Source organism: Lissotriton helveticus, chromosome 2_1, assembly GCF_964261635.1.
Source record: "Lissotriton helveticus chromosome 2_1, aLisHel1.1, whole genome shotgun sequence".
Lineage (NCBI taxonomy): Eukaryota > Metazoa > Chordata > Amphibia > Caudata > Salamandridae > Lissotriton > Lissotriton helveticus.
The window spans coordinates 126022213-126310570 of NC_136059.1; positions in this window are offsets into that span (position 1 = coordinate 126022213).

Genomic DNA, 288358 nt, shown 5'->3' on the forward strand with positions numbered 1-288358 from the left:
GAATTCGGCCGTTACCGACCGGTATTTGGCTACCTACATCTGGCCTTAGGTGTCTGTAATCCAAAACTAGACGATATGAATTTTCTGGCTTGGAGACAGGAAACAAAGGATTATTCATAGATGGGGTGCATTTTTCAATCACCCCTTGATATTCAAGTTGATCCAAGATCTCCATGACTTGTTTTTTAGCTTCTTGCTTGACTGGATACTGCCTTTGAGCAGTAGGTTGATTTTTAACTGGATTTTGTGGTGAGGAGAGTCCTCATCCCATCCTTTGTGATTTTTATATAATGCTGGAGCCTGAGCTACTGCCCATTTCCTGGCATAGGTATATATTTTATGAATTGGAATGTGATATGAGAAGGCTGGCATAATTATCTCTTCATCATGTGAGCACTCCCTAACAACTGCAGGTGGCCAGTTTCTTTCGGCCAGAAGTATGTCATAACCCTTGGAAAGCTTGTCCCAAAAGAGAGCTTTTATTTTTCTAGTTATGTCCCCCTCCATCTGGAGTGTTACTTCATATAACTTGTGGAGTACACTAACCCTGGTGTCGGCAGTTTCAACTTGAATGCATTCATTCAAGTCCACTGTCTCCATATGACCCCTCAGGATCTTTCAAACTATGGTTACTTCTGCTGCGCTGTCTAGCATTGTCTGGGCCCATTCCCCGTTCTTGAGTTGTGTCCTCAGAATCCTCTGCATGTCTGATCTTTACACTTGCTATCTTCTTCTTGGTGAATTGAGTTTTCTTATTTTTTGGAACGTGCTGTTCGTCTTTGGACTTCACACGTTCTTCTTTCTGTTCTGACCGTCCTCTTCTTTCTGTTCTGACCGTCCTCTTCTTTCTGATTTCTGCGGTGAAGTCTGAAAGGTAAGAGAGGAACATGCATCATTATCTTGATATCAATCATATTTTCTTAAAGTATCCCTATTTCTGAGGTTGTACCTCTTTTCAGAGGGCTCCCGTTGGGGAGGCCTACCTCCTCGTTGGGGAGATCTTCCTCTGTACTGGGAATGCTTCTCTCTAGGAAGCGTTTGTTTAGTGTTCTGCCACTTCTTTTTAGGAGTAGTGAGATTATTTTAAATATAAGTTTTTTCAGGATTCTCTGTTAGTTGTGGCTTTAGTGGTTTCCCACCCAAACTATCTCTACCTAGTTCTTCATAGGATTTTTCAATTATTCTGGCAAGCTTATATGGTTGCTCAGTAATATCTGTTTCTTTTAGTTTCTGGCAGATTGCCACTGATGCTGCTTCACCTCTAATGTTGGCTAATAGTATAGCTGAGACCTGTTTGAAATCTTTCAGTAATTTCATACCTAGATTTAAAGCCGGTTCTTGACCGTATTCATGTTGAATCTGTCTTAGAACGTCTGGTATTACAGTCATGGACGGAACACCATGTGTTTTTGTGTATATTGAAGCAAAGACTGTGCCCCAAGTGTCACAATCCTCTACATGTGGTGCAATCCCCATAGGTAAACAGATTGTAAGAATCCTGTGTTTCTCATCATGCATACTATCAGGAAATACTGCTTCTATTTGAGTAATTTTTTGTGCTAACCAGAATGGAATTTGTTCTCATTTTGCTGGTAGTTTACCAATTACTGACTGTATAGTCTGTGGTGTGATTTTGTTGATGTTTCCCTGGTGAGGGGTGTGCTGTGGAATTCTTGCAGCTGGTTGGACTGTTAATGTCCGCATGACATATTAAACCAATTGTCTATGTATTTTAATTAACTGTTTTAGCTGAGCTAACAATTCTGCATCTGACATCCTTTCAATGTCAGGATGTGGTGTATAGCTGGCTAATACCGGCCATGTTGCTCCTGGTCTACCTAGTGGACCGAGCCTGGTAATGTGATTTTGATGTTGTAGGGCGCCTTCAAACCAAAGCTGATGCTCTTGATAAGTTAATGGAATTTCAATGTCCTTGAAAGGAACGTATTCCGCTGGAAGTTCCTCTGCTTTGTAGTAGTGGAACTCACGTGTTCCTGCATTAGCTGCTGGAAACTGAATCCATGAATAGAATACCTCTGTCTGCCGATAATCATGTGCCTCTATGACAAAGATTACTCTGCCACCTCTTGCTGATCTTCCATTATTTATTAATTTGTAAGTTATACTTTTCCTTACGTTTACTGGGAGCAGTATAGCATCCGTATCATTTTCTATGATAATAGCATCATCTAAGACCGTTTGAGCTGCTGCTGCAGCTCTCTCCAATTCGGTATCACTATCCGCCATTTTAGTCGGCTGAGAGTTTGCAGAACAAGTTTCAAGGAAAAAAAGATTAGGTGCACAATATTTTGGAACACTTTATCCTTCAAAGTTGAACAAACCAAAAACTAATACATAGGATTTTTCGTCCAACTCAGTTTTGGCGGATATTATCCTTTCACCCACTCCAGATGTCTTTTGGAGTTTTTACAGGAGAAAAGGGGTCTGTGTGAAAAGCACGACTGAGTTACTTTAGTATCTAGCGGTAAATTATCGCTTACCAAATGTTGGGCGCCATGTAGTGTAGTTCCTATATTCCCAATAGGCTCTGAGCATTGGAATAATATATCCTGCAGCTTAGACATAGGACTTAAGTCGACTAGGTCTCTGCCGAATATATTACACTTAATTGTGAGTGCCAGCTAGCTCAGCGGTCACTAAAAACGTTCTCGAAAGTACAAGAAGGGATTAGTCTCTGACAACCATATAACTTGACAACTTTGTTTCCCCAGAATGAAATGTATCTCTAGAGTCGCGGAAACAATAGACGGCTATTTCACTCAGTCAGATGTGCATGCTTCGTTTCACCAAAGTTGCTCAGAAATAGAGAGACGGGTGTTTTCAATAAAAGCATTTATTGAACCGTCTTATTTCTTAAGCATAAGAAATGTACTGCTACAATTGAAATGCTAGTTAAGAAGTACAATGCATATAATACAAATAGTATTATAAATTAGTACTGTAAGAGCATGATATGGTTTCTAAGCCATAAACATAGAATACATAAAATGAATCAAATACATACAGTGATAAAATAGTGGCTAAAAGTACTCAACTGGTGCTTCTAAAATACGCCTACCCCAGAGTACCTAAACTAAGTCTAGTACGAGGGAGGAGTAAGTGTGGTATAGCTTAAGTCTAGTAATTTTCTGCTAAGAATCTGTTCCAAGAATTCTCTAAGGGTCTAATCAGCTCCGTACCTTGGTTTCAGAATGATAGAGGTCTTTTATCTCTCTCTCAGGACTCGATCTCCCAGCAACCCGCAAGGGTAGCCTGGAAACACCGGAGCTGGATTTCTTGGCAAGAGAAAAGACAGCGTCTTCTCAGTGCGTCAGTTGGAGGGTCGGCACTTGCAGCAGCAGGGCGTCGGGCAAGTAGTTAGTCAGTCTGCTCCTGAACCACCGTGTATTTGACTGGGCAAATGTAGGCATACATATACTTTGAAGGTGCAGAGTTTGACGTAAGATTGGACATAATATCGTCACTAGTGCCTCAGTTCCTTGAAAACTCCAGGAGTTCTTGGATAAATTAGTATTCAAGCAGGGGCAAGTCCCTGACTGCTGAAGGCTGGTTTTTCCAAGAAATCGATGTGGATTCTCGGAGTTTAGTGGAAGTAGCCATGCCGTATTTGGGCTGCACAAGCTAAGACTAAATAAGGTAATGATCCCTATGCCTATATAAGGATTGGGTGAATTATACCTATATATGGGCATGAATCGGGAAAATTTCACTAGGGTTCTCGATTCCCACATAACAAAATGGTTTGGAGGACAAATCTTCAGTTTTTTTAATATATTTTCATTGTTTGATGGATCCTAAAGAAAATCTAATAGAATTTATTTCACTGCATTTCATGGAGGGAGAAACAGGGCAGAGTTATATCTACAAAGACTGGTTTCCTGATGCAGTCAATTGTATTTATTTTAGAGAAATAAGCATATTTCCCCTTATGTGTACCTTTTTGCCAGTGGTAGCTAATGTTGCGGGGTTTTGGTGCATACACATAACTATGCGCAGGAAAACAGGCCCTCGTTGTATAGGGGCATACCCACTCACTCACTCACTAACACACTCACTCACTCATAGTTATCCACAATAAGAATTGTCAGAGTCACTTTTATAGTTCAAAATGTATACTTTAACTGTTGTGCTTCATAATGTAGAATACAAGCCATTACCAGCAGCGGAATGCATAAACATAAAACAGTTAACATTGTTACAATTCCATAGAATATAAAGGTGGATGTCATCATATGCAGGCAGTAAAAAAAGGACTGTAAGGCCTAACCATCCTCCCCTTGGTAAGGTGAAGTTTATTATGTAATAGAAGATTTCGGGGCTTTGGCAAATTACCCTATACCTTAGTGCCGAGATGGAAGTTTAACATCATAGGAACAGTAGAGCTCTTCTCCCTGGAAAGGTCCCTCTCCAAGCGTGTGTTTGAACAACATGCTTCCCCGTAATGTCAAAGCACGAGTCTCCAGCTGTGCAACTGTGTTAGCATGTTTTGTCTAGGTGCTAGCGACTCACCAGAACAGAATAACAAGGGGAATTGTTTATCGACCTTGCACATCATGTTCAGACTGACCGTTGGCAGAGAACTCCGCTACGTCCATGGAGTGTGCAGAGTTTTGACTACTCCGCGTTCTCCAGAGAACACAGAGTAGGAAACCCTGCACACTCCTCGGTGGAGCGGAGTTGGCCTGCTCCGCCTCCCACCTGCCCTATTATTAACAATTGCTAAAGTTTAAAAAAATAACTTTAAAGCACCTAACCTTATCTGCGGCGTCCCCAGCTGGCCTCCTCCTCTCTTCTTCTCATTCGAAGTCAAAACTGCACATGGATGGGTGCCCCGCGTATGCGCATTTCTTGTGAGAAATGCACATGCGCATTGTTAATAATAGGGTGGGAGGCAGGTGGCATAGCAGAGCTACGCGGATCGCCACAGAGTTTGTTATCAACTCTGTGGCGCTCTGGGTAGACCCGCAAAGCCCTCCACGCCCAGGCTTAGTTCAGACTAAACTCCAGGAAATAGCAGACAACCACGAAAAGCAGTTAGTTCTCATGTGAAAGGCACAGAGTCTTGCAAAATAAGGTCATGTAGTAACGTGCGCAAAAGCAGTATCATGGCAGCAGAGCTCATGCTAACTTAGCAATGTTTACAATGACCCTTATGGCCATATAACCGTAATTTGTGAAAAGCCCAGTCTAACTATTTTAGTAGATCTGACTTTGCATCAAACCAACTGCATTTACTATTTTCAGTGCCAGTAATATACCTGCAATGCCCCTTTGTGACACAAAGCAACCTTAAATAGCAAAAAGCTGGTTTTGCCAAGTGAAAAGTGCACTTATCTAGCACAAAACACATTTAGACTCGAATAGTAAGTATTAAGAGCATATTTGCAATATTTTTAACTGGTGAAGAGGATTAGTAAATCTGGCCCAGCACTTTTAGCTTACTTTTGGTGTGTCACGTTTAATGTATACTTGTCAAGGGGGACACATTTAACCCGTTCCATGCTGATGACGGAACCGCTCCGTCATCAGCTACGGGTGCGCTGTGCTGATGACGGAGCGGTTCCGTCATGGCCCGCCCAGCTCGATAGAATGCTCATGCACGGCGCGAATTCCGCGCCTGCGCTGAGGGTTCTATTGAGCGGGGCGGGCCGTGACGGAACCGCTCCGTCACGAGCACAGCTCAACCGACGCTGGTGACTGAGCGGTTCCGTCACCAGCATTCGGCCGCCCCGCCCCCTTAGCACTGCAGCGGAATAGCCGCCGCAGTAAAGGGGTTAAAGAGACGTCAAATAAATGTTGCAGCTGTTTATGAGGTTTAGCTTCTCGTTTGTAATGCAAATTTTTTGCTAATCCATCAAAAAGGGGCATTGGTAAAATAAGGATATTAAAAGGTTCTCTCACTTACACTGATAAATAATTCATCTTAAAATGTAGCAGACCATCAGAAAATTAAGCCTAGTACAGAAATATCTGAGTTCATGCAGAAGAAGTAATATAGGCCCAAATCAAAGGACGTTAAAGGGACTGGTCAAAAAGACGTAGCTCCCATGGGTAGTTGTTTTCACTGCTGCAACAAAAATATATCATTGTAAAACTGCCAAAATTATGTACGTTATTCCAAAAGTGTGCTTTTGATGCTTTGGTGCAAATACTTTAAAAAGTTTTTGAGATATTAGTGATTGAAAAATGACTCAAGTGAAGTTGAAAAGATTAACACTTTTGTAAATATTGTGTGATTTCTGATAAACACATTTGAATTTTCAGAGAATTGTTATCTGCTAATGAAGTGAATATTTTTTGTAACCATCGTCTGAATCGCGAGTTTGGTCATTATAGCTATTTTATTCAGTGGGGAAAAAATATTTCACAGTAAAGAGAATGTCAGGTGCAAGAGCTTAAGTCAGAGTTAGAAGGCACTCAAAAGTTTGGAAAAAGTAAGTAGAAAGAGAAAAAAATTAAATGTTGCCATGGTAAATATGCAATTGTTCTTAAAACTATAATATGAGGTCTCCATTTTGTAGATGGAAACAGATATATTCAATTCAATATAACTTCATTTAAATGCATGTTGTATTCATAAAAGTGCAAAAATAAAAATGCATTCAATTCATAACATTAAAAACCATAAACATACATCATAAATATGAAGTATAATGAATACAATATTTTACAATGCGGCGCACACCAAAGTACATAAAGTGCAAAATCATGCATCTGAGCTAAAAGATTGTCTCAGTTTCATCAATCAGGTGAAGAAACAATTTGCGTGCCTCTATTAAATGTCTATCTCCTTGTTTTTTTTAAAAAAAGGACCGGAAAATGTTTGGAATATGTATAAAAAACATAAAAAACTTAAAATTAAACATTAACTGTCCTGAGTTGCTATCACATACAAATTAATGTTAAAACACAGCGTGAAACATAGCAGATATTTTGCAGTAACCGCCCAATACTGAAATAGAAGGCTTCGTTACCACTGCCGTCTTACTCTAGTTAAGCACATTGACATGTTATTTCTACCATAGAGGTAACAAGTGAAACATAAACAGTTCAGATAGAAATGGTAGCAATGGCATATTCCTATAAAACACACCCTAAGTAATTTTCTAAAATATACCTATCCTAACCTGGATGTGTAGGTCTATATGTGTATAGATATGTGTATCTGTAGCCAAGAAACCCCTAGTGATGAACCAGCCCCTCACCTGATGGTTGGGAATCAAAGACCCCGTCTCTGCGCCGAGGATGACAACACGCAAGGGATGTTAGACCATGTGTGTCGAAAATTCCGCATGCAGGACCGCTGTCTTAGCTTGGAAGGAATGTTCCTCTCATTTTTAGTGGGGGAGTGATTTTCTTTTATACTAAAGGGGTCACTCCAGAGTTTTTTCTAGAATCAACATGTTTTTTAAAACAATCATGGATTTTTTGGAAACAATCATAAATGGTTTTAAAACAATCACTATTGCTTTTCTACTCAATTACGATCATGCACAACTGACTGTAGGCCAAGGATGAAAAAAAGTGGTGACCCTTATACAGAATAAATCTGTTGTGCCTGGGGACATGTGTATCTATGTCAGGTACAGGGATTCTGATAGAAGACTAAGAGCCTGGTGTCGAAGAGACAGGAGCAAGGTCACCTGTCTAGAATCGTTTTAGTCATGTGGATGGTATAATGTATGTAAAATGGGGTATCCACGATGGGACTATCCTAAAAGACATGCCAGGAGTGTGGGAGCAATTCGTGGTGACAGTAACATCCTGTCTTCTTCACACCCTCAGGCACCGTTAACGACGCTCCTGCCTCCGCTTCTCTGCCGTTCCAGACCAGTGCTAGCATCTGATTACAATGGGCCATGGTTGATTAACCATCAGGCAAAATATTCATGTGCTTAGGGCATCAAATGAAGGGGGGCACCACAGAAATTTCCCATTGCTCGATTCACCATAGACCATATGATGCAAAACTGCAAATGGTACAGCTGAACCGGAGTTTCTGAAGAAAAGTGACTTGTCTTTCTTCTGTTGAAGAGCTGAATGAATGCAAGTACTTGACTTTCTGAATAGAAATCCTTTGTCTTTTTTCTGTTGAAGAGCTGAATGCACGTACGTTTCTACACATTCTATTCACATTCTCTGTTTTTGAGCAGTGGCACTTAAGGGTAAACTGCAATTGTAACTACACAGCATGCAAAAAAACCACAAACAAGTCAGGGACAAATAGTCCTGCAGGCTGAAACATGTTGACCGTATAAAACAGGCGGTGATGCATGAAATTGCCTGGATTCACTGTTTTTAATGAGGATAATAAACTTCAATAAATTCTTTCTCTGCTATTAATCCCTTTTTAATCTGCACTTACACCTTTGCACTGCACGCAACATTCCTATCATAACATCTTTTTGTAGGATCACATTTGATAGGGTCTTTTTGCACTTCATTTATCCCTTTCATTGCGGTCTCTTTTGAAGACCCCCTTTATGATATAATCCACAGCTGAATCCTCATTGATCAAGAGGAGAAGTAGATGGAAGACTGGGTACCCAGATGATAAGATTGATGAAGTTTGCGATTTTTATGGGAATATGGATAATGTGGGAATACTCACATTATTTGAGAACCTTGACCTGGTAGATTTCAGGGGAGGCAGCTCTGGGTTTATAGTACTGATGATTCTATAAACCTATTTATTGGAAATAGCAGGTACCTTGCTGACTGTAGCTAGGAGGAGATCATTATAATGGTAGTAGCTGGCTGTGGCAAATGTATGGCTACAAAAATGGCCAAAAGATTAATGATATTGGCTTGGATATGCCTCATGAATGTTGGCAGCGGCTTCATCTTCAAATAAGCCAGAGTAAAGCCACTTATCAGAGCTTGCAGTGACTAATACTGGTTTGTTGAAACACATTAGTATCCAGGGAAATGTATTTTACATGCAAAGTGGCAGTTTTGATTGTCATCAGTATCTTTTCGATCCTTTTACCTCACAAGTCAAAAGGCAGAAGTGTGGGGAAAGCCATTTGTTATTCTGTGGCTTTATTGGTCTTTTTAAGCAGGCTAACAATGGAAGAGCCCCACTAGGGGTAGAACTTCAAATAGTGACAGTTAATTCAGAGAATGCTATTTGGGAGAGATTCTAGATGCATATCAGCACTAATGTTAATTACAATTATGTACCAAAGGATGGTTGATTCTGGAACCTTCTTGTAAGTTACCTCACCAATAACAGAGAAAACGGTGAGTGGTTGATTAGATCAGTATAGATCATTGTTGTTGTGGGCCTCCTGCCACGTCTCTCATCTCTCAATTCAGGCTCACTGATATTTATGAAAAATGATACGTTCCCTGCCATGTGCTTCAATGATATACTATGCATAAGAACTTATATTAAGCCACTGAGAATAGCGAAAGTCACATAACTGGTTGCCAAACGTTTAAAGCACCCCTGCTTCAATGTATTATTGAGCTCCTTATGTCTACTGAGCACCAGCAGGATTCAAATCTACTGATGCACTTAGGCTGAAAATACTGCTATTGCCATGGTATTGTAGTGTAGTTCCTATATTGGCTCTGCGCATTGGAATAATATATTCAGCAGTGTAGACGTAGGACTGAGGTTAACTAGGTCTCTACTGACTATATTAGACTTAAGGTTTGCCAGCAAGCTTAGAGGTCACTAGAAACTTTCTTGAATAAACAAGGAGGAGTTTAGCCTCCCTGGATAGACAAGAAGGGATTAGCTTCCGACAACCATATAACATGACAACTTTGCTCCCTCAGAATAAGAGTGTATCTCCAGAGTCGTGTGAAAACAATAGACAGCTATTTCACTCAGTCAAGTGTGCATACTTAGTTTCACCAGAGTGCAGAGAAAAGAGAGACGGGCGTTTTCAATAAAAGATGTTATTTATTGAGCAGTCTTCTTCCTCATACAAGAGAAATGAATTGTCACAATTGCAATACTCATAGTAAAGTAAAGTGCGTACAGTAAAAGGAGGATTATAAAATAATACTGTAAAAGCATTGATATGGTTTCTTAGCCATATGATACTTTAAAATAGATAAAATATATATACATATATACATTGACTAAGGCCAGCGATGCCGATACAGCTTGTCTCTTATCGGATATGGAAACGTTAGGGTTGCACCAACTTATTTCTGCCCCCACCCATGAGGCCGGTCATACCCTTGACGGCATATTTACCAACTTGGAGACATTGCACATCCTAGCGCTCCTTCCTATGCCATGGACCGACCATCATGTCATATCAAGCAAGTTATCCATTCCTGATACCCTCAAGACGCGAGCGGTTAACCATGCCCCCAAACAGGTGAGGGCGTGGAAAGACCTAAACCCGGAGACTTTTAATACCCTCCTGGTAAGAACTCCGCCTCTGTTGTCTAACGATCCCAGTGTTGCCACAGATCAGTTTCATAACTGGCTTAGCCAGGCCACACAGGAGCTAGCGCCACTAAATTCTGTTTCCCAGAATCGAGCTTCCCCCAGCGCACCCTGGTTTTCTGACGAACTTAAAAAGCAGAAACAAACTAACAAACAAAGAGAAAGACTCTGGCGAAAGCACTATGACCCCGAGAGTAAAATACAATATAAAGAGTCCCTCACTCGTTACAAACATATGATTGCGGAGGCAAAAAAAGCCTACTATGCCGAACAAATAGACAAGACAAAAAACTCATGTAAGGAGCTATTTGATATAACTAAGCGTTTGTCAGGCGGTACGCAGGATCTCACACCCCCTCCTTCACAACATCTCTGCGATGCCCTATCCGACTTTTTCTTCAAGAAAGTCAATGAGATCTTCCAGGCTTTTTCTTTAAACACTAATATCAATCCACATCCCCTTCCTCTTACACCGCGTGACAATATAATTACACGCTTCGCTGACCTTACTATGGACCAGATGCAGAGCCTCATTTCAAGGATTAAAACAGGGTCAGCACTGGATCCTTGCCCGCTTAAAGTGCTTACACCAGTTATGGACACGCTGATCCCGGTCATTACACAGGTCTGTAACGCTGTGTTCAGATCGGGCATTTTCCCTGCCTCCTTGAAACACACGTTGGTTAAACCCCTACTAAAAAAATTCAATCTCAATAAAGATGAACTAAAAAACTATCGGCCGATAGCCAGTCTCCCCTTCCTGGCCAAGGTCATAGAAAAAGGTATGAACCAACAATTGTCAGAGTTTGTTGAGCGGCACCAGCTGCTCGACAACACTCAGTTCGGTTTTCGCAAATGTCATGGCACGGAGACCGCCCTCCTAAAAGCGGCAGACGATATCCGAGTCATACGAGACCAGGGGGGGACAGCAGTCTTGGTCCTGCTGGATCTCTCTGCGGGCTTCGACGCGGTCGACCACAAGATCTTGGCCGACCGTGTCGAACGATTAGGTGTCCAGGAAACAGCACTGGACCTACTTGTATCATTTTTGGCCAACAGAACTCAGGCGGTATCCCTTGGACCATACCAATCCTCCAAGGTGTCCTTGCCATGTGGGGTCCCCCAAGGCTCGTCCCTAAGTCCGACACTCTTCAACCTCTACGTGTCGGACCTTGCTAGTGTCATCAAAGCTTTTGGGATGAGCCTGACCTCCTACGCCGACGACACCCAATTGGTACTGGCCATTAAAGGGGACGGGGAAGAAGTGGCCAAGTTATTCACCAGGGGAATGGTGGCCATAGGTGACTGGATGGCCACGAATTGTCTCAAACTTAATTCAGATAAAACTGAAGTGGTCATCTTCGGTCACCTTTCTCCGGGCTGGTCACCAGTATGGTGGCCAACATCGTTTGGAACTCCTCCCACCCCAGCTCTTAAAGTTAGAAATCTGGGCATCACCTTTGATGCAGGTCTAAATTTTATGGCACACGCCAACAAGACTGCTGCAACTGCTCATATGAAACTCAGAATGATACTACCTTACCTACCTGACACGGCTGGGAGAACTCTGGTCAGCTCACTAGTCCTGTCCGCACTGGACTATTGTAATGCTCTATTCCTAAATGCACAATCCCGGGTGACTAACAAGATGCAGTCAATTCAAAATGCTGCCGCCCGGATGCTGGCGGGACTTCCCAAGTTAGCATCGGTTTCAAACACTATCAGGGAACTCCACTGGCTGCCGATACGCAGCCGCATCAAATTTAAATCATTGTGTATTCTTTACAAGGCTCTCAATAACCAAGGCCCCCACTTTCTTAAACACAATCTTTATCACTATATCCCAACCCGTTCCCTTCGTTCCTCTCATCACAATCACCTAGTTGTGCCTCGTACTAGAACAGTCACTTGGGGTAACAGGCGATTTCTGGTTGCCGCCCTCAAACTCTGGAACACCCTTCCTGTTCACATTAGGACTAGCCCTTCCCTCTTTATATTTCGCAAACAACTTAAGACTTGGTTATTTGACCAATAGTTCTACTCTTGTAAGGTCTTTTTAAATACTGATCCATCCCCTAAGTCAGCGCCGAGACGCCTACGGGTATTCGCCGCGCTTAACAAATGTCAATAAATAAATAAATAAATAAATAAATAAATAAACGTACTCAACTGGTGCTTCTAAATAAGCCTACCCCTGTGTACCTGACCTAAGCCTAATACGTGGGAAGGAGTAAATAAGTAGCAGTTTAAGTTAAGTTTGTTTTGCCAAGAATCTGACCCAAGAATTTTCTTTAAAGGTTTAGTCAGCTCCGTACCTGGGTAATTAGAAAGCAGGAGGTCTTGTATCTCTCTCTCAGGACTCGATATCCCAGTAACCCGCGAAGGTATCTGGAAACACCGGAGCTGGATTTCTCGGCAGGAGAAAAGACAGCGTCTCAGTGCGTCAAAAGGGAGGGGCAGCGTCTGTGGGTTCTCGCATCAGCTGGGCTCTCGGGCAAGTAGATCGCTGCTCCAAAACCACCACCGTGTGTTTCCTTAAGACAACGTTGGTATATTTATACCTGTAAGGTGGCGGGTTTGACGTAAGGTTGGACATAAGACGTCAATAAAGATATCACCAAGAACTGGCCGTTCTTACAGTGCTTTACAGGAGTTCTAGGATGAAATCAAAACAAAAGCAAGGGGGATTTCCCAGGTTGCTGGAGGTTTGGATTGTTTAGAGAACTCGTTGTGCTTTCTAGGGGGCCGGGGAAGTAGCCTTGCTTAATGTGACAGCATGTGCTACGACTGAATATGGATATGATTACTATGCCGTTGTAGGGATATTATTGATTATAACAGGACAAGGCCATAAAATAGAAATATCGATTTAGGTTCCTAGATAAAAACTCAATACCCACTCCACGATCTAATGTCCATCATTACTAAAACTAAGCAATAGTAAACATATAAAAGTACATGTGCATTTCAACCCACCCCAAAAAACATTTTTAGCATTTGAGATGGTGCCTAGATATACACGAAAAATGATTATAGGTACTGTACGCTATTCAAGCAGTGTAATCATTCAGTTAAAAAGATGCATATATATATCAGCATGAATGATTTGCGAAATTTACACACGAAATGGCTCTTAATACAGAAAAGAAGGTCGAGACCATTCCATCACATATAAATACAGTTGCTGTAAATGTGCAAGAGGCTGAGGTAATATATTGTCTCTAGAGTTCCTAAAAATAGAAGCTCTGTTCTCTAAGAATAGTTCTACTTCAAGCAGAGTACATGTGCCAGAAAAGGTAAATATTTTGTAATCGGGAAAAAAGGGAGAGAGGAAAAAAAATATATAGTTCCAAACATGTTCAGTAGCTTTTGTTTATCAAAGCCGAAGGCCGAATTCAGAGTTCAGGGAACGCTGTGTACTAGTTTGCTTACAAGTTATTCTTTTTGTTCAAGGGAGAACATCATTTCAGACAGACTTTCAAAAAAGTGGTTTACCGCTTCAGGTGAAAGTTCGACCAAGTTGGAAAATGCTGCAACTGTGCAGTCGTGAGATTGATTGCTCTCATCGATGTCAGGATCAGCAATGCTCACAGAAGGTCGTACCTGGGTGAATTTGCTCTCATCTCATACTTCACTACCCCCTAATCGTAGTGGTGAAGTCTCAACGAATGCCGTCATCAGAATGGGTAACCGCTGGGGACAACACGATGCATGAGCCGTTACAGGACTTAGCAAAGTATCTGTATCCAATGGTACTGCTGATGGTAGTGTAAGACAGACGTCCAACACGCATTCTTCTCCGCATAGCATACATCGAAGCACAGGTAAGATGCAATTCTGCCAGATGGATCTGAATGAAAGAAACCAGGTCATATTCAGATCTCTTAGCCGGGCTAATCCAAGGACTTTAGTTATGCGCTCCCGATAGCGTATAGCTAGGATCGTTTCTTCCATCGTTGCTGAAGTCTTGTCTGCAATTTGGCTTGCCATATCGAAGCAGAAGTATCAAAAATAAAATGCCTGCTACGAGTCCTAACAGAAGTGATAGGCCGCCAAAGACAGAATGGACAAAATTAGGAAAAATGCCCAGAACTGTTTTGAAGGGTGTTAACAGTCCCGAAAAAATTGTCTTAAATATATGTGGGATACCACTGGTATCAGACATATTTAGGATTTGGCTTAGCATTTCTGCGAAATGCACGGGGCAATTTGTTAATAAAAGGCTATGTATCTCTGTATCTTATTCTGCTTAAAGTATCAATTCGAATAGAAGAGATATTCAAAAAAGGCCAAATTTTCGCCTCCCTGTCTGGAGTGCTGTTTGGATACAATACTTGCATACAGCAAGTGACCATGGAACTAACGCTCACGAGATAAGCTTTTCCTGGCACCATGCCACAACATCTGTGATCCACTATTAGAATATAGCTCCCGTTAGAAAGCCATCTAAAGAATGGCTCTATTCGAGTTGCAGGTGTGCCATGTTGGTGACATGAAAGGTTATTTGAAGTCCCCTCACAGGCCCCATGCAAATTAATACCTTGACACAGAAGTATACCACTTAGTGATCGTTTACAATTGTTACCACTCAGAAATACATTCTGTTCCTTTACACTATAACATGTGTGTGTGTAAGGCAATTTCCATGATGACTTAATGTACCCTTTACCCAACCTTTCATACTGGCCTGCTGGTATATACTCTTGACAGTATTTAAATTGGAAAGTTGTTATCGGAATTGTTATTATTCCGCGTATTATCCATTCAATGACAGGTCTTTCTGACATTGTCAATGGTAATCTCTCAAGTTTTTCAATGCTCAGAATTGTATAGTCTGCTCCTTTTTGTGCCAAACTGATTTGTGTATCAGTAAGGTTAAAGATAGAGAATAATGACGTTTTGTTGATTAAACGCCAGGGCACGTAGCCTGAACGCAGATTTTTCAACGTCCAGCCAAGCTGTACAATAGAACGTAATTGGGACTGACCGTGTTGTAACATTAGTAAGTCCTGCTCTATTATATCAATAGCAGATGATACAATACTGTCCAGTGAGTATATTCTGGAAGACAGAGTCATTAACCCATTGTCCACAACAGAAAGTGATTTTTCCTAATAAATACGATCAATTTCTCGGATTTTTTCTGCTGTTTTAATTTGCATTACTTTCCAAGCTTCGTTGTATGCAGCGTATACACCGGCCGCTATGAAACGTTTTTGACGCTGTTTGCGTGGTCCCATTATGAAATCACGCAAGTCAGTGTCAGGGTCTGACTAAGGTGCCTACCTAGATAAAGAACTACATCTCCCAGAATACCTAGCATGAAGGGGGATGGCCTCAGAAGGCATATCTTCTCATGGATGCCTGCTATTGGTGCTTGTGATTTGTCCATTGGGAGCTGATGTTGCGGACGCCCTGTCCCCGCGGAGCTGCTGGGGAGGTGTGGTTCGTTTTGCTCTGTGGCTGTGGAGCAAGTTGTGTTCAACTACGCGAAGACAGTTACCGGCTGGTACTGTCTAGAGATTATTCCGCAAGACGCGTGAGACGCTTGGATTGCCCCCTCCGCGTTCTTGTGGTACTGTTTTCTCCTGTTAGGTGAGTGAACAGGAGATGCTTGGATTTCCCCCTCGCTGTCACTCACGGGACGCGGATCTCATCTGCGCTGCAGACACCGGCTGGTGCTGTGACTCATAGGTGGCGTGGGAGACGCGGGATTTCACCCTCCGCGCACACCTAGACCTAGACGGTGTTCTCGGCTGAGAACATCGTACAGGAGACGCAGGACTGCACCCTCCTGTTATTGACTATTGATCTTGTTTCCGTTTCTCCATTTTGGAGCAGGAAGAGCCGGCTGGCTACCTTTGGGTTTCGTTTCTATTTCCTTATATGAACAGCGGTTGCTGTTTTAATTTACAAGAAGGTTCTGGGAGAGACATTGATCTATCAGACGCCTCTTGAGGATCCCTTTTCAGTTTCTCTTCCTTTGGCAACTGGTGAGTGAATGTGGGTTATGAAGGCGGGTGAATGATGCACATAACACAAGCAGGTTGTAGAAAGGCTGTAACTTGTATTTATTCTCCTCAGCCTGAGAAAGACATCAACAGAGGGAAGGGTCGGTTTTATTTCCTGAGTCTTATCAGGTGAGGGTTCACAACAGCACTTATGATATGATCAAGGGTATTTGGAGTGCGGTGGGCTAACGTGTCCCTTCTTGTCATTCCAGGTCCCTATCCCTGCTGTTCCTATCCCTACCCTGTTTTCCCTCGCCTGATTGCCTTTACACTCTGGAAGTTACACAGTCAGAGTGCGGGGACGTCAGGAGGTGGACCCAATTTGAGCATCATTCCGACCCTGAGGAATAGCAGCCGTGACAGAATCACAAGCCCACGTATATACTCCTCCTGGTCGGAAAGAGGCTCAAATCATGGCATCTATGGATGACGTGCTTCAGGCCCTGGTGTTAGTTCAACGGGAACTAGCAGCATCGAAAGCAGAGACCACTGCATTAAAGGAAAGGCTGGATCGTCAACAGGCCAATCCTTTTGACGCTGCAACAGGTGGCCGAGCTATCCAAGTAACCGTTCCTCCTCCGATACCGTTAGCTAGCCCAGAGAGGTATTCAGGCGACCCTCAGAAAATCCAAGCTTTTCTGACCCAAGTCACCCTTCACTTTTCATGTCGGCCGGCGTCGTTCCCAAACAATATGTCCCGAGTAGCGTTCGCCATCTCTTATTTATCAGGGGATGCGGCGAACTGGGCAGTTCCCTTTGTCAGAAATGACGATCCCATTTTGAATGATTGGACGGCTTTCCGCCGAGAGTTCGAACGGGTGTTCGACCGGAGAGCGACAACACTGAGTGCAGACAGAGAGTTGCTGGGACTCCGACAAGGAGGAAAGATTTGGTTTCTTACATGACCACTTTCAATCGTCTTGTGGCCGAAACAGCATGGCCCGAAGAAAAAAGGATGGCGTTGTATTACCAAGGCCTGTCAGACAAGTTGAAAGATGTAATAGCTCAGATTGACCCACAACCCGCAACCTGTGTCGATTTGATCAACCTCACGCTCCGCTTGGACCATCGTCTGGGAGAGCGAGGAGGCGATCGTAGAAAACATGATGGGCCTTCTGGAACCATGGGACACGTACCTCCGTCCAGTCCACGGACTAGTGATAGTACTTCTGAACCGATGGATGTTGGAGCCATCAGGTCCCCCCTTACCACAGTAGAAAGAGAAACCCGCCGCACACAGGGACTATGTATGTATTGCGGGAAGAAGGGACACTATGTCAAGGAGTGTCCCTCTAAACCCAAAAGATCCAAGACCTTTTTCTCGGGAAAGAAAGTGGCTCTCACCACTGCCGATCCCGAGAGAAACGTTGAAGGCGTTCCTTCCAGTAAAGGGCTGGAAACGAAGGAATGGAGGCTGACATCGTTGGCTTCGGTTGAGAGCGAAGCCCCTGTTACGCACGTTGCCTTGCCCACTTCTCTACTGTCTCAGGGCAAAGTACATGCCGTGTGGAGCATGGTGGATTCGGGGGCAACGGGGAACTTTGTGGACGAAGGCCTGGTGCATCGTCTAGGGTTGGGAAGGGTGTCCATCGCCAACCCAGAAACCGTGTTGGCTGTGGATGGTACTCCTCTCAAATCCGGTCCCATCATTGAGCGTACGGAGGAATTGGTGCTGGTGTTGGAGAACAGTACCATAACCCACGTTGAGAGTATAGTGCTGAATATAATAGAAGCTCCACAATATAAACTAATATTGGGTATCCCATGGTTGGAAAAGCACAACCCTTCTATCGACTGAGAGAGAAAACTTTAGCCTTTCGTTCTGATGAGTGTCAGAGCATATGCTTACATACATCCACATCACACACTGTAGCTTTGACTCAGACAATGTTCGTCGCTACTGCGGCGGAAAAAGTAACCGTCTTGCCTAAAGAGTATCACAAGTACAGTGAGGTTTTCAGTGAAAGTCAGGCAGAGGTACTGCCACCACATCGGGAGTACGACTGCCGAATAGACCTGGTGGAAGGAGCCGTTGTTCCGTCTTGTAGAGTGTACGCATTGTCCGAGCCCGAATCCAAACACTTGCAAGAATACCTGGCACATTTCAGTGCTATAGACTTTATAAGGCCCTCCAGGTCGCCAGCAGCGTCCCCTCTGTTCTGTACGTCGAAGGCCAATGGGGAGCTGCGCACCCTCATTGACTATCGCCAGCTAAACAAACAGACCATACGAAACCGGTACCCTCTTCCACTCATCCCAGTGCTGTTGGACCAGGTGAGGGAGGCTGTGATCTATACACGGTTGGATCTTCGTGGTGCCTATCACCTGGTCAGAATCCGCAGCGGTGATGAGTGGAAGACGGCCTTCAAAACCAGATAAGGCCTTTTTGAGTATCTGGTAATGCCGTTCGGGCTTTGTAACGCCCCGGCGGCATTCCAGTACTTTCTTAATGATGTGCTGAAAGAGTATCTGGATCAGTTTGTCATCGTGTATATCGATGACATACTGGTCTACTCAGACACACAAAAACAACACGCCAGTCATGTCCTCCTGGTTTTACAGAAGTTGCTGGAGTACCGGCTCTACTGTAAACTCAGTAAATGTGAGTTTAGTGTGGAGGAGGTGGAGTTCCTAGGGGTTATCCTGACACCAAGAGGGTTTCACATGGCGGAGAGAAAGATCGATGCGGTGCGTGCCTGGCCAGTGCCTACCTGTGTGAAAGAGGTGCAGTGTTTCCTTGGCTTCGCCAACTATTATAGACGGTTTATCTCCCAGTTCTCTTTGTTGGCCTCTCCCATTACTAAACTATTGAGGAAAGGAGTTCCATTCCAGTGGAATACGGAAGCCATGGAGGCCTTTGAGTCACTGAAGGAAGCGTTTGTCACTGCCCCAATCCTGAAACATCCTCAATTGGACCTGCCCTTCATCGTAGAGGCGGACGCCTCAGATTCAGCAGTGGGGGTTGTTCTATCGCAAAGAGACAAGGAGACAGGTCAAATGCATCCAGTTGCCTTTTTGTCCAGGAAATTGAACTCTGCCGAGGCCAACTATACCATATCTGAAAAAGAACTGCTGGCCATAAAACAAGCATTTCAAGAATGGAGACACTACTTGTGGGGATCACATCATCCTATAACTGTGTACTCTGATCATAGAAACTTACTGTTTATGAAAACTGCTCGCCACCTGTCCCAACGACAAATGAGGTGGAAGCTGTTTTTCGCGGAATACAATTTCATCGTCACGTTCCGTCCCGGATCAGAAAACAAGAAAGCGGATTCTCTCTCTAGGCAAGGGGGAGACATGGTGCCGCCAAAGGAGCAAATAAGAGCAATAATCGACCCAGAAAAAGTGGTGTGTCTGATAACAGCAGATCGGTTCATCGAACAAGTACAGAAAGACAGAGATCAGGTCCAATGGCGGAATTGGGCAAGCCAGAACAACCTCCGAACCATCCATCACGGAGTACCCTTACATGGAGGGAAGTTGTTTTTACCCTCCCATGATCTGCGTCTCCAGGCGTTCAACTGGTGCCATGGGGAAGTGATGGCAGGCCATCCTGGGGTGAGAAAAACAATCCATCTCGTGAGACGCCATTTCTGGTGGGATACTCTGGCAAAGGACGTAGAGAGATGGATAGGACACTGTGACACTTGTGCGAGAGCGAAGGGGGATCATTCCATGAGTCGAGGGAAACTCAGACCGCTGCCCACTCCATCTCGTCCTTGGCACACAATCAGCCTAGATTTTATCGTGGGTTTGCCCATGGACCAAGGGTACAACGCGATAATGGTAGTAGTGGACAGCTTGACAAAAATGGGGCACTTCATACCGTGCAAGAACCTTCCTACTGCCAGCCAAACCGCTCAATTGCTCTTAAAACAAGTGGTACAGATTCATGGACTTCCACGGGTGATAATCTCTGACAGGGGGCCGCAGTTCGTGGCCAGGTTCTGGCACATGTGGTGTAAGGCACTGAGGGTGGAAGACGCTCTATCCACCAGTTTTCACCCTCAGACAGATGGGCAGACAGAGCGGCTAAATCAAACACTCAAACAATATCTGAGGTGTTATTCGGAAGAAGCTAGTCGCTCATGGGTCTCTCTTCTCTGGTTGGCGGAGCTTTCGTACAATAATGCATGGCACAGTGCCATAGGAGAATCTCCGTTCAAGGCCAATACAGGTTTCCACGCCAACACCTTGCCTTTGACCATACCCGGTGAAGTCCAGAACCAACCCAACGTGGCTGCACACATGAAGGCTCTGTTGGAAACACATCAGCAGATCCAAAAGACCCTGGTTCATGCAAAAGGCTCGTACAAGAAATGGGCAGACAAACATCGACTGGAGAGTCCTGTGTACGAGATAGGGGACAAGGTCTGGTTGTCCACAAGAAACATTCGGTTCAGATACCGCAGCATTTTCCATCCCCGCTTTATCGGTCCCTATGCCATCATCAAGAAAATCAACCCGGTGGCATACAAACTGAAGCTGCCTATGTCTATGCGGATACACCCGGTGTTTCACAGCAGTTTGTTGAAGCCAGCTGGTTCGATGCGACGCAAGGCCGCACCGCCGGTGCTGAGGGATGGACAATTGGAGTTTGAGGTCCGGCGTATCGTGGACTCGAAGTTCCGTCAGGGGAAGCTGTGGTTTCTCATTTCCTGGAAGGGCTATGGCTCCGAGGACGACTCGTGGGAGCCTAGCCATGACGTCCACGCCCCGCGCCTGGTCTGCTCCTTCTTTGCCCGCAACCCGAGGAAGCCGGGCGCTAGGAGGCACAGGGCAGGGGGGCGTACTGTCAGGGTCTGACTAAGGTACCTACCTAGATAAAGAACTACATCTCCCAGAATACCTAGCATGAAGGGGGATGGACTCAGAAGGCATATCTTCTCATGGAGGCCTGCTATTGGTGCTTGTGATTTGTCCATTGGGAGCTGATGTTGCGGACGCCCTGTCCCCGTGGAGCTGCTGGGGAGGTGTGGTTCGTTTTGCTCTGTGGCTGTGGAGCAAGTTGTGTTCAACTACGCGAAGACAGTTACCGGCTGGTACTGTCTAGAGATTATTCCGCAAGACGCGTGAGATGCTTGGATTGCCCCCTCCGCGTTCTTGTGGTACTGTTTTATCCTGTTAGGTGAGTGAACAGGAGACGCTTGGATTTCCCCCTCGCTGCCACTCACGGGACGCGGATCTCATCTGCGCTGCAGACACCGGCTGGTGCTGTGACTCATAGGTGGCGTGGGAGACGCGGGATTTCACCCTCCGCGCACACCTAGACCTAGACGGTGTTCTCGGCTGAGAACATCGTACAGGAGACGCAGGACTGCACCCTCCTGTTATTGACTATTGATCTTGTTTCCGTTTCTCCATTTTGGAGCAGGAATAGCCGGCTGGCTACCTTTGGGTTTCATTTCTTTTTCCTTATATGAACAGCGGTTGCTGTTTTAATTTACAAGAAGGTTCTGGGAGAGACATTGATCTATCAGACGCCTCTTGAGGATCCCTTTTCAGTTTCTCTTCCTTTGGCAACTGGTGAGTGAATGTGGGTTATGAAGGCGGGTGAATGATGCACATAACACAAGCAGGTTGTAGAAAGGCTGTAACTTGTATTTATTCTCCTCAGCCTGAGAAAGACATCAACAGAGGGAAGGGTCGGTTTTATTTCCTGAGTCTTATCAGGTGAGGGTTCACAACAGCACTTATGATATGATCAAGGGTATTTGGAGTGCGGTGGGCTAACGTGTCCCTTCTTGTCATTCCAGGTCCCTATCCCTGCTGTTCCTATCCCTACCCTGTTTTCCCTCGCCTGATTGCCTTTACACTCTGGAAGTTACACAGTCAGAGTGCGGGGACGTCAGGAGGTGGACCCAATTTGAGCATCATTCCGACCCTGAGGAATAGCAGCCGTGACAGAATCACAAGCCCACGTATATACTCCTCCTGGTCGGAAAGAGGCTCAAATCATGGCATCTATGGATGACGTGCTTCAGGCCCTGGTGTTAGTTCAACGGGAACTAGCAGCATCGAAAGCAGAGACCACTGCATTAAAGGAAAGGCTGGATCGTCAACAGGCCAATCCTTTTGACGCTGCAACAGGTGGCCGAGCTATCCAAGTAACCGTTCCTCCTCCGATACCGTTAGCTAGCCCAGAGAGGTATTCAGGCGACCCTCAGAAAATCCAAGCTTTTCTGACCCAAGTCACCCTTCACTTTTCATGTCGGCCGGCGTCGTTCCCAAACAATATGTCCCGAGTAGCGTTCGCCATCTCTTATTTATCAGGGGATGCGGCGAACTGGGCAGTTCCCTTTGTCAGAAATGACGATCCCATTTTGAATGATTGGACGGCTTTCCGCCGAGAGTTCGAACGGGTGTTCGACCGGAGAGCGACAACACTGAGTGCAGACAGAGAGTTGCTGGGACTCCGACAAGGAGGAAAGATTTGGTTTCTTACATGACCACTTTCAATCGTCTTGTGGCCGAAACAGCATGGCCCGAAGAAAAAAGGATGGCGTTGTATTACCAAGGCCTGTCAGACAAGTTGAAAGATGTAATAGCTCAGATTGACCCACAACCCGCAACCTGTGTCGATTTGATCAACCTCACGCTCCGCTTGGACCATCGTCTGGGAGAGCGAGGAGGCGATCGTAGAAAACATGATGGGCCTTCTGGAACCATGGGACACGTACCTCCGTCCAGTCCACGGACTAGTGATAGTACTTCTGAACCGATGGATGTTGGAGCCATCAGGTCCCCCCTTACCACAGTAGAAAGAGAAACCCGCCGCACACAGGGACTATGTATGTATTGCGGGAAGAAGGGACACTATGTCAAGGAGTGTCCCTCTAAACCCAAAAGATCCAAGACCTTTTTCTCGGGAAAGAAAGTGGCTCTCACCACTGCCGATCCCGAGAGAAACGTTGAAGGCGTTCCTTCCAGTAAAGGGCTGGAAACGAAGGAATGGAGGCTGACATCGTTGGCTTCGGTTGAGAGCGAAGCCCCTGTTACGCACGTTGCCTTGCCCACTTCTCTACTGTCTCAGGGCAAAGTACATGCCGTGTGGAGCATGGTGGATTCGGGGGCAACGGGGAACTTTGTGGACGAAGGCCTGGTGCATCGTCTAGGGTTGGGAAGGGTGTCCATCGCCAACCCAGAAACCGTGTTGGCTGTGGATGGTACTCCTCTCAAATCCGGTCCCATCATTGAGCGTACGGAGGAATTGGTGCTGGTGTTGGAGAACAGTACCATAACCCACGTTGAGAGTATAGTGCTGAATATAATAGAAGCTCCACAATATAAACTAATATTGGGTATCCCATGGTTGGAAAAGCACAACCCTTCTATCGACTGAGAGAGAAAACTTTAGCCTTTCGTTCTGATGAGTGTCAGAGCATATGCTTACATACATCCACATCACACACTGTAGCTTTGACTCAGACAATGTTCGTCGCTACTGCGGCGGAAAAAGTAACCGTCTTGCCTAAAGAGTATCACAAGTACAGTGAGGTTTTCAGTGAAAGTCAGGCAGAGGTACTGCCACCACATCGGGAGTACGACTGCCGAATAGACCTGGTGGAAGGAGCCGTTGTTCCGTCTTGTAGAGTGTACGCATTGTCCGAGCCCGAATCCAAACACTTGCAAGAATACCTGGCACATTTCAGTGCTATAGACTTTATAAGGCCCTCCAGGTCGCCAGCAGCGTCCCCTCTGTTCTGTACGTCGAAGGCCAATGGGGAGCTGCGCACCCTCATTGACTATCGCCAGCTAAACAAACAGACCATACGAAACCGGTACCCTCTTCCACTCATCCCAGTGCTGTTGGACCAGGTGAGGGAGGCTGTGATCTATACACGGTTGGATCTTCGTGGTGCCTATCACCTGGTCAGAATCCGCAGCGGTGATGAGTGGAAGACGGCCTTCAAAACCAGATAAGGCCTTTTTGAGTATCTGGTAATGCCGTTCGGGCTTTGTAACGCCCCGGCGGCATTCCAGTACTTTCTTAATGATGTGCTGAAAGAGTATCTGGATCAGTTTGTCATCGTGTATATCGATGACATACTGGTCTACTCAGACACACAAAAACAACACGCCAGTCATGTCCTCCTGGTTTTACAGAAGTTGCTGGAGTACCGGCTCTACTGTAAACTCAGTAAATGTGAGTTTAGTGTGGAGGAGGTGGAGTTCCTAGGGGTTATCCTGACACCAAGAGGGTTTCACATGGCGGAGAGAAAGATCGATGCGGTGCGTGCCTGGCCAGTGCCTACCTGTGTGAAAGAGGTGCAGTGTTTCCTTGGCTTCGCCAACTATTATAGACGGTTTATCTCCCAGTTCTCTTTGTTGGCCTCTCCCATTACTAAACTATTGAGGAAAGGAGTTCCATTCCAGTGGAATACGGAAGCCATGGAGGCCTTTGAGTCACTGAAGGAAGCGTTTGTCACTGCCCCAATCCTGAAACATCCTCAATTGGACCTGCCCTTCATCGTAGAGGCGGACGCCTCAGATTCAGCAGTGGGGGTTGTTCTATCGCAAAGAGACAAGGAGACAGGTCAAATGCATCCAGTTGCCTTTTTGTCCAGGAAATTGAACTCTGCCGAGGCCAACTATACCATATCTGAAAAAGAACTGCTGGCCATAAAACAAGCATTTCAAGAATGGAGACACTACTTGTGGGGATCACATCATCCTATAACTGTGTACTCTGATCATAGAAACTTACTGTTTATGAAAACTGCTCGCCACCTGTCCCAACGACAAATGAGGTGGAAGCTGTTTTTCGCGGAATACAATTTCATCGTCACGTTCCGTCCCGGATCAGAAAACAAGAAAGCGGATTCTCTCTCTAGGCAAGGGGGAGACATGGTGCCGCCAAAGGAGCAAATAAGAGCAATAATCGACCCAGAAAAAGTGGTGTGTCTGATAACAGCAGATCGGTTCATCGAACAAGTACAGAAAGACAGAGATCAGGTCCAATGGCGGAATTGGGCAAGCCAGAACAACCTCCGAACCATCCATCACGGAGTACCCTTACATGGAGGGAAGTTGTTTTTACCCTCCCATGATCTGCGTCTCCAGGCGTTCAACTGGTGCCATGGGGAAGTGATGGCAGGCCATCCTGGGGTGAGAAAAACAATCCATCTCGTGAGACGCCATTTCTGGTGGGATACTCTGGCAAAGGACGTAGAGAGATGGATAGGACACTGTGACACTTGTGCGAGAGCGAAGGGGGATCATTCCATGAGTCGAGGGAAACTCAGACCGCTGCCCACTCCATCTCGTCCTTGGCACACAATCAGCCTAGATTTTATCGTGGGTTTGCCCATGGACCAAGGGTACAACGCGATAATGGTAGTAGTGGACAGCTTGACAAAAATGGGGCACTTCATACCGTGCAAGAACCTTCCTACTGCCAGCCAAACCGCTCAATTGCTCTTAAAACAAGTGGTACAGATTCATGGACTTCCACGGGTGATAATCTCTGACAGGGGGCCGCAGTTCGTGGCCAGGTTCTGGCACATGTGGTGTAAGGCACTGAGGGTGGAAGACGCTCTATCCACCAGTTTTCACCCTCAGACAGATGGGCAGACAGAGCGGCTAAATCAAACACTCAAACAATATCTGAGGTGTTATTCGGAAGAAGCTAGTCGCTCATGGGTCTCTCTTCTCTGGTTGGCGGAGCTTTCGTACAATAATGCATGGCACAGTGCCATAGGAGAATCTCCGTTCAAGGCCAATACAGGTTTCCACGCCAACACCTTGCCTTTGACCATACCCGGTGAAGTCCAGAACCAACCCAACGTGGCTGCACACATGAAGGCTCTGTTGGAAACACATCAGCAGATCCAAAAGACCCTGGTTCATGCAAAAGGCTCGTACAAGAAATGGGCAGACAAACATCGACTGGAGAGTCCTGTGTACGAGATAGGGGACAAGGTCTGGTTGTCCACAAGAAACATTCGGTTCAGATACCGCAGCATTTTCCATCCCCGCTTTATCGGTCCCTATGCCATCATCAAGAAAATCAACCCGGTGGCATACAAACTGAAGCTGCCTATGTCTATGCGGATACACCCGGTGTTTCACAGCAGTTTGTTGAAGCCAGCTGGTTCGATGCGACGCAAGGCCGCACCGCCGGTGCTGAGGGATGGACAATTGGAGTTTGAGGTCCGGCGTATCGTGGACTCGAAGTTCCGTCAGGGGAAGCTGTGGTTTCTCATTTCCTGGAAGGGCTATGGCTCCGAGGACGACTCGTGGGAGCCTAGCCATGACGTCCACGCCCCGCGCCTGGTCTGCTCCTTCTTTGCCCGCAACCCGAGGAAGCCGGGCGCTAGGAGGCACAGGGCAGGGGGGCGTACTGTCAGGGTCTGACTAAGGTACCTACCTAGATAAAGAACTACATCTCCCAGAATACCTAGCATGAAGGGGGATGGACTCAGAAGGCATATCTTCTCATGGAGGCCTGCTATTGGTGCTTGTGATTTGTCCATTGGGAGCTGATGTTGCGGACGCCCTGTCCCCGTGGAGCTGCTGGGGAGGTGTGGTTCGTTTTGCTCTGTGGCTGTGGAGCAAGTTGTGTTCAACTACGCGAAGACAGTTACCGGCTGGTACTGTCTAGAGATTATTCCGCAAGACGCGTGAGATGCTTGGATTGCCCCCTCCGCGTTCTTGTGGTACTGTTTTATCCTGTTAGGTGAGTGAACAGGAGACGCTTGGATTTCCCCCTCGCTGCCACTCACGGGACGCGGATCTCATCTGCGCTGCAGACACCGGCTGGTGCTGTGACTCATAGGTGGCGTGGGAGACGCGGGATTTCACCCTCCGCGCACACCTAGACCTAGACGGTGTTCTCGGCTGAGAACATCGTACAGGAGACGCAGGACTGCACCCTCCTGTTATTGACTATTGATCTTGTTTCCGTTTCTCCATTTTGGAGCAGGAATAGCCGGCTGGCTACCTTTGGGTTTCATTTCTTTTTCCTTATATGAACAGCGGTTGCTGTTTTAATTTACAAGAAGGTTCTGGGAGAGACATTGATCTATCAGACGCCTCTTGAGGATCCCTTTTCAGTTTCTCTTCCTTTGGCAACTGGTGTGTGAATGTGGGTTATGAAGGCGGGTGAATGATGCACATAACACAAGCAGGTTGTAGAAAGGCTGTAACGTGTATTTATTCTCCTCAGCCTGAGAAAGACATCAACAGAGGGAAGGGTTGGTTTTATTTCCTGAGTCTTATCAGGTGAGGGTTCACAACAGCACTTATGATATGATCAAGGGTATTTGGAGTGCGGTGGGCTAACGTGTCCCTTCTTGTCATTCCAGGTCCTTATCCCTGCTGTTCCTATCCCTACCCTGTTTTCCCTCGCCTGATTGCCTTTACACTCTGGAAGTTACACAGTCAGAGTGCGGGGACGTCAGGAGGTGGACCCAATTTGAGCATCATTCCGACCCTGAGGAATAGCAGCCGTGACAGTCAGCACCGTCTTTAAGTAAAGTCAAGTGTTGCTTTATTTCTGGCAGTGTGGATGTCTGTAGCCATTCGAGGCAGAGATTTCCTACACTGTATGTTGTAACTATCCATGGATGTTGTCTCTGGGAGTATCTAGGGTTTGGCCTGGTCAATTTGAACCCCTGTATTTTGTTTAGTAATCTATCTTGACAGTTATTTGTGTCTATGGGCCAGATCAACCATTTTTTCCAATCAGGATGTGTTCTGTTTTGGTTAAAAATATGGGATACGTCTATCTCAACATCTGTAGTGCTATTACTGTCAGGTGTTGGCTTTGGAATAGACGGTTTGTTTAAGTCTTTAATTTTGGCTAGGCCAAGACAGGTTGTCTGTTGAATGGTGTCATTCAAGAATATAATTTGTTCTGGGATCATGCAGACTCTAAATATTGATTCTATACCTTTGACCTGCCAATCTTTGGTACCCCAGATGGTTTTTGTTTCAATGTTCTTTTTCCAAAAATCTAAAAGAAATGTAGTAATTTTTTTCATAAAATGCTTCTGAATAGATTAATTTAGTGTTTGTCAGCATTGTTTTCATTCCTGTCTTATTTAACATTTTGAAATAAAACGTTTCTTCATCACTTGTGTTAAACCCTGAGAAGTATGGGAATTTCTCGTAAAATGTTTTCGAACTACCTTTTGGTGGAGTTGCACAATGTTCCCATTGATTATAATTAAAAACATTTCTAGGCTGAGCAGATTTATGCAAATAGTGATGTGCTAAGTGGTTGTAGCAGTACATTTCTTCATAGTTAGATGAACCCTGTAAATAATCATGTTCTGTAAATTTTGCTGACATTACTAAATCTGACATCATATCATTAATACTTTCAAAGTCCCAATCATCGGAGAATGTGCTCGGTTTTACAAAGTCACTTAATGAAACCTTAAACTGGTGTGGATACTTCAAGAGCTCGACCGGGCCATAGATTTCGTAATCAGTTTTGTCCCGAGCTACCCCACCGGGTATTGGATTTGCTGTGACATTCACGGATGATAGTTCTCTTTTCTCGATGTGAGATGACTTGTGTGGCTTTAGGACCAAGGTGATGTTCTGACTTGCTGTGTCCATTGTACTGTATTTTCCCTCAATGAATTTTCCCAAACAAAGAACCATGATGAGCCAAAGCAGGAGGAAAAGTACACCTAACACAATCCAAAATTCAATCCATGGAGAAATCAGATAGGTTTCCTTGAGTTCCAATTCCAATTTCATATCTTTATTTCGGCTTCACGCCATAAAAGAACAGTACATACATTACAGTTCAATGGATAAAATAAACATTTCAATTAAAATATTAAACTCATTATTTGAAACTGTGACAATAAAATCATATAAGCACTGGATGGACACCGCAATACTTCCGAGAAACAAATTGAACACCGCAGTACTTCCATGAAACAAATTCAAGCCCATAAAGGAATAAAAACTCAGTTACAGCTGATGCCCCATTTTTTTCCTCTGGAAGAAAATAGAAAGTAAAAATCTACTGACACTAAATGTTATCTGTTGCGATGTATTTGTAGTTAGGATTCTCAGAGCCTGTGAACAAGACCTCAAGCCTAACGATAGGCATATTGGTTTAATCCATCTCTTTCTAGCCTGAGCATACAAGGGGCAGAAAAGGAGGATATGTTGCTCATTTTCGATCTGATTATTTTCACACAATGAGCAAACTTCATCCAATACTAAGGAAGATGGATCACAGTTCCTAGCCCAACGAGCCAAAGTTGATTTTATTAAAAGATTACCATATCTAAATTTTAAAAATAATGTTTTGGCAAGTGGGGGCTCTATTTCATCCATGAAAATCTCATAAAGTGGTTCATCTTTGAAGTTTAAAAATGTTGAAACTAATGTCCCACTAGTTATGGTGCTTACAGTCATATTTACTATAAAGGTCCAAAAGGCCCTTTTTAAAATTAGTTTGGGGTTAGGTGGTAACAGCTCGGGGTTCTCCCAGAATTGTTTCAGACCTATGTTACTGAACCAAGTCCTAACATGCCTAAGCCATGGAATAGCTTTCTGGCTGTCCAGCGCCATGATCTCTTTCAGCCCATCTCTGTAATCTTGAAGTTCGGGAACATGCCATAATCTAACCCATAGCATTAACGGTCTGATGAGAACTTGATGGTCAGTTCTTTTAAAGTTAAGGTCCAGTTGCAAGGGTACTAATGGTGTGCCTCTCGGGACCCTTACCAAACTTCGCATAAAGTTGTTGTCTAGGACACTAAAGGTCTCCTTGGACCCAGGCCCCCATAATTCTGCACCATAAAGGACTGATGATTGAACTTTAAATTTGAATAGTTCCATCACTGGAGACACCGCTTTACTAGTGCTCAGGCTTTGCTCCCTGAGTATTGGTTTAACATTCTGGGCAAATATCAGTTTGCTTTTTTCCATTTGGGCTTTCCAAGTAAAGTTGGAATCTAGTGTCATCCCTAGATATGAAAAATGGGGCACTGATTCCAGCTTTATTCCTTTCAATGTTAGGCAGCCCTTGTCTGGTTTGGTTGGATTTAGGGCCATGCATTTTGGTTTTTTCCCGTTTATCTCCAACCCCTATTGGCTGCAATAATCATTAAAAGTGTTCAATAATGTCTGCAGGCCATTTTTTGTTTGGGAAATCAAGATGGTATCGTCAGCAAATAATAGGGATGATACCCTTTCGCCGTTCAGTTTAGGAGAGTCATTTTTGCATCCCTCTAAATATGAGGGAATGTCGTTCATGAAGATAGAAAAGAGCGTAGGGTCCAGGACGCATCCTTGGCGAACTCCACGTTCAATTGGAATTTTTTGTGTTAGTTCGCCATTTGGGCCCCATCTAATTCTCGCAAAATTCCCTTCATGTAACTCTTTAATCTGAACTACTAAGTTATTTGGCATACCTGCTGCACTCAAGGTTTTCCACAGAAGATTACGTGGCACTAAATCAAATGCTGCCCTTAAATCAACAAAAGCAACATATAAATGGGCCTTTTTAATCTTTACGTACTTCCAGTAGAGGCAGCAGAATCTAAAGATCTGATCTATAGTGCTGACTTTTGATCTAAACCCAGCTTGAAATTTGGTTAAAATTGTGTTTTCCTCCAACCAATCACTCACACGTAATAAAATATGACGTGAGTAGATTTTCTGGAGGATGTCCATTAAGCTAATTGGCCGATAGTTGCAGGGGTCCATCCTATCTCCTTTTTTGAATATTAAAACAATTTCTGCTCCCTTCCAACTTTCGGGGAATTCTAAAGTACAAGATAATTTATTGCACAAATAGTTGATATATGGTGCCCATATTTTTTAATCATGCTTGTATAAGTCCCCAGGAATCTTATCCAGACCTGGGGTTTTCCCAGATTTTATTTGGCTTATTGCCAACTCTGTTTCCCCTAAACTAAAAACAAGAAAATCTGCTGGGATTTCGTAACTTACTGCATTCGATGCCATAAGGGAATCATCATATTTTTTATATAAATTTGTAAAGTGGGTTACCCAAGTTTGCTCGTCCAAAAAAATATCCTTGACCACCCTACCTACATGGTTCCCATTTGCTACTAGCCTCCAGAAAGCTACATTATCGCGTGATCTGGCAGCTAGCAGCAATTCGGCCCATTTATCTTCCTCCCACGCTGTTTTCGAGGCCCTTTGAACGGACTTGTGATTATTCCTTGCTTTTTGTACATCCAATTGAGACTTGGACTTAATCGCAAATAATAATTCCCTCTTTGACTCTCTACAGGATCTGTCATACCAGGGCTTGCTATGGGACAGATTCTGGGTATTTTGCTGTTTTTTTTTGGGCATTTTGGTAACTAATAATTTAAGTTGGAAAAAAACTCCTGATGTATTGTCAAAAAGGAGTTTTTGGCTTCCTCCTCAGGCGTTAAACCTAAATAAGATGCAAAAGTCCCAGCAAAGAGTGAATATATTTCACTAAGGATGTCACTGTGATCCAGTATAAATGGCCATTTAAGCGATCTCCTATTATTACGTATATGGATCTCGATATTATCACCACCACCTTCCTCGAGTGGTTGGAATAGATCATTAAACAGTGCAACATCTAAAGTAAATTTTAAGGGAAAATGGTCACTTTCAACCCTCTCCATTACTTCGAGATCTACAAGATGCGACCAAAGGGGTATGGAAACAATCACAAAATCCAAGTTACTTTTGTAATTGTTCCTACTAAAGGTTGGTTTCTTCAAGGTATCGGAGGGTAACCGACCATTGCAAGCCCTAAGGAAATGCTCCGTACATAATTTAATCAACTGGAGAACCAAGGTAGAACATTTAACCGATTTGATGTTCTCGAGGACAGGGATTTTATTCGCCTGGTCTTCCTCCTCAAAAATTTCACTAAGACCCAAAACTGGCTCAAAATTACAATTTAGATCGCCAGCCAGAATAACAAAGTCCTCCCTGGGATCCAACCCACTCAATAAACAATCTAATTTAGAAAGGGTTGGTGATTCTTTTGAAAATGATGCTGGCCTATTGTAGATATTTATTAGGAATAGTTTATTCCCATTGCAAGTTGTAACTTTTAGTACTAAAATATCTACAGAATTTACATCTATCACCTTTCATTTTCTTTGAGTTGATGAAAGAGTTCTGTTGCTTTGTCTTTAAAAGTTTTTGTTGTTGGCTGTTCTTCAGGCTCGCTTGGATCCTCAGAAAAGTCATCAAAATTGATGAAGTAGCCAGATGCAGTTCTGTCAATTGTTGGAATCACTTCCGGATTTTCATTTGCTTATGGAATTTTCTTTGTTTCATTAGCATAGGCTGAGGCTACATCGTTGTAGACAGGTGTTTCTTGATGAACTGTTGCAATTTGGGTTTCAAGAGGCGCAAGTTCCATGGCATTATTGCATAGTCCTTTTTTATTCACTGCAGGTTTATCAAATATGATTAGTCTCTCAGTTTGAACCTCTTGTATTGTAGCAAGTTTTGGTGTTCAGCTATTTCTTGGGAGTTCACTGGGCCTACTACTTATTATTGGCCACATGATTGTGGTTTTACCAGGTCGATGGATACAACTCGGTTCTCCTTTTTACCAGCAAGGGGCGGTAGTACAACTGATCTTGTTCCACTGACAGCTAAGACAGGTACTGCTTTTCTGTAAGAAGGCCCAAATTCCTTCTTCTCCGCAATCTTCTCTCTGACTAGATCCCCAATCTTTGGAATCCAGACAGGCCTTGCTGGGACAGGTGGTTTATCTTCAGTGGTTGTTGGCTGCTGTTTTAGCTTTATGTTGCTCAGGTCTTTTCTTGTTTCATTTAAGTCCTGTAAAATAGCCAAACGATCTTTGATATCAAAGCCTTTTTCTTCTACCACTGAAGTCTGACTATCTAAGTCCTGAATATGCATTCTAGTACCGAACAATAGTTCGTACGGGCTGAAACATTTTAGAGAATTTCTTGGCAGATTGTTAAGACTACGTTGGACACTTGTTAAATGTTGGACCCACCCATCACCCGAACCTAATACCCCCACCGTTATAGATTGCTTTATGTCTCGGTTTGTTCTTTCCACAATCCCATTTCCCTCAGGATGGAAGGGACAAGAGTACCGCAATGCAATGCCCATGCTGGTCATGGCCTCCTTATAAGCTCGAGAGCTAAAAGCAAGACCCTGGTCAGAATGTAGTATGCCAATTGCGTATGTGCCGATATAGACTCGCAAATCTTTTATAACAGTTCTGGCGTCAGCCGAGCGCTGGTGTTTACATTTTTAAGTGAATCTTAGTCTTAAATATTAATGGGAGGCATTTTTTCTGGGTATTTCGTATTGATAGTCTTATGCTATCTAAATGAAGGGTCCTGGCAATACCCCGGGCAGTTCGCCACTGCGATCTCTGTTGCAGTTTGGACAGCTTATTGCAAATTTGTAGTTTTGCAGGCTCATTCCCGGCAACCAGTATTCTTATTGTAATTCTCTCAGAGATTTCAAGATCCCTCGATGCCCAAGACCTTCTCCCATGTGTGCGTCTGCTATTAATAGGATTCCCCTGTTCGTGTTTGTAATTACTCTATCCCCCACTCCAGGGATTCGAGCAAAAGGAACACAGTTTGCATCGATTATGTATGTATAATTGAGTGGATAGTTCACGGGTAATGCTGCACAGTCGCTTTTTGAAGACGTTTTAACCGCCAGCATGGTTTCCCAGTCTATGTATTTTTCTGAACGCTTTTTTGTGGCTACGGAAGCCGGATTAGTTGCTTCCGCTGTGGCTGTGTCAGCCAATGAATTCCCTGCAACGTGAACGCCATCACGCTGATGACTCGGTGTATGTATCACGTGAGTCTTTTGTAGTTCTTTCTGCAAAAGAACTACCTGTTCCCAAAGCTTGTAATGCTTTATTGTGGCACCTGTGTCATCTTTGTAACCGTTTTGAACCCAGTTCTGTAAATCATTATTGTAGGATTTGACGCAGTAATGCGAATCGCACACTATTAGTTTAGGGAATTCGCGATCGGCAATATCGAGCGCCATTTTTAAAGCTAATAAATCAGTTCGTTGACCTGAATTGTCTTTTACGGATTGAGACATGGTTACCAGTGGTCTCAATTTACCTCCGTGCCATCGGTTTTTAACAACCGAGCACGTAGCATTGTAAGCTTGCTTTCCCCAAACTGAGAGTTGAGCAGATCCGTCTGTATATATTACACAGGCGTAAAGTTGTATGGGCAGAATTTCGATTGGCAGAGGATATTCTTTTTCATATGTTAAATATTTAAATTTTTTCATTTCCGGGTCAAAATAGTATTTCACTTTTTCTGTAGCAAGAGAATTTTCCCATTGTATCCATTTTGGATCTAATGCCACGGTAGTCAAATTTCGTGGGCTTGTTAATGCCTCGAAGGCTGATTCTGCTGTTAAAACAGTTATCCTTTTGCCTTGTGCTTGGTCTCTTTCTCTTGCTACAGCTGTTTGAACCATATTTACAACATTTTCCACAAGACTGAATGTTTTTTCAGCTTGTGTGTACTAGTGTGATTTGTAAGCTATTGGTACCTTTTCTCCCTCATTAGAGGTCAGGTACTTGAATCCGCATCTTCCTGGGATGACTTGGATTACAAGGTTGCGTGTGTTATCGCCAGTTTGCAATTTTGTTTTAGCTAACATGTCTGTTTGCAATGATCTCAAAATTTCTGTGTGTTTTTGAGTCCAATCGATTGGTTTAAAATCAGGTTTTATTAGTTCATAGAGAGGTTTAACCCTCTCTGCATAATTTAGAATGTAAGTTCTTCTGAAATTCAGGAAACCTAGTTTTGATTGTAAGTTCTTCAGCGTTTTAGGTGCTTGGAGTACAGCACACTTGATAATTCATATCCTAAAAACAGGACAGTTAGATGGGCAATTCGTGACTTTTTAAAGTTGAATTTGTAACCCTCTGCTGCGAACCCAAGTATTATGGTGTTCACTCTTTTCAAGTGACTATCCAAGTCATCATCTGTTAGATAGATGTCATCAACATAAGATAATGCTTCATCATCATATATTTGTAGTAACTCTGTTACTCTTGCTGAGAATAATCCTGGGCTATTCTTGAATCCCTGTGGGAGTGGACAGAAATTTTTCTGCGACCCCATTATTGAGAAAGCGGTCAAATACCTGCTTTCAGGTGCAATGTTTTCACAAAAGAATCCATTAGAGATGTCTAATGTTGTTTTGTATTTTTTGCGCACAATGTTATTCATTAGTGCTGCACTGTGTGAGTTTTGTACTGCAAATGTCTTGCAACATGAGGTAAGGTGTCTGTAGTCCAAAACTAGACGATATGAATCGTCTGGCTTGGAGACAGGAAACAAAGGATTGTTTATTTGTGAGGTGTATGTTTCTAAGATCTCCCTGACTTGCTTTTTAGCATCTTGCTTAATTGGGTACTGCCTTTGTGCAGTTGGTTGACATTTTAACTGGATTTTGTGAGGAGGAGAGTCCTCATCCCATCCTATATGATTTTATATAATGCAGGAGCTTGGGCTACTGCCTATTTTCTCGCATATGTATATTTTTTATGAATTGGAATATGATTTGAGAAGGCAGGCATAATCACTTCTTCGCCATGAGGGCACTCCCTGACAAACTCTGGTGGCCAGTCTTTCTCAGCTAAAAGGATGTCATAGCCTTTGGAAAGGTTATCCCAATATAGACCCCTTACTTTCCTAGTCTTATCTCCCTCTATACGTAATGTTATCTAGTATATTTTATGAGGTTCGCTAACTCTGGTATCCGCAGTTTCCACCTGAATGTATTCATTCGTGTCCACTGTCTCCAGATGATTCATCCTGCGAGCTATTGTCACTTCTGCTGCGCTGCCTAGCATTGTCTGGGCCCACTCTCCGTTTTTCAGTTGTGTCCTCAGTATCCTCGGCATGTTTGACTATTTTAATGCTGGCTACCTTCTTTCTTGGAAACTGTAATTTTTTACTTTGATGAGCAGGTTCCTTGTCTTTGGACTTGACGTGCTCTTCCCTGTGTTCTGACCGTCCTCTTTTTTCCGATTTCTGCGAGGAAGTCTGAAAAGATCGAGAGGGACGTGTATCAATGTCTTGATATCTATCAGGTTTCTTCAGATAATCCCTATTTCTAAGGTTGTATCTTTTCTCAGAGGGCTCCCTCTGGGGAGACTTGTGTCCTTGATCCGGAGCTCTTTCTCTCCGCCGAGGAGACCTTCCTCTGGACTGGAATCTTTTTTCTTTGGGAGTGGATTGTTTATTTCCATCCCAGCTCTTTTTTGGTGTGTGTAGATTATTTTTAATAAATATTTTTTCAGGATTTTCAGTTAGTTGGGGTTTTACTGGTTTCCCACCCAAACTATCTCCTCCTAGTTCTTCATAGGATTTTTCTATGATTCTGGCAAGTTCAATTGGTTGGTCTGCTATATCTGTTTCTTTCAATTTCTGGCGGATCGCCACAGATGCTGCTTCTCCTTTTATGTTGGCTAATAATATAGCCGAGACATGCCTGAAGTCTTTCAGTAATTTCATACCCAGAGTTAAAGCAGGTTCTGCACTGTATTCATTTTGAATCTGTCTTAGTACATCTGGTATTATCGCCATGGACGGAACACCATGTGTTTTTGTGTAAATGGAAGCAAAGACTGTGCCCCAAGTGTCACAGTCCTCCACATGTGGTGCGATCCCCATTGGAAGACAGATAGTCAGAATTCTGTGTTTCTCAGTAGGGGTAGTATCCGGAAATACTGCCTCTATTTGAGTGATTTTTTTGTGCTAACCAGAATGGAATTTATTCCCGTTTTGCGGGTTCTTTACCCAGACATGACTGTATGTTCTGTGGTGTAATTTTGTTTGTGTTCCCCTGATGAGGGGTCAGATGTGGAATGTTAATAGCTGGTTGGACTGTTGAAGTCCGCATTACATATTGGACTAGTTGTCTATGTATTTTAATTAGTACTTTTAGCTGGACTAAAAGTTCTGGTACCGACATTTTTTCGATGTCTGGATGTGGTGTGTAGCTGGCTAGAACCGGCCACGTTGCTCCTGGTCTACCTAGTGGACCGAGCCTGGTGATGTGATTATTATGTTTTAGGGCGCCTTTAAACCAGAGCAGGTGCTCTTGGTATTTTAATGGGATTTCAACCTCCTCAAAAGGAGTGTATTCATCCGAAGGTTCCTCTATTTTGTAATAGTGGAAGTTGTGTGTTACAGTGTTTGCTGCTGGAAAGTTTATCCATGAGTAGAATACCTCTGCCTGCCGATATTCATGGGCCTCAATTACGAATACGACTATTCCACCTCTCGGTGTTAGTCTATTTTCTATAAGTTTAAGAGTTATAGTTTTTCTTATGTTGACCGGAATGAGTATAGCACTCGGGTCATTGTGTTGGAGGCTTGTGTCATCCGCTAGGAGTCGAGCTGCTATTCTAGCTGCCTCCCTTTTATCTTCACTTCCCCCCATTTTACTGGCAGAAAGGTTTGTGTTTGCAGATCAAGTTTCAAGGAAACAAAGATTAGGTGCACAATATTTTGGAACACTGTATCCTTCATTGTTGACTAAACCAAAAACTATACATAGGAATCTCTTCCTACTAATTTCCGGCGGATTTTAACCTTTTACCCACTCCAGACGTCTTTTGGAGTATTTACGGGAAAAAGGGTCTGTGTGAAAAAGCATGACTGACTTGCGTTAGATTTATCGCCTTACCAAACGTTGGGCGCCATGTAGTGTAGTTCCTATATTGGCTCTGCGCATTGGAATATTATATTCAGCAGCGTAGACGTAGGACTGAGGTTAACTAGGTCTCTACTGACTATATTAGACTTAAGGTTTGCCAGCTAGCTCAGAGGTCACTAGAAACTTTCTCGAATAAACAAGGAGGAGTTTAACCTCCCTGGATAGACAAGAAGGGATTAGCTTCCGACCACCATATAACATGACAACTTTGCTCCCTCAGAATAAGAGTGTATCTCCAGAGTCGTGTGAAAACAATAGACAGCTATTTCTCTCAGTCAAGTGTGCATACTTAGTTTCACCAGAGTGCAGAGAAAAGAGAGACGGGCGTTTTCAATAAAAGATGTTATTTATTGAGCAGTCTTCTTCCTCATACAAGAGAAATGAATTGCCACAATTGCAATACTCATAGTAAAGTAAAGTGCGTACAGTAAAAGGAGGATTATAAAATAATACTGTAAAAGCATTGATATGGTTTCTTAGCCATATGATACTTTAAAATAGATAAAATATATATGCATATATACATTGACTAATGTACTCAACTGGTGCTTCTAAATAAGCCTACCCCTGTGTACCTGACCTAAGCCTAATACGTGGGAAGGAGTAAATAAGTAGCAGTTTAAGTTAAGTTTGTTTTGCCAAGAATCTGACTCAAGAATTCTCTTTAAGGGTTTAGTCAGCTCCGTACCTGGGTAAATAGAAAGCAGGAGGTCTTGTATCTCTCTCTCAGGACTCGATATCCCAGTGACCCGCGAAGGTATCTGGAAACACCGGAGCTGGATTTCTCGGCAGGAGAAAAGACAGCGTCTCTCTCAGTGCGTCAAAAGGGAGGGGCAGCGTCCGTGGGCTCTCGCATCAGCTGGGCTCTCGGGCAAGTAGATCGCTGCTCCAAAACCACCACCGTGTGTTTGCTTAAGGCAACATTGGTATATTTATACCTGAAAGGTGCCGGGTTTGACGTAAGGTTGGACATAAGACGTCAATAAAGATGTCACCAAGAACTGGCCATTCTTACAGTGCTTTACAGGAGTTCTAGGATGAAATCAAAACAAAAGCAAGAGGGATTTCCCAGGATGCTGGAGGTTTGGATTGTTTAGAAAACTCGTTGTGCTTTCTAGGGGGCCGGGGAAGTAGCCTTGCTTAATGTGACAGCATGTGCTACGACTGAATATGGATATGATTACTATGCCGTTGTAGGGATAATATTGATTATAACCGGACAAGGACATAAAATAGAAATATCGATTTAGGTTCCTAAATAAAAACACAATAGTATATTTTGCCACATTCTACCACTCACAATTCCCTCTGTCTTGCACATGTGATCCCCATTTCTTTCTTCTTAAACTCATGCTTATCTACTCTTCACAAACTCTTCTTCTCTTGACAATACAGGTGCAAGTCATCGATTACATAGTAAAATTGCTGAAACTTTCCATGCCTCCATTTTTTTAATGTTTTTTACTTTGAGTGAAAACCTTAGAATTGATGATTGTAGAGTAATGCTTTTGAACTTATAGAGTAATCTACACCATCAAGCTGGGCGGAATGGAAAGCCTCATGTTCATTATTTCTGTGGCTGCTAAAGTTTTCCTACAAGTATTGCTAATAGATTAATGTTATGATATTTTCTGTTATTTGTATGAAGTTAAAGCCTAAAATTCATGACCAAGACTTTGGTGGCTGCATTGAACTGATAGATTTGTTTAGTTTTAATAAAAATGTAATTCAATTACAAGTGTTCAAATTGTTGTATTTCAGGTTATTTCAGGATCTCACCGATCAGCTGTTTTACTGTTTTATTATTTTGAATCAGAAGCTGCATTTGTGTGCTATTTGGCTTGTGCTATATGTGCTTTTTGAGTCATATGGTGCGAGTGTAAGAACTAAATTATCCTACAAGGCTGTAGCTCAGCCAACTGAATTGATTAATTTTTGAGAAATGTTTTTTCTACAAATGCAATACAACACCTAATGCAATTTGCCTCCTTTGTAGATATTTTGTTGATAACAGGTTAGAAAATACAGTGCCAAAATGGAAAAAATGTTATACAGATGCCATTTACATGAAAGCCTGATAACCCTGTTATTAACATGCTCATAACTTTGTTGCCAAAATGTCTTCATGACATCACCTATATTAGCAAAATGTCATAAGCACCTCACTCAATTAATAAATTACTGTTGATTTTTCTCCTCATAATAAGGGTTATAAAGCTCCCTCTCTGCACACAGTCATTAGGAGAGTTTGTGAAAGTTTAATTCCGGTGGCCAAGTTATAGCACTGTTCCTTCCTGAGCATTATTCAATCCCTTTTGGCAATGAACAGGATGTTTGCAACAACCTATGACACAGCCATTATAGGCTCAAGTTAAAACAGTGATATGACAAAGTTTAAGGGGTCGATTAGGATGGCGTAATGATCGCCACCTCCGTGCTGGTGGTGGCGACCATCACAACATTGTAACCAGAATTGCCCACCACCATATTACAAAGGCCGTGGGCAGCGCAGCGGACTGAAAGTCCGTCTGCTGCTTTTCCGCCAGTCAGCCATCGTTATGATTGCCAGGAGCTGGGGCCCATATATGGTGGCAGTGCCTTGCTGGCACCGCCATAACTATTTTGATGTTTGGTATTTAAGGCTTTTCCATAGCGGTGATGCCAAGATAATAATAGTTCATGATTCACTGAGTAGCAACTTTTTTACCTATCAAGACTTTTTTACTAAATTGAAGGCTACCTTTCCCTAAAAAACCTCATTCATATCTCTTCTTATTTCTTATAGTGCATAATAATAAAATTGTCAATACGATTCCTCTTTATGAAATTAAACATATTGAAATATTTAACATAACCATTCGTATATCTCTAAAGTGTTTTCCTACAGCAATTGAAACGTCCCGACTATGACCAATGGCAGTTAGGCGTACAATGTAACCAAAAGCAACATGACAGCTACAATTGTGGTGTATTATGCATACTGATAATGATACTTCCATTATGGTTTTTTAAACCATCATTTGTTGAAGATACATTACTTTTTGTTAATAGCTTACTTTAAATAGGAAAAAGGCTTTTAGTAATGACATTTGGCAAAGTCTACCGATCATTTCCACAGTGCCCATCGGAAGCATATTGCTATTCACATATAATTTTGTCTGACCACTCGTATGGACCAACGCAGTTGCTCTGAATCCTATGATTGCTTTTCAACCTGAAACCTTTTTTGATTAATTGTTTTTATGTACATTAACATTCAGGTTGGACATTTGCTCAACATATACATGTGTTATTATGTTTTCAGTTTGCAGAATGCTACCTAACTCAAAAGCCAGTTGCCCAGATTTTTACTAATATAATATTTCTGGGGAATTATCGACTGAAAATTGCAATGGACCTAATGGAGTCATCAGGTTTGACTTTAATATTTCAATGATAAATAAGGTGTCACACTGTAGTGTTGTCCCGAACATTGGATTATTCAGAAAAGGTCTTTTATAGATAGAGGCATATCATTAATTTTTGACAAAGTATAGTACGATATTGTCATTATACTTGTGAATTTTCAATAATGTTCGTAGTGAAGCCATTTGAATATGTTTGCAACAGTTGTGACTGTCTCTATTCCTGGATCTGAAAACACCTAGAATCATGCATGATATATTCCAAAATTAGTTTTGAATTGTTAGCATTGCTGTTATAATGTGCAAATGTACATCTTGTTTTACATTTAGAGTCTGTTGAAAAGTATTGTGGTGTCTGCAACCAAGATACGTCATCAATTTATATGCAAAACTTAATGACTGTAGATTCTGAAGATCAAACTTAAGTGATATAAGTCCTTGGTGTGTTTTGGTGGCATTAAGTCTCCAGTTCACATTCGTCTGATGCAGGGTGTATGTTAGTATGACACAGATAACTGAGGCATTTGCAATGGTCTTTTCAGAGTTATGTCCGCCATGTTGGATTGCTGGCTATGCACCCTTCCTAGTTATGGATTCATTACCACTCTCCCGCTGAGTGTTGAGAGGTCACTATGTTTACTATGTAAATACATATAAAGTTTTCATTTCAAAAAGCTATTGGCCTTTAAATAATGAAATGTTAATAACAAGTTACTTTTCACAATCTTCCCAACAGGCCCAATGTTTCGAATACCGAAGATGGGTCCACCTTAAATGTATCAAAACGAATGTAACATCCTGGTTACCTTTTACTGGTTACAAATGTACAAAATGTACGTTTTAAAGTAAAGATGTGATTGCATGCAAAATGTCTAATTAGATGTTTTGCATACTCCTGCCATCTAGTGTTGTGTCCGGATTATCATAAGAAATAAAGTTGAGACACAATTCCTTCAGCTGCCATGACTTGCACAATCCTTTTAGAATTGGGAAGACGTCCTCTAACATTCCTACCTGATTTTCTTTTTGAAATCAAGTAACTATTTTCCTAAGGTGTTGAAATATATATTTAAATCTTAATCCTCTTTGAAGGTCAACAAACAATACCGCTTATCCACATGTTATTGATCAATGGTAGTCTAAGAAGTAGTGGTAATTCCAGTATCACTAAGGTAGACGTCTGACAGTAGAATCTACAATATAGTTACACCACTTTCCCTGAAGGGAAAAAAAAAGTTAATGCTCCATTAGTAACCTGTCAAATTTGCCAAACAACTCTTTCAAGGGGTGATCAATCCAAAAAAGAATCCTTTGGCACAGTGAATATGATGCGACACATAAACAGCTTGCACCCCAACAACTTTGCTCGAGCTGCAACACAGAGGTTGCAGGACAACCCACCTGCTGCTGCACCAAGCACATCAACTGCTGCAGCAGCATCTTCAGCAAGCAGTCCATTCTCACATATTGATTCTGATTTTGGCAAACTTAAAATTCTATGCATTTATTGCGATTAACTTTGTGTTACGGGGAACAGTCTATTGACCTGATCAAGCCCAAGAAGCAGGAGCATCGCTGTCCTCAACATTTGTCATTAGACATTTGTCTAGCTTTATTGTTGTTACAACTACCCCAGCCGAAGGCAGTGGGAAATTTGCACACTTGCTGCCTTTCTTGGCTGGAGTTATCAATTATTGTTCAATTTCATATTCTGATTCAAAGTCAAGGCACTTCATCGAGCCTTTTTGTTGTAACTACTTCCCCGACTGAAGGCTGCGGGTAATTTGCACACTTGCAGACTTTCTTATTTTTTACCGTATTCATCTTCCACTCAATCAACACATCATCTACACATTCACACACCTACTTGCTGCCTTTCGTGGCTATGGTTATCAACTATTCTTCTATTTCATATTTGTATTCAAAGTGCAGGCCCTTTATCGAACCTTTTTTGTTGTAACAACTACCCCGGCCGAAGGCAGTAAGAAATTTGCACACTTGCTGCCTTTCTTGGCTGGAGTTATCAATTATTCTTGAATTTCATATTCTGATTCAAAGTCAAGGCCCTTTATCAAGTCTTTTTGCTGTAGCTACTACCCCGGCCAAAGGCAATGGGAAATTTACACACGTGCTGCCTTTTTTGGCTGGGATAATCAATTATTCTTCAAGTAATTCAAATTCAAAGTGCAGGCCCTTTATTGAGCCTTTTTGGTAACTACGACCCGTAAATGGCAGTGGGTAATTTGCACACTTGCGTCCTTTCTTGCGTCCTTTCTACTGCACAGTGTGTGTACTTTGTGCACTTGCATTGCTTGCTTAGATGTGGTAGCCGTTTCTTAGGGTCCCACTGCGGAATCCGACGCACACTCTGTATACTGTGCTGGGTATCCAAAGATCCACTTCCCTTACAACGCAGTGGATACTTTGTGCGTCTGCAGCCTTTCTTATTTTTCACCTTTTTCATCTTCCTCTCAATCAACACATCATCCACACATACACACATCTACTTGCTGCCTTTTTGGCTGGGATTATCAATTATTCTTCAATTTCATATTCTGAATCAAAGTCAAGACTCTTTATCGAGCCTTTTTGTTGTAGCTACTAGCCCGGCTGAAGGCAGTGGGAAATTTGCACACTTGCTGCCTTTCTTGCCTGGGGTTATCAATTATTCTTGAATTTCATATTCTGATTCAAAGTCAAGGCCCTTTATCGAGCCTTTTTGTTGTAGCTACTACCCTGGCCAAACACAACACGAGATGGCAGGACTATGGAAAGCATCTAAATTTACAGCACTACATGCCAAAAAAAAGTGCTTACTGTGTAAGTGACATTTTCCATCTGTAAGATGTAAGATCTGTCAATAGAAAAGAAACATGTTCTCAGTGAAGTAAAATGAGTTACTGTGATACATTGATACTATTTTTACAACTTGTTTACTGTTGTTTGTTGTTACAGTGTTTGTGCTCCTCACTGTCAATATTTTAAGCTACACCAACTATTTTCACAAATTCTTTATTGTAATATCGAGGTTTGTGGTGCTCACATAAAATATTTTGTGATACCTTGAAACTATTTTTTAAACGTGTTTACTGTAATATCAGTGTTTGAGGTGGTAACAGAAAATAAATGTGATACATTCAAAAAAATAATACAACTTTGTTACTGTAATATAGACATATGTAGTGATTCATATGAAATTAATTAAATATTTATTTTGGAAATGAAGAAACAATATTTTGTACTTGAGTGTATATTATTTTGAAAATATTCGAAAAATAAATACAATAAATAGAGTGTGACTATGCATTGTGTCAAGTGCTTTATTTAAGATATACAATAGAAAAACACGGTTCTGTCGGGTTCGAACAACAGATAATTAATAAAAAACAGTTTCCTCCGCTTCTAATAGAACCAAAAAACCTCCAAAATATTATAACAAATCCTCAGTGAAAAAAGGAGGAAGACCTATATATTGCTTTATCGTCTCTTTATAAAGTTTTTCAAAATCAAAACTTATTTCTATACATTATATACAGTAACTGTCATTATGCCAAATACAGTGCAAAAAACAAGTGACATTTAGTGTGTGGTGAATTCGTGAAATACAAAATATATCCAACTTTTTTTATAAAAAACTGTACATGTATGTACATGATCTCATTTCCTAAGACCATCAACTAATACAATCACGGAACCTATCATTTCTTTCAAATTTGTTGAAGGCTCCGGGTTTATATGGCCTGTCAATAGATGTTGACGTTTCGACCCTTAAAGCGCCAATGTTTTCAGTCGCGGCGCGTCTTTATCAAGACAGTAATATATGCAGCACGACAGTCCTATCAACCAGGTGCAATAGTCACTTGGGAGGAGTGATTTCTTTGGTCGGGAAATAACTGCAACCTCTGCAGTTTCAGAGAAACTCGCAGAGGTTTGAGCCTTCTCAACCGCGTTTCCCTGTAGGCCCTAACCAATGTGCATTTTGCAAAGAAGAGGGTCATTTTAAACATAGTTGCCCTTCTTTGTTACAGCGTATGAATGGTGTTTCTGGCGCAAGAGGTCGGGGTGTTCCGCCAGCTTCTAGAGGTAGGGGACGTGGTGGTTTCCCCCAGAACGCGCGTTCCTTCCATCAACAAAACTCAATGAATTATTTCGATCAGCAGAATAATGCATCTGGTAGGACAACTCAGTACTATGCTGACGACTACTATGTCGAAGGTGAGAATGTGGATGGTACTGATTGCTAGGACAGCCACGGACAAAGAGAGGGAGTTGTTTCAGTTCCAGTAGATCAGAGTGGACCTTATGTTGAAGTGATTACATAAGGTGTGTCAGAACCTTTTCTCTTGGATACTGGTGCTACGAAGAGTTCTATTATGCACTCTAGACTCCCTGGCGCACCTTTGTCTGGCTTAATGAATGTTTCAGTAGGTTTTCCTGGCGCCCCAGTTAGAAACCCGATTTCTAGTCCTTTGTCTCTTTCTGTTGGACCTCGTGAATATGAAGCACCCCTTATTCTGACATCAGGTTGTGGTGAGAACTTGTTGGGATTGGATCTGTTGAAAAGATTGTATGCGACGTTGTATTGTTCTCCTTCGGGAGTACAACTTACACTGGGTAAGAAAGTGGTCTCTCCGATGTATTTGTCGAGGGATCGACTTCCGACAGAATTGTCTTCTCTTCCTGATACAATTTGGGCTACTGGACCTAATGATGTGGGTCTTTTGGAGATACCGCCATATGTTGTGACACTGAAAGCGAACGTTAAAATACCACGCATTCCTCAATATAGGATCTCTAGTGATGGTGAAAGAGCGTTGTTAGCGATTATCCATGATCTAATTGAGAAAGACGTAATTGAAGAAACAAGAGGTAATGTTTGCAATAGCCCTGTTTTGCCTGTCTTGAAACGCACTGACTCTTCTCAACCACCTGTTTACAGGTTTGTGATCCATCTTAGAGAGGTAAATAAAATAGTGGTGCTGTAATTTCCTGTTGTTCCGGATATCACTGCCTTATTGACCATGATTCCAGCTTCGGCCACTTGGTTCTCTTTGGCTTCTCTTTAGGAGGCCAAAGCTTCCGGTTTAAAAGAGCTCCTCAAGGCTACTACGAGAGTCCTTCTATCTATAGTCAGGCTTTAAAAACACAGCTTGATACAATTGCTTTACCTGATGGTGCTGCTCTTCTCCAGTACGTTGACGATTTGTTAGTGGCTGCCGATACTGAGGACATTTGTAAGGAAGCTACCTTGTCATTGTTGCGTCATTTGTCTGACTTCCATCACAGGGTGTCTCTGTCAAAGTTACAGTATTGTCGACAAGAAGTGACCTACTTAGGTCATCTCTTATCGAAGGAGGGAAGAAGATTGACCCCAGAACGTATTCAAGCGATTGCGAAAATGAGTGTGCCAATTACACAGAGAGACGTGCATGCTTTCTTGGGTATTACGTCATATTGCAGACAATGGATACCGAATTTTTCTCTGATGGCCAAACCTCTGGTGGCATTGACCTGTAAAGATACACCGAATCCCTCCCGTGGTCTGATGATTGTCAGAAGAGTTTCTCTGAATTACGCGATGCATTGTGTTCGGCTCCTGTGTTGGGTACCCCCGACTACAGTAAGCCTTTTACGCTCTATGTCCACGAGAGAGAGGGATGTGCGTTGTCGGTGTTGACGCAATCTTTTGGGGAAAAGCAACGTCCATGCGCGTATTTCTCGTGGACTTTGGATCCGGTAGCTAGAGCGTTGGCGAGTTGTTTAAGAGCCACAGCGGCAGCAGCTGTTTCCATTCGACAGTCTGCTGGGTTGATCATGAATAATAAGTTGATTGTAATGGTTCCACATGCAGTGGATACCTTGTTAAACAGGACTAAGACACAGCACTTAACTAGTGCTCGATTGTCAGGTTACGAGTTGACACTCCTAGCGAGTCATGTACACATAAAGAGATGCAATATGTTGAATCCAGCTACGTTGTTGCCGATTTCAGTAGAGACAAATGTTTCTGAACAGCATGATTGTTTTCTCAGGACAGAAGAGGAAACGAAAGGGAGAGTAGATCTTAGAGACACTCCTCTTGTGAAGTGTGATGGTACCTTATGGGTGGATGGTTCATGCTTCAAGCTTCCGAATGGTGATATGACTGCGGCATTTGCTGTTACGACTTTGCATAGGATTGTTGAGGCTGCACGTATCCCACACAATTCAGCTCAAGCAGCCGAGTTGATTGCACTTATGAGAGCGTGTGTGTTATCGAAAGGAAAGAGAGTGACCATATATACTGACATCCAGTATGCGTTTGGTGTGGCTCATAGTTTTGGACGTTTGTGGAAGCAACGTGGGTTCCTCACGTCTCATGGAACGAAGATTCAGAATGGTCAGTTGGTGAACGAGCTTCTTGAGTCACTCACCTTGCCGTTACAAGTTGCGATTGTGAAATGCAGTAAACACAAAAAGGTTACCGATGATGTTGGTCGCGGTAATGCGTTTGCTGATGAAGTTGCAAAAGATGTGGCAAGGGATGTGATGAGTCGAATGTATGTTGCTGGCCCTGCAAGTTGGATTGGTGATGTTGGAATGTGTGAGGATACGATAGAAAGTGTGAAGTCTATCCAAGTTGAAGCTACAGAGAAAGAGTTGAGCGTATGGCGAGAAAGTACAGGTAAATTGGATGCAAATGGTTGTTGGGTTGAGTTGTCAGAGCATCAGCGATGATTGTTACCCGATGCGTACGTGCTTGAAGTGGTTACGATGGCGCATGGAACGGCTCATATCAGTGTGAAAGGGATTTTTAAATTGTTGGCTCCAGTATGGCAGAATGCTGGAATTCCTAAGTGTGCAGAGAATGTGGTCAAGAATTGTACGGTTTGTTTGATGTACAATCCTGGTAAGGGAACCCCAACTCCAGCTGGTCATTTTGCGCCTCTGACGTATCCGTTTGAGGTTTTGCAATTAGATTTCATTCACATGGAGAGATGCAACAACCTAAAATACGTACTCGTGGTTGTTTGTGCCTTTTCGAGATGGGTAGAAGCATATCCCCTAAAAGATAACACTGCCGTCTCCAGAGCTAAAGTACTCGTTAAAGAGTTCTTCCCAAGGTATGGTTTGCCGAGAATGGTCGGGAGTGACAATGGGAGTGAATTTGTGGGTCAAGTGATGAAGAGAGTGCGTGAGGGTTTAGGTGTCCGGCAGAAGTTCCACGCTGCAAATCACCCACAATCAGCTGGACTAGTAGAGTGCTATAATGGCACTCTTAAGTTAAAACTGGCCAAGATACAGGCAAGCTCTGGTCTTAAATGGCCTGACGCGTTGCCATTAGCACTATTGCCAACCAGAATGACTGTAAATTCTCGAGTGGGACTTAGTCCCTATGAAATAATTTTTGGTCGCCCGGCGAATATATGGGGAGTGTCGAGGCCGACGAAATTTAGCGAGATTGAACATCCTGTATTGCTTGATTATCTGTATGACTTGACGGCTAAATTGCGTGTCTTACACCAACAGGTACATGATACACTGCCTCAGGCTTCTGACGATCCAGGACATGTCATCGATCCTGGCTCGTGGGTGCTGATCAAAAACTTCCAGCGGACAAAGAACGATCAGCCTCGCTGGATTGGTCCCTACTTGGTACTCTTGTCAACGCGATCTGCAGTGTGAGTGCAAGGAAAAAAAGAACTGGATCCACGGCGTACATTGTAAGAGGGTTCCTTTACCTCTGCCGTACGACCGGTGGGTCCAGGAGGGCATTCCTGATTTGGAAACTGACACTGTCCCCCGTTTTCTGCCTTCTAGCGATGCACGTTTAATTGGGACAAGTTCTGAGCGAGAAAGCGACGATCTTCTACAAGAAGCTGTGCCACCGTCAGTTCGATTGGACACTACTGAGCCTGAACTGCTGTTTCGTGACCAGACATTGCCTGATAAAGGCAGTTATAATTTGCGACCAAGAGTCATGGGACAAATAAAATGACCAAAATTTTCCTTTTGCTATTTCTGAAACTCAGCTCTCCCATCTGAGAAACTGTTTTGACCGATTTTTGTTTTTCGTACCGCCATCCGGGTTCAGCTGTAGGGTCGCGGTGTCAAGTCTTTGGAGTGCAAGCCGAAGACACAAGGTCGATGGTTCTGGTTGGTCCTAGGGCGTTCCCTGGACTGACAGGCGCATTCCTTAGCACGGAACACCCAACCGCCGCGAACGACACGGTTAGAGGATGGAGTTTTTCAAGATGGAGAGACCTGTGAAGGACACGAATTTTAAGAGTAAAATGTGTCAAGTAATGAGCAGCAAATGTTTTTTAATATTATGTCTTTTTATGTTACTTAGCCTAATGATGTTTTTAATGGGATATATTGTATTCTCTTTTCAAGTGACGTTTGCACCCACTACACAATCTATACCTTCTTCCACTGATTCTTCACATTCTTTTCATCCTCTGCCTGAACATGAATCCATTAGAAGATTGGAATTCATTAATAACTCTTTTGTTCAGCTTCTACACCAACACCAACTAGTAGTAAACACGACTAACTGTTGGGTGTGCTGCCTTATGCCACATACTACTGATAAAGGTATTCCTTACCTGGTCCTGCCATTCAGCTACAATGGTTCTGTGTGGGCATACAGAACGATGTTTATCTATGCTCGAGAAGTCCACCCCCTACGTTCCGTGAAGGACAATCCCAAGAATAGTGCTCTAGTTAAGGGAATAGTCGATATGGTTAGAGGGTTTAGCTCCTATGAGACGATCCCGAGAGAAGAGATACTAGCGTATATTGGATGGAACGTGACTGGATATGGAGCTAGTCTAAGTGAGAACCAGCAAGCGAAAAGATCCTCTCCGATCTGGATCGTACCCCATCAGGGTCATCTTTGTCTGCAAGGTAATGGCAAGAATCCGAGAGCTAAGTTAGGGAAGAGTATCTGCACGGAGACGTATGTTTTTGCGTCCCAGACTGGCAGCTTTTGACCACTGGATGGCGCCAGAGATCTAGAGAGAGAGACGCCGCAGTGAACGCCTAAACGCCATTCTGTCTGGACGCCAGGTTGCTGTGGCTCCTGTGGGCCCCTGTGGGTTGCCGCAGCTCCCTGTGGGTTTTCGAAAGCCTTTTGAAAAGCTTCCAGCGTGGCAAAAGCGGCAAAAGCGTCCCGCAGCTGAGGCCGTCGTGCCTGCAGCAAGGCCAGGAGGTCCTTCTTTGCTCGATATCGGGACAGCATCGGGACCACACCAGCGGCCCGGGAGGGGTCCGGTGCTGCGTGTGGGCCGTTAGAGCCAAGCGGAACGGAGCTGGTAAGCAGAGTGGGGGCCACGGGCAGTGCGGTCAGCAGGCTAAGTTAGGCTGGTGATTTTGAAGCCTGATAACAGATAGGGACTGTGACATTGCACGAAAAACAAGATTTTTGAAAGGTGGCACTGTCGAGACGAGACAATTGGAGTCAGACTCGAAGTGAGGAGCGTAGTGAAAGGAGTGGTGAGAGGAGCAGAGAGATGAGCTGCCACCGAAGTATTGCGAATCGGGTGGCAGGGGCAAGGGCATCCACTCCTAGTAGTAGTCAGCCGCTACCTGTGAGGAGCTGCGAGGAGGAAGTAGCTGCATTAGTGGTGAAAGGTGAGGGGGACTACGAGAGGATAACCTGGGCCGCAAGCGCTGCTTCTAGCTGCCTCCAGCTGCCTCCAGCGGTCAGGACACTCATTCTCCACAGCACTCACCTGCCACTCTGATAAAAAAACTTTAAACTGAAAACGCCAGAATGTAACGCCCTTCCCGTGTGTGGGGGTGGAGTGCTGCAAATTCCCCCACAGAATTTCGGACTCGCCTCAGTGTAGCGGAGAACCGCGAGCCGATCTAAAAACACAGCGGAGAGCCCCACAGCGCGACGGGAGCTACAACTTGCCACCCAGTTCTTCCTAGTGTGGCAAGAGCAGTGAGTCCGCTTCCAGCACTGTGGGAGGAGTGAGCAGAGAAGAAATAGCCTCCAGCACGTTTCAAGTGCTTCATCCCCAACCCTAGCACTCTAGACCAGGCGAAGGAGGCGGTGAAGAGGGCGCACCGACCAAGCATACCACTCTCAACAACTAATCAAGGAAGTGAAGTGAGGTCGTGTAGGGTGCGGGAGTCGAGACGTGACGCGAGCGTGGCTGCCGGTAGAGGCAGCCGCAAAGTAAGAGCCAGGGGATGACCGGGAAGGCAGTCTGACTAGGTCTGATTTGCCTGCGGTTCCCCCACGTGCTCCGCTTGCGGGCCGGACTCTCTCAAGCAACCCTCCCGCTGCAGTTTTGCCAAGGAAGTACAAAGAAGGGGAAAAGAAGGGGCAGCAGCTCGAATTCACGTAAGGAGGAAGGTAACACCAACGTACCAACCAAAGCAGAATCCTAATTACAACAAAAAGGGGAAGCGACGGTAGAGAGATGAGGTCAGGGAGGACACGAAAAAACCCCCCTCAAGTACTTAAAAAGAAAGCCAAGAACAAAACCTCTACCCCCTCCACTGAGGAAAGCACGGTTACCACATTAATACCCCCGATCTACCCCATCTTCGGTACAATGAACTCCACTGGCAAATTTACTTTCTTAAAAGACCCAGTATCCATAATGTACACTATTCCAGCAACACCGAACGGTCTTCAAAAGCCTATGTCTCCAATGTCGCCAAGCAAACCAACAAAAACAACAAAGACAACAGACATAAGGGCATTATCACAATATAGCTCTAACCTGACCCCAGGGAGGGTAAATGATGAGGAGGTAAAAACCGAGGGTGTGCATATGCGTTGGGAAAATAGCAAACACACGATACAAACTCAAGCCCAAGTGCACACATAAAACAAAAATCAGGATGGAGACCCGGGACAAGTAAAACACCAAATGTTACCAGAAGCAATCAATAGTAGCATGGATAATATACGTGAAGGGACCTCAGCAATAACGGAAATAAGTAAAAAAACAAAACAAAATTGAAAGGAAAACCACATTTTCTGTCTCCCCGACATTTTATATAAATTTGGATGACTTAATGGCCGAAACTCAAGAGGCCTTTTGCAGTAACGAAGGGCAGTGCAACATCAGCTCCTACAACGAAGTACATAACGAAGATCCAAACAGTCACTCCACTCCAAGGCACGAATCGTGGCTTAATCAAGCAACGACAAACCACAACACAGAGACAAAGGTCAATAAACAACCCTCGGGAGGGCCCCCACCCCAAACCCAAACGGACAACAAAGGCAGTACACCAACACACATGGTGAAACCAAACGACAAAACAAAAGCATCTAACCCGGAGCTAACAAAACCCCATAACAAATCACAAGGGACGAACGTGGAGCCCCAAGAAGTAATTTTGAAAAATATAAACAACACAATAACCATGGATACCGTAAACTCAAACATAATCGAGATATCCAGCAGGCTGAATCATTGTGCAGACTTTGGGGACACAGACGTAACCTCACACCCGCCTGTAGGCCACAGTGAAAAGGGTCTCAAAGAAACATCAGTAATCGAAATTTCAAGTGTGTCAGTGGGGATTGGCCTATCAACAATAAAAAGTCACATAAAAAAGATAAGGAGCTGCATATAGTCAAGTACCCTAAAAAGCATGCATACTGGAAAATTGACGCAACTTACAATAAACTAAACCAACATCAGTAAGACCAAAGGAAAGAACTAAATACAAATCTGGAATCAATAATTGCATTACATAGTGCGCTGGGGAGCATACTGGAAACCTCAATTAAAACCTTAAATATGCAGTCTGACAAACTAGACATACAAATACAACTAATGTGCACCATGGCCGGATACATATCCGGCATAAACAAAAAACTAGACACCATGGTCAGCACATTAGATACGCTCCAGGAGCAAACCCAACTGTGGCGACCAACCAATATATGTAGTTGTAACCCTATATTGGAAAAATTGAAAGATCTGCCAATCATACTAAAAGATATTTTGCATGAATGCAAGCTAGTTAACCAGAGAAATATCACCACACCAAATGGAAGCGACCTTATCTCTTTTGTGCAGTGTATAAACAATCCAATCAAAGACACAGTCACCCCCAAAAAGAGTCATGAAAACAAAACAGAAGTGTCAGCACTACAAATACTGGATCATAAAACCAGGCAGGACGAATTAATAAAGCTTAATGACGCTCTATCAGTGGATACCAAAACATCAAGAACCAATTTCCCTGTGGGACACTCCAACAATTATAAATCTACTGATAACAATACATCTAAAATGGATTATCACACACCAACTGAGAAAGATAAACTCGAGTCGGAAGGGAAAGAAAAACAAATAAATCAAAAAGGTCTAACAAAGCGGCAAAAAAAAACGAGCAAGAAAGAACAGAAATCAGCTGGCCGAGAAGCAGGTGCTGATTAGCTACCCCATTTTTAACCGTGTAAACACTCCAAAAAAATGAGAAGTTGACCTTAATCTAAGGGTGCAACCATCACCCACAAGGATAACGGAAGAACATAAAGATTTGAAGCTCATACCCCAAAAAGAGAGAAGCAAATCCATGTCCAAAAAAGCAACTGACCAGATGCATAGGGTGTCTTCTAAAACACTAATGCACTCTGAGGGGATTACACAACCACACATTTTAGGTGTTGGTAGCAGAACCAATATTGACACTACGACCCTATCATCCGCCCTAGGTGAGGTGGATTGGAGCATGGAACAAGTGGACAGCGACGCAGCACAACTGGAAGAATCTGCTGCGAGTCCGCAAAGTGACCCGCAACACAAGGCGATAATTCGCAACAAAAAAGCATGCACACCACCGAAGAGCAAAAACCACAACCTTAATGAGCCTGCTCAAAATAAGCGTGAAGACATTAATCAGGGATGCCAAAGGACAGCCATTAGAGGTCCGGTAAACAACAAGAAGGTATCATCAATCCAGATTACTGTCCCAAACGCCGACTCAGACCAGGCAAAAGTGATAACAAAACCATTCGATCATTTACAGTCAAGGTTGATAGGGGTCGCTACGATGAAAAGCAAGTAATAATAAACTCAGGCAACAGAGAACTACTACAAATCATCGTAGTAAAACATAGATCGAGTCCCACGTCAGTTGCTAGGGAAAATGGACGGCATATACAAAAAGGCGGCCTAAAACGAGATTGCAGGGATGGAACTTCGAAAGACAGAATGTCAACGAGACAGTCTCAAATGGTCGCTAACAAGCAAATAATAAACCACCCGTGTGTTGATACATGGGTTCACGGAAGTAATCAAACAAGATGGACAGGACCAAATGACAACGTACGTTCCACCAGAGTCTTATCACCAAATTTGAATACCCCAACAGTTAGAAGGCTACTCTTCATCCCCAATTATAAAGTACACGGTAATCAAGACTACTTAAATCGAGGAAACATTCTTCAACTAATGTCTACAATTACAAGCCTGAGCCGAATAACAACAGCCGACCTACTGTCAATAGAATTTATCTCCATCAGAGATAATGCAGCAAAGGAAAGCACACTGGCTACATGGAGGAATGAGGGAATCGTTAAAGGCATTCTTGCCGAAACAACTAAATTTGAGGAGTGGGGAATCAGTCTGAAAGAAGAGGCAAAACCGGGATATCCAACCCGCCTTTTAAGGAAGCAGACCAAAAGAGGAGATCATACACGGACAAGTCAAACCACGTACACTGTACTACATGGCGCGAGGGGAGCAGATAATGACAACTATGACAGCCCAGGATTGACACAGCGCTCCAACAATGATTGAACCAGTCATGTAACAGGCAGACTAGAGGGAGATACAATTAAACTTCTCTCCTGGAACATCGCCGGAGCAAAAGATATTTTAAATGACACTAGAAAAACAGACACTTGGAGCACGTATGACATTATAGCCCTCCAGGAAACATGGTTAACGGAGCCAATTGATGTACCTGGTAGACTATGTTTCCATGCCAACGCAACACGAACTCAACGTTACGGGCGTGCGAAAGGGGGACTCTCGGTATATGTTTCCACCGCACTTAAGATCAAGGCCTCTCAATTGCCCATATCCTCGGCAGATATGCAAATTATCAAATTGTATGCGAAGACCCAGGGAGAAACTCGAACAACTATCCTGATTAACGTTTATGCCCACCCGAAATATGCAGCCAAAAAAGAATTTTTCAAACGCATTAATAATGTAATTTCTGACTTTCGGCTCGAACAACCAAGATGGGACATCATACTGACAGGTGATTTCAATGCCAATCTCCTGCATTGGCAAGAAGAAGAGGATAACATCATTATAGCAAACGAGCAGTGGGGCGTTGACCCCCAAGAAATCCCACCTGCAAAGAAGACCGATTCAGCTGGCAGGCAATTGATGTGGGATCTCGAGCATCTTGGGCTAAGGGTGATAAATGGTAGATGCAAGCAAGATAAACCACCATCTACAACCTACACAGGTCAAGGCACAAGCACTATCTTAGACTACACGATAGTCACATTACCCTTGTTAAGACTGATAAAAACTTTAAAATAATCAGTTCATTAGATAGTGATCATTCAATGCAGCACATTGAAAGGAACCTGACTTTATCAAGGTACAAGCAAGCACGAACAATGGTAGGCGAAGTATCTACAATCAATTTGAAGCGATTGAGGTGGACAAGCACCACCCTGCCACAAATAGCGCTGGATGCCAAGAACGAACTTCAATCTTTGATCCAAGATAAAAATCTGTGCTCCGAGACCTGGACTTACTATCTAAACAGGTTATCCAGGAAAAGTACCAATATCAAAAAGAACACCAATTCATCAAGTAGTACTGCTTTTTCTAAGGCAGCACTCACCCTGAGAAAACGCTTGCGGAAACTCACAAGACGAGCCCAAGGCCGTGCAACCAATTCAAGTGCTTGGCAAGAAGTTCGAACAATAAGAAAACTGTACAAGAATCTAATCTGGACAGAGAAAAAAAATCAAGCCAACGAGTTCTGGACTAAAATGTTGTATAACATAAAAAAAATCCAATAGCCGGGCCTTTTGGCAGCAAGTAAATTCCCTGAGCAGACCGTCACAAGTCATAAGTATGACCTGTATAACTGAAAGTGCATGGTCCCAACACATAGCCGACACCTTTTTAATAAGACCCGCTTTTCAGCCGTCAGCAATAACTTCAAGTACTGCTGCCTCGAAAGATAAGCCTCATGATTGGCAAAACATGTCCAGAACCCAACAGGCAAGTATAGATCAATCGTTGCAGATTAGCGATGAACTTCAAATAACACAAATAATTAGTAAAAGTATGCAAGACAGTGCGCCTGGACCAAATTGCATCCCGCAAGCAATATACAAGGAGGACCCTCAATACTGGGCCAGTAAATTTAACCATCTGTTTAGATCCATAAATAACGCACGTCAGCTCCTAGAAAGTTGGAGAGGAGCAATCATCAATCCAATTTACAAAGGCGGTGACCGCAAAAATCCGGCCAATTATCGTCAGCTAAATATTATGCATCCCTGGTACTAGCGGATCTCACAAAATGGTCTGATACCAACATTAAAATACAGGTAAATCAGACAGGGTTTCGTCGCGGAACAGGCACAATGGCAAATATAATGGCCTTAAGTCTAATCGCGGGAAAAAAGCTTACAACATCACCAAACATTATATGCCTGTTTCGTGGACTTCAAGGCGGCCTTTGATCGTGTTAGCAGGCATTTACTTTGGACCAAACTGAAACAGCAGGGCCTGCCAGATTCAATCTTAACTCTAATCATCGATCTACAGACCGACACCTGGATGCAGGTAAAGATCGACAACGGACAGCGGCTAACCCAAAGGATCTGCACCTTCGACGGTCTCAAACAAGGCTGCGTGTTGGCACCTCATCTTTTCAATTTATTCATGGACGACTTAACATCAAATTTGGACCAGACCAACGCTCATCCACCACGGCTTGGTCATCTGCGTGTTACACATCTATCCTACGCAGATGACGTGGTTTTACTGAGCGTGGTAAATAAATAAATTATTACCGGATCTATTTTTGACTATAATCAATAAACAGGTAGCTCAATAAATAAGAGTCAAGATACGAGGTAGCTGAAGTTGACAGGCTTTAATCAAGCATAAAGGACAGGGACAGGACAGCCTGTACGGGAATAGGATGGCAGGGCCCGACAGAAGTCGGGCAGGATCTGGGAATTGGCTAGCAAACTTTAATATCCGTGCACAATATTTATAGTTAAACAAAATACATTGCATTCAATACAGTAGGCGTAGCAGTAGGCGGGGTTTGTAGCAGTCGCGAAAGATAAGGGCAACATGATGTAACAAGAAGGCGTGTACAGGGCGTATACATAGACATGTGGTGCAGACGTAACAGAATATGTCATAAAAGGGGCGGAAACATGGAGGGGGCTACCTGAGCAGCTGGGACCTCTAACCTAGTGGTGCGCGCAAATGGGCAATGACGTGTTACCAGGGAGAACTGGGGGGCTATGACTTCTGCGCTAGAAGAGGAGACTAAAGTCTGGAGTGTCAGAGCGACATGTACCCAGGCATATCTAGTATCTAGTGTTTAGAGTACATGTTGATAGAATCCAAAAGTTATCAGGGTAAAGACTAACAGACATTAAGACTGGTGCATGCATAATTCTACATGTAGTGCGTGTGTGAGGAATATTCTATGAATATTAATACAGTATTTCTCTTACATGGAGACATAAAGGCTAGACCATGACGGAAACTATTGATGCGATTCAGTAGCTTAGGAATGCAGAGAAGGAGGGTTGGACTGATAACTAGAATCATAACATACTCTTGGCAGACTGGGAGGCAGAGCCAGGCCGAGCCGGGCACTGCGAGGCATGAAAGTAAGCTAAGGGTCAGGGATACAGGTGGGGGCTGTATCGCTCCTCGGAGAGGGTTCAGGAAACAGGAGCTGAATCTGGGTCCGGGCCCTTTTGAGGCCTAGAAACGGGGACAATTCAATGAATTAACGTGCACACTGTGAAACGTGGCAACGTAGCTTTAAATAGGCCTAATATTCGTTGTATTCACGAGGACTGGAAACTGGCATACTAGAGATAGACACAACTGTAATTGCGTCTTTAATTGATCGGAAGGGGATACATGCATATCGATCATGCACATATGACATAAGATGGGGAACACGTAGGCACATACAACATGGCAAAATTTACTTTTCCACATTCCCTCCTTGTGCCCTACGTTTCCATCAGGAAACATCTATATTCATGATACCATCTATCATTTCATATAGCATCATTTGCTCGTCTCGAATTGTCTTGGAACGGGACTTAGGACTAGGAATACAAGAGGTAGCGCACATGCCGCAAATCGCAGGGCCACATTGTATACAGAGGCAGCAACTGAATATGATCATTACTGCAATACCTAGGAATGACAATACTTTCCATCCCCAAGCAGATATAATACTCCAGAGCCAACCGGACCATGTCCAGGTGCCTGGATTCTGGTGTAACTGATGGGCAATTTTATGAAGTCTGGTTATAGCTGAATAAACAGACGGCGCGTTATTAGGAATGAAAATGCAGCAACTAGATCTGATAACTCTACATGCTCCTCCTCTATCGGCCAGTATGACGTCAAGAACGAGACGATTTTGGAGCACGACAAATCTCATAGCAGATTGCTCTTCGGTTAAGTTACCTAGAGCAGAAGTAGTCTCATTCACTACTGCTTCAAGGGTTCTGGTTAACCTACGTATTAACTTACTATTCTGGATAGGTCCTATAAAGAAGAAGAAACCTTTATTGAAATCTGTATACTGTTCTAGAGTAGTTTCAGTTTGATCGACAATTGGGGACTCGATCTCCCTTCTATGTCTGACGTGAACTAGATGTGTGTTTCTGTGATAATCAGATGGGGCTAGAAAAACTGGTGGCAGTAGGAAGGCAATGTAACATGTTCCATCCCAATCGAGGGGCAGACGAACATATGCGGTCTGACCACAAACAAAATAAGAATGACGTGAAGCTTTGAAAATAGATTTCCCACTGTCACTATACTCGACAGTAGTAGTACAATCACTATGTCCTACATGTGCGGAACCATTATTTCTGACACATAATTCGCCTTTGACTGGTAGTACTGAAATAGCAGGTAAGTCTGGAGTAGTATCAGACTGAACATTCAGGACCATAAAAGTCGAAGAATAATTACCTAAATTATAAACTTCATTTGCTAGATCTAACCCTGTTCTATGGGAGAGACCTTGCTTGTCTGGAAAACATGTTCTATTCAGAAGGTACATATCATTTGAAGATGACGTTAACGTGGACCATGCTCCACACGAACCATTATGTGAAAACGGATAAGGAAAGAGTGGCAGAACTCCCTTCGGTGTCTGGAAAGGGGGGAGTCGACCACACACCCAACAATTAGTGGCATTGCTGGTCTGGTGTGAATAGTGTAACATTCTTATAAATGTATTATTTCTCATAGCAAGACGATAGGATAACTCGTGAGGAGGCAGATCACTGAATGTGTGCTCTACTGTAGCATTAGAAAACTTATTTACATGTGAAATTGGAAAACATAAATGTAATGCATAACTTGTGCAGGTAACCATCAAACTTAAAAACAATAAGAAACTTAGAAAAACGATACATCGTATAGAGTTTTGACTAACTCTCTCACTATGGGGGTCTATCTCATACATGTCAGATACCTGTCTAACCGTTTCACCCGAGAGGGACTTAGACAATTAAACTGGCTGACTTATTTTACTAGACCGGAGCTTTAACTTATACTCCTGTTGCGGAGTTTTCTCTAACAGAGGAACTTTCAGTTCAGGATTCAGATCAAAGTCTGGTTTCAGGCAGTCTTTAGAAATGGAACAGTCCTTAGAAATGTCCTTTAAGAATGTTTTTTCTCGAACTCCATGGAATTTCTTTATATGGGACAGATGGACCCACCCCTTGCGGCCTTCCAACTTCACGGCCGTGCGGGTGGTCAGAAGGACAAGTCGCGGCTCTTTCCAACGAGGCTCCAGCGGACTTGAACGATCAAAGTTCCTTACAAGGACGAGGTCGCCTGGAATGACCTCATGCGGTTTCACTTCGGTATTGTCTGGAAATGCAGCGGCAACCTGGGAACGACAAGAGTGTAGGGCAGACATCAAGGAAGCTAGGTAATCTGTCAACATATTACTGGAAACATCGGTAATACTGCGGGGTCTAGGTGTACCCCACATGTTTGGGGGGCGGCCGAATATGACCTCATAAGGGGACAGACCTGATCTGGAATGTGCAACCATCCTCATGAAGAATAGAGCAACTGGCAGGGCAACTAGCCAGTCTACACCTTTCTCTTTACATGTCTTGGCAATACGGATTTTCAGGGTCTGATTATGTCTCTCTACGAGACCGGCTGCTTCAGGATGGCGCACACAATGGAACTTCCACTGGTACCCTAACAAAAGGGAAACATGTTTCATTAACTCAGATGAAAATGGCTGGCCGTTATCAGAATACACGACCCTAGGGAGTCCATAACGGGGAAAGAATTCACGAACCAGCTGCTTGGCAGTGGTCGCTGCTGTGTAATCTGGAACTGGATATGCTTCTGTCCACCTGGACAAAGCGCATACAACTACAAGGACATACTTGAAACCTCGACATCGCTCCATCTGAATATAATCCATCTGGAGGACTTCAAAAGGGTGGTCAGGAGGTTGGAATCCACCTTGTTCCACCGGGACACTTTTACCTGGATTGAATTGACAACATATCATACAAGTATGGACTTTCTGCTTGGCTGCAGCTCGTAAATGCTTGTTGAACCAAAGGTTCTGTATACTGTCTAACATGGCTTTTTCTCCTAGATGTGCTGGACTATGTGCGGTATTGATAATGACTTGAACCATAGAGTCGGGGAGAAACCATGTGGCTTTTCCCTTCGTCACCCATCCCTGATCTGTCTGGACCCCTCCTTGTTCGGACCATTTCTTGATTTCTTCAGGAGTAGCATGTAACTGTATGTCTATGACATCCTGTGTAGGGTCCTTAACTGTCATACATGTAGTCGGATCTGGAGTAAATGTCTGGGTCTTGTTAACTGGAATGTCTGGAGTCTGAGCTGTAAGCTAGGCTGTTCGATCTGCTAGATCGTTACCTTGGGAAATGATGTCAGTAACTTTCGTATGTGCCTTGCACTTCATGATAGCAATAGCTGTCGGTAAATGTATTGCATCTAACAGAGCTTGAATGAGGAGACCATGCTGAATCTTGGTTCCATGAGAAGTCATGAAACCTCTCTCCTGCCAGAGTACTCCGAAGTCGTGTACAACTCCGAATGCGTAACGTGAATCTGTGTATATGTTTACTTTCAGGTCCTTGGCACGTATGCAGGCTTGGGTCAGAGCAACTAGCTCTGCTGCTTGAGCAGACAGGGTGTCAATACGGTGTGTTTCAATAACTTCTGTGTCAGTAGTCACTGCATACGCGGCTACTAGTTCTCCTGTACTAGTTCTCATACATGAACCATCCACATAAAGTGTCAGGTCGGGATTAGGTAATGCAATATCTGTCAGGTCTTGTCTTGGCTTAGTCATAGTGTTAACAACTTCCACACAGTCATGTGTGGCAGGATTTGAAGTAACTGTCGGTAACAGTGTAGCAGGATTTAGAACGTTGCAGCGTCTGATTTCTATGTGTGGCTGGAACAATGTCAGTTCATAACCTGTTAAACGTGCAATGGTCAAGTGCTGAGTCTGTGTTCGGTTTAAAAGAACTTCCACGGAATGTGGAACTTGTACTGTCAGGGAGTGTCCTAATACTATGGAATCACTTTGTCTGATTGCTAGAGCTGTGGCTGCAACTGACTTGAGGCACGCAGGCAGAGCCTGGGCTACTGGATCTAATGTGCTCGAAAAATAAGCACAGGGCTTGTACTGTCCTGCTTGATCTTGTGTGAGAACAGATAATGCAGTACCATCACGTTCTGTGACAAAAAGTGTAAAAGGCTTACTGTAGTTCGGTGTAGCTAGAACAGGTGCTTGGCATAAGGCTTTCTTCAATTCATTAAAACTAAGTGTATGTTCAGATGTCCAAGGGAGGACAGTCGATACGGCTGCCTCCTGTGTCGTTAACTGTATCAGTGGCTTTGCTAGAAATGCATACTGAGGAATCCATTGTTGCAATAAGAAGTGAGGCCAATAAAAGCACGTACCTCCTTCTGTGTCTTGGGCTGTGGAAGACTCGCTATCAACTGGATACGGTCTGGTGTCAACTGCCTACCCCACTTGGACAGTAAGTGGCCTAAGTAGATCACTTGCTGGACACAGAACTGAAGCTTCGAAGGGGACACCTTGTGCCCCATCTCGGCTAGGAAATACAGAACTGTAAGTGACGCACGCTCGCAGTCACGTTCAGAACGGGCTGTGATCAGTAGATCATCGACATACTGGAGCAGGGCAGTGTCTGTTGGCATGTGAATGTTGTCTAGTTGTCTTTTAAGTGCTTGACTGTAAATACTAGGACTTTCTGTGAAACCTTGAGGAGCTCGTGTGAATTTATAGCTCCTTCCATTTAAACAAAAACCAAAAAGGTACTGGCTGTCTGGATGAATCGGAACACTGAAAAATGCATTCTTGAGGTCTATAACAGTGAAAAATGTAGCTTCAGAGTCAATGGCTGTCAATAGGGATGAAATATCTGGGACTACTGGATACTGGGGTATGATACATTTATTAAGTTCTCGAAGGTCAATCACTAATCGATATACTGGAGGTGCATTTGGAACAGTACGTTTCATGACTGGAATGATAGGAGAATTACATACATTGGAGTCAGTTTCTACAACCACTCCTTGAGCAATAAGCTCGTCAATAATTTTGGATAAGGCTGCTACAGCCTCAGGTGGCAATCTGTATTGTCTGATTCGTGGCAAGACTATACCTTGCTTGAGGGTCACACGATGGGGTGTGATTTGCATAAAACCTACATCAGTTGGACCTTGCGCCCATAAATGCTGCGGTACATTTGATAGTCTTGGATCAAAATCACGTAATACATAGTGACCTTTAAAGTCACGCAAAAACAATCGGATTCCTTCTGGGGAGCAGCAAATAACTGCACCTAATTCTTTCAATGTTTTAATGCCTAACAAATTTTCTGGACATGACTTCGTAAGTAACAAATCAGTAGTTCGGGACAATGGACCAACTTCTACAGTAACTGGTTTTGAAATCTCGTTAACAATAGGCTTTCCTGAAAATCCAAGGGAAACATTTCTAGAGCCTGAGAGCGGAGCCCCTGGAACCTCGTCATGACTGATAGTAGTCCTACTTGCCCCTGTATCAATCAAAAACTTTCTGTCTTTCCCTAATACTTGACTGTGTACATAGGGACCCTCTTGATCTACAGGTATCTCGATGAGAGGCAAGCCTACCTCCCTCTCTAGGCTGTTTCATGAATACTGTTGATACTCTGGATACTCTGTCTGGGCATACTGGTACATCTGCTGTGTAACATGCTGTGTTGCAGCGATAGGCTGCGGTGCTGGAACTGTCTGTTGTGCATTCTGTGGTGACTGAGAAGTCTGTGAAACTTGTTCTTGTCTAGGCGGACGTGGTCTTTCTTTAGTTTTACCAGTAGCTATGTTGTGTTTCAGAACTGCACACTCGTTTATAAAATGACCTGGCTGTTTACAATAATTGCATGTCCCTTTAACGGGAGCTGCAGGATGACTGGCTTGATTCGGACCCCTCTTCTGACTGTCTTGTGGAACAGATTGTGCAACTAGTACTTTCATTTTCGTGTCTTTCATACGTCTCCTTTCGTGTTCTTGCTCTTCCCTGATTCTGTTCTGGTGATACTGGAGCATTTGAAGCATTTGTGACGGGGTACTAGCTTGCCAAGTACTTTCGACTTTCAAAACTCGATTTTTAACTTGTGGACTTGAATTCTCGACTAATTTAGTAACAAAAAGATGAGGGTACGACTCGCTACTTGTCCTCAAACCACTGTTAATAATAAAACATTTTTCAAATCTAGAATAAAAATCACTAGTATCTTCATCCTGTTTCTGTTTACATGCTGAGATTGCATCCCAATCTTCCTTTTTCGTGGCTAATAACCTTGGCAAAACTTGAATTATTAACTCGGGCAATTCTTTACATTTGTCCCCAAGACCGTTACCTGGCACTCGTATTTTATCTTCAGCTTCTAGAGCTGTTCAATCAATCTTTTTCTCTCCCACCTCCCATTCTTTTTCCTTGAGTTTTTCATATACCCCTGCGGGCAACAGGACCTTAAGCATTTTAATGATATCTGGATACGTGTATTCTCCCATACGGAGCATGTCTTTCAATTCTCGATTGAACCCTGCTGGGTCTTTGTCGTGACAGGGAATTAATTTCTTCATCTCTAAGAGTTCCATCTTTGTGATAGGGGTGTAAACAAATACTCGTTCTAGTTCACCACCCGTTCCTCTAACTGGGTGTACTTCTCGTAACGGATGCTGTCTATCTATGTAAAATGATTTACTTTCTGGAGGTGAGACATGAACAAAATGCGGATTCAGAAACGTTCTATATTTGTGGCGCTGTTCTAGAATGACACTAATTAAATCGGTACCTAAACCTCTCCATTTATACTGGAGTAACTCGTTCAGAACATCATGTAACGGACCTGGATCAGAATGCTGACCCTCATACAGTGTAATGAGGTGCTGGATCATATACATACCCACCAGTCGCTGCTCGGCTGGGGGCAGTTTCAGAAACATTTGTGCCACTATTTCATCTGGAAAATGGGTAGAATCAGTAATCCATCGGACTGCTGATCGGACTAGTTCTTGTTCATGCATGGTACTAAGTTCACTATAACCGATTCGTAATTTCAGAATGTGATCGGTAGCTTGAAATACTTGTTCAAGATTCTCTTGTTCTAGTGCTGGAAGGTGAAAAACTTTCTGGTGTTCTAGGCGTGAATATCGGTCTGGAAGTCTAGATTTACCTACATACGCTATTCTGGCGGGATTCTCGTCTTCTACCTCTTCAGTATCAGTGTTGTCTTCTTTCTCGGACACTTGTGCTGCTTTACGTTGCTCGTGTAACCTTATTATTTCCTTACGAATTTTCTTGTACATACTCTCTATACTACTGAGTGTCTTGTGTCTTCCCTCGGCTATATGATCACTCCACTTTGTCAGAATTCTCATTTCGATCGGATCTTTAGTTGGACAATCTTGTTCCCTTATTAAACAATTGATTAGAAATTTTAATAGCATGAGCTGAGTCTCGGCTTTCCTTAGAGACATGATTTCGCCAATACTTTCTGGGTCTTCTCCTGTACGGATGAAACGATATATTCTGTCTAGATCTTCTTTCATATTCGGTAGGGTGTCCAAATACTCGGTCACCCGTCTTACACGCAATGAATATATAACCATATTATCATCGCCTGGGACTGGATCATAACGGCATTCGGTAAGAGCTCGTCTGATATCTGCAACGGACTGATATTTGGGCGTACGCTGTAACGCACGTTCATGTAACTCGACTAACGTTACACGTTTGTGTGGCGGCGGGGTACCCGGAGGACCTCCCCCCGCGGCCCCTAAACTAGAATCGTCGACTGATACTCTTCGTGCTGGCAGAGTGACCGATGTAGCGGGTACTTGTACTGTAGGCTGGACCGGGGGTACCGTAACAGGTGCTGTAACAGGTGCCCCGGTGGCTGGAGGAACAGGAATTACATTATTTACAGGAGCTGGCGGAACAGGATTTGCATATTCTGGGACTGTGTCGTCCAAATAGGACGAGAGAAAAATATCAGCTGCGGTCGGTTTGTGACGTAGCTTAATCGGAACCAATGGCGGCGGAAAATTACATGGTGCTTCCGGGGTTGCTTTTGGCAAGCCCTCGGCAAGAAGAGGATACATACCCTTAATGAGGGCATTCCTCTGTCTGTCTGACTGTTCGGCTTTAACTCGTTCACCTACTTCGATGAATTCCCTTTCTTGGGCTCTTTCTGAGGATTCTCTACTTAATTCTGACCTTCTGATTTCTTTTTCGGTTCTTTTATGAGATTCTTTGCGCCATAACTCGATGGCATCTTTCTGGGACTGTCTGGCTTTCTTTTTCCATAATGCTTCTTCTACTCGCATGATGCACTCGGCATCCCACGTACCTGATACGGGCCATCTATACTTTTCTTCTAATTCTTTGGTGTATTCCACCCATAAATCTAGATATAATATGGCACTTATGCCATGCTTTTGATACATAAAATGACCTGGACTGTCCCTCGGCGGGACAGGAACTGCTTCCTCGAGCAGACCTTTTCTGGTTTTTAACTGACGTAATTTCGTGAACAGAGGCATAACTAAGGCTGGACACAATACAATACACGATAAACACAATAATAACTTTAAGAAAACAAATCACTCATACCACGACATTGAAAACACATGGAAAACATTTAAAACAACGGTTCGGACAGAATATTACCTGGAATACTGAAAACAGAATACATGAATTTCTCGAGAACAGAACTTACTAGAACAGAAACTTTACTAGAATGACTAGATGTACTGCTAAGACAGTACGAAACTTACCGGTCCCATAAAGAGACACGTCAGGACCCGCGCCCACCTAAGTGAACACTTCGTGTTGGATTTGCGTACCCAAACCCACGGACCAGAGACAAATTAATTGACCCTGTCTAGATACTACCCCAGCAACGGTACTCACCGGGCAGCAAGAACGGAAGGCCTCGGACTGGACTGGACTGCTACGACGACGGACGGACGAACTTCGGACTTCAGTTACAGGTGGGCCTCCGGATACCTCGGACCTTGGACTCTCGGCTTGGGCTCTGGTCGGGACTCGCCGCGTTCCTCCACCGCCTCGTCTGGACGCTGGACCGCAACCTCCGTCTCCTCCGTGGGCCTGAGGGATACTTGAAGCAGAAATATCTGCACGTGCACGGTATGGTTCCGTCACGGCTGCAGAGGATCAGGGGGCCTGCGTGGCTTCTCCGGCGCGTGGGGAAAGGGCAAGTCCCTATTCGGGCGCCATTATGTGGTAAATAAATAAATTATTACCGGATCTATTTTTGACTATAATCAATAAACAGGTAGCTCAATAAATAAGAGTCAAGATACGAGGTAGCTGAAGTTGACAGGCTTTAATCAAGCATAAAGGACAGGGACAGGACAGCCTGTACGGGAATAGGATGGCAGGGCCCGACAGCTGTCGGGCAGGATCTGGGAATTGGCTAGCAAACTTTAATATCCGTGCACAATATTTATAGTTAAACAAAATACATTGCATTCAATACAGTAGGCGTAGCAGTAGGCGGGGTTTGTAGCAGTCGCGAAAGATAAGGGCAACATGATGTAACAAGAAGGCGTGTACAGGGCGTTTACATAGACATGTGGTGCAGACGTAACAGAATATGTCATAAAAGGGGCGGAAACATGGAGGGGGCTACCTGAGCAGCTGGGACCTCTAACCTAGTGGTGCGCGCAAATGGGCCATGACGTGTTACCAGGGAGAACTGGGGGGCTATGACTTCTGCGCTAGAAGAGGAGACTAAAGTCTGGAGTGTCAGAGCGACATGTACCCAGGCATATCTAGTATCTAGTGTTTAGAGTACATGTTGATAGAATCCAAAAGTTATCAGGGTAAAGACTAACAGACATTAAGACTGGTGCATGCATAATTCTACATGTAGTGCGTGTGTGAGGAATATTCTATGAATATTAATACAGTATTTCTCTTACATGGAGACATAAAGGCTAGACCATGACGGAAACTATTGATGCGATTCAGTAGCTTAGGAATGCAGAGAAGGAGGGTTGGACTGATAACTAGAATCATAACATACTCTTGGCAGACTGGGAGGCAGAGCCAGGCCGAGCCAGGCACTGCGAGGCATGAAAGTAAGCTAAGGGTCAGGGATACAGGTGGGGGCTGTATCGCTCCTCGGAGAGGGTTCAGGAAACAGGAGCTGAATCTGGGTCCGGGCCCTTTTGAGGCCTAGAAACGGGGACAATTCAATGAATTAACGTGCACACTGTGAAACGTGGCAACGTAGCTTTACATAGGCCTAATATTCGTTGTATTCACGAGGACTGGAAACTGGCATACTAGAGATAGACACAACTGTAATTGCGTCTTTAATTGATCGGAAGGGGATACATGCATATCGATCATGCACATATGACATAAGATGGGGAACACGTAGGCACATACAACATGGCAAAATTTACTTTTCCACATGAGCCAGACAAAAATCGGCCTGCAACGCCTACTACAAGTACTGACCAGATACACAAAATTAAACTTACTCGAAATAAACAGTAAGAAGACCAAGATCATGGTCATAACTCGTCGCCATAAAGTGTCATCAGCATTTGCAATAGAGAACAGCAAATTGGAAGTGGTGAACAGTTATAATACAAGTAGACAAACGCCTTAACTTTGCAACACATTTCAAAGCCATTGAAAAGAAGGGGACCGCCTTGTTACACGCCTTCAACAACTTAGCAATCAAACTTAGAGGTCCCATGTTCAACCCGCTCCTAAACGTAATGAAAGCCAAATCACTGCCAACAATATCTTACGGGAGCGTACTACATCACGGGAGGAGTGCGCAGCTAATAGAGAAAATACAAACAAGAATCTATAAACGTGTATTTGGTTTGCCAATTGATGCATGACCTGCGCAAGTACGATTAGAATTTGGCCTGCAATCCCAAGTTCTGCTAAAACAATACGAGTTTGTCAAATTTTGGTACGACGTCTGGATGAACCAGAAAGTAGAAATTTATCACGCTATGTGGGAGGCAATCAACAACTAATCGAATTCCCAGTACGCTAAATTTCTAAAACTCTCTCTAGAAACAACAGAATTGGCCCCACTCTGGGAAACCAGGCTTCCAGTACCGTTGTTCAAACAAACAGTAAAAAAAGCGACCAGCAGGCATTCGTTACTCAACGATAAGTCATCCCTGAGTCATCGCGAACACGCATGGATGACAATACAATCATATAAAACCCCGGCTCCGGCAGCATATCTACAACTTGCCTTCTCAGCGTATATCAAACATAGGGGTCCATTATGATGACGGGCGGACTTTGTCCGCCTGTCACCAAAGTGGGGAACGGGACCGCCCGCCATAAGGGCGGGGGTCCCGTGGGGGGAATTAGGATGTGCCCGCCACAGTGGCGGGCACATCCTGTAGTTTTAGCATTGTGGCGGGCGGTGCACTCTGCACCGCCCGCAACAATGCTAAAAATGCTTTGGTGCATTTGCATATGCAAAGCGGCAGGCACCGCACGGTGCCTGCCGCTTTGCATATGCAAATGTGGGGGGGTACCAGAGGTACCCCCCATGTGCCCCCCGACAGTGGTGGCAGCCTGGGGGCCCTGCAGGGGGACCCCGCAGCAATCCCTGCCTGCCTTTCCGTGGCGGCATTGCCGCCGCGGAAAGGCCTGTACTTGGTGCCATTGTAATATGGCTGGCGCTGTCCATTGGACACCGCCACCATATTAATCCATTACCGCCACGGTCTTTCCGTCCGCCGCTGTCCCCTCCACCATCCTAATCTGGCGGAGGGGAAAACGAGAGTGCTTGTCGGGCGAATTGCCTCCGCAAGGGTGGCGGTGGCCACCGCCACCCTGGCGGAGGCAATCCGCCCATCATCATAATGGACCCCATAGATACCTAAAATTGAGGCTGGGTAACCTCCCAACAAATTTTGATCAACCAAAATGGAGGATGCAAGTAAATAAAGGGTGCGAATTATGTGGAGCAAGAAAACAAGACCTAATCCATCTGATCTGTATCTGTCCCGCCATGAACTCAGAACGCCGGAGTAGACTAAAGGCGAAGTTTAATGAAATTGGAGCACGCACCTGTCGCTCTGCAATCATACAAACACTGTGTTCTGTGGATCCTCAACTTATTTGCGGTGCAGTCCAATTCATAATCAATTTTGAGAAAAAGAGAGGAATTATGATAAAGTCTTAATCAAAAACATGAACTCGTATACATAGCACAAAGTATTCCATATTTCAGTCACGGCATTCTTTAAAAGAATAACTTTTTACAAATCTTAAGACTTATCACCAGCATATTGTGGTTTATTGTTCATTTTCAGATTTTCTTTTTTTTTTTCTCTTACTCTTTCGTTTCTTCCTTTATAATCCAAAAGAAAAAAAAAACATTCAGGTATTGCATATTTTTGTAATGGTTTTTATAAATGTACAATAAAGTGTTATTATTTATTATCGTGTCCCAGACTTCCCCATCGTTTCTAGCAGTTAAGGGTACCTATTTCGTCTGTTACGATAGGGCATACACATGGTTGCCCCCTGACTTCTCGGGTACATGTTTTGTCTCGTTCCTGTTGCCTCCTACCTATACAGCGGCGGCAGATTATCACAAGACAAGAATTGTTAGAGGTGTCTTCAGTAAGGAAGATACTGCAGGACAAGAATTAGGAGATGTTATGAAGGGTTTTCTGCCGTTTTGGGGACCAATGGCTAACAGCAGGAACATACGACAATTGACGAGAGTGGTTGAGTCCACCGCAGTTGAAACTGCCGGTGCCCTCAGTAACTTAACCGCTGACCTCCAGTCGGATCGTCTTATGACACTCCAGAATAGAGTTGCGTTAGATGTCATACTTGCAGATCGAGGTGGGGTATGTAAAGTGATCCAATCGAGCTGCTGTGTTTTCATTCCAGACAATGCTCCGACAGTATACCAGGCCATTTCCAAATTACATAAGATCTCCGACTGTATACACCTGGATAAAGGAGATTGGCCAGAGCCAGAGCCAGACTCAAAACTCAAAACTCACCTATTTCCCAAAAACTAATCCCCGTCTGCCTGTTCTCTTCCTTTAGGTGGTTTTTGCATTTGCAGTCAGCGCGGGGACACACAGTTTTGTGCAGCCAGGCGCTTAATAAATGCTTATTATTATTATTATTATTATTATTATTATTATTATTATTGGTCGTTAATGGGATGGTTCTGGGAACTGTTATCCACCTGTGGACGGAAGATTCTGATGGTCATTGGGCTGGCTTTAGCGATTCTGTTTCTGTTCTGTCTTTGTGTGCAGTGCGCTCCTGCTATATGTGGCCTCTGTGCTACTATGTGTGCAAGGAGCCCTGTCCCAAGAGAGATACTAAGCAATAGGATTATGCTTCAGCGACATCTTGATGATCTGATGAATATAGACCTGGACTCAGATTAACATGAGTGTAGGTTAATTGCCTATGTAAGGGCAAAAGGAGGGTCTGAGGTTCCGTGAATCCCGAACCCGTTCCATAAAGATCATGGTTTCACTACGAATTTGGTATTAGCGAACCGTAACCAGTTAGTACGGCAAGCCTGAGAGTTTTCGTCACGTTACACCGATGGATTCACTACGTATTTCGGGATTCGCTCTGAACCCTCGGGTTCCATTTTGTATACGGCAGCCATTTTGTGGTTGCCCTCACATAGGCCGATGACTTCGGCCAAACGAGTCTTTAGCACACGTACACTTTAGCTGACTTCTGAATGACCCAAACAAACGACCCTCTTGCCTGAAGCCAAGCTTGTTAGGCCAGTTCCTTTCCCAGTAGCTTATCGAGATTGAGGATCAAGGCACAGGAGATCATAAACACTTTATTACACACAACTATGTCTTATCGTACTCACACCTGTCTCTGCTCCTTTCTTTATGACCTGTTTTACGATGAGGAGGTGCCCGTTTTTATGATGGGTTCGATCGACCTGACTGATGAAGAATGTTAGGTTCGACCAATGATCGATCGTGGGCTGGGCAACTGAAAAGTGGGTTTTACCGTCATGCGATACCTCTGATTTGGATACATGTGATTGGACAGTTTGTAAATGTAAGATATATTATTTGACTGGAATGTGATTTTTGGCATAAAAAGGATGGCTTGCTTTGTAAAATTTGAGCAGTCTCCTACGAGTATACAGCCATTGTACTTCGTGGACCTCTGTTTTTGGTTGCAGCCAATACATTCGTTCTTTGACGTCACCAAGAAGATTCCGTGTCTCTGTGTTTAGAAGACAGGTGAACTCGGAGACTTTGGGCATGTCCCCTGACGCCGCTGGGTCTTAAATAACCCGGTTCTTCATTGGCAACAATGGCCAGGAGGGTCCAAGAGTCGTAGAGGTTGGGTTTCTTAACCCATGTCCTACCTACTGTGTTGCAATGTCAATTAGGGTGGAGGGAGGGAATGGAAAGGAGTAAACTACATGTTTACAGATGTACTGCTATGTTCAGGACACTGGATCAAGCACTGAATAACCAAGGTCAGATACAAAAGAAGATACACAAAAGAAGGCTGCACAAAAGATACACAAAGAAAAGCTGCACAAATAGGCAGATTTTGTACACAAAATGGTAAGTCAGCAAAAGAACAACAAGACTAACATCACTGCAACGAAAGCAACACTGTGGAACTCTTTGTGATGAGAAGTAGAAAGATACTCTAAATAAAGCAGAGTTCAAATAAAGAAAAAGTAAAAAAAATACATGGATGACAAAGTCACTGGGTTAACACTCTGTCGCCCAACACAGAAAATATTTTACAGAAATTAAATGTTCCAATGTTTAAGGAGCTGCAAAGAGGGTACACAAACACCATCATCCTAGTCAGCACACTGCGTCCTTCAGGAGCCGGCCCTGGGAGGTGGCGGACCCCAGGGCACAGCCCCCCTTCCACCAGTTAAAAGCCCCAGGGGGTGGTGGTCCCCAGGGCTGGAAGGCCATCACGGACCCCCTATTTTAAATAGTACTGCCCCGGGGAGGTGGCGGTCCCTGGGGCGTGTGGGGGGCCTTGAGCCCCCCCACACATACTTTTAAAAAAATTGTTTAAAAAGCCCCAGGGGGGTGTAGTAGATGCCCCATGTTGTCAAAATCATAATGAAAGGGAGCAATAATGTGGTGGATGGTTGCAGTGATGGCATATCTGAATTTGGAACATGTTACTCTTGCGAACAAAGTTTCTATGACATGGATGGGAGTAATACTTCCTTTGCTACATGCTTAGACTGTTCATAAGATGATCATACCAGGAACAATTATGGTGATAGTTTGGATGGTACTCAAACTGCTGAGTTGTCTCATGAGACAGTAGGAGGTATTGGTTGTCAGGGTGCCACTCATGAGGCTGTCAGAGACACTGTCCAAAAGACTGTTGATCACAAGATAGTTCAACCTACGTCGAGCAGTGGTAGGGAAATTCGGCTTCCCAAACGTTTTCAGGACTCTGTGTTCCATTAATTTTATTTCTGTTCTGTAAAAAAGCGAGATGTAGTAGATGCCTCATGTTTCTTAGGACTGTTTATGTTGGGCATGTTATGTTTTCTATTTCCCCTTGCTTACGTCACCGCATTCCCTTCCGAACCTTCGGAAGCTATTTATGGGACATCATTCCCTATGCCCGGCATTTTCCCTTTGACTCTCTGACCTTCCTGACCTGTCCAGTTCTTTCCCATGTGAGCCTTTACCTTTCCTTCTTGATAATAAATCCTTACTTCCTTCAACTTCCGTGTGTGCCTCTTGCTTTCTACAACAGGGTGACAGTCCCTGAGGCTGCGGGGAGGCCGTGTGCCCCCCGTGTACTTCAAAATAAAGCCCCAGGCGGTGTCAGCACCCTGGGGCTTTTTTTATGGAAAAAATTTGCCCCCGAGATTTGGCCCCCCCCGGCGGCTAACTAAGAAAAGCGGACTTCGAGTTTTTTTTCTTTTCCACCACGTACGTGTATCATACGCATACCCCGTGATTTAAAAATAAATACATAATTTTGACCTAAAGATCCATGTGAGACCCCCTGAGCAGGCCTAGGGGGTCAGGATGTTTCTACCCTGCCCCCTTTTCTTTTTTTTTCAACTTTGTTTTACTGTTTTCTTGTGACTCGGTTCTACTGATGCACAAGATGGCTGCCAACACTTCCTTGTTTGGAGTGTTGACAGACAGTTGACAACCAATTAGCATGCAGCTTTCTGTACACGTACGGTACTTCGGCTATAGATATATCCATGATTTTACTTTTGATTTTCTAAGGAACTACTGAACGGATTTACACCATTTAACAAAAAGCGTAATCTGTGAACCAAACTCTACCTTTTTGCCAAACTTGGTGTAATTTCGTTCAGCCGTTCGGGCTGTAGCCCTGGCTAAAGGTCCTATGGAAAATTACAAGGGGAAAACACATTTTGGGACCCACTTTGTTCTCGGACCCCACTTCACGAATCACCCCCAATTTTCAGGGAAGGAGCGGAGCTGAGCAGGCCACTTTCTTGGAGAATTTCACGAAGATTCATTGACTGGCGCCAAAGTTATTCCAAATAGAGTGTTGTGGATTTCCTATTGAAACTGGGTCCTAACTGGCGACCGATATATAGATATAGATATAGATATATCATGGACAGGAATATCAATCTCAAAAATATTATTTTGAAAGATTGATGTGAAAAACATCAATATAATGAATAAATATTGTTGAATATAATGTTGTTTTCAGTAAGCCTTGACAGAGTATGCAGATTTTAGCTATGCAGAACTCTGCAAAGTGGAAAAATAACTCTGCCGCTCTACGTGGAGCTCCATGAGCAGCGGAGTGTGTTAGATAAATGTTATTTGCTGAGATACTCAGTGTCAGGTGCTTGCGTGCACTGTGCAATCATCGCGAACGGCAATGCTTCCTTTTTGCCACTCGAGTACATTTTTAATTTAGTAGCAGCTTTCTCAACAAGAATGAACATGTTTTTTAACAAGAGTGATCCCAAGCATATGCGACCACTTGCAATAAGAAATCTGACCTCCCACATTGAGAAATCTCGCCAGTAGATTGATTTTCCTCACTGGTGCTTGCCAACTTGATGTTGACAATTGCGAAAAAATAAAAATCTCGCTGGAAGGTGGATTTTCCTCGCTTGTGCACACCAACTTGAAGTTGACAAACGGGAGCAAGGAAAATAACACAGCTCTGCTTTTGTGGTAAATAAATAAATTATTACCTGATCTATTTTTGACAATAATCAATAAACGGTTAGCTCAATAAATAAGAGTCAAGATACGAGGTAGCTAGAGTATACAGGCTTTAATTAAGCATAAAGGACAAGAACAGGACAGCCTGTACGGGAATGGGATGGCAAGGCCCGACAGCTGCCGGGCAGGATCTGGGAAAGATGCGCATAACTTTTAATAACAGTACATTGGTTTATATAGTTAAACAAAATACATGGCATTCAATACAGTAGGCGTAGCAGTAGGCGGAGTCTGTAGCAGTCGCGAAAGATAAGGCAGAACTGATGCAACAAGAAGGCGTGTACAGGGCGTATACATAGACATGTGATGTAAACGTAACAGAATATGTCATAAAAAGGGCGGAAACATGGAGGGGGCTACCTGAGCAGCTGGGACCTCTAACCTAATGGTGCGCGCAAACTGACAATGACGTGTTACTAGGGAGAACTGGGGGCTATGACTTCTGCGCTAGAGGAGGAGACTAAAGTCTGGAAAGTCAGAGCGACATGTACCTAAAGCCTATCTAGTATCTAGTGTTTAGAGAACATGTTGATAGAATCCAAAAGTTATCAGAGCAAAGGCTAACAGACATTAAGACTGGTGCATACATAATCCTACATGTAGTGCGTGTGCGGGGAATATTCTATGAATATTAATACAGTATTTCTCTTACATGGAGACATAAAGGCTAGACCATGACGGAAACTATTGATGCGATTCAGTAGCTTAGGAATGCAGAGAAAGAAGGCTGGACTGATAACTAGAAACATAACATACTCTTGGCAGACTGGAGGCAGAGCCAGGCCGAGCCGGGCACTGCGAGGCATGAAAGTAAGCTAAGGGTCAGGGATACAGGTGGGGGCTGTATCGCTCCTCGGAGAGGGTTCAGGAAAACAGGAGCTGAATCTGAGTCCGGGCCCTTTTGAGGCCTAGAAACGGGGACTTTTCAATGAATTTAACGTGCACACTGTGAAACGTGGCAACGTAACTTTACATAGGTCTGATATTCGTTGTATTCACGAAAACTGGAAACTGGCATACTAGAGATGGACACAACTGTAATTGCGTCTTTAATTGATCATAGGGGAATACATGCATATCGATCATGCACATATGACATAACATGGGGAACACGTAGGCACATATAACATGGCAAAATTTACTTTTCCACATTCCCTCCTTGTGCCCTACGTTTCCATCAGGAAACATCTATATTCATGATACCATCTATCATTTCATACAGCATCATTTGCTCGTCTCGAATTGTCTTGGAACGGGACTTAGGACTAGGAATACAAGAGGTTAGCACAAATGCCGCATATCGCAGGGCCACATTGTATACAGAGGCAGCAACTGAATATGATCGCTACTGCAATACCTAGAAATGACAATACTTTCCATCCCCAGGCAGATATGATACTCCAGAGCCAACCGGACCATGTCCAGGTGCCTGGATTCTGGTGTAACTGATGGGCAATTTTATGAAGTCTGGTTATAGCTGAATAAACAGACGGCGCGTTATTAGGAATGAAAATGCAGCAACTAGATCCGATGACTCTACATGCTCCTCCTCTATCGGCCAGTATGACGTCAAGAACGAGACGATTTTGGAGCACGACAAATCTCATAGCAGATTGCTCTTCGGTTAAGTTACCTAGAGCAGAGGCAGTCTCATTCACTACTGCTTCAAGGGTTCTGGTTAATCTACGGATTGACTTACTATTCTGGATAGGTCCTATAAAGAAAAAGAAACCTCTATTGAAATCTGTATACTGTTCTAGAGCAGTTTCAGTTTGATCGACAATTGGGGACTCAATCTCCCTTCTATGTCTGACGTGTACTAGATGTGTGTTTCTGTGATAATCAGATGGGGCTAGGAAAACTGGTGGCAGTAGGAAAGCAATGTAACATGTTCCATCCCAATCGAGGGGCAGACGAACATATGCGGTCTGACCACAAACAAAATAAGAATGACGTGAAGCTTTGAAAATAGATTTCCCACTGTCACTATACTCGACAGTAGTAGTACAATCACTATGTCCTACATGTGCGGAACCATTATTTCGGACACATAATTCGCCTTTGACTGGTAGTACTGAAATAGCAGGTAAGTCTGGAGTAGTATCAGACTGAACATTCAGGACCATGAAATTCGAAGAATAATTACCCAAATTATAAACTTCATTTTCTAGATCTAACCCTGTTCTATGGGGGAGACCTTGCTTGTCTGGAAAACATGTTCTATTCAGAAGGGACATATCATTTGAGGATGACGTTAACATGGACCATGCTCCACACGAACCATTATGTGAGAACGGATAAGGAAAGAGTGGCAGAACTCCCTTCGGTGTCTGGAAAGGGGGGAGTCGACCACACACCCAACAATTAGTAGCATTGTTGGTCTGGTGTGAATAGTGTAACATCCTAATGAACGTGTTATTACGCATAGCAAGACGATAGGACAACTCGTGAGGAGGCAGATCACTAAATGTGTGCTCTACTGTAGCATTAGAAAACGTATTTACATGAGAAATTGGAAAACATAAATGAAATGCATAACTTGTGCAGGTAACCATCAAACTTAGAAACAATAGAAAACTTAGAAAAACGATACATCGGATAGAGTTTTGACTAACTCTCTCACTATGGGGGTCTATCTCATACATGTCAGATACCTGTCTAACCGTTTCACCCGAGGGGGACTTAGACAATTAAACTGGCTGACTTATTTTACTAGACCGGAGTTTTAATTTATACTCCTGCTGCGGAGTTTTCTCTAACAGAGGAACTTTCAGTTCGGGATTTGAATTAACGTCTGATTTAGAGTCTGATTTCAGGCAGTCCTTAGAAATGGAACAGTCTTTGGAAATGTTCTTGGCAAAAGTTTTATCACGGAGTCCATGAAATTTCTTGACATGCGACAGATGCACCCATCCCTTGCGGCCTTCCAACTTCACGGCCGTACGGGTGGTCAGAAGGACTAGTTTCGGCTCCTTCCAGCGAGGCTCCAGCGGACTTGAACGATCAAAATTCCGTATGAGTACCAGATCCCCTGGAAGGACCTCGTGCGGTTTCACTTCAGTATTGTCTGGAAATGCGGCGGCAACCTGTGAACGACAAGAGTGTAGGGCAGACATCAAGGAAGCTAGGTAATCTGTCAACATATTACTAGAAACATCTGTAATACTGCGGGGTCTAGGTGTACCCCACATATTTGGGGGGCGGCCGAATACGACCTCATAAGGGGACAGACCTGATCTGGAATGTGCGACCATGCGCATAAAAAACAAAGCAACTGGCAGGGCAACTAGCCAGTCTACACCTTTCTCTTGACATGTCTTGGGTATACGTATTTTCAAGGTCTGATTATGTCTCTCTACGAGACCGGCTGCTTCTGGATGGCGTACACAATGGAACTTCCACTGGTACCCTAACAAGAGGGAAATGTGTTTCATGAGCTCAGAGGAGAATGGCTGGCCGTTATCAGAATACACGACCCTAGGGAGTCCATAACGGGGGAAGAATTCTCGAACCAACTGCTTGGCAGTGGTCGCTGCTGTGTAATCTGGAACTGGATATGCTTCTGTCCACCTGGACAAAGCGCATACAACTACAAGGACATACTTGAAACCTCGACATCGCTCCATCTGAATATAATCCATCTGGAGGACTTCAAAAGGGTGGTCAGGGGGTTGGAATCCACCTTGTTCCACCGAGACACTTTTACCTGGATTGAATTGACAACATATCATACAAGTACGGACTTTCTGTTTGGCTGCAGCTCGTAAGTGCTTGTTAAACCAGAGGTTCTGAATACTGTCTAACATGGCTTTTTCTCCTAGATGTGCTGGACTATGTGCAGTATTAATAATGACTTGAACCATAGAGTCGGGGAGAAACCATGTGGCTTTTCCCTTCGTCAACCATCCCTGATCTGTCTGGACCCCTCCTTGTTCGGACCATTTCTTGATTTCTCCAGGAGTAGCATGTAACTGTATGTCTATGACATCTTGTGTAGGGTCCTTAACTGTCATACAAGAAGTCGGATCTAGAGTGGATGTCTGTATCTTGTTAACTGGAATGTCTGGTGTCTGAGCTGTAAGCTTGGCTGTTCGATCTGCTAGATCATTTCCTTGGGAAATAATGTCAGTAACTTTCGTATGTGCTTTGCACTTCATGATAGCGATAGCTGTCGGTAAATGTATTGCATCTAACAGAGCTTGAATAAGGAGACCATGCTGAATCTTGGTTCCATGAGAAGTCATGAAACCTCTCTCCTGCCAGAGCACTCCGAAGTCGTGTACAACTCCGAATGCGTAACGTGAATCTGTATATATGTTTACTTTCAGGTTCTTGGCACGTATGCAGGCTTGGGTCAGAGCAACTAGCTCTGCTGCTTGAGCAGACAGGGTGTCAATATGGTGTGTTTCAATAACCTCGGTGTCAGTAGTCACTGCATACGCGGCTACTAGTTCTCCTGTACTAGTTCTCATACATGAACCATCCACATAAAGTGTCAGGTCGGGATTAGGTAATGCAATGTCTGTCAGGTCTTGTCTTGGCTTAGTCATAGTGTTAATGACTTCCACACAGTCATGTGTGACAGGATTTGAAGTAACTGACGGTAACAGAGTAGCAGGATTCAGAACGTTGCAGCGTCTGATTTCTATGTGTGGCTGGAACAATGTCAGTTCATAACCTGTTAAACGTGCAATGGTCAAGTGCTGAGTCTGGGTTCGGTTTAAAAGAACTTCCACGGAGTGTGGAACTTGTACTGTCAGGGAGTGTCTGCAGTAAGAAGTAAGGCCAATAAAAGCACGTACCTCCTTCTGTGTCTTGGGCTGTGGAAGACTCGCTATCAACTGGATACAATCTGGTGTCAACTGCCTACCCCACTTGGACAGTAAGTGGCCTAAGTAGATCACTTGCTGGACACAGAACTGGAGCTTCGAAGGGGACACCTTGTGCCCCATCTCGGCTAGGAAATACAGAACTGTAAGTGACGCTCGCTCGCAAGCACGCTCAGAACGGGCTGTGATCAGTAGATCATCGACATACTGGAGCAGGGCAGTGTCAGCTGGCATGTGAATATTGTCTAGTTGTCGTTTAAGTGCTTGACTGTAAATGCTGGGACTTTCTGTGAAACCTTGAGGAGCTCGTGTGAATTTATAGCTCCTTCCATTTAAACAAAAACCGAAAAGGTACTGGCTGTCTGGATGAATCGGAACACTGAAAAATGCATTCTTGAGGTCTATTACAGTAAAAAATATGGCTTCGGAATCAATAGCTGTCAATAGAGATGAAATATCTGGGACTACTGGATACTGGGGTATGATACATTTATTAAGTTCTCGAAGGTCAATCACTAATCTATATACTGGAGGTGCATTTGGATCAGTACGTTTCATAACTGGAATGATAGGTGAATTACATACATTGGAGTCAGTTTCTACAACCACTCCTTGAGCGATGAGTTCGTCAATAATTTCGGATAAGGCTGCTACAGCCTCAGGTGGCAATCTGTACTGTCTGATTCGTGGCAGGACTACACCTTGCTTGAGGGTCACACGATGGGGTGTGATTCGCATAAAACCTACATCAGTTGGACCTTGCGCCCATAAATGCTGCGGAACATTGGACAATCTTGGATCAAAATCTCGTAATACATAGTGACCTTTAAAATCCCTTAAAAACAAGCGTATTCCTTCTGGAGAACAGCAAATTACTGCACCCAATTCTTTCAATGTTTTAATACCTAACAAATTTTCTGGACATGACTTCGTAAGTAACAAATCAGTAGTTCGGGACAATGGACCAACTTCTAGAGTAACTGGCTTTGATATCTCGTTAACAATAGGCTTTCCTGAAAATCCAAGGGAAACATTTCTAGAGCCTGAGAGCGGAGCCCCTGGAACCTCGTCATGACTGATAGTAGTCCTACTTGCCCCTGTAGCAATCAAAAACTTTCTGTCTTTCCCTAATACTTGACTATGTACATAGGGACCCTCTTGATCTACAGGTATCTCGATGAGAGGCAAGCCTACCTCCCTCTCTAGGCTGTTTCATGAATACGGTTGATAATCTGGATACTCTGACTGGGCATACTGGTACATCTGCTGTGTAACATGCTGTGTTGCAGCAATAGGCTGCGGTGCTGGAACTGTCTGTTGTGCATTCTGTGGCTGAGAAGTCTGTGAAACTTGCTCTTGTCTAGGCGGACGTGGTCTTTCTTTAGTCTTACCAGTTGCTATGTTGTGTTTCAGAACTGCACACTCGTTTATAAAATGACCTGGCTGTTTACAATAATTGCATGTCCCTTTAACGGGAGCTGCAGGATGACTGGCTTGATTCGGACTCCTCTTCTGACTGTCTTGTGGAACAGATTGCGCAACTAGTACTTTCATTTTCGTGTCTTTCATACGTCTCCTTTCGTGTTCTTGCTCTTCCCTGATTCTATTCTGGTGATACTGGAGCATCTGGAGCATCTGGGACGGGGTACTAGCTTGCCAAGTACTTTCGACTTTCAAAACTCGATTTTTAACTTGTGGACTTGAATTCTCGACTAGTTTAGTAACAAAAAGATGAGGGTATGACTCGCTACCTGTCTCCAAACCACTGTTGATAATGAAACATTTCTCGAATCTAGAATAAAAATCACTAGTATCTTCATCCTGTTTCTGTTTACATGCTGAGATTGCATCCCAATCTTTCTTTTTCGTGGCCAATAACCTTGGCAAAACCTGAATCAATAACTCTGGCAATTCTTTACATTTCTCTCCAAGACCGGTACCTGGTACTCGTATCTTATCTTCAGCTTCTAGAACTGCCCAATCAATCTTTTTCTCTCCCACCTCCCATTCTTTTTCCTTGAGTTTCTCATATACCCCTGCGGGCAACAGGACCTTTAACATTTTAATAATATCTGGATACGTATATTCTCCCATACGGAGCATGTCTTTTAATTCTCGATGGAACCCTGCTGGATCTTTGTCGTGACAGGGAATTAATTTCTTCATCTCTAAGAGTTCCATCTTGGTAACAGGGGTGTAAACAAATACTCGTTGCATTTCACCATCCGCTGTCCTAACTGGATGTACTTCTCGTAACGGATGCTGTCTATCTATGTAGAATGGTTTACTTTCTGGAGGTGAGACGTGAACAAAATGCGGGTTCAGAAACGTTCTATATTTGTGGCGCTGTTCCAGAATGACACTAATTAAATCGGTACCTAAACCTTTCCATTTATACTGGAGTAACTCGTTCAGGACATCATGTAACGGACCTGGATCAGAATGTTGACCCTCATATAATGTAATGAGGTGCTGGATCATATACATACCCACCAGTCGCTGCTCGGCTGGGGGCAGTTTCAGAAACATTTGTGCCACTATTTCGTCTGGAAAAGTGGTAGAATCAGTAATCCATCGGACTGCTGATCGGGCTAGTTCTTGTTCATGCATGGTACTGAGTTCACTATAACCGATTCGTGATTTCAGAATGTGATCCGTAGCTTGGAATACTTGTTCTAGAGAAACTTGTTCTGGTGCTGGAAGATGAAAAACTTTCTTGTGTTCTGGACGTGAATGTCGGTCTGGAAATCTAGATTTACCTACATACGCTATTCTGGCGGTATTCTCGTCTTCTACTTCTTCGGTATCAGAGTTACTTTCTTTCTCGTTTACTTGTGCTTTACGATTGTCGTGTAACCTTATTATTTCCTTGCGAATTTTCTTGTACATACTCTCTATACTACTGAGTGTCTTGTGTCTACCCTCGGCTATATTATCACTCCACCTTGTCAGAACTTTCATGTCGGTCGGATCTTTTGTCGGATAATCTTGTTCCCTTATTAAACAATTGATTAGAAACTTTAATAACATGAGCTGGGTCTCAGCTTTCCTGAGAGACATGATTTCGCCAATACTTTCTGGATCTCCTCCTGTACGGATAAAACGGTACATTCTGTCTAGATCTTCTTTCATATTCGGTAGGGTGTCCAAATACTCGGTCACCCGTCTTACACGCAATGAATATATAACCATACTATCGTCGCCTGGGACTGGATCATAACAGCATTCGGTAAGAGCTCGCCTGATATCTGCAATGGACTGATATTTGGGCGTACGCTGTAACGCACGTTCATGTAACTCGACTAACGTTACACGTTTGTGTGGCGGCGGGGTACCAGGAGGACCTCCTCCCGCGGCCCCTAAACTGGAATCGTCGACTGATACTCTTCGTGCTGGCAGAGTGACCTATGTAGCGGGAACATGTATTACGGGCTGGACCGGGGGTACCGTAACAGGTACTGTAACAGGTGCCCCGGTGACTGGAGGAACAGGAATTACATTATTTACAGGAGCTGGCGGAGCAGGATTCGCATATTCTGGGATTGTGTCGTCCAAATAGGACGAGAGAAAAATATCAGCTGCGGTCGGTTTGTGACGTAGCTTAATCGGAACTAATGGCGGCGGAAAATTACATGGTGCTTCCGGGGTTGCTTTCGGCAAGCCCTCGGCAAGAAGAGGATACATACCCTTAATGAGGGCATTTCTCTGTCTGTCTGACTGTTCGGCTTTAACTCGTTCACCTACTTCGATTAATTCCCTTTCTTGGGCTCTTTCTGAGGATTCCCTACTTAATTCTGACTTTCTGATTTCTTTTTCTGTTCTTTTATGAGATTCTTTGCGCCATAACTCGATGGCATCTTTCTGGGACTGTCTGGCTTTCTTTTTCCATAATACTTCTTCTACTCGCATGATGCACTCGGCATCCCACGTACCTGATACGGGCCATCTATACTTTTCCTCTAACTGTTTGGTGTATTCCACCCATAAATCTAGATACAATATGGCACTTATGCCATGTTTTTGATACATAAAATGACCTGGACTGTCCCTAGGCGGGACAGGAACTGCTTCTTCGAGCAGACCTTTTCTAGTTTTTAACTGACGTAACTTGGAGAACAGAGGCATGACTAGACTGAAGTCTAGAAACAATACAATACACAATGAACACAATAATTACTTGAAAAACAAATCATTCATACCACGACATTAAAAACACATGGAATAACATTTAAAAATAGCAGTTCGGACAGAATACTACCTGAAATACTGAAAACAGAACACATGAATTTCTCGAGAACAGAACTTACTAGAGCAGAAACTAGAATAACTGGATGCACTGCTAAAACAGTACGAAACTTACCGGTCTCGTAAAGAGACACGTCAGGACCCGCATCCACCTAGGTGGACACTTCGTGTTGGATCTGTGTACCCAAACCCACGGACCAGAGACAAATCAATTGACCCTGTCTAGATACTACCCCAGCAACGGTACTCACCGGGCAGCAAGAACGGAAGGCCTCGGACTGGACTGGACTGCTACGACGACGGACGGACGAACTTCGGACTTCAGTTACAGGTGGGCCTCCGGATACCTCGGACCTTGGACTCTCGGCTTGGGCTCTGGTCGGGACTCGCCGCGTTCCTCCACCGCCTCGTCTGGACGCTGGACCGCAACCTCCGTCTCCTCCGTGGGCCTGAGGGATACTTGAAGCAGAAATATCTGCATGTGCACGGTATGGTTCCGTCACGGCTGCAGAGGATCAGGGGGCCTGCGTGGCTTCTCCGGCGCGTGGGGAAAGGGCAAGTCCCTATTCGGGCGCCATTATGTGGTAAATAAATACATTATTACCTGATCTATTTTTGACAATAATCAATAAACGGTTAGCTCAATAAATAAGAGTCAAGATACGAGGTAGCTAGAGTATACAGGCTTTAATTAAGCATAAAGGACAAGAACAGGACAGCCTGTACGGGAATGGGATGGCAAGGCCCGACAGCTGCCGGGCAGGATCTGGGAAAGATGCGCATAACTTTTAATAACAGTACATTGGTTTATATAGTTAAACAAAATACATGGCATTCAATACAGTAGGCGTAGCAGTAGGCGGAGTCTGTAGCAGTCGCGAAAGATAAGGCAGAACTGATGCAACAAGAAGGCGTGTACAGGGCGTATACATAGACATGTGATGTAAACGTAACAGAATATGTCATAAAAAGGGCGGAAACATGGAGGGGGCTACCTGAGCAGCTGGGACCTCTAACCTAATGGTGCGCGCAAACTGACAATGACGTGTTACTAGGGAGAACTGGGGGCTATGACTTCTGCGCTAGAGGAGGAGACTAAAGTCTGGAAAGTCAGAGCGACATGTACCTAAAGCCTATCTAGTATCTAGTGTTTAGAGAACATGTTGATAGAATCCAAAAGTTATCAGAGCAAAGGCTAACAGACATTAAGACTGGTGCATACATAATCCTACATGTAGTGCGTGTGCGGGGAATATTCTATGAATATTAATACAGTATTTCTCTTACATGGAGACATAAAGGCTAGACCATGACGGAAACTATTGATGTGATTCAGTAGCTTAGGAATGCAGAGAAAGAGGGCTGGACTGATAACTAGAAACATAACATACTCTTGGCAGACTGGAGGCAGAGCCAGGCCGGGCACTGCGAGGCATGAAAGTAAGCTAAGGGTCAGGGATACAGGTGGGGGCTGTATCGCTCCTTGGAGAGGGTTCAGGAAAACAGGAGCTGAATCTGAGTCCGGGCCCTTTTGAGGCCTAGAAACGGGGACTTTTCAATGAATTTAACGTGCACACTGTGAAACGTGGCAACGTAACTTTACATAGGTCTGATATTCGTTGTATTCACGAAAACTGGAAACTGGCATACTAGAGATGGACACAACTGTAATTGCGTCTTTAATTGATCATAGGGGAATACATGCATATCGATCATGCACATATGACATAACATGGGGAACACGTAGGCACATATAACATGGCAAAATTTACTTTTCCACACTTTTTGAAGCGGAGTTTTCAGAAGTATGTGAGCTCCATATAATGCAGCCTGCGGAAAACTCTACGAGCGCAGCGGAGTTCACCACCCAGACTTAGATTTTAGTGTTAAATAGAATAGTGTGTATTGTGCTTTTTTATTCTATTTGTTCATCCTTTTTTAATGACTACAATTAGAATTCTTTTCTATTTGTTAAGATGTTTAATTTGAAATGTTGGGTTAATAGTTAATAGGTGATAAGAGTGAAGAGATTTTTTCAAAAAAAGGTACTATTATTTTTAATTCTGAATTAATAATGTTTTAATATGAAGGTTGATTTATTAAATTGAAAATGTATGTGAAATAAAATATGCATGTTTTTAAATTTACATATACAGTATTTTAAATATTTTATACTTTCTCATAAAAGAGTTTTTTTGTATTTATTGCTATGATTACACTTCAAATATTTTTCTTTTAGTATTACATTTTTATACATTGTGGTCAAAAATATTTAGAATTTAAAATGGTACATAAATTATTGTAATGGGAAATATTTAAAAAAGTTGATAATATTATTTGTACAATTTGTATATTTGCCAAAAAAGAATTGTACTTTAAAACATATGAATAATAGAACAATTAAATTAAACATTTGAAAATTGTTTTAGTTAATTATAATTAACGTTTTTCTTTGTTTCCATTTTTCAATAAATAATAGTAGTTGTCATTGCTGTGTTATATTGTGAATGTTTTTAAGTATGATTATGTTTAGTAATATTTGTGTATGTGTATTTAAAAATATTATATAGTTAAAAAGTTTGTTTTGAATTGGAATGATTGAATTTGTATATTTAAGTTTCTATATTTTCATCAAGTTAGTTTACATTGGAGTGGCAATAGTAAATATCACTCCTTTACAGTCCAACATCTTCGCCAAATTAGATAATATTGGAGTGGGAACAATAAATGTCACCCCTTTAGTGACCAGCACCTTACCTGAGTTTGGCATTGATTGGAGTGAGAAAAGTAAACGTTTTAGTGTCCAACAGCTTCCTTAAACTGGTTTAGATTGGAGTGAGATTAGTAAGGGCCTTATTATTTGTTTGGTTGTACTATGTACTGGCCTTCTAGGGTTGGCGATCCGAGAAAAGAGAGCACAGTGGTCCGTCCTCAGTATTACAAGTTAGACGGATACGCTTTGTGAAGACCATGGCTGAACCGCCGAGACTACAAACAGACAGGGTTCTTGTTAAGGGATAGTCTTCTGCCATAGGGTTGAACAGGGGAGCTGCACCACTATGCATATTACGAGTTGGCTTTTCCATGAGCTGACTACGGCGGTCTGACCGCCTTCTTCAAGGTGGCAGTGACAAAGGATTTGGGGTGCATACTCACCCCTTCCTCGCTCTTCCAGGCGGATTCCAATGGGGATCGCTTTCTTCAGGTACCTTCCTCACAGCAGGATCTTCACCCGGAGAAATATAACCCCATTAAGGACAATCTACAGGGTGAGTCCATATTCCCATTGTCAGGACTGCCCACATATGGATAGCACCCTGGTAATGGTTAGATGGTACTTTTCCACACCTATGTGTGCATACAACACATATACAGACACAATGCACACACAGGCATCAACATATTTGGTAAACGTACTCACCACGGCTGCAAGATCTCTGGATCCACACAAGAGGCACCTTGGTCTACTCATAATATGGCGGTCTTTGGACCACCTGTGCTGTGGGCTACTCATAATTAGGCCCTAAGGGAAGTCGTAGTTTAAACTAGCCAGCCGATTGGACTAACCGGCTTACAATGGGCTCAAGGAGCCCCGTCAGCCGTTCAGAGGCTGCACATAATCCCCTATGGATGGCGTTTCCTCATAGAGATTATGATGTTGTTTAATGACAAGCTTTTCATGTTGGGCTTTCCAACATGAAAAGCCCCTTAGAAAATTACTCTTGGCATGCCTCATTGGCCTATGGTTGGGGATCAGGGGCACCTATGGCGCACCCTATTAATTGCTGCACAGTGGTGTCTGCCACGCGGTACAGGGATTAACAGAAACTTCCATTTCTCTTTGGGAGATTGTGCTGAGGCTAGTTTCAGACTGCAGCACAGGCTCCCATAGAGATATGGGAGGTTGGAACCACACCTTGTGCTGTCACGTCGTAATTGCAATGTCAGGACTGCCGACCGGATGTCTGTCAGTCCTGAGACAGCGGTGGCGTCCATCGGAGGCAACTCCGACTAACATCATAATCAGGTCCTAACTGTTTTCCCTGTAGTGTCCAACACCTTGCCTGATTTGGTTGGCATTGGAGTGGGAATAGTAAATGTTACCCCTTTAGTATACAACACCTTTCTCAAATTAGTTTAGAATGAGTGGGAATAATACAAATGTCAGCCTTTTACTGTCCAACAAATTCTTCAAATTGATTTATACTGGAATAGGGATAGTAAATATTACCCCAATAGTGTTCAATAGTGAGTTGATTTATATTTGAGTGCGAATAGTAAATGTCACCCCTTTATTATTCACACCTGTCTTGCGTTGATTTACATTGGAATGAGAATTGTAAATTTCACTATTTTAGTGTCCAACACCTTTCCCAAATTGGTTAATATTGGAGTGGGAATACTCAATTATACCCTTTCAGTGTCCAACATATTCCTTGAGTTGGTTTAAATTGGAGTAGGAATAGTTAATGTCACTGTTTTAGGGTCCAATGTCTTTCCCAAATTGGTTTAGATTTGAGTTGGAATAGCAAGTATGAACCCTTTTGTGGGCAACACCTTTCTTGAGTTGGTTAAATTGTAGTAGAAATAGTTAATGCCACTCTTCTAGTGTCCAACATCTTTCCCAAATTGGTTTAGATTTGAGTAGGAATAGTAAGTTGTATCCCTTTAGTGTCTAACACCTTCCCTGAGTGGATGTATATTGGATTCAGAAAAAAAAGTTTTTTTACAATAAGCATTTTCATGAAATTTAGTATAATAAATAAATGTCACACATGTTTACATTTTATTTTTGACAATGTCAAATGATTGTTTAATTATATTTTGTGTCAGATACATTTGTTAAATAATATATTGTCATATAATGTTCATATGATATTATACATTCAATATAATTTTTGAACATTTATTTTACATTGTAACTTTTTTAGGAAATAATTGTATATATTTTAGACCACTATTTAATTTATACTTTAACATTTTTCAAATAGTGTTTGATGCATGAACCATTTTTAATAATTTCTTCACATTTGTGCACATTTATTGAACATTTTCAATATATCTTCCATTGATTTATATGGGGAGATAGTCTACTTTTAGTTTCATTAGTCTGTCATTTTTCTCACCGCTAGCCTCTATTTTTCTAATCTATTGGTATTATTTCTGGCCAAGCTCACAGGTGGCAAGTTGTGGTAAGGTGCTGCTATTCATCGGAACAGGTAAGTCCCACTTTAATAATTTTATAACAATTTCTAGTGTAGGGGGAATTTAGTATGCTTGTGTTGTGATTTGTTCATTTTGGTCCATATCGGCGACCGTATGTTAATGTCGCCGCACTTTCTCTATGGTTGTTATGCTACGTCACACATTCCATTTTGGAATGCTTGTTAGGTATTTATGTGACGACACCCCGGTGTCCCGGCTTTTCCTTATCTTGTCCCTAACCTGACCCCTGCTCCCGTGTAACCCCGTGAGCCTTTCAGTTTAAAAAAATACTTAATCTACTACTCTGCCGTCAGTCTCCTCTTTACAACAGCTTGTTTAAAAGTTGGGTATAGTGTTGTTTAAACATTTTTTGTTTGTTTAGATGAGGTTTTCAATATGGTGTTGTGTAACTTGTATAACTTTTTTAAATGCAATGCTAATGTATGATTATGTTACGTTTAAAATATGAGCTATTCATTATGTTTTGATGGTTATATGTTATATATGTATTTATCAGCGATACTACACTTTGCAGAGGACTACAACTCTAAGGGCCTGATTTTAAGTTTCTCTTTCTGTGGAAAAGACAAACTTGGGGGGCAGAATGATGGTGGTCTCCTGTCTGCCCGACTATGAGTCAGACAATTGGACCACCATGGACCTGCTGCAACTGCCAGGGAACCACCATTCCCTCGCAGTGTTACAGCGGTCAGGAGGCCGCAGTAAGCTTGGCGGGACTGTCTCAGTCCCACAAAGCATATCACAAGTTTCATCTCTACCAGGGTCTAAATGGAGATTCTTATTCCATGTGAACCCTGGCAAAGAGGAAACACTGCTGCCTGCAGGACAGTGGATGCACATAGGGGGGCACAACAGGTGGCCCCCTGTGTGCATGCATGCACACAGGTTCTTGCTCAGGATGGCATTTTCAGTCCAAGCTGAGCAGAAACTGTTTTGGATGTTCCCATTGCTGTACCTGCTTTTAAAGCAACCACCATGGGAATGACAATCACAAACGTTTTGATGGGGCAGACCAGATGCTGCACCACTAAACTAGTAATTTTGCCTTTAGTTGTCTAAATGTTACTAATTCGATTGCACTTAATCCATCAGACCCTTAGATTATGGGCGTGATTATGATGATGACCATCAGACTGCTGTTGCAGCAGTAAGGAGAAAGCTATCAAGCATGCAGCATCCTGACTGATGTATGGTGATTACACCGCAGATCTCCGATGCATACTTTAATAGTATTGACAGCATGGTGCGAGGACTGCTGTGGGAGGGGCGGGTGCCAAATATAGCTATGAACAAACTTACAATAGGGTGGTATGACGGAGGCAGTTCCTTGCCTGATATGCAGCTTTATTACCAGGCCTCTCAGCTGGTTGCGGTTAATAAGTGGGTTCATGGGAAGCACGATGACCCAATTTTTCGCACAGACCGCAGGTTATTGGGACAGGGTGAGTACAATAGAGCACTGCACACAAACCGCGTAAGCTTCTTCTCATAGGGCCCACCGGGCGTATGGTGGAGGCCTGGCATGGTATCAATAAGAAATGGGGTTGGCACAACTGACTTACAAAAGCTACACCACTCTGGGAACCGGAAATGTTGGGTCAGCTTAGTAAATGTCCAAGATTTGACAGGTGGGATATGATATGCATCTCAATGGTTGGGGATGTGTGGGTGAAGGGGAGACTGGCCACATTTGCTGACCTGCAAACCAAGTATCAATTAGCGCCCACCGAGGCCTTCAGTTATCTTCAGATCAGCCCTGTGGTCATGGCTGCCATGCCCAATAAGCTTCTTCTGCCTGAATTATCTCCACTAGAGGATAGATTGATACTAGACCCTATGCCCGAAAAGGCTATCTTCTTTACCTATGAAAAACTGCTAATAAACCGACTTGATCCTATGCTACACCTACGGCATAGGTGGGAATCGGACCTGGGGAGCATTAAAGATATGGACTGGCGTGATGTACTGGCTTCTTCTAGAGAAGTTGCTATCCCAATAAGACTGTGCATAGTCTAATTGAACAATCTCCATTGTGTGTACTTTGATTCAATGCTTCTGTTTAAGTTGGGCAGAAGGCCGGATTCCCTCTGTATCGTTAATTGTAATCAGATGGGACTTTCTTTCTTATCCTGCGTGAATGTCCAATAGTGGGGCAATACTGGCATAGGGTCACAAAGCAGAGGGAGAGGGCATGCAACATGACTTTGAAGGCCTTCCCCCAACTATGCCTCGTGTGGAATGTCAATGACGTCACGCAGATCGAGCAGACATGGGCCTCATTGTGGTGGGCCATGGCAAAATGCAACATTGCACAGAAGTGGGGTGTTATTTTGCTGTAACATCACTATGCTGAAATAGAAGGTGTCGTTCCCACTGCGGTCTCACTCTAGTTAAGTACATTGACATGCTACCTGAGGGTGCGAGTAATATATAATTTGACACGCTCTCCTTCACAGCTTTCTTACACAGTCTATTGGAATTTGCCTCATGGTACAGTGACTGTCATAACTGTTTTTTATTAATATTTAAGTTGTTAAGTAAATAATCAAACATCCGATCAAGATTGACAGAGCAGAATATGGATCTTACACTAGCTTCCCATGGAATTTAAATCCCATTCTCACAACTGGCAATCGTTAATGATGTCCCTGGTTAAACAAGGTGTTTAATTTTTCCAGATGGCAAGCCACAATAATGCCATTCAGGACTTGATGTAATCCTCAATGTATGGGGCATCTATTTCTCTATGGCAAATGTAAGTAGAATGTGAAATAGGAGCCTTAAGGGCCTTTCTACATGATCTGTTCTCTTCCAATTGAATTGGGTTCCATTTCTGAAATCTCTAGTTGGCAGCTCCCTACTTGGCTGCAGGCAAATATTTTGTTTTACATATTTGCAATAAAGGGGGGAGCACACCCCCACCCTTCAGTTATGGTAAAACAAAATAGTGTGCAAATTGATTTTGTTTGTTTGTGCCTGCTTTGCACAACCTGTTGGCCCCATAAGCTTGTGATTGCAAATGATATACCCAAATCGGAAAAAGTACTAACTTGTAATTCCTTGTGTTTATTGCCTGCGGAAATAGAGTATAAGTAATGATTCTTTGGGCCAGTGGCCATAATAAAGGATTTTTTAAAATGTGTTTGTAAATCTAAGGTGCCAATAAAATCAACAAAGCCCTGTACTAGGTGTCGTAGAGCGTTCAGCTTGCCCACAACTAATACCCCATCATCTGCATATAAAAGTTTAGGTAAAGGGGAGCCATTGATTAGAGGAACATCTGTTGTAATGTTCATTAAAAACAGGTGAAGGTTATTAATATATAATATGAATAAAAGTCATGCCAGTATGCAACCTTGTCTCAATCCTCGCAATATTTATTGGAGATGAAACCTCACCCTCTGTGGTGACTGACACCTTGGCCTTCATATTTGTGTGCAGATATGTGAGAAAGTGAACTAGCGCCTCATCTAGTCCCTGCACCAAAAAATGTGTCCAAATCTTGGGATAGTTCCATGAACTGTAAATACACTAGGGATTTACGTGCAATTGTATATTTTCCTAGTATCAGAATCAAGTTTGAGCATTGTTCAACCATGCCAACATTACTCCTAAACACATATTGACAGGGATATAAAACTGACGTTGCATCTACCTAGTCCTTAATATGGTTGTATAAGAATTTCACTAGAATCTTAGCTGTGGTGTTGATAAGGTAGATTGTTCTATATCAACTAGATTGGGCGCTGTCTCCCATTTTTAAAATTGACAGGATGATAGACATTGACCAAGATTCAGGTTGGAAGGAGTTTGGACATAACTGTTCACTTTTTTGAGCAATTGAGGATTGAGTGCAGATACAAATAACATTATAGAATTTTCAAGCACAGATAGTCTTGATTTAATATAAAGCATACATTGCTCAACACTGGTCATTTGAGCTGGAGGGAATGAGCTGTGCGTGGTTTACACCTCGAGAGGTGTAAGGACGTAGCACAGAAAGACTTGCCGCTGATCTTTCTCCGCTGTGCTGCCTCTACCTGCTTCTAGATTGCTCACTATGGATCCCCAACAAATGGCGGCACCCCCCCGCCACGCTGGATCCCCATTAGCCCCCTCCAGAGTTTTCCCATGCTGTTCGAGAGGTAGGCTCTTAGGTGTCAGGGGAGGGGCAAGAGCGAAGGCTGCAGCAGCTGCGAAACTAAGTGTGAAGCGTGAAGCTGAAGGCAGCGGAATTTGCTGATTTACTGGAGGACGTCTGATTTTTCCCCCACGATTCTGCAATTCTGCGATTCCCAGCTGGGCCGCATCCCCACCGCACCTCCGTCCATTCGTTTGCCAAGGTGAGGTTGTGCACGAGGCGCGGGGAGGGGCAAAGATGTGTAAGAGCCCGGGGAGCTGACCGGAAAGCAGTCGAACTAGGTCCGACTTGCCCATGGTCCCCCCGTGAGCACCGCTCGCCGCCAGTCCCCATGTGAGCCTCCTGCTGTTACTTTGCCAGAAGACAGTAGCCACTGGGATCAAAGTTGCCCCCACCACCATTGTCTGATTTGAAAATCATCCTGCCTCAGAGGCTCACCCCCTGAGGTCTATAAACTTGTTAGTTTATCAAACTCATCCCATCTTGTTCAACCACTCCAGTGGTCTGTAGTAGCCATAGAAAGTCACGGAAAACGACAGAAAATTACAGTTTCTGGGAAAACTGGATAAAACTGATTATCCTTGTCACTCCATGACCCAGGACACAGGATTCAGGAGCTAGGACCCAAGGGGGGGTTACCACAAGGCCCAACAGGTCAACAAGTCACAATTCATAATTTTTTTTTTTTTTAAATCATTACATTTTGTACATAGCCAACATTAAAAGATCTAGGACCGACTTAAGCAAGAGCCCCTGCAGCAGGAGGGGTACCACCAAAGGGAAAGCACTACGTGCCTCAACCTCAACCAACAATTTGACACAACAAGTTAAACAACATATAGGCAATGAGATTCGGCAGAGTTAAGCAACCACTACTCAAATCAAAACCTAACTCAAAGCCCAAGTCTCGGAAAAGGAAACTTGAACCAACATCGTCACCACATCTAATTAACTCCCAGGAAACAAATCCTATTGTTCATAATACAGACAAAGAAGGCCCGACTATGGAAACTTCGATGTCAGCTAAAACTCAAAACCTAATTTCGACTCAAACCCTAAATAAAAACGGTCATACCAAAGACTCTGCAGCATCATCATCGGCTGACGTCTCAACCATTTGTCCAATCATGGCTCTTCAGCAACCATTGAGATCGCCAACTCTGCCAAAGTCACTACAGTTATCCACACAAACCTTATCACCCCCAGTATTAAAGTCATCATCAACGGATTTAAACAACCTCATAACCATCGAAGGAACGCCAGCGAGGAAAAAGATACGTTCCCATCAACCAAAGATATATACGAAGTTTTCCTTTTTAAAAGACCCTGGGACAGCTATTTATTCTAAGATAGGGAACATACAAGGTCTCCACACACCGCTCCTATCAAGCAAACCTGATTGCAGTCATACTCATAGCAACCTAGCAGATCCACCCCGGTTAGCTGGGGCCCTCAACTTTTCCATCACTGAGACAGCACCTGCAGCACTAACATCTCCTGAAACAAGAAGAGAGGCAGTATCCACCCACTTAGCAGGCCATGGAGCTATTAACCACAACAACCACAATAGCCAAAGAAATGATAATCTGGAAACGGTATGCTCCAGAAAAAAGACCACCAAAGACTGGAGCCCACCAAAGATAGTTGAGCTTGTAGAGACAGTGACCCACATACATTCAGCCAGTCAGGAAGAGATTCATTCAGGTGACCGTCCTGACCTCATCAGAAGCGGTCGCTCCCCACGCTCCCCACGCTGCTCCCTGATCTGCATACCGCTGGATATCGTAGCGCTATACCGCAAGTGTGCTATCTGTACCTGTATTGCCTGATTGCTCTGTAGAGTCATATCGTAGCGCTATTGCCTGATTGCTCTGTAGATTTATATCGTAGAATTATATACCTGCTTGCCCACGCTATGTTTATCGTAGCGCTGTATTGACTAGGTGCGTGTTTGCGATCGTCTCAGTGTGCTGTGCTGCATGTGTGACTCATTTACGCCTGATTGTGCCGGTGCCTCTGCCACTTTATTCGCATTAATTGACTTTGTGCCCCAATCCTGCTTCGCTTTTGGCTTGCTGCTATTTTGTTTTTGTTGTTGTTGTCGTGCCTCCCTGCCCGGCTCTACACCCCGCTACCGCCTCCCAGCTGCTCCTCCCTCGCCCCTGCCCCCTCCACTACCCTCATATGACAGATGCTTTTGCGCGCAGCGTTCACGCGCAGCGGACGCGACCCATGCACGCCGAAGGTGCGCCAAAGGTAAGCCCGTCTACACCCGTCCGCGCCTGGACCGCGCCCAGAGCCAGACCCCCTGGCCCCCGCAAATCCCACTCCACCCGCATTACGTACGATGCCGCTTCCCTCTTAGCACTCAACCCCGGCCGACTCCAAGACTGCTACCAGGCCGCCCCTGGACACACCCACGGACCCTTCTCCTGCCACTCCTGCAAACTCGACAGCACCAAGACCCTCATCAACTCCACAGACTCCAAACAGAGATCTAACACAAACCACCTGAAGTGCATCCTGCTCAACACCCGCTCGGTCCACAAACACGCCATCGAACTTTGGAACCTACTCGACACCACTTCACCGGACGTCGCCTTCCTTACGGAAACCTGGATGAATGCCTCATCAGCCCCCGACATCGCAATAGTTATCCCAGACGGCTACAAAATCATACGAAAAGACCGCACCATCCAAACAGGAGGAGGTATCGCCATCGTACATAAGAACTCCATCCGCATCACGACCAGCTCAGACGATAATCTCGCCGCCGCCGAACACCTTCACTTCCAAATCCACAACGACCCCAAAACCACACTCAGAGGCACCCTCATCTACAGACCACCAGGACCCCAAAATCGATTCTGCGAAGACATCACTGACTTCATCAGCCCACACGCCCTCCCCTCCAAGGACTACATACTACTGGGAGACCTCAACTTCCACCTGGAAAAGAAAAACGACAGTAACACCACCACCCTCCTGGACAACTTATCCAATCTCGGACTAAATCAACTTGTTGATACCCCCACCCACTATGCCGATCACACGCTCGACCCAATCTTCACCTCCAGCAAGCACATCTCCTTCATCCACACAACAGCCCTCCACTGGACGGACCACAGCTGCGTTCACTTCAACTACAAAAAAAACACGACCCACAACCTCCCTCAACCAATCCCCCGAAGAAACTGGAACAGAATTACCACCGACCAGCTATTTACTTCGCTTCACAAAATCCCCCTGCCAAAACATCGGACCCAAACCAAGCTGCCACCAACCTCACACAATAAATCACCCACAGCGCAGACGAACTAGCACCGTTGAAAAAACATCAAATCAATCAAAGGAGCAAAAAAGCCCCCTGGTTTAACGATGACCTTAAGACATCCAAGAAGCTCTGTCGTACCCTCGAGAAAGATAAATATTCCGTTGGATCCCCACCGAAACAAGAAAAACGGTCACCCACGCACTGGTCACTAGCCGGCTGGATTACGGAAACACCCTTTACGCCGGAACCACAGCTAAACTACAGAAAAAACTCCAAAGCATCCAAAACGCCTCGGCCAGACTTATACTAGACATCCCCCACCAAGCTCACATCTCCGGTCACCTGAAAAACCTCCACTGGCTCCCCGTCAACAAGAGGATAACATTCCGACTCCTCACCCGCGCACACAAAGCCCTCTACGACCTAGGACCCGAATGCCTCAACACGCGCCTGTCCTTTTACACCCCCACCCGCCAACTTCGTTCGACCAATCAGGCCCTGGCTGCTATTCCACGCATCAACAGATCCACCATGGGGGGAAGATCCTTTTCCTACCTAGCGGCCAAAACCTGGAATTCTCTCCCCACCCAACTCCGCCTTACACAGAGCCACCTCTCCTTCAGAAAGCAACTTAAAACTTGGATATTCGATAAGGAAAGTACCCCCCCTCCTCACCCAAGCGCCTTGAGACCCTCTGGGTGAGTAGTGCGCTATACAAATCTATGAACTTGAAGCTAGTTTACCGCACTTACATTGCCAGGAGGGATTATCAACTAATCCAACAATAACCCAATATCAGAACAGTTCGACAACTATCCTCTTCACTTCTGAATACACGTCCCGAGGTAGGGACGACATACTAAAAAGGGGAAACATATTAAGACTTTTGCACTCGGTTACAAGCCTAGTAAACATCAGCTCCACTGACCTCATGCAAATAGAGTTTCAGCCAAACAACGATTCGCAACGCCCAGACACAACAAAAGCAACCTGGAACTCCTTTGAAATAGCCAACAAAATCATGGAAGAAGAAGCAACGTTCCAACAATGGGGGATAGAATTGAGGGGCATATTACCAATAACATGCGAAAAATATCGCTATCGATATTTTGCGGGAAAAATTTTATCGCCTGGAAATATCGCCACCGTAGCGAGGTATTAGCTATACTCCGGTAGGCAGCGATAATTCTCGAGAAATGCGATAAAAGCATGCGATAGAAGTAGCGTGACGACGCTAACCCGCCGCACGCTAACTTGAAAAAAAGCACGTTGGGCCTTTCAGAGATGATTATCGCTAAACCAATAGGCCCAAGGCTACCATATAATGCATTAGCGGGACGAAAAAATGCCCGCTAAACCGAAAATCATTGCTAACAATGGAAAATACTGAAAATGATGGTGAGCAGCCAGGGACCAGTGCAGAGGGCAGAAGCAACACCCAGGAAGGCCAGGCTGAGACCCAGGGAAAGGCCAAGAGGAAGAGGAACCCAAAGTTCACTCCAGAGGAGAACCAGGTACTGGTTGAAGAGGTGACGCGACACCAGCAGGAACTCTTTGTGAGTTCCACCGTCACCATGGCGAGGAAAAGGGATATATGGCAGGACATCATGACTAAGGTCAATGCCGTGGGGGAGCGAAAGAGGACAGTGGACGAGTGCAAGAAGCGGTGGCACGATCCTAAGAGCAAAACTAAAAAGAAACTGGGAGCGAACCTAAGGGCAGCAAGTGCGACGGGAGGCAGTGGACCAGCTCCACAGGAGGAGCTGGATGAGCTGGAGTAGCAGGTGGCTAACGTTATCAGTGAGGAGACTGTTGTAGGAGTCGCAGGCCAGGATTCTGCTGCACTGGAAGTCACACAACAAAACCAGGGTGAGTGTCAAACAGGGACGGGTGGAAGTGGGTGGATGGGCACAGTGGCACTCATGTACCATGCAAGTCATTATATTGCATACCCTCATGTACTGTACAACAAGTCCTGGAGAGCCCTGGGCATGCTGGCATAGGGACACATCACCAGGAGGTTGAGGGCAGAAGTTTTGCTGTTGCACAGTTGGCTCATGATGTCGTCAGTGGCGGACATGAGTTCTGGCAGGGTGCTGTGGACTTGTATGATTCAAACCTGGGATGGGTACAGGATGTTGTTGTCTACCAGGTGGTGGGCCAGTTGCATGTTGAGCAATTCCCAGTGATACGCCCTGGAAACAGGAGCAGGGAGATATGCTGGAAGCACTTGAGGTCCTTGTGACCTGGCTTCGGCTACTTGAGGAGGGTGTAGATTTTGTTGTGTTCCAAGCTCCATGGAAATGTTGCTGTTCTGTAGTCGGCTCAGATAGCAGCATCTGCCATGTTATATACGTGGTGTGGGAATAGGTGTGACGGGGAGCGTGAGTGGATGGAGTACATAACCTTGTGTATCTCGTTGCGGTTTACATTGGACCAGGAGGTCAGGTGGCATGCGCTGCTGGTGTACACAGGGGAGGTGGGCCCTGGCATAGTTTGGGTGGGTGTCGTGTTGAAGCTGTCATGGATATCAGTGAGCTAGCAGTGGAAGAAGATGGCTAGTGAATTGCACAGTTCTACTGAGGGAGTTATGTTGTTGGTGTTGGCTCTGGAGTTCAAGAGTTCCCTTACGATGCAGAAGAGCCCCTTGCTCCCGTGTGCGTTGTCATCCAGTTGGGCTTTGAAGGAGCAACCCTTGGCCAATCACAAGAGGTTGTGATGTATGTGTATGGCATCCTTGTGGTCTGCGTGGTTGTCTGGAGTGCATATGGTGAGCAATATCCACTCCAGTTTCCGGTATCCAACTCTGGATGCACACCAGCACATTGGTGAACGTGGCGGCTGGCCTCCTGGTGTGGGTTTTACAGGGTTCCTTGAGTTGCACAAGTGTGTTGTCACAGTTGTACATACACTGCCTAAGGTGGCGTCTTGCAGCGTTGGAGTTGGTGGAGTTGTTGTGTGGCCTGTGGGTAAGGGTGGTGATTAGCTGGTCTACAGTCACTCTCCTCCAGCAGTGGTGAGTTACCCATTCTGTGCGGTGGTCTGTGGACTGTACATTGAAGGGGAAATGGATGCAGCAAGGTACAGTCCTGTGGAAACAGGTGGTGTGTACTAAAGTAACGTGGGTGCCTGTGTAGAAGGTGGTGTCCAACGTGTGACCAGCGGCGTGGGTGGATGGGTGGGTGGGTGGGCGGGGTGACGAGTTGGCTGAGGCTGAGGTTGGCTAGTGTGGCCGACAGGGTTCTGGAGTTGGTGTTGTTCTTGTTCCTGAGCTGGAATGTCAGCTCCACGAGGAGGATGTAGTCTGTGGAGGTGAGTGCATGGTTGCAGGCAAGGTAGGCGAGGGATTTGCTGAATTGACAATGTGGTCCGGGGGGGGCTGGAGATGAGTGTACCTCTGAGGGTGGTGTTGGGGTCGATGTGGATCTGGAAGTGGAGGTGTCTGGCAGTGTTGAGGAATTAATCTGCGTGGGTGGTGAGCTTGAGGGTGGCTGTGGTGAAACAGAGGGTGGCAGTGGTGAATCAGAGTGTGGCACTGGTGAACCAGAGGGTGGTGTGAAGAACAAAATGGTGGCAGTGGTGAACCAGAGGGTGGCAGTGGTGAACCAGAGGGTGGCACTGGTGAACCAGAGGGTGGTGTGAAGAACAAAATGGTGGCAGGTGTGAACCAGAGGGTGTTGTGAGGAACCAGCGGGTGGCGCAGCTAAACTGCCTGGGAGACCTGTGTGTCTGAGCCCCGTGCTACAGAACTGCCCCTGAGCCCTCCCAGTGTGAATATATTATTTTCCACAATTGCCTGTGAGCCCTCAGAGTGTGAGCACACATTGTGCCAAGTGACCCCCTGCCTCCAGTACATATATACCCATAACGCACAGCACCATCATGCTCTTGCACCATGAAGTCTTGTGCCTGGATGCTCCATATCTGTGTAGGTGGTACCACCGTCAGTGCAGTCAAAATGTAAAGTCATTACTACCTACACAGCCCCAATAAACACGTGTCCCCCTTGGCACAGGTATGTGCATGTACCATGAGTGCAGCACCTGGATGCCACTGCACCCTACTGCCCAGCGCAATCATAGTCCTGTATGGGGCATTTAAGTATGAGATGGGACATTGTCCAGCAGCAGCACCTGCATGCGCATGAACACACTGAGCAGGATCTGAATGGGTATGAACCAACACGCGCAGCAGCGCAATCTTGGACATCTGAAGGATTCTGGGGTCCAGAGCCAAACGTATATTAGCATCCATTACTTTCCCAAGCGCCATCCCTGTGAAGCTCCTGTGACAAGGTGCCTGCATTCTCCTCACCTGCTGCTCTGCTTGGTCTCTGACCCTTTCTCAACAAGATGCAAGTGAACTCCCATAGAAGCTCCACCACACACTAGCAGTATGAAACATCTTCTCGGCCGTCCCCACTAAAATGGCCAGTTCACTCAAGGGACCTCGTTGCATTATGGTGTGCTGGCAAAGTAACAAGCACATGTGGGCACACATTTGTGCAAATGGCTACAAAATCCACAAGTACGCCTGCAAATTTGCTAACTTGTGGACTGTCTTGCCATTTAGTGCAAAATAGCTGAACGCTAAGTAGCAGATTTTGCCCATACACAATAAATCCAATGTAACATGTCAACCATGCAAGTCAACAGATACCACAGCTAAGGTTTACTTAACACTATACATGCATCCCAGTAACAGGTTGCATCCAAAGTCACACATACAGGGATCACTCCACTGATGACCTGAGAAGCATACAATGTGTCAAGACCCACACTCTGCAACCTACCTGACACCATTGCAAGTAGTAATACATTCAAAAGTACTACACTAAACACTAAAACTAACACTATATCTAAAATCCCTACACACATATTAAACTAAACTACACATGTAATACTAACTATACACTACTGCACAAACTAAAAAAGGACATCAACCCCCCACCCAAAGAGAAAAGAAACTTAGCCCCAACACTATCTTAACTCTCAATATCTCACTACACTAAACTAACTATACCTAATCTAAAACTAATCTACATCTAAATACTATTATACAACTATGTATAAACAAATAACAAATAACAAGGAGGGAAGGCAGAAGAGGGGTGTGGGGCAGAATAAGTCCAGGTTTAGGGAATACCCAGTTTCACTGCAATGTCATTCACCCGCCGGTTCAGGGTAAGCAATTCATTTTTTACATCGAGGAGCAAATTATTGTTCCTGGCCTGCTCAATTAGTATCTTCTGTAGGGTCTCAGCTATTGGTGGCGTTGTGGTGGGTGCCCCCAGATCCTGGGGTTTTGTGGTCTGGGCTGGTCCCTGGCTGGGTGCAGCTTGAGCCGGCCCCTGGCTGCTGGTACTTGGAATGGCTGCATTGGTTGGGATGGGAATGGGAACAACAGGTGAGACCTGTGAGACCTGTGTCTTGGATTTCTTCACCCGGCCAGCCTTGCCAGCAGCCCTGGAGCTGTTATCTTTGTCCGTGTGTCCAACAGCCTCTGGCATAGAGTGCCAGGTCCCAGCCTTCCTAGCAGCCGCGTTTTTCTTTGCCATGTTCCTGTACCCCTTTTTAACCCGGCGGATGTGAAGCCACCGTTCCTTAGCCACATTGAATGCATGGGTCTCCTCTGCATTCATGTTGTCTGAAAAAAAATGGAAATGTCAATTCCAAAACAAGGACACTGGGTCATTTGCCTATCATAATATTATTTGGCACAAATCACATACCACATGGGAGGCAACACACATGTGACATCCTGTAACATCTCAAAGTGACCTGACCACATAATTGACAAGCCCTTCTTTCCACAATTCAGGCCATGGAACGTGACATGACAGTACATGGGAGGTGTGATGTACTGACAAATTAGACGCTAAATGAGACAGTGATAACATGTCACCATTGTGCATCCTGAGTGTGTGCAAGTAGTCCAATTAACATTAGTAGTGTGGCACTACCCCACCATGGGCAGCAACACCCTCATCTGACCCTGTGACACACTGCTGCTACTGCTGTACGATGCACATGTGCAGACATGTGTGTCTATCTGAAAATGTGTACAGTTCATTTAGTCACTGACAAGACTGGCACTCTTTTACATGGTTGCCAGTGTGGCTGTATGTATATGTCAATGGAAACCGAATGTAAGCTCAGCCTACATGCATGGGAAGAAGACCGGGACACCCCTACCAACAACAGGTGTCAATAATATCAAGAAAGTTCTCCACAAAATTGCTGCGTACATCGGCAGGAAACAGCTGCAAAACCCGCTATAAAGGCCTTGACAATATGCACCTGAGAAATCACATAGCTGTCCTGGTCATGGGGTTAAGGATCTATCCAAAGTCCTATGCTGTTCAATCTATACTTGAGCCTGCTGGGCAACGTCGGAAATTTGTACGGCTCCTCAAAGCGTATTGTATGCTGACAATACCCAGTAAATGAGTACGTGTGGGACAGACTACTCTGACACACGTCTCTGTTCTACAAACAGCATGTTTTACATGAGCAACAAGAAGAGCAGCAACAAACTCTAACTAAACAGCAGTAAAACAGACATCATTCAGTTTGGCAGCCCTGAGGTATCTTGGTCACATGAAAGGTGGCAGCTGGAACTGTGCTCCTGTCCCAGTTGCAAACATGTGATCTTAGACCTACGACTAACAAAACAACATGCCCTGTCTTGGACAAAGCTCGTCAGCCAGGTAATTGTCACCTGCTACGGGTTCATGTGTAAATTATGGAATAAATTCAAATGCCATCCTATTGAAGCAAGGAACCCTTTGCTGCAGGGCCTGCCCATCAGCCAGGCCGATTACAGCAATCCTCAGATTTAAATACTACATTGAAAAATGTTTGTAAAACAGCAGACCCTGCAGATTCTGGCAACCACACTGACTCCCGACCTGTCGCCTATAACCCCTTCCACACCTACATAGAAAATACACCACTGACTCATCATGCGACAGAAAAGGCAGTTTAACAATCAGAGTTGCATGCATGACATCCTGTCTAACCCTGGACCTAAATACCTCATAAAGGAGAAGAACTGGGATGGGCAAAATAGACCACTTAGATCCTGGTATTAAACATTCATGACGCAGTCTTGTGTTAGTCCCTCTCAACATGGCTACGCTAGGTAACTTCTCTTGCCCCTTGGCGGTGTAATGAACTGCCCCCTCACCCATTATCCATCTATCAACACAAACTCTTCTGTGAAAGTTGGTAAACTTGCCTGTTCTCCATATGATGTGCAACATTGCCTGGAACCTCTATGGCACAGTTTCATCTTATTTACTCTGTAAAATGACCTTGACACCTTAGTGGATGATATGTGATCTATTTATACCTTAGACATGACATGACCTTAACCTGGCCTGATATGGGAGTGTCTTAGGGCATATTAGCTAAACCTGAATGTCCGCTTCAGTGGCAGTGTACTGCAGATGAAGCGTGGATACATCTTCTGGCTGGTCTTGATAATATGTAGCCATGTGTGAAAATCCAGTAGTGTAATGCCTGCATGATCCCTGGATCATTGACTATTTAGCTATAATCTGTGCTGGATGTCATGCACAGGAAATCAGAGCTGTTGCATTGTCCCTTCATGGACAAAGTCACAACTTAGATAGATATGCGTCTAACCACACTCTTATACATAATGTCTGAATAATAACATAAATATACTCTGCACCTTGTGGGCGAGTGACATGCGGAACACAGCAGCATTGCAAAACCACAGTGTGTTGCATTAGTTAATGACATCCATTACATCACACATGGCAATTTACATTACAATTACTCACCAGTGGCTTTTGGGTCCCTGAAACGATCCATGTCAACCTGCGTGATGGGTCGCCGACCATCTGTGAGTGAACCAAATAAAATATGTGTCATTGCATGGCATCCAGAAACGTTACATAAACATGAGGAACAACTTTTCAGTCACAGGAAATACAACATCACTTTGTAGGGGAATCACACATTGTACTAATGACTCTGTGCACTTTGATTGGCATGCACACATGGGCTTGCTAATTCAGTGGCGGACAAACCTAACATCACCGCAGTCATACATGCACATAACAGTTGGGTAATGCCATTTCTAAGCACCATGTCCACACAGGCATCATGTGTAAGTTGTACTGTGTATGATGGTAACTATGCATTTAGTAAGAGGCTGATACACAGTCCTTTGGGATGTAAAACACTCTGGAGCTGTCAAACTCAAGCATTGCATAATCACCTGGCAAGGATATATCTACACATGACCCATGTACAGGGGCCGTGTAGATACAGTCCTGCTGCTCATGGATTTGAGCATCTGTCACACTGTGTACTGTCCTGCACATAGGTCACACACACACTGGCACTGCTCAGATATGTACAGTTACACATACTGGACACACACACATCATCCTGCACACAGTCGCTGCTCACATCTCTTTGACTGACTACAGCCGTGATGGGCTCATAAATGCTAACATCCTCTGTGCCTTGCCACCCTTACTGGCATGTGGTCATTCACCATCACATAGTAATGTGAATGCAAGTGACACACAGAAAACCTCAGTCCCACATCTGGTCTTCACACTGCAAATATGTGTTCACACCTCAATGATAACGTGACTACTCACTCCAACTGTCAAATCATGGAGCTATACAAATAGGCACATTAGCATTGACTACTCATACACCTACTCTACTGTAGCACACCAAGGGACAGTATTACAGGTAATGGTGCAGCCTCCCAAATCAGCATGGAGGCAAGAGTAAATGTGCACCGTGGCCCAACTCACATGGTGAGCTGCATTTCCCATGCTGCGCACCATGCTGCTTAAATGGCACAGATGCATCAGGCATCTGTGCTGTAAAGGCAGTGCATTGCAGGAGTTGTGAAGCATGTGCGGCGCTGCTCCAGCAATGCTCTGGTTGGCCCTATCTTGTCAATGCTGCGTCAATCCTCATGCCTGCTTCAAGCAGGCCCAGAGTTAAGATGCAGCATTGCCATGAAAGTGAATGACTTAAACTTGATAGATTTCACTCTGTCACTTTACAGAGCTTTTCCTGTGTATGAATGCCCTCCCCTGTGCCAGAACGCCCCCTAAAGGTGCATAGCTTTACAATGTGACGAATCTCCCAGAAGTGTGATATTGTACATACCCTGCACCATGGCGCTACTTACGCGCTGCCGCTTTGTCACATAAGTAATGCAACCGTGCCGCTAAAGAACCCCAAGTGGCTTGTAAATCTGCTAAAATGTGCCTGGAAGTGGGAGTCCTAATTAATCTTAACTGACGTGAATCATGTGCAAATCACATAGGGACATATGTATCAACATTCCGTTTAGCGATTCCTAAATAGCGTTGTTTAAGGAGTCGCTATTTAGAAATAGAATAGGAAATTGCTTATTGTCAGCGATTCATTAACATTCCTAAAATGCGATTAGCATATTGCTAATCGCAAACTTCCCATTCATTTCTATGTGCCAGGAGGCCCATAGGAATTAAGGGGAAATTAGCGATTAGCAATCGCAAATTGTGAATATTTTCAAGGGTGCATGGGTGTCTCAAGAACACCCTGCTGCACCCGTGAAAATGACATGTATGCGCATATGGTGCACATACATGCCCTAAGGGCATGTATGAGTCTCACATGCCACCTTTATATGTTTAAAATAATGCTTATTTAAAAGATTCCACTACTTACCACCAACTAGAAGTTTGTGGTAATTTGTGATTCCTTAATGGCATTTTGGAATGTTTTTTGCCTTGATACATTGCATTTAAGGAATCGCAAATTTAGCTATTCCTCAAATGCAATCGCAAAATAAGGAATGGGAAATTTAGCGATTCCTTACTTTGCACCAAAAATCTATCATAAAAACCATTTTGCGAAAATGGGTTAGGAAACGCCGGAAATCTGCGAATTACGGCGTTTGCAAACACATTTTGCTTTGATACATATGGGCCATAGGGAAATGACATTGTCATCAACATTGTCATCAACATTTTGTCACAGTATCACAGTAACGTGTCAGCATGTAGATGTCATACACACATGGCACACACGTAACTCACTTACATTACATTTGGACATTTAAGTGAAATAATGGCTTTTGTACTTACCACCCTGTATGCCTGTCATCACACCGGTGTAATCCAGGAGGTCGGCCTCCCGCGCAGTCATGTCCTGCCAGCGGTGCTTCCCCTGGTGAAGCTTGTTTCCGGTCCAGGGAAGGCATGGCTTGGCAGTTCGGGCTGGACTGTTCCCATTAGGCACAGGGTCAGACTGATTTGCATATAGGCATGTCTTAACTGTGGTGGCAGAGTGGGCTAAAGAACGGTGATGGATTAAACCCAGATATTTTGACTGGGTGTGAGTGTTTGATTGATTCAGATGCTCCGTCCATCACCACCCCCTTTTGTACCGCTTTTGGCCACCATAAGTGTGGCAGGGTATGCTCAGACGTGAGTCCCTTGCTCACTTTGCCACTGGATTCAATCAAGCCGTGCTGAAGACGGCTGGAATGCCAGAAACCGGTCCTCGAAAGCTTGTTTCCGGTCCAGGGAAGGCATGGCTTGGCAGTTCGGGCTGGACTGTTCCCATGAGGCACAGGGTCAGACTGATTTGCATATAGCCATGTCTGAACTGGGGTGGCAGAGTGGGCTAAAGAACGGTGTTGGATTAAACCCAGATCAAGTCTAGTCAAGTCAAATCAAAACAAGCTTTATTCGATTACATTTAAAATCATAAAAGCAACGAGACAACATAAATTTAAAAGTTAATTACTATGTACAAAGATCAAGAGATTAAAAGACATTCAAGGATCAAAATCAGTAACAACGTCCAATGTCCGTAAATATAAAAAATAATAATTGCACCTATAGAATTCATACACAGTATATAATGGTTAAATATAGTTAAAAAAGCAATAGCAGCGAATACAGAAAAGTGAGGTCACCCTTCCAGTTGCCTCGGGGATAGCATCCTGGTCCTCGTACGCATGGCTGCGACCAGGAAGCTAGCAACCCCGAGGATTATCCTGGTACTACCTAATAACTGCAGATAAAGTAGAGCAGGGCGTACCTGAACAAAACCTGCATCTCTTAAAATGGGTGCCAAGAATCTCATTCTACTCTCTTTGTAGTGAATACAATACATGACAAAATGCATGAGGGTCTGCTCAGAAAAATTATCACAGCTACATGGGGTAGACTCGTCAGGAACACCCCACACAGGGAAATCACCAAGGGAATATTGGATTATATTGAACCTAAATCTAATGAGCAGGTGACGATGGAATGGTCTGCTCACAATTTTTAAGTAAGGTTCAATTTGGGGCGTAGTCAAAAGGAGGAAGTTGGCCCTGGCTCTGGGTTTAGTTAGTTCTTTCTCCTCCCGTGTTTGAGTTGCCCTCCTCATAACATTTTCTTTAATCCATTTCAGATCTTCCCTAAGTATAGTGTTTGGGTGACTAAAAAGGTCAGGCCTGCCTAGTCTGCCAATCTCCCCCTTTACGTATTCCAGCCACGGAATCTTTGAGGCAATATCCAAGGACATACAGTCCCTAAGAACGGTATGGTTTAGTGTGATGTCCTTGTTCAACCAGGTTTTGGTCCAACATATTAGGGGCGCTAATTGGAGCAAGTCAGTGATGTATCCCAACCCTAACTCAGTGTGTATTGATAGGACTGGTGTAGATTGTGGAACTCCCAATAAAGACCTGAGAAAGTGATTTTCTACTATCTGTAATTTACAACAGTGAGAGTAACCCCACAGTGGGGCTCCATAGGAGGCTATAGATAAGCATTTGGTTTTGTAGACCTTCAATAATGCCTCCATCGGTCGAGACCCAAGGCGTTTAGCGAAACTCAAAAGTGCGGAAGTGGATCTAGTGACATCTAGAGATTTCGCTTCCACCTGTGGTGTCCACGAGCCCTTCTCTTCAAATATCACACCCAAGTAGGTAAACACTTGTACCCTCGAGATCCTCTCTTCGCAGCAGCTAGAGGATTTCAGCATTTTTGGCCTAGGGCGCCTCCCTGCCAGCATAATATGTGATTTTTTGTTATTGACTAGGAGGTCTAACAAAGTCATAAATAGGCCAAATGCGTCGAGAAGCCTCTGTAGCCCCACCCCTGTACGTGCTAAAAGCACCGCATCGTCCGCGTAGAGGAGTACGGGTACTGCGGACCCCCCCACATAGGGGATGTCAGGTGTGGGCCCCTCCAGGGCTTTATCTAGGGAGTTAATATAAAGGGTGAAAAGGAGTGGGGCTAAAATGAAGCCCTGCCTCACACCTCTTCTAGAACTAAAAGGTCTGGTGGTACTGCCTTCGCAGTTAGTTCTGATGGTGGCTGATAGGTCTGCGTGAAGTGCGGCCAAGAAGTCTACCAGAGGGGGATCAATCCCAATGCCAGCCAATATGGCCCATAACTTGGCCCTATTGACCAGGTCGAAGGCCGAGGAGAGGTCCATAAAGGCCAGATATAGATGGCCCTCCTTTGCCAGAGTGTATTTACTGACCAGCATGTGGAGGTTCAAACACTGCTCTATTGTACCTCGTTTCTCTCTGAAACCATATTGTAGGTCAGAAAGCACCCCCTTCTCCTTAATGATATCGCCTAGTCTGTGTAAAATGACTCTGCCAAGAATCTTTACGGCAGAATCAATTAGCGAGATCAGCCTATAGCAGGCCGGATCAGATCTGGAGCCCTTCTTAAATATAGGGATTATGGTGGAGGTAGACCAGGTTTTTGGAAATCCCTCAGTAACAGTTGAATTAAAAACATTAGTGAGAATTTTGGCCCAGATATTTTGACTGGGTGTGAGTGTTTGATTGATTCAGATGCTCCGTCCATCACCACCCCCTTTTGTTCCACTGGAGCACGGAGCGTGCAATCTTAAAGTAGTGCTCCATTTGGAGCCTCACACGCTCCCAGCGCACATTCCGTGCCCCCACAGTATACCCCTGCAGGATCCGCCCCCCCGCCTCCAACATATTTGGCAGATAAAATTTGACCAGCCATAAAAAAAAAACAATGCCTCCTCACTCATCCTCCCCGACCTCCCAACAGCAGGCATCTCCCTGACCCCCTTAAACCCCTTAAAACTAATAAATAATAACCCACTTAACTTACTATTTATATAAAAATACTAACTAACCAGAAAATAAACTCTACAAAACAGAGGACACTAGACACAAAAACTGTTTGAAATAAAACAAATACAACTAACATACACTTCAGACAAAACAAAGGACAGTAGACACACAAACTGTCTAAAATACAACAAATACTACAAACAGACACTTCACACAGGACACAGCACGCAGCACCACTCTTCAAACCAACTTCCAACACAGCAACCACCATACACCTTCTCCTCTCAGCACATGCACCAGCAATGTGCTGAAAAGAGAAAGTGAAAGTAAAAACCACACCCATGTGACAGGAAGCAGTAATACACCACTTCCTGTGTTTGCTGCAAAAAATTCCGACTTAGCAACACATTTTTTAGCGTTAGCGACGAAAATCGGGACATAACACGTCGCTATGGTAGATATATACAAATATGATCGAAATGCGGCCCGTTTTTATGATTAGCGATGAAAAAATACTCGCTAAATGTCGCTAAGCGACAAAATATTTATTTTGGATTACTTAATGAATCAAATCATGGATTTCCTGATAAAACATGAAATAAATACCAGAAAACATAGTAAAAAATAATTACAATATTTATATTCTAAACAAAACAAAAACAATAATCTGATTAATAGGTGTAACCACAATAACAATAATAATTATTCTAAAACAAAAGGGTACACAAGATATAGGGGTCAGGGAACGTGATCATGCACAGATTTCATACGGGACAAATATTAAAAATGTATGCTACAATGCTGTTTCATCATGGTTCTGTTCAATAGTATGCCAGGACGTTCAATTAATCACTTCCAAATGCATTGAAATAGACGTAACAGGTCAATATCTTTGTTTTGCCTCTTCATGTCATGCATTGCGTGATAAGTGAAATACCAGCATGCAGACGTTGAAAGGCAACACACAATAGGGGAGATCAGAACACCACAAACCATACATCATCGTGCTGATTTACAAGTTCCTTGCACCCCTGAAAGTCTGCATCATGGTTACATTTTGTGCGGCAGCTGTGGCGCTAACCATGTGCAGCAGATGTGGTGCAAAGGATGCCCAATGCTGTGGCATATCCTCAAGGTCTTGCCTCATAAAGATATGTACCGTCACTAAGGGCTGCCACCGGGGGTGGCACAAATGCACAGGAGGTAGTGTACTAGTGGTGCTACGCGTCATTCCATTGGCTGATTTAATTTAGATTGATACCAGGCACTCACTCTTGGACCAATGCTGCGTCCTATCCCTGCACTTGCTTTCAGCATGCGTGATGCTTCATGCAGGGCGGTTGTGGGGTCACGTGGTGCTTTCATTGATACCCGTGTGCTAATGTACATATCTTGTGCCTCTGGTGGCGCAGGCTCGCACTGGTCTAGTATTTGATTGCTGGCTATGCCTTGTGTATATCCCATGGTTGCTTAGTTTGGTCTGGCCTCTTACTGCCTTTGTACCTCCTGAGGATGTTGATGTTCCGGTGACACTGTGTGATGGTGGTGTGTAATGCCATCTGTGTGCTTTCCCCCCAATTGCACAGGATTTGTGGATCCTGCTGTAGGTTGGACTGGCTCGAGCCTCCTTTGTGGGGAGGCGGTGGGTTTGGCTCCCTACATTGTGTTTGGCATTGGGGCCTTGCTGCCAGGCCCGGACTGACTGTTGCGGGCACTGGGAAATCCCCTGGTTCGCCGCAAGGGTAGGGGTCGGTTTTGGGCCCCTGGGGTCCGTTTTTGCTACAGGGCCGTTTATGCAGCATAGCTGCAAACTCGGCCCTGTAACAAACTCGGCCGAAAACCAGCCCCGGCAAAGAGCGCTGTCGCACCACCAACCTCCCCAGGGGGGCCGGCCGAGAACTTTGCCGGGGCCGGTTATGATTCCCAGTCCGGCCCTGCTTGCTGCGGATTGCCGGAGGTCACTTGTTGTTTCACATCTGTCTCGGGGTGTCTGCTCTGCTTGTGGGGTGGCTGTGGTGTGTCTGGGCCTCCTTGCGTTGGCCTGTCCTCCTACTGTGGTTGAGTTTGGATCTGGGTTCGGTAGCCTTTTTCCTCTCAGGTCACATGCCAGTCATGTGGTAATTTAACCTGGAGTGCTGTCCTACACGGGGTGTGTCCACATTGGAATCCGGGGTATGTTTAGGATTACGTGGTGTTTGGCTTCAACTAGGGTCGGGCTCTGTCCTCCCTGCAAGCTCTGTGTAAGGCCGGATGGCCCTTTGGCGGTTTGTGGGTTGAGCATGTGAGCCCCTTGTTGTCCAGATCGACCTTGAGTTAAATCCTCCTGGGGCAGGTATTTTCTTCCTTTGCACATTGACAGAGTATATGGTTCTACTATTGGTCTGTCGTGTACCTCTTTCTGATGTATATGTGCAGGTGCTCTATTTGGCGTTTGTGCAGTCTCTGGAGGTGTGCCTCCTTCATGCTGTGCCTTTGTTGTAGGGTGGTTATCCCTTTTGGTTCCCTTTGGCCTGGCTGGTCATTATCTGTGGTCTTCTGTCCTACTCACCATCAGTGGCTGTGTTGGGTGGGGGGCCTGTGTTTGGCCTTGTGGTGTGTTGGCACGTGGGTCGTTTGGAGGTTCTTGCGTTGGGTGTGGCAGATCATTGTGCTAGCTTGTGGTGGAACTCCCTGGCCATGTTGTGCATGGATGCCGCTGGGTGTTCTCAGCACATTCTTATGTCATGTGGACATAGGGTGATGTGTGGGACAGTGTTTTCTGGCTTTGGGTACGCAGTGTTGTTTAATGCTTGGGTAACTTGCTGCTTGTGCTGCTTCAGTCTGTTTTGCTACTGTGTGAATCCAAATATTGTTTAGCTATCAGCACAATTGTAAGGACTGGTACGTGGAGGGCCATGACTCCGAGTGATGTTGATTTGCATTGAGTCGCCGGACAATACGACTCCCCAACCTGCATATGTGAACACCCTGCACGTACTCCCACTTGCACCTGCGCCTGGCTGACTTGCACTTGCAAACACACTCCAGCAATGCCACACATTTACGGCATAGATGGCTCACACATAATGTTATTTCAAGGACCAGGTTGCACAACATTTTATACGCATCACATCCATGCTGCCTGTTGCGTTCTGCACAATTACTGTGGCATCCCTGCAGACATGCAGGGAGCCAACAGGTATTGGAATTCTGCACCTAATTGTCGGACACTGTGGCCCATAGGAGACATGTAGTACCCCATAACGTAATGCAGGCAACCATGCCATGGTCATTGTGGCTAGCAGGACACATAGCAACTCCCCTAGTGGAATACTAATTTTAGAATGGGTGGTAGGTTAGCAGTACGTCATTATTACACCAGGACATGTATCAGCCTTCCATTACTCAGTTCACACCAAGGATGTGGCTGGTGCGTCGAGATAGGTATCTTTAATCCAAATGCCATACAGCATGAACCGATAGCAGAACTAAGATGAGCCACCCACTAAGGGGGAGGTGAGGTCAGTGACAGTATTGTGTGGAATGATGAGCATATGAGATGAAGTCCCACAAGGGCTGGCAGATAGCCTGTGTAAATATGCATCACAGTCCAAATAATCAAGCATTGTGTTAACATACACTCCACACTCATTAGGCTATTTCCTAGTGCTAAAGCAGAGCCATTTTGGTATGTCCCATTGAAAATAGGGCACTGTGAGACCACCATGTACCACTACTACTTCTCATATAAAATCTCTTCAGATCATTCGCCATTTGTCAACCACAAGGCCTTTCCTCTAAACAAGTATGATCAGACAATGTCCTGCTGTATCAAGGTGTAATGAACAAATGCATGATTGTTTGTGACAAACAGTGATGTAATTCATCTCCCATGTCACATTGCAGAGGGCGAGACAGCACCTCCTGAAGAGCAACCTGGCCTGGCATCCACTGATGACACGGACGTCTATGCTACCATCGACATCAACGAACTGCAACTCCTGCTCAATGACATTGTCTCCCCAGATTCCGGTGCATGGCAACCCATTAGCCCTCGGCAGAGCCCACACCCTGCTCACACCAACGATCAGCAGGCATCCACCACCCCAGCCAGTTCCCTGGGGCCCGATCCAACAACACGTGCATTCCAACAGCGGATCATAGAGCTCCAGGAACGGTTGGGGGATAGGGTGGAGCTGGGCTTCCAGCTAATGGCAGCCGAAATAGCAGGCCTACGTGGGTGTTTTACTGACACCCACAGCCCCTTCCTTGCTCTCCACTAGTCCATGTTATGTTATGTTATGTTATGAAATTTGTATAGCGCGCAGATGCCGCAGCCAAGAGGCGTCCCGGCGCTTTTTGGAGATAGAAGACACAACACAACAATGATGACCTAAACACATAGCTATACAGCGGAGAATAAATGGGTTTTTAATTGTTTCCTGAACTGAAACAAATCGTGGATGGAACGAAGTGAAGCAGGCAAAGAGTTCCATAGAGTAGCCGCCATCACCGAGAAAGAGCGTCCACCCATTCTGGCCTTTTTAAAACGAGGAACAATGGCCAGATTAGACCCTGCAGACCGAAGAGCTCTTGCGGGGACATAGTGGAGGATGGTCTGGGTGAGAATGGGGGGGGGAGGCCAAGTTGAGGATTTTAAAAGTGAGGCACAAAGCCTTGAACTTAATTCTTTGGCCTACTGGGAGCCAGTGAAGGTCACGGATAGTGCTGCGAGCTGAAACAAATTTAGGGAGGCCGACCAGCATCCTAGCCGCCGAATTTTGTACCCGCTGAAGACGGGCAAGCTCAGCTTGATTAGCACCCAGAAACAGGGAACTGGCGTAGTCCAATCTGGTCAACACCAGAGCTTGGACTATGATCTGCCTGGTGTCCGCGCCAAAAAATTTAAAAATAGGCCGTAGGCTTTGTAGAGCGCTGAAGCAGGTTCCTGCAACACGTTTAATGTGGGGAATAAAAGACAATTGATTGTCAAGCCAAACGCCCAAATTTCTGACTTCGGTTACAGGAGTAGGAACAGGACCCAATTCAGAAGGCCACCATTGGTCTCCCCAGAGCTCGCTGTCTCTACCGAAGAGAATGACCTCCGTCTTGGTGGCATTGAGTTGTAAGCGATTGTTCGCCATCCAGCCGGCGACAGCTTTGAGGGCTGCCTGAAAGGTGGGGGCGTTCATGTTGGAATCGCCATTGAGTGACACCGCCAGTTGTGTGTCATCGGCGTATGACACTATTGTAAGCCCAGAACTGGCAGCTACCTGCGCCAGCGGTGCAACATACAAGTTAAAAAGGGTGGGGCTGAGGGCCGAGCCCTGAGGAACTCCCTGCAGAATGGGGCGAGGGGCAGAAATGTAGGGAGGAGTAGAAACTTTAAAGGTTCGACCCGTAAGAAATGATCGAAACCATTCAAGCGCCTGTTCTCCAACTCCTGCCTCCGCGAGGCGATGTAAAAGGATGTGGTGGGAGACCGTGTCAAACGCGGCACTTAGATCCAATAGGATCAGTGCCGCCGTCTGACCTTGGTCAAGTATATTCCTAATGTGTTCCACCACTGCCAAAAGAGCAGTCTCGGTACTATGACCGGCTCGAAACCCATTCTGGGAGTTGTCCAGTATGTTTGCTTCTTGCAGGTGGAGGGATAAGATCCTATTGGCGTGAGCTTCAGCTATTTTAGCCATCCAAGGAAGGAGGGAAATAGGTCGGTAATGCTCTGATTTGGAAGGGTCAAGAGACGTTTTTTTTAGGATTGGTATGATAGTGGCCTGCTTCCAAGCAGTGGGAACACTACCAGTTCTAAAGGAAAGATTTATTAAGTTCTGCATCGCCGGATAACAGCAATCTGCGAAATCACGAAATTGCATGGGTCTCATCGGGTCCTCCGGAGAACCTGATTTAACTTTAACCGTCAGATTTAGGAACTCCTCTTGGGTGGGACCTGGAATGGCTAATAGGGATTTAGAGACCGGAGGGGCACTATTAATTTCACTGACAAAAGGCGTGGCAAACGACCTGTATATGGCCTCCACTTTTTCGACGAAAAATGAGGCCAGATCTTCGCAATGCGTCATAGAGGTAGTGAACGTGGAGGCAGTTCTTTTGTTGGTGAGGTCCTTACACACCCTAAAAATGGTTTTAGTAGGGTTCGTGCTGTTTTTTATTTCTTGTGAGTAAAAAGCAGCCCTGGCTGAACATATGGCCTTATGATACATCCTGATGCAAGATCTATAGGTTGCTTTAAGATCAGTATCATAGTTTCTGCGCCAGGCGCGTTCTGCTTTTTTACAAGATGCTTTCAGTGCCCTGAGAGATTCATCATACCAGGGACTGGGGGAGCCAGATTTAGCTTTACTCCACCTAGCTGGTATGAGGGTATCCAAAGATTGCTCTAGCCACTTGCAAAAGTCATCATAGCCCCGGGAAACTTCCTCAGGAGGTTGAGGATGGTGCTGCAGCAACAGATGGTGAAACTGCTCTAAGTTCAGGTTTCTCCAAGGACGCTTAAGAGTCTTAGGCAAGTTGTTATTGGCTAAAGGGATGTCAATAGCAATATGCGTTTCGATCAGATGGTGATCAGTCCAGGCCATAGGCTTGGGCTGGAGCACTTCAATATTAGAGGAGATGTTTGTCAGAAAAGGATCCAACAGGTGTCCGCCAATGTGAGTCGGGGATTCAACCAGTTGGACTAAATGAAATGCCTGGCCATGGCTGACATTGCTGGAGTCATGATCCAGAGGCAACATGCTTTGTCTGCTCAGGGTGGTTCCAGCAATGTCAGCAAGGATCTTGACAAGATCAGGAAGATCCTGGAGAGCATGGAGCAGATGCAGGCCCAACATCTGGCTGCCAGGGCTGAACACATGCGCCAGGTTACTGGGATTTACATTGCCCTGCACCTTCTTGTTGCCTCCTTATTGCCACAGGATTTGGTGCAGATGGATGCTGCAGCAGCCTCCACATCCTCAGCTCCAACACCAGGTGTGTCAGTGCCTCACATGGCTGCTGCCATAACACCCACTGACAACTGTGAGGCACATGACACCTATGATGATGGAGATGAGGATGACAGCGAAATTCTGCTGCGGAGGAAGCGGTAATATCCCTGTGTGCCAAAGCCCCAGTTTCTCTGAATCGTGCCACCCATGAACATCTTGCACTCACTTTCACTGTCCCCCGGAACATCCTTGGACTACCATATGAACCCATTCCTTGCCACTTCAACCAGCCTGTGGAGTGAACTATGCCTCTTCCCTTGGACCTGATAACATCAATAGTCTCTGTCTGGCCATCCAACGGGCACCCACTGCACTAGCCCTATATGCTCACCACGTGTATATACTGTAAATACATTATTCTTTTCAGTTTAATATGTGTTTTGGTCAAATGTTGCAAAGGTACTAACTTGCTTTTTAGGGTCCGGAGACTGATACCTTAAGAATGTACAACAATGTCAATATGAGCAGTGTACATGTTGATACAGATCCATAGATGGTGGCAACTAATGTAGAGATGTGTAAACACGTGGAGCCACCATTGCACCAATGCAAGGCTATGACATTGTCACAATGTAAATGGGCAATCAGGTAAGGTCATCTATTGGGACATGCCAGTGAGCATTAATTTGCTAAATGTGATAGGAGAACGCCCCCTGGTCCATTTTTGGATGCAGCAAGGCAAGTACTACTGTCTCATGTCTAGTATGCCATGCACTGCTACATACCACTGGTTGACCTCCATATTGGCATCATACATTAGAAAGGGTACACACAGTCTGAATGAATATTAGTTCCACTCCTGCATACACTGAGTATTCCCTGCCCTCACACTGTTATGTGTGTAGTCTGTGATTCATGAGTCTCTGGCCCTGAGGTGCAATGAGCATGCCTTTCATCAACATGAAATTTGGGGAAGGACAGCAGCAGGTGTGTCGTTGGGCCACAACTTACCAACATGGGCAGCAGCTCTGCATCCTACATGTGTAGGTACAAGTAGGAAGGTAGCTCCGGGCAGCCCCAAGCACGTCTGTACTATTTGTACACCTAGTCACCACACATGCCACGTCATGTTGCCATTGCTCACAAGTGGTCCATGAGTGATGATAGCCTCGTCTTATATGTGCTACTCCCCCATGGTGGACACGTGACATAGGGTCATCACTTTCAGTAAACTTCGCGGTGTGTGCACCTGCATGTGTAATGTCAGATGTTGATGTTACGATGTCACATAGTGGTTGAAATGCAATGACAGATGTGTCGAACTGGTATCTATGAATGACGCAGGGGTCAGTGTGTATCCACATATACTTGTCTGTCCAGCTGTAGGAGGTGTCTTCACCCAGCCATGTAACATATTTTGGATGTTGCTGTTATGCATGTCTTGGTGATGGTTATCGTCCATCGATTCTGCAAAGTATCTGGTCAGCATAGTGATGTTTGGCCTTGTGGATCTGTAGGTGGTAGTTGTTTCCGGGCTGATGTCCTGTGACAGACAAACTAATGTTGTACCCACATTAGACGCAACATCAACATGTTACTCAAAATTGTCCCATAACTTTTAAAGTGGTCTAATTTATAGGCCCTTTCCCCTGTTCATATGGCGCCACTTTTCACCGGCCATAACAACATTTCTGGCCATTACATGCCCTATTTGCAGCTCTTATCACATTCCACACATGCATCTTTGAGGCATATGTTCAGGAACCTCATTGACAGTATGGCCATCTGTGCAGATATCTACTTGACATTATACATCAACAATGAGCTTGGTAATATTCAGGATATGTATCTTATACGGGCCCTGGTTATTTATACGGCACATCTTGTGCGTGCTTCCATGGGAAAAGAAATTGACTGGTAATCAGGAACATTGTTCCCATCTTAAGGGTCAGTTTACCGCTGCTACGACGGACATGGTTTGGACAAGTGTCTTGATGATTGGCACCATTGTGTATTGGGATGTTGCAATGACTATTGGCATCATGTACACCATTTCACACACTCCTAATTTGTGTGATTCACACAACATACCCAATCCATTATACATGGTTGGGGAAATGGAGTCAGAATAGGAATGTCATCCTCATCCCAAACAGCACCCTAGTTTGCTAGCATTTGAAGCATGTGACACAACCATTTGACATAGTGTAGCCTACGTAGTACCTTGACAAGTAGAGTATCATACATTTGATACAGTGCAGGGCATAACTGTACTGCGTACACATTCCCAGCCTCCATTGATAATTGTCTCATCTGACCACTCATTGGGACACGTAACTGTTTAATGGGTACAGTGCCCATGCCAGACAGTAACACATAAACATGTTATTTATTTGACAATTTTATTTAACAGACACCACGTGACTGACTCATGTAAAAAAATTGTTGATGATGCGGTTCCTCCGTGCAAGTCCAGCAGCATTTGGTGTGGGGTGTACAGCACCAGCCTCTTCTTCTTCCTCATCTTCATCAGGTGGTTCTGGCACTTGGATCCATGGGGCTTTGGTACGGGCACATATGTTGTGCAACACACAACATGCCAGGATAATTTTGTTCACCATTTCGGGACTGTACAGCAGGCTGCCACCTGAGATATCCAAGCACCGGAATCTGGACTTCAAGACACCAAATGTCTGCTCTACAATGGACCTTGTGCGTATCTGTGCCGCATTGTACTGCCTCTGGCCAGGGGTGATGGGGTTACGTACTGGTGTCATCATCCATGCTCCCAGTGCATATCCTTGGTCCCCTGTGACATACAAGGGAAAGCGGAATTAGTCATTGGTTGTGCTGGATGTGTTGTTGATGAGCATGGATTTGTGTGTTGGAATGGATGTCAAGTTGTATATCAAGATGCCCATGTGTTTAAGCTGAATGCTGTAGTACATGTCAGCATGTGATTAAGGCTCACTGCTGTGACTCCATCCAACATCATTTTAGAGTGCAGATGAATTGCATGTGTGGCTCTTTTCCCATCTGCAACAGACAGTGATCCACCTACTGCACTGTAATTTACCTTAGCTATATAGGTGGCATGATTACACACAACACACACTTGACCTACTGTGCGCCAGCATTCAGCAATCCTGCTGCAGAACACAATGCATGCTTCTCACGGTCATGGTTTGAAACAAATCACCAGTCAGCTACCCGTTACATGCATGGACCATTGGGGCCTTGGTAGGTTCAACAACGACACCAACTCCAGCATGTGCAACACCATCCACTACCTGTACTGTGTGCTCCTTCCTGTCCTGGACTCAAAACCAAATGACATGAGTGCTCAGCAGACATAATAAATGTTGCAATATCACATCTCTTATGTTTCAGATCTTTTAGTAATAAGACTTTTTATTATTCTTAAATACATACTAAACAAAACAAAGGGGCCTTTTTGAATTAAGGCAATCCGCTTTCCAAGTTATTTATTTATTTATTTATTTGCGAGTTTGTATAGCGCTTGAATCAACTCCATCTGGAGTATCTCTGCGCTTTGGGCCGGCTGACATGTACAGAGGAATGAGCGGGGCTAGAATTAGATCTCATTTTTGAAAAGCAGGGTTTTAAGTTGTTTCCTAAATTTCAGATGTTCCGGACAAAGTCTGAGAGATAGAGGAAGTCTGTTCCACAGTGTGGGCCCTGCTACTGATAGGGCCTTGCCTCCGTGCCTAGCCTTCTTGGCGCGAGGCACTACCAGTAGCTGGCTATTACTCGACCTAAGATGTCTGGTGGGAATGTACGGGGTAAATTTCTTTACCAGGTAGGTAGGGCCTTGTCCATTTACGCTTTTATGAATCAGACAGCATATTTTCAATTTTGATCTCTGTCGAATCACGAGCCAATGCAGCTTGTCAAATAGGGGTTTAGAAGGTGTTCTTGGGGGGGCATTGAGGACTAGGCGTGCCGCAGTATTTTGAATTACTTGGAGTTTATCCAACACTCCCTCATTGGCAGAAAGAAGCAAGCCATTACAGTAGTCGATTCGACTCAAGATAAGGGCCTGCACTAGGGTTTTCCTAAAAGAGTCAGGCAGTACCAGTAGAGGAAAGACTTTGTGCAGTAGGCCAATGGTATGGAAGCATGAGCCTGCAACGTAATTGCTATGCTGTTTGAGTGATAAATCCTGGTCAAGACGAATTCCTAGATTTTTGACGACCTGTCTTGGTTCTGGGACCGTACCAAGATCAGGCGGCCACCAATCCGGGGTCCACAGTATTTTAGCTTCTCTAAACAGCATAACTTCAGTCTTGCTGACGTTGGTTGCATTGTAGATAGTTGGTGGACATCCATTGGGCTACAGCCTTCATGCCTGCAGAGAAGGAGTGTTTTAGTTCAGCGGTGAGTGTTTTAAAAGGAAAGAGTAGCTGCGTGTCATCCGCATATGACACGGGGATGAAACCAAAATTGCGCATCACTCTTGCCAGGGGTGCCACGTAGATGTTAAAGAGTGTTGGGCTCAGGCATGAGCCCTGTGGCACCCCTTTTGAAATCTTCACCTCCGCTGATCTATATGCACCCATGGTGACAGTTTGGGTGCGATCGGATAAGAAGCTCCTCAACCAGGCAAGGGCTTTGTTCTTGATTCCTATGTTCGACAACCGGTCAATAAGGATGTTATGTGACACGGTGTCGAACGCAGCCGACAAATCAAGTAACACTAAGATCATAGAGTAGCCTTTGTCCTGAAACATGTGCAAATCGTCAGTGACAGACAGGAGGGTGGACTCTGTACTGTGTTTCGGCCTGAAACCCGATTGAGAATCATCCAGGCCGCCAGCTGTTTCAATGTAGCTGGATAGATGCCGGTTGACATATTTTTCAGTCAGTTTTCCCAGGAACGGTAGCAGAGAGATGGGCCTGAGATTGGGTAATTCGGTCCATGGTAAAGTAGTATTTTTCCTAATGGGCCTGACTAGTGCCTGCTTCCATTCTCTGGGGACAGAGCCTGTTCTGAGTGACAGGTTGATAAGTTTCTCAATCGCAGGGCAAAATATTTCTAGTAAGGCGGGCATTAATCTGGCTGGAATAGTATAATCTGGGCTGCCGCTTTTGATTTGCGCAGTGAGTTTTACTACGTCCATAGGAGAAATAGGGGGAAAACTGTTCAGGACATGTGTATTTTGCTTACGTTCTATGTCATGATTGGCATAGGCTTCGTCTGTAGTCATGGCATTGTTAGAGTTAACTATTTTCTCGTAGATGGTATCTATTTTGCTAGAGAAAAATAGGGATATTTCGTCACAGAGCTGCTGAGATGCTAGCTCAGAGCTTTCACATGCTACAGGTTTGACAAAGGATTGTAGTACCTGATATAGGACCCTAGGGGAGTTGCCTGCGGCTGTAATTTGAGATGCTATGTGGGTTTTCCGCGCAGTGCGAATGGCTTTGTGATAGGTGGATAGTGAGTCCCAATAAAGGCTCCTGTCAGTCGCCAGGTGTGAGGTTCTCCATTTCTTTTCTAACTTCCTGGCTGCTTGTTTAAGTGCCCTAAGGTCATCAGAGAACCATATTTTTTGCTTGCTGGCTGGTCGGGGTCTAAATTGTTTTAAGGGGGCTAAGGTGTCTATGGCAGTCTTAGTTGCTATTTCGAACTTCTTCATGGCACTTTCAATATTCTCCGATGTGGTAATGGAGGGTTCTATGAATTTTTCTTTGAATGTGTTTTCATTGACATGTGCCATTGACGTCGCTCGCTAGGGAGGGGAATTGGCCCATGGAGGACTGGTTTGGGGTGAGGGGTATAGAATTCAATAATAAAATGGTCAGTCCAGCTGACTTTGGTGGGAGGTAAACAAGTAACTGTAGGAAAGTTAGCTAGTATCAGATCTAGGGTATGTCCTGCCTGGTGAGTTGGCCCCGAATTATGTTGTGTCAGCCCCATCAAGGGTAGGTCATCCAGTACAGACTGTGCCTCCTTACAGTCTTTCTGTTCGCTATGTATATTAAAGTCTCCTACTAGTAGGAAGTCACTGTCCTTGTTGACATAAGGGACAAGATTTTCAAGTAGCGTGTTGGAGAAGTTTGTGCAAGTTCCTGGTGGGCGGTACACTAGGGCACCCATTCTGGTATGTTTGGGGGAGAAGGAAGATTTGAAAATCAGTAATTCAATATCCGACGTGCTCAGTTCTGCTACTTTATTACAGTTGATTTCCTGTTTGTGAATAATCGCAAGTTAAGACTGGACAAGTATGCAATAAGTAATAAAGCATAATAACCCCCCTCAGTTTTGATGTTATCATGCCCAGCCCATCAACGAACCACAATCGTGCATGAATACTGGTTCATGATTATTATACAACGCCTCATCGTTGGGCATGCACATTGACCATCAACTCCCATCCCCCCACCCCGGCCGCTGGTGCAGTAGTGTACAATCTATGTGTTGCTAAATCACAACTGATTTGTGTCATGTACCAATGAGTCATCGTACGCTCTATAGTCTTGTTCTCTATAACCTCCTATGTTGCGGGTGCCTCTCACTGTGCTAGTCCCTCTCTATCTGAATGGAGCTACTCATGCATGTCCCACCCCCACTGAGGACACAGAACTGCTATCCTCCTCCCTGTCTATTATCCAGAGTCCTGCCACCAGGGCCTCCCATTCACATGAAGCTTCAAGCACTTTTTCATGATGGGACCTATGCGCCAGCTGCATTCTGATGGAGCTCTCACTCCCCGGCCATTTGAGTACCGCAGCCTTCCACCTAACAAAGCTGGGGCCAGCCACTGCCTTCCAATGTGACGTATTTCCCTCTTGGCGGGAATGATGCCTAAATCCACCAACTTACTAGTCATGTCATTTGTTTATAGTGTGTGGGAACCAGTGCAGCAGGCACGTCCCCTTGTCCGTATCAATCTGCTGTCCAATCACCTCGCAGAGCACCCCGGCCACCTCCTCCCAGTACGTGCCCATCCATGGGCAATCCCAGAGCCTGTGGTTGAGGTCAGCTCCCTCAGCTCGCCATCGGGGCCATATCGCTGTTTAGGATTGGAAAGATTGATGATTTTAGCAGGTGTGAGGTATGCCCTATGTGACACAGAGAAATCAATCAACTGGAAGCTAGCATTCCTAGTACCCTCCACACCCTTCAAACGATCGGTGACCAGGCCGTCTACGGGATGTCCCTCCCAAGGTCCTCCGCCCATTGCTCCCTCAATCTTTGTTGCGGGGTAAGCCCATCCCCTGCTGCCATCACCACATTTTGACATACTCTGCTCAGCGGGAGTTCCAAAAGACCAGCACCCAAATATATTTGATGAGCGGCACTCAAGGCTACGTGCATCAGAAAGTGGCCTTGCGGGAGGCCAAAGGCTTCTTGCTGCACACTGTAGGGAAGCATTGCTCGGTCTGCGTACAAGTTACCTACCATCTGAAGGCACAATTCCTCTCACTCCGCCAGACCAGACCAATCACACCCATGTTGCAGTGCTGTGCACATGCCCAGTGGTATCTTGGGTGCATGAGGCCTCAGCACTCCAATCCTGCTATGGAATTGTTCCCAACAGTAGCGAATGCAATTATCCGCCATGGATAAATCAGCGATCCTGAGTCTCTGCAGCAGTATCACAAATGGCAACACATGTCGCAGTACATTAGACGCAGTCTCCCTCTCCGGCCCTCTGAACTCCAGCGCTATCGCCGGAGTGAGGGTCTGGTACTGCGCAGCTAGATAGTATAACTTGAAGTCTCCACTGCGCAGCGGCTGCGAAATAAGGGGAGGAGGGGACATCTGGGAGGCGGGGGGCGTGAGTCGAGGACAGCCAATGGGATCCAGGGTGCGGTGCGGCATGGGTGACAGCATGGGGAATGACAAGTCCGGAGGCGCTAGCACCGGCAAAGTGTGCCAGCTGATGGGCTGCTTCACCCCCAATGGCAACTTTCTAATCATTAATTTACAAACTGGGCACCAAACATGCCACCCACCCGTTGAGCTCCATAGATTGGGTCTCAGGGGAAATGATCTTTGCAAGTGCTGTGAACAATCCGGGGCAGTCTTTATTACTTTGTCCTGGGGCTGTATTCCTGGTCATCTATACTGGGAGGTAGTATTGAGATACTTGCACACCACAATGGGATTGCAGTTGCCGTGTACACCTCTGGTTTGACTACTTCATCATACTCTACACATTAAGGGGACAGTGGCCAGGTTGGTCAGAATTGCTCTAGACTGGATATACGCCACATCTTATTCACATAGGATAGTAGGGTGTAGCCAGGTATGGAATGCTGGCTGGAAGACTTGGATTACTGTAGGGACCCTGTCAACTTATGCTGAAGAACTGGCAAGGAAGTCTAAACCCAAGTACACTTGCTTTCCACTTCCTCCTCCATTACTTGTGGTGTTCCACAGGGCTCCGCCCTGTCACCCTTACTTTTTAATGTATACCTGCAGCCTCTAATTGCACTCCTGAATAGGATGGATTGCTTGGTGTACAACTACGCTGATGACACCCAGATAATCATCCGGTTGGATGATGGTCCGGGAGCGTCCACCAGGCTGCAGAACATACTTAAAGTCACCACCAACTGGATGTCCGAGAACTCTTTAAAAATTAATCCGGACAAGACGGAAGTGTTGCCCATTTCCATCACGGGCAACCCTTGGAGTGAGAGATTCTGGCCTGTGGAGCTGGGCACGTCGCCGGAGACGGCGTCTGCAGTAAAAAGTCTGTGTCTCTACGTGGATGATAAACTTTCTATGAAGAAACAAGTCACCACGGTAGTGGGCACTTGTATAGGCCTGCTGCGGCAATTGAGGAAGCTTTCTCCTCTGCTCTCGTTTTCCACCATGAGACACGTGGTCTCAGCCACAATTCTAGCTAGGCTAGACTACGGTAACTCCCTGTATATTGGCCTACCCCAACGGCTGTTGGATATGCTACAGGGGGTTATGAACGATGCAGCTCGGCTGATCTATAAAAAACCTAGAACTGCCCACTCTTCCCCACTGATGCAGGAACTACATTGGCTACCGATTCGCCAGAGGGTTGTTTTTAAAGGTCTGTGCATCGTACACAAGGTGCTGTATGGTAATGCACCAAGCTACCTGAAATCTCGCTTGTCCTCTTATACTCCGAGCAGGACTTTGCGCTCGTCGGATGCGTTCCTCCTGTCCCAATCCCGCTTCAAACTTGCCACGATGGGAGGACGTGCCTTTTCTAACACGCTTCCTGCCCTGTGGAATAAATTGGCTCCAGAGCTAAGGAAGGAATGTAATTTGCTATCCTTCAGAAAAAAATTAAAAACTACTCTATTTAGGCAAGCATGGGGTAGCCTGTAAGCGCTGTGGTAACATCAAGTAAAGACCTTACTCCCACTACGTAATCCTGGACAAACAGCGCTTAGAGACCCCGGTGGTTATAACGCGCTATATAAATTAAATAAATAAATAAATAAATAAAAAAATAAAACTGGGGTCCACTGCTGAGTTTCCTTTCTCCTCCATCACCTGTAAGTGTCACCAAACATTCTTCCATGAGTCATACTTTCCATAGTTAATTGTAAACCGTGGTTGATGCGACACTTATGTTATAAAGCAAGAAATAATATGTGGTATGAACCTTTTGTTTTTGTGCATGCACGTGCTGTAGTATCCACTGACGTCTCTTGTTTTTCAAGTATGTACTGCCGTAGATTGCAGTATTACTGTGTTATGTTGTGAATAGGTAAAATAACAATGTAATGAGAGACCAGTCCTGTATCAGCTCCATATTTGAGGGTCTGTCTCCATATACCTAGAGGTGTACCAGGTAGTCTGCATCTGCCTCACATCTGTCGGCGTACTCCATACAGCCTTAGCAATTATGCACACATTGTAGTGTGCTACTGGGTCACTGACGGTAAGTGACATGCAGCAGTACTACACTAGCACACTAAATGGCAACATGTCAGTCTCTCCTGTGGTATTCATCATGCCTGTCCAGCACAGGACATGCACAGTGGGAGTTGTGTTTCAAGTTTGCTTGTGAGTGATGTTTCTCCATCACACATGCATGTTTCACACATCTTGCAACTTTGGGGAGGGGGACATGGATGTACAACTTGCTGTGATTTTGGTCTATGTATCTGGCTACAGTGCCCACAGTTCATGGTGTGAATCTGTCTGGTGTGGGGTGATGTTTTTGGACATCTTGGGGCAGATTTACAAGCTGCTTGCATCTCATTAACAACGCCGTTGTGTCATTTTTGTGCTGTGGTACTTACAACGTGACGCATCTGGAAGATGCGTAACATTGTAATGCCCTGCACCACATGTAGGCGTTCCTGTGCGGGGGGGGAGGGGGTGTTCCGCCGCTGGGACACCTCCTAAAAGTGGCAGAGTGAAATCTACAAGATTTCACTCAGTCACTTTTAGGCCCATGCTGGGTCAAAACCCTGCGCCTGCCTGAAGCAGGTGTAAGGATTGACACAGCATTAACTAGATAGGGCCCCCAGAGCATTGCTGGAGCTGCGTTGCGCTTGTAACGCAATTCCAGCAATGCGTCACTTTTACGGCACAAATGCATCACATATCTGTGCCGTTTTTGCACCATGGTGCACCGCATTGTAAATGGCGCCCATCCATGATGGCGGAGCTGTGGCGCACAATAACTGGCGCATCCCTGCTGATTAGCAGGAATGTGTCAGTTATTGTAAATGTGCCCCCTTGTATGTGATATGGTGACATTGATATTAGTACATTTCTGTTATGCATGTATGTGCTGTAGATGCAAATGGTATGTTGGATTACTACTTACCAACTAGGACTGCATACCCATATGTTCCATCCTGGAAGCGCTGGTTGATGACTGACTGCCGAAAAATATACAAATCATGCACACTCCCTCGGAACTTTGCTATGACATTTGTGAACATTCCATGGTGGTCCACTATTGCATGCACATTCATTGAGTGAGTGTGCTTTCGGTTTCTATATATGTGTGCACTGTCCGCAGGTGGCATTAATCGGATATGTGTGCAGTCTATTGCACCCAGTACTTGTGGGAATCCAGCTATGGCGTGGAAACCCTGCTTGACCAGGAGATGTTCACGCACAGTATTGGGGAAGTGTAGTTCCTGGGGTATCAGGCTGATTATGCCATCCAACACAATTGGGAGGAATCTTGAAAAGGCTGCCTGTGAGACTCCACCCACTCTGGATGTTGTGGGTTGAAATGTCCCTGAGGCCAGGAAATGCAGCACAGCCAGTAGCTTTGTTTCCGGGAGGATATTGGTTATCCGCTGGGTTGCTGGTGTGAGCCTGTGGCCTATGTGATTGAGTATATACTCAGTAGATGTCTGTTTGAGCCTGTAGTGGGCTTTGAAATCCTGGAGTTGTAGATCTCCAAGGACAAGTTGTGTGCGCATTGGCTGCCGTCGTCTTTGCCGCTGCCTTGGTGGTGGTCCAGGAGGCGGTGGTGGTGGCGGTGGTGGGGGCTGTGGCCTTTGTGGGACTCCAAGCTGTAATGATTACTGCCTCCATGGTGTCTGCAGGTCCTCAGCTTTTTGGTGGGGCTGGGCTGGGCTATGTCTCCTTTTCTCCAGTTTGGCTGTTTAAGAACTGGTTTTAGCAGTTCTTATTTATCTCCAGCTTAGGGGCCTTAGGAGGATTTTTTTTGTCGCTAAGCATGTCCATGCGTTAGTTGTTAATAGTGCGATATCGTTTTAGCAACATTCTTGGTGAAATTTAGCGAGGGTACGCCTACCTCGCATATCATTAGTGATATTTATCGCTTCCGTGTTTCGCGATAATTTTTTCTGTTGCTAACGCATGGAAACTGTCGCTAACAGTAGTTAGCGACAGCTTGATCATAGGGCGATAGTTTTATCGCCGCATTAGCGGGGAAAATTCCCGCTAAAGCGGCGATTAGGCCCTTGGTAATATGCCCCTGAGACTTGAAAAGCAACCTCGCTATCCAACGGCTTTTTTACCCCTCATTAGGCCTTCAGCGCGAAAAAATACCAACTCAGTACTAAAGGGAGCTAGGAGCAATTCCCCAAGGATGTTCTCCCAAGATGCAAAAAGACTCCTACCTGAACAAAATTAAAGATATGGTAGCCACACTTCGCCAGTTGGAAGTCAATTCAACAAACAATCAACATAATGACTGGCGCAAATTGACAAAGAGGAAAATAGTTTGTTAATCCCTTAGAAAAGACCAGGGAAATCAGTATTTGCTCCTGGAACATCAATGGACTAGCCAGTAAAAGCAACGATGCAAAGTTCCTACAATATCTGAACACATTTGACCTGCTACTGCTCCAAGAAACTTGGGAAGAAAAGGCATTTGAGCTGCAAGGGTTTACATCTTGTTGTATTCCAGCAAACAAAAACTCCACCTTCAGAGAAAGATCAGAAGGCCTGATGTTCTTTGCTTCAATAGCAACAATAGGCGAAATCATGGCAATAGAATCTCACATATATCCCCCAAGTGCAACACAGGTGGTAAAGATTTCACTTTGGTTACAGAAGCAGCCTCAAGAAGTAATAATAATCAATACATATATCCATCCTAAACAGAAACAAAAAGAGGCCAAGGACCTGGTGAAAGCTCTGGAAAAAATAATGGAAGAAAAGGACTCCGACTTAATCATCTTAGCAGGAGACTTTAACATGTTCCTATTGTTCCTGCACTAGTGAACCTGCACTAGTGACATCCCAACTAGATTATGCTAATAATCTATATCTGGGCCTACCAGCCTATATGTACAGAAAGCTGAAAACAATACAGAGCGCAGCTGTAAGGCTTATAAGAAACACCCCCCTATGACATCACATCTCACCTCATTTGCACAGCCTTCATTGGCTGCCAGTGAGGAAACAAACAGAATTCAAGGCACTCACCCTTACATTCAGAGCGATAAATGTCACAGGCCCCATCACCTAAGGAAATAAATTCAAAAATCTTATCACACAAGAAAATTAAGATCAAACCACCAAGAACTTCTTGTTACCCCTTGTTTTGCAAAGGCCAGCCTGGGTGGACGCTCCTTTTCAGTCAAAGCAGCCATCCTCTGGAATTCCCTAACCCTACAAATCAGGAAGGCCCCATCGGAGCCTAGCTTCCGTTAGCTATTAAAAACATGGCTCTTCAGTTTACCGTAGATTCTCACATTCCCCACTGTGCTGAATTTCTTGCTCCTTTTCTCCGCGCAGCGCCACACATAATAATAATAATAAAGTATTGTAAATAGCAGGTACCTTGCTGACTGCAGCTAGGAAGTGGTCATTACTAGGGTAGTAGCTGGCTGTGGCAAATTTATAGCTACAAAGATGGCCAAAAGAGTAATGATTTTGGCTTGGATATGCCTCATGAACTTCGGCAGGGGCATCATCTTCAAAGAAGCCATAGGAAATGCCACTCATCAGAGCTCGCAGTGCCTATTTCTGGTTTGTTGAAACACATTATTATGTTATGATTGTCATCAGTATCTTTTCAATCCTTTTACCTAACACGTCAGAAGGCAGAGGTGTGGGGAAAGCCATTTGTTTTTCAGTGGCTTTATTGGTCTTTTTAGGCAGGCAAACAATGGAAGAGCCCTACTAGGGGTAGGACTTCACATAGTGACAGTTAATTGGAGAAGTGTGGCTCAATGGTTAGAGCAGGCAGACCTCGATGCAGAGCTCTGGCCAGGGACCAGGGTTCGATTCCCGCCTCGGCGGGTCTCGAGCTCATTAATTCCCCTGACCGGATATTCTCACCTCAGCGCCTATTCTGATCATGGGTCCCGCGCTGCAACTCTGGGCAATAGCTTGCTTAGTGTTGGAAATGGGATCCCTGGCTGGCCAGGGCTTTCGCCAAAGTCAGTCAGAGACCACCACACCCAAGTCAGGGCAAGGGAGTTACACGCCAAGATAACCCCTACTCACCCTCTAGGTAACGTGGCGCGAGCAGCAAGGCTAAACCTGGAGGCGATGTAGGCTAAGTATTTGCGCACGCACCCCAGCAACAACAACCAAAGGCCCACCACAAAGGAAACTCCACACAAGGTTATATAAAAATAGCCTTTGTATTACACCAAAACACATTAGATAAAACACACTTTACAATGTGCCAGAGGCACGGGCAGAATTTACAAGGGATATGTACAAGACAGGGCCATCTGGACCACTGTCAGGAATCAGAAGTAGCACTTTCAGAAATAGCACTTAGTACATAGAATATAGCACAAAATAGCACACCACCAGTAATTACTGGTAACCAGGACCTCACTAGCACCACCTGTACTAGGGAGAAAACAACCACCTATGTATCACAATACCTGTAGGGGTGTAAGAGGAAAACACATGATGCAATGCATAACATTCATTCAGAGGTGCATAGAAAGTACAATTGTGCCAAACTCACGTAAGTCACCACCTGTGACTGTCCCTAGGCCCTCTGGCCTTGTTGGGGCTAGGACGCCCTGTGTCCAAAGTGTCAGGGTCCTAAACGTGGCAGTTGCCCACAAAGTGCTGGGCAACTGTTGCAACAATGTTTGAGCCTGCCAGGGCTCAAGAACAACAATGGGGCCAATGGGGGAGCCTCGCTGGGCTCTTAAAGATACTTGTGGCACTTGAGCCCCTCGTGGGCTCTCAAAGCCAATGGCACCCTCAGAGCCTCTCTGGGCTCAAAATACTGATGGCCTTAGAGCCCTCGTGGCTCTAAACAAATGGACTGCCCCCTCGAGCCTCTCTGGCTCAACCAACAAATAGAAAGGCACTCAAGGGCCTCGGGGCTCTAAACCAAAGGACTGCCCCTTCGTTGGAGCCCCCCTCCTGGGGACTCGAAGCAATTATGGCCCTCCCAGAGCCTCTCAGGGCTCTGTAGCAAGACTTGCCCCCACGACGTTGGAGCCTCTCAGGGCTCGTGACAAAAGGGGCCCGTGGAGCCTCTCAGGGCTCAGAACAGATATGCCCCACACGTTGGAGTCCCTCCGGGGGACTCGAAAAGCAGAGGACGCCCCCCCCCCAGCACCGGAGACACAGCGCAGCACTCACCGGGACTCTGGGGGGTGTGGGCTCCTCCTCGGCTTCCTTGCTGGCTGCGGGGCTCTCCCTTCACTCAGGGAGCCTCGTAGCAGACGCCGGCTGCAGGATTCTTCCTCCCCGGCTGCTGCAGGAGTCCAGGGCTCGCTCCTCACTTGGGAGCCCCGGACAGGAAAGGCAGGCTGCTTCCGGCTGTCCCGCAGTCCCGCCCACGGGTTGCCTGGCTTCCGGCCGGGCAGCCAATCGCAGCGCGGCCCCTCGCAGGGAGGCGGGCACTTCCGGGTCGCACTTGGCAGCGGCCCGGCAACGTTTTTAAACACCCCGGGCTGCGGCGGTGAATCTCGAGGGGCAAGGCCGGGTGGGCACCGGCCTTAAATTAAATTAAGAAGTGAGGTGGGCACTCGCAAATTCAAATAAAGGGGCACAGCCCAAAAAGGGCAATAGCAACAGCCACAGGTGCGGCGTGGGCAGCCGCGAACCGGCGGCAGCACGCAGGGCGGCCCCTGCTTTCCCCACGCAAAATGCGGGGCGGGAAAGCGCGATCGACAACCGAACAGGGTGGGCACCGGCCTCCAGCAGACCACGCGCTCCCAAGCGCCAGGGGCATCAATAAAGCGCTCTCAGCGCTAGGAACAGGGTCACAGCGCTCCCAAGCGCTACAAGTGGAAAGTAAAGCGCTCCAAGCGCTATAAGCCAAAGAAAAGCGCTCTCAAGCGCTAGGGAGCACTCAGTTCAGCAATAAAGTCCTTGTAGGCTGGCAGGGGGGCAAGGCTGGGCCCAGAGCCAGCACACTGGGTCTCCAGGCAGGGAGACACCCCAAGTGGCGGTCCTCTGGCCCAGCAGCAGCAACAGCCCCCTCAGGATCCTGGAAAAGAGAGAACAACATCTGTGGGGACACAGCCCCATTTTTATACAGTGCATTCCTTTGTTCAAGGGTGCAGAGTGGGGGCGGAACCAGTCGCAGCTGGTTCTTGAGTACTCTGTTTACCTCAACCACCCTCTCTATTCACTGGCAGGGCTTGGGTCATTAGACACACCACAGGGGGGCGGAGCCAGCATTGTGTGGGGAAAACCCAGCCCATCCAGGACACAGGTACACTCCTCCCACACATTACTCATGCAGATCTCCCACTCACCATCGGGCAGACCCATCCAGACTTCCTGGAGCCTGGCATGCCAGCCAGCTCCAGCCAATCACACGCCAGCACCCTCACAGCACACGTACAGCCATGTCTAGAAATGGCGCTTCCCTACTAGACACATACATGCTGCATACACCGTTGTGCAGCATTCACTCACACGAGTTCACACATACCAGACTCAAGCCTGTACACCCCACGCATCAGGAACTACCAGGGACACATACATTCCCCATGCACTCCTATGGGCGGGCAGGCCTAGCTCAGCACATGCACTCAGAGTGCGCACGCACTTTCCACTGGGACACAGTGAAAGTGCGCAGAATCCCAAAAATCACTATTGCCAGGTCACCATTTCACGCAAAAAGTCTAGGGGTGAACCTGCCCTAAGGGCCAAAGTCCAACATAACCCCCTTCCAGCCAAAACGCAGGGTAGAACAATCACCACCGTGATGGACTTCCCTGCTTGGGGCGATAGAACACGGACGCGGGCCCGCAACTGCAGGGACACCCTCCTGTTCTACGCCACGGTGAACCCATGGGATTCCTTCTCAACACACTGTCTGGACCAACTGGGCTACCCCACTGGTACTCCCAAGTTGTCCGCGGCCAGGACCAGGCCCTGGGCCACCCAGGTGCCACTGGTCCTTGCCAATTCGCAGAGCGGGGGGTAGTAACCCCTGGCACATAGCGGCCATTTTCCACTCTTCCTGTCTGCAAGACAGGACTAGACTGCCACTGGTTCTCCAGCCTAGGGCCTACAACCTCAGGCGGACCAGGAGTCTCAGGGAAGGCTCTCCTCCCCCTACCTCTTCTTCTAGGGTTCCTCCTCCCTCTGCGAGGGGTACCCTTACAACGCCACTCCAACCCAGGGTTTAACCCCTCAGGTTGCACCGGGGTCAGAGGTGGGCTCTCCCACCCTCTGCACCCCCTTCCAGAGGTCTGCCCTCTCCCACCTGGAGAAGTTCCTCTGGAAGAAGAACCGGTCAGGACACTGGTTACAGTCGTCCTACCCTTCAGGTCAGGCTGATCCTGAACCTGGCCTTCCAACCTCTGGTCTACAACCTTCGGTGGAACAATTGCCTGGCACTCCAGGACTTCTGGGGACTTACACTCCATCCCCCTGAGGCTAACAAATGAGACATATGTTGTGTGACTGTCTGTCTGGCGCAGATCTCCCGCCCTCTGTCCACCTGACAGTGCGTGACGATCCCCCAGACCAGAAGTGGCGCCACCCGGGTCCCCCCAAGAAGATCTATCCCAACTGGCTAGTCCCTGGTCCACTGGTGCATCCACTGGGAAACTCATCCCCCAATCACTCCTCACGCTGGACTCCTGTACCCTCCCTACCGGAGCGGTACTGCCAGCCTCTAGAACCACAGGAGCTCTGGTTACAGACGCTCCAGGTCCTCTACTCACTAAGAGATCTTCCTCAAGTGGACTAACAGGACAGCCTAGGTCCCCAACCTGGTGTTCCCTACATAAACCATCCAAGTCCTGAGGCAGGGCTTTGGGCGTCCGGGGAACCTCGGTCTCCCCCTCACTCCTGCTCCACTGAGCCAGGCAGTGAGCCCCTACACCCTCCTCGCTATCCTGGGACCTAGCTGGGCTACACTGAGCCTCTTCCACCACGCTGGGCTGGAAGATACCTGAACCACTACTTTTGGAGTCACTCCCTAATGACCCTAGAGAACCTTTATCACTCTCCCAGCGCTCTGCTTCCTCAGCAAGCGCCCAAGGATTAAGGGATTCAGACTTCAACAGGTGCTGGCGCAACTCTGGACAAACAACACTGAGCAACTGCTCCTTGAGAAACATATTCAGTACTCCGTCTTTCTCATCATCCGAGCTAGCCGCCAGCCAATCCCACATTGCATCAGAACAGTCATCCACAAAAAAACCCCACTTCTGTTGAGGCGGTTTCCTACTGCCCCTGAACTTTAACCTTAACTCCTCCTCTTGGGAACAAGGGACCATACGTTGGGCACGGGGTAGGGGACTTTCTGCACTGAAGTCTAAATAGCTGCCACCACTGGACTCAGCCCTCCCTGGGGAATCCAGAAAATTAAAACTGCGCGCAGGGGATAGTCTATCCTCCAGAGCTACTTTGCCTCTGGTGGAGGCCCTCTCAGCCTCCTCTATCCTTTCCTGCGCTAAGACCATCTCGGTCTCTAGCTGTTGCTTCCTAAGCTCCAGCTGCGCCATAGCCTGGGCATGCTCCAACCTGAGCTTTTCTAAAGCCAGCTGGTGTTCCCTTTCTCTCCTCCTATTTTCCAGCTCCTCTGGGGACAGGGAAAGGGATGAGGCGCTGCCTCCTACACTGGACCCAGCAAGGGACTCCCTATCTATGGGGTCTCTACTCTCTACTGGCGTCCAGGTGCTGTCATCTTCTTCCTCCTCTTCTGAATCTTCAGGGCTCCCCACAGACCCACCACCCTCCTGGTGTGGGGCCCGGGCCCTTTCCTCACTGCGCTCAAGATCCCATTGATCCTCTTGCCATTTGACCATGCATCTCCTAAGTGCATACCATCCTGACTGATCCGCCCCTATGCCTCTCTTCACAGAACTTTCTCAGCTCCCACACACCATATGTGGCTAGATCATTGAAATCAAAAACCAGCTCCATTCTGGCGGACGTTCTTGAGAAGAGATCACACAGGGAACCTAGGGGTCTGAGCTAACACAGGAGTACATAATTCACAAAGGTATCAGCAAGCTCTCTACCCCAGAGAACTCACACTCACTTGCCTAGTGCCACACACCATTCATCCACACACAACCCTCCCCTCGGACTGGTAAGGCAGTTTCTACCACCCCTGATTCCTCAACCTGACCACAAGTGACACAGGTACCGACTCTGGGCGCAGGGTAGGGGACAAATGTACTGACACAATTGCACAATGATACCTTGAGGAGAAGAAAATATGAAACTTCCAAAAAAAACAATCCCCTAAAATGTGGTCATCTAAAATGCAGAGTTTTGTGGTGCAGCCAGCTGCTACTAAGGTACAAGGCAAACACAAATCCTTATCCCACCGCTTGCCGCCAATGTTGGAAATGGGATCCCTGGCTGGCCAGGGCTTTCGCCAAAGTCAGTCAGAGACCACCACACCCAAGTCAGGGCAAGGGAGTTACACGCCAAGATAACCCCTACTCACCCTCTAGGTAACGTGGCGCGAGCAGCAAGGCTAAACCTGGAGGCGATGTAGGCTAAGTATTTGCGCACGCACCCCAGCAACAACAACCAAAGGCCCACCACAAAGGAAACTCCACACAAGGTTATATAAAAATAGCCTTTGTATTACACCAAAACACATTAGATAAAACACACTTTACAATGTGCCAGAGGCACGGGCAGAATTTACAAGGGATATGTACAAGACAGGGCCATCTGGACCACTGTCAGGAATCAGAAGTAGCACTTTCAGAAATAGCACTTAGTACATAGAATATAGCACAAAATAGCACACCACCAGTAATTACTGGTAACCAGGACCTCACTAGCACCACCTGTACTAGGGAGAAAACAACCACCTATGTATCACAATACCTGTAGGGGTGTAAGAGGAAAACACATGATGCAATGCATAACATTCATTCAGAGGTGCATAGAAAGTACAATTGTGCCAAACTCACGTAAGTCACCACCTGTGACTGTCCCTAGGCCCTCTGGCCTTGTTGGGGCTAGGACGCCCTGTGTCCAAAGTGTCAGGGTCCTAAACGTGGCAGTTGCCCACAAAGTGCTGGGCAACTGTTGCAACAATGTTTGAGCCTGCCAGGGCTCAAGAACAACAATGGGGCCAATGGGGGAGCCTCGCTGGGCTCTTAAAGATACTTGTGGCACTTGAGCCCCTCGTGGGCTCTCAAAGCCAATGGCACCCTCAGAGCCTCTCTGGGCTCAAAATACTGATGGCCTTAGAGCCCTCGTGGCTCTAAACAAATGGACTGCCCCCTCGAGCCTCTCTGGCTCAACCAACAAATAGAAAGGCACTCAAGGGCCTCGGGGCTCTAAACCAAAGGACTGCCCCTTCGTTGGAGCCCCCCTCCTGGGGACTCGAAGCCATTATGGCCCTCCCAGAGCCTCTCAGGGCTCTGCAGCAAGACTTGCCCCCACGACGTTGGAGCCTCTCAGGGCTCGTGACAAAAGGGGCCCGTGGAGCCTCTCAGGGCTCAGAACAGATATGCCCCACACGTTGGAGTCCCTCCGGGGGACTCGAAAAGCAGAGGACGCCCCCCCCCAGCACCGGAGACACAGCGCAGCACTCACCGGGACTCTGGGGGGTGTGGGCTCCTCCTCGGCTTCCTTGCTGGCTGCGGGGCTCTCCCTTCACTCAGGGAGCCTCGTAGCAGACGCCGGCTGCAGGATTCTTCCTCCCCGGCTGCTGCAGAAGTCCAGGGCTCGCTCCTCACTTGGGAGCCCCGGACAGGAAAGGCAGGCTGCTTCCGGCTGTCCCGCAGTCCCGCCCACGGGTTGCCTGGCTTCCGGCCGGGCAGCCAATCGCAGCGCGGCCCCTCGCAGGGAGGCGGGCACTTCCGGGTCGCACTTGGCAGCGGCCCGGCAACATTTTTAAACACCCCGGGCTGCGGCGGTGAATCTCGAGGGGCAAGGCCGGGTGGGCACCGGCCTTAAATTAAATTAAGAAGCGAGGTGGGCACTCGCAAATTCAAATAAAGGGGCACAGCCCAAAAAGGGCAATAGCAACAGCCACAGGTGCGGCGTGGGCAGCCGCGAACCGGCGGCAGCACGCAGGGCGGCCCCTGCTTTCCCCACGCAAAATGCGGGGCGGGAAAGCGCGATCGACAACCGAACAGGGTGGGCACCGGCCTCCAGCAGACCACGCGCTCCCAAGCGCCAGGGGCATCAATAAAGCGCTCTCAGCGCTAGGAACAGGGTCACAGCGCTCCCAAGCGCTACAAGTGGAAAGTAAAGCGCTCCAAGCGCTATAAGCCAAAGAAAAGCGCTCTCAAGCGCTAGGGAGCACTCAGTTCAGCAATAAAGTCCTTGTAGGCTGGCAGGGGGGCAAGGCTGGGCCCAGAGCCAGCACACTGGGTCTCCAGGCAGGGAGACACCCCAAGTGGCGGTCCTCTGGCCCAGCAGCAGCAACAGCCCCCTCAGGATCCTGGAAAAGAGAGAACAACATCTGTGGGGACACAGCCCCATTTTTATACAGTGCATTCCTTTGTTCAAGGGTGCAGAGTGGGGGCGGAACCAGTCGCAGCTGGTTCTTGAGTACTCTGTTTACCTCAACCACCCTCTCAATTCACTGGCAGGGCTTGGGTCATTAGACACACCACAGGGGGCGGAGCCAGCATTGTGTGGGGAAAACCCAGCCCATCCAGGACACAGGTACACTCCTCCCACACATTACTCATGCAGATCTCCCACTCACCATCGGGCAGACCCATCCAGACTTCCTGGAGCCTGGCATGCCAGCCAGCTCCAGCCAATCACACGCCAGCACCCTCACAGCACACGTACAGCCATGTCTAGAAATGGCGCTTCCCTACTAGACACATACATGCTGCATACACCGTTGTGCAGCATTCACTCACACGAGTTCACACATACCAGACTCAAGCCTGTACACCCCACGCATCAGGAACTACCAGGGACACATACATTCCCCATGCATTCCTATGGGCGGGCAGGCCTAGCTCAGCACATGCACTCAGAGTGCGCACGCACTTTCCACTGGGACACAGTGAAAGTGCGCAGAATCCCAAAAATCACTATTGCCAGGTCACCATTTCACGCAAAAAGTCTAGGGGTGAACCTGCCCTAAGGGCCAAAGTCCAACACTTAGTCTCCACAACGGCCCCCACAATGCGAGGGATGCCTGGTCTGCACCATGGGGGTGCCCAGGAGTGGCACTTCACAGGGAAAGCCAGGAAGGGTTCCCTTGAGGTATTCGTACAAGCGCTGGGAAACCCACTGCGGGTAGCTGTGCACTATACAAGTACAAAAACATTTACATTTACATACAGAGAACACTATTTGTAAGAGATTCTAGATGCATATTAGCACTAATGTTGTTTACAATTATGTATCAAAGTATAGTTGATTCTGAAACCTTCTTGTAAGTTACCTCACCAATAACAGAGAAAACGGTAAGTGGTTGATCAGATCAGGATAGATCATTGTTGTTGTGAGCCTCCTGCCACGTCTCTCCTCCCCCACTTCAGGCTCACTCATATGTATAAAAAGTGATACTTTCCCAAGCCATGTGCTTCAATGATCTACTATGCATAGGAACTCATATTAAGCCATTGTGAATAGCAAGTGTCATATAACTCTGCTTGCCAAACGTTTAAAGCACCCCTGCTTCAATGCATTATTATGCTCCTTATGTCTACTGAGCACCAGCTGGACTCACATCTACTGATGCACTCAGGATATAAATACTGCTATTTCCAGGTACATTTTGACACATTCTACCACTCACAATTCCCCTCTGTCTTGCACATGGGATCCACATTTCTTTCTTCTTAAACTCAAGCTCATCTACACTTCAAAAACTCTTCTTCTCTTGACAATACAGGTGCAAGTCATTGATCTCTGACTTAGAAGGTTGCATGGTAAAATTGCAGAAACTTTCCTTTCCTTAATTTTTAAAATCACCTTGAGTGAAAACATTAGAATTGATCCTTGTAGAGTAATGCTTTTGAACTTATAGAGTAATCTACACCATCAAGCTGGGAAGAATTGATAACCTCATGTTTATTTTTTCCTGTGGCTGCTAGAGTTTCCCTACACGTGTTGCTACTGGATTAATGTTATAATATGTTCTGCTATTTGTACGAAGTTAAAGCCTACAATTCATGCCTGTTCAGGACCAAGAGTGTGATGGCTGTATTGAACTGTTGGATTCGTTTAGTTTTATTAAAAAATGTAATTCAAATCAAGTGTTAATATTGTTTTATTTCAAATTATTTCAGGATCTCATCAATCAGCTGTTTTACTGTTTTATAATTGTGCATCAGAAGCAGTGTTTGTGTGCTCTTTGGTTTGTCCCATATGTGATTTTGGGTCTCATGGTGCGTGTGTAAATTATGCTACAAGGCTGTAGTTCAGCTAACTGAATTAATTAATTCTTGAGAAAAGTTTTTCTATAAATGCAATACAACACCTAATGCAATTTGCTTCCTTAGTGGATATTTTGTTAATAACAGGTTAGATGAATGAGAAGTATGTTTGCGACAACCTATGATGCAGCCTTTAAGGGCTCAAGTTACAAGAGCGATGTGACAAAGTTTAAGGGGGTGATTAGGATGGCGTAACGATCGCCACTGCTGTGCCAGTGGTGGCAACCATCATGACATAGTAGCCTGAATTACCCACTGCCATATTACGAATGCGGTGGGTATCACGGTGGATGGAAAGTCTGTCTGCCGCTTTTCTGCCGGTCAGCAATCGTTACGATTGCCGGCCCGTTAGAGCTGGGTCCCATATATGGTGGCGGTGCCTTGCAGGGACCGCTATCCATATTATAATGTTTTGTATTTAAGGCCTTTCCATGGTGGCAATGTTGCAATGGAAAGGCTGGCTGGTATTAGCTTTGGGGGCCTGTTGAGTGCCTGCCACATTGTGCATGGAAGTGCATAACATGGCCTTCTATCATTGCTGCGGGTGCTGATTCCAGCAGCGCCCGGCACACTGTTACAATGCCAGATGTGACTGCCGCGGTTATGGTCGCATCATTCTCAAGGGTTCAGGACTGCCTCATTGCAGGCAGGAGGTTCCATTCTCGCTAGGATGGCGGGTGAACTTAAGTTTGCCCGCCATCCTAATAAGCCATTGAATGTTCAGTTAAATCGAGGTAAAGCAACTTTTGTAAGGTGCACGACATTGTGATTTAAGCCTCATGGACATTGCATATATGTTGATTGTGTACATCGGTAAATGCCAGGGAACAGAATTTACCCAAGGAAAATTATGGCAGTGCTGCTGCAATAATGAGGACGAAAAGAATTAGTATTGGGGATATAGAAAGAACACATCTATGGGCGGGTTTTTTATGGTAGAAATGATTCCTCAGTAAAATGCAGAAAGAAAAATATAAAAGCTTAAGAAGGTGGAGTATTAGGTAGAGATGCTGGTTAGACTTCGGTCTTTTGACAAAATGTCTGATAAAAAGTACAGTGTTGCAAAAAATTGGGAATATATCCGTGAGTCTGTTCTCATTTTCTCAGTTTTTCTTCACATCCGAGGCCTAACCAAATAACTCTACCATTTCTAAGGGCAAGGAAGCAGCCAGTTTTAGTTTACTACTCCAGGTATTACAGTAAACAATTCCTCTACACAGTCATTGCCTCAAAACTGTCACAAATTACAGTAAAGTATTCTCTTGCACTGTCACTGTTGTATATAAAAATGCACTACCATAAGGCACCTGCACTTTGTCTGTTTTACTACACATTGCAGCCAATGTTCCTTCTAATTTTTTTCCTCAGTGTACGGCAGTGTGGGGTCTCTGTGCGCTGCAGGCATGGTTATGTGCGCCAGGAACCAGACCGTGCGTGAAGGTGCAGCTCCAAATATCACTCCAAACTCATGCTTAAACAAGTGAAAAGACTGCATTTTCACACATAAATCGCCACGTTAAGGGTCTTATGGCAAGTTTGCAATTTAGACACACCCCATTACATGAATTGGTTATACAGGCAAGTACACTTTGGTTTTAGAAAAGCACAAGAATCAAATGATAGTACCATTATAAGATTTTACTGCTGTAGATGTAATGTTACTTGTTATATTGTATATCTGGATGCACAGACAGAAATAAGCAACAAAATACCAGCTAGGCGGCACACTAGGCTAAGCAGAAAGATTTCTAACTTGGTGATATGTAAAAGAAATGCAGCAAGTCCAAAATAACGATGTGTGCTTTGCAGGTTGTTCAATTAGACTTTGGTCAACCAACTTCAACTAGGCACAAGCAAGGCCGCCTTTAACACTGGTGGAGCCCTGTGCGACAATGTTTGTTGGCGCCCCCTAATGGCCACCTCTACCATGGATTCCCTCACTAGCACCCTTTAACAGCGGCCCTCAAGTCTCCAGAACCACTGGCTCTCTGATTCATTTAGTATTATAGCACCACTCATACCAGTGTAGGGTGTCAGAGCAATTTAAATAATACACACATTGCACAGAGACAATCATAGGTGTGTAAATCAGTGTATTGGAAGTGTTACATCAGACAAGACTACAAGGTGTAGTGTAGGAGTCATTTATACTAGAATTCATTATAGTTTAACAATGCTTATTCTGGAAAAGTACGAAATCAGAATTCAAAATGTGACCCCATTGTTAGAGGTTCTCTTAAAAACAAGAATTGTTTTTTACTCAAATGAACCCTTTTGGAAAGATAAGGATAATAAAAGACTGGGCAACAAAACATATTGCTCTAACATAATACTTGCAGTTAACACGCAGCTGTTTGATGACAGTTAATAAGGGGTGTGGAATTTTCCAAATAATCTAGTTGTCCAAGGGACAAAATGCCACTGAGATCTACATGTTCTGTAAAAAACACTTGTCCCACCTACTCCAATCCCACATCAAACAAAAGGGCTCCGGCTGACAGAGAAACATTAACCCAATTTCCGTTTTTTATCCACATTTAAAAATAAATACAGATAAGAAAATAAATGGGTTTCTGTCTGTATTTATCTGTAAAAATTAGTAAAAACGGAAAACAGGGAGCCTTTATTTATGAAGAGAAAGTTAGCTTTGGTGAAATAAAATATTTGCCAAAGATCACACAATTTAAGCATGGAAGCCATTTTTTTTTAATTAATCAAGCAAGGTTCTCTCTCACAAATAATAATCCACATTTGTAAAGCGCACAATCACCCGTAAGGGTCTCGAGGCGCTGGGGGCCGTCAGGAAGATTAACCAAGCTATTGCCCAGAGTCACATGGTGCTGGGCTAATCTGCCGCCGGTGTCGGGGATCGAACCGTGATCCCCAGATTCCGGAGTCAGTCACCCTGACCGCGGCGCCACACCTCTTCCAAAGAGTATGTAAATAGTTCTGGACCGTCAAGAATTCTGCAACATCACAAATAGCAGATAACTACTGTACAAGAAGGATATTGCACAATGTCACAACTATGCACAACTAATTGTTATGTTATGTTATGTTATAACGTGTTTTATATAGCGCTCAGCTTCTCCGAGGAGTGTCCCGGCGCTTCGAACCCAATACAGACTGAGTGCAGGCAGAAGATGCCACCCACTACTGAACAAAAAGCCAGGACTTAAGATCCTTTCTAAAGGCCAGCAAATTGCCGATCTTTCTCAGAGAGACCGGTAATGCATTCTACAACTGAGGCGCCAAGCGTCTAAAAGAGCGTCCTCCAGTGCGGGCGCGCCTTATACTAGGAACAGTAGCCAAGGCCAGCGAAGATGACCTGAGCGATCTCGATGGATGGTAGAAAGCCAGCCGTTTTCTGATGTACTTGGCGCCTGAGTCATGCAGAGCCTTGAAGGCCAAGTTGAGCATCTTGAAAACAATACGCTTAAGGATAGGGAGCCAGTGAAGAGTTCTCAACAGGGTGCTTGCACTGGTTCTTCGATGGAGGCCAAAAATGACTCACGCGGCTGAGTTTTGGACTACTTGTAAGCATGATAGAAGAAACTCTGAGAGTCCAAGGTAGAGCACATTGGCATAGTCCAGACGAGAGCCAATTAATGCCTGCACAGTGACTTTCCTGTGAGCCTGAGAAAGCAGAGGAAGACATTTACTAAGCATTTTGAGGATGCCGAAACATTTGCCAACTAGGCCGATAATCTGGGGCTTCAAGGTAAGACGGTTGTCAATCTTCACTCCCAGATTCTTGGCCGTGTCCGAAACAGCAGAGGGAGGGAACATAGCCGCAGGCCACCAAGACTGCCACCTAAGGTCAGAGGGACAACCAAAGAAGAGAAGCTGTTCTGCTGGAACCATTCAAACACCGCTCGAGGCAACCTCTAATACTCTCCGCATTGAAGTCTGAGCCCTTCTTGCAAGAAAAGAGAAGCTGGGTGTCGTCAGCGTACGAAACAATCTGGGCACCATGAGATTCCGCCAGTGCCGCCAAAGGGGCCATGTAGATGTTAAAGAGAGTAGGGCTCAGAATTGAGCCCTGAGGGACTCCGACCTCCAATGGCGGCATTGCGGCTGAAAAAAGGGGTGGCCAGATCGTTTGACGACGATCTGCCAAAAAGGACTCAAACCAACTGAACACTGTCCTCTGCAGACCGATCTCACTTAGTCTGGTCAGGAGACCTCGATGGGGGACGGTGTCAAAGGCCGCCAACAGATCGAGCATCACCAGCATCGCCTTGCCCCCAGAGTCCAAGACCTCCTTGATAGCTTCTGTTACTTCTAGCAACGCTGTCTCCGTGCTCATATTTGCTCGGAAGGAAGACTGAGAACCGTGTAAGATGTTATTGGTCTCAAGGAAGTTGGAGAGGGAAGAGTGGACATGCTTCTCCACAACCTTGGCGAATGCTGGGAGGAGAGAGATGGGCCTATAATTGGCGTTTAACAAAGGATCCAAATTAGGTTTTTTCAAAAGCGCCAACATAAGGGCCTGCTTCCAAGCCGGCGGGAGCACACCGGTGTTGAGTGAAAGATTGAACACTGGATTGATTAGGGGATTTATAACTTGAGCTGTTCTAGCGAAAAATTTAGCCGGACAGGGATCCAAAGGGGAACCAGATTTTAATTTGGTCAGGGAATCATAGGAGGCTGAACATGAAAGAAGAGGAAACTCTGAAAGGGTAGGACCCACCGTAGTCAAGGAAGGCGAAAGGAAGGGCAATGGAGCAAGAAGCAGCCTCAGCACCTACGGGCGTAAATGAGCCTTGAATGGATTTGACTTTATTGGTGAAGTAGTCAGCTAATTGGAAGACCCAAGATTCGGAATGGTGGTGAGTAGGCATGTTCAGAGTAGGAGAGGTAAATTCCTTAACAACTAGGAAAAGCTCTTTGCTGGTGTTAATGGCTTCCTCAATTCTTCTGGCAAAATAGGTTTTCTTTTCCACCAGAATATCACATTGGTAAGCCTTGATGGATTCCCTATAAGCTGTCTTGGAGGTAAGATCGTAGTGGCGACGCCAAGCCCTTTCGGCTTTCTTACACTGTCGCCGCTTTTCAGACAGAGCCACAGTGAACCAAGGGGCAGAGGACCTGCGGGTCACTTGGCGCACAGATGTCGCAGGGGCTAGTTCATCCAGTCTCTCCGCAAACCACGATTGCAGGAGCTCCAGATCAGCCTCTAAACTCCCTGACAGCTGGCACAGATGAGATAAAAAAGCTTGGGCCAACATGTCAGAGGAGACACGATGGTAGGCTCAAGAGGACTTAACAGGGCGGCTAGACATACTGGAGTCATACTTTGTCCACATGAAAGATTTGGAAAGTCACCTAATAATGGTCAGACTATATGACGGGGACTGGGGTGGAAACGACAATAGGGACAGTGTAGAAAACTTGGTCGAGCGTATGACCTTTGTTGTGCGTAGGAGCAGAAAGGTAGGGAAATAGGCCCTGGGGAGATGTAGTGTCTAGAAACCTAATAGTGTCTGCACTTTCCCTCATGTCCATGTGAATATTAAAATCCCCCAGAAGGAGGCGGTGGTCAGTTTTTAGACACAGTGCGGAGACCACCGCATGGAGCTCTTCATAAAAAGAGCCAATGGGACCAGGGGGTCTATAGATCAGTAGCCCTGTGCATGATTGATGTGGAGACAGGGATAGGGAAAAGCCCAATGCCTCACATCCTTGAATATCATTGGTTTGAGTGATGGAACAGGCGACGCGCTTATCCAGCACTATCGCGACCCCACCCCCTCTGTCACTTACTCTATCCTCCCTGAAGACTACGTAGTTGGGAGGGAGTGCCGTGGCAATGTCAGGGCCAGAGCAGTCACCCAGCCACGTCTCCGTTAAGAAGAGACAGATGGGGTTGGACTCGACGAGAAGGTTATGAAGATCTAAGGCATGTTTACTCATCGACCTCTTTTTCAGGAGAAAACATGTGCTCTTGTTAGGGAGTGAATTGGGGATGGTCGCAGGAGAGTTGCTCGGTGGCCAGCCACAGCCTGGACACCGCCTCTTACCTAGAGGCTGACTGGGGAAGACGATACAGCAATTCTTGGCCTTGCCCCGTAAGGAAAATAGCTTGTCCGCCGTGTAACTGAGCCTAGTGCCAGCTGGTGAAAACTAGCCCTACCCGGCCGCTCCCGTCCGCCTCCGAGACGCTGACGGGCTGTCCTTAGGCGCTCCTTTGGCGCGAAAGAGGAACGTCTGCTTTACGCGTCCGCAGCGCGGAGCAGAAGGCCTCTAAATTTGTGACAACACAGGCGAGAGCCCGCCCTACTAGTCAGCCGACCAGCGGGCCCGCCTCCCCGCAAGATGGCCACTACCAGTCCCAGAATACCCCTAGGCTCCAAATCAGCCGTAGGAGTACGGGCCGGTGAGAGTAAATACTGTGCGGCACAAATGCCAAAGGAGAGAGGGGTACGAGTAAAGGTCGTACTCAGGAAAGCAAGCGCAAGCAGGCGCTTGAGATGTTACCCGGCTTTCCAGACAGCGATTTGTTAAAAACGCTAAACATCAGCGCGAAACATAAAAATACTTAAAATGCAGCTAGTAGTCAGCAGAACATACAATTTATTTGAAAGGAGCTAGTAATCAGCTAGTAGTCAATTGCGCAGGCACCCACTCGCCCGCACCCAGCGTCTGTCCCAGGCTAAGCGGGAGGTGTCAGAAATTGCAACCAGTACTTACTTAACTCACTGCTTAAAAAAACAATCATGATCACTAATAAGGAACATCTGTCGCCAACAAGCCACACCTATTCAGAATACTAGACTATCCCAGAGCATGCAGCCATATCACAAATAACGGACAGACAAACAATATCCACCTGCTTCAAGTAAAACTGTCGATACAAAGACCAAAAGAATCCTGGACTATGATTAAATAATATAACGTCAACGTGCATTTGCAGACCTATTAGAGGCAGAACTATAGTGCATTACAGTGCTGTTTATAGAGGCCTGGCTCCCCTGTTTCACACAAGTCAGAGTGGTCTACTTGTGTGTTCATTGGCAGAGGTACCCACAGCCTGTTTTGTTTCCGTGATTTAATGTCTACTTGTCCGTCGGACAAAATAGACATTACATTTTCTTGCCCAATGATAAAAACAACATGGTTCGGGCAACGGGCGATATGATTCCCCCACCCGTTAATAGTTCAATGCTCTATATTAAGATTTTGACTTACTAACCACAAGTAACAAAATGAGCTCTCTTACAGAAGCAGTAACCCACTGACCTATTTACATTTATTCACTTTGTTATCTGCATGGCACATTTTCTTAAGAGGAGACATTTTAACCCACTGTGCGACCTTTGGATGCGTCAAAACTTCCACTAGACAAACCTCTATCTCTTTCCAGCAAGACTATTAATCACCAGAGTAATCTAGACATTTTAATTGATGCCTGAAAATACCTGGAGGCCAGGAACATGCACGACATCCAACTCTTCACACGAGGACAACACCCTCATTATATGTATAGTCAACTGCTTGCAGCAAAGCATCGCAGCGGCCTTTGTCTATTCCATGCACAGCTCACAATCTGGCAGCCAACTACTGCTGTGTATAACTTTTAGGAGGCTTGGCTGCAGCAAGCCCAAAAGCATGATGTGTGCTTTACTACATAGCTGCCAAGGTTTCAGATTGTTTGTGTGTGACATTTTCATAATTACAGCGTAATTATTAGTGACATTTCAACAACTGAGTGACACTTTCTGGCGAGTAAAATCCAGCCATGAAAAAGAGGAAAAATCTATAAATAAAAGAAATTACAGCTATCTGAGGGGTGTAATGTCTCATCTTTATGTTTCCGTCATCTTCATTGCTTGATTTTGCTTGAAAGTGTCACTCTCATTTGTTGAAATGTCACTCAAGATTACATAGAAATTATAAAAATGTCCCCCATAGCTATCTTAAACCTTGGCAGCTATGGCCTCTGTCTTGCCCGAGCTGTCAGCTGAGCAGAGCGCACATGCATCTGCCTGATCCAGACACAACAGAGACCTGTACCACTAGCGAGGAGGGGCTGGTGACATGAATGAAAGTGGCAAAATAGAGGCGGGAGACACCGCCTAAACCCGTCTTTTCTTTTGCTGAATTTGTTCTATAATGGGCTGTGGCTGCGGGCTGTTTGTTGCCCTTTGTGAAAACATTTGTTAATTGCTGCACCGTCATGCGCTGCAATTGCCAAACATTTTCACAATGGCTCACAATCAGCCCCCAACCGCGCTCCCTTAAGAGAAGACATTTAGCAAGTCCAAAAGCTCGACGTTTCGTGCTTTTGGACTTGCTAAATATCTTCTCTACTACGGGACTTTTGTGCTGATATATATATGTTGCAGGGGTGCGCTACAGGGGCCCCTGCAACATCAAGTGGCCTCAACATCACTGGTATCTGCTGCTTCGGCGCAAATTTGGAGTTTCCACGGAACTGGATGTGTCGAGGCCCACCTCCGGGATCAGGAAGAAATGCAGCGGTGTAGGAGTAATTACTCCTCGCTGGGCTTGCCATACTTGCCCCCGCATATTGGGGTTGTTGCAGTCTGGAGACTCGAGGGGGCACTGGATTTCAACACTAAAGGAGGAACTATGCTTAAGCGACAGCGTGATACCCTGCATGCAGCAATGAACATTCGGTAAATCCCGTATCACCCACCTGGTCAGAACGCAGCATTCTGGGACTGGGAGTTCACCTGCCTCGGGGTTCCTGTGGCAGGTGAGCTTGAGCACTTGCGAAGGGGTGGATTGGTTAGCAACCAATTGGAAGGTGGCAGGACATTTAAATCCACGTTGGCGCTCGCACCTCGTGATCTTACCTAGCGCTGAAGAAGACACATAAGCCGAAATGCATTCACAATCGGTATGAATAAAAGCTGCCTCCATGAGTTCCCCTAACGTTGGCCTCTGCTCTTTCTTGTGAGGAGTTTGCTGTGGAATATATATATATATTACCTACTGCCGGTCGCCAGTAGGTAGTTATAGTTAGGATTGTTTTCCATAGGAAATCCGCAACATTCTATTGGGAATAACTTTGGCGCCGGTGGTCGAGTCTTTGCGAATTTCTCAAAGAAGATGGCCCGCTCCGCTTTGCTCCTTCCCTGAAAGTTTGGGGGGAATTTGTCAAGCGGGGGCCAAGATAAAAGGGGGGTTCCAAAACGTGTTTTCCCCATGTTAATTTCCATAGGGCGGTTGGACTCACTTTTAGCCCGAACGGCTGAATGGATTTCCACCAAACTTGGCAAAATTGTAGGGACTGGTAGCCCGATGTGCCTTTGCTATGTCTCAAGATATGTGCACCAGTGGATTTTGAGTAATTTAGGTTAAAAAAATATATATATCTATAAGCGCGCCCCGGTACGCGCACCGGGGCACGTACCAGCGCGCTACGCGAGTTCGCGAGCGGAAAGCTGATTGGCTCATGGGTGTCTGTTAACATTCCAAACAGTCCGGAGCGGCCGCCATCTTGTGTCTCGGTAGGATCGAGACACAAGAGGTGGCAAAAACAAAAGGGGGAAATGACTAAAAGGGGGTAGGGTGGACCCCCCCGACCCCCTAGGTTTGATGTGGGGGCCATAAAAGGGCCCCGCGGGGCAAAAAAAATATGTTTTCGATTTTCGCGGGGGGAGCTCCCGGTATGCGCACCGGGGAGCGTACCGGGGAGCGTACCATGGGGAAAACCCAGTGAAACAGTAAAATAATAATTTAAAGTGCTTAGAGGTAGGGTAGCTGTGAATAGAGTTGTTGTGTTGTGTGGGTGATTTAAGTACCAACATGCAGGTACCAATGCAGAGTCTTAAATTCAATGTACACCGTCTCCTCTGTAGAATCCATGCCATAGTCTGTCAGGAAAGCAGAAACAGATCCTTTAAGCACTTCTTGAGAAAGCTATGGGATCATGGGTGGTATACCCTGGTCCCTTATGATGTTTTGAAGTATTACATTTTACTCTCTTCTGAATCTACACAAAATTGGTGGTGATATTGTGCATTAGAGACAGACAGTGAGAGAAAGGAGGCTGGAGATCAAAAAGAGATGTCAAATACACATTCGAGATAATATAGTGGGAGAAAGGAAGTTACTATGAGCAAACTTACTATGTAACACAAAAAAGTTTCACAGTATACTGTAAGTCTCACTTTATATTATAATCATTTTGGTACTACTTCATGAATTACATATAAAAATGAATAATGTCTCAAACAATTTTTAATTATTAAATATAAATGTATTGTTCTGAATTTTCATAATTTAATAACACTTGCAACATTTCATTATCCGGAATCTCCTCCAAATTTGTATTGCATGATTCTATATTATCTAAACAGTCAATGAATTGTTGGTCAAGAGAGAGAGAGGAAGTCAAGAAAATCTTCTTGAAGAATCTCCTCATCTGTAATTTCGAAAAGTATCTCCTCATTAGTAATTTCGAAAGAAATTTTGATGGTCTGTGGTGTATCTTCCATTTTCTTGCTGTAAAGTGCATAAAAAATAATTATATCAGTAGAGTTAGGGCACTGTTGGGTTTAAGTTCAGACCGGTAATTCTGAGTTTTTAACAGTGAAGTTATCTTTGGGCAGTGTATGGTATCAGGCAGGAAGTAGAAATATAAAAAAGTGTATGTGAAGAAGCCTAAGTAAATTCATAATTATACCAGAGAAGCCTAACTCAATCTATAACTATAACACAGAAGCCTATCTTAATCTATAACTATAACAGAGAGACAGTAAATAACTATCAGAAAACGTTTTTACAAATTAACTTAATGTGCCCCTTACAAATTTACAACTTACCTTATAGAAAGGTGATGAAGATAAATGAGAAAATCCTTTAAAGATGTACCTCAGGTAGTTGTAGTCAAAATGGCCGTGTTTCCCTCTCATTTTTCATTTATATTCATGTACATAACCAATCAAATGTCAGGAAATAAAAGTAGAAAATGAAAGTAACATTTTAATTGGTTGTAAATTCTAACACTTCATATGTGTTTTTGTCATGTAATTTACCTCAGGATATTTAGACAGGACTACAGCCCAAATGGCTCAATGGTATTCCACCAAATTTGGGAAAATGGTAGGGACTGGTATGTAGTAGGGCCTATTCTATATTTGGTGGAAGTCTCTCCAGTGGTTTTTATGTAAATTAACTTTTTAAATGTTTTGGGAGCGCTCACCGGTGCGCGCCCCGGTACGCGTACCAGCAGCGCTACGGGAGTCCTCCATCTTGTGTTTCGGTAGATTTTAGACACAAGATGGAGGACAAACAACGTTGGGAATGGGTAAAAGGGGGCACGGTAGACACCCCCTGACCCCCTAGGTTTTCTGAGGGGGGCTTAGGAGGCCCATATAGGCCAAAATAAAATAACTTTTTCGCGGGGGGGAGCGCCCGGTACGCGTACCGGGGAGCGTACTTTGGTGAAAAACAGTGAAAAAAGTTAGAGTAAAGTAATCATTTTGAGTGATCAGAGGTAGGGTAGCCCTGAAAAGAGCTTTTGGGTTCTGTGGCTGATTTAGGTACCTACAAGTAGGTTCCAATGCATAGTCCTAAATTGAGGAGGATTATTCTATTCCCCTCATCTGAGAAGTGCACACCATCTCCTCTGTAGATATCTTGCATGTTTTAACGCAAGTTATTGTTGTATATTGAACCCATTCCATAGTCCCTCATGTAAGCAGAAACAGATTTATTCACATGTTTCCATGCTTTCTCAAATTGTGGACAAAATTGGTTGGACCACTTCCATTTCTGTCTTTGGCATATATTGGAATATACCAAGGCAGTTTGTGGGAAAAGTGTCATCAATTGCCCAAAGGTGTCCTTTAAAAGCATTTCCAGACCTACCCCAGTCAAAGTGCCTAGGTCATTTCCACCACAGTGCAAAATTATGAGGTCAGGGTGTGGCAGATGGTAAAAGGTTTTCACCAGTGGTATCAATTGATGACATCTCAATCCTCTCTGGCCAATCCACTTGATGTCTACATTTGGTAAATCAAGGTTGTGAACATTTCTGATAGCTGCATACCTTTGAGCCCAGTGGATATAGCTATGTCCAACAATCCAGACAGAATACATGGTGAGCGGAGGTTCTGGTGCAGTCAGATGAAGTGTAGGAATGAAATGGCAGTTGGAACAGTAGGAGTTTGCAAAAAAAACACTGTGGAGTTTCAGTGCTGGTGATTGGTGGATTCAGAAAGTTAGGGTGCATGCTTCTGTTCTGTAAAAGAAGTAATTTGAATGGTTAAGAAAAAGTCATTTAAAGAAACATAGCACCGGATAAGTTGGTGTATTGAGAGGTCAAACATCCTTGCTGAGTTCATTTGCAACATTGTAGAATAAACTTTTAAACCTGAGAGTTCAGTGAGGAGGGAGTTGCTATGGTAACAGGTAGAAAGGGCTGAGGGGGGGAAGGGTGTTGGTTTGAAAATAGAGAGGGAAGAGTTTTAATTGGTTAACATGAGGGATCTGTGTGAAGAATTAGAGGTTTTCTGTGCCATTCATGGTTGCAGTGCCTGGAGTACATACCTTTTGCTCTGCTAAAGAAATATTGGTGTGTGTGTCTGACACCGTTCTCAATCTTTATACCCACAAAGTAGAGACAAGGGATAGTGGTTTCTCTAATTCCCTTATTCATATATTAAGCTCACGTATCAGATAAACCTATACTGCATCAATATTGAACCTCATCTGTATCTAAAATAATAGCAGGTTGAGTTCCCAAAATAAATTAAAGAAATAATATCACATGAGACTCACTAGAAACACCAGAGGGAAGTCCGCAAGTGTCTTAAAACTGCCCTCACACACCTTGCGGTGTCATGCTTCATCATTGGGCCGCATCAGATACCTAGGCGCAGACCAATACTCTAGGTGGAGCGTGAGATTTTTTTGACGAAGACAGGTGGTAGGGGTAGTAAAATCAAAAAAGTAAGAGTGGTAATACACACAGGACACTTGCAACATTACATGGAAAGGAAAACATACAAAACATATATAGCGGGATTACTTCTTTCCCACAAAGACAGGACCAAACTTAGCAGTAAAGTGAAATTAAAACAGACTAAAGGTTTCCCAGTTTCTCCTTTATTTTATAGGGAAAACTCTGGCTGGATTAAAATGAAGTAATGGGGGTATATATAGGGAAATTATGATACCTTAATCCCCTCTGCTTTTACCAACATGTTTCTGCCTATTTGAGAGCCTCCAACTGGATGGCTTTAGGCTTTCATCAGGGTGTTGGTCCCTGTTTTCCAAACCTCCCCCAAATCGGGTGAATATTACCTTAATTGTATTTTTCGAATGGACAAATCTGTTCCTCCTTATTTGTCCCCTCGCCAGAAATTCTGTGGGGAAACAGATATGCGAGTTTAAGAGAACTGCTCTTAACCCAGGACTGTGTGGGGCAGGTTCTCTCGCCGTCACATAGTCACAAGAGAACAGCTGGTCTTATGCTCCCACTCTCGCAGTCCACTGCCGATGCACTGTTCTCAATCTCCCAAAGCATTTGTAAAGGTGAGTAATGATTCATTTAATATAGATAGAGACTTGTATACTCTATGGAGAAGATTTGGAAGCAAAATGTGTTTTTTTAATGTTGCTTTATTTCATGTTTTTTGATAATGCTTGGTAAAAAGTTTTTGCTGCATAGAGGAATTGTATTTTGTAAAATTGTGAAGTTTCTGTAGGACCTGTGCTGTGTTTCTTAAATGTTATTTAAAAAACGATTTGGGGGCAGATGAATGGCTTTTACATTTTTGAGAAGGAATAAATAGTGTCTGCATGATTAAATAAATATATTTGAAGCTTTCACAATGATGTCACCTGTGTTACTTCAGATTAGGAAGCAGATTGAGCTTTTTTCTTGTTGAATTGTGTCATGGTTTTCGATAATGCTTGGTATCAATGTTTGCAAGAGAGAGGAAATGTATTTTGTAAAATAGTGAGGTTTCAGTAGTCAAATGGAATGCTTGTACATAGGACCTGCGCTCTGTTTCTTAAATCTTATTTGAAAAACGATTTTTGGGCAAATGAATAGCTTTTACATTTTTGACTTGGAATAAATAGTGTGTGCATGATTAAATAAATATATTTGCAGTTTTCACAATCATGTCACTTGTGTTACTCTAGATTAGGGAGCAGATTGAGCTTTTTTCTTCTTGCTTTTTGTTAAATTTAATGATAATCTTTGGTATCAACATTTCCTAGATAGAAGAATTGTATTTTGAAAAATAGTGAGGTTTCAGTAGTTAAATGGAATGCTTGTACATATGACCTGCGCTCTGTTTCGTAAATGTTATTGGAAACACGATTTTGGAGCAAATGAATGGCTTTTACATTTTTGAGAAGGAATAAATAGTGTCTGCAAGATTAAATAAATATATTTGAACCTTTTACAATCATGTCACCTGTGTTTCCTCAGATTAGGAAGTAGATTGTGCAGATGAGGTGAGGCATGTCCAGGGGTGCAAAAGAGGTGAGGCCTGTGTCCATGAGTGCAGTGCAGAGGACTCACGTCCTCTGACTCTTGGACAAGACTCATCTCCTCTGTGCCCCCTGGACAGGCCTCAATGTATTGGGTATAATTGATGGTAACGGGGTACAGATGAGGTGAGGCGTGTCCAGGGGTGTAGATGAGCTGAGGCCTGTCTAGGGGTGCAGATGAGGTGAGGTCTGTTCAGGGTTGCAGATGAGGTGAGGATTGTCCATGGGTGCAGAGGAGGTGAGGCCTGTGTCCAAGAGTGTAGTGGGAGAGAAGCCTGTCCAGGGGTGCAAAGGAGGTGAGGCCTGTGTCTAAGAGTGCAGTGGGGGAGAGGCTTCATGAAGTCCATTCCACTGCCCTCTTAAACACAGGCCTCAACACCTCTGCTCCCCTGGACAGGACTCACCTCATCTGCACTCCTGGTTAGGCCACACCTTATCTGCATCCTGTTACCATCAATTATACCCACTACATTGAGGCCTGTCCAGGGTGCACGGAGGAGGTGAGGCTTGTTCAAGGGTCAGAGGAGGTGAGTCCTGTCCAATGCACTCTTCGACACAGGCCTTAACTCCTCTGCACCCCTGGACAGGCCTCACCTGATGTGCACAATGTACTTACTAATCTGAGAAAACACAGGTGACATGATTGTGAAAGGTTCAAATATATCTATTTAATCTTGCGGACACTATTTATTCCTTCTCAAAAATGTAAAAGCTATTAATTTGCCCCAAAATCGTTTTCCCAATAACATTCAAGAAACAGAGCGCTCGTCCTAGGTACAAGCATTCGATTTGTAAGCATATTGTGCAGATGAGGTAAGGCCTGTCCAGGGGTGCAGAGGAAGTAAGTCCTGTCCACAGCACTCTTGGACACAGGACTTACCTCCTCTGCACCCCTGGACAGGCCTCACCTCATCTGCACAATCTGCTTACTAATCTGAGGAAACACAGGTGACATGATTGTGAAATGTGCTAATATATTTAATCATGCAGATACTATCTAATCCTTGTCAATAATGTAAAACCAATTCATGTGCCCAAAATCTTTTTTTAAATAAAATTTACAAAACAGAGCACAGGTCATATGTATAAGCATTTCATTACACTACTGAAACCTCACTCATTTAGAAAATACAATTCCTTTATGCACCAACATTTCATTAACAAGCATTATCAACAATGTATTAGTCTCTATTATATTCTCTTCCTGACTTACTCTATTTTTCCACCTGTCCCCTTCTAACACCCTCTCTCTGACTTATTCCTTTTTACATCCTGACTCTGTGTTACACTCTCTTACACTCTCTCTTTGACTTACTTTCTCTTACACCCTGTCTCTAATTTATTCCCTCTCTCTCTTTTTTACAGCAATTTGTAAGTCATACTTTCTCTCACATCCTCTTCCTGATTTACTCCGTCTTACAACCTTTCTCTTTGTAACATTCTCTCCCAGACGTACTCCCAATTACACCTTTTGTCTGTTTTACACCCTCTCTCCCTCTTTCTGACTTTTTTATTCTCTTCCTCTCTTCCTGTTACACCCTCTGTCTGACTTACTCCTTGTTACATCCTCTCTCTAATTTACTTCCTCTTACACCCTCTCTCAAACTTACTCTCTCTCTCTCCCTTTTACAGCCTCTCTCTGTTTTAGTCTCTTTTACATACTCTCCCCTTCTAACACCCTCTCTCTGTCTTACATCCTCTTACACCCTCTCTCTGTCTTACACCCTGTTACATCCTTTTTCTGACTTATTCCCTTTGTCCCTTTCTTTGACTGACTCCCTCTCCCTATTACATCCTTTCTCTGTCTTACAACATATTATACACTCTTTCTGTCTTACTCCTTCTCTATGTTTTACTCCCCCTACCTGTTTCTTTGTCTGACTCTCTCTGTCTTTTTGTGTTAGTTCCTCAAGCTCTTTTTCTCTGTCTTACTCCTAGTTACATAGTTGCTGTGATATAAACTTAGATATGTTGTAAACTAGTGTTTATATCGTTTGCTTATTGTCATTGCTTTGTTGTTTGGTAATAGTGGTCTAAAATGTGTTATCTTTTTTCTTTAACACAGATTGAAATCAAGATTTCAATAGTAAGGAAATATGCCCTCAAGGCAGAGGAGAAGAAAAGATGCCAAGCGGAAAAAATCTAAAACAGCAACGGAATTAAAGCACTCCTCTATAACAAATACTTCAAAAAACAGGAAAAAATCTCCTGGTAAGACAACTAAGTCTTTCTTTCGGAACATATGTAGATAAAAAAAAAATGTTGATGAGAATGTGAATAAACAGAAGGAGAGAGCAAATTTGAAAAGGAAGGAGAGGCCCCCCAACAATGTTACTACTGGAGCAGGAGAGAATAATATGTATAGGAATAGAAGGCAAAACCAACTTAGGGACATTCGTAAACGAATGTTTCACAATAAAAAATACATACAATTTAAAAAGAAACGAAGAGTCCAAGTACATCAACGACTACAACCCAGTGATTTTGTCCATGTGGAATGCTAACATGGATATTCAGTTCAATGCTGACAACTCTTTTGCTGTGGCTCGATATGTGACGTCTTACATCACAAAAAAAGAAAAGACAGAACTGAAGGAAATGTAGGAGGACATTATACATGAAAAGAGTATAAGTAAAAAGTTATACAGTTTCAGTTTGAAGATGTTGTCGCATCGAGAAATTGGAGCATATGAATGTTCTGATCGGTTATCATCAGCAAGTCTCTAGCCAAGTCTAGAACAATTATTTGGGTGAGTCTAGGTCTTGCTGCAACACGAAACCGAATTTTGAAATCTGTACAAGAAATTGAGTATTTGGCAGAGAAAGAACCAAACAGTACAGATATTTTGAAGACAAACATGTTGGATACATACTATCCAAATAGAAGTAGTCATCTTGAGAACAGTTGTTTGTATGAAGTTCTGCAAAACTATATTTATAAGAGGACCATCAGAGAAGATATCAATAAAGGAATATATGCTAGTGGAGAAGTGTGGCTCACTGGTTAGAGGAGGCAGACCTGGAAGCAGAGGTCAGCCCGGGACCAGGGTTCAAATCCCGGCTCGGCAGGGTCTTGAGTCCTAAAATGTCCATGGACTCGACAATTCTCGCTCCGGTGCCTACTCGATTCACGGGTTCACACTCTGCGACTCTGGGCAATAGCTTGCTTAATCTCCACAACGGCCCCTCGCGGCGGGATGCCTGGCTTTCACCTTGCGGATACCCTGCCGGGGTTATCTCACAGGGGAATACCAGGACGGGTTCCCTAAGCAAGCGCTTAGAAACCGCTCGGTGATTTGCGCTATATAAATTCCTGTACATTTACATTTACATTTGCTATCATTGGGTGTGAAGGATGTCTAGTGAAGCAGAGAAAAGGCCATTTGATTAATCATCGAAAATTGAGTTGCGAAAATCCAGAGAAAAGGGAATTTTACTATTTAGCTCTTTTGCAACTCTTTAAGCCATGGCGTACAGAAGAGGAACTACTTGGAGATTTTCTCTGTTACGAAGATTCTTTTAATGCAACCAAGGATACCATAAAATGGTCTGATTTTCCAAATTATCTGCAAATGTTGAACGAAGAAATAGAGCAAGAAGCCACAATTGCTGTAGAGATTGCTAGAGACAGTTCTCAAGACAGTCAGAGTTCTGCTTCATTGAGTCAGGATCCACTAGGAGGACCAATTATCCAAAATGAAGCTGCCACTGCCATGAATGAGGTAGAAAGATCTATGGAACAAGCTCAAGATGATGTAGTTAACTTAGAAGATTTGGTGAAACAACAAAACCTTGAGCAGAAACAGGTATATGACGAAGTCACAGAACAGGTTGAACATGGATTCAGTCATGAGAAAAAAGAGTGCTCATGTACATCATTTAAGCCTGTCCGACTGTACGTGAGTGGAGAAGCGGGAACTGGAAAAAGTTTTCTGATTAAAGCAATTGCAACTTATCTGCAGAAAAGGACTGAATCACCGCTGTCTCGTGTTGTTACCGCTCCAACTGGGCTTGCAGCATATAACATTAAAGGGATTACTTTACATCGTTTACTGATGCTACCAGTGGAGCATGATAGCAAATTACAATACCACAAGCTATCTGGAGATGCTTGTTCTGAAGTTTCCAGAGTCATGAAGAAAATGAAACTTCTTATCATTGATGAAGTAAGCATTGTCTCAAATCTAATGCTTGCTTTTGTGCATTTGAGAATGCAAGAAATTCTTAGAACAGACTATGATGTCTTATTCGGAGGAAAACACATTATTGTTTTTGGAGATCTACTGCAGTTGACTCCAGTGAAAGGACAACCAGTGTTTAAAATGCTCACGCATGAAGACACCAGGAAGTGCCTAGGAAGCATTGGAAACGTTAATATATGGTTAAATTTCAAATATGCAGAACTGCTTCAAAATATGCGACAGGCAAAGGATGAAGATTATAAAAATATTCTACAAGATGTAAGAATCGGATAAGTAAGTGAGCATGGGAAAGAAGCATTACATGCATGATTAATTTCAAATTTGTATCCAAATGAAAACATTCTTCCAGAGAATATTTTTAAGAAAATTACTGAGAAAAAATCTGGGATATGTTTGATGGCAACTCTGCCAGAATGTTCCATCTTCAACAACAAAATGTTAAAGTTAGAAAATGAAGAGATTGTGAAACTGGAAGCTACAGATAAAATAGAGCATATGGGAGCAACAATTATTTTGTCAGAAATTTTTAAATCAAAATTGGATTCATTAGAGAAGAGTATATCTAAAACTGCTGGTTTTGAAAAGACTCTGAATGTGTGTTTAAATTGTCGTATCATTTTGAGAAGGAATTTAAATGTTGAAAGAGGTCTGGTAAATGGAGCAATGGGTCATGTTGATTTTGTGAATTACAAAAATAGAGATGGAATTGAAATTTTAAAAATTAAATTTGATGGCATTGACGAAATAGAACAAATTTGTCGTTGTTCAGCTAGATTTTTGCTTGTGAAAGACTTATATGTTCGCCGAAAACAGTTTCCTGTTTGTTTGGCATATGCGGTGACAATTCATAAATCTCAAGGTTTAAGTGTAGATAATGCTTTGGTGAACATTGGAAGTTCTGTGTTTAAAGAGGGTATGGCATATGTGGCATTATCACGAGTCAGAACTTTATCAGGATTGTAATTGATTGAGTGTGATGAAACAAAGATTTGTGCAGATCTAGATTGTGTTAAAGAATACAATAGGTTAAGAAGAGAGTATGCTCCACATTTGCCTCAATATCCTCTGTTTGAAAAACGTGTGGTAGGCCGAAAAAGAAGAAATGAGAATAATTGCAGTGAGGTAGTAGCAAAAAGACAAAAAGTAGATGAAACTGTAATTGTAAGCAGAAAGAAAAAGGATTCTGTTGAAGTTGTTGTTGGATTTCAGTTTGAAAACAGTTCTGGTGTCAACTGCTACGCTAATGTAGTGCTTAATGTTGTTTTTTTTCTTCAAAATTTACAAGAACAGATTGTTGAAAATCGGGATCAAACATTCTGCTGTTTATTGAATTCTGTGTTTGAGAAATGTAGCAGTGATAGAGCAAAAATAGAAAGTGTTTCAGAAATTCGAAATCTTCTAGACATATGTTCTGGTCAAAATCAATTTTCACAGAATATTCAGCAGGATTGTCAGGAATTTTTAATGTATATGTTTGATGTATTGGAAGATGAAGGTGTAGATATAAAAAATCTTTTTAGCCTTTCTTATCAATGGCAGCATGACTGCGACAAATGTAGTTTATCAAGTAGTACTACAATAGACACCGAAAGATTTATATATTTGACTTTACCAGACTGCAAATCAGTGCCCTTTAATAATCTAGTTAAAGCAGCTGATCACAATATGGTGGGTACCCAATGTAAGTCTGTAATGCTGTCCACATTATTTATACAAAATTATGGTCAGTATGTCATTTTAATGTTCCAACGATGTAGACCTGATGGAACTAAATTGACAACTTCTAAGAACAATTTTGTGGCTTCTCAGTTATCAATTTCAGGAAGAACATTTGCAACTGTAGCTATTATTTATCATGACGGTCCTTCAACAACATCAGGGCATTACACATGCTATTTAAAATGTCGAAAAGGTTGGACTAACTGTAATGATACTCATTTGACTTTCAAACAACGTTTGCCTTTTGACTTAAAAAATTCATACCTAGTGTTTTTACAACCAAAATTTAAGTAAAGGTAATTGGCCTATGAAGACGGGAGCAGTTAATAAAAGTTAGTCTGCTGTTTAAAATTATATTGTGAGTAAAAGTGATGAAGATAATATAAAAATTATAGTTCTCATAAAGGTACGGTAAGTGGATCGCATAGTAATTGATATTAGTATTATAGGAAATGTTCAACATGAGATAGCCAGAGATGGAATTATGAATATTTAAATATTGTGAAAATGTTGTTTGAGCCTTTCTTTCAGAACGTCGGGAAAACGGTAATTTTAGAGTTTGTTTTAAGTAATTTGAAAATAAACTAATACATCTGACACTATTTGGCCTTAAGGAAAGGTGAAGGAATGAGCAAAGAGTCATGACTGAACGGAAGGAGTATATGAAAACATTGAAACATATTTCAGATGTTCTTGGAGCTTTTCTTCTAGAAAGTCGATGAAATTGAATTTTTAGAGAACAGCAGAGTACCTTCCAACGAAAAGGACCTTCATGATGTACTATTTGGCCTAAAGCAAAAGTAAGTGAATCAAAGATTAGTGTACATATGTGATTTGTAAGTTTATATGTTTTTTTTAAACACAATCTTTTTGATTGTGTTTTTTTTCCCGCTGTCATATGATGAATAGTTTGAACTCACTGTTTTTAGTGAAATTCAATATGTTCTGAGAACAGCAAAAATAAACTATCTAACATGTTGTACAAATTATTCTATAGTTTGTGTTGTGTAATTTATATTGTATTCCCATTGTCTCACACTCACTTTCCTTTTTCCTCTCTCTTTCAGCTCTCTTTACTCACTCACACTGCCTTTCTCTCACTCTGTTTCGCACCCATTCATTTACTCCACTTCTTTCACAACCCCTCATTTCCATTTCAACTGTCTGCATCCCCTCTCTCCCTTGCACCACTTTTCAGCTTTCAGTCTCTCTGCTTTACTTCCCTTTTCCGTCTTTTCCTCCTTTGCTCTTTTAGAAATTCCTCTTTACTCACTCACCAGTATTGTCGCACTCTGTCACTATAACTCACCCACTCTCCCTCGCTTATCTTTGTTTACTCCTTTCTTTTGACCTCTTCTCTCTATATTCCGTTCACTACCTCTATGTCCTCAGTCCCTCACTCTCCTTGTGTTATGTTCACTTGTGTTTATCTACCTTCTATCATTTCTCTTACAACAACTTTACTGCTTCTCTCTCATCGTTCTTCACCCCATTTCTTTTAGTCCGGTTCCATTACTACCCCTCATTTCCTATCTTTCAATGTCCTTCTCTTTACATTCATCACCGAATCACTTTCTCTCAGTACCACTGCTGTAGTCCTCTTCTCCTCTCTTTCCTTCTTTTGCTCCCTTACTCATTTTCCTTTCCTCACTCTTTGTACTCCACTTAACTCAGTCCTTCCCTTAGTCTCTCTGTCTACTAACTTCCTCACTCCTTTTCCCTCAATCCTTCTATATTATCCTCTCTCCCTTCATCCCTTCACTCTATGACTCTCCTTCACTTACTCTCAGTTATCTTCCATTCCTAATTCTTCTAAATGCATCCTCAATCAGACTCTTTTCCCTCTCAGTCATTCCCTTTTTACTTACTCATATTTCCTGATTCAGTTTTGCTAACTCACATTCTTTTAGTATCTTTCTTACCTTCAGTTCATTTCTCTCTTCTTCTCTTCCTCTCTGTCAGTGAATCTATATGCCTTACTCTTAGTAATTTGCTCTCCTTCTATTTCTTTTACTCTCTTTTTGTCCTTCTACATTACTTTATTTCCCTTTCTGTGTCTTTCACTCGTACATTATTTCTCAATATACTGTTATGATTTTTAACCTCTTCATTTGTATCTTTTATTTTAAAATATATATTTGACTAATTATAACTTATTTTTTCTTCTCTCTTTCACAGATACAAAGTGTAGTATAAACATGTAATTAAATTTACATTAATTATATGGTAAGTGTGACTAAAAAATGTAGTTTGTCATCACCCTTTGCTCTAACCTCACTACTATTCTCTCACCCTACCTCACTCCTGTTTCCTTACTCTGCTTCCCTCGCTTATTCTTATCCTCCATGTTTACTCCCCTTTCCCTAACTCCCCTCCCACATTCAACTTCTTTCAGTCCCCCTGCTTTACTTCCCTTACCCTCTGTTCCCTTCCTTTGCTCCCTCACTCATTCCCTTTCCCTTACTCATTTACTTCACTCCTCTCACTCCTTCTCTCAGTCCGTCTGTTCTCACAGTTCCTCACTTCCGTTCCCTCACTCTGTCACTCTTACCGTCGCTGTCTCTGTCCCCTCACTCTGTTAATACTCTTTCGTCATGCTCACTCCCTACAACTCACCCACACTCCCTCACTTACCTTTCTTTGCTGCTTCACTCACTCCCTTTCAGTCACTGCTTCCTTTACTCTCTCTCTCCTTGTCTCTGTCACTCCCCATGTCTTACCCTTATTCACTTTTATCCACCCTCTTTCACCCCTCTTTACTTACAGTCACTGCTCTTTTCTAACCCTCCCTCACCGTTGTTCCTTTACTCCAGTTCCGTCACTACCCCTCATTCCCCATCCTTTACTGTCCTTCCCTTTACTTTCAACACCCATTCACATTCTCCCAGTATCTCTGCTTTAGTTTTCTTCCTCTCTCTTCCCTTGTTTTGCTCCCTTATTCATTTTCCTTTTCTCACTTACACCCTATTACACCTTCTCTTTGTCTTACTATCTAATATACAGTCCCTCTGTGTTGCTCCCTCTAGCTCTCTTTCTCTTAACATCACTCTCTCTGTGTCCTTCCCTCATGCTCACTCCTTTATTTTTTGTATTTTTTTTTGGTACGCGCACCGGGGAGCGTACCGGTACGCGTACCCTTGAGAAAAAAGAATGCCAGAGTTTTCAAAAAATTTAGCTTTTTTTTATAAATTAGAGGTAGTTCTAAAAAGACCTTTTTTTAATTCTTTTTTTTGTTTTATATATTATTTTTTGGGCTTTTATGAACAATTTTATATTTTTTTGTATTTTTTATGGGGACAAACAAAAAACAGGGAATTGTAAACGGCTCAACTGGAGCAAAAAAAAACAGGAAAAAATTAAGGCTTTTTTCGGCACTGGTGGTTGTCACCAGCAAGGTTGATGAGATTAATACTTTGCTCACCATAGGTAATTGTTTTTCCACAAACAATGCAAACGATTTTGTACCCACCAAACTTGGTTTGTATGTTTGGCACCATCTCCCTTGCCCCTGGACCCGATGGAGTGGGTTCTTTGATTGTTGAGGTTCTGGAAGACGATTTGGGAAGGTTTCTGCACAGTTCTCTCACCTCTGCTGCAGAATAGTTATTGGGATGCAATCGTTGCATGTGGCGAATCATTGTGTGATTGCCAAATGAATATTTTTTGGCAGGGTTCCCCCTGGATAGTACAGCGCCACAGATGAGACAGGTCACCTTTGCAGCGTTTACTTTTTTGGAACCCCTTGGGATTTTATAAAACTCCCATATAAAGTGCTCCTTAGGTTTGTATGGGGGATTGTCTTCTGGCAGGAACTGCCTTCTCTCTTCCTCCTCTTCCTCCTCCTCCGCCTCTTCTTCTTGACCACCAATGTGATGTTCTGGTTGTCCTTGTGGTGGTGGTGGTGGTGGTGGTGGTGGGGTAGATGCTCCAGCTGCTGACAGTACTGTAGCCATATCTCTAAGAAAAAAACAGGTCTTCCTCACTCAAAGAACAAAGTGAGAATGAGGAAAAAAGGTGGGGGCTTTCATCATTTGGAAAACAAAACTGTTCTGAACCAATGAAAAGTGTTATTTTCAAGTCACAAGATCCGGGCTTTCATCATTTGGAAACCAAAACTGTTCTGAACCAATGAAAAGTGTTATTTTCAGGTCACATGACCCGACGCGCTTACGCTACGCGCCCCGGTGGGTGCCCGGGGGCGCGCCTTGCGGCGTTTATGTTTCGCGATCGTATGCGCTCGGGCGTTCCGGGTGCGCTTACGTCATGCGTCATAAGACGCATCACGCGGCTACGCGATACGTCACGATGTTGTTTTCGTTCGCGGCAATAGCGCTATCGGGACGCTCACTGGTATGCACACCGGGGCGCGCCATAACACTGCGCTTACCCGTGCGTTCACCGGTACGCGCACTAGGAGCGTACCAAGGCAAAACAATACAAAATAAAAAAAGGGAAAAAAATACATAAAAAAAGTATTTTATAAATATACAATATTGGATTTATTATAAAAAATATTATATTTCATAGCTATAGAAATTAGCTATTAAAAAACATATGAAATTCACTGAAAAAACTTAGGTTTGAGGCCCTATATATAGTTAAGAATTAGCATTTACACAACCTATGAAACTCACTGAAAAAATCATAGGTTTCACACCAGTTATAGTTAGGAATTAGCATTTAAAAAACCTATGAAATTCACTGAAAAAACCATAGGTTTCACACCAGTTACAGTTAGGAATTAGCATTTAAAAAACCTATTAAATTCACTGAAAAAAACATAGGTTTTACACCAGTTATAGTTAGCTGGAAATTTTACTCGCATAAAACCATTGAAATTCCCACGTTATAGTTAGTTGGACTCACTATAACTTGCGCGTGCAATGCACTGCTGATGACGTCAAATATTACATCACTCATGACATGGTCAGTGACATCACTCATGACATCACTGATGAAACCATCCTTGTGACAGAGTGACAGACCTCCTTTCACTGTAATGTAACCCTTGAAACACATATTTAAAAATAGAAACTCAAATTTTCAAAAAAATGGAGATACCCATACCAGTTACAACAACCAATTCAATAATTCCACCATCTAAATACACATCCACTCATTCACCAACAGTTCTATATAGTCACTCATACATATACTAACTCATCATATGTAGTGATACACCTATACATCCTGTTACACACCGACAGCCATCCAAAAGATACTCTCACACATACTCACACATGCAAATAAACTATTGAACATCCATTTATTTGCATATACAGCTATACACACAATACCACCTTACTTCTAAGGAAACTTACACATACTTACTCTCTTAAACAATCACTTATAGAAACGCATACTTATTTAAACAGGAACTCTTACAATCCCTTACTCTCACATATACTCACTTATATACATCAATATTCACATATACTACAATAAAACATATGTAGTTACTGATAAAGACACTAGTGAGACAGTCATTCACTCACTAACACATATACACACTCATCCACCCATACAGTCCTGCACATATGCTGTCTTCAAAACACATTCAAAGAGAGAGTCAGTCATTCATGCATCTATGTGCTAAGTAATACCCCCACTAAACCATACAAACACTCATACTGATACTAAGAAAAACATCTAATAACCCATATACATACACATGTAGCTACTCACCAACCCATGCAGCTACTTATACACAAAGTGAAACACTAATATATATATTTAAATATTTAAACATTACTCTCTAATATATGTATTCACTAAGATACACTTAATAAACCAGTTAACCAATCAATTTTTTTTTAAACTATGTAAACACTTATTTAAACATTTATTCTTCCATCAACTTTTACATATACTTATATAACACATATTTAATTTTCAGAAAGACACACATTCACTGATGGCATCATCAGTGATGTCATGAGTGATGTCACTGACCATGTCATGAGTGATGTAATATGTGACGTCATCAGCAGTGCATTGCACGCGCAAGTTATAGTGAGTCCAACTAACTATAACTTGGGAATTTCAATGGTTTTATGCGAGTAAAATTTCCAGCTAACTATAACTGGTGTCAAACCTATGTTTTTTTCAGTGAATATTAGTTATAGTTAGGAACTAGTTTCCATAGGAAATCCGCAACATTCTATTTGGAATAAATTTAGCACCGGTTGATGAATCTTCACGAAGAGGGAGGGGTGCTCCGCTCCTTCCCTGAAAGTTTTGGGGTGATTCGTGAAGCGGGGGCCAGGAAAAAAGGGGGATCCCAAAACGTGTTTTCCCCATGCTATTTTCCATAGGGTTCTTTAAGTGAGGCTACAGCCCAAACTGCTAAACGGAATTACACCAAATTTGGCAAAAAGGTAGAGTTTGGTTCGCAGATTACGCTTTTTGTTAAATGGTGTAAATCTGTTCAGTAGTTCCTTAGAGAATCAAAAGTAAAATCATAGATATATATCCGAAGTTGTACCGTATGCGTACCGCCCTAGGAGAGTACGTGTATCATTACGAGGACGAGCTGCCAAAAACTGTCTGTCAGCACTCCAAACCAGGAAGTGTTGGCAGCCATCTTATGCCTCAGTGGAACCGAGGCACAAGAAAACAGAAAAAGAAACGTGAAAAAACGCGAAAAGGGGCAGGCTAGAAACACCCTGACCCCCAAGGCCTGCTTAGGGGGTCCCATTTTTTAAAAATCGCCATATACACGTATGGTATGCGTACCCTCCCGATCCCCCCAAAAATGTTAAGGCACCACTCTGCAAATGCGCCCTGGCGCGTTTGCAGAGGGGGAAATAATTCCCCTTGAATACTAGGGGTCCCTGGGGGCCAAGTAGCCCACCATGAACCTCCAGTATTCGCCAGGGGGCTGCCTTGCAGAGACATGTAAAGAGGACACGCCCCTTTTTACACCTCTGTGTAATGCAGCCCCCTGGCGCATACTAGAGGTTCCTGGTGGGCTAGTTGGCCCCCAGGGACCCCCAGTATTCAAGAGGAATTAGTTCCCCCTCTGCAAATGCACCAGGGAGCTGCCTTGCAGAGACGTGTAAAAAGGGGTGTTTTTACATCTCTCCCCAATGCAGCCCCCTGGCACATACTGGAGTATCCTGGTGGGCTAGTGTGCCCCCAGGGACCCCATGTATTCCAGGGGAATTAGTTCCCCATCTGCAAACATGCCAGGGGGCTTTGTTGCAGAGAGGTGTAATGAGACCATGCCCCTTTTTACACCTCTCTGCAACGTAGCCCCCTGGCGCATACTAGAGGTTCCTGGTGGGCTAGTTGGCCCCCTGGAACCTACAGTATTCAAGGGGATTTAGTTCCCCTCTGCAAACGTGCCAGGGGGCTGCGTTGCAGAGAGGTGTAATGAGGTCACGCCCCATTTTACACCTCTCTGCAACGCAACCCCCTGGCACATACCTGAGGTTCTTGGTGGGCTAGTTGGCCCCCAGGGACCCCTAGTATGCAAGGGGAATTAGTTACCCCTCTGCAAACGCGCCAGAGGGCTGCGTTACAGAGGGGTGTTAAAAGGGACATGGCCTCATTACACCTCTCTGCAACGCAGCCCCCTAGTGCATACTAGAGGTTCCTGTTGAGATAGTTGGTCTCCAGGGACCCCAGTATGCAAGGGGAATTAGTTCCCTCTCTGCAAATGCACCAGGGGGCTGCATTGCAGAGAGGTGTAAAAGGGGCATAACCTCATTACACCTCTCTGCAACGCAGCCCCCTGGTGCAGACTGGAAGTTCCTGGTGGGCTAATTGGCCCCCGGGGACCCCCAGTATGCAAGGGGAATTAGGTCCCCTTCTGCAAATACACCAGGGGCTGCGCTGCAGAGAGGTGTTATGAGGCCACGCCACTTTTTACACCTCTCTGCAATGCTGCACCCTGGCGCATCCTGGAGGTTCCTGGTGGGCTAGTTAGCCCCAGGGCCCCCCCAGTATGCAAGGGGACTTGTCCCCCAATTTAGAACATGCTACAGGGTGTGTTTGCACAGTTGTGAAGGTAGGGGACGGGGCTTGAGGTGATATGTGTTCAAACATGCCCTGTGGCGCGTTTTAGGTTGGGGAATTAATTCCTCTTCAATCCAGATGTCCCCTAGGGGCCAACTACTCCAACAGGTACCTCCAGTAAGCGCCACGGATCTGCGTTGCAGAGTGTTGTAAAAAGGGGGCGTGCCCTCTGAACACCTCTCTGCAACGCAGCTCCCTGGAGCATACTGGAGGTACCTGGTGGGCTGGTTGGCTCACAGGGGACCTCAGGATTGAAGAGGAATTAATTCCCCAACCTAAAACGCGCCATAGGGCGTGTTTGCACACTTGTCGCCTCAGGCCCTGCCCTCTTCCTTCACTATTGAGCACAATATTCCTCTAAAATCAGCGGAACTACGAATTCCGATGTACTCACCTGTTATCATGAGAGACATCAGTGCTGCATCTTTGAGCCCATTACGGACCCCGAAAAGTAAATCTAAGCATACTTACAGGTAACTTGTATTTCCTTCCATAGGAATCTATTCTGTGATTTTCACCAGAAAAATGTTTAAGTGTCTATTTTTGAAACGTACAAATATTCCTCAAAAATCAGCTGTACTATGAATTCTGATTTACTCACCTGTTATCAGGAGAGACCTCAGTGCTGCATCTTTCAGCCCACTACTGATCCTGAAAAGTAATTCTAACCATACTTACAGTAACTTGAATTTCCTCCCATAGGCTAACATTGACTGGATTCACTTGGAAATTCTTCTAAGTGTGGAGCTTTGGAACTTTAAAAAAATCCTTTAAAATCAGTCGAAATACGAATTCCGATTTACTCACCTGTTATTAGGAGAGACCTTAGTGCTGCATTTTTCAGCTCACTACTGTCCCTGAAAAGTAATTTTAACCGTACTTACCAGTAACTTGAATTTCCTTCCATAGGATATCATTGCCTGCTGTATAAAATATACATAAATTAAAAAATATAAAATAAAAAAAATAAATGTTACAATTTCAATTTTTATTACAAATATGTAATGTAAATAAAATATCTAAAAATAAATACTTCAAAACAATGTAGTAAATCTGTATAAAAAATATAACAATTAATACATTTAAAAATTATCATTTGCATAACCTTTGAAATTCACTGAAAAAACAATAGGTTTCATCCACGTTATAGTTAGGAATTAGCATTTAAAATACCTTAGAAATTCTCTGAAAAAACCATAAGTTTCAGACACGTTATAATTAGGAATTAGCATTTAAAAAACCTTAGAAATTCACTGAAAAAAACATAGGTTTCACACATGTTATAGTTAGCTGGACCTTTCACTCGTACAAAATGATTGAAATTCCCCTGTTATAGTTAGTTAAGCTAACTATAACTTGTATGCCCGCAATGCACTGCTAATGACGTCACATATTACATCACTCATGACATGGTCAGTGACCTCACTAATGACATCAATGATGAAATCTCAAATGATATCACTGATGTCATCATCCTTGTGAAAGAGTGTCAGACCTCCTCTCTGAGGTGATATGTGTGCAAACATGCCCTGTGGCCCGTTTTAAGTTGGGGAATTAATTCCTCTTCAATCCAGAGGTCCCCTGGACACATATGAAAACGGTGGGGGACGAAAGCTAGGGGACAGCAGCGTTATCAAAGCTCAAAATAGCGGGCTCCACCATACGAGCAGAGGCCGAAGGGCGCCTGTCCGGGCCATCTGACCTGTCCAAGGTGGGCTGTCTTGTAAAATTGAAATCCCCCCCCCCATAGGATATTATCTAGGGAGTAAGGGGCTAGAAACATAGTCAAAGATTCGTAAAAGTTAGGGTGGTCGAAGTTAGGGTCATAAATGTTGAGAAGAACTAAGTCCAGCCCCTTCCCAAGTACTCTAAAAATAATGTATCTGCCATCCCGGTCCGTCCCCAAAGGAGTAAGAGATAGTGATGGGTTAACCCAAGTCATGGCCCCTCTAGCATGTGAAGAGAAGCCTGACGCATGGACTTTTCCCATCAGGCCCTTGGAGCAGAGTATAGGGCTGTCCAGGGCAAGGTGCGTCTCCTGTAAGAGCGCCACATCCACATGATGCCGATTCAGATAGTGGAGTATTTTGCGCACCTTGCGGTGGTCATTTAGGCCACGAACATTCCAAGTGACTAAAACTAACGAGTCAGGTCTGTCAGCAGAGCCAGTCATATATATGTAAGGTCAAACATAATGTAACATATTGGAGCATCAAGAAGCAGGGTTGCATAACCATTCTGAGGCAAAACTATGCACAGGATTACCGTATAACAAGGAGCTTCATCAACAATTCCCCCCTTCCCCCCAAACCTTCCCCAGAACCTGTGCAGGAGAAGAAATTGCGAGAATCGCACAAAACTTTAAGTGGAACAGCATGTAAAAGCCTTCAGAGAAAATCCTGCACCATAAACAGATCACCATCCTGCAAAAAGAACCACCCCCACTGCCCACCCACGCCTGTCCAACCCCAACTAGGCACGCAAATCCATCCCTCCTCCTAAGGCACCCCCTCCTTCCCCTCTTCCCCCCACTAACAAAACACATCCTAGGTGTGATACACTTCGAGGCAGATGTAGCTCGCGGGATGGAATGCAAGTATCAGCCTAGTGAGACAGCGCCCCCCCCAGACCATGGGTCAGGGACTAATGGTGCTGCACTATAGAGTAGGAAACCGAAATTATCAGGGCCGCGTCTCACCGGGTAACTAAAGGATACCGGGCTCTCGACCCATCCGCTATCTAGCATTGGACAAAACACATTGTCACCTTGTGCGGTCAGCTCTCGACCATGTAGCAATCAGGTGGCCTCCGGCAGCCCCAACCTCAGGTAAACAAGGAGCACCCAGTAAAGAGCATGGCAGAGCAAACATTCCCCATTGCAACCCATCAGGCACAGCCTCCGCACCCCCCTGGCAGAGCCCAATGAACCAGGTATATGAACAGATAGGTACACCACCATGAGTCCCAAGCCATACACATGCAATCAAAGCTCTGTCCCATCCAGACCTAAGGCAACAATGTTGGCAAGGCAGTTTAAGTCCTGTTCATCCAATGCACCTCCGTACGCTTCCTCAAGAAGGCGGTCAGCTGGAGGACTACGCCTCTCCTTCACCCAGTTCTTCATTGCCCTCTGTAACGCTTTCGGGTCAGTAAACGAGCGGCCTTGACGATTAGCAGGGTACAGCATAGCGTAGTCTACCCCTAAATCGCGGAGCTGCCGCTTCATGGGAGCAAACAGGTGGCGTGCCTCATGAAAACGAGCTGTAAAGTCCGGAAACAGAGAGATGGTTGACCCCTCATACTGTCGCAGGTATTAGGTTCTCCTACAGAACAGTGCATAGAGACTTGGAACCTCCGTGAGTTAGGGTGTGCCAAAACTCACCTTAATACCCAAAATCCCCTACCAGTCTAGCTACAGTGCCTCATTGGTCATTACAAACTCCCAATGCTTAGACAAACCAGAACATGGACTTAGAATACCTCAGGTAATGTAAAACACATGAATACTCTTTTGTTATACAATCAGTTCAATCCAGAACAAGGAGTAAAAGAGGACGCGTGCATATTTGAAATGTTTATTTACTAATGCAGTGTTCTCAAACCCAGTATCTTCGCTAATACAAGCAAACATATTATAAGAAACAAAGTAACCAGCATAGTTACTAGTCCATAGAGTACACAAGGTGAAAGCATGTTAAAATGCTAAAATGAATAGGGTTAAACAACACCTAATTCTCACCCTCCCTAGCTAGTATATCATATTATATCTAAGAAGGTCTCTTTGGGTTTTAGCAGGGCGGGCCCATACCTCAGATCCTAGTGGTAAGGGATCACATCATCTTCCATCAGCTCTCTGCATGCGAAGCACCATCAAATGTGTTTGTATGCTCTGTGCAAAGCAATATAAAACGCGCGTAAAGCCTGAATTTGGCCGCAGCTGCATGTATGTTATGTCTAGGAAGGTACAAAGATCAGACCTCACAACAACTGTGTTGAGATATCCTTGAAGGCTTCACCACTCACTCTACAGACACGGCTCACTAAGCAAAGCTGATATCAGAGTAACAACATATTATTTGTGTGTGAATCAAAGTACTCTACTAGGCTCAAAGCAATAATAACAGTAATGTGTCGTGTGTAGAAGCAGCAGAAAGGTAAAATGGCATTTAAACTCCTAATAAGCTAATGCTAACATAACACAGCATATAAGCAAAGCATATCTATATGACACCCCCCCATGATCCGAGCACGGATAAGAAAAGATAAGATAAGATAAGGGGCTCATTTTTGAAATGCAGAGTTCATGTTTTTTAGTGAGTAGTAATAAGAAGGGCTTGTAAGTCAAGAGAGAGGTGACAGATTTTTGGAGTAAGGAAGTGAATTACCTTGCTCTTTTATCAATCAATCACTGACACTTATAGAGCGCGCTACCTACCCATAGGGTCTCAAGGCGCTTAGGGGAAGGGGGGGGGTTCCGCTACTGCTCGAACAGCCAGGTCTTCAGCTTCTTCCTGAAGGAGAGGTGGTCTTGGGTCAGGCGCAGGTCGGGAGGGAGGGAGTTCCAGGTCTTGGCGGCCAGGTAGGAGAAGGACCTTCCTCCTGTGGTTGCTCTTCGGATGCGGGGGACGGCGGCGAGGGCGTGGTTGGCTGAGCGGAGGTGGCGTTTGGGAGCGTAGAAGTTGATCCGGCTGTTGAGGTAGTCCGGGCCTTGGTCGTGTAGGGCTTTGTGTGCGTGGGTGAGGAGGCGGAAGGTGATTCTTTTGTTGACGGGGAGCCAGTGAAGGTCTCTCAGATGTCCGGAGATGTGGCTGTGTCGTGGGATGTCGAGGATGAGTCTGGCTGAGGCGTTCTGGATCCGCTGGAGTCTCTTCTGAAGCTTGGCGGTGGTACCGGCGTAGAGGGCGTTGCCGTAGTCCAGTCGGCTAGTGACGAGGGCCTGGGTGACGGTCTTCCTGGTCTCGGTGGGGATCCACCAGAAGATCTTCCGTAGCATGCGTAGGATGTTGAAGCACGCTGAGGAGACGGCGTTGACTTGCCTGGTCATGGAGAGGGAGGAGTCCAGGATGAAGCCCAGGTTGCGTGCATGGTCTGTCGGTTTGGGTGCGGTGCCCAGGGCGGGAGGCCACCAGGAGTCGTTCCAGGCGGAGGGTGAAGAGCCCAGGATGAGGACCTCCGTCTTGTCCGAGTTCAGTTTCAGGCGGCTGGTCGTCATCCACTCGGCTACCTCTTTCATCCCTTCGTGTAGGTTGGCTCTGGCGGTGGCGGGGTCGTTGGTCAGGGAGAGGATCAGCTGGGTGTCGTCGGCGTAGGAGATTATGCTGAGGTTGTGTTGGCGTGCGATGGCCGCGAGGGGGCTCATGTAGACGTTGAAGAGGGTGGGGCTCAGAGAGGATCCTTGAGGGACGCCGCAGATGACTTCGGAGGCCTCTGACTTGTACGGTGGTAGGCGGACTCTCTGTGTTCTTCCGTCGAGGAAGGAGATGATCCATTCCAGCGCCTTGTCCCGGATTCCGACGTTGCTGAGGCGCTGTACTAGGGTGCGGTGGCAGACCGTGTCGAATGCCGCGGAGAGATCTAGGAGGATGAGGGCCGCTGTTTCTCCGTTGTCCATCAGGGCTCGGATGTCATCGGTGGCGGCGATGAGGGCGGTCTCGGTGCTGTGATTGGCTCGGAAGCCGGACTGTGAGGGGTCGAGGGATCCATTCGTCTCGAGGAAGGCGGCCAGCTGTTTGTTGACGGTCTTCTCGATGACTTTGGCTGGGAACGGGAGGAGCGAGATGGGGCGGTAGTTCTTGAGTTCGGTGGGGTCCGCTGTTGGTTTCTTGAGTAGAGCGCTGAGTTCGGCGTGCTTCCAGCTCTCAGGGAAGGTGGCGGTGTTGAAGGATGTGTTGATGATGTCTCGCAGGTGGGGTGCGATGACAGCGTCGGCCTTGTTGAAGACGTGGTGAGGGCAGGGGTGGATGGAGTTCATCGTGCGGATGGTGTCTTCGGTGCTGATCGGGGTCCAGGCGTGGAGGGTGGTGGTGGGGGGAGGTTGTTCGGTCATGGTGTGCGTTGGTTGTTTGTTGAAGCTGTTGTGTATGTCCGCGATCTTGTTGTGGAGATCTTGTTGTGGAAGTAGGAAGCGAGGGAGTCGCAGAGGTCTTGCGATGGGGTGATGTCGTTGGTTCCTGCGCTGGGGTTGGATAGCTCTTTCACGATGTTGAAGAGTTCCTTGCTGTTGTGCGCGTTGTTGTCCAGCCGGTCCTTGAATGCAGTTTTCTTGGCGGCGCGGATCATCTGGTGGTGCTTCCGAGTGGCCAGTTTGAGGGTGGTTCTGTTGTCCGGTGTAGGTTCCCTTCTCCAGACTTTCTCGAGGGCTCGGCAGTTCTTCTTGGAGCTCTTGAGTTCGTCGGTGAACCATGGGGCTTTCTTGCTGCCGGGTCTGCTGGGCGGGGTTCTCAGCGGGGCGAGCTCGTCCGCGCAGATGCTGATCCACTTCGTGAGGTTGTCGGCGGCCTGGCTGGGGTTCGTTGAGCCGGCAGGGGGGTGCTGGCTCAGGGAGGTGGCGAGCTGGTCTGCTGTGATCTTGTTCCAGTTTCTGCGGGCGGCCTGTCGCTGGTGGTGGTGAGTCGTCGTTCTCCTGAAGGTGAAGTGGACGCAGCTGTGGTCCGTCCAGTGGAGTTCTGTGGCGTGGCTGAAGGTGACGTCTTTGCTGGATGAGAAGACGGCGTCGAGTGTGTGTCCGGCGAGGTGGGTGGGGGTGGACACTAGCTGCTTGAGTCCCAGATTGGCGAGGTTGTCGAGCAGGGTGCTGGTGTTGCGGTCGTTGTTGTTCTCCAGGTGGAAGTTGAGGTCCCCCAGGAGGATGTAGTCGGCGGAGGGGAGGGCATGCGGGCTGACGAAGTCGGCGATGTCCTCGCTGAATTGGGTGCGTGGTCCCGGAGGTCGGTAGATCAGGGTGCCTCTAAGGGTGGTGGTTGGGTTGGTGTGGATCTGGAAATGCAGGTGTTCGGCGTTGGTCAGGGTGTTGTCGGTGCTGGTCGTGAGACGGATGGTGTTCTTGTGGATGATGGCGATGCCTCCTCCTGTCTGGTTGGCGTTGCGGTCCCTCCGGACGATCTTGTAGCCCTCTGGGATGGCGATGGCGATGTCGGGAGCTGAAGAGGCGTTCATCCAGGTCTCCGTGAGGAAGGCGATGTCAGGGGCTGTGGCGTCTAGGAGGTTCCAGAGTTCGATGGCGTGTCTGTGGACGGAGCGGGTGTTGAGCAGGATGCACTTGAGGTGGGTGCTGCTGGTGTTCGACTTGGCGGGTGCTGGTGCGAGGCAAGTCCGGATGCAGGTGAACTCGCAGGCGTGGCAGCTGAAAGGTCCGTGGGTTCGTCGTGGGGTGGCTTGGTGGCAATCTGGGAGTCGGCCGGTGTTGAGTGCGATGAGGGAGGCGGCGGAGTACGTCAGACGGGTCGGCCGGGGTCCTCGTGGGCCAGGGGTCCTGGCGCTGGTCGCGATCCGGTCGCGGACGGGCGCAGACGGGCTTACCTTTGGCGCGCCTTCGGCGCACAATCCGCGCACCCGCTGCGCGTGGCCGCTGCGCGTTCGCACGGTCGCCATATAAGGCGAAGTGCGCGGGTGGGCGGAGCAGCTGGGAGGCGGGAGCGGGGAGGGAACAGAAGAAAAAAAGGGGCGGGGTCTGCGATGGTGGCGGGAAGCGGGGAGCGGGGAGGGAAGACGGGGGGCGGCGAGGAGGGCGGGAACAGAAGGAGATTAGAGCAAAACAGGGAAAAAAACGGGCTAAACACTATGAGACAAAAATCAAGCACAAGTTCAGAGCAAACAGGTAAAAAACGGGCTAAACACTATGAGACAAAAATCAAGCACAAGTTCAGAGCAAAACAGGTAAAAAACGGGCTAAACACTATGAGACAAAAATCAAGCACAAGTTCAGAGCAAAACAGGGGAAAACGGGCTAAACACTATGAGACAAAAATCAAGCACAAGTTCAGAGCAAAACAGGGGAAAAACGGGCTAAACACTATGAGACAAAAATCAAGCACAAGTTCAGAGCAAAACAGGTAAAAAACGGGCTAAACACTATGAGACAAAAATCAAGCACAAGTTCAGAGCAAAACAGGTAAAAAACGGGCTAAACACTATGAGACAAAAATCAAGCACAAGTTCAGAGCAAAACAGGGGAAAAACGGGCTAAACACTATGAGACAAAAATACAAGCACAAGTTCAGAGCAAAACAGGAAAAAAACGGACGACAGCAGGGACAGCCGGCCGCGAGGCAGGCAGCGAGGCAGAGAGCGAGGAGAGGGGGCACACGCAGCAGCTGGTGGCCGTGCGGCGCGGGGGTGTCCCACAAGCACCCTTTTGCTTGCTTTTATAGCGCGTGGCCTCCTCTATCCTGAGCTTGGTCCAGGTGAGGTGAGGTCCGATCTCCTGTCAGTATGGGTGAGTAAGATAAATTGAATATCTAACTGTATTCTTATATACAGTCATATCCAATACACTGACATCACTGTTTGTTTATTGTAGGTGAAAATTACACCAATTGACATGGAGGAATAGTTACATATATCCTTTATGGTTTGATGTTTTCACAAATTGATATTGGTTTATTCATTTATATGTAGTACGCACATGCAGTGGCAAAAATTATTTAGAACAGAGGCCCTGAAGAAAGCCCTGGGAGTTTGTTCCCTGTTTGGCAGAAACATGTCGGCCCTTATGCAGCTATTTGGTGAAACTGCTTTTTTGCGCTGTTCTTGGTTTTAATCAGAAAGAGACTAATAGCTATTAAAGTATTTTCGCTATTTGTCCTCTATTCTATTTTTAATCTCACTTTCACTTTGTTTGTTTTTTGCACTGCACTTGTTCCCATTTAATGGCTATACATATGGTCTACGAGTAATTGGGGGTCTTAACCCTGTCTCTTATGGAGGGTATGGACACTGTCTCAATGATCTAGAGACGCACCATCCCTACCTCTGGATGACCAGATGATAATATTGATCATTAACATGACTTTGATGGGAATCCATCTCGGGACATTGGGTCACACCTACTGTTACTGGTGGTTATGTGTGTTGGACTATGAGCATTGCATTGAAGACTGAAAGGGATTTTACCTTGCACCTAATCATTGGGCATAAGTCTTATCACTTCAGAGTATAAAGTTTACTCAACAATAGACCCCCAGGTTTATTTTGGTTATTCTTGTTAGTCATTAGGGGATTTAACCTGGGCAGGTCTTTAAACTTCCCTGAGATCCTCCTTCCCTGTGTGTTGTATATCACATAAGCAATGCCTTTTATTAACCCACAGCAATCCTCATTATTTAAAAGTAAATAACTGCCGTTCACCAGTAATGTGAACGTGGGGACGATTGCGGGAACGGGGGTACCTTTCAAAACACAGGCTAAATTAGGCTGTTCTTGATTACAAGAGCCATGTACTTGAATATGTCTACACATTAATGAGTGATCTGATAAATAAATAAATAAATAAATATGGTGTTTCTGTGCACTCTTCACCATTGAGATAAACTTCCGTTCCTTCCCTAAGGCATCTGTATGTAAAAGGAAGCGACCAGGCTTCATGAAGGTAGGAACTACCAAGAGGCTCGTATCAACCAATGGCAAAATATTTCATACAATTTGTAAATATAAAAAGAGCGAACGGTAAAGTAATTAATCCGTGGATAAGCCACGTTGCAGCAGTGGCCTCTGCCACACAGAATGGTAAAGACTCCAATCATTCAATGTGTAACATGGAAAAAGATGCATCTCTCGTTGAAAGCAAACGCTGCTTGTCAGTTAAATTAAATGGGGCAAAGAGAGAGGAGACATTCATGTAATTCCAAGGCACTTTACCAGCCTTAAGCGTCTGCAGGGTCCACGCAAACTGCATAATGGAACGCAATTGATTGTGACCATGGTATAATACAGACACTTCATCTTGCACAATATCAACAACAGATGACACAATGTTATCTAATGTGTAAATGTGGGAAGAAAGCGTGTTAATGCTATTATCCACAACAGCAAGCACTTTTTCTAAATTAGCTTGATCAATAGCCCTGAAGCGGGCAGCCGCTTCAATCTGTGATTTTTTCCAGATTTCATTTTAAACCGCATATATCCATCTTTTAGATCTACCTGTAGCCAGGCATTTTATGAAATCATTCAAATCAACATCATCTGTCAGTTTAGATACATGCAGTTTAACTGACGCCAAGGTTGAATGTTTGAGCCAATTCTGACATAATTTGCCTACTGAATAAGTGGTGACAGATTGTTCACTCTCAAAACGGGGATCGACCCTGACCTGTGTGAAGCCATCAGCTAAACCCAGAAATCGATGTTGGCACGAGTCAGCAGTTCTGTGCCACATCAGCCAACCTTTGGGGTCCAAACTGGATATGTTAAAGGACGAATTTAGCATTAGAGTTTGCAACTCCCTGATCGAAAATTTTGTAGCCTCACCCCAACCTGCATATTCCTCCAAATCAGGGAAGGAAGGAGTATTTAATTTTTAGAAGTAGCCAATCCAAAGCACGTTGTCTGCGAAATGGTAGAACTCAAAAACAGCATATGATTTCGGATGAGACATGCACGGTGCAAAGCCTCAGTGCCTTGTACCTGCCAAATTTTAGAACCCCAAACTGATTTAAGGTCAACTGACTCCTTCCACAACTCGTAGCCTCCAACACTCTAGCTGGTCTTGAAAGGACTTCGAGTACAATAATTTTGTATCGGTAAGTCTAACTTTGGACATGGACTTTTCTGTCATTTTAAAATAAAATGAAGCGGGATTGGACTGATTAAATTCAGCAATATAAGTGTACTTTTTCAAAAAGGTACTTGAACTGCCTTGTAAAGGAACCGGGCATTGCTCCCACTGTGTATAATTGACAGCACTCCTTCTGGAATTACTTTTATGTAGGTAGTGTTTGCCAAAATGTTGGAAACAAAATAAATCACCATAATTAGCAGATTCTAAATATAAATCTTCAGCATCAAAGGCAGCATAATATGTCAAATCAGAAAACAATGCCTCTACGGCCTGAATATCCCAATCATCAGAATGTATGTTTTGCTTAACTACATCCCCCACTTTAACTCTAAGCACATTAGGGACATGTGGGGCCATGGATTTGAAATTTAACAGCATCCCATACAATCCCATCTAGGACAGGCCAAGCAGTGATGTTAACAAATGCCAAGTCTCTCTTTAGTCTGTGGGCAGAATGTGACAAGGAAAGGGGTGCCAATGTTCCATTGAGATGTCGAATGCATGTTCTCTCTTCGACATAGTGTCCATTGACGAATCGGAAAAAATAAAACAAAAAACCAATTGACATGAATTGAAAAAAGCACCAGCCAAATATATGCCCAAGGGGGAATCAAAAAATGTTTTTTATATAAACTTGAATAGACTGCAATCCGTGAGGGCTTTCCTGATGTGTGTGAAACAGTGTCAAATGAAAATCTGGATTCTGTGGCCAAACGAGTTTGCAAATCAGGCATCGATAAGTCAGTTGGGTAAGTGCAGTCAGTTTCATCAAGCTGAGTACCAGGCAATGTACTCAATAAAGGACTAGAAATAGCAGGCATCTCGAGGGCCACCTCCGGCTCAGGATTCGAAGCAGTAGCCAATACAGAATTTCTCATCGAAGGACAGGAGACTGCCAGTGTCATACTAAGAAGAATCGGCCACTCTGTGTATCCTGACATTGTCAATGGAGATATACCTGTTTTCCTTACGACCTGGTAATGGTGGTAAAATGACTGTTCTTGTGCCCTTCACACCAAGCACAGGAACTGGAGCTCTGTAAGAGGGACCAAATTCTTTCTAGTTTTCCATCTTCTCCCGTACCAATTCTCCGATTTGGGGTAGCCAGCCAACTACCGGGATGTGCAACGCATCATCCAAGGTGGAGGGCAAATGTTTCCTTGCAAGACTGTCTGTTGTCTTTTTTAGAGTCTGTTAAACATTGCAAAGGAGGTAGCATCAGCCACTGAGTCTAGACCATCAAGGTCCAGTTCATACATCTTGATACCAAAGAGCATTTCTTATGGGCTCCGCTCACCCAGAGACCTTCTAGGGAGATTATTAAGAGCACGCTGCACGCCATTGAGATGGGCCAGCCAGTTCCTGCCAGTGCCTATAACTCGAGCTGTCAATGATTGCTTTAAGTCACAGTTCATTCGTTCCACTACACTGTTGCCCTCAGGCCTGTATGGAGATGAAAACATGACTTGGACCCCCAACGAAGCCATGGCATCCTTATACGCCTTAGAGGCAAAAGCAGGACCCTGATCCGAATGGAAGGTACCACAGGCAAAAATCCCTACAAAGACTTGCAAATCCCTTATGACAGTCCGTGAATCAGCGCTGCGGTGCGGCCACACCCATACAAAGCGTGTGCATGAATCAACTGCGACTAAGACATACTTATATGCAGTATCAGAGGAAAAAGGACCGCAGTGATCTAAATAACCACATCCTAGTGGTTTATTAGAAATTAACAACTGTGTTTGAGGCGGACGCGCAGCAGTTGTAGGCTTAATCTGCTGGCAAATGTCACATTGAAGGACATAATCACGCATCTGTTTGTACAGTCCCCGCCACCAAAAACGCTGTTGCAATTGAGACACAGTGGCAGAAACGCCCGCATGCGCAGACGCAACCCCTTCTTGGGCCGCTGTGATCAATGAATTTCCACGATCCGAGTTGGGAATCAATCTCTCCCCAACGTCAAGTATTTTCACATAAGTAACCTTATCGGGACTTAAGTGGTATGCGTACTTCGAAGGAAACCCCTTAGGATATTTACATCACTTCTCAGTTGCAGCAACAGCTGCCAAGATATCATCATCAATCTTACTTTTGGACCGTGTAACTGCTGCAACTAAATATGTCGATACCGCTGATTTCGCTGCTTCATCAGCAAGCGAGTTGCCAACAGCGTGGACTCCCACGCGTTTATGAGCGAGAGTATGAATTACAAACACGAGTGGCAACTGCTCCTTAAGCTCAGCCACTCGGACCCAGATCATTTTATGTTTTATTGTGCTACCTTTGGAATCACGAAAATCATTCTGAATCCAAAAGAACAAGTTTTCATTGTAAGACTGGACACAGTAGTAAGAATCACTGACAATACGAGTCGTCACACTAGGATCAGCGTACTCTAATGCAAGCATCAGAGCACGAAGCTCTGCCAATTGTGTGGTGCAGTCCCCTAGAGTATGCGTGTGCACGACACTGGACTTGAACACATCGTTCACCATGGCACCGACCACAATGGCGCATGCGGAAACGTAGGCGTGTTTAGAACCATGCGCAACCTGCGCCGTACCATCAGTGTATGTGATGCAATGAAAATCCTCCAAAGGTTGCATAGCCAAAGGTGCAGGATGAACCAATTCATATTGCAAAAACTCTTGCGACCGCAAGGAGGCATAAAAAATAAAGGTGATAAATGTGACATCTGGAGATGTCAATGATGCTGTCCGTTGTATCCACCGAGGGTGCAAAGCTTTAGAATTAGGTACACTGGCTTTCGTAACTGCCTTCAAAGCAGGACACGGGGTAACAACCAACATGCGTTTTCCCTGTGACAGAGCACGTTCCTTAAGAATCGCCATCTGTACAGCTGTCAAAACTTTCTCCACAGTGGAAAATCGCATTTCAGCCGAAGTGTACAAGTGTGAATTGTAGGCTATAGGTACTGTGTCTCCTTCGTTAAAAGTAAGGTAAGTGAAACCCACCGTCCCAGGAACGATTCTTATCACCAGGTAGGTGTGGTTATCACAAGTCAGTAAGAATTTAGAAGCGAGCAGATCAGCCTGCAAAGATTGCAGAATTGCTGAGTGCTCTGGCTGCCAGCATGATTTGGTAAAAGTAGGTTGTATCAAAGCATGCAAAGGCTTGATACGCTGGGCATATTCAGGAATATATGTTCTCCCGAAGTTCAAAAATCCCAGCAAAGACTGTAATTTTGAGTTGTCGGAGCGCGTAGTTGTGCGCATTTCTCCAAGAAGTGAGGAGCCAATCCTCTACCTTCATTGTTGAGGTCGTAGCCCAGGAACAACACTGTGTACTCTGCAATGTGCGATTTTGCAAAGTTGAATTTGTAACCGAAGTCTGCAAAGCTACAAATTAAGCGGTCAACTCGACACAGATGCTCCCAAAGTTCGTCGTCTGTGAGATAAATGTCATCCACATACGAGCATGCATCTGAGTCGATTCTCTACAAGAGAGAGACTGCGGGCAGTAAACACTCCAGGACTATTTTTATAGCCCATCGGCAAACGCTTAAACTGTTTTTGGACGCCGCCGCATGTAAAACTGGTCCATTGGGAACCTAGACCATCCAAATGGTGGGCATAAAAACCGTTGGATATGTCAAGCGTGGTTTTAAACCGCTTACGCACAAGACTATCCACTAAGGCAGAGCCGTGAGTATTCTGTACTGCACAGGTACGGCAATGCGAGTTTAAATGCCGGTAATCCAATACCAAACGATATGATCCGTCAGGCTTGGTTACAGTAAAAAGAGGGTTATTCATTGGTGACACACACGTTTCAATCACACCTTGATATTCCAATTGTTCAAGGATTTCCGCAATGGAAGTCTTAGCTTCACGTCTGATGGGATATTGAGGTTGAGGCTGTGGCTGTGACCACAAAGGAATCTCGTGGTGTGGGGAAAATTTATTCCAACCACAGTGTGTACGGTACAGAGCCGGCGCAAGGGCTCTAGCCCACTATTCTGCAAAATTCAGCGCATGCTCTGTCGAGACCATGTGCGAGAAACTAGGGAGGATTACCTCCTCCCCTCTCGGAGCTGTGAGAACAAAAGGTGGGGGCCAGTCAGCCTCCGCTAACAAAATGTCATAGGTAGTTGTAAGATTCTCCCAAAATACCCCTTTTATGGTACGCTGTGTCACCCTTAATTAATAAGACTATTTCGTAAAGTCTGTCTGGGGGAGCAACTGTAGTGTCAGCTGTTTCCACAACAACATAACGGTCAGTCGCTGTCACCTTCAGTAGTGGATGCAGGGCCTCTCACACTATGGTGATCTCCGCCGCGCTGTCCAGCAAGGTCAGAGCCCATGTCTGATTCCGAAGCTGCGTTCTCATTATCTGTGGCATATCTCGCTGATAAAGCGGTGACTTTCTTCTTTTGAAACTGGGGTCTCTTCGGTGCAGTATCGTCCTGCTTGCCTTTACCTTCTTTCGGGCGGGGCTGGTCGCATCCCTGCTGGCCACCCCGACCCCTGCCGCCTCCTCCACCACCGGTCATTGAGGCCGATGACTCATGAAAAGAACGAGGAGAGCGTTGATCAGAAACCTGAAAACGATCAGGTGATTTTATCATCGTGCAAGTCATAAACACGTTCTGTGGGCACAGGCAAAGGAGATGCAGGATGAGACTCCTGTCTCTATTGTTGTTGCTTACCCTGTTTTTTGCTTTTTCGGGCAATTTTGTTTTTGGTCTTGGGTTGTTCGTCAGTTTCTGACTTTTGCCCTTGGGGTTGTTTTTTCTCTTTTGCAGAAAAAGGCTTGAGACCTCTACTATTGCGGCCCACGGTTTTATAAGCCGCCACAATAATTTGTGCTAACTGCCGGGGTTTCTCGATCTCGGGTATCGCCTGCAAAGCATTGGCTACCTGAAAGTTCTCCGCATCTCTTTTGACATTAGCAAGTATGAGATCGTAAACTACATCAAAGAAGCCACAAAGGCACATACCCAATTCAACAGCAGCCTCAGGTCCGTGCTCATCCTGAACACGCTTAAGGACTGTTGGCAAAACAGTCATAGATGGTGTGCCGTAACACCTCGCATAGACTGCAGCAAATGGTCTACCCCAGGTCTCACAGTCACCGATTTCAGGGGTCAAGTCTTTCGGCATACTAATAGTCAGAATCCTGTGTTTCTCACCAGGAGTCGTGTTAGGAAATACTGCTTCCAGCTGGTCAAACTTTTCGGCAAGCCGAAAGGAAAATCATCCCTTTCCTGGGGGCGCTTGCCCGTCACAGCATTGACCATCACGGGACTGAGCTTCATACCGCCCTGTCCAGCTGGAAGCGCCGCACCTCCCGGGGCCCCGCCGGGGAGATTACGGGTTATGTATTGCACTAACAACCTAATCACGCTAATTGCGACTACATGTAGTCATCTTAGTTCAACAACGGTACATGCGCCTTGTTGAGGATGAGGCGTAAATCTAGCCAAAACAGGCCAATTTGCGCATGGAATGGACAAAGGACCTAACCTCGGAGCTGTCAAAGAGTGAGGAGGGCGCCATCAAACCAAACGCGGTGCTGCCAAGGATCAATAGGAACTTCCTGTGCCCTATATGGAGTATATTCTACCGCACAGCAGTGGGTGTGTATGTGACGAACACAGTAGTATTTGCGTTCGCAGCTGGGAAGGTCACCCACGAATAAAAGATTTCGTAAGGGTAAGCCACCTCTGCACTCACCACCATAATCACGGCCATGCCTTCCACGGGAACATTATAATTCTTCAAATGATTGAGCACCGCAATGCGACTATGCTGTGGAATGTTCCCCGCGGCCATAACAACACAGAAAGAATTAGGTACAAAGTAAACTTTGTAGCACAACTGGGTAGTAATTCAAGGAAACCGTTTAGAAAGATTCAAGCTTGAAAAGACCTATATACAAATAGGTAGGTTTGTCCGACACCACCGTTAACCAGAAACAGCAGTGAAGGAGTTAAGGACTGAATGACCACCAAAACGTTGGGCACCATGTCGCAGGGATTCCGTTCTCCTACAGAACTGTGCATAGAGACTTGGAACCTCAGTGGGTTAGGTTGTGCCAAAACTCACCTTAGTACCCAAAATCCCCTACCAGACTAGCTACAGTGCCTCATTGGTCATTACAAACTCCCAATCCTTAGACAAACCAGAACATAGACTGAGAAAACCTCAGGAAACGTGGAACACATGAACACTCTTTCGTTATACAATCAGTTCAATCCAGAACAAGGAGTAAAAGAGGACGCGTGCATATTTGAAATGTTTATTTACTAATACAGTGTTCTCAAACGCAGTATCTTAGCTAATACAAGCAAACATATTATAAGAAACAAAGTAATCAGCATAGTTACTAGTCCATAGAATACAAAAGTTGAAAGCATGTTAAAATGCTAAAATGAATAGGTTTAAACAACACCTAATTCTCACCCTCCCTAGCTAGTATATTATATCATATCTAAGAAGGTCTCTTTGGGTTTTAGCAGGGCGGGCCCATACCTCAGATCCTAGTGGTAAGGGATCACATCATCTTCCACCAGCTCTCTGCATGCAAAGCACCATCAAGTGTGTTTGTATGCTCTGTGCAGAGCAATATAAAACGCGTCTAAAGCCTGAATTTGGCCGCAGCTGCATGTATGTTATGTCTAGGAGTGTGCGAAGATCAGACCTCACAACAACTGTGTCGAGATATCCTTGAAGGCTTCAGCACTCACTGTACAGACACGGCGCACTAAGCAAAGCTGATATCAGAGTAACAACATATTATTTGTGTGTGAATCAAAACACTCTACTAGGCTCAAAGCTATAATAACAGTTATGTGTCGTGTGCAGAAGCATCAGAAAGGTAAAATGGCATTTAAACTACCAATAAGCTCATGCTAACTTAAAACAGCATATAAGCAAAGCATATCTATATGACAATACCTCAGAGGCTGCTTCTCCCAGGCCAGGCGCAGGGCCACATCCTGGTCTCGATAGTTAAGCAGCTTAGCTATAATTGGTCTGGGGGGGAGCTCCCGGCTTGGGCTTCGGACCAGGAGAGTGATGAGCCCTCTCTACAACAAACATATCCGAAAATGAACTGTTACCCAGAAGAGTCTTCAATAGTTTCTCCATGAAGAGCTCCATATTCTCAGTGGAGGTATTCTCCGGCAGGCCCGTGACGCGAAGGTTACAGCGCCTTGAGCGTGCCTCAAGTTCTTCCGTCTTGTCTTGAAGGATTTGAAGGACCTTGCCCAGCAGCTTTTGGTCAGTGCCAAGCATAGAGTGGGCCTCCTCCAACTCCGTCAATCTCCTCTCGGACATGTCCAGGCGCTCCGCGTGCTTATCCAACCTTTCAGCCATGCGGACCATGCGGTATGTGAGAGCGTCCATTTTGGAGCCCAAAGAGGCGATGCCGCCCTCTAGTTTCTTTTCCATATTTACCAGTAGGGTGCGAATGTCCTGGCCCTGGTCCCCCGCCGCCTGGTCCCCGTCCGTCAGGCCCTCGTCAGCCGTGGGATCCCCCACCTTGGATTTCTTGGGATCAAATGAGATCTTAGACAGTGTCCTATCTATGCGTCCCATAGTGAGTGTATGGTCAGGAGCAGACCAAGGACCACTGTATAGGTAGGGAGGACGAGCCGTTATTCCAAATACGCCGCTTCACCGACAGTGACCCAAACCAGGGCTCCAAGACCCAGTCAAACACTCCAAGCACTCACCACCGCAGGAGGGCCACCGCCCGGCCGCCGAGATATCAAGGCGTCCAGCCAGGATCAGTGATGAAGGCCGACACACGCGTCTCCAGGTCCTCGTGCTCACTGGACAAGTCGGTTCCCCCTACTGGTCAGGGAGGCTACGGAAACTCCAGGCAGTAGGCAATCGCACCAGCAGGGTGCAGCTCACACCCCACGCGCTCCACAAATCCAGTCACTGCACACAGTAGGGCCCAGCTAGACTGCAGCGGAGGGAAAAGTAGAATCCGACCCACGGACTACGAAGGCACAAAGTCCAGATCAATGGGCTTCGCTTCTCAGCCTTCCAGACTCAGGCAGTCCAGGGCCACAGCAGCGACGCAGAAAGAAGAGCCCAGCACCCCCATCCAAGGTCAGGCCGTCCCGATCGCCATGGTCAATAGCAGTCCCCGAGTCAGGACCTGTGCACAAAATGGCCGCCGCCGCCATCAGTGCCGCTCCCCTGCAGGGCCCAATGGGGGGGGGGGGCAGCCAGAGGGTGTGAAACACAGGCGCACCTCGGCCAGGGCACCGGCCCGAGCAATCCTTACATCGGGCCTCCGCTCAGGGTCTTAGGTGCTAGAGGCCGGAGCTCCGCTTCACCGGTCGCCCCAGCACCGCGCTCTCCAGCACGATAGGCAGCAATATCAAAGCCGCTTCCAGCAGCGGGCAGAGTGCCTGTCGCAACACCGGGGGGAGATGCACCGATGGGCCTGCCCCTCCAGCAGCGCCGAGCTGCTAGACCCCACTGGAGAGAGAGGGAACTCCAGGCCGTGGTCTTCAGCACAGCAGGTAGGCCAGGGGAGCGGTACAAAAGGGGGTGGTGATGGACGGAGCATTTAAAGCAATCAAACACTCACACCCAGTCAAAAGATCTGGGTTTGATCCATCACCGTTCTTTAGCCCACTCTGCCACCCTAGTTCAGACATGGCTATAGGCAAATCAGTCTGACCCTGTGCCTCAGGGGAACAGTCCAGCCCGAACTGCCTAGCCATGCCTTCCCTGGACCGGAAACAAGCTTCCGAGGACCAGTTTCTGGCATTCCAGCTGTCTTCAGCCCGGCTTGCTTGAATCCAGTGGCAAAGTGAGCAAGGGGCTCACGTCTGAGCATACCCTGGCACACTTATGGCGGCCAAAGCGGTACAAAAGGGAGTGGTGATGGACTTTTAACTGGGTGTGAGTGTTTGATTGGTTCAGATGCTCCGTCCATCACCACCCCCTTTTGTACCGCTTAGGCCAGGGGAGCCATTTGATCCCTCAGCAGGTAACTTCGTGTAACCTAAGGCCCACTCATCAGTATCACCTCCTTGTTAGTCACTTTTAAGTGTATTTGTATTTCCATTCTCCTGAATATAACGGTATCTAACACTTTGGGACTCTGTTCAGAGACCATTTTTTAAAACAATTCGTTTTTCACTTTTATCTTTAGGAACAGCCCCACCTTTCTTCCCCACCCTCCCTTCACGTCCTGACGAAGACCCGCGTAGTAAGGATCTACCGTCCTACATCCTCTGGGTCGAAACGTAGACTTTTTCTACTAACTTGAACTCCTACAGAACAGTCTAATGTATATAGCTGAATAGGAGATTCTATTTGAAATTTATTCTGATGTTGGTACACTGCATTTGACCCCTCATATGGGGATCTATGACTTTTGTGATTGTGATCTGCAGACCTATGCACATGAGAAATTTTTGACCAGTGATGTTGAACTATCAAAAAATGTGTATTATTTCCCCTGCACTTTCCCCTCTCCCCTGTGGGCGCATTGAATTTGTGTATATTGTGTATATATTTATCTTTTGACTATTGAACCATTGAATGTTTATAATAGGTGCGGTGAAAATAAAAACACCTTGCACCTTGATTCAATCTTTTGGATTAATTCAACTCAAACACTGTGAATCTAGTAATCTGGTGTGTTCTGTCTGGGACCCCTTTTCATATATACTGACCAATTACCCAGGTCCCACTGACTACATGGGTCCAACCCCAAGATCTATAATATAGGCCAGGGGAGCGGCAGTCATTCTCAGCAACTGCAGCGGTTAGGCGGGCACAGAAAACCCCTCCAGAAGTCACAGGGGGTCTCGGACACCCGACCGGGCAGCTCTGAGGGCAATTAGAGGTACACAGCAGCAGGATTATGTAGGATTGTTCGGCAGTCCGGTGGAGCTCCCGGCTCAAGCGGCCATCTTGGTCGCAAGCTAGCTCCGCCCCCAACATTGACTGGTTTCACTGGGAAGTTTTGGAACTTTAAAAAATTCCTATAAAATTAGCCACACTACGAATTCCGATTTGCTCACCATCTCAGTGCTGCTTCTTTCAGCCCACTACTGATCCTGAAAAGTAATTCTAACCATACTTACAGTAACTTGAATTTCCTGCCTTAGGCTAACATTGACTGGTTTCACTTGGATGTTCTTCTAAGTATGGAGTTTTGGAACTTTAAAAAATTCCTTTAAAATCAGTCGAACTACGAACTCCGATTTACTCGCATGTTATCAGGAGAGACCTCTGTGCTGCATCTTTCAGCTCACTACTGTCCCTGAAAAGTAATTTTAACCATACTTACCAGTAACTTGAATTTCCTTCCATAGGATATCATTGCCTGCTATATAAAATATATATGAATTAAAAAACATAATAAATAAAAATAAAAATATATTACAAATTCAATATTTTTAAAAATATATTTTTTTCAATTTATATTAAAAATAGGTAAGGTAATTTAAAAAATAAAATATCTAAAAATAAATACTTTAAAACAATGTAGTAAATCAGTATAAAATGTATAACATTTAATACATTTAAAAATTATCATTTACAAAACCTTTAAGATTCACTGAAAAAACCATAGGTTTCAGACACTTTATAGTTAGGAATTAGCATTTAAAAAACCTTGGAAATTCACTGAAAAAAACCATAGGTTTCAGCAACGTTATAGTTAGGAATTAGCATTTAAAAAACCTTAAAAATTAATTGAAAAAACCATAGGTTTCACACATGTTAATAGTTAGCTGGACATTTCACTCATACAAAACCATTGAAATTCCCCCGTTATAGTTAGTTCAGCTAACTAAAGCTCGCGAGCCCGCAATGCACTGCTGATAACGTCACATATTACATTACTCATGACATGGTCAGTGACATCACTCACGGGCCAAGGACGGGCCCGTCAAAGCCCGTCAAAGCCCGAAGGAGGCTGGGCTGGGCCACCGTTCTTTCATCGGACATTGGACATTACTGCTTTATTGGTCAGTGACTCTAAATTGTCAGTATATTTGTTGTATTATCGCTATATTGTCAAGCTTTTGCTGTCTTTCTATGTCCCCCACCATGAGTAAAAGTAGTCAAAAGGGGGTGGGTGGACAGGGTGTTGTAGGCACATTAGATGAATTTTTGTTCAGGGCCGAATCTGTTCTCAATCACAAAATTATTCTCACTGAAAGGAGATTGTCCCTGGAGCTCCGTCGTACCTCATCTGAAGCACCCTCAGTGGGCCCCTTGTCAAATATCAACCCAGCCCCTGAGTGCTTGCATCATCAGAGTATCTTGTCACTTATAGCATCATCAGTCGATTCTCCTACCTCAGTTAGTGTGTCCATTCTCTCCCCACAGCCCCCAGCTAAAATTCTCACCCGTAACCAACGACTATCACAGGCAAAGGGAAAGGGAAAGGTTGTCGTTCCCGCTCCTGTATCAAAAAAAGGAAAGCGGGTGGGCTGCCACTTACCATTCAACAGGCCAATAAGGTGGCAAAGACTAGAGGTGTGGTGCGAGGGAACCCACAAGGAACTGTAGAATCACGCACATCTAACACACCTGAGAACAATGTGCAGGATTGTGGGGTGCCTAGCGATCTTGCTGATCGTATACTGTCAAAAATAGAAGACAAAGACTTGTTTTTAACTACAGAGGAGGACGACAAATGTTTAATCCCCCCTCTTGATCTTAAGCCAATTGAGAGGTGGTCCGGCACAGCACTTCAATTAAAAGTCCTTTGTCTGGAACACGGTATGAGAGCGGCCAATGGGCGTACCATATCAGACAAAAAGGGGTTGCCCACGTATGTTAGTGGTCTACGTAATAGTCGCATAGACTATTTTCTTTTAACAAAGAAGCTCTGGATTTTTCTGCTAGATTTGAAGGTTCTTTCACGTCCGGAAAGCGACCATAATCCTTTGCTCCTTTCTATGCCGGACAGGAACTCTAACTTTGGTGAAGTCTTGGAACCACAGATAGATTGTACAGAAGTATTTTCAACCAATGACACACGTCGGCTTAAATGGTCTAATGTGTCAAGTAAGGTAGACCAATGGGATCAAATGAGTACTATGTTAGCTAAAGCTAAAGCCACTCTTCAGGATGATGAAACTCATGGTTCCCTCTCGTATAATGCCGTACAGGTTCATGAAAAAAATGTTAATGGTCTCAAAAGTTTTTTTATTGCTAAATCTAAAAAGTTGCATATTCCCCTTACCCAGAAGGCTGCTGTTTGGTATAACTCTGTGTGTCGTACTGCTTACAAATTCTTAGCTGCTGCCATAAAAAGTAAGGATGGTGCTCTGATAAGGGAGAAAAGGATGGCCTACAAGGTCGTTCAATCCCAGGCCAGGAGGGACTGGGACGAAGCCCATTGGAGGGATTTGCTTAAGGCCTGAACGAGTAGAGATATGATTGAGTTCTGGCACCTAGTGAATGTGGGGGAACGGCGATCAAAATAATATTCCAACTAATCATGTGGCGCCCGATCAGTGGGTTCTCCACTTTAAGGGCCAGTTTGCATGTTGTCCAATAGATCAAGAGAACTTTGTGATGCCATCCTTTGTTTACACTATACACTTTACTAAAAGGAAGTAGAAAATGCCCTTCTCCTGGTTCCGAGAGGTAGGGCTCCGGGGCTTGACTGTATCCCCGCTGATTTATTTCTTCAAGATGTCAATTCTTGGGCCTTGTATATACAATTGTTACTAAATACCATTGTCAAAGGAGCTTCTTTGCCCAGTACTTGGGCAGGAGCGGTAATTTTATCTGTTTTTAAAAAAGGAGATCGATCAAACCCCGGCAATTACAGGCCTCTAAGCCTGATTGATTGTATTCAAAAAGTTATAGCCAGGGTGGTGTTAGGCAGAATCCAGGAATGGATGGAGGATTTTAATATCCTTTCTAATTTACAAGCAGTGTTTTGGCAATCAATTAGCACGGCGGATCAGGTTTTAAAATGTATCCTAATATACTGGCGAATTGTTATCCAGTGGAAAGGGACCATCTATGCTGCCTTTGTTTACTTGAAGTCAGCGTTTGATTTGGTTCCGTGCCCCAAGTTGTGGCCTACCTTTCTAAAACTGGGCTTGCCGCTAGAGCTCTTGGCTCTTGTGGTAAAGCTACACACTGATAATTTAGCCCAGGTCAGATGTGACTTGGCAGGTGGGACTACAGGCAAATTCCCGGTGAAGAAGGGGGTGAGACAGGGATGCGTCCTTGCTCCCACCCTTTTTTCTATCTATATAAAAGGGTTAATAAATTATATAACACAACTGAAATGTATTAGGCATACTACACACGTAAAACCGTAGTCTTGCCTTTATTTGTGAAAGGGGAGAGTCGGTAGTGTGCAGCAGCTTCACTGTGTTGAAATGTATAATTAGCTCCGAGCAGTGACAACAGATAGGTTACAACAGTCTGACAAACAGATCTACAAGCTTATTACGCCACTTTTATGTCACTTTTAACATGGGAAAAGTGACGCAAGGAGCTTGTAAATCTACGTCTGACTTTTCAAGAAAAAATCTCAACTCCAGACTCTGCGAGACAGTTTTAATGTTGTTTTCTCTCTTTCTTGTTCTCTCTCACTCTCAGTGACATCATTTCTCTTTTAAACTTATAGACACTGTTGTCTATTTAGACGTGTAGAACAACAGCTAACGTGAAGTTGTGAATTCCACTGACGCAGTGTTTATACAATGGTAAGCACAAAGGCCTACATATCCAATGCGTTCATTACAATGCATTAGAAATAGGTCGGCATATTTACAATCCCTTTGTACCACTTTTGTGTCAGTAACGCAGTAGGCACTTCCATGTACACACCACTTGAACGTGGCACTATAACACAACTGAAATGTATTAGGCATACTACACACGTAAAACCGTAGTCTTGCCTTTATTTGTGAAAGTAGAGAGTGGGTAGTGTGCAGCAGCTTCACTGTGTTGAAATGTATAATTACCTCCGAGTAGTGACAACAGATAGGTTACAACAGTCTGACAAACAGATCTACAAGCTTATTACGCCACTTTTGTGTGACTTTTAATATGGGAAAATTGACGCAAGGAGCTTGTAAATGTACGTCTGACTTTTCAAGAAAAAATCTCAACTCCAGACTCTGCTAGACAGTTTTTAATGTTGTTTTCTCTCTCTTTCTTTCTCTCTCTCGCTCTCTGTGACATAATTTCTGTTTCTCCTTTAAATTTATAGACCCTGACATCTGCTTTGACTTGTAGAACAACAGCTGAAGTGAAGCCGTGAATTCCACTGGCCGCAGTGTTTATACAACGGTAAGCACAGAGGCCTAGATATACAATACCTTCATTGCAATGCATTAGAAATAAGTCCGCATATTTACAATCCCGTTCTGCCACTTTTGTATCTGTAACGCTGTAAGCATTTGCATATAGACACCACTTGAACGGGCACCATAGCAGAAGTTAAATGTTCCAGGCACACTGCACATGTAAAATCGTAGTGTTACCTTGACTTGTAATGCTTCAGCTCATTTACTCACATCTACATAATTCTAAACTCAAATATTTGTTTTGTTTTGCAGATTACCAATCGTACGTCTTTTGGAGTCCACCTCACAATTTGTTTATAATATATTTTTTTTAAAGTTATTTTTCTAGTGCGTGCGTGCCCTCCGCCTGGTGCCCTGGAGTCCGCCACACCCAGACCCGGTTGCTGCAGTGTCCTGGGGGAAACAGCCATTACAACGCGGTCATAACCACGCATGATCGTCACCACTAAGCCATTAGCACGCATATTGCTTTACCAAACATGCCTTTACCACGCATGCTTTTAAAACTATTAAACATTTACCACGTATAATAAAGCCATAAACATCCTACTGGCTTTGTGGTGATGGACACGCGTTGTAATGGCTGTGGCTTACGTGCTTCAAATTAGTTTTTAGGTATGCGTATGACTTAGTCTAATAACATCAGAGGCCAAGGACAAACACTGTGATGTCTGTGGCAGGAAATCTCATCGATCACAGAGAAGATAGGTGGAGGGTAAAATTAAAGTAGCAGATATAATAAACTACTAACTACTAAAATGACCGTGGATGGAGTATGTAATCAACGTTTGGCGCCTCAGCAATACGTTTCAAATAAATATAGATAGAATATGATTATTAATATATTACAAAAGTATAGTGGCAGATGACACTCACGGCCCGGGAAAAGAAAGCGGCAAATTTAATACCTGAAATGAAGACAGCTTTGCTTGGCGAACTTGAAGAAAAAAAAGAAACGTGGCCTTGGAAATGAGGCAGGGCATGCGTAAATAGTACAACTGGTGCACAAAAAAAGCGGAAAGTTTTACATACTATCATAGAAATATAGTTCTTTTTTTGACCAGTGAAGTTAATTCTCAAAAAGAGCAGTTTTTTTTAGCCGCAATGCCCCCATTATCCCAGAAGGCTCCCCGCGTCCATACTCCAAAATAAAACCACAGAGGGGTGCCGTTCCCCGGTGCTCGGGGCATCTTACAAGCCCCCCATTATGGAAAAAAATTGACCCCGGAATTCCCCCCCCCCGGGACCTAATGAATAAACCGGACTTCTATTTTTTTTTCCTTTTCCACCACGTACGAGTACGAAACGCGTGCCCTGCGATTTCTTATTTTTTAAAAAAAATTGAGCCTAAAGATCCATGTACGACCCCCTGAGCAAGCCTAGAGGGTCAGGATGTTTCTACCCTGGCCCCTTTCCTTATTTCTCAACTTTGTTTTACTGTTTTCTTGTTACTCGGTTGTAGCGAAGAACAAGAAGGCTGTCAACACTTCCTGGTTTGGAGTGACAGCCAATCAGCATGCAGCTCGTGCTCGTAATTGTACAGATTTCCGTAGGCGTACAGTACTTCGTCTCTAGATCTCGCTATGATTTTACTTTTCATTTTCTCAGAAACTACTGAACGGATATATACCATTTAACAAAAAGCACAATCTGCTAACCAAACTCTACCTCTAATTCCGTTCAGCCGCTTGGCCTGTAGCCCTGGCTAAAGGTCCCTCTGGAAAATTGCATGGGGAAAACATGTTTTGGGACCCCCTTTTTTCTCGGTCCCCTCTTGACAAATCACCCCCAAACTTTAAGGGAAGGAGCGGAACCAAGCAGGCCATTTTCTTGGAGAAATTCGCGAAGATCCGTCCACCGACGCCAAAGTTATTCCAAATAGAATGTTGTGCATTTGCAATGGAAACTAGGTCCTAACTATAACTACCTACTGGTGACCACTTGCAATGAGATATCTGACCGCCCACGTTGAGAAATCTTGCCAATAGATTGATTTTCCTCGCTCGTGCTTGCCATATTGATGTTGACAATTGCGAACACGGATAAATCTCAGCGGGAGGTGGATTTTCCTCCCTTGTGCACACCAACTTGATGTTAACAAAAGCGATCGAGGAAAATAACACAGCTTTGCTTTTCAAAAAGGAGTTTTCAGGAGTCAGTGAGCTCCTTACAATGTAGAGTGTGGAATACTCTATGAGCAGAGCAGAGTTCACCACCCAGACTTAGTTTTTAGTGTTAAGAAGAATAGTGTGCAATGTGTTTTTTGTATTCTATTTGTTCAGACTTTTTTAATGTTTAATTTTAGAATTAGTTTCTATTTGTTAACATGTTCAATTTGAAATGTTGATTTAATACATGATACGTGTGAAGAGATTTTTTTAAAAACATTACTATAATTTGTAATTCTAAATTATTAAAGTTTTAATATAAAGGTTGATTTATTAATTTGAAAATGTAGTTTATTTTTTATATTTTTAATAAAAATATTTAATGTGAAATGAGATATACATATATATATATATTAAATAAAACATTACATAAACATAATTTTAAATATTTTACATTTCTTATGAAATAGTATTTTTGTATTTATTGTTATGATTACATTTAAAATATTTTTCTTTGAGTATTACATTTTTTATACATATTGTACAAAAACCTGAAGAATGCAAAATGGTAGATAAATTATTGTAATGGGAAATATTTTAAAACATTCAGAACATTATTTGTACAATTTGCCTAGTTGCAAAAAAAAAGTGTACTGTAAAAAATATGAATAATAGAACAGTTAAAATAAGCATTTGAAAAATGCAATAGTGAATTATAATTTTGTTTTTTTTTTCCTTTTCATTTTTCTATAAATATTGTACTTTTAATTACTGTGTTATAGTCTGAAGATTTAGAAATATGTAAATGTTTTGGAGATGATTATGTTTAGTAATATTGGAATTATTACATTTGAATTTTTTTAATTTTTATATATTCCTCAAGTTAGCTCACATTGGAGTGGGAATAGTACATATTACTGCTTTACTGTGCAACATATTCCCCAAATTAGTTAATATTGGAGTGGGAACAGTAAATGTCACCCCTTAAGTGACCAGCACCTTCCCTGAGTTTGGCTTGAGTGGAGTGGGAAAAATAAATGGCATTGTTTTAGTGTACAACACCTTCCTTAAACTGGTTCATATTGGAGTGAGATTAGTAAGGGCTTTATTATTAGTTTGGTAGTCCTTTGGATTGGCGTACTAGGGGTGGCTATCCGAGAAAGGAGAGCTCGTGGACCGTTCTTGTATTACAAGTTAGACGGATAGGCTTTGTGAAGACCATGGCTGAACCGCCGCCAACAGACAGGGTTCTTGGTAAAGGATAGTCTTCTGCTATAGGGTGATACAGGCGAGCTGCACCACCATGCATATTAAGAGTTGGCTTTTCCATGAGCTGGCTATGGCCGTCTGATCGCCTGCTACAAGGTGGCTGTGATGAAGGATTTGGGGTGCATACTTACCCCTTTCTTGCTCTTGCAGGTGTATTCCAACGTGGATCCATTTCTTCAGGTCGCTTCTTCACTGCAGAATCTTCACCCTGTAAATATAACCCCATTGGGACAATCTACAAGTGAGTCCATATTTTCATTGTCAGAACGGCCCACATATGGACAGAACCCTGGCAATGGTTAGATGGTATTTTTCTGTGCATTTAACTCTTATGTTTGCAGATAGAATGCACACACAGGCATCAACATATTTTGTAAAAGTACTAACCACCACTGCAACATCTCCGGATCCATACCAGAGGAACCATAGTCAACACATAATACGGCCGTCTTTGGACACCAGTGCTGTGGGCTACTCATAATAAGTCCCTAATGGGGGTCGTAGTCTAAACTAGCCAGTTGATTGGACTGACTGGCTTCCAATGATCTCAAGGAGCCCATTGGCCAGTCAAATGCCACACATAATCCCCTATGGATGGTGTTTTCTCATGGGGATTTTAATGTTGTTTTCTGCCACGCTGTTAATGTTGGGCTTTTCAATGTGAAAAGCCCCTTAGAAAATGACTTTGATCATGCCTCATTGGTCTATGGTTGGAGGTCTGGGGGGCACCTATGGCACACCCTATTAATTGCTGCACTGTGGTGTTTGCCATGCGGTACAGGGATTAACAGAAACTCCCATTTTTCTTGGGGAGCTTGTGCTGAGGCCAGTTTCAGATTGCAGCAAAAGCTCCTATGGAGAAATGGGGTGTTGCGACCACATCATGTGCAGTCATATCATAATTGCGGTGTCCGGACTGCCGACCGGATGTCTGTCAGTCCTGAGACGCAACGTCGTTTAGAGGCAACTTCTATTAACACCGTAACCAGGTCCTAAGTTTTATCCCTTTAGTGTCCAAGACCTTGCCTGGTTTGGTTGAGATTGGAGTGGGAATAGTAAATGTCAACCCTTTAGTGCCCAACAACTTTCTCAAATTGGTGTAGATTGAGTGGGAATAACAAAAATGTCAGCTTTTTACTATCCTACATATTCCTCAAGTTGATTTATACTGGAATGGGGATAGTACATATTACCCCTTTAGTGTTAAACACCTTCCCTGAGTTGATTTAGATTGAAGTGTGAGTAGTAAATATCACCCCTTTAGTATCCAACACCTTAATTGCATTAATTTACATTGGAATGAGAATTGTAAATGTCACTCTTTTAGTGTCCAACACCTTCCCCAAATATTGTAATATTGCAGTGGGAATACTCAATTATACCCTTTCAGTGTTCAACATATTCCTTGAGTTGGTTTATATTGGAATAGGAATCATAAATGTCACTGTTTTAGGGTCCAATGACTACCCCAAATTGGTATAGATTTGAGTGGGAATAGTATGAACCCTTTTGTGCCAACACCTTCCCTGAGTTTGTTAAATTGGAGTAGGAATAGTTAATGTCACTCTTCTAGTGTCCAACATCTTTCCCAAATTGGTTTAGATTTGAGTGGGAACAGTAAGTTGTATCCCTTTAGTGTCTAACACCTTCCCTAAGTGGATTCATATTGGATTCAAGAAAAAAAAAGTTTTTTTACAAGACGAATTTTCATGAAATTTAGTATAGTAAATAAATGTCACACATATTGTTTACATGTTATTTTTTAACAATGTTAAATTATTGGTCAATTACATTTTTGTCAGATACATATGTTAAATAAAATAATATAATACAATTTTCATATGGTATTTTGCACATCTTCAGTATATTTTCCATTGTTTTCTATGGGGAGATTGTCTTTTTTTAGGTTCATTAGTCAGGCATTTCTTCTCACTGCTAGCCTCTATTTTTGTAATCTATTGGTATTATTTCTGGCCAAGCTCACAGGTGGCAAGTGGTGGTTAGGTGCTGCTATTCATCGGAACTGGTAAATTCCATTTTAAAGATTTTATAACGGTTTCTAGGGTGGGGGAAAGTAGTATACTTGTTTAAAAGTTGGGTATAGTGTTGTTTAAAAGTTTTTTGTTTGTTTAGATTGGTATTTCAATATGGTGTTGTCTAACTTGTGTAACTTTTTTAAAAGCAATGCTACTGTATGAATATGTTATGTTTAAAATATGAGATATTCATTATGTTTTGATAGTTATATGCTATGTATGTATTTATCAGCGATGCAGCTCTTTGCAGAGGACCTAAGGGCCTGATTTTAAGTTTGGCCAACTGAGTAGAGGCAGACTTGGGGGGCACAATAATGGTGGTCTCTAGACTGCCCGATTATGAGTCAGACAATCAGGCTGCCAGAGACCTGATGCAACTGCCTGGGACACAAGTTTCCTCTCTACCAGGGTCTGAATTGAGATTCTTACTCCATGTGAACCCTGGCAGAGAGAAAACACTGGTGACTGCAGGGCTGTGGATGCACATAGTGGGGCACAACAGGTGGCCCCCTGTGTGCAGGCACGCAGCATCTTGCACTTAACCCGTTGCGTGCTCGCATCGGACGTTGGCCAATGCGAGCACTACCTCCCTGATGCTGCACACGCCAACAGCCGACGCATCCCAATGCAGCACCGCCCACTTCATCGAACGCCCGCACCGCAACAGAATGTCCGTCGCAATAAACGGATTAATGGAATTTTCATTCAAAATGTCAGCAGTGACTCCTTAGAAATTGCCATCACAGAGCCTGAAATTCAAAAAGCAATTCAGGGCATGCGCTCGGTCAAAGCTATGGGACTCAACGGGCTCCCAATTGAACTTTTGAAGCCAATGGCATCCAAGCTCTCCCCCCATTTACTGAGAATGGATACTGAATGCTTTGATCTTGGTATTTTGCGATCTGATGTTAGGACTGCCTCGATTGCGATTATACACAAGCCAGGTAAACATGCAGAGGATTGTACATCCTATTGCCCTATACCTCTCCATAGAGGCGAAAATACTTGCAAAACTATTGGCCAACAGACTTCTCCAATTTCTCACCGAGCTGGTGCACCCCGATCAATCTGCGTTAATGCCAGGACAGAACACAGCCTTGAACCTGCAGCAGTTGTACGTGGTCCTAGTTAGAAAGGGTACCATTAGGAAGGAGGCAATCCTGCTCTCCTTGGACGACACTATTGCATTTGACACCTTAGAATGGGCATTTCTTTTTGCGATCTGGCTCAGATGGCATTCGGGACCAACTTCATCAAGTGGATCCAACTACTTTATACCCCACCAACCGCACAGTCAACAATCATGTCTCTAGGACTTTCGCATTGCAGAGGGGCACAAGACAGGGGTGCCCCCTGTCACCTCTACTTATCGCCCTTGTATTGGAGCCACTGGCTACCTGGATCAGGGGTGACCCGGAGATATGGGGACTTAAATGGACAGAGGATTAGGAGAATGGCATTTAGCTTTACGTAAATGATATCCTCCGCTATTTGGCCTCACGTGCGGTCCCTGCATCATGTTCTCCACACCTTTCACATATTTGGTACCCACTCGGGGTATACGATCAACTGGTTTAAGTCCCAGCTGTACGTCTTGTGGGGGAACTACCTCAAGAGCCTACTATATATATTTGGCTTCACAGGGCTTCAAATATCTGAGCATCTTCATAATGCCAGATCTAACTCTATGTTATGACTCTGCTGGGGCCCTTGACCCGTCTCAGATCACACACCAAACATTGGCGTACTCTCCCGTTGACCGTTCCTCGATGAGTGGCACTTTTTAAGATGCTGACGCGCACGCGTATCTTGTACGCAAGGCAAATTACCCCCAATGTGATCTCCAATGCATAATTTAATAGTATTGACAGCATGGTGCGAGGACTGCTGTGGGAGGGGCGGGCGCCACGTATAGCTATGAACAAACTTACAATGCGGTGGTATGACGGAGGCATTTCCTTGCCCGATATGCGGCTTTATTACCAGGCCTTTCATCTGGTTGCGGGTAATAAGGGGGTTCATGTGGAGCAAGATGATCCAAATTTTCGCACAGACCGCAGGTTTTTAGGACAGGGTGGGTACAATAGAGCACTGTACAACAAACCCCCATAAGCTTCCTCTCACAGGGCCCCCCGCATTTATGGTGGAGGCCTGGCATGGCTCAAGGAACCAGATACGCGGGGTTAGCTTAGTAAATGTCCGTGCTTTGACAGTTGGGATATAATAGGCGTCTCAACAGTTGTGGACATGTAGGTGAGGGGGAGACTGGCCACATTTACTGACTCGCAAACCAATTATCAATTAGCGCTCGCCGAGTCCTTCAGGTATCACAAGGTCATGGCTCCAATGCCCAAGGAGCTTCCTCTGCCTGAATTCTCTCCACTGGAGGATAGATTGATACTAGATCCTGTGCCCACAAAGGCTATCCCCCTTACCTATAAAAAACTGCTAAGCAACCAACCTGATCCTATGCTATGCCTACGGCATGGGTGAGAATCAGACCTGGGGAGCATTGAAAATGAGGACTGGCGTGATGTAATGGCTTCTCCTAGAGAAGTAGCTATCCCAATGAGACTGCGCCTAGTCCAATTGAACATTCTACTTTGTGTGTACTTTGATGCAAAGCTTCTGATTAAGTTAAGTAGACGGCCTGATTCCCTCCATATCCGTAATTGTTATCAGATGGGTACTTTCATCAATATCCTCTGGGAATGTCCAATGGTGGGGTAATACTGGCACAGGGTCAGAAAGCAGATGGAGAGGGCATGCGGCAAGATTTTAAGGCCTCCCCCCAATTATGCCTCCTTAATGTGTGGGAGGCCATGGACCTCAGGTAGATCGAGAAGACATGGGCCTCATTGAGGTGGGCCATTGCAAAACGCAACATTGCATAGAAGTGGGGGGTTGGAATGGCCCCGTGTATGGTTGATTTGGCCATTGACATGGACAGGGCAATGATTGCCAAAAAGGATGCGTTCAAGCAAAGGGGGTACCCCAAGAAATGGGACCATAAGTGGGGGCGGTGGAACAAATACAAAGGTGATATATGTCTGTCTCCTTAACATGAAAGACGCCTATTTGATCCTGGAATTGACGCTGCAATACTGCCATCAACTATGTAACCATCTCTTTGGCAATAAGTTCCCACATGATATGTACGTTGTTTGCATTCCCCTGTCCCTTCATATGGGTTGTTCACTGCTCAAGCTCGATTTTTGTGTTGTAAAATGTGTTGTATTACTGCAGACCCAATTATTGCTTTATGATTGCCTTGTACTTTATTTTTATTTTTCTAATAAAATTGTATAGCAAAGAAAAATATATCTACATGGCCACCCTAGCTGCCAATGTAGGAGAGCATGGAATGAGCATATCAATCAATCAATCAATCAATCAATCATAACATTTATATAGCGCACTACTCACCCGGAGGGTCTCAAGGCGCTGGGGGGAGGGGGTCCGCTACTGCTCGAACAGCCAGGTCTTGAGCTGCTTCCTGAAGGCGAGGTGGTCTTGGGTCAGGCGGAGGTTTGTCGGAAGGGAGTTCCAAGTCTTGGCTGCCAGGTAGGAGAACGACCTTCCTCCTGTGGTGGCTCTTCGGATGCGGGAGACGGCGGCGAGGGCGTGGCTGGTCGACCGAAGCTGGCGTTTGGGAGCGTAGAAGTTGAGGCGGCTGTTGAGGTATCCTGGGCCTTGGTTGTGAAGGGCTTTGTGTGCGTGGGTGAGGAGTCGGAAGGTGATTCTCTTGTTGACCGGGAGCCAGTGCAGGTCTCTCAGGTGTCCGGAGATGTGGCTGCGGCGGGGGATGTCCAGGATGAGTCGTGCTGAGGTGTTCTGGATCCGCTAGTCTCTTCTGGAGTTTGGCGGTGGTTCCGGCGTAGAGGGAGTTGCCGTAGTCCAGCCGGCTGGTGACGAGGGCCTGGGTGACCGTCTTCCTGGTTTCGGTGGGGATCCAACGGAAGATCTTACGTAGCATGCGCAGGATGTTGAAGCATGACGAGGAGACGGCGTTGACTTGTCTGGTCATGGAGAGGGAGGAGTCCAGGATGAAGCCCAGGTTGCATGTGTGGTCTGTGGGTTTGGGTGCGCTGCCCAGGGCGGGGGGCCACCAGGAGTTGTCCCAGGCGGAGGGTGATGATCCCAGGATGAGGACTTCCGTCTTGTCTGAGTTCAGTTTCAGGCGGCTGTTCGTCATCCACTTGGCTACGTCTGTCATCCCTTCGTGCAGGTTGGCTCTGGCGGTGGCGGGTTCGTTGGTGAGGGAGAGGATCAGCTGGGTGTCGTCGGCGTAGGAGATGATGTTGAAGTTGTGCTGGCGTGCTGTGGTAAATAAATAAATAATACCTCTATTTTTGACTAGACATACAATAACAGATAGCTCAATAAATAAGAGTCAAGGTTCGAGGTAGCTGGAGTTTGCAGGTTTTAATACAGCATAATGGACAGAAACAGGACAACCTGCACGGGAATAGGATGGCAGGGCCCGGCAGCTGCCGGGGCAGGATCTGGGATGAGCGCGCTAACTTTTAATAACAGTGCACAAGTATATATACTTAAACAAAATACATAGCATTCAGTACAGTAGGCGTAGCAGTGGGCGGGGTTAGTAACAGTCGCGAAAGATAAGGCATAAAGTGGGTGTAACAAGAGGCGTGAACAGGGCGTATACATAGACATGTGATGTAAACGTAACAGAATATGTCATAAATGAGGCGGAAACATGGAGGGGGCTACCTAAGGAGCCGGGACCTCTAACCTAGTGGTGCGCGCAAGCTGGCAATGACGTGTTACTAGAAGGAACTGGGGGCTATGACTTCTGCGCTAGAAGGAGAGACTAAAGTCTGGAGAGTCGGAGCGACATGTACCTAAACACTATCTAGTATCTGATGTTTAGAGAACATGTTGATAGAATCCAAAAGTTATCAGGGTAAAGGCTAACAGACTCTAAGACTGGTGCATACATAATTCTACATGTAGTGCGTGTTGAGGAATATTAAATGACCATTAATACAGTATTTCTCTTACATGGAGACGTAAAGGCTAGACCATGACGGAAACTATTGATGCGATTCAGTAGCTTAGGAATGCAGAGAAGGAGAGCTGGACAGATAACTAGAATCATAACATACTTTTGGCAGACTGGCAGGCAGAGCCAGGCCGAGCCGGGCACTGTGAGGCATGAAGTAAGTGAAGGGTCAGGGATACAGGTGGGGGCTGTATCGCTCCTCGGAGAGGGTTCAGGAGACAGGAGCTGAATCTGAGTCCGGGCCCTTTTGAGGCCTAGAAACGGGGACTTTTACTGAATTAACGTGCACACTGAGAAACGTGGCAACGTAACTTTACATAAGCCTAATACTCGTAGCTTTCACGAGAACTGGAAACTGGCATACTAGAGTTGGACACAACTGTAATTGCCTCTTTAATCGATCATGGGGAATACATATGCATATTAATCATGCACGTATAACATAGGATGGGGGACACGTAGGGACACAGAACATGGCAAAATTTACTTTTCCACATTCCCTCCTTGTCACTACGTTTCCATCAGGAAACATCAATATTCATGATACCATCTATCATTTCATACAGTATCATTTGCTCGTCTCGAATTGTCTTGGAACGGAATCTAGGACGGGACTTAGGAATACAGGATGTAGCCCAAATGCCGCAAATCGCAGGGCCACATTGTATACAGAGGCAGCAACTGAATATGATCGCTACTGCAATACCTAGAAAGGACAATACTTTCCATCCCCAGGCAGAAATTATACTCCAAAACCAACCGGACCATGTCCAGGTGCCTGGATTCTGATGAAACTGATGGGCAATTTTATGAAGTCTGGTTATAGCTGAATAAACAGACGGCGCGTTATTAGGAATGAAAATGCAGCAACTAGATCCGATGACTCTACATGCTCCTCCTCTATCGGCCAGTATGACGTCAAGAACGAGACGATTTTGGAGCACGACAAATCTCATAGCAGATTGCTCTTCCGTTAAGTTACCTAGGGCAGAGGCAGTCTCATTCACCACTGCTTCAAGGGTTCTGGTCAATCTACGTATTAACTTACTATTCTGGATAGGTCCTATAAAGAAGAAGAAACCTTTATTGAAATCTGTATACTGTTCTAGAGCAGTTTCAGTTTGATCGACAATCGGGGACTCGATCTCCCTTCTATGTCTAATATGTACTAGATGTGTGTTTCTATGATAATGAGATGGGGCTAGGAAAACTGGTGGCAGTAGGAAGGCAATGTAACAGGTTCCATCCCAATCGAGGGGCAGACGAACATATGCGGTCTGACCACAAACAAAATATGAATGACGTGAGGCTTTGAAAATAGATTTCCCACTGTCACTATACTCGACAATAGTAGAACAATCACTATGTCCTACATGTGTGGAACCATTCTTTCTGACACATAATTCGCCTTTGACTGGTAGTACTGAAATAGCAGGTAAGTCTGGAGTAGGATCAGACTGAACATTCAGGACCATGAAATTCGAAGAATAATTACCTAAATTATAAACTTCATTTTCTAGATCTAACCCTGTTCTGTGGGGAAGACCTTGCTTGTCTGGAAAACATGTACTGTTCAGAAGGGACATATCATTTGAAGATGACGTTAACATGGACCAGGCTCCACATGAACCATTATGTGAAAACGGATAAGGAAACAGTGGCAGAACTCCCTTCGGTGTCTGGAAAGGGGGGAGTCGACCACACACCCAACAATTAGTGGCATTGCTGGTCTGGTGTGAATAATGTAACATACGGATAAATGTATTGTTGCGCATAGCAAGACGATAGGATAGTTCGTGAGGAGGCAGATCACTAAACGTGTGCTCTACTGTAGCATTAGAAAACTTAACATGAGAAATTGGGAAACATAAATGAAATGCATAACTTGTGCAGGTAACCATCAAACTTAGAAACAATATAAAACTTAGAAAAACGATACATCGGATTGAGTTTTGACTAACTCTCTCACTATGGGGGTCTATCTCATACATGTCAGATACCTGTCTAACCGTTTCACCCGAGGGGGACTTAGACAATTAAACTGGCTGACTTATTTTACTAGACCGGAGCTTACTTTTATACTCCTGCTGCGGAGTTTTCTCTAACAGGGAGGGCTTTGAGTCAAAGTCAATAGCGGGACAGTCCTTGAGAATAGGGCAATTTTTAGACTCGGAAGTGTCCGTAGAAGTATCACTGAATGTTTTAGTTCTTAGTCCGTGAAATTTCTTGACGTGAGACAGATGCACCCAGCCTTTTCTGCCTTCCAACTTCACGGCCGTGCGGGTGGTCAGGAGGACTAGCTTCGGCTCCTTCCAGCGAGGCTCCAGCGGACTTGAACAATCGAAATTCCGGATTAAGACCAGGGTGCCGGGAAGGACCTCGTGTGGCTTGACTTCAGTATTGTCGGGAAATGCAGCGGCAACCTGTGAACGACAAGAGTGTAGGGCAGACATCAAGGAAGCTAGGTAATCTGTCAGCATATTACTGGAAACATCTGTAATACTTCGGGGTCTGGGTGTACCCCACATGTTCGGGGGGCGGCCGAATACGACCTCATAAGGGGACAGACCTGATCTGGAATGTGCGACCATGCGCATATAGAACAGGGCGACTGGCAGAGCAACTAACCAGTCTACACCTTTCTCTTTACAGACCTTGGCAATACGGGTTTTCAAGGTTTGATTATGTCTCTCTACGAGACCGGCTGCTTCTGGATGGCGTACACAATGGAACTTCCACTGGTACCCTAACAAAAGGGAAACGTGCTTCATAAGTTCAGATGAAAATGGCTGGCCGTTATCAGAATACACGACCCTAGGGAGTCCATAGCGGGGGAAAAATTCACGAACCAACTGCTTGGCAGTGGTCGCGGCTGTGTAATCTGGGACTGGATATGCTTCTGTCCACCTGGACAAAGCGCATACAACTACAAGGACATACTTGAAACCTCGACATCGCTCCATCTGAATATAATCCATCTGGAGGACTTCAAAAGGGTGGTCAGGGGGCTGGAATCCACCTTGTTCCACCGGGACACTTTTACCTGGATTGAACTGGCAACATATCATACAAGTACGGACTTTCTGCTTGGCTGCAGCTCGCAAATGTTTGTTGAACCAAATGTTCTGGATACTGTCTAACATGGCTTTTTCTCCTAAATGTGCTGGACTATGTGCGGTATTAATAATGACTTGAACCATAGAGTCGGGGAGAAACCATGTGGCTTTTCCCTTCGTCACCCATCCCTGATCTGTCTGGACCCCTCCTTGTTCGGACCATTTCTTGATTTCTTCAGGAGTAGCATGTAACTGGATATCTATGACATCTTGAGTAGGGTCCTTAACTGTCATACAAGTAGTCTGTTCTAGAGTGGATGTCGGTGTCTTGTTAACTGGTATGTCTGGTGTCTGTGCTGTAAGCTTGGCTGTTCGATCTGCTAGATCATTACCTTGGGAAATAATGTCAGTAACTTTCGTATGTACTTTGCACTTCATGATAGCGATAGCTGTCGGTAAATGTATTGCATCTAACAGAGCTTGAATAAGGAAACCATGCTGAATCTTGGTTCCATGAGAAGTCATGAAACCTCTCTCTTGCCAGAGCACTCCAAAGTCGTGTACGACTCCGAATGCGTAGCGTGAATCTGTGTAAATATTAACTTTCAGGTTCTTGGCATGTATGCAGGCTTGTGTCAGAGCGACTAGCTCTGCTGCTTGAGCAGACAGGGTGTCAATACGGTGTGTTTCAATAACTTCAGTGTCAGTAGTCACTGCATACGCGGCTACTAGGTCTCCTGTACTTGTTCTCATACATGAACCATCCACATAAAGTGTCAGGTCGGGATCTGGTAAGGCAATGTCTGTCAGATCTTGTCTTGGCTTTGTCATAGTGTTAACTACTTCCACACAGTCATGTGTGGCAGGATTTGAAGTAACTGACGGTAACAGTGTAGCAGGATTTAGAACGTTGCAGCGTCTGATTTCTATGTGTGGCTGGAACAGTGTCAGTTCATAACCTGTTAAACGTGCAATTGTCAAGTGCTGAGTCTGTGTTCGGTTTAAAAGAACTTCCACGGAGTGTGGAACGTGTACTGTCAAGGAGTGTCCTAATACTATGGAATCACTTTGTCTGATAGCTAGTGCTGTGGCTGCAACTGACTTGAGGCACGCAGGCAACGCCTGGGCTACTGGATCTAGTGTGCTCGAAAAATAAGCACAGTGCTTGTATTGTCCGGCTTGATCTTGTGTGAGAACAGATAATGCTGTACCATCACGTTCTGTGACAAAAAGTGTAAAAGGCTTACTGTAGTTCGGTGTAGCTAGAACAGGAGCTTGGCATAAAGCTTTCTTCAACTCATTAAAACTAAGTGTATGTTCAGATGTCCAAGGGAGAACAGTCGATACGGCTGCCTCCTGTGTCGTTAACTGTATCAGTGGCTTGGCTAGAAATGCATACTGAGGAATCCATTGTCTGCAATAGGAAGTAAGGCCAATAAAAGCTCGTACCTCCTTCTGGGTCTTGGGCTGAGGAAGACTCGCTATTAACTGGATACGGTCAGGTGTCAACTGCCTACCCCTCTTGGACAGTAAGTGGCCTAAGTAGATCACTTGCTGGACACAGAATTGAAGCTTCGAAGGGGACACCTTGTGCCCCATCTCGGCTAGGAAATACAAGACTGTAAGTGATGCTCGCTCGCAAGCACGTTCAGAACGGGCTGTGATCAGTAGATCATCGACATACTGGAGCAGGGCAGTGTCAGTTGGCATGTGAATATTGTCTAGTTGTCTCTTAAGTGCTTGACTGTAAATACTAGGACTCTCTGTGAAACCTTGAGGAGCTCGTGTGAATTTATAGCTCCTTCCATTTAAACAAAAACCGAAAAGGTACTGGCTGTCTGGATGAATTGGAACACTGAAAAATGCGTTCTTGAGGTCTATTACTGTGAAAAATATTGCCTCAGAATCAATAGATGTCAACAGAGATGAGATATCTGGAACAACTGGATACTGGGGAATGATACATTTATTGAGTTCTCGAAGGTCAATCACTAATCGATATACTGGGGGTGCATTTGGATCAGTACGTTTCATGACTGGAATGATAGGAGAATTACATACATTGGAGTCAGTTTCTACAACTACTCCTTGAGCCATGAGCTCGTCAATAATTTTGGATAAGGCTGCTACAGCCTCAGGTGGCAATCTGTACTGTCTAATTCGCGGTAGGACTATACCTTGCTTGAGAGTCACACGATGGGGTGTGATTTGCATAAAACCAACATCAGTTGGACCTTGTGCCCATAGATGCTGCGGAACATTAGACAATCTCGAATCAAAATCTCGTAAAACATAGTGACCCTTAAAGTCACGCAAAAACAAACGTATTCCCTCTGGGGAACAACATATGACTGCACCTAATTCTTTCAATGTCTTAATACCTAACAAATTTTCTGGACATGACTTCGTAAGCAATAGATCAGTAGTTCGGGACAATGGACCAACTTCTAGAGTAACTGGCTTTGATATCTCGTTTACAATAGGCTTTCCTGAAAATCCAAGGGAAACATTTCTAGAGCCTGAGAGCGGAGCCCCTGGAACCTCGTCATGACTGATAGTAGTCCTACTTGCCCCTGTATCAATCAAAAACTTTCTGTCTTTCCCTAATACTTGACTGTGAACCTAGGGACCTTCTTGATCTACAGGAATCTCGATGAGAGGCAAGCCTACCTCCCTCTCTAGGCTGTTTCATGAATACGCTTGATACTCTGGATACTCGGACTGTGCATACTGGTACATCTGCTGTGTAACATGCTGTGTTGCAGCAATAGGCTGCGGTGCTGGAACTGTCTGTTGTGCATTCTGTGGCTGAGAAGTCTGTGAAACTTGTTCTTGTCTAGGCGGACGTGGTCTTTCTTTAGTTTTACCAGTGGCTATATTGTGTTTCAGAACTGCACACTCGTTTATGAAATGACCTGGCTGTTTACAATAATTGCATGTCCCTTTAACGGGAGCTGCAGGATGACTGGCTTGATTCGGACCCCTCTTCTGACTGTCTTGAGGAACAGATTGTGCAACTAGTACTTTCATTTTCGTGTCTTTCATACGTTTTCTTTCGTGATCTTGCTCTTCTCTGATTCTATTCTGGTGATACTGGAGCATCTGTAACATCTGGGACGGAGTACTAGCTTGCCATGTACTTTCGACTTTCAAAACTCGATTCTTAACTTGTGGACTTGAATTCTCGACTTATTTAGTAACAAAAAGATGAGGGTATGACTCGCTACTCGTCTTCAAACCACTGTTTATGATAAAACATTTCTCAAATCTGGAATAAAAATCACTAGTATCTTCGTCTTGTTTCTGTTTACATGCTGAGATTGCATCCCAGTCTTCCTTTTTAGTGGCTAATAACCTAGGCAAAACCTGTATCAATAATTCTGGTAATTCTTTACATTTATCTCCAAGACCGGTACCTGGTACTCGTATCTTATCTTCAGCTTCTAGAGCTGTCCAATCAATCTTTTTCTCTCCCACCTCCCAATCTTTTTCCTTGAGTTTTTCATATATGCCCGCAGGCAACAGGACCTTTAGCATTTTAATAATATCTGGATACGTGTATTCTCCCATACGGAGCATGTCTTTTAATTCTCGGTGGAACCCTGCTGGATCTTTGTTGTGACAGGGAATTAACTTCTTCATTTCTAAGAGTTCCATCTTGGTAACTGGGGTGTAAACAAATACTCGTTGCATTTCACCACCCGCTGTCCTAACTGGGTGTACTTCTCGTAACGGATGCTGTCTGTCTATGTAAAACGGTTTACTTTCTGGAGGTGAGACATGAACAAAATGCGGATTCAAAAACGTTCTATATTTGTGGCGCTGTTCTAGAATGACACTAATTAAATCGGTACCTAAACCTTTCCATCTATACTGGAGTAACTCGTTCAGGACATCATGTAACGGACCTGGATCAGAATGCTGACCCTCATACAATGTAATGAGGTGCTGGATCATATACATACCCACCAGTCGCTGCTCGGCTGGGGGCAGTTTCAGAAACATTTGTGCCACTATTTTGTCTGGAAAAGTGGTAGAATCAGTAATCCATCGGACTGCTGATCGGGCTAGTTCTTGTTCATGCATGGTACTTAGCTCACTATAACCGATTCGTGATTTCAGAATTTGATCGGTAGCTTGAAATATTTGTTCAAGAGAGCCTTGTTCTGGTGCTGGAAGATGAAAGACTTTCTTGTGTTCTAGGCGTAAATGTCGGTCTGGAAATCTAGATTTACCTACATACGCTATTCTGGCGGGATTCTCGTCGTCTACCTCTTCAGTAGGAGAGTCATTTTCTTTCTCGCTTCCTAGAGCTTCTTTGCGTTGTTCGTGTAACCTTATTATTTCTTTACGTATTTTCTTGTACATACTCTCTATACTATTGAGTGTCTTGTGCTTACCCTCGGCTATATTATCACTCCACCTTGTCAGAATTTTCATTTCCTTCGGATCTTTAGTCGGGGAATCTTGTTCCAGTATTAAACAATTGATCAGAAACTTTAATAACATGAACTGGATCTCAGCTTTCCTGAGAGACATGACTTCACCAATACTTTCTGGATCTTGTCCTGTACGGATGAAACGATACATTCTGTCTAGATCTTCTTTCATATTCGGTAGGGTGACCAAATACTCGGACACCTGTCTTATACGCACGGAATATATGACCATACTATCCTCGCCTGGGACTGGATCATAACAGCATTCAGTAAGAGCTCGCCTGATTTCTGCAATGGACTGATATTTAGGCGTACGCTGTAACGCACGTTCATGTAACTCGACTGGCCCTAGACGTCTATTTGGCGGCGGGGTACCAGGAGGACCTCCTCCCGCGGCCCCTAAACTGGAATCGTCGACCGATACTCTTCGTGCTGGCAGAGTGACTGATGTGGCGGGAATTTGTACTACGGGCTGGACCGGGGGTACCGTAACAGGTACTGCAACAGGTGCCCCGGTGACTGGGGGACCATGAATTACATTATTTACAGGAGCTGGTGGAACAGGATTTGCATATTCTGGGACTGTGTCGTCCAAATAGGATGAGAGAAAAATATCAGCTGCGATCGGTTTGTGACGTAGCTTGGTCGGAACTAATGGCGGCGGAAAATTACTGGATGCCTCCGGGGTTGCTTTTGGCAAGCCCTCGGCAAGAAGAGGATACATACCCTTAATGAGGGCATTTCTCTGTCTGTCTGACTGTTCGGTTTTAACTCGTTCACCTATTTCGATTAATTCCCTTTCTTGGGCTCTTTCTAAGGATTCTCTACTTAATTCTGACTTTCTGATTTCTTTTTCGGTTCTTTTATGATATTCTTTGCGCCATAACTCGATGGCATCTTTCTGTGACTGTCTGGCTTTCTTTTTCCATAATACTTCTTCTACTCGCATGATGCACTCGGCATCCCATGTACCCGATACGGGCCATCTATACTTTTCCTCTAACTGTTTGGTGTACTCCACCCACAAATCTAGATACAATATGGCACTTATGCCATGCTTTTGATACATAAAATGACCTGGACTGTCCCTAGGCGGGACAGGTACTGCTTCTTCTAACAGACCTTTTCTAGTTTTTAACTGACGTAATTTTGAGAACAGAGGCATGACTGAACTGGAGTCTAGACACAATACAATACACAATACACAATGAACACGATAATTACTGAAGAACAACACATTCATACCACGACATTGAAATACATGAATGACATTTAAAATAACAGTTCGGACAAAATACTACCTAGAATACTGAGAACAGAATACATGAATTTCTCGAGAACAGAACGGACTAGAACAGAAACTAGATGCACTGCTAAAACAGTACGAAACTTACCGGTCTCATAAAGAGACACGTCAGGACCCGCATCCACCTAAGTGGACACTTCGTGTTGGATCTGTGTACCCAAACCCACGGACCAGAGACAATGCAATTGACCCTGTCTAGATACTACCCCAGCAACGGTACTCACCGGGCAGCAAGAACGGAAGGCCTCGGACTGGACTGGACTGCTACGATGACGGACGGACGAACTTCGGACTTCAGTTACGTTACGATACCTCGGACCTTGGACTCTCGGCTTGGGCTCTGGTCGGGACTCGCCGCGTTCCTCCACCGCCTCGTCTGGATGCTGGACCGCAACCTCCGTCTCCTCCGTGGGCCTGAGGGATACTTGGAGCAGAAATATCTACACGTGCACGGTATGGTTCCGTCACGGCTGCAGAGGATCAGTGGCTTGCGTGGCTTCACCGGCGCGTGGGGAAAGGGCAAGTCCCTATTCGGGCGCCATTATGTGGTAAATAAATAAATAATACCTCTATTTTTGACTAGACATACAATAACAGATAGCTCAATAAATAAGAGTCAAGGTTCGAGGTAGCTGGAGTTTGCAGGTTTTAATACAGCATAAAGGACAGAAACAGGACAACCTGCACGGGAATAGGATGGCAGGGCCCGGCAGCTGCCGGGGCAGGATCTGGGATGAGCGCGCTAACTTTTAATAACAGTGCACAAGTATATATACTTAAACAAAATACATAGCATTCAGTACAGTAGGCGTAGCAGTGGGCGGGGTTAGTAACAGTCGCGAAAGATAAGGCATAAAGTGGGTGTAACAAGAGGCGTGAACAGGGCGTATACATAGACATGTGATGTAAACGTAACAGAATATGTCATAAATGAGGCGGAAACATGGAGGGGGCTACCTAAGGAGCCGGGACCTCTAACCTAGTGGTGCGCGCAAGCTGGCAATGACGTGTTACTAGAAGGAACTGGGGGCTATGACTTCTGCGCTAGAAGGAGAGACTAAAGTCTGGAGAGTCGGAGCGACATGTACCTAAACACTATCTAGTATCTGATGTTTAGAGAACATGTTGATAGAATCCAAAAGTTATCAGGGTAAAGGCTAACAGACTCTAAGACTGGTGCATACATAATTCTACATGTAGTGCGTGTTGAGGAATATTAAATGACCATTAATACAGTATTTCTCTTACATGGAGACGTAAAGGCTAGACCATGACGGAAACTATTGATGCAATTCAGTAGCTTAGGAATGCAGAGAAGGAGAGCTGGACAGATAACTAGAATCATAACATACTTTTGGCAGACTGGCAGGCAGAGCCAGGCCGAGCCGGGCACTGTGAGGCATGAAGTAAGTGAAGGGTCAGGGATACAGGTGGGGGCTGTATCGCTCCTCGGAGAGGGTTCAGGAGACAGGAGCTGAATCTGAGTCCGGGCCCTTTTGAGGCCTAGAAACGGGGACTTTTACTGAATTAACGTGCACACTGAGAAACGTGGCAACGTAACTTTACATAAGCCTAATACTCGTAGCTTTCACGAGAACTGGAAACTGGCATACTAGAGTTGGACACAACTGTAATTGCGTCTTTAATCGATCATGGGGAATACATATGCATATTAATCATGCACGTATAACATAGGATGGGGGACACGTAGGGACACAGAACATGGCAAAATTTACTTTTCCACAGTGCGATGGCTGCGAGGGGGCTCATGTAGACGTTGAAGAGTGTTGGGCTGAGCGAGGAGCCTTGAGGAATGCCGCAGATGACTTCTGAGGTTCCGTGAGAATCGATACGATGTTTTGGGCAAGTACGAATATGGGCGAGTTTGGTATCTACGAACCGTAAATGACGAGTTCAGTAAGTGTACGCATTTTCGCTACACTCCTTGGAAGGGTTCGTCTTATTTTCGTGTTTTTCCATCCGAACTCTTGGGTTCCATTTTAGATACGGCATCCATTTTGTTTCTTGCCCTCACGTAGCCAGCGAAGTGAAAATGTACGCTTCATGACCCTGGGATTCCCAAGCTTTGCCGAAGATGCATATCCCTTTGATGCGTCTTTTATGACAGTGGGATGACACTGCAAAAGCAGATGGCTCCGCTCGAGGGTAATCTCGCCACGGCGGGCTATTGGTTCAGCTCTGCATGTGTTAGGCTCAAATCCTTTGATCCTGTGATCATGCTTCCGATATTTCCCCCACACTCTTCCTCCGCTGTTGTCTGTCTTCCTTGCACCTGTTCTTGCCTCTTTCTTTCGTTTGTTTACAACTGGTGCAGAATGTGCCTAACCGTGAGATAATGTGCTTTTACAGTTGGGAACCGGCAAATGTAACTGTAATTATGTTCCGGGTTACCAACACCATGAATGAAGCCTTTTTGAAGTTTACTGTGGGAACTGAGTTGTAACCTTTTGTTTGTAATGTTGTGTAATGACCAAGAAGCGTATAAAAGGAGCGATCCACATATACAATTTGAAGCAGACTCTCAGAACCTACACGTTGTTGTACTTCGAGTGACTTCTGTATCCCTGCAGTAATAAACTCTGATCTTTGACGCCGAAGGAAGTGTCCCGTGTCTCTGTCCTTTTTCGTACGCCAGAACAGGTATCCCACAAAGGTTTTAGGTGTTGTCCCCTGGCACCGCTGGGCCTTAAATAGCCCGGTCCTTCAGTTGGCGCCCAACGTGGGGCGACATCAATGGTACCGGTCCAAAGTCTGACGATCGTGAGGAACTTCGTGTGAAATCTCCGAGGGAAGGTGCACCCCGCTTCATCGATCCTGTTGTCGAAATAAGTGGTCCGAAGATTTTTCCCGCGAAGATTCCCGCCTAAGCATGGGCGTAAAATCCACTCCGCTCGCGGATTTTTCGGATTTTCGGCAAATTCGCAATCCGCGAACGCTCCCGAATTTGTCGAAAATCCGTGAATCCGCTCGTGGCGGATTTTTTGCTTGGTTGCGGCGCGCGGCGTGGTGCACGGCGTTCACTTTCCGTCATTTAGCGTTTGCCGAGTTGTTTTTCTTTGCGAGTGACGCGCCATTTTAGATCTTGCTGCGTGTTCCTGCGGGAGTTTGGCGCCCGCGAATACGTACTCGCGGCTTGCCACCTTGCACAGCACACCTCGCGAGAGTTCGCAATTGCGAACACGTAGTTGCGGCGGAAAGGAACAATCTCGCACTTGCGAAATAGAGATTTTGCAATTTCGCACAAGAAAATCACCAGCAAACAGGATAAACCTTCAGAAAATTATGATTTTTATCAGAATCACTCCTCAGGTTGACATTTGCATGGCCTTTTTTTTTGCAAGGAGTCCATTTTGGGGGGGGGGGGGGAAGGAAGTGCCCCACAGTCTCCAACTTCCTGTTCCTGTCCAGCAGGCTCCTCCCAGTGCTTTTTTCCATCTCCTGGTCACTTTCATTTGGATCTGGAGCTGGAAGGATTACTTTTTGTGGGTGCTGCTGGATATTTGGATTTGAGGCCTTTTTGACTGTCTTTGGATCACTTTTGGATTAGAAATCAACTTTCACAAGTAAGTTTGTTTGGGGCATTACAGTTGCTGCAAGTAAAATTTTGGAACTTTTTCAGAACATTAAATAAATTATATTGTGGGTAGCCACAGTATCCAGTAGGACCAGGGTTGGTTAGGGGTGCATGATACAACTGTTTTGTTGAATTTAAACACCATTGAGGCCATGGATGGGCTGGGATTGTGCTGATTTTTGTCCTTTTTTTGGGCCTGCTGGTGTGGCCCTTTGCCCAGGGGTGGTGAGTGTTGCATGGGCCTAGTCTTTCTGTGGGGTGTCTTCTTGAATTTAAACATAATTGAGGCCATGGATGGGCTAGGATTGTGCTTATTTTATTGTTTTTTGTCGTTTTTGGGGGGGTGCTGGTGTGGCCTTTTGCCCAGGGGTGGTGGTGCATGGACTGAATGTGCCTGTGGTGTGGTCTCACTCTCTTTAATGTAAACATCATGGATGGCATTGGATTGTGGTGATTTCTGGCTGTTTTTCTGTTTTTTGGGGGTGTACTGTTGATGTGGACTGGCCATGTGGGTGGTGGTGGTGGCCATCTTGAGTGCTGGCTGGTACAGGCAACATGTGCTTGGGGTGTAAGGGGCCATTTTGAGGAGAGGCAGTGTCTGAGGCCTGCACTTATTTTGCCTACTTTTCATCCATTATGCCCAGGGGTAGTGAGTGTTGCATGGGCCTAGTGTTTCTGAGGGGTGTCTTCTTGAATTTAAACACCATTGAGGCCATGGATGGGCTGGGATTGTGCTGATTTTATTGTTTTTTGTCGTTTTTGGGGGGCTGCTGGTGTGGCCTTTTGCCCAGGGGTGGTGGTGCATGGACTGAGTGTGCCTGTGGTGTGGTCTCACTCTCTTTAATGTAAACATCATGGATGGCATTGGATTGTGGTGATTTCTGGCTGTTTTTCTGTTTTTTGGGGGTGTACTGTTGATGTGGACTGGCCATGTGGGTGGTGGTGGTGGCCATCTTGAGTGCTGGCTGGTACAGGCAACATGTGCTTGGGGTGTAAGGGGCCATTTTGAGGAGAGGCAGTGTCTGAGGCCTGCACTTATTTTGCCTACTTTTCATCCATTATGCCCAGGGGTAGTGAGTGTTGCATGGGCAAAGTGTTTCTGAGGGGTGTCTTCTTGAATTTAAACACCATTGAGGCCATGGATGGGCTGGGATTGTGCTGATTTTATTGTTTTTTGTCGTTTTTGGGGGGCTGCTGGTGTGGCCTTTTGCCCAGGGGTGGTGGTGCATGGACTGAGTGTGCCTGTGGTGTGGTCTCACTCTCTTTAATGTAAACATCATGGATGGCATTGGATTGTGGTGATTTCTGGCTGTTTTTCTGTTTTTTGGGGGTGTACTGTTGATGTGGACTGGCCATGTGGGTGGTGGTGGTGGCCATCTTGAGTGCTGGCTGGTACAGGCAACATGTGCTTGGGGTGTAAGGGGCCATTTTGAGGAGAGGCAGTGTCTGAGGCCTGCACCTATTTTGCCTACTTTTCATCCATTATGCCCAGGGGTAGTGAGTGTTGCATGGGCCTAGTGTTTCTGAGGGGTGTCTTCTTGAATTTAAACACCATTGAGGCCATGGATGGGCTGGGATTGTGCTGATTTTATTGTTTTTTGTCGTTTTTTTGGGCCTGCTGGTGGGGCCCTTTGGCCAGGGGTGGTGAGTGTTGCATGGGCCTAGTCTTTCTGTGGGGTGTCTTCTTGAATTTAAACATAATTGAGGCCATGGATGGGCTGGGATTGTGCTGATTTTATTGTTTTTGTTGTTTTTGGGGGGCTGCTGGTGTGGCCTTTTGCCCAGGGGTGGTGGTGCACGGACTGAGTGTGCCTGTGGTGTGGTCTCACTCTCTTTAATGTAAACATCATGGATGGCATTGGATGGTGATTTCTGGCTGTTTTTCTGTTTTTTGGGGGTGTACTGTTGATGTGGACTGGCCATGTGGGTGGTGGTGGTGGCCATCTTGAGTGCTGGCTGGTACAGGCAACATGTGCTTGGGGTGTAAGGGGCCATTTTGAGGAGAGGCAGTGTCTGAGGCCTGCACTTATTTTGCCTACTTTTCATCCATAATGCCCAGGGGTAGTGACTGAGTGTTGCATACTTGCATGTCCCACTCCCTAGTCTTTCTGTGGGGTGTCTTCAATGTAAACATCATGGATGGCATGGGATTGTGCTCATTTTTCTGTGCTTTGTCGATTTTTTGGGGTGTATAACTGAACTGATGTTCCTCTGTCTTCCATTGCTTTTAGGTGCACAAAAAGACTCAAGAGAACCACCAGTGCCAGGAAGAAGTCCTGCAGCGGTGTGTGTGTGCAGCATAACGTCACGCGACGTCACGTCTGGACACAGAACCCTCTGCAACTCGTGCAACTGCTGCCGTGCTGACCTGCTCTGAAGAAGATGGCCCCAAAAAAAGTAACCCGTAGCTCCTCTAGCAAGAAAGGTGCCAGTAAGGAGCAGAAGAAGCAAGTTACCAAGGACACTGGTGTGCTGCCCGCCCCTTTTTTTGGAGTAAAAAAAAAAGTATGCCTGCAGCAGCAGCAGCGGGATCTGCTGGGGACCAAGCTGGCAGCAGCACCCCCGCTCCATTGGGCTCAGTGCCACCACCACCACCACGCCAACTTAAGTCCAAGCCCTTGAGTGCTGCAGAGGCAGCCAGTATAGTTCTTCAATCACCATCGACCAGTGATGTTGGCTCATCGCAAGAAAGCAGCAGCAATGTCCCTCAATCAACACAGGTTGTTGTAGCTCATCTGACGAGTGTTGAACAACCACAGCCGCAACAACAATCACATGTGCAAGTACAAGCCCAAGTACATGTGGAAGGAGAGGCAGCGCAAGGAGATGCGCAAGCAGAGGTGCATGGAGGGTCACAAGTGCCCACAATAGTTGTTCCTCCCGAAGTAGGGGCACATCAGGAAATCAACAATCAAGGCGAGGTATCATTTGAGGAAGCCACTCCTCCTGATGATCCTTCATTGTCTTCCACACCCCTAGAAAGGAAGAGATCAAGGGTGGTGTCTACATCTTCTTCAAGCACACCTCCTTCTGATGATACGGATCAAACTTGGGAACCAGCACCACAGCCGTCTGAGAGTGAGGCACACCATGATCCGACAAAGGTAGTTAAGCGTAAAAGGAAGCTCGTCCAAAGTCTCAGAGTTATGGAGTGTGATGAGTCTCAACAAGAAGTGGCGGATACTGCTGCTGATGAAGACTCTGCCAACGACGACCCAGTCATCATAAAGGTCACTGCAGCCCCAGCGGGCATGCAGCAAACAGACATTTTGACCCTAGCCCGAAGAGCTGCTGAGTGTGATGATGATGATGATGTTGTCGATGAGGAGGCAGTGGAAACACCACAATCATTGGAGTTAAGTAGTACACCAACTCGTCCCGCTTCCATATTTCTTTCTGGCAAGAAGAGACCTCCGTCAACCTCGACCTTAATTAGTGGCGGTGAAAGTGCAAAACGTACAAAAGTTGGGCAATCCAGATCCTCCACTTCATCTGGCATTAGCTTCATGACCACCACCACCAGTATCGCCGCCTCCTCCATGTCCCACAGACACTTCAAGTCCCCAGTTTGGGACTTCTTTACTGTTTGTCCAAAAAATCCAAAGTTTGCCATTTGTACCATTTGTAAGCAAGCAGTTAGTCGTGGTAAGCCAGGTACCAACTATGGTACCGGAGGCCAGAGAGGTCATCTTAGGAGACAGCACACTGTCAAATGGTTTGCGCACCTAGATGCGATCAAGAAAGGCCAAATTCAAGGAAACGTTGATGTTTCATCTGATGATGACGAGCAGGAAGAAGACGTGTCAAACACTTCCCTTACACCCAGTACCCCTGTCAGCAGCACACCCAATGTGAGGCACACTAAGAGTGTTGGAGCGAGTGAGACACCAACGCACAAAAGTTCACCAGCGAGCAAAATTGGGTCAACGAAGTCATTATCAGCCCGTAAATGCTTGGTCCAGGGCAACATTAGAACAATGCTTACTTCAGACGTGCCATATGAACGCAACCACCCACTGACGCGTCTGTATAACACTAAGCTGGCTAAAATGCTAGCTGTGGACCTTCTACCTTTTTCTTTTGTAGAAGCGGTAGGTTTTCTTGAATTAGTGGCAACGCTCTGCCCTAAATGGAAGGTTCCGAGCCGGTTCTATTTTGCCAGAGTTGCGGTTCCAGCACTACATGAAGATGTGCTGGAGGCGATTGGGGCAGCTTTGCAGAAGAGTGCTGTTCACACAATACATCTGACAACAGACATGTGGACCAGTGGCGCAGGCGCTGATTACATGTGCATCACTGCACACTGGGTCTCTTTTTCAGGTGTTAAAGCAAAGCTAAACGCAGGTGTTGACCCGGACAAAGTTTTCAAAGCTGCTTGGAAACATGCAACACTAGCCATGTTTGGCTTGGAGAAAAGTCACACAGCAGAAAACCTTTTGGAAGAGTTTAACAAAAAGGTCTTGAAAATGCTATCCCCCCTAAAACGCAAGATTGGTTATGTTTCCACGGATAATGGCGCCAATGTAGTTAAGGCCATGTTGATGGGTGACCATGTTAGAGTGCCGTGTTTGGCGCACTGTATCAACCTGGTAGTTCAAAAATTCTTGATTGATAAACAGAGTCCAGCGTTCGAGGTAATGGCCACCTGCTGCAAAATGTGCAACCATTTCAGCCATTCTTTTAAGGCCCGGAAGCATCTGCGGAGACTGCTACTTCAACGTGGAATGCCAGTGAAAGCACTCATCCAGGAGGTGGCAACACGTTGGAACTCAACCTTCTACATGCTTGAGCGTCTGTATGAGCAGTATACGGTACTCGATCACTATTTCTTCACAGAGGGTACATCTCAGAAGGAGGACCTGCGGATGAGTGCGGCGCAATGGGACATAGTTAAAAGCCTGACAGACATGCTTCGTCCTTTTGAGTTCTTCACGCGTGCAGTCAGCCAGGAGGACTGTAATTTGGGAAAAGCTATCCCATTGTTGTGCATGCTGGAGCACCAACTGATGGCGGTGTCTTCTGAGTTTGAAAAAGATGTACAAAAAAAAGACCATTTTATTTTGTCTGAGAAATTATTAGAGCGCCTACGTGGTGATGAACGTCTTCAAAAGATCAAGTCAGATCAGCATTACATTTGTGCTACTATTCTGGATCCACGCTACAAAAAGGCGCTGGCAGGCGAAGCATTCTTTCCTTTTGCTGATGCAGATGTTCAAAAGTACAAACATTGGTTAGCCTGGTCAGCCAAGAGGTTTGAAAAAGAACGGCAGGTTATTGAAGGAGAAGCCAGTACATCAGCATCAGCATCAGCATGCCATCCCCAGTCACAAGAATCCACTTCTGCACCTGTGGCTGGGGCACAAGTGACCTCCCAGCCGTTAAAGACACCGGCAACTGGATCATCTGCACCACACACAACAAAAACAGTGGCTGTTGTAGAGGATTGGCTAAGTTTGCTTGGGTATGGTTCTCGAAAAAATGTCACAGCCACAGCAAAAAGTAAGCAAAGTGGAGGAACCGTTGATGACCTTGAGTCGATGGTGCAGGACTATCTGAATGACTCAACAGAGGTCTTTCTTAATGATGAGCCATTGCAGTATTGGCATGGCAAAAAACAATTGTGGCCACAGCTCTTCAACCTGGCTATAAACTATTTGTCTTGCCCACTCGCAAGTGTGTCTTCTGAACGTGTTTTCAGTGCTGCTGACGCCATTAGTGAACTGGCGACAGGGTGCTCCAATTTTTCCATCATTGGAGACTTGAACTTGCACTTTGACAACTTGACCAGCCCTTCGGTGTCCAGTTTTGTGGCAGACCTTGAGGCGCTCCAGCTGACTCAGCTGGTGGCACAGCCCACCCACTCAGGGGGTCACACCCTTGATCCGTTCTTTACCAATCTTACGGAAGCCTACATTACCAGCTACACACCTTTAGCATGGACTGACCACTATTTGATACAGATCCAGTGCCCTTTTCTGGCTATTCAACCTAAGCCAGTGGTGTGTTCAATTCCAAGACGACGCTGGAATAGACTTAAGCTGGATGACTTTTTCCATCTCCTATCGGCCGACCCATTTGTCATCACGGGGTCGCCTGATCAGGCTTATGACAGGTTCTGTAACTGGGTATCTAGGGCGCTGGATACTCTTATTCCCTTGGTCAGCTGCAAAACTGGGACCGGTAAAGCCAGCCCCTGGTATGATGACTCACTGCGCGCTCTTAAGGTGTCCTGTAGGCGCGCAGAGCGGGCATGGCGTAAAGCCTATAACAGCACGAAGAAAGTTCTCTACCTGTCTACTGTCAAAGTGTATCATCGGGCGGTATGCAGAACTCGTGCCGCATTTTATGCTGCACAATTCAGGACTAGTTCGAACCCATCTAAGGCTATTTTTAAGGTACTACAAGACCTTACTGCCAAAAAGGTAGCAACAACGCATCAGAGCTCTGTCGAGCACTGTGAAAAATTGGCAGAGTTTTTCTTGGAAAAGGTGAATGCTATTTATCGGGCCTTTCCTTTGGCCACTCCCTCGGCTAATCCATCTGTTAAGCCTTTATCATCTGAGGGACTGCATTCCTTTCCTATTTTAACATCTGATAGCCTAGATATACTGGCCCGCAAAGTGAAGTCTGGGTCCCCAGAGGATCCACTTTGCCCAGATGTGTTCAAGGACCTAGCGGTACATGATCTCTCGCCGCTATGTTCCTTGATCAATTTGTCTTTAACATCGGGCGAGGTTCCACTGAAGTGGAAGCAAGCCATGGTTTGGCCTATCCTTAAAAAACCTAGCCTGGACGGCAGCAAGCCGGAGAGCTACCGGCCGATTTCACTCTTGCCGTGGCCAGCTAAGGTTATGGAGGCACACGTAAATGCTGTCCTCTCGGAACATCTCCGCCATGCAGATATCCTCGACGCGACGCAGAATGGGTTTAGGCCTGGTCATAGCACGGAGACGGCTCTGCTTTATATAGTGGAGCACCTTCGCTCCGTGCTTGACGCGGGACAAACGGCAGCGCTTGTGCTATTAGATCTGAGCGCTGCCTTCGACACCGTCTCGCACCCGCTCCTTCTGCTGCGCCTAGAGGAGGCTGGTGTGACCGGCATCGCTCTCCAGTGGTTCCGGTCGTTTTTAGCCAACCGGGCCTTTAGCGTGACCGTCCCACCTTATCAGTCCAAACTCCATCCGTTGAACCTGGGGGTCCCCCAAGGCTCCTCGCTGAGTCCTACGTTGTTCAATCTGTACGTAAGGCCGCTAGCTGAGGTTGTCAGGCAATGGGGTATGACGATGGTGTCATATGCCGATGACACCCAGCTAGCGGTTACGATCAGCGGGGATGCCGAAGTTGATGCCCCCAGGTTTCAACAAGGACTGCGGGCGGTCGCCAGCTGGATGACGTCCAACTGTCTCCAGCTGAACGCTAGTAAGACCGAGGTCATGGTTTTTGGCAGACAGACGGATCTTTGGGGTGAGAGATGGTGGCCGGGGGACTTGGGTCCTGCTCCTATCCCAGTCGCCGAGCTTAAGAACCTCGGGGTCTGGCTGGACCCTTCCCTTACGTTTGTGTGTCACACCAAACGCACGGCGGCCTGCTGCTTTGGCATCCTGTGCGGGCTCCGTCCAGTGCTTAAATTCTTCGATGCCCCTACCAGGCAACTCATGATCCAAGCCACAGTCATCTCAAGGCTGGATTATGCGAGCTCCTTACTGGTTGGTCTGAATCAGGGGGAGATTGGGCGCCTACAACGGATTCAGAACGCCGCTGCAAGAGCGGTGGTAGGCCTCCCAAGATTCTGCCCTACCTCCAATACCCTGCGGTCATTGCATTGGCTCCCTGTGGCCCAGCGGATCCAGTTTAAGGTCCTCTGTGTCGCCTACAAAATTCTGAAGGGGTCCCCAGCAATGATCCTCATGGCCCTTCTCGCCCACTACACCCCAGCTCGACTCTTAAGATCTGCAGACCTAGAATTAGCTGTCGTGCCGCGTTTCAAGCGGAGTCGAGCTGGAGGACGCTCGTTTCGAGTGCGTGCGGCGGTCCTGTGGAACTCCCTGCCCCCGGCGATTCGCGCTATGAGGGATCTGTTTTCTTTTCGCTGTGCGGTGAAAACTTTTTTATTCCCTTAGTTCTTTTATATTGGTTGCTTATTGTTTAGTTGTGTTGTGCAGCTACCTTGTCGGGCGCCAGGACGCTCCTTTGCTGGAGCATCTGTGCGCCAAATAAAAACGCATAACATAACATAACATAACATTGTAACTCCCAAACGGAGCCGCCTCTCGCCCAAAAATGTGGAGCGGCTGACAATGATCAAGATGAATCAGCACCTCATACCACCAGATTACAAAGTACGAGAAAGCACGCCGCATGAAGACGAGGAGGACGGCAACGTAGATGAGGGGATTTGTTCTCTGTTCGGTGGCACTGACCTCATCCAGCCTGAATTCGCAGAGTATGATGACGAAATCTTGTTCTTATTCCCTGACACCGAGCCCTGAAAATGAGACAATCAATCAAGAACTTTATTTTTCGTCCTTATTCACTTTTATTCCTGTGTGCTTTGTGTCTCTCTTTCTTTGTTTTGCACAGTTAATTTAATTCAAACTTTAATCACCTAATCCCAAAAACAAGACCATCATCAGAACTGTCTTCACTTGTTTGCTTATTGATTTGAAGGTGCCGCAGTCTACATTCCTCAGGTTCACAAGTTCTGAAGAACATGCTCCTCTATCCTCCTCCTCCAGACTGCGATTTCCCTCAAAGCAGAGTGCTGGATTACGCCCAATGAAGAAATACTCAGCACTTGTGGGGGTGTTGTACTTCTTTGCGGGTGAGTTGACGGATTTGGGCCCATTGCTGTGAAGCTCTAATAATGGACAAAAGTGTTTTGGACCAAATATGAGGTGGAAATTTCTTGCCGTTTTTGCTGACTTGCTTGCCTTTGAGGTGCTCTTTGGCGGGGTTCCGGGTGTTTGTGGGTAATTTTTGGTGTCTGGGAGCACTGTTGCGACAGTCTAATCTTGATTGCATTTGCTTTTCAGGAAATCCGTGGTGGAAAACAGGAGTTATGATGATTGATGATGATGATGACCTAGCTGCACAGCGCCGCGTTTGGACCGAAGGCCGAGAGATATTGTAAGTATGAGATTTAGCTTTTTCGCTGTTTGGGGGTGTTGTCGGGTGGTTTTTTCCGGGTTGAAGGACTGGACTTTTAACAGTACCAGCGGTGCCAGGGAACAACACCTATAACCTTCATGGGATACCTGTTTCGGCGCACAAACTACAGAGACACGGGACACTTCCTTCGGCGTCAAAGATCAGCGTTTATTACTGCAGGGAAACATGAGTCATAAGAAGTACATAGGCATGTAGGTTCTGCGAGTCTGCTTCAAATTGCATATGTAGGTCGCTCTCTTTTATACAAAATGTTGCCATTGCACAACATGTGGACAAAAAATTACAATTCAGTTCCCACAGTAAAACTTCAAAAGGGTCGCTTTCATGTGTTCAGAAACCCGCAACATAATTACAGTAGCAATGCCGGTTCCCAACTGTAAAAGTACATCTTCCCACCATTAGGCACACCCATTAGAGTTGTAAATGACCAGGAGAGAGGGACAAAGAACAGCTGCAAGGAAGTCAGACACGTGTAGAGAAAAGAGGGTGGGGGTAATATCGGGAGCATGATCGTAGGATCAAAGAGCTAGATCCATCGCCTGCACGGCTGTCACAATAGGCCGGTACAATCAGATTACCCTCAAGCTGGGCCATCTGCCTTCGCTGTATCATTCCTCCGGCCATAAAGACGCATGAAAGGAATTCCGCAAGGCTTGGGAACTAGAGGGTCAAGGGGCGAACAGTTACCTGCTCGCTGACTACGTGAGGGCAAGAAACAAAATGGATGTCATATCTAAAAAGGAACCCGAGGGTTCAGATGAAGAACACGTAATATTAGACGAACCCTGGCAGGTAGCGTAGCGAAAATACACACACTTGCCGAACTTGTCATTTACGGTTCGTAGATACCAAACTCGTCCATATTCGGTAATGCCCAGAACGTCGTAATAATTTTTACGGAACCTCAGACGGTCCTTTTGCCCTCATGTAGGCAAGCACTAGTCGGAATCATAATCGATTTCGATACTCATCAGATCATTTAGATGTCGCTGATGCATTATTCTATCCTTCAATGCCTCTTTGGTGACAACGGGCTGTCTTATACACGTCGTAGCACAAAGGCCACATAAGGCAGGACCACATTGCACACAAAGACAACATGAGAACAGAAATGCCACAACAACCCCTATGATCATCAGAATCTTCCAACCCCAAGTCGATATCAGACCCCAAAACCATCCCATAAGCGTCCAATTTCCTTCGTCCACGTGTATGGACTCCGAAATTTTGTGCAACTTAGAGATGGCTTGATAAACCGTTGGAGCGTTATCAGGTATGAATACGCAGCAGCTCGAATGGATGACTTTACAAACCCCACCTCTATCTGCTAGAACGATATCTAGAACCATACGGTTCTGCAACGTCATTAGTCTATCCGCCTGGAGTTCGGCTGTCAAATTACCAAGGGCATTTGCAGTTATATTGGCAGTCGATTCTACTACACGAGTTAACTGCCTCAGGTTCCTGCTATTAACCATCGGTCTTCAGAACGGTAGGAAACCCTTAAAGAAGTCTCCCGCTTCTTGTCTGGAAGTATCTTCTTTGCTAACCACACCTCTCACAATTCTAGTTCTGTGGTAATCAGAGGCCACAGTGAAAGTCGGAGGCAAAAGATTCGCAATATAGCAGGTACCCGAGAAGTCATGAGGTAACCACGTATAGGCTCGATCATAACATACAAAGTAGGTACCCTTGACAGGCAGGAAGACAGGGGAGGAGAGCGTCGGTAAGACATACGTCTCGGTACAAGCACTCTCCCCAAACTGAGCTCTCGGATTTCGACCAAGACCTTTCAAGCAGAAATTACCAAGGTGAGGTACAATCCATATCGGTGACGAGCTTTTAAGCTGCCTCTCACCCACTGATAAGCTGTACTCAGCCTCACTTAGTTCCCTATATGCTCGCACCTCTTCCTCTGGGATGAGCGATGCGTCAAAAATATCCCTATCTAAGTCTGCAATAGCTCTCGCCAGAGTCTTGTGGTACGGGCCAGGACCGGAGTTTGCTGAGCGTGGTTCTCGATGGGGGTAGGAATCTAGTGCGCTACGGAACATAGTTTGTAATGCTCGAGCTGACCCTTGCGCACTATAAGGCAGAACTAAGTACGGAATACCCTTATCCATGGTATGTGGCATTAACCCGCACACCCAACAATTGGTAGTGTTTACCACTAACTGATGCTGATGCAAGAGTTGGATAAAAGAGTTGTTTCTGAATTCCGCACGTCTGACTTGTTCGTGTTGAGGCAGAAGATAAAAGGAATGCGGAGAGACAGTAGAAACGAAATATAGATCATGAGATGGAAGAGTAGGAGTAGCAGAAGACAATAAGAACTGGGACCCATAATATACTCCCCCTACCAGTAACATAGATATGGTGAGGAACAGTATGATCACCTGTGAGAAAAACCATTTCGTATGAAACATTTTATGCAATGCAGATCTTTGCGCCAACATTTCCTCTCTTTTCGACAGCTCAGACAATGATGATTCCATCCCCTAACGACCGTCCGCAACGTTCTTGACGCACTTCGTTCTGAGTAGCGATTACCAATTCCCAGGAGTTCCCAGAAATCGATAAAAGAAACCGACCTTGTGTCGATAGTTGCTAAACAGAAAGAAGTACCCGCACGGCCTTACGGTCAACCTGGATGGTAGGTTTTGGTTAAATAATGTTCTTAGCTGTACGAAAAAAGGAAAAAGATACACAATATATTATGTCCACTGTTTTCAGAGCAAATGTAGAACCTAGAAACAAAAAATCTTTTTATTTGTGGCTCGTTCGTGAACGAAGAAAGTATCGGCTGCTTCCGGGGCGAGTCTGATCTTCAAACAGTGGATTGGATGGCAAATGAGTGTTCAATTGTTCAGGCAATTTTTCAGAGTTCTCCAATGGCGATGGCAAGGAAATTGTTCGAGGGGTGTCAGCTATGGACTGAGCTTCGCTGAACGGAACAAAGTGTTGTGGAGTGTCTGTTTCACAAGAAGAAAAACCTCTTTTCATCCAGGTGTCCGACGGCAAAGGAAGCTGGACTCTTTTGGTGTGGGTAGCGTGTACCCAGTTTTTCCGGCCTTCCAGCCGAACTGCCGTTCTCGTTGCTAGCTGTACCTGGAACGGTCCCACGAATCTCGGCTCAAGATTCCGCTTTCGTCCGAAGTTTCGGACAAGAATCCAATCTCCTGGTTGGAGCCGATGACCAGGACCTTCTGTTGGTGACGGCAGAGCCTCAAAGACCTGTTGGTGAATCAAACTCAATTTAGCAGTCAGATCATAGAGATAATCGATCAACATAGGATATTCGACTCTATCAAATCCTTTAGGTCTTGGGACTCCCCATACGTTAGCAGGGCGGCCGAACACAATCTCGTATGGGCTAAGCCCTACTCGAGAGTGTACAGTTGCCCTGGTCGACAGGAGAGCTAGAGGCGAAGCGTCGGGCCATGATAAACTAGTCGTTGCCTGAATTTTAGCCAATTTCAGTTTTAGGGTGCCATTATATCCTTCCACCAAGCCTGCTGATTGTGGATGGTTTGCACTATGAAATTTTTGCACGATCCCTAAACCACGACACACACTCTTCATCACACTCCCAACAAACTCACTTCCGTTGTCCGACCATACGACCCTAGGCATTCCGTAGCGGGGAAAATACTCTTTGAGCAAAATTTTTGCCGTGGATAAAGCTGTATTATCCTTAAGGGGGTAGGCCTCAATCCACCTAGAGAATGCACACACCACAACCAACACATACTTCAAGTTATTACATCGGTCCATGTGGATAAAGTCCAACTGGATGACTTCGAAAGGGTATGTAGGAGGGGCAAAATGGCCAGGCGGAGTGGGAGTGCCTTTACCAGGATTGTGCATCAAACATACCATACAATTCTTAACCACTCTCTCTGCACACTTAGTAATCCCATCATTCTTCCATACATGAGACAACAACTTGCATATGCCTTTTGTGTTGATGTGCGCCATACCATGAGCCATTGTAACAACAGCGAGCACATACGCATCTGGTAACATCCATCTCTGCTTCTCTGATAAATCAACCCAACATCCATTCTCATCCAATCTTCCTGTGCTCTCTCTCCATTTAGTCCTTTCCGTCTCAGTGGCTTCATTCTGTATTCCTTTCACACTTTCAAATGTGTCTTCACACATACCAGTCTCTGTTGGCCATCTCACTGAATTCGTTACATACATTCTGTTCGTCAAATCTTTCGCCGTCTCTTTAGCCGTTTCATCCGCAAACGCATTACCACGACCCACATCATCCGTTACTTTCTGGTGTGCGCTACATTTGACTATGGCCACCTGTTTAGGCAATGTGAGTGCATCTAAAAGATCATTTACAAGCTGACCATGTTGAATCTTCGTGCCATGCGACGTAAGGAATCCTCTCTCTCTCCACAGTCGTCCAAAACTATGTGCCACACCAAATGCATACTGGCTGTCTGTAAACACATTCACCCGTTTATTTTTAGACAACACACATGCTCTCGTCAATGCGATCAACTCAGCAGCCTGAGCCGAATTCTGACTTAATCTTGCTCTTTCCACAATCGTTCTCAATGTTACTACAGCATACGCAGTCGTCACATCACCGTTCGGCAACTTAAAACAGGAACCATCCACATATAAAGTACCATCGGGATCTGTCAATGGAGTATCTTTTAGGTCAATACGACCCTTGGTCTCCTCCTCAGTTCTGAGATAGCAGTCATGTACTGCTTCACCACTTGATTCTGTGTCGATCGGCAGCAATGTTGCTGGATTCAACACATTACATCGTTTTATCCGTATATGACTGGCCATTAACGTCAACTCATATCCAGACAACCTTGCGCTCGTCAGATGTTGAGTTTTTGTTCGATTCAATAGAGTGTCAACTGCATGCGGAACCATCACCGTAAGCATATTATCCATGACTAGACCTGCGGACTGTCGAATGGACGCCGCAGCTGCCGCTGTTGCCCTTAAACAACTCGGCAGGGCTCTGGCTACTGGGTCTAAAGTTGAAGAAAAATAGGCGCATGGGCGTTGCTTGCCGCCAAAAGGTTGTGTCAGAACACTCAACGCACAACCATCTCTCTCGTGAACGTATAGTGTAAATGGCTTACTGTAGTCAGGAGTGCCCAACACAGGAGCCGAACACAACGCATCACGTAATTCAGAAAAACTTTTCTGACACTCTTCAGACCAAGGCAATGGGGATGGAACATCTTTGCACGTAAGAGCTATCAATGGTTTCGCCAACAATGAAAAATTTGGAATCCATTGTCTACAATAGGACGTAATACCTAAAAAGGCACGAACATCTCTCTGGGTTTGTGGCACAGTCATTCGGGAAATCGCTGTAATTCTCTCTGGGGTCAACCTTCTCCCTTCTCTTGACAATAAGTGACCTAGATAGGTAACTTCTTGACAACAATACTGTAGCTTGGAAGGAGATACCTTGTGGTGTAAGTCATGTAGATAGTGCAATAATGATACCGTAGCCGTTTTGCAAATAGCTTCTGTATCAGCTGCCACTAAAAGATCATCAACGTATTGAATCAAAGCCGCACCTGTCGGTAAAACAAAGGCATCAAGTTGACCTTTAAGTGCTTGGCTGTAGATTGACGGACTCTCACAGTAGCCCTGTGGAGCGCGTTTTAGCCTAAAACTGCGACCACCTAATGAGAATCCGAATAGGTCTCTGCTCTCCTCTGCAATCGGAATGCTAAAGAAAGCATTCTTTAGATCGATCACCGTGAACCAGGAGGCAGATGCCGGAATCATTGTTAGCAAGGCCGTAATGTCGGGAACCACAGGAAATTGCGGAACCACTATTTTGTTTACTTCTCTTAAATCTATTACGAAACGATATACAGGAGGTTTAGTTGGGTCAGTTCGTTTCAGAATTGGTAATACAGGGCTATTACACACGTTTCCACGAGTTTCTTCAACAACACCTTTTCCAATGAGATCATGAACGATTGCTAACAGCGCTCGTTCGCCCTCAAGAGAAATACGATATTGAGGTAAACGTGGTAACCGCGCATTAGGTTTCAATTGAATCACATAGGGTGGAATGTCTAACAGGCCCACATCATTGGGACCTGTGGCCCATAGGGACGCAGGGAGGGAACTCAATTCCGGTGGGAATTTATCGACCGATAAATACATGGGAGAGATCACTCTCTGTCCCAATGTAAGCTCCACTCCTTCGGGGGAACAATACAAAGTTGCATATAATCGTTTTAATAAATCCAGGCCCAAAAGATTCTCACCACAACCTGTAGATAGAATCAGCGGAGCCGTTAGCTCACGAGGTCCAATCATAAGAGGCAAAGGACTAGAGACTGGGTTACTAACAGGGGCGCCAGAGAATCCAACGGAAACGTTTGTTAAGCCAGACAAAGGTGCGCCAGGGAGTTTCGAATGCATGATGGAACTTTTCGTCGCACCAGTGTCTAACAGAAAAGGCTCAACTACGCCCGATGTAGCCACTGCAACGTAAGGCCCACTCTGATCGACCGGAACTGACACTACTCCCTCTCTTTGTCGTTGGCTGTCCTAGTAATGGTCGTTTGCAACAGTCTCATGCTCTACGTAATAATCGTCCACATTATACTGTGCAGATCGAACTGACCCCGCGTTTCGCTGGTCAAAACAATTATTCGCATCTGATTGATTTTGATGACGATCAATCTGATTGTGGGATGACCCACGACCTCTACCTCGTGATGCCTGTTGAGGACCACCACCACGGTTTCCTCGTGTCGATACACCATTCAGACGGTCCCGTAAGGCAAGACAATCATATTTTAGGTGTCCCTCTTTCCTACAATATGCGCACTGATTATACCCAAGTGAAGATCTATAATCAAAGTTGTCAGAGCGCGGCTGCATCCTATCGGGCTGTGCTCGTGGTCGATACTGCTGTTGTGAATCATTTTGGTTTCATCGTGGAGGATATGCTTGCTGCAACAAAACCTTCGTTTTGAGCTCCTTCGTTTTCTTTTCTACACGATCACTTTCTTCCTTTTCCCTATTCTCATAATACTGGGCCGTTGCTAGTATTTGCGCAGGGGTTGAAACTGCCCACGCACTCTCTGAATTCTTCAATTTGTTGCTTAGCTCAGGCAACAAATTCGACACAAACTTGTCAACAAATAACCGTTGGCCTCCCTCAGCGCCCATGTCCTGGCCGCTGTGGTCGACAAACGCGTCCTCAAACCTCGTGAAGAAATCCGAGACACTCTCGTCTTTCTTTTGCTTACAAGCTGATAACTTGTCCCAGTTCACCTTCATCGCTGGCATGAGAGTTTTCATAAGCGTAATTATTTTCTGGGGCAAATCCAAGATCAGCTGGTCAGGCTTAGCCCCACCAACTTGTAGTCCATCAGCCGTTATCAATGCAGCCCAATCACCTCCTAATTCAACTGCGTGATCGGCTTGACGAATTTTAGCCCAAACTGGTTGCGGTACAACATTACCAAACAACATGTCGATGTCGGCAAGGTTCATAATAGAAGCTTCCACCAGTTGTGATAACTCCTTATAATAACCAGCCGGATTTTTACGCGGATCGGGCAAGGATTGCTTTACTTGCAAAACTTCCGATCGTTTCCATGGAAGGTGTATCCATACCCTTCGAAAATGCGGTAGAATTGGAGGGGCAGCACCAGGGTCACCAGGCACCCAAAGTGGCGGAACCTCTCTCATGGGATACTGACCAGGAACCGCTTTCCAATTCTCAGTGGTATCATCTAATGACACCCGAGAATGTGCTGTGGATCTGAACGCTAATAAGCGTTCCACGGCACGTCGTACATCTTCACCTATAATCATACCGTTCGAAAAGTGACTCTGAAGTTCAATTATGTCGGACGGTACATTATCTACATCATCAGTATACCATTCTTCCCTCAAAAAGTTACACATCTCTTCAAACACGAATCTCTGCGTAGGCTCATTAAACTGAGAAAACGTGTCGAAGACCACACGTGGAGTGTAATTAGCAGGATGTCTTATCCACCTATGTGCCATGGATACTAACGTTTCTTTCTCCCTACCACTAGGGATCTGACTCCGTCTCTGAGGAGTTTTAGATAAATCAGACGAAAATAACGGACCAGAAAGAGGTGAATAAAGGGTAGCAACAGAGTTAGGAACACGCTTACGAACAGAAGGGGAAAGAAAAACAGGGGCAACAACACCAGAGGTGAAGGAAGGCATAGTAGGAACGGACAAGATAGTCGGAGTAGCAGAAGCAACAGTCTGCGAAGGTACAGGTACAGGAGCAGTAGGAACAAGGACAGGTGGTAGAACATACGTAGGGTTAACAGCGGGCTGACCCGCAGCCGCTGGAGCAACAAGTGGTACTACAGGAGGAGCTACAGGAGCAGCTACAGGAGCAGTAGCACCCTGTACATAAGGAGGTGGGGATTTCATCAAATACGATAACAAGGAATCCTCCTTCAAATCTTCTTCTTTCTTCTCTAGACTACTCGGTAAAACCGGGTAACATTTATCTATTTTCATGTGATGCAATCTAGTAGAGATTTCCATTTCCTTTTCTTCTTTTTCCTGTTTACATTCTCGTATAGTTTGCATTATCGGAACGAACCCTTGCTTTTGATCCTTTTTAAGTTGTTTGGTTTCTTTCTGCTTGGCCTCTTTACGCCATATCCGAAAGGAATCAAACATAGCTGGCCTAGCTTTCTTTAAAAATAATTTAGCCTCAAGATTGTCTAAAATTGAAAGTTCAAAAGTTCCATGTGGTGGCCATCTAAGGTCACCGTCTTTCTTGGTATAGCGGATCCAGTAATCATTATATATTATAGGACCCACCCCATGTCGACTATAAAGATCATGTATCGGAGTTCCAACTGGAGGTATCGGACACGAGTCCTCCAACCGGGAATCCATTGCGCAACATTTGAAAATACGAGACAAACCACTATGGTTAGGCATCGTGCACACTAACCTAGTATCAAACTTCAAGGATTACCGAAGTAATTAAACCTCGTGTAAGTCAAAACCCTCGGTTTTTGGCAATTGCAACTGTCAAATAATACTAAGAACCAATACTAAGAACCACAAATGCAATGGAACCATGCAATACAACAAAGCCTCAAGGCTATCACAAAGCTCGAAGAGCTAACCACAAAGCCTGAGGAGGCTATTACAAAGCTCGGTGAGCTATTACAACAAAGCCTTAAAGGCTACAACAAGGCTTTCAAAAAGCTAGAACAACCACTAAGGACTGGGAGCGACCCACAAATACTTAACTCAGAACTTCAATGGCGTCACCAGGAAGGCCCGTCTATCGTCTCGCTTGTACGTAAGGTCTGCACCGGGCGTCGAAGACAGGTCGACAGTCAGAGCATCGGTCCGTCGCAGCCGTCAGGAGGCAGGAATCTTCGCAGGGAAAATCGTCGGGCCACTTATTTCGACAACAGGATCGATGAAGCGGGGTGCACCTTCCCTCGGAGATTTCACACGAAGTTCCTCACGATCGTCAGGCTTTGGACCGGTACCGCTGAAGTCGCCTCACATTGGGCGCCAACTGAAGGACTGGACTTTTAACAGTACCAGCGGTGCCAGGGAACAACACCTATAACCTTCATGGGATACCTGTTTCGGCGCACAAACTACAGAGACACGGGACACTTCCTTCGGCGTCAAAGATCAGCGTTTATTACTGCAGGGAAACATGAGTCATAAGAAGTACATAGGCATGTAGGTTCTGCGAGTCTGCTTCAAATTGCATATGTAGGTCACTCTCTTTTATACAAAATGTTGCCATTGCACAACATGTGGACAAAAGATTACAATTCAGTTCCCACAGTAAAACTTCAAAAGGGTCGCTTTCATGTGTTCAGAAACCCGCAACATAATTACAGTAGCAATGCCGGTTCCCAACTGTAAAAGTACATCTTCCCACCATTAGGCACACCCATTAGAGTTGTAAATGACCAGGAGAGAGGGACAAAGAACAGCTGCAAGGAAGTCAGACACGTGTAGAGAAAAGAGGGTGGGGGTAATATCGGGAGCATGATCGTAGGATCAAAGAGCTAGATCCATCGCCTGCACGGCTGTCACAATAGGCCGGTACAATCAGATTACCCTCAAGCTGGGCCATCTGCCTTCGCTGTATCATTCCTCCGGCCATAAAGACGCATGAAAGGAATATGCGTCTTCCGCAAGGCTTGGGAACTAGAGGGTCAAGGGGCGAACAGTTACCTGCTCGCTGACTACGTGAGGGCAAGAAACAAAATGGATGTCATATCTAAATTGGAACCCGAGGGTTCAGATGAAGAACACGTAATATTAGACGAACCCTGGCAGGTAGCGTAGCGAAAATACACACACTTGCCGAACTCGTCATTTACGGTTCGTAGATACCAAACTCGTCCATATTCGGTAATGCCCAGAACGTCGTAATAATTTTTACGGAACCTCAGGGTGGGTTGGCGGGTCTTGCCTGGGGCATTCCTGGGAAGGTCTAATACCGGATAGAAGTGTTTTGGACAAAATCCTGAAGGAACAGCCTTTTTTTTGCTATTTCTTCTGTCATCTTGCTCAATATAGCGTTTTGGGGGGCTTCCTGCTGTTCGTGGGTGGGTTGCGGCCGGGGTCTCTGTCGAAGCACTGCTGCGACAATCTAATCTTGATTGCATTTGCTTTTCAGGAAATCCGTGGTGGAAAACAGGAGTTATGATGATTGATGATGATGATGACCTAGCTGCACAGCGCCGCGTTTGGACCGAAGGCCGAGAGATATTGTAAGTATGAGATTTAGCTTTTTCGCTGTTTGGGGGTGTTGTCGGGTGGTTTTTTCCGGGTGGGTTGGCGGGTCTTGCCTGGGGCATTCCTGGGAAGGTCTAATACCGGATAGAAGTGTTTTGGACAAAATCCTGAAGGAACAGCCTTTTTTTTGCTATTTCTTCTGTCATCTTGCTCAATGTAGCGTTTTGGGGGGCTTCCTGCTGTTCGTGGGTGGGTTGCGGCCGGGGTCTCTGTCGAAGCACTGCTGCGACAATCTAATCTTGATTGCATTTGCTTTTCAGGAAATCCGTGGTGGAAAACAGGAGTTATGATGATTGATGATGATGATGACCTAGCTGCACAGCGCCGCGTTTGGACCGAAGGCCGAGAGATATTGTAAGTATGAGATTTAGCTTTTTCGCTGTTTGGGGGTGTTGTCGGGTGGTTTTTTCCGGGTGGGTTGGCGGGTCTTGCCTGGGGCATTCCTGGGAAGGTCCAATACCGGATAGAAGTGTTTTGGACAAAATCCTGAAGGAAACACCAGTTTTGGCACTTTTTGTAAGTTAGGGTTCGTTAGGGTTAGCCCTACCAGCACGATTGCATGTGTTTTGGGGGGTTCTATTGCAACGCAGTTCTGGTGTTGTAGAGCACTGTTGGAGCGATGCTGGCTATGGATACTTTTGCTTGCTTGCAAGTGGTTGGAATACAATCCACGGTCTGTATTTGGGCCTACTGTTACTTTCAAAGTACGTTTTGTAACCATTTTTCTGCTAGGCATCATTTTTGGAGATCTGATTGGGGTTCTTCTACATTTTTGCGACTGGCTTTAGTAAGGGTCTTGGTGGGAGCATTGCTGGGAAGGTCAAATTTTGTTCTAAAACACAGTTTATAGTACACCTTAATTGAGGGGAAAGATCCGCTATAATATTTTGGCCATACTTATTTATCTTTAAAAAGGTGAGTCCGACAGAGCACGCAATTTCAAAAATATTGTACTGTCTATTAGGGAAATCAAAGTGTCACATTTTGAACCACACAGCGTACATACCTTTTATTTATTTATCAGTGGTATTGTAATAGCACTTCCTGTTTTCCGTTCAATAATTACAGGCCGGGTTTCAGTCAACATCCGCCAGGCAGGCAGTGGACAGGGTGTCTTCTGTCAGTGGTCACCAACATTGATGGACGAAGCGTCAGCTGGAATGGAGGAGTGCCGCCAATAAGAGGAATTGTTTGCTGCATGCAACTTACTTACCAAATTCAAGGACAACACCAAAAACATACGCAATACAGATACAGTATCCATTGTATTATTCTATGAGTGTGACTGCATGTGCTTAGCTTTACTTTGTAACCAAAGATTGTCTTTATCTTCAATTATTGTTTGTCCATGCTCTGCTTTTTTTTTCTTCTCTCAACAAAACCTACCCAAAAAGAAACCCCATTCCCATCCATTTTACAAACCCTAACCCTCTTCCCCCGGGCTGTGTTGTTTTGCTTGATGTCTGACTAAAATGACATCAATAATTCCACACACTTGCTGGGGAGGATAAGGTCATAGCAACAGGCTGGTGAAGGAATACGAGGATATCTTCTAGACTTACTCAGCTTCAGTACTATATCTTCTAGTAGTAGTAGCCAATGTCAAATAAATTAAACGCAAGTACTAGTTATACTTGCAAGCAAATACTTTACCATTTGTTAGGCTACATTATGGCACTGTTCTGTCTGTCACCTGCTATATTCTCGATCGTACCGTAACCGTTGTAATGCTACAGTAAGGACAAACAAGGTTTCGTTTTCTTTTTTTCCATAGGCATGCAACTGCCACTGTGTCACACCACTAGTACCACCGCAATGAGGAAATGTCACCCGCCCAGGATTGACAACGTTAATCCCCATTTCACGTGGAGCCAGCCCTGGGCCTAGCCCTAATTTCTAACACAAATTACAGGTAAGATAAGCGTTTGGTGGGAGGTAGTATAATGGAGTATTATTTCGGAGTAGACAAGAGATTGACGGTTGTACTACTAAAGTCCTACGACTGTTCAGGAAAACAAAGTTACTGTTACACCCCCGCCCCCCACCCACCAGACTGAAAAGCAGTAAAAAACAGGTATGGTCAGATAAAGTTAAAAAATATATTTATGTAGCCCTAACAAAATAATCTCCCTCACCCACCCTAACCCCAACGATTGTCTTTGAAACGTCCCAAAACGATCCCAACTCCCAAATCCCACCCCCCAAAAGTCTATAAAAAAAGGGCAAGGGACACTCCACTACTGGAGGGTGCTGGTGCTGGTGCATTTTGCGGCATGGGCATCATACTCCTTGCGGAGGGTGGCAAGCTCGGAGCGGAGGCCCTTAACCAAGTTCTTATACTTCAGGACCTCCTGCTCCAGGTTGGACATTCGGACTCGTAGGCGGCGTTGGCGTTCCTTGCAGCTCCTGTGGGGGGCAGCTGGTATTTCTGTTGCTTGGCGGTGGCGGTTGTCTTTCTTAGCCCGGCTCGGTCCCGCTGGCTTAGTCACGGAGGAGGATGCAGTGGTCACAGTCGAGGATGTTGTTGTTGCCCCGCTCGACTGCGTGTCCTCCTCCTCCTCCAGGGCCACCAGCCGCCGATATTCGGCGACAGTGGCCTCCAGCCTCCGTTGCCGGGCCAGTCTAGCCTGCTCCCTCCGTGTTGTTGATTTGGAAGGAGCAACTATATGAAGAAAGAAAGACATAGTCTGTAACCAATGCTCCTTAACATTAATAACACAAAGTGATTGAGCCGAAAGTTGGGTCACAGTACAAGTAGCAAATTGAAAGCACAGTACATAACTATTGAGGACAGTATCTATGTAACCTCCCACTTCTGCATCCTTGCTCTAACATTAGTGGTAGTTTAATGAACAAATTCTACGACCACTATGGACTTCCATTACAGTCGACTATGACAATACACCAGTCTTATTCTTCTTCTTCTCTCTTGGTTAGGGAAATTGGTACGTTATCTTATGCAAGCCGGCAGAATGACATGGACAGCACAGTGAACTTGCACCCGAGAAAAAAAGTTGCACACCATGATGAGTGAGACAGACTTGCGTTACTGTACCGGTCCAGTACATGCAGGTGGTGAAGCTATTACTTTTCTATTACGGGTGGCACTGAGAATACTCTGTTACAAGGGCTACTGCTTAATTAATTTACCTTTCACCCTACAGTGCAAATGAGTACTAGAAAAGGAAAATGAAGAAGCTAACTAATTTGATTATCTATCACTTCACATGGGACGTATTTGATGACATATGGGATGACTTTAGGTGCTTTGCTTAATATTGAGTGAACAGTGATACACCCACACATGAATGACGTACTACAAGTAAACTAAAGTTATTAAGAGAGGTACGGAGTGTCCACCGTAATAACCAGATATATGCTGTGATTGCAGACGCAATACCAAGTACTGCTACTATTCATGGTAGTATTGGACACATTTACAATTTCTTTTCCTTGCCTTCCCTGCACTGGAACGGACGTGCGGGTGCGGTGGTACATGCTCTTCAAGGTAACACTTACTTCATCTGGCGACCATCTACTCTCTCTAGATACACATGTGCTATCTAAGAGTCAGAGAATACCATGCTCCAGGCATCCATTCAGTCAAAGTATACGCACACATACAGTTTCTGTTTCACCCACCCAGGCTGCTGTCCTTCCACCCATCCTTGCTTCATCATTGACCCAGCCATGCACCATACCATATTCGTTCCTTCCCAGCCACCTCGGGGGCCAAGCAAACACATATCGTTCTTCTTTGCCAGCCATCATACAAGTTCGCGTCCCACTTACTTACACCCTTCTTTCGCTTTTCGTTCATCCCATCCATCACGTTCGTCTAAGAACTTATTGGGATTCTTCTCACCAAAAACTTCACAGCTAAGTCGAAGTACATTTCGAGGAGGCTACTACCTGGTTGATTTGTAATACACCCGTGCAGAAAGCACACTATGCAGTCTTCAATCTCAATAAGTAAGGAATATATAGCTTACCTGTTTCCGCCACCACCGTTTGAACCCCCACAGGACCGTCCGCCGGCTCTTGCACCGCCTCCTCCCCAGAGTCCGCCGAGTCCTCGCCCAACACAGCCACCTCCGCGCTGGCCCCGTCACCAGATGTTACACCTACAAAGTACATTTAAGAATGTTAGAATACACCACTCACTACTATATAATATTTGGTCTAGGAGAAATGTTAAAAAAACTGAATACAATGTAATAATTTGTGACTGTCTACTCCAAAGTAAAAATGTCCCATTTTCCAGGGAAGGCTGTTGTCTTGCTGCACTTTTATGCACAACTGATGAATGCTTGCTTTTGATTTTTAACACGCACCACTTTTTCTCCTAACAGACAGTAGCTTGACTCCTAAGAACACGACCAGGATCAAGTTCAAACCAGGTGAGAGCTCGGCTCGACCACAAGAAATGTGTCCAATTAATCGTCAGCACTAACCACTTTTCCGTTTTCAGTTAAATAGTTTTATGACAAAGTAGATTTTAATAAATGTGTTTAGTTTTAATAGAGCTTTTAAACTTAAATAGACTCTGTGGTTTTTGTTCCTCCAGACTAGAGTGGATGAGCTAAAGGTTTTGGAATTTTTGCAAGCATGAGTGCCTCTGACACTTCTTGACTGTGCTGTGACTCCGTACTCTCTTGTCCTGCGTACGATAATCTAGAGATCATTGGGGATCAATAATCGGTGACTTCGGGAGCTGAATGACTCTGCCACACTATCTAGTCAGTAAGGAGACAGTGCATAGATCTATTGCTGAATAGAATGGGAGTCCAATGGAATTGCCAAATGTCCAATCTTAGTTAGCTACACAGACAGACTAATAAGAATAGTCTAGTAATACCACAGGGAGTCATATTCGAGGCAGGACAAGAATTTATATCCAGTCTACAAGAAGATCAAAGACGATTTAGAAAAAATCGAATGAGGAACGCTAGGAAAAAATAGGTACTCTTTATTAAAATGTAAACTTACTGGGGCCAGCAAAGGAGCCCTCGCCTGCCCGATCCTGGCCTGCATCCTCAGCACCCTCCTCCTGTGTCCTCTTGCCCTTGGGGGGAGCTGATGTACAACATGAAAGACAGAAAAACCAGAAAACATGGATGAGATTTTTCAACCAAATCAAACATTTCAAAAGAACAATAACAAAATATTTTGGAGAAATAGCAAATAGATAGACAACTATTCCACGGGATCTATCTCATGTGGTATACTACGTTATTCGTATTGCCTGATTTGCGGAACGTTGACTTAGAAAGTTCCTATGTAACTCAATAAACAGACTACTAAAGAGGTTTGCCTAGGCCTGGCACTGCAGGCAGCAGTCCGCAGCACGCAAAGTGACATGACAGACAAAGTCCATCCTGCTTGCAGATCAGTGAATACTCAAACTATCAATCCACCCACCACCGCCACTATTTCTTCTTATAGCCATGTGTCTAAAGGAAGGACTGGACTTCAGTCTGTTGGGGCTGATTTAGAAGTCCCTTGCGGCTCATTTTCCTCCATTGTTGCGTGCCTTTTGTGACGCAGCGGCAGAACAAAAGACTCGCCATGGTGTTGGTGCGGCGTTTATATTAAATAAAAAAACACATATGGACATATGGGCGATGCATCACGTTGTAAAGCCCTGCGCCATCAGGGGGCGTTCCGGCGCAAGGGAGGGCGTACCTGCGCAGGAACGAATCCTAAAAGTGGCTGAGGGAAATCTACAAGATGTCAATCAGTCACTTTTAGGACAATGATGCATGACTCAAACCCTGCGCGCTTGAAGCCGACGTACGGCTTGATGCAGCATTGGGGAGATAGGGTACCCCAGAGCATTGCTGGAGCTGCGCCATCGTTGGCACGCAACTCCAGCAATGCGCTGCCTTTACGGCACAGATGCGTAAGGCTTCTGTGACGTTTTGGGCCAATGGGTGGTGGTGGCATGGCACACAATTACTGCCGCATCCCTGCTACTTTGCAGGGATGCGCCGGTAATTGAAAATATGACCCTTAGTGTCTAGCATTACGCAGTTCTTATCTTTACACTACACTCATACATAATTTCTCAGGCCAATGAAATGCTTCTGAACACAACATACAAAACAAAGAAGCATAGTAGCAAGCAAGGCTACTGAGAAGGAGAGCAGTGCACCTGAAATGCATAGAAGATTTTGAAATATAATTTACCTCAATGTAATCGGCAGCATTATTGCTCTTGGTAAAGAACAAAGATTTGCAAATAACAGAGCCGGATAAAACAGAGTAGTAAATGAATAGCTACTACTACTCACCAAGCCCGGGGACCTCTACGCCGAGCGCGTCCAGCAAGTCCCGCTCCCGGTCCATGACATCGGTCCAGCGGTGGGTGGCCTGGTTATATGTGCGCCGGACCCCAGAGAGCTTATACATGGCCCGGCACACCTTCTCCCACCGCTGGCGGCGCTCCCGGATGCCATAGCCAGTCGCGATCTTGCCGCCTCCCAGGATCGTCTTGGGGAGGCGGCGCTGGACGTGGAAGATGAGTGCCGCCACTTCCTCCGCGCTGAAGATCTCCCGCGGGACCACTTGCTCCCCCCTCAAACGCCCGCACGGGAGCCGGGCACGGGGTGCGGGACCCTTCCCCTTCTCAGGGTGCTTCCCGGCTCCCTTTACCATGGTCTGGGCAGAAATACAGTTAAATGATAAACAAGAAATAGAATAGTGAAGAAGAAAAGAAAAGAGTTTTAAAAAGTAGTTTAAAAGTAACTAAAAGCAGCAGAAAACACAAAAATATAGAGCTAGAAAAATAGAGGGATAGATAATAAGTAAAATTAGATCAAATAAACTTCAAACAAGCAAAGGATGGCAGAGATTGAGAGAGGATAGAGAAGCATGCCCAGAACCATAGCAATGAATGAGAAACAAGATGGCCGCGCCCGTTCACGACCGCGTGGGTAAGTTCGCGCGAGATTTTCCTTGCGAGCACGCGCGAAATTGTACTAGCGAGCAGCACACTTTGCGAGATTACACATAGCGGCCGGAAACGGAATTACGTCACGCAAACAAGATGGCCGCGCCCGTGTACGACCGATAGGGTAACTTGGCAAACGTATAGCTAGAAGCGCCTCGCGAACACGCGCAAGATCACGCGAACATACACGTCGCACAAAAAACAATTTTGTATTCGCACGTATTCGCGGCTTCCGAAATCGATCTCGCACGGATTCGAGCCCCAAAAAACGCGCGAAATTGCAGAAAAAACGATTTTAGCTAAACTGAAAGCAATGAGCAGGTGCAAAAGTTCAAACTTAACATTAGTAACATTCAAGGTAGTGCTTCCTGAGGGGCTCCTCCAGAGTTTGCAACTATTCTATGACCCTGCTATGACCCAAACAGCAGGCTCATAGAATAGATACAAGTAGACCATAAAGGTCCTGTGAAAAAAAATTTCACTGCAACAAAAAGCAAATTACAGATAAGGAAGGAAGCAGGTGCCAGCCAGACTGGAAGTTTCAAAATTACTGACACATTAATGACCCACAAATTAATTGATGGCAGTTGAAGAAGGGCAGGTGTGCTTGCTTTTTTCAACCACCATAATCTACAGTGATAAATAAACCTAATAGGTGGCAGTGAGGATGTACCAGAGGGTGGCATGGGTGTCCCAGAGGGTGGCAGTGGTGAAACAGAGGGTGCTGTGAACCTGTGATGATAAACCAGACGTAGAAACAACATAGTCGCGGCCGTTGCGAGCCAAAAAGTAAGTTCGCAATTGCGAACTTGTCCCAAAATCGGCGCGAACGCGCGCCAACACAAAAAACGGGAAAATCCGCAAATCCGCTAGAGTTCGCGTATCTTCGCGGATTGCGAATCCGTAAATCCGCAATTTCGCGTACACGAGATCCGCTAGATCCGCCCATGCTTATTCCCGCCTCCTGACGACTGCGACGGACCGATGCTCTGACTGTCGACCTGTTTTGGCGCCTGGCGTAGTCCTTTGTATGGCGAGACGATAGACGGGCCTTCCTGGTGACGCCATTGTGCTTTCAGTTAAGTATTTCGTGGGTCGCTCCCAGAGTCCTTTGTTGTTGTTGGTGCTTAGTTGTATGCATGGTTCCATTGCATTTGTGGTCCTTAGTTGTTGGTTCTTAGTTGTTATTTGACAGTTGCAATTGCCAAAAACCGTGGGTTTTGTATTTCACGAAGATTTTGTGCTTCGATGACCCTTGAAGTTTGATACTAGGTTAGTGTGCACGATGCCTGGCCATAGTGGTTTCCTTGGTTTCTTCAAATGTTACAAAATTGGATTCCCGGTTGGAGGACTCGTGTCCGATACCTCCAGTTGGAACTCCGATATATGAGCTCTATAGTCGACATGTTGTGGGCCCTATTGTATACAACGAATACTGGATTCGTTATACGAAGACTGACGGTGTGCTCAGTTGGCCACAACATGGAAGTTTTGAAACTGAGATTCTAGATAATCTTGAAGCGAAATTATTTAAAAAGAAAGCTAGGCCAGCTATGTTCGATTCCTTTCGGTTATGGCGCAAAGAAGCCAGACAGAAAGAAATCAAACAACTTAAGAAAAATAAGAAAGATAGCAGTATCGTTACGATAATGCGAGATGCAGAAAACCATCGTCAAGATACGGCAGATAAAGATAGGGAGATCTCAACTAGACTGCATCATATGTGGTGGGATAAATGTTATCCGGTCTTATCGTCAAATTCCGATAAAAAGGATGATGATTCGAAAGAAGATCCCCTATTAGCGTATTTGTTGAAATCACCACCTCCTTATGCACAAGGTGCTACGGCGCCTGTAGTTCCTCCTGTAGTTCCTCCTGTAGCTCCTCCTGTTCTTTTGGCGGCTGCTGGTCAGCCTGTTGTGGGTCCTGTTATTGTTCCTCCTGCTCTTTTGCCTGTATCTTCTCAGTCTATTGTTTCTGTTCCTACACTCACTTCTAGTGCTGTTGCTCCTGTTCTTCTTTCTTCTTCTCCTTCTGTTCGTAATCGTATCCCTAACTCTATCGCTAACCTTTATTCTCCACTTTCCGGTTCGTTATTCCCACCTGACGTCCCTGAAGCATCTCAGAGACGTAGTCAGATCCCGGTTGGGAGAGAGAGAGAGCAACGTTAGAAACTATGGCGCGTAAATGGGTTAGACATCCCACTAAATATACTTCACACATAGTTTACGATACATTTTCTCAGTTTAATGAGCCGACACAGAGATTTGTGTTCGAGGAAATGTGCAACACTCTGAAAGAAGAGTGGGATGAAGATGATTTAGATGATGTACCGTCTGATATGACTGAACTTCAGAGTCAGTTTTCGAACGGTATGATAGTAGGTGGAGATGTACGACGTGCTTTAGAGCGATTGTTGGCCTTTCGGTCTACAGTGCCTTCGCGAGCATTGTTTGATGATGACTCTGATACTCCGAAAGTGGAATCTGGTCAGTATCCTATGAGAGAGGTTCCGCCGGTTTGGATGCCAGGTAATCCGCAAGCTGCTCCTCCGGTTCCACCATATTTCCAAAGAGTTTGGATACACCTCCCATGGAAGCGATCAGAAGTTTTACAGGAGAAGCAATCTTTGCCTGATCCGTGCAAAAATCCAGCAGGTTATTAGAAGGAGTTATCGCAATTGGTGGATGCTTCTATTATGAACCTTGCTGACATCGATATGTTGTTTGGTAATGTCGTTCCGCAACCAATTTGGGCGAGGATCCGCCAAGAGAATCATTTAGCTAAATTAGGCGGTGATTGGGCTGCAATACTTGCGGCGGATGGACGACAAATCGGTGGTGCTAAGCCTGAACAGTTAGTTTCGGATCTCCCCCAAAGAATCATCACGCTCATGAAAACGCTTATGCCAGCGATGAGAGTGAATTGGGACAAATTATCAGCTTGTAAACAAAAGAAAGACGAGAGTGTTTCGGATTTCTTTAGCAGATTCGAGGAAGCATTCATTGATCATAGTGGTCAAGATATGAGTACTGAGGGAGGTCAACGATTATTTGTTGATAAATTTGTATTAAATTTGTTGCCTGAATTATGCAACAAATTGAAGAATTCAGAGAGTGCATGGGCTGTTTCAACCACTGCTCAGATATTAGCGACGGCTCAGTACTACGAAAATAGGGAAAAAGAAGAAAGTGATCGTTCAGAAAAGAAAACGAAGGAGCTTAAAATGAAGGTTTTGTTGCAGCAAGCGTATCCTCCGCGTTCAAATCAAATCGATTCGCAACAGCAGTACCGACCACAGGCACAGTCTTCTAGAATGCAGTCGCGCTCTGACAACTCTGATTATAGATCCACGCTTGGGTACAATCAGTGCGCATATTGTAGGCGAGAGGGCCATATCAAATATGATTTTCCTGCTCTACGTGATCGCCTTAATGGTGTGTCGACTAGAGGGGGTCGTGGTGGTCCCCAGCAGTCATTTCGAGGTAGAGGTCGTGGTACTGCTCAAAATCAGAGTGATCGCCCTCTTACTTCATCGGACGCGAATAATTGTTTTGATCAGCGCAATGTGAAGTCCGACAGATCAGCACAGTATCATGTGGACGATTATTACGTCGAACATGAGATTGTTGCAGATGATCGTTACTAGGACAGCCATCGGCAAAGAGAGGGAGTAGTGTCAGTTCCGGTTGATCAGAGGGGGCCTTACGTCGCAGTTGCTACATCTGGCGTAGTTGAGCCTTTTCTGTTGGACACTGGTGCAGCAAAAAGTTCCATCATGCATTCAAAACTCCCTGGCGCACCTTTGTCTGGCTTAACAAATGTTTCCATTGGATTCTCTGGCGCCCCTGTTAGCAATCCTGTCTCTAGCCCTTTGCCCCTTACGATTGGCCCTCGTGAGCTAGAGGCCCCATTGATTTTATCCACCGGTTGTGGTGAGAATCTTTTGGGTTTGGATTTGTTGAAGCGGTTATATGCGACTTTGTATTGCTCTCCTGCGGGAGTGGAGCTTACATTAGGTCAGAGAGTGATCTCTCCTATGTATTTATCGATCAACAAGTTCCCTCCGGAATTGAGTTCCCTTCCTGTGTCGCTATGGGCCACTGGTCCCAATGATGTGGGACTGTTGAATATTCCACCCTATGTGGTCCACTTGAAATCGAACGTGCGACTACCACGTATACCTCAATATCGTATCTCTCTTGATGGTGAACGAGCGTTGTTAGCGATCATATATGATCTGATTGAAAAGAATGTCATCGAAGAAACTAAGGGTAATGTGTGTAATAGTCCTGTGTTGCCGATTTGGAAACGAACTGATCCATCTAAACCTCCTGTGTATCGTTTTGTGATTGATTTGCGGGAGGTAAATAAAATTGTGGTCCCACAGTTTCCGGTGGTCCCCGATATTACGGCCTTGTTGACCCTGATTCCAGCTTCTGCCTCCTGGTTTACAGTGATCGATCTGAAAAATGCCTTTTTTAGTATTCCGATCGCTGAGGAAAGCAGGGACCTGTTCGGATTCTCATTAGGTGGTCGCAGTTTTAGATTCAAACGCGCACCACAAGGCTACTGTGAGAGTCCATCGATCTACAGCCAAGCCCTTAAAAGTCAACTTGACGCATTTGTGTTACCGACGGGTGCGGCTTTGATTCAATAAGTTGACGACCTGTTGGTGGCTGCCGATACCGAGGTTATTTGCAGAACTACTACAGTATCGTTGTTACAGCATCTATGTGACTTACATCATAAGGTGTCGCCTTCCAAGCTACAATATTGTTGCCAAGAAGTAACTTACTTAGGTCACTTATTGTCAAAAGAAGGGAGAAGGTTGACCCCAGAACGAATTGCAGCGATTACTCGAATGACCGTGCCAAAAACTCAGAGAGATGTACGTGCCTTTTTAGGTATTACGTCATACTGCAGACAATGGATTCCGAATTTTTCATTATTGGCGAAGCCATTGTTAGCTCTCACGTGCAAGGATGTTCCGACTCCTTTGCCTTGGACTGAAGAGTGTCAGAAAAGTTTTTCGGAATTACGTGATGCGTTGTGCTCGGCTCCTGTGTTAGGCACTCCTGACTACAATAAGCCGTTCACACTTTACGTTCACGAGAGGGATGGTTGTGCATTGAGTGTCCTGACGCAACAATTCGGTGACAAACAACGGCCATGTGCATATTTTTCCTCGACTTTGGACCCAGTAGCTAGAGCATTGCCGAGTTGTTTAAAGGCAACAGCGGCAGCTGCGGCGTCCATTCGACAGTCCGCAGGTTTGGTCATGGATAATATGCTTACGGTAATGGTCCCGCATGCAGTTGACACTCTTTTGAACCGAACAAAAACTCAACACCTGACGAGCGCAAGGTTGTCTGGGTATGAGCTGACGCTTTTGGCAAGCCATATACAGATTAAACGTTGTAATGTGTTGAATCCAGCAACGTTGTTGCCGATCAGTATGGAATCAGATGAGGTAGCACCACATGATTGTTACTTGAGAACTGAGGAAGAGACGAAGGGTCGTGTCGACCTGAAAGACACTCCATTGGTAGATCCCGATGGTACTTTGTATGTGGATGGTTCATGTTTTAAGTTGTCGAATGGTGATGTGACGACTGCGTATGCTGTAGTGACATTGAGTACGGTTGTGGAAACTGCGAGATTGAGTCAGAATTCGGCCCAGGCGGCTGAGTTGATTGCCTTGACGAGAGCGTTCGTGTAGTCTAAAGGAAAGCGGGTGAATGTGTTCACTGATAGTCAGTATGCCTTTGGATTAGCACATAGTTTTGGACGTTTGTGGAGAGAACGTGGGTTTTTGACGTCGCATGATACGAAGATTCAGCATGGACAGCTTGTGAATGACCTTTTGGAAGCACTTACATTGCCAGCAGAGGTGGCAATAATTAAATGTAGTGCGCATCGGAAAGTGACGGATGATGTTGGTCGTGGTAATGCGTTTGCAGATGAAATTGCTAAGGAGATGGCCCGAGATTTGACAAATCGAATGTATGTTGTGAATTCAGTAAGATGGCCGACGGAAACTAGTATGTGTGAGGACACAGTTGAGAGTGTGAAGGAGATACAGAATGAGGCTACTGAAATAGAGAAAACTAAGTGGAAAGAAAGTATGGGGAAGTTAGACGAGAATGGATGTTGGGTAGATTTGTCAGAAAGGCAGAGGTGGATGTTACCGGATGCATATGTGCTTGCTGTTGTTACTATGGCACACGGTACATCACACATTAGTACGAAAGGTATATATAAGTTGTTGTCGCCCGTGTGGAAGAATGATGGCATTACGAAATGTGCGGAAAGAGTGGTTAAGAATTGCATGGTATGTTTGATGCATAATCCTGGCAAGGGCACCCCCACTCCACCTGGTCATTTTGCTCCCCCCACATGTCCCTTTGAAATTATTCAGTTAGACTTTATCCACATGGAGAGATGAAACAATTTAAAGTACGTCCTAGTTGTAGTTTGTGCGTTCTCCAGATGGATTGAGGCTTACCCCCTTAAGGATAATACTGCCCTATCCACAGCAAAAGTTCTGCTCAAAGAATACTTCCCCAGGTATGGAATGCCACGGATTGTATGGTCAGATAACGGAAGTGAGTTCGTGGGAAGTGTGATGAAGAGTGTATGTCGTGGTCTTGGCATAAATCAGAAATGTCATTGTGCTAATCATCCTCAGTCTGCGGGTTTAGTAGAAGGATACAATGGCACTCTGAAACTGAAACTTGCCAAGATCCAGGCAACGACTGGTTAGGCATGGCCTGATGCTTTGCCTTTAGCTCTCCTATCGACCAGAGCGACCGTACACTCTCGAGTAGGGCTTAGCCCATATGAGATTGTGTTCGGCCGTCCTGCAAATGTTTGGGGAGTCCCAAGACCTAAGGAGTTCAACAGACTTGAATATCCAATGTTGATTGACTATCTTTATGATCTGACTGCTAAATTGAGTTTGATTCATCAACAGGTTTTCGAGGCACTACCGGCACAAACAGAGGGTCCTGGTCATCGGTTGAAACCCGGTGACTGGGTTTTGACCAGGAATTTTGGACGAAAACGAAACCTTGAGCCGAGATTCGTGGGACCATTCCAGGTGCTGCTAGCAACGAGGACGGCAGTTCGACTCGAAGGAAGGAAGCATTGGGTCCATGCGACCCACACCAAGAAGGTTCCGCTCCCGTTGCCGGCAGATAACTGGACAAGAAAGGGACTTGCCCTGTCCGAGACGCACAGTCCCCCGTGTTATATACCCTTTAGTGATGCCCAGTTAGTAGAAGATAATAGAGTGCAATCAGATACCCTTGTTGAATCACCCAAAGAGAATCTTTCATCAGCAGCATTGGAGAATTCAAGGTCTGAATTATTACCTGAACAATCAGCCATTGCCTTGCCTTCTGATCCGTTGTTTGAAGAACAGACTCGATCAGGGAAAAAGAGATATTTTCTTCGTTCGCACAACAAGGACTAATAAACAAACCTTTTATTTTTTTCATTTCACATCACCCAGTACTGTTGTTATAAAATTGTGGACATTTTCATATACTATGTGTACCTTTTTCTTACAGCTAGGAGACTTATATTGAATTCAATGAACATTTGATTAAAAACCTATCATCCAGGTTGGCCGTAGGGCCGTGCGGGCACCTCCTTCTGTTTAGTAGGTATCTGACACTAGGTCGCTTACCCTTTGTCAATTTCTGGGAACTCCTGGGGATTGATAATAGCTACTCAGAACGAAGTGCGTCAAGAACGTCACGGACGGTCTTTAGAGGATGGAGTCTTCTAAGTTGTTGAAAATGGAGAAAATAGCGGCGCAAAGATCTAAATTGCATAAGATGTTTCGAACAAAATGTTTTTTGTTGCAGGTGTTTCTGTTATTTTTAACCATTTCTATGTTACTGGTGGGTGGAGTGTACTTTGGGATTCAATTATTATTGCCTTCCATTTCACCTATTTCTTCTTCATTTGATCTACATTCTGTTCCAACTATTTCTCCACATTCCTTTCATCTTCTGCCCCAACATGAACAGGTTAGACGTGCGGAATTCATGAACAATTCTTTTATTCAACTTCTACATCAGCATCAGTTGGTGATGAATACTACCAATTGTTGGGTGTGTGGGTTAATGCCACATACTATGGATAAGGGTATCCCGTATTTGGTTCTTCCCTATAGTTCCCAGGGGTCAGCTCGAGCATTCCAATCCATGTTTCGCAGTGCACTAGATTCCTACCCCCATCGAGAGCCTCGCTCTTCAAATCTTGGTCCCGGCCCGTACCACAAGCCTCTGGCGATGGCTATTGCTGATTTAGATAGAGATATTTTTGATGCAACTATCATTCCAGAGGAAGAGGTGCGAGCTTACAAGGATCTGAGTGAGATCGAATATAGTACATCAGTGAGTGATAGACAGCTGAAAAGCTCGGCTCCGATCTGGATTGTACCCCATCTCGGTAATTTCTGTCTGCAAGGACTGGGTCGAAATCCGAGGGCTCAGCTTGGGAAGAGTGCTTGTACTGAGACGTATGTCTTACCGACGCTCTCTTCCCCTGTCTTTCTAACTGCCAAGGGTACTTATTTTGTATGTCTTGATCGTGCATATACATGGTTGCCTCGTGATTTTTCAGGCACATGTTATATTGCGAATCTTTTAGCACCGACTTTTTCAGTTGCCTCAGACTATCACAAGACTAGAGTTGTGAGAGGCGTTGTTAGCAAAGAGGATACTGCCGGTCAAGAAGCAGGAGACTTCTTTAAGGGTTTCCTACCGTTTTGGGGTCCTATGGTTAATAGTAGGAACATAAGACAGTTGACTCGCGTGGTAGAATCAACTGCTAATATCACAGCAAGCGCCCTTGGTAACCTGACAGCAGAGCTGCAAGCGGATAGGCTTATGACGCTGCAGAACCGTATGGTTCAAGATGTTGTACTTGCAGATAGAGGTGGTGTGTGCAAGGTATTCCATTCGAGCTGTTGCATTTTCATACCAGATAATGCTCCAACTGTTTATCAAGCCATCTCGAAGTTGCATAAAATCTCAGAGTCCATACACGTGGACGAGGGAGATTGGACGCTGCTAGGATGGTTTTGGGGTCTGATGTCGACTTGGGGTTGGAAAATTCTGATGATTATAGGGGTTGTTGTGACGTTTCTGTTCACGTGTTGTCTTTGTGTACAGTGTGGTCCTGCCTTATGTGGCCTCTGTGCCACAACGTGTATAAGAAGGCCACCTATTACCAAAGAGGCATTGATGGATAGAATTCTGTTTCAGCAACATCTCATTGATCTGATGAATATCGAAATTGATTCTGATTTCGACTAGTGTTTGCCTACATGAGGGCAAAAGGAGCGTCTGAGGTTCCGTGAGAATCGATACGATGTTTTGGGCAAGTACGAATATGGGCGAGTTTGGTATCTACGAACCGTAAATGACGAGTTCAGTAAGTGTACGCATTTTCGCTACACTCCTTGGAAGGGTTCGTCTTACTTTCGTGTTTTTCCATCCGAACTCTTGGGTTCCATTTTAGATACGGCATCCATTTTGTTTCTTGCCCTCACGTAGCCAGCGAAGTGAAAATGTACGCTTCATGACCCTGGGATTCCCAAGCTTTGCCGAAGATGCATATCCCTTTGATACGTCTTTTATGACAGTGGGATGACACTGCAAAAGCAGATGGCTCCGCTCGAGGGTAATCTCGCCACGGCGGGCTATTGGTTCAGCTCTGCATGTGTTAGGCTCAAATCCTTTGATCCTGTGATCATGCTTCCGATATTTCCCCCACACTCTTCCTCCGCTGTTGTCTGTCTTCCTTGCACCTGTTCTTGCCTCTTTCTTTCGTTTGTTTACAACTGGAGAAGAATGTGCCTAACCGTGAGATAATGTGCTTTTACAGTTGGGAACCGGCAAATGTAACTGTAATTATGTTCCGGGTTACCGACACCATGAATGAAGCCTTTTTGAAGTTTACTGTGGGAACTGAGTTGTAACCTTTTGTTCGTAATGTTGTGTAATGACCAAGAAGCGTATAAAAGGAGCGATCCACATATACAATTTGAAGCAGACTCTCAGAACCTACACGTTGTTGTACTTCGAGTGACTTCTGTATCCCTGCAGTAATAAACTCTGATCTTTGACGCCGAAGGAAGTGTCCCGTGTCTCTGTCCTTTTTCGTACGCCAGAACAGGTATCCCACGAAGGTTTTAGGTGTTGTCCCCAGGCACCGCTGGGCCTTAAATAGCCCGGTCCTTCACTTCGGTGGCCTCCGATCTGAACGGGGGGAGGCGGACTCTCTGTGTCCTTCCGGCGAGGAAGGAGATGATCCACTCCAGTGCCTTCTCCCGGATTCCGACGTTGCTCAGTCGCTGTACTAGGGTGCGGTGGCAGACAGTGTCGAAGGCTGCGGAGAGGTCCAGGAGGATGAGGGCCGCTGTTTCTCCGTTGTCGAGCAGGGCTCGGATGTCATCGGTGGCTGCGATCAGGGCGGTTTCGGTGCTGTGGTTGGCCCAGAAGCCAGACTGCGAGATGTCGAGGGATCCGTTCGTCTCGAGGAAGGCAGCCAGTTGCTTGTTGACGGTCTTCTCGATGACTTTTGCCGGGAAGGGGAGCAGCGAGATGGGGCGGTAGTTCTTGAGGTCGGTGGGGTCGGCTGATGGTTTCTTAAGTAGAGCGCTGAGCTCGGCGTGCTTCCAGCTCTCCGGGAAGGTGGCGGTGTCGAAGGAGGTGTTGATGATGTCCCGCAGGTGGGGTGCGATGACAGCGTCGGCCTTGTTGAAGACGTGGTGAGGGCAGGGGTCTGTCGGCGATCCGGAGTGGATGGAGCTCCTCCCGTGCGGACGGTGTCTTCGGTGCTGATCGGGGTCCTGGTGCGGAGGGTGGATGTAGGGGGCGGTGGTCCGGTCGTGGCGTGCGTCGGTTGGGTGCTGAAGCTGTTGTGTATGTCCATGATCTTGTTGTGGAAGTAGGAGGCGAGGGAGTTGCAGAGGTCTTGCGAAGGGGTGATGTCGTTGTTTCCGGCGCTGGGGCTGGAGAGCTCTTTCACGATGTTGAAGAGTTCCTTGCTGTTGTGTGCGTTGTTGTCCAGTCGTTCCTTGAATGCGGTTTTTTTGGTGGCGTGGATCAGTTGGTGGTGTTTTCGGGTGGCGTGCTTGAGGGCAGTCATGTTGTCCGGTGTTGGGTCTCTGCGCCAGGTTTTCTCGAGTGCTCTGCAGTTCTTCTTGGAGCTCTTGAGTTCGTCGTTAAACCATGGGGCTTTCTTGCTGCCGGGTCTGCTCGGCGGGGTCTTCAGAGGGGCAAGGTCTTCTGCGCAGTTGCTGATCCATTTCGTGAGGTTGTTGGCGGCCTGTCTAGGGTTCGCTGAGCCGGTGGGAGGGTGCTGGCTCAGGGAAGTAGCGAGCTGGTCTGCAGTGATCTTGTTCCAGCTTCTTCGGGGAACCTGTTGCTGGTGTTGGTGAATCGTGTTCTTTCTGTAGCTGAAGTGGACGCAGCTGTGGTCCGTCCAGTGGAGTCCCGTGGCGTGGCTGAAGGCGATGTCCTTGCTGGAAGAGAAGACCGGGTCGAGTGTGTGTCCGGCGTAGTGGGTGGGGGTGGTCACCAGTTGCTTGAGTCCGAGGTTGGCAAGGTTGTCCAGCAGGGTGGTGGTGATGCGGTCGTTGTTGTTCTCCAGGTGGAAGTTGAAGTCCCCGAGGAGGATGTTGTCGGCGGAGGGGAGGGCGTGTGGGCTGATGAAGTCGGCGATGTCTTCGCTGAATTGTGTGCGTGGTCCCGGGGGTCTGTAGATAAGGGTGCCTCTGAGGGTGGTCTTGGGGTTGACGTGGATCTGGAAGTGCAGGTGTTCGGCGGGTGCGAGGGTATCGTCGGTGTTGGTCATGATGCGGATGGTGTTCCTGTGGATGATGGCGATGCCTCCTCCGGTCTGGTTGACGCGGTCCCTCCGGATGATCTTGTAGCCATCCGGGATGGCGATGGCGATGTCGGGCGCTGAGGAGTCGTACCTAGCATAGTATCCTATGCAGACTACACCTAGCTCATTGTCTCCCCTCATGAAGAAACCTGAAGCAAATAGACTCAGTTTCCAGGAAGGAATGAAGGACGTTGCAGCCTGGATGAGCAGCAGCTGGCTAAAGCTCAACTCGGATAAGACCAAGGTCCTCATATCAACTCTGATGGCTTGGTACAACAACTGGTGACCACCTGCCCTCAGAACCCCACACACCTCTACGTACCACACTTGAAACCTTGGCCTCATACTCGACTCCTCCCTCACCATGACCAGCCAGATCAACGCTGTCGCCTCCACCTGCTCCAACTCCAACTCCGTCCTCCACAAGACCTTCAAGTTGATCCCCAAAGCCAGAAAGACTATCACCTATGCACTCATAACAATCAGGCTGGACAAGGGGAATGCCCTCTATGCTGGAATCAACAAGCCCCTGCAACACAGACTCCAGACCATCCAAATAGCACCGCCAGACTCATCCTCGGCACCCCTCAACAGGAGCACATGACCCAAAACCTGCAAGACCCTCACTTGCTCACAGTCGAGAAGAGAGTAACCTTCACGCTACACACTCACACCTACACATCACTCAACAAAATCAGACCCAAATACCCAAACAAAAGACTCTGTTTCCAGGTACCCAAAAGACACCTCCGCTCTCGCCCAGCAGAAACCCTGCACATGCGCAGACAGAACAGTTGGAAGAAGCTTCTCCTACGTCACTGCCAAGGCCTGGAATGAACTCCAAGTCAATATCAGATGCTCCCCCACCCTGAACCTCTTCAGGAACAGCCTGAAGACATGGCTTTTTGGCTAACTCTGAGCTGCGCCTACCTCTTCCCGTAGTGCCTTGTGACCTTCACGGGTGAGTAGTACACTTTAAGATTCCCTGATTGATAGATTCATTGATTGATGGATTGATTGAATGAATATTACATGTGTGTAAATCAGCACTGCAGAATGTTATCATTGTGATCAATGGTAAAAAGCACTAGTTGCAAACTGTAATTTGCAGGTTGAGTTGTCTGGTAAGGGTGATACGGTACCCAGTACCAACACATGAATATCAGATTGATTTTACCTGGCTCGAGGAGCCCCAAGGGTCTTGGTGTTGAATCAGGAGCCTCAGGGGAGTTGGTTTTACTGCTTACACTGTGCACTGTGCTGGTGGGAAACAAGGTGCAAAAAGTCGACAACAAACCTGCTAATTATGTTGGATTAAGGTTTCACAGATTTCCCATCAGGTGCAATGTTGAGTAAATGGGGTGATTGCCGGACAAAAGACCAACAAGCCTTAACAGAGGTAAGCACAGAAGAAAGTTATTTTGATGTCTGGAGGTCTAGGGCAACTAGGCCTGGGTGGTATATTCTGTTCCGCTCATGGAATATGCGGAATTTAGTTAATTTTGCGTTCCGTGGAAAATAATTCCCCCCGAGCACGCAAACGGCGATTGCAAACAGTAAAACAGCAATGCGAACAAGCATTCCACGTGTCCACGGAATTTCTGCTTGTTCGCGGAGATTTTTTACCGTTAAGCGGAGAATTGCGTAACACGATTCTGCAAATTCCACCCACCTCTAAGGGGAACATGGTAGCAGCCTGAAATTTCATGGAGATCAAGACTATGTTGAACAATTTACTTCTATGAGATCCCTCGGAGGGTCCATTTGCCAGTGGCTCTGTGGTTCTGATGCATTGCTTTTTCCTGCTGTTGCAGGGGACTCGATCCATTTATTTAGGGAAGTCTGGTAATGCATTTTACTCATAAAGGGTCCCTCTGTCTGGGAGAATCAAGCTTTTGTCCAGGGCGAGTTGAAGTCATGCAGTCCCAGGAAGGCTTCCATGGGTGCAGAGTATAACGTTTATGCAACTCCTGTTGTTAAAGACCTGGGTCCATTACATTTCGTGTTGGTAGTTGCCCAATAATCCGCAAATTCGCAAGCTACGAATTATTTTGCTTGGTCGCGCCTGAAAAATACAATATCGCGCGCGCGCGGCGTTGACTCTGAGCCTGCCGAGTTGCTTTTCTCCCAGTTTTGCGTGTGCTGCGCCATTTTTGATCTTTCTGCGTGATCGCGCGAGAGTTTTTCAAACGCAATTACGTCATTGCGGCTTGCCATCTTGCACAGTGAGAGTTTGACAACGCGAGTACGTCATAAATGCCCGCGCCGGCGCGCAGCTGACTTCCGGCGGGAGGTTTGAACAGCTTGAGTTCCCGAAATTGCAAAAATTGCAATTCTGCACAAGAAATCCACCGAAGGGAGCATAAACCTTGTGAAAATGATGATTTTGATCAGAATAACTCCTCAGATTGACATTTGGTTGCACTTTTTGGTGCAGGAGTCCATTTTTTGGGGTGGGGTGGGAGGAAGGAAGTGCCTCAGAGTCTCCAACTCCAGCAGGCTCCTCCCAGTGCTTTGTCCATGTACTGGCCACTTTTCATTTCGCTGTTGAGCTGGAAGGATTACTTTTTCTTGCTGCTGGTGGATTTTCGTATTTGAGGACTTTTTGGACTTTGGAGTTTGGATCACTTTTGGACTTGAGATTTTACAAGTAAGTTGGTGTTGTTTGTTTGGGGCATTGCAGTTGAGGCAACTCTAGTTCTAAGACTTTTTTCACAACTTTACCAAAATATATATTGTGGTGGTAGCTAGCCACAGTATCCAGTAGGCCCGGGGTTAGTCATGGGTGCATGATACAACTGTTTCTCTGATTTTATTTTACTTAATTCTCAATTATGTCATGGAATTTTAGCTCACTGTTATATGTTGTTTTTTTAAATGTTGGGGTACCTGTAAAGCCTCACTAGCCAGTAGGCCCAGGGGTAGTGATTGGTGCATGAGCCTAATCTTTCTGTGGGGTGTCTTGAATTTAAACACCATTGAGGGCATGGATGGCATGGGATTGTGGTGATTTTTATGTGTTTTTCGATTTTTGGGGGTGTTGGTGGGAACTGGGCATGTGGGTGGGGGCCATTTTGAGTGCTGGTACAGGCAGGGCTTGGCCATGTGCTGGGGAGCAAGGGGCCATTTTGAAGGCAGGCAGTGTTCTCAGGCCTACACCCATTTTGCCTAGCTTTCATCCATTATGACCAGGGGTAGTGAGTGGTGCATTGGCCTAGTCTTTCTGTGGGGTGTCTTGAATTTAAACATCATTGAGGGCATGGATGGCATGGGATCGTGGTGATTTGTATTTTTTATTTCATTTTTGGGGGTGTTGTTGGGGACTGGGCATGTGGGTGGGGGCCATTTTGATTGCTGGTACAGGCAGGGCCTGGCCATGTGCTGGGGGGGCAAGGGGCCATTTTGAAGGCAGACAGTGTTCTCAGGCCTGCACCCATTTTGCCTAGCTTTCATCTATTATGCCCTGGGGTAGTGAGTGGTGCATGGGCCTAGTCTTTCTGTGGGGTGTCTTGAATTTAAACATCATTGAGGGCATGGATGGCATAGGATTGTGGTGATTTTTATGTGTTTTTTGATTTTTGGGGCTGTTGGTGGGGACTGGGCATGTGGGTGGGGGCCATTTTGAGTGCTGGTACAGGCAGGGCCTGGTCATGTGCTGGGGGGCAAGGGGCCATTTTGAAGGCAGGCAGTGTTCTCAGGCCTGCACCCATTTTGCCTAGCTTTCATCCATTATGCCCAGGGGTAGTGAGTGGTGCAGGGGCCTAGTCTTTCTGTGGGGTGTCTTGAATTTAAACATCATTGAGGGCATGGATGGCATGGGATTGTGGTGATTTTTATGTGTTTTTCGATTTTTGGGGGTGTTGGTGGGGACTGGGCATGTGGGTGGGGGCCATTTTGAGTGCTGGTACAGGCAGGGCCTAGCCATGTGCTGGGGGGAAAGGGGCCATTTAGAAGGCAAGCAGTGTTCTCAGGCCTGCACCCATTTTGCCTAGCTTTCATCCATTATACCCAGGGGTAGTGAGTGGTGCATGGGCCTAGTCTTTCTGTGGGGTGTCTTGAATTTAAACATCATTGAGGGCATGGATGGCATGGGATCGTGGTGATTTGTATGTGTTTTTCAATTTTTGGGGGTGTTGTTGGGGACTGGGCATGTGGGTGGGGACCATTGTGAGTGCTGGTACAGGCAGGGCCTGGCCATGTGCTGGGGGGCAAGGGGCCATTTTGAAGGCAGACAGTGTTCTCAGGCCTGCACCCATTTTGCCTAGCTTTCATCCATTATGCCCAGGGGTAGTGAGTGGTGCATGGGCCTAGTCTTTCTGTGGGGTGTCTTGAATTTAAACATCATTGAGGGCATGGATGGCATGGGATTGTGGTGATTTTTATGTGTTTTTCGATTTTTGGGGCTGTTGGTGGGGACTGGGCATGTGGGTGGGGGCCATTTTGAGTGCTGATACAGGCAGGGCCTGGTCATGTGCTGGGGGGGCAAGGGGCCATTTTGAAGGCAGGCAGTGTTCTCAGGCCTGCACCCATTTTGACTAGCTTTCATCCGTTATGCCCAGGGGTAGTGAGTGGTGCATGGGCCTAGTCTTTCTGTGGGGTGTCTTGAATTTAAAAATCATTGAGGGCATGAATGGCACGGGATTGTGGTGATTTTTATTTGTTTTTCGATTTTTGGGGGTGTTGGTGGGGACTGGGCATGTGGGTGGGGGCCATTTTGAGTGCTGGTACAGGCAGGGCCTGGCCATGTGCTGGGGGGCAAGGGGCCATTTTGAAGGCAGGCAGTGTTCTCAGGCATGCACCCATTTTGCCTAGCTTTCATCCATTATGCCCAGGGGTAGTGAGTGGGGCATGGGCCTAGTCTTTCCGTGGGGTGTCTTGAATTTAAACATCATTGAGGGCATGGATGGCATGGGATTGTGGTGATTTTGATGTGTTTTTCGATTTTTGGGGGTGTTGGTGGGGACTGGGCATGTGGGTGGGGGCCATTTTGAGTGCTGGTACAGGCAGGGCTTGGCCATGTGCTGGGGAGCAAGGGGCCATTTTGAAGGCAGGCAGTGTTCTCAGGCCTTCACCCATTTTGCCTAGCTTTCATCCATTATGACCCGGGGTAGTGAGTGGTGCATGGGCCTAGACTTTCTGTGGGGTGTCTTGAATTTAAACGTCATTGAGGGCATGGATGGCATGGGATCGTGGTGATTTGTATTTTTTATTTTATTTTTGGGGGTGTTGTTGGGGACTGGGCATGTGGGTGGGGGCCATTTTGAGTGCTGGTACAGGCAGGGCCTGGCCATGTGCTGGGGGGCAAGGGGCCATTTTAAAGGCAGACAGTGTTCTCAGGCCTGCACCCATTTTGCCTAGCTTTTTATCTATTATGCCCAGGGGTAGTGAGTGGTGCATGGGCCTAGTCTTTCTGTGGGGTGTCTTGAATTTAAACATCATTGAGGGCATGGATGGCATAGGATTGTGGTGATTTTTATGTGTTCTTCGATTTTTGGGGCTGTTGGTGGGGACTGGTCATGTGGGTGGGGGCCATTTTGAGTGCTGGTACAGGCAGGGCCTGGTCATGTGCTGGGGGGCAAGGGGCCATTTTGAAGGCAGGCAGTGTTCTCAGGCCTGCACCCATTTTGCCTAGCTTTCATCCATTATGCCCAGGGGTAGTGAGTGGTGCAGGGGCCTAGTCTTTCTGTGGGGTGTCTTGATTTTAAACATCATTGAGGGCATGGATGGCATGGGATTGTGGTGATTTTTATGTGTTTTTCGATTTTTGGGGGTGTTGGTGGGGACTGGGCATGTGGGTGGGGGCCATTTTGAGTGCTGGTACAGGCAGGGCCTGGCCATGTGCTGGGGGGAAAGGGGCCATTTAGAAGGCAGGCAGTGTTCTCAGGCCTGCACCCATTTTGCCTAGCTTTCATCCATTATACCCAGGGGTAGGGAGTGGTGCATGGGCCTAGTCTTTCTGTGGGGTGTCTTGAATTTAAACATCATTGAGGGCATGGATGGCATGGGATCGTGGTGATTTGTATGTGTTTTTCAATTTTTGGGGGTGTTGTTGGGGACTGGGCATGTGGGTGGGGACCATTGTGAGTGCTGGTACAGGCAGGGCCTGGCCATGTGCTGGGGGGCAAGGGGCCATTTTGAAGGCAGACAGTGTTCTCAGGCCTGCACCCATTTTGCCTAACTTTCATCCATTATGCCCAGGGGTAGTGAGTGGTGCATGGGCCTAGTCTTTCTGTGGGGTGTCTTGAATTGAAACATCCTTGAGGGCATGAATGGCATGGGATTGTGGTGATTTGTATGTGTTTTTCAATTTTTGGGGCTGTTGGTGGGGACTGGGCATGTGGGTGGGGGCCATTTTGAGTGCTGATACAGGCAGGGCCTGGTCATGTGCTCTGGGGGCAAGGGGCCATTTTGAAGGCAGGCAGTGTTCTCAGGCCTGCACCCATTTTGCCTAGCTTTCATCCGTTATGCCCAGGGGTAGTGAGTGGTGCATGGGCCTAGTCTTTCTGTGGGGTGTCTTGAATTTAAACATCATTGAGGGCATGGATGGCACGGGATTGTGGTGATTTTTATGTGTTTTTCGATTTTTGGGGGTGTTGGTGGGGACTGGGCATGTGGGTGGGGGCCATTTTGAGTGCTGGTACAGGAAGGGCCTGGCCATGTGCTGGGGGCCAAGGGGCCATTTTGAAGGCAGGCAGTATTCTCAGGCATGCACCCATTTTGCCTAGCTTTCATCCATTATGCCCAGGGGTAGTGAGTGGGGCATGGGCCTAGTCTTTCCGTGGGGTGTCTTGAATTTAAACATCATTGAGGGCATGGATGGCATGGGATTGTGGTGATTTTGATGTGTTTTTCGATTTTTGGGGGTGTTGGTGGGGACTGGGCATGTGGGTGGGGGCCATTTTGAGTGCTGGTACAGGCAGGGCTTGGCCATGTGCTGGGGAGCAAGGGGCCATTTTGAAGGCAGGCAGTGTTCTCAGGCCTTCACCCATTTTGCCTAGCTTTCATCCATTATGACCTGGGGTAGTGAGTGGTGCATGGGCCTAGACTTTCTGTGGGGTGTCTTGAATTTAAACGTCATTGAGGGCATGGATGGCATGGGATCGTGGTGATTTGTATTTTTTATTTTATTTTTGGGGGTGTTGTTGGGGACTGGGCATGTGGGTGGGGGCCCTTTTGAGTGCTGGTACAGGCAGGGCCTGGCCATGTGCTGGGGGGCAAGGGGCCATTTTAAAGGCAGACAGTGTTCTCAGGCCTGCACCCATTTTGCCTAGCTTTCATCCATTATGCCCAGGGGTAGTGAGTGGTGCAGGGGCCTAGTCTTTCTGTGGGGTGTCTTGAATTTAAACATCATTGAGGGCATGGATGGCATGGGATTGTGGTGATTTTTATGTGTTCTTCGATTTTTGGGGCTGTTGGTGGGGACTGGTCATGTGGGTGGGGGCCATTTTGAGTGCTGGTAGAGGCAGGGCCTGGTCATGTGCTGGGGGGCAAGGGGCCATTTTGAAGGCAGGCAGTGTTCTCAGGCCTGCACCCATTTTGCCTAGCTTTCATCCATTATGCCCAGGGGTAGTGAGTGGTGCAGGGGCCTAGTCTTTCTGTGGGGTGTCTTGAATTTAAACATCATTGAGGGCATGGATGGCATGGGATTGTGGTGATTTTTATGTGTTTTTCGATTTTTGGGGGTGTTGGTGGGGACTGGGCATGTGGGTGGGGGCCATTTTGAGTGCTGGTACAGGCAGGGCCTGGCCATGTGCTGGGGGGAAAGGGGCCATTTAGAAGGCAGGCAGTGTTCTCAGGCCTGCACCCATTTTGCCTAGCTTTCATCCATTATACCCAGGGGTAGGGAGTGGTGCATGGGCCTAGTCTTTCTGTGGGGTGTCTTGAATTTAAACATCATTGAGGGCATGGATGGCATGGGATCGTGGTGATTTGTATGTGTTTTTCAATTTTTGGGGGTGTTGTTGGGGACTGGGCATGTGGGTGGGGACCATTGTGAGTGCTGGTACAGGCAGGGCCTGGCCATGTGCTGGGGGGCAAGGGGCCATTTTGAAGGCAGACAGTGTTCTCAGGCCTGCACCCATTTTGCCTAACTTTCATCCATTATGCCCAGGGGTAGTGAGTGGTGCATGGGCCTAGTCTTTCTGTGGGGTGTCTTGAATTTAAACATCCTTGAGGGCATGAATGGCATGGGATTGTGGTGATTTTTATGTGTTTTTCAATTTTTGGGGCTGTTGGTGGGGACTGGGCATGTGGGTGGGGGCCATTTTGAGTGCTGATACAGGCAGGGCCTGGTCATGTGCTCTGGGGGCAAGGGGCCATTTTGAAGGCAGGCAGTGTTCTCAGGCCTGCACCCATTTTGCCTAGCTTTCATCCGTTATGCCCAGGGGTAGTGAGTGGTGCATGGGCCTAGTCTTTCTGTGGGGTGTCTTGAATTTAAACATCATTGAGGGCATGGATGGCACGGGATTGTGGTGATTTTTATGTGTTTATCGATTTTTGGGGGTGTTGGTGGGGACTGGGCATGTGGGTGGGGGCCATTTTGAGTGCTGGTACAGGCAGGGCCTGGCCATGTGCTGGGGGGCAAGGGGCCATTTTGAAGGCAGGCAGTGTTCTCAGGCCTGCACCCATTTTGCCTAGCTTTCATCCATTATACCCAGGGGTAATGAGTGGTGCATGGGCCTAGTCTTTCTGTGGGGTGTCTTGAATTGAAACATCAATGAGGGCATGGATGGCATGGGATTGTGGTGATTTGTATGTGTTTTTCGATTTTTGGGGGTGTTGGTGGGGACTGGGCATGTGGGTGGGGGCCATTTTGAGTGCTGGTACAGGAAGGGCCTGGCCATGTGCTGGGGGCCAAGGGGCCATTTTGAAGGCAGGCAGTGTTCTCAGGCATGCACCCATTTTGCCTAGCTTTCATCCATTATGCCCAGGGGTAGTGAGTGGGGCATGGGCCTAGTCTTTCCGTGGGGTGTCTTGAATTTAAACATCATTGAGGGCATGGATGGCATGGGATTGTGGTGATTTTGATGTGTTTTTCGATTTTTGGGGGTGTTGGTGGGGACTGGGCATGTGGGTGGGGGCCATTTTGAGTGCTGGTACAGGCAGAGCTTGGCCATGTGCTGGGGAGCAAGGGGCCATTTTGAAGGCAGGCAGTGTTCTCAGGCCTTCACCCATTTTGCCTAGCTTTCAGCCATTATGACCTGGGGTAGTGAGTGGTGCATGGACCTAGACTTTCTGTGGGGTGTCTTGCATTTAAACATCATTGAGGGCATGGATGGCATGGGATCGTGGTGATTTGTATTTTTTATTTTATTTTTGGGGGTGTTGTTGGGGACTGGGCATGTGGGTGGGGGCCCTTTTGAGTGCTGGTACAGGCAGGGCCTGGCCATGTGCTGGGGGGCAAGGGGCCATTTTAAAGGCAGACATTGTTCTCAGGCCTGCACCCATTTTGCCTAACTTTCATCCATTATGCCCAGGGGTAGTGAGTGGTGCATGGGCCTAGTCTTTCTGTGGGGTGTCTTGAATTTAAACATCATTGAGGGCATGGATGGCATGGGATTGTGGTGATTTGTATGTGTTTTTCGGTTTTTGGGGCTGTTGGTGGGGACTGGGCATGTGGGTGGGGGCCATTTTGAGTGCTGGTACAGGAAGGGCCTGGCCATGTGCTGGGGGCCAAGGGGGCATTTTGAAGGCAGGCAGTGTTCTCAGGCATGCACCCATTTTGCCTAGCTTTCATCCATTATGCCCAGGGGTAGTGAGTGGGGCATGGGCCTAGTCTTTCCGTGGGGTGTCTTGAATTTAAACATCATTGAGGGCATGGATGGCATGGGATTGTGGTGATTTTGATGTGTTTTTCGATTTTTGGGGGTGTTGGTGGGGACTGGGCATGTGGGTGGGGGCCATTTTGAGTGCTGGTACAGGCAGGGCCTGGCCATGTGCTGGGGGGCAAGGGGCCCTTTCGAAGGCAGGCAGTGTACTCAGGCCTGCACCCATTTTGCCTAGCCTTCATCCATTATGCCCAGGGGTAGTGAGTGGTGCATGGGCCTAGTCTTTCTGTGGGGTGTATTGAATTTAAACATCATTGAGGGCATGGATGGCATGGGATTCTGGTGATTTTTATGTGTTTTTCGATTTTTGGGGGTGTTGATGGGGACTGGGCATGTGGGTGGGGGCCATTTGAGTGCAGGTACAGGCAGGGCCTGGCCATGTGCTGGGGGGCAAGGGGCCATTTTGAAGGCAGGCAGTGTTCTCAGGCCTGCACCCATTTTGCCTAGCTTTTATCCATTATGCCCAGGGGTAGTGAGTGGTGCATGGGCCTAGTCTTTCTGTGGGGTGTCTTGAATTTAAACATCATTGAGGGCATGGATGGCATGGGATTGTAGTGATTTCTATGTGTTTTTTGACTTTTTGGGGTGTATAACTGATGTTCCTCTGTCTTCCATTGCTTTTAGGTGCACAAGAGAACCACCAGTGCCAGGAAGAAGTCCTGCAGCGGTGTGTGCAGCACAACGTCACGTGACATCAAGTGTGGCCACAGACAAGACAACTCTGCAACTCGTGCAACTGCGGCCTGCTGTTCTGACATCTGAAGAAGATGGGCCCAAAGAAAGGTGGCCGTAGCGCCTCAGCGAAGAAAGTTGCCAGTGCCACTGCCAGTAAGAAGGAGCAGAAGAAGCAAGCGGCACCACCTACCAAGGAGACGGATGTGCCCACCGACACCTTTTTTGGGAAAAGAAACTACGCCTGCAGCATTAGCGATGTCCGCGGGGGACCAAGCTGGAAGCAGCACCTCCGCCTCATTGGGGTCAGTGCCACCACGCCAAGTTAGGTCCAAGACCATGAGTACTGTTGCGGCAGCCTCTTTGGTTGTTCAATCACCATTGACCAGTGATGTTGGCTCATCACAAGAAAGTACCATCCAATCAACGCCGGGTGTAACTCAGCTGGCGAGTGTTCAACAATCACAGCCGCAACGACAACCACAAGTGCAAGTAGTACAAGCGCAAGTACATGGGCAAGGAGAGGCGCAAGTACATGGGCAAGGAGCGGCGCAAGTATATGGGCAAGGAGAGGCGCAAGTACATGCACAAGGAGAGGCGCAAGTAGAGGTGCATGGAGAGGTGCCACTAGAGTTTCATAGAGCGGCACAACTGCCTACAACGCTTGTTCCTCCAGAAGTAGGGGCACATCAGGAATTTGATATTTAAGTGGTAGAATCATCCGAGGAAGCCACTCCTCCTGAGGATGATCCATTGTCTTCCAGATCCCCAGCAAGGAAAAGGTTAAGAAGGGCTGCTACTACTACAAGTTCTTCTTCAAGCCCCCTTCTTTCTGATGACCTTGATCTTGATTGGAACCCACCAATGCAGTCTGACAGTGAGGCACGCCATGAGCCGACAAAGGTACCTAAGCCTAAAAGGAAGGTTCCCACAAGGCTTCGACTTATGGTTGTTGACGATGAACAAGAAGTGGTGCCTTCTGCTGCTGATGAAGAGTCTGACGATGACCCAGTCATCACAGACGTCACTCCAGCCACAGCGGGCATGCAGCAGACAAACATTTTAACCCTAGCCCGAATGGCTGCTGAGTGGGATGCGGTCGGCGTGGCACTGGTACCACCACCAACGCAGTTAACTACAACACCAATACGACCTCCAGCTTTCATATTTTCTCGTCAGAAGGGCCGGCAGGGACCTCCATCCAGCTCGACCTCCATTACCTCAAGTAGTGTTACTGTAAGTGAACATCAGAAACAAATTCAGCCAGGCCCATCCTCCACTTCATCTGGCATTGAAAGTCAAAGTAGCGCCTCCACCACCAGCAGACATCTCCAGTCCCCAGTTTGGGACTTCTTTACTGTTAGCAAAAAGGCGGAAAAAATGGTTGTTTCTTCGATTCGTAAAGTATCAGTTAGTCGGGGTAAGCTTGGTACCAACTATGGTACCGGAGGCCAGAGAGGTCATCTCAAAAAACACCACCCTATCCAGTGGTATGCACACCTAAGTAAGAGCCAGGAAGTCCAAAGTAGAACTGATCCAAATGTATCCATTGACATTGCATCTGATGATGATGACAAGAGGCTGATCGTGCAGGGGGGAAGTGAAGAAGCGACAGACATTTTTTCTGGTACACCCAGTACCCCTGGCAGCAGCACTGCAGTGGTAGCGCCCACACCCTCTACCCCTGCAACATGTAGGCACACTAAGAGTCTGGGACAGACACCAATGCAAAAAACTAAATCAATGAGCCTAACTGGTTTGAAGTCTGCATCATCATCATCATCATCACGTAAAACGGTCCAGCGCACCATTAGCAGCATGTTTTGGTCGGATGCGCCATTTGAACGCAACCACCCAACGGTGCGTCTGTATAACGCAAAGCTGGCTAAAATGCTAGCGCTGGACCTTCTCCCTTTCTCTTTCGTGGAAGGAGTGGGTTTTCGTGAATTGGTGGCAACAGTCTGCTCTAAATGGAAGGTTCCTAGCCGGTCCTATTTTGCAAGGGTTGCTGTTCCAGCACTACATCAAGATGTGCTGGAGGTGATTGGCGCAGCTATTCTGAAGAGTGCTGTTCACACTATCCACATGACAACAGACATGTGGACCAGTTGCCAAGCCCTTGATTACATGTGCATCACTGCACACTGGGTCTCTTTTGCAGGGGTCGAAAAACAGTTAAAACACAAAGATGTTGACACGGAGGAAGTTTTTCAAGCTACTCGCAAACATGCAACAGTAGGCATGTTTGCCATGGAGAAATCTCACACTGCACCTAACCTTTTGGAGGCGTTTAACAGGAAGGTCAATGAATGGCTGCATTCAAGAAACCACACAGTTGGTTATGTTTCCACGGATAATGGCAGTAATACAGTTAAGGCCATGGACAACGTGTTTGGCGCACAGTATTAACATCGTGGTGCAAGCCTTCTTGAAAACAGAAGAGCCAGTCGTCAAAGTACTGACCACCTGCCAAAATATCCGCTCACATTTAAACCATTCTTTTAAGGCCCAAAAGCAGCTGAGGAGCCTTCAATATGAACGTAAACTGCCAGTCAAAGGACTAATCCAGGAGGTGGCAACACGTTGGAACTCAACCTTTTACATGCTTGAGCGTCTGTCTGAGCAGTGGGAGGTGATACATGAGTTTGTCTTTAAACTGGGTTCTCCTCACAAAGACTTGATGCTAGAGTTGGAGGAATGGAAGCTAATTGCAAGCCTGACAGACATGCTTCGTCCTTTTTAGCTCTTCACTCGTGAACTCAGCAGGGAGGACTGTTCTTTGAGCAGAGCTATCCCATTGTTGCGCATGCTAGAGCACCAACTGAAGGCGGTGTCTTCAACATTCGAGATGATGGTGAAAAGCGAGAAGCATATGGTTTGGCGAAGAAGTTATTATGGCGCCTACTTGACAATGAAAGGCTTAAAAAGATACATACAGAACAACATTACATTTGTACCACTATCCTTGATCCACGGTACAAAAAGGCACTGCCCACCAATACTTTCATTCCTTTTTCTCAAGCAGATGTTTCAAAGTACAAACATTGGCTAGCTGTGTCAGCCACTCGGGTCGAAAAAGACCGGCAGAACCTTCAAGGAGGCAGCACAAGTACAACTGAATCAGCAGGCCATCCGGTGTCAAGTTCCACTTCTCAATCCGTGGCCGAAGGGAGTCACTTTCCCTCACAGCCGTTAACGACACCAGCAACCATATCATCATCCTCACCTGTACCAGGCCACAAACAAATATTGTCGGAAGGGGATTGGCTAACTCAGCAAGGGTTAGCTCGGTCCACTGATGAAAAGGTCGCAGATGGTACGCAAAGTGGATGAACCCTGGAGAACCTTGAGTCAGTGGTGCAGGTCTATCTGGATGACCCAACAGAGGTCTGTCATAATGAGAACCCATTGGGATATTGGTATACGAAAAGCTCAAAATGGCGACTGATCACCAACCTGGCTCTAAATTATTTGTCTTGCCCACTTGCAAGCGTGTCTTCTGAACGTGTTTTCAGTGCTGCTGGTGCCCAAAAATGTGGAGAGGTTAACAATAATCAAGATGAATCAGCACTTCATACCACCCGATTACAAAATACGTGAATGCACGCAGGAAGAAGAGGACACCGACTTAGGTGACGACGACGGAAGTTCTTCCCGGTCACCAGACCTACTCCCTTCTCAATTCATAGACTTGGAGGACGAGCTCTGCTTCCCTGAAAACCGCGGCCTGAAAATTACTTCCTTTTTTTCCGTACTTATTCACTTTTATTCCTGTGTGTCTTTCTTTGTTTTGCTACTTTTACCACAGCAAAACTCTAATCACCTAATCACAATAAGTCCATCATCAGCACTGTCTTCATCTTATTTTCCTTATTGATTTGAAGGTGCCGCAGTCTGCATTCAGATGTTCACAAGTTCACAACTCAATCATGCTCCTCTATCCTCCTCCTCCAGACTCCCCCTATCCATTTCCCTCAAGGCAGATGATGGATTATGGAGAAAAAACAAACTTTGTCTTCGTAGACGAGTCCCCTCAAGTGGGACTGAAATAACTGACTGACTACATGCTTGCTGATTGTTGACAGACCTACTTCTGAAATTTACAGGAGAGGCTGCCCTGTGGGCCCTCACTTTCCGAAGAAGATGCAGACATAAAGTAGAACAGGTAATGAATAATGAGAAGATGGCATGCAGTGGACAGCAATGGCTGTCTGTCTCTGTTGAAACCAATTGCTGTTTGTTTTTTGTGAACAGCGCAATTTGCCATGTTTTCAATATACCAGTATTGCAGGTTTTTGGGTTTATTTGGGGGTGTTGGGTCGGGGGGTCTGGGAGCACTGCTGGCACAGTCTAATGTTGATTGCATTTGTTTTTCAGGAAATCCATGGTGGAAAAGGGGAGTTAGAACCTAGCTGCACAGCGCATTTGGATTGAATTCCAGGTTGGCCCGAAATTTGCTAAGTCTCACTTTTTAAGGTTTTGCTTTTTGGCTGTTTGTGGGTCTTCTACTTGTTTCCGACTGGGTTGACGGGTCTCGGGGCATTGCTGGGAAGGTCTAATACCGGAAAAAAGTGTTTGGAGAAAATCAGAGTTGAACACGTTTTTGCGTTTTTGCTCACTTGCTTGTCTTTGGGGTGCTGTTTGGGGGGGTTCTTGTGTTTGGGGGTGGGTTTTGGGGTCTGGGAGCACTGCTGGCACAGTCTAACTTTGATTGCATTTGTTTTTCAGGAAATCCATGGTGGAAAACGGGAGTTATGGCCTAGCTGCACAGCGCGTTTGGACAGAATTGAAAGAAGGCCGATTCTAAGTATGAGATTTCCCATTTTTGCTTTTTGCCTGTTTGGGGGTGTTCTGCTTTTTTGAGGGTGGGTTGGCGGGTCTTGGGGCATTGCTGGGAATGTCTAATACCGGATAAAAGTGGTTTGGAGAAAATCCATGCTGAAAAGCGTTTGGCACTTTTTTTAACTTAGGGCTCATTAGGGTTAGCACTGGCAGCAGTATTGCATGTGTTTGAGAATGTTCTAGATTTTTGCAACTGGGTTCTGGGGTCTTAGAGCACTCGTGGGAATGTGTAATTTTGGCTGCAAGTGGTTTGAAGAAAATCCATGGTGTGAAAGGGGGGATTTGGCCTAGTTAAAGAAAGCGTTTGCCACTATTCTTAACTTAGGGCTCGTTAGGGTTACCAGTATTGTATTGCATGTGTTTGGGTGGGGGTTCTAGATTTTTACGACTGGGTGGGGACTTGGAACACTTGTTGGAATGTCTAATTTTGATTGCAAGTGGTTTGAAGATAATCCATGGTGGGAAAGGGGGGTTTTGGGCATAGTTTCTGAGTGCGTTTTGGCACGATTTGAAATTAGGCCTCTGCGAGGTAGCAGCAGTATTCTGCACGTTTTTGGGAGGGTAATGTGGGGTGTTCTAGATTTTGGGGATTGTCATCTCTGAAAGTGACAGTATAATTTTTGCACTACACAGCGTGCCTTATTGTTGGAAAGGCGATCCCCGGGGAGACAGAAGGTGTCTGACTGCCCGCCCCGAGACCCACCTCTCTCTATGGAATAGGCCAAGCACTGTAGGGAGGCCTCCTTGGCGAGGCTCCTCTCCTACAATCGTAACAGCGGAGCAACCCCACTACTACAGATGGACACCACACAAAGGGGATATTCACAAGAATCTTTATATAAGAAATGAAGGCACGTGCTTGGCAGTTTAGCAGGTGGGGATCGAGGGATCCGTAAGTCTTGGTTTCGGGAATAAGGGGGTAGCGGGACAGTCTTGGCACCAACTGGTGCGTGGATAGTTCAAGGGGTCAGGCCGCGACAGCGTCAGCAGGGCCTCGAAGATAGTTCGGCTCGGTCAGGCCGCGACAGCGTCAGCAGGGCCTCGAAGGTGGTTCAGCTTGGTCAGGCCGCTACAGCGTCAGCAGGGCCTCGAAGATGGTTCAGCTTGGTCAGGCCGCGACAGCGTCAGCAGGGCCTCGAAGGTGGTTCAGCTTGGTCAGGCCGCGACAGCGTCAGCAGGGCCTCGAAGAGGGTTCAGCTTGGTCAGGCCGCGACAGCGTCAGCAGGGCCTCGAAGGTGGTTCAGCTTGGTCAGGCCGCGACAGCGTCAGCAGGGCCTCGAAGATGGTTCAGCTTGGTCAGGCCGCGACAGCGTCAGCAGGGCCTCAAAGGTTCCAGGTGCAAGAATTCGGATCAGGATCAGCCGCGAGGAGGTCAGCAGGGCTTCGACTCCAAGATACAACTGAAGTCCTAATCCAGGGCTGGCCCAGATATAGGTCTGGAGTCCTTTGATGTCCGGACCCTCGCGCCTGGGGGTCAGAGGGGCCGGGATGAAGGTGTCCAGACACCCAGCAGGGGGGTGGAGCCAGCGCCCAGGGAGGCTGGAGGGCGATCGATACCAGGCGTCCGGGGACGGCTGGAGGGCCATCGAAACTCCCCTCCTCCGGGATCCGCCAAGTGGCCACTCTACCACCTGGGAGGATCTTGGTGCCTCGATGTCGGGGCTTCGCTGGGGCCGGGGCCATGGATGGCTGCGGCCACGTGCTCGGGACGTGATGGGCCCAAGATGGAGTCGGGCCGGAAAGGGTGGCCTGGCATGGTCGCCAGACCGGCAGCGTTGGCGAGCAGGGTCCGCCGGGGTCCCAGGGGGGAGAGCCGTGGGTTGCCAGGGGGGCTGCTCTCGTCGATGGTTCGTGTTCAGGGGGGTCGACAGCGGGTCGACGGAGGGCCGATGTCGTCCCGGGCCCGCCATGCGGGAGGGGTAGGACCACACCACGAGGCCGGGTCCAACACACGTCCCCTCCAGCTGAAGGCGGGGAGAGTCACCCATCTTCCTGGGGATTCTCTTCGTCGAGGCGGAAGAAGCGGGACAGGCCGTCAGCATTGGCGTGGTCGTCGCCAGGGCGATGCTCCACAGTGAAGTCCATCCCTTGGAGGGAGATGGACCAGCGCAGCAGCTTTGGGTTTTCGCCACGCATCTGCATCAGCCACCGCAGGGGCCGGTGGTCAGTCTGGACCCGGAAGTGGGTGCCGAAGAGGTAGGGCCTGAGTTTCTTGAGGGCCCACACGACGGCGAAGGCCTCTCTTTCAATGGTGCTCCATCGCTGCTCCCTGGCCAGCAGCCGCCGGCTGAGGAAGGCCACAGGATGGTCAATCCCCTCGGGGCAAATCTGAGATAGGACCGCCCCGATACCGTGCTCCGAGGCGTCGGTCTGGACTACGAACTCCCGGTTGTAGTCAGGGGCTTGGAGCACAGGGGCGGTGCACATGGCTGTTTTCAAGGTCTCGAAGGCCACCTGACACGTGGGGGTCCATTGTACTTTTTGTGGCCGGTTCTTCGAGGTCAGTTCAGTGAGGGGCCCCACAATGCTCCCATAGTTCTTGATGAAGCGCCGATAATATCCAGTGAGCCCCAGGAAGGCTCGGACGGCTGTCTGGGTGACTGGGGGCTCCCAGGCCATGATGGCGCCAATCTTGGTTTGGAGGGGAGCCACGTGGCCGCTCCCCACTTGGTGTCCCAGGTAGGTCACGGATCCTTGACCTATCTGGCACTTGCTTGCTTTCACAGTTAGTCCGGCCCGTCGGAGGGCCGTTAGGACCTCCCAGAGGTGCTTCAGGTGCTCGGCCCAGTGGAGGGTGTACACTGCAATGTCGTCTAGATAGGCGGCACTGAATTATTCTAGCCCCGCCAGTACTTTGTTCACCAATCTCTGGAAGGTTGCTGGGGCGTTCTTCATACCGAAGAGCATCACCTTGAATTGGAAGTGGCCATCGGGTGTGAGAAGGCCGATCGCTCCTGGGCGCCAGGGGTGAGGCCGATCTGCCAGTACCCGGCGGTGAGGTCGAAGGTGCTGAGGTACTTGGCGGCTCCCAGGCGGTCGATTAGTTCATCGGCCCAGGGGATGGGATGTGCGTCGGTTCTGGTAACAGCATTCAGTCCCCGGTAGTCGACACAAAACCTGAGTTCTGGAGGGGTGCCAGGTGCGGCGGCTTTGCGGTCCAGGACAACTGGGCTGGCCCAGGGACTGTCGGAGGGTTCGACCACCCCCAGGGCCAGCATCTTGGTATCTTCTGTCTGGACGCAGGCCCGAACTCGGTCGGGGACTCAGTAGGCCCGTGTCTCACTGGCTGGCTGGCCCCGGTGTTGACATCGTGGACACACCACTGAGTAACCCCGGGGGTGAGGGAGAACAAGTCCGTAAATTGCCCCAACAGCTCTTGGCAGTCTCGGCGCTGTGCGGGGGTCAGGTCGGAGGAGAGAGAGATTCCCTCGACGGAGCCGTCTTTCTCAGCGCACCTTAGGAGGTCGGGCAGGGGCTCGGAGTCGTCTTCGGCACCATCGTCGGTAGCTAGCAGCAGGCTCAGTTCTGTGCGGGCAAAATGAGGCTTGAGCCGGTTGGCGTGCAGAACCCGGAGGGGGTGTCGGGGTGACTCCATGTCTACGAGATAGGTGACAGGGCTCTTGCGCTCGATCACTTTGAAGGGGCCCGACCATTTGTCCTGGAGGGCACAAGGTTCGACCGGGGACATGACCCAGACCCGCTGGCCCGGCTCGAACTCGATGGATGAAGAGTTCTGGTCATACCAGCGTTTCATGTCCTCCTGACTGGCCTCCAGGTTGGCCTCGGCAAGGGCCCGGAACTTCCGAGTCTGGCTTCGGAGGGCTAGGAGGTACCGGTAGACATCCGGCGGTGCGTCTTGGACTGTAGTTGCCCAGCCTTCTTTGACCAGGCTGAGGGGTCCTCGGACGGGGTGTCCGTACAGGAGTTCAAAAGGGCTGAACCCCAGGGATTTCTGTGGCACCTCCCGATAGGCGAACAGGAGGCAGGGCAGCAGGACGTCCCATTTCAGTGGAGAAGTGTGGCTCAATGGTTAGAGCAGGCAGACCTTGATGCAGAGCTCTGGCCAGGTACCAGGGTTCGATTCCTGCCTCGGCGGGTCTCCGGCTCAATAATTCCCCTGACTGGATATTCTTGCCTCAGTGCCTGTTCTGATCATGGGTCCCATGGTGCTGCTCTGGGCAATATCTTGCTTAGTCTCCACAACAGCCCCAAAAGCGCTGGGATGCCTGGCTGCACCTGGGGGGTGCCCAGGAGTGGACATTTCCCAGGAAAGCCAGGAAGGGTTCCTAAGCGGTATACGGACAGCACCGGGACACCTCCGGTGGAGGTAGCTGTGCGCTTTACAAATTCCGACATTTACATTTACATTTACATTTGCGGCAGAGGGGCTCTTCTAGGCCTTGGATCATCCCCTTGAGTTTTCGGTTAAACCGCTCCACAAGTCCATTCCCTTGGGGGTGATACGGGGTGGTGAACTTATACGTGACCCCGCACTGTTGCCACAGGGACCGCATATACTTCGATATAAAGTTGGTGCCCCGATCGCTCACGACTTCTCGGGGGAACCCCACTCATGAGAAGATCTCCATCAGTGCTCGGCCCACCACGGGAGCCGTTATGGTGCGGAGGGGGATGGCTTCGGGATAGCGGGTGGCATGGTCCACCAGGACGAGGATGAAGCGATGCCCTTGCGAGGTTCGGGGGTCCAGGGGCCCCACGATGTCGATCCCCACTCGCTCGAAGGGAGTGGTCACTACTGGAAAGGGTTGGAGCGGGGCCTTCACATTCCCCCCGCTCTTTCCGCTGGCTTGGCATGTCGGGCAGGTGCGGCAGTGGTTATGCACATCGTTGCGCATCTTCGGCCAGTAGAAATGGGTCACCAGGCGGCTGTACGTTTTGTCCTGCCCCAGGTGCCCGGCGAGGGGCACATTGTGTGCCAGGTTCAAGAGGAAGTCTCTGAATCATAGAGGGACCACCAACACTCGGCTGCCCCCTAGCTCGGCAATTTTCTGTTCACTGTATAGGAGGCCGTGGTCCCAGTAAAACCAGTGGGACCCCGAGGTGTCCCCGGCAGCTTGGGCTGTGGCTTGCTGCCGGGTCCCCTCAAGGGAGGGGCAGGCTTTCTGTTCCTGCCGGAATTGCTCTCGGGTGGGACCACCCTCTTGGCGCCATTGGGCTAGTTCGGGGATGTCGCTGAGTTCGGCGCTGCCTTCTCGGTCAGGCTCCGATGGCTCGGGCTCGGGGTCGGCTTCTTCATTTACTGCGGCCGGTGGTGGCGTGGGCCACTCCGGCTCTTCAGTGGGGGTGGCCTCGGTGGCCGCCAGGGCCCGGGCAGTCATGGATCGGGTCGTAGCGCAGACCCACTCTGGTAGTCCATCATTCCTAGATGCTCTCTCTGCTCGACCTGGGCCCAGGGGGAGCTCTCGAGGTCGTTTCCGAGGAGGCAGTCCACGGCGGCATTGTCCCGGACGGTCACCTTGAGGGTGCCCGACACCCCCCCCCACTCCAAGGGGATTGGGGCCATCTGACACAGAGCCTCGGAGTTGTCGGCGGCCCTCACGGGGCATCGCACATTTGGTATGATCTGTTCGGGGGTCACCAAGTGGCAGCGGACGGCCGTCACACTGGCTCCCGTGTCTCGGAGGGCTTCGGTCCGTCGTCCATTGATGTGGACCCACTGATGGTATTTTTGAGTGTTCCTCGGTAGCGGGGCCTGGGGGACCATGTCTCTTTCTCCCAGGCAGGCTAGGGCCATGGCGGCCGGTTCATACTCAGTCTGATCTTCGTTGTAGATCTCTTCGTCTTCTTCTCCCCCTTCCCCCAGGGCTGCAGCAGCGAACTGGCGGGTCGGAGGCCCGGTAGTGCTGGGGCGCTGGTTCATGGGGCAGAGGGGGTCACTGGCATAGTGACCGGTCCGCTGGCATCTGTGGCAAGTAATGTTCGGGTGGGGCCCCGGCCGTGCTGGTGGGGGCCCTCTTCTTGTCAGGGGTGGCGAAGTGTTCTTCTGGGGGGACCCCCGAGGTGGGCTCCGGCCCAAGGCCGACGGGAAGTCTCGGCTCCGGTTCTGGCCTCCTCCGCCGCCACGCTGGCGGGGGTGCCCCTGGCCGTTCCGTCCCGTTTCTCCTATCGGGGTCCGGGGGACCCAGGTGCTCACCCATCGATCAGCCTCGACGGCGAGTTTTCGGGGCTCTGTCAGCTTACTGTCGAGGAGATGCTGCCTGAGCTCGACAAAGCAGTTGTTGGAGAGGTGCTCCCAAACGATGAGGTTGAGCAGCTGCTCGTAGGTGGACACTTTGCTGCCCTTTATCCATCCTTCCAGGGCCCGGCTACAAAAGTTTACATACTCCACCCACGTGGTACCGGGGATCGTTTTGCAGTCTCTGAACCTCTGTCGGTACATCTCAGGGGTGAGGCCATACCGGGTGAGCAGGGTGTCCTTCATGTGGTCATAGGAGGACATTACGTCCTCGGCCAGCTCTAGCAGGGTGTCTCTTCCTTCGCTGACAAATCTCCCCCATAAGCCGTCACCCCAATCTTTTCGCGGGATGCCGTGCGCGGTCATGGCAACTTCATACGCCTTGAACCATTGCTGGATATCGTCATTCTTGTAGTATTCCTTGACGATATCCTTCGGAATGTGGACCTTCGGTTCGGCTGGAGGTGGAGGGTCCCGGGTCACCGCGGCGCCAGCCTCTTCGATCTTGGCTTTGATCTCTAGTTCTTTGAGGCCACGCTCGTGTTCGTACGTGAGCTTCTTTTCTTCCAATTCCCTTTGCCTCCGCCTTTCTTCCAGATCTCCCTCTAATCGTAGTTGCTCAATGGCCATTTTCTTTTCTGCTAATTGAAGCTCTCCATCCAGCCGGAGTCGGACGAGCTCGAGTTCATGGAGCCGACTCCTCTCTCGCTCCCGGGCGTCTTCGTGGGAGAGGCCCGGTTCTCTGTAAGCGGTTCTTTCTTCCACTGGGGCTATGACTGTACTCAGGGGTACTTCTAGGACAATGTCATCGTTAGCTTGGGGTGGGGTCGCTCCGGTCTCCACCCATGTTTGTAGCGCTTCTTTAAAATCGTCTTTTGTGCTTAGTCCGGTGGTAGCGATACCCAGGGCTTTGCAGAATTGTTTGAGTTCCTTATGGGTGTACTCCTCTAATCGTTCCTTCTGGAACTCTGTGGTCGCTCCGGCTTCCTTAGTAGTCATCGTGGTTGTGGGTCTCTGTTAGTAATGGCGAGTTACTCGCTGTACGATTTGCGCGGGCTCGGATCCCGTCGCCTGCCACCAATGTTGGAAAGGCGATCCCAGGGTAGACAGAAGGTGTCTGACTGCCCGCCCCGAGACCCACCTCTCTCTATGGAATAGGCCGAGCGCCGTAGGGAGGCCTCCTTGGCGAGGCTCCTCTCCTACAATCGTAACAGCGGAGCAACCCCACTACTACAGATGGACACCACACAAAGGGGATATTTACAAGAATCTTTATATAAGAAATAAAGGCACGTGCTTGGCAGTTTAGCAGGTGGGGATCGAGGGATCCGTAAGTCTTGGTTTCGTGAATAAGGGGGTAGCGGGACAGTCTTGGCACCAACTGGTGCGTGGATAGTTCAAGGGGTCAGGCCGCGACAGCGTCAGCAGGGCCTCGAAGATAGTTCGGCTCGGTCAGGCCGCGACAGCTTCAGCAGGGCCTCGAAGGTGGTTCAGCTTGGTCAGGCCGCGACAGCGTCAGCAGGGCCTCGAAGATGGTTCAGCTTGGTCAGGCCACGACAGCGTCAGCAGGGCCTCGAAGGTGGTTCAGCTTGGTCAGGCCGCGACAGCATCAGCAGGGCCTCGAAGAGGGTTCAGCTTGGTCAGGCCGCGACAGCGTCAGCAGGGCCTCGAAGGTGGTTCAGCTTGGTCAGGCCGCGACAGCGTCAGCAGGGCCTCGAAGATGGTTCAGCTTGGTCAGGCCGCGACAGCGTCAGCAGGGCCTCGAAGGTTCCAGGTGAAAGAGTTCGGATCAGGATCAGCCGCGAGGAGGTCAGCAGGGCTTCGACTCCAAGATACAACTAAAGTCCTAATCCAGGGCTGGCCCAGATATAGGTCTGGAGTCCTTTGATGTCCGGACCCTCGCGCCTGGGGGTCAGAGGGGCCGGGATGAAGGTGTCCAGACACCCAGCAGGGGGGTGGAGCCAGCGCCCAGGGAGGCTGGAGGGCGATCGATACCAGGCGTCCGGGGACGGCTGGAGGGCCATCGAAACTCCCCTCCTCCGGGATCCGCCAAGTGGCCACTCTACCACCTGGGAGGATCTTGGTGCCTCGATGTCGGGGCTTCGCTGGGGCCGGGGCCATGGATGGCTGCGGCCACGTGCTCAGGACGTGATGGGCCCAAGATGGAGTCGGGCCGGAAAGGGTGGCCTGGCATGGTCGCCAGACCGGCAGCGTTGGCGAGCAGGGTCCGCCGGGGTCCCAGGGGGGAGAGCCGTGGGTTGCCAGGGGGGCTGCTCTCGTCGATGGTTCGTGTTCAGGGGGGTCGACAGCGGGTTGACGGAGGGCCAATGTCGTCCCGGGCCCGCCATGCGGGAGGGGTAGGACCACGCCACGAGGCCGGGTCCAACACTTATATATTTTTTTCTCCGCTGTGTCTTTAACACTTACTGTTGTGTTTTTCCATTATCAATTACAGGCAGGCTTTTACCCTGTGCCATCGATGTACTACTCAGGCTTACAATTAGCGATCCGCAAATCCGCATCAGGCAGGCAGTGGACAGTCAGTGTGTCTGGTCACCAAGATTGATCGACGGAACATCCGATGGAATGAAGGAGTACCGCGAATAAGAGGAATGGCTGGATGCATCAACTTCACAACGGGACAACTACAAAAAACAGTAACTGTATCCAAAATTCTCATTATCTTTTAAATGATATTCTTGTGAACTTGAACTTACTTCTACGTGTGTGACTCTGTGCGTTTGTTGGATCTCTGCTTTAAATTCATCCCTCCAGCTATTTGATACGTCTTTGCTATGTTTAACACTAATTTAATGTTCTAAGTGTTTATTCTCTGAGGGAAGAGAGGCAAGCGAAATTGCGTAATGGCTGCAGCCCTGTACTGCCAACTTGTTCCTTCGTAGTTACTAGTAAGTTGCAGTAAGTAGTAGTACTACTTTTCAGTAAGCCAACCATCCATTTACTAAACAACTTCTGGCATGCAGTAGTGCACTTCCTTTATGTCCCTTTAAAGGTTTATCGATAACTTCAAATCCAAAGATTTGTTTCTCTTCATTTGTTGTTTGACTGTCCATGCTGTGTTTTTTTTCCTCTCTACCAAACATTCCCAAAAACCCCCATTCCCATCCAATTTTCAAACCCTACCCCTCTTCCCCTGGGCTGTGTGGTATTTCATTGAGGTGACTGACAACAACAATAAATTCCACACACTTGCTGGGGAGGATAAGGTAAAAGCAAGAAGAAGTTCATGTGCGCCATCATGGATTGATAATAAGAACATCCTCCTCCTACACGACATGAACAATCTAATGATTAATGCTTACCTTACATTGGCACTGCTTAGGCTACAATTTAGGGCACTGTTCTGTACCGTACTATCTATTGTACTGTTTCTAATGCTACGCTCAGGCCACTCAATGTTTAATTTCCTCTTTTTTTCATATGGTGATACTGCAAGTGTGTACCACTACTGCTACCAGCACAACAATGAAAGTGCATCCGTCAAGGATTCAAGTCAACAACCAACCTTAATCACCATTTGCAATGCAGCCAGCCCTGGGGCTACCCCGATTCTCAAACAAGAATCACAGGTAAGATAAGCATTTTGGAGAGGTAGAATAATGGGCTAGGACTGGGAGGAGAGCAGAGATTGCCAGTACAACTAGTAAAGTACTAGTAGGGCTTCTGAATTCACTAACTCGGTTACTGGCACTTTGGTACATTTCAGGACTAGATGTTTCATTCATGCTGGTAAGTTGTGAGAAACCAAACGTCCAGTAACCACCGCTCACCCCCACACAAAATAATATGAACGCGTATACTATGTTTTGGTATGAAAAATAATTATTAAGAAATATATTGAGGTAGTCAAAAAATGAAATAAATTAACCCAACTCACCCCCCTACCTAACCCCAACCAATGTCCAAAAGTCCAAAAGTCCTCTTTCCCAAACACCCAATTCCCACCCCCCCAACAGTCTTTAAAAAAGGGGCAAGGGACAGTCACTCCCTCCGGTGGCGTAGTTTTGCAAGCTGTTGCTTCATGTCCCGCTGCTCTTTGCGGAGGTCCTGGAACTGGCGCTGATATTTTTTGGCCAACCGCTCCAGGTAGTCCACTCTTTTGCGTAGTCGGCGCACACGAACTATCCAGGATCTGGGGGGGGGGCGCTGATGTTGTTGCTGCTGTGCGGCGGCGGCGGGAGGCTGTCGGACCACGGCTCCGTTTGGCTGGAGGCTTCTGGCTGGTGGACCCGGGGGAAGTGGAGGAGGATGTAAATGTTGATGTCTCCTCATGCTCCCGAGCCCACTACTGCCGATACTCGACACAAATAGCCTCCAGCTTACGGGCCCTGGCCCGGACGGCCATCTCCTTACGGTTGAGCTTTTTGGGAGTAGCATCTATGAAGAAAGAAAGAAAAATACTGTAGCTAATAGTCTTTAAAATGTAGTCAAAATAATTCAACGGAAGGTTGACACTCAGTAACACCAGCAAGTAGCAAACACAGTATAACATTTTGGCATGTATCTTTCCCCCGTCTTTGTAAGCCTGTGACACTGTGAGTTTCAGGAATTCCACTAGCAGCACTATAGGTGGACTCACTACTACATACCTAGTCAGAGAGATTTTTACTTTTTTTCTCTTGTTTTGCAAAAGAAATTACTGGTACGTGAATTTGTGGTAGCCGCATAATGGCAGCTCACTCAGCTTTCACCAAAGAAATACAGAGACAGGCCATGTGAATGCAGACTCGCAGTACTTTAAGCAGTACATGCAGGTGGGGATAGGAATGTCTTACTTTTCTATTGGGGGTGGCACTGCCACTGGCCATACTTCATCCACTCAGCGTCTGCTCTACTACATCATACACCTCTGCTATTGACGAGGAGGATAAAGAAGATAACATCCAGGCTTCCAAAGTACGTCTACGATTCTTCTTAATGTCTCAAATGTACCAAAATTCCTTTTTGTCAACAACCAACTAACACCCTTTTCATTATATTTTTGAAAACGCCGTCTTCTTTCTTATGTTTAATTGCATTCAACAAAACCATTCTTTACAGTCATAAATAAATATTAAGACTTGCTCGTCCTTCGTTTCACCATTCTTTAACTTTTCGTTCTTTGCATCCCTAAACTACATCTGATCTGATATGACTTTGCTTCACAATAAAAATTTGCCAGCTGAGTTCAAATGAAATAGAGGGGGCCATTGGTTAACAGAGAAGTACCGCCGCTAATGCTATTACAAGTCAAGGTTGACTGTCTTCTCCGTGATAGCCCAAAAAGTAGTTCTAAATTAGTAAATGTTCTTGACAGTACAGTGTACTTATACTAGTGTACTGTGTACTACTGTACAGTACATCATACACTCCTTTACGAGCCTACTCAAAAAATGTCAATAAGTAAAGAGTATAATAACTTACCACCATCCGCCGCCGCTGAGTCTTCCCCCCCACCTCCTTCTGTTGGCGCTGCCGCATCCAGAGTGGACCCCTCCGCACTGCTGGCCCCGGCACTGGTGGTCATCTGTGCCGCATCAGATGTTGTGACGTCTAGGAAAAACATGTCATATTTTCAGATACCATACACAACCCCCTATTTTGTCTCGTAATGGAAGAAAATGTTACATAACACATTTTTTATTACTGGGATTGAAAAAAAGTAACGGTTTTGGGGAGGGTGTTAACCTTTTATATGCTTATTCCATTAAATGCTACACTTCTTCTTATGGCAACTGATGAATGCTTGCTTAACATGCACCATTTTTCTCATTACAGAAAGAAGATTCCATTGCCCTTCTGCCAGACGATTCACCAACTACTACTGAGTCATCACGTGCAGCACTTTAAGTACTTTAAAGAAGGTGGGGGCTCACGCACAGTTATTCTAATAATTTCCTGTGTCTTTTAACTATTATTAAGTTTGAGTCATACTAATTTCATTCATGGGAATGTTGTTTAAACTTTAACCTCATCTTCATCCATCAGAATACTACGCTATTAAAAATAAAGAAATAATGTTTTCATTTCTTAATTGAAAATAAAACTTTAAAACTAACAAACACTGTGTGGTTTTTGTTCACGAGTGAGTGAGCGGAAAGGTTTGAACTACTGCACTTGGCAGTCATGTTTCAGTGACTCAGATAGGCCGGGACTCGTAGGTAGTCTTCTGTTCTTCTGGGTCGTAAAATCATTGGTCAGAAATTCTAGATAGTCGATCAGGGGAATGAAGGTTCAACTTCTGTTCGGACTGAGGTATGTCGAAAGTAGAACTGCACCTATCATCAACATGTCCTATTTTTTTTGTCCATACTTCTTTGTGTGCAGAATAGTCCCTGAAACACTAGCGGTATGGGATGTGCTCCTCTCAAATCAAAAAGGCAACTGCTACCTTTCACTTGGTGTAAACAATGACATTTGTTGTTGGAAATTGTCAAAGCACTTACATTAAGAAGACTGGAATAGACAGCAAGGGCAACACAGTGGACTGCACTCAGTGCCTAGAGCTATTGCTGTATCAGAGTTTTGTTTCACACCGTTTGCCGAATGGGCAAGCTTAGCTACCAATACAGACCGACTCATAATTGTAAATAGTAGTAGCACAGAGAGTGATGGTAGAGGCAGGATAAGAATGTAGAAAGTAGTCTACATTAGAAGAAGATCAAAGACTATTTAGTAAAACATAGAATTATTAGGAACCAGTTTGTAATGAATAGGAGCTGTAAAAGTTAGGGAAGTACAAGTATTAATATAACAATAGAACAACTTACTAGGGCCAGCAGAAGAGCCTGCAAGGGACTGAGCCTCTCCACCTTCTGCCACCGGAGTCTCTGTCGCCGCCGCCGCCTTGCCCCTGGGAGGTCCTGGTGATCATGAAATAATGAAACACAACATGGATGATTGTTTTTTGGGAAATATTTGATTTCTTTGTACTCAATCTAAAATTATGTCGGGGAAACAAATTAACATCAATTGCATCTGATCTGGTCAACTAGGAGGATAGTAGTACAGTATTGGAGGATTCGCAGACCATCTAATAGGAAAGTCATGTAATTCACTAACTACATCAACAACAAAAAGGTTCTACTACGACTTCCATCACTCAGCAGCACGAGACGTCGCGTGACAGACACAGTCCGTCATCATGATTGCAGACCACTAACAAATGTCCTATAACAAGTAATAAATAATATACTCAACGTATCAATCCCCCACTATCTCTTCAAAGTGGCAGCAGCAGGAGTACAAAGAAGGACTAGTCTTGAGTCTACTGTCTCTAGCATTACGCAGTAATGCTCTCAAAGGACTAAAAAGTTGCAGACAAGTAAGCATAGTAGCAACGCCAATAACCAGGCGAGCACCTGTAATGACAGAAGCTATTTAAACATTAATTTACCTGCAATTTTAATCGAATCAGCAGCATTCGTACTCTTCAGGAAAAAAATTGATTAGCAATATAACAGAGCAGAAGGAAATAAAGTAGTTATTAAATAGCTACTTATCAAGGCCAGGGATCTCCACACCGAGCAGGTCGACCATGTCATGCTCCCGGTCCAAGATGTCACTCCACCGGTGCGTCACTTGCTGGTAGGTGCGCCCGACCCCAGACTCCTTATACATGCGCCGGCACACCTTCTCCCACAGCTGGCGACGCTCCCGGAGGCCGTAACCGGAAGCAATCCACCCACCTGCTGCCACAGTTTTAGGGAGGTGGACTTGCACAAACACCATCAAGGCGGCCACCTCCACCGAGGACAAGATCTCCCTGGCCTGGACTTCCTCGCCCCTCAAACGCCCGCAAGGGAGCGGGGTACGGGGTGCTGGGCCCTTCCCCATGCCCTTGTCGCCTCCCTTAGCCATGGTCCTGGGCACAAGAAGAAGGAAAAAATAATAGTTGTGAAAAAAAAATAAGAGAGAGAGCGAACGAAATAAAGTAGGTAATAAAGTAACAAAAAGTTTTAAAAAACACAAAATATACATGTAGGAAATTGAAGAGAGAGATAATAAGCAAAAAAAAGATAAAAAAAGTTCAGAAAAACATAGGATTACGAACATGTGAGATGGATAGAAAGGTAGCATGCCCAAAACCATAGCAGTGAATGAAAAACAAGATGGCCGCGCCCGTAGAGCACCGCGTGGGTAAGTTCGCGCGATATTTTCCCCGTGAGCATGCAAAAACGCCCATGAACACGTAATCGCGCGCCGCATACGACGCGAGCATGCAACAAGCGCCCGGAAACGGAAACACGTCGCGCAAACAAGATGGCCGCGCCCATACACGACCGCATGGGCTACCTCGGGGTCGGTGCGCTGCAAGCGGTCCGCGAAAAAGCAGAAAAACGAGCGAACACGCAAAAAAAAAGGAAATCAGCAAATTTGCACAAATTTGTGGATTGCAAGTTCGATTTCGCACGAATACGCGCCCTGCAAATCTCGCGAAATGGCAGAAAAACAAATTTTGGAAAACTGAAAGCACTTAGCAGGTGCAAAAGTTCAAGCTAATTTGTAACCATTCCCTGTAGTGCTTCCTGAGGGGCCCCTCCAGAGTTCAGTTGCCTACTTGCAACTATTCTCTGACCCTGCTCTGACCCTCAAAGCAGGGCCAGAGAATAGTTACAAGTATGGCACAATGCTCCTTTAAAAAAAATAACTGCAACAGGAAGCACTTACAGCTAAGGAAGCTCAAATTCAGTGACATATTAACAAGGCCCAAATTAATTCATCTCAGTTGGGCAGGTGTGCTTTCCCCCCATAATCTACAGTGGTGAACCAGAGGGTAGCAGGGAAGAGCCAGGGGGTGGCAGGGATGAACCAGAGGGTGGCACTGGTGAACCAGAGGGTGCTGTGATGAAACAGAGGGTGGCAGTGAAGAACCAGAGGGTGGCAACAGTGAACCAGAGGGTGGCACTGGTGAACCAGAGGGTGCTGTGATGAACCAGAGGGTGGCAGTGAAGAACCAGAGGGTGGCACTGGTGAACCAGAGGGTGGCAGTAATGAACCAGAGGGTGGCAGTGATGAACCAGAGGGTGGCAGGGATGAACCAGAGGGTGGCACTGGTGAAACAGAGGGTACTGTGATGAACCAGAGGGTGGCAGTTCTGAATAGAGGATGGCAGTGATGAACCAGAGGGTGGCAGGGGTGAACCAGAGGTGCTATGATGAACCAGAGGGTGCTGTGATGAACCAGAGGGTGGCAGTGCTGAACCAGAGGGTGGTAGTGATGAACCAGAGGGTGGCAGGGATGAACCAGAGAGTGGCAGGGATGAACCAGAGGGTGGCACTGGTGAACCAGAGGGTGCTGTGATGAGCCAGAGGGTGGCAGTCATGAACCATAGGGAGGCAGTGGTGAGCCAGAGGGTGACAGTGCTGTACCAGAGGGTGGCAGGGGTGAACCAGAGTTGCTGTGATGAACCAGAGGGTGGCAGTCGTGAACCAGAGGGTGGCAGTGGTGAACCAGAGGGTGGCAGTGCTGTACCAGAGGGTGGCAGTGCTGTACCAGAGGTGCTATGATGAACCAGAGGGTGCTGTGATGAACCAGAGGGTGGCAGTGCTGAACCAGAGGGTGGTAGTGATGAACCAGAGGGTGGCAGGGATGAACCAGAGAGTGGCAGGGATGAACCAGAGGGTGGCACTGGTGAACCAGAGGGTGCTGTGATGAGCCAGAGGGTGGCAGTCGTGAACCATAGGGAGGCAGTGGTGAGCCAGAGGGTGACAGTGCTGTACCAGAGGGTGGCAGGGGTGAACCAGAGTTGCTGTGATGAACCAGAAGGTGGCAGTCGTGAGCCAGAGGGTGGCAGTGGTGAACCAGAGGGTGACAGTGCTGTACCAGAAGGTGGCAGGGGTGAACCAGAGGTGCTATGATGAACCAGAGGGTGCTGTGATGAACCAGAGGGTGGCAGTGCTGAACCAGAGGGTGGTAGTGATGAACCAGAGGGTGGCAGGGATGAACCAGAGAGTTTTAATGTAACAGAACTGCGGACAGTGGACCACTCCTGTTCCAAGCACCAATCCTAATATCACCAATATAATTTGTGTTGCTGATTTCTAAAGTACTGGCGTGCAATTTTCAAATGCCCCCTGTCCCCAAGGGCATATCCAAAAAGTTGGAAATAATCTATATTTTTTATAAATGAAAAAGCACCGCTTCAAAGTTAAATGTCCAATAGTTCGTTGAAGAGTATTAACTCGTTAGGCCGTTCACATTCATACAGACGCTGAATCGTGAGCAATGATGAAAAAATATATGGAATTCAATGTTCCTTTAATAGTCCATACAAACACCAGCCAACGCGTTTCGTTCCGTTACCAGAACTTCTTCAGGGCTGTAAATCACAAAAGACATACATGGTGGTTTTTGCTCACGATTCAGCGTCTGTATGAATGTGAACGGCCTAACGAGTTAATACTCTTCAACGAACTATTGGACATTTAACTTTGAAGCGGTGCTTTTTCATTTATAAAAAATATGAACCAGAGAGTGGCAGGGATGAACCAGAGGGTGGCACTGGTGAACCAGAGGGTGCTGTGATGAGCCGGAGGGTGGCAGTCGTGAACCATAGGGAGGCAGTGGTGAGCCAGAGGGTGACAGTGCTGTACCAGAGGGTGGCAGGGGTGAACCAGAGTTGCTGTGATGAACCAGAGGGTGGCAGTCGTGAACCAGAGGGTGGCAGTGGTGAACCAGAGGGTGACAGTGCTGTACCAGAAGGTGGCAGGGGTGAACCAGAGGTGCTGTGATGAACCAGAGGGTGGCAGTAGTAAACCAGAGGGTGGCAGTGGTGACCAGAGGGTGACAGTGGTGTACCAGAGGGTGGCAGGGTCAATCAGAGGGTGCTGTGATGAACCAGAGGGTGGCAGTGGTGAACCAGAGGGTGGCAGTGGTGAACTAGAGGGTGGCAGTCGTGAACCAGAGGGTGGCAGTGGTGAACCAGAGGGTGACAGTGCTGTACCAGAGGGGGGCAGTGGTAAACCAGAGGGTGCTGTGATGAACCAGAGGGTGGCAGTGAAGCACCAGAGGGTGGCACTGGTGAACCAGAGGGCGGCACTGGTGAACCAGAGGGTGCTGTGATGAAC